Here is a 227758-nt window from a genome sequence, read left to right as displayed (position 1 = left end):
AAAAAAATATTTCCAGGTTACATGCATTGTTCTTATATACTGAGTTTATAATGTATTCTACACAGCATGGAGAAAGTTTCAAACCTCACTTGTATTTTTAGGGAATATAAAAGCCTTATAATGGCATCTAAATTATTCTATGTTCCTATGTAGCTTCAGCCTGTACAGATTGAGGATGGAAGAAAAAAGTAGGTTTCCCTTCCACAGGGAGAGGAATTTTGATAGTGATGTTCAGAAGGTGATTGGTATCAGTTTTCTGTAGTCCCTCCCATAGGTGCAATTTCAGCTCTTTTAGGACTTTTACTTTCTACCCTAAAGGTAGGTGACAAGTTGTGTTGAAAGCGAGGTGTACGTATCTTGCTTTTTAGAGCAAAGGTGTAGACTTTCAGAGGTCTTGGCTTTTGGGTTTTACTCTCAAAATGAACTTGCAAATCAAATTCTCTTACATCTTACTGGGAAGTAAAATGTATTTGAAGCAGTCCTGTATACACCAATCTGCCATGCACCTGATTTTCCACTATTTGTAAGCATTCTGGAAATCACAGCTCACATGCAGCCCCCAGAGACATAAAATAAGAACGTGTTGAAGTATGAAAGCATTTTCCAGCCTGTTGGCAAACCAGTTAATTTCAGACAGTGTTCATTTTCCCAAATTAAACATCACAGTTTGGAAAAAATCGATTTGTAAAACAGGCTCGGGAAGATCTGTCACAGAAGTGTCTCCTGCCACACGCCACGAGTGTCATCCCGAGTCAGTGATGTCTAACGCTAATATTGCCTGTGTTTACACCTGGGAGAACAAAGCGTGGACCCACAAATGGCAAGTGTTAAGGAGGAGCTGCAAAGGTTACACCGGGGGAGCGATGGGCCGAAGGAACTGCTCGGCGGGCCGGGCTCGGGGAGGGACAGTGCGGACCCGGGAGCTGCCCCCCGGCCGCTCCCCGGCCCCTCGGCCGAGCCCGCGCCGTGCCGGGCTCCGGGCGCCCCGAGGGGGAGAGGCAGCCCCGGAGCCGGGCGAGGAGGGCCGGAGGGAGCCCCTTCGGTGCGTGGCCGGCTGCGGCTGCGGCGGGAGAGGGAGGCGAGCGGAGATCAGCGGCCCCGGCCGGGCGGGCAGCCGGGGAGCGGAGCCCCTTCGCGGAGCTCCCGGCGGACAGCCTCCGACCCTTCGCTCCCTCCCTTCCTTCCTTCCTTCCTTCTTTCCCTCCTTCCCTCTCGCCGCTCGCTGGCGGCTGGCAAAAGCGCCCGCAGCACGAAGGGCGCTGACATAAGCCGGGGACGAGCCCGCCGGAGGCAGCCGGAGACGCCGCGCTCTGTCCAGGTACCCCGGCCCTGTCCCGAAGATCCGCATTTCCTCCCCTGCTACTCCTCTTCTACCTTTTCCTCCTCTTCTTCTTTCCTCCTCTTCTCCTCGATCCTCTCCCTTTCCCTCGCCCCTCCCGCAGAGCGGCCGCGGGCGCAGCCCCCCGACGCCGCTGCCGGGCCGGGAGGTGCTCGGCGGGGCCAGGGAGGGAGTGGCCGGGCATCTCCCGGCAGGGAAACGGGGTCTGGGGCTGGCAGCCTGTCTGTGCGTGTGTGCGCCGGGGGGGAGGGAGGCATGGGGGCCGGGGGGTGCCGGAGGAGGGACTATGGGGAGAGGAAGGTATAAGAAGGGATGCGGGCAAGGGAGGGGGGTGATAGAAAGAGGGGGTGCGGGGCCGAGGGGCAGGCGCTGACAGCTGCTTTCCCCGCACCCACAGTCCCCTCCCCCGGTGCCGCCGTGGGGTGGGACTCCCCGGCGGGCCGCGGTCTCCCGTCCTGCTCCCCACCCCCCCGCCGCTGCCCGGCGCCGGGGGTCGGTGCTGGGGCGGGCGTGCCGGGGGTGGGCGGGCTCCGCCACCCGACGGCGCGTCCCGGACCCTGCCCCGCAGCCGGCGGGTGGGCAGCGGCACCCCCGGGACGATGCCGCGGCTCGGCGGGGGCTGGCCGGCGGCCCCGCGCCTCAGCCCGGCCTCCGCCGCCGTCCTGCTGGGCGTCCTGTGCCTGCCCGGGGCGCCGGCCTCCTCCCTGCTCACAGGTACGGCGGGGCGCGGGCTGCGCGGGGCCCACCTGCGCCGGGTGGCATTGCGCGGGAAGGGCGGCCCGAGGTGTACCCGCGTGGTTCGGGGCAGGAGAGCACAGCAACTGTGCCTCTCTGCCCCCCCACCCCCCCAAAGGTTTTCTTGTTCCTTTTCTTCCTCCTCCCCATTCTCCCTGTTTCCCCTCGAGGGTTTTATCTTCTTGAGATCTGGGGCATGGAGGGAAACGCAGAATCAAATTCTAGCGCAAGCGAGGAGCCATTAGACTTTGAGGAGTGATTCCAGCATGACAGAATACCGACTAATCAGCATTAGGGCCGTAAAGGGTTTCCTAATTTGATTCTGCTTGACAGTCAGCCTGCTAATTTTGACTCATTTGCCAAGTGGTTGCCGTGCATTAAAAGGATGCTTGGTTTAGGGCTTGTGCTGGTCCAAGTCCTCAGAGTGCAATGGACAGCTTTCTGCTGATTTCAGTGAGCTCTGGATCTATCGTTATAAACGTACCCTGCTTTGCATGGAGTACTCGTTATTCTCCACACGTCATCTGAGAGAAGAAAAAGTGTCCTTTGCTATAACTGGGGCACAAAGAAAGTCTAGGTTTGTGCGACAATGAAAGGCCACTCATTTCCCTGTTCTGTGTAGAATCTTGCAGAAATGCTGAATGTCCTTGCCTGATTAAATTGGGCAAATTACAGCAGGGTTTAAAATCGAGGGCTAGGAATGGAGCAAGGGTTAAATGTGAGTGTGACTATGATAGTTTCCAAAACTGTCAGGGTGAAATGAAATATGCTAGTATTTTAAAATTTTTATTTCTATTTCAGGATCGGTTGCAAAATGTGAAAATGAAGGGGAAATTTTGCAGATACCTTTTATCACAGACAACCCCTGTATAATGTGTGTTTGCCTGGTAAGTGTGTATTTCAGCTAGTAAGAACATCCTGACATGTACTAAATGTAACTGCACAGAGAGGAATGTTTCAGATAATCAAATCTTGGGTGACTTTGTTGCCTTTATGTAACACAAGGTTATCTCAGAGCTGAGCTAATTGAAAGTAACACAATACATGACCTGGCAATCATTTCTTTGACTTTAAAACCTGGGCATAAAGTTGTACATGACTTTATTTCAGGATGTTGTGATGTTTGCCATGTGAATTTGTGGGGAGAACTTTCACAGAGTTGAGGGTGCATCCAGAAGTCTTTGCTTGTAGCTCAGCAAAAAGAAGGAAAGGTAAAGTTTGGAAACGCTGCTGCTTTGAGCTCCCACCTGGTCCCTGTCACAATCCCAGTGGGTGAGGAACTCCACAAGGGTGCAAGGTGAAGGCAGCAATGTTGACTGTATGTGCTGTAATAACATGACAGTGAAAGGACAAGTGATGCTTTTGTCAGAGTGCTTTGCCTGCTGTGCTGGGAGTTCAGCAGTTAATGGTGCTGCTAGCTGATATACATTTTGAGAAGAAACATTCCGCTTCCTTGTCATTCTGTTTCAGAGTTAAGCATTTTTGGGAGCAGTTCAGTTGGACAAGCCAAGGCCTAGGAGTTATTGTAAAACAGTCATTCTAAATAAAACTTCCTATGATATTTTAAAATAAAAGCCGTAAACCTTAATTTGCCGTTGAATACAAAGGAAAGTATAGGCCAGAAAGCACTATGTTTTACATTTTGGAATTTAGAGAGTAGCTGAATGTACAGAACGTGTTCTACTTTAGGACTGAAATATCAACACACCCTCTCCCCCTAATATCATTGCTGTTATTATTATTGTAAGTCTATAAAAGATGTAAAGAATTGTTTCAGACTGCCTTTTAGAAGGCAAATTTGGCAACTGTAGGATCAAGATCATCTTGAACCTCTCGAGGCTGATATCTGTCACTGCACTGAGTTCAGTAGATTTTAGGTGAGATCACTGATAACTTTTTAGGTAATATTGATAAAGAATACCTTATTGACTTCTTCTGAGCAGAGTCGGATGGGAAAAAGAGGAGCATGGGATGTGGCAAGTAAAGAAATCAAAGGGAAAACAAAAAGAGAGACGAAGCTGTGTTTTATCATGGATCACCTTCCCAAATATGTCTGCCACCACTTTTGCTAATGGAAGCTGGTGTTAACCAGCGAGGAAGCAATTTATCTGTGAAAGAGCAGAAGTTCAGTCTTGGGCATCAGGGCAATAATGCATGAGGGTAAAACACTTGTATTTATAGATCTCTCTAGACCTTGGCTTTATTAAATCAATGAGCACCCTTTTAGTGTGCGAGCATGAAGAACTGCAAAAAGCATTGGATGTAAGAACTCTAAATCCCTGTGGTTTGCAGGGCTTACTTTAGTGAAATGGCAGCTGAGGGCATTTGGCTCCCTTCTGTGCCAGGAGAACACTTTGTTTTATTAAGTGCACAGATGCCTAGTGAGTTACTGCAGTTACCTGCCCTGGCTACACTCGTTTTTATTTCTGCCAAAGGATAAATGCAATCTCTGTTTCTTGAGTTGGAAGCTGGGAGGCTTGGTAAAGGAGATGAAAACCAGTTTTGAGATACTGGCTTTAATGCTGTGCGACATCCAAAGCATTGACTTATTGGACTGCCTGTTGCTGAAATCTTTGTTTAGGCCTGGCACAAGGGAAAAGATCAATTTTAAGAGGTCTAGGGAAAGAGGAAACAAAAGAAAAAATGGGGTGATTTGTGACCAGGAGGGAATAGAAAACCAGATTGCCTTACATTCAACTGGAAATATTGATTGTTTAATAACAATTCAGTGAGGAACTTTTTCTGGAAGAGTGATCATACTCTTCAAGGGCAAACCTGATGGATGTTCATACTGTAAGAAGTGAGCAATTAAAAAGAGAGCTTGATCAGCTGTTACAGAAAGGAAGTAATTGCTGTTTGGGAGATGACAGAAAATTCAGCAGAGGGCACCTATATTAAAAACACCAGTAAAGAGTCACTGAAATTGCAGATTGGATTACAGCATGTCTTCCTTAGTGGTGATGCAGTTCCATGACCACAGGCTGCCATAAATAACAACACAAGTTATGGAAATCTGAACAGCTCTGTGATGAAGAGGAATATCTAAGTAACTCTGGATGCCACATCCCTGGCAATGTCCAAGGCCAGGGATGGGGGTCCTGAACAACCTGATCTAATGGGTGGCATCCCTGTCCATGGTCTGAGGTTTGGAACTAGGTGATCTTTGGGGTCCCTCTAATCCAAACCATTCCATGATTCTATTAACGCTCTTCCAGGACTCTGCCCATCACACAGATTAGAGGACACAGAACTGAAATGCAGGAACTGTATCACCAAGTGTTAGACAGAACTTTGCAGACTGTCCTGTGGAGCATGCGGATGCATCCTAGTAAGAGGGAATGAGAGGAAGCATAAGCAAAATTATCTCTGGCTTTATCTTAACAGGCTAAATAATTTTGGAGGGTAAAGCAACAGGTAGTACTCTAGGAGCATGTCTGGTAAACATTAGAAGCTCATGGATTATGAGTAAGTTGCAATAATGAAATGAAGACTGCAAAGAGCAATTACAAAATCAATTCTTTTTACACCACTGGAAAGTCTTGGCAGAAAGACTGAAACCAAAAGTTGTCTTTTCTCATTGACTAGCAGAGACAGGGTGGACTGATCTCCATGGTAGGAACATGAGCAGAAACAAAGCAGGTAGAGCACAGACTGCTGTCTGTGGACACCTCTTTGGTGGAAGCTTCTGTCTCTTGTTTTAGAATTTTACTGTTAACACAAACCCCTGAATCTTGAATACAAGAGGGATGTTAGTGGGGATCTCCTAGAGATAGCTAAGTTTAGCTACCAAACCAGATTTGGTCATTCTTGAGCACTTCCTCTAACATGTGGAAAGAGAAGCTGAGGTGATACAGAAGTTCTCATAGAGTGTCATGTGCTGGAGGTTCCATATATGGTGTGTGGTAAGCCATTCACTTCTGAACTATAGCTAATGCTTTCTAATAAAAAAGCACTGCACCCACAGTGAGATAGCTCTGCTTTGGATGTCCCTGCTTGTCAAAATGAAATGTGTTGGAGTGCATGGAACAGCTCTGATGCTGGCCTTTAATATAAGGAAACAGGTAAGACTAAGGGTGTGTAGGTGTGTGTGTGTGTGTTCATAAACATTGTAATGCTCTGCATGCAAAAGCTACCAGCTGAATAAGCCTCTATGGGAAAAGTCTCGAGTTCCCAAATTCATAATTTATATGTCACTACTTAATGGTCTTAATAATGCCATAAAAATGGTCATTTTTAATTTCTCTAAGACAATAGTTTCAATGTGAACTTTTGCAATTACCACACTTTAGCAATGGCATAAACATGAGTGACACTGATCTCCAAAGAACTTGTCATTATTACAGCTGACTGCAACAAATGGCCATTTTGTTTTTGTCCTTTTAGAGAAAAACATCATAATCAAAGAACAGAATGTGGTTTATCCACAAGGAATTTCTTGTAGGACTGATGAAAGCTCAGGTCTCCTAACTCCTGGTCTAATGGTTTGACTACAAAGACATTGCTTTTTACTTCATGCACTTCCACTTTGCAAGTGAATGTGGATGACACAGTCACAATCTGAACATACTCATTTTCTTTCCTGTCTCTCTGGCAACAGGCAGGCTGCACAGATGCCAGGTTTTTGGTGTGTCTGCTCTCCTGAGCTTCTTCTGAGGCGTGGATGGGCAAAAGACAAATTAATGGTGTCTTCATGGTCCAGAGGTTTGGGGAAGTATGCCTTACAACTTGCTATTGCTGTCTGCAAAATGTTGTTAGAGCCAGAGTGCTCTGGTATTCTGCCCACTTCCACTCTGAATGCCTTGTGGCTCTGCATCTCCTCAGAGATGTACTGTCTCTGGAAATATAACATCCTACTTGTTTTCCATAGGATTTGAGATACTGGAAAAGAGCAAAGAAGGCTGAAGGCAACTGAAAGTACCTGCTTTCAAATGCTTTCACCTTTTATGCCATTAAACACAGACACTGGAGAAAGTACTTAGAGCTGATGGGTAAAACAGATACACAGAAGTTGCACTGGAAAATTGTTTTTCTGATCGTGCCATGGCTGAGCATCCCATTGCAACTGTGTTTATAGCTAAAGACTTTCCTGATGAAAGGATGGGAAATGCTCTCAGCTGCAGCAAGTTGGGTATCAGATGAAGGTAAACACTGAAAGGAAATGCTAGATGTGATGGGCAGTAAGTTAACCAACCCTATGAAGAAAAAATGTCATAGAAAGGGAAACTATTATTTCAGATAATGGTGTGGCCCCTGACAGTACAAAAAACGTTAGAGAACCTAAGACTGTGACATTATGTCATGCTTAATGGTCAACAGTAAAAATGTCTTAAGTCTTTTTGGCTTCTGAAAATCAAAGTAGTGAAACTGTGGATTATGAAGATGAGTGAAAAAAAATTGTGTTTTAGGGAACTAGTCTGAATTGGTAATGATGATTACAGGTAAAAATACATAATCTTGATGGTATTCATAATGGAGTTATATTGATTCACTTTGAGAAATTGATTCCAGTTATTAAATGCTATAAGACTGCAAATGATTATAGCTACACTACCTAATGCAAAAATTATCTTCTAAAATTATTCTCCCACATCTGTGGAAAAATGATTTTTTTTTAAATGCACAGGAGCACTTTGCACATTTTGTGCAGTTTGAGAAGCCCAAACATGTTGTGTATGACAATTTCTGATCTTTTTCTGTTATATGTGTAAGTTTTGGGCTGAAGACAGTGGAGGCATAAGTAAATTTCTGTTAGTAGAACCAAACAAGGCTTCATAAATATGAAAGCCTAGAACATTTTGGTAAGTTTGGGACATTTTGTATATTGAGGATTTTGAAATGTTAGGGGAAAATGCTATTAACAGACTTGATTTTTGATTACATTTCTTTTATTTGACTGTCATCATTTAAAACAGGCATGGAGTATTTAAGTTCAGCTCTGGTACAAGTACGGTAAGTGATCAAATTCAGCAGAGTTTTTGTTGGTACAGCTTTTTGGCTGGAAGGTATCTAACACTCAAAATAGAAGTAGGCTCACAACTGATATTATGGTATTTGATTTCAAAAATACGTGCTTCAACATACACGTGGAAAAGACATAAAAATGCTGCAGTCCGTCGGAAATAGGTGAAAAGAGAACCTGTGCATAATTATAGGGCGAGAATGTAAAAAGACCACAGAATTAACTTAGCCTGAGTTCAAGTTCTGAGTGCTGAGTTTTTTGAAGGTGAGATGAGCTCAGCAGTGACAATGATGACAGGTGGTGGTGCCAGCAGTGGTGTGGAGAGCCATGTCATTTCATGCTCATTTGTCATCATCTCCATGGACCCTGAACACCTCGCCAGAAGCAAGCAGGGATCCAAGAATAATGTATCCATTGGCCAGTGGTGTATGCAGTTTCAAAATGAACATACCAAAAATACCAACTGAAATGGACAGGGTAGAACTGAGGAACTGCAAGGCAATAGATAGGTGTACCTCAGTTAATGCTGGCCTTGCCGTTGCAAGGGCATTTAGAATTTTTTTTAAGAGAATGAATTATTTGAGTTTTTGTATGGTTTTTGTGGGGAGAAAAGGTGTTTCATTATCTTTTTTTCCCCCAGCATAGTTTAGAACAAAGTGAGTTGTGTCAAGAAATAGCTGATAAAAGCCAGTAGTAATCTTGACAAACCACATCTAAACTAGATGCATTTTCCCCACCTTTTCTCCTCCCCCTTCCCTCATGCTTGTGTCTCAAACTTACCATTTGCACCTGAGGAGTGGTAATCATATGTCTCAACCTTTTATCACCTAAATCCAGACCAGAAGGAAATAAATATGAGCCAGAAAGGATAACCAAGTGTTGGAAAGCTGAGAAAAGTTTGGAGACAGAAGCTCAGGAAACTAGAAATCGGAGCTTTGATTGCCGTAAGTTTTATTCAGCATGAAACATAATTCTGTAGTTTAAATTTCCTCTTTTAAATCCAAATGAGCAGTTTTTTGCTCATAAAAAATTATGTTAAATTTGTCATTTTAAGACCTAGTGTTCTGCCTAGCTTGAACTAATAAATTGGTGAAACCAAGTGCAAGCAAACAAAAAACTGAAGAGAAAGGCATTTGTTCCTCCCTGCATGCACACACACACAGCCAAAAAGAAGCCCAATCCTAAAAACCATGTCCTCATTGTAGACTAAAGCAAAACAGCTACTAGATATGCTGCGGTCCTTTACCTATAGATGAGCTGATTTCTGTGGCACAGTGCACAAGTTAAAAGCACGTAGCTAGCCTGAGAGCAAGTGTTTGACACATGTTCAGTGAAGATGGCAGTGTTCTAGTACATGAGGATTCAATTGTTGTTGCTTCAAGGTATAATGCAGCCCAGATGACTTTTAGTGGAGTAGTGCATATTAAAAACCAAACAAAAAATCATCAAACAATTCTTTCATACCTATTTTATTTAATTTAATTTCAATAGTTTACATACATCAGCTACAGAGTCTGTCAAGACTGCATCTTCTTTCAATTTAAATATTCTTGGTCTTTATTACTGTATAATACAATCAGCTTTCTCTTCACCCACAAAAATAATAAACAGAGAGACAAAAAAGCCTATGATACAGTAGTGTACTGATAGTTTTCACCCCCATATTACTCTAAACGAGAGAATGTTTTTTTGGTCGGTGCATGAAGGGTTCCTGAAACCCAAACATGCTCCAACATGATGAAAGTTTTATTACTTTTTTTTTTTTTCCCCAAATACCGATGTATATGTAATCTCTTAAATGAAAATTCCCAAAACCCCCCAACACAAAAAACAAACCCTGAAAACAAAAGCCAGACATAACGCTATGTCTGGTGCAGCAGGGTGTCCCATATGTGCTTTGTCATAGAAACTAAAGAAATGTATGTATAAATATGTATATATATATGTATATATGAAGGAGGTCTTGCAAGAGAGAGGTGACTTGGATCAAGACCCAGAGGTAGATTGTCATTGCTTTGGTAGGCTCTTCTGGAGGATGATTCTGGTAGGTTCACCTGTAGTTGTTCTTAATTCATGCAAAACACCTGTGAAACAAGAGTTTGACCTGCCTGACAAACTGTCTGTGGTATAGTTACCCTGGCTTGATCCTTAAAGCTTCCATCAGCAGTTTTGAGGGATGTTGAAGTCAGTTTAGTTCCATATACAGGTATGCCCACCCTGGTCAAGTGGTACCACATGCAACTCTCATCTGATTTCCTCCTCTGGGGAATAAGCATGGATTGTATAGTATTGTTTGTTGTGTCTGTGCCATCTGTGGACCTTTTGATGTCCGCTTTCTGCACTTCATGTCCAAGAGCTGCCTCAGACTGTGGCACATCCCTGCACAGGTATGTTGGCCTATAGATCACTCTGCTTTGTCGTGACAATTATTTTGGGGATGTTGTACACAGTCATGTGTAACAGCTTATGATGAAGCCTTTCTGGAAATCTGCAGGCTGGAAGAAGCTATTTCATGTTTTTCTCAGACCACATGGGCTAGTGAAGAGTTCACTACTTGCACATTTCTAACATAGTCAGCTGCACTGAGCAAATACACATATGCACACAGTGCTGAACTGATTATAGGTCTTGGCAAAACCCTCCTGGAAGAGAGCTGGTGATATGTCACTGTAATGATGATGAAGATCCAATCCATCATGTATGAAAATGAGATTCTCTTTGGTGTAATTAAAGGATCAGATATCTTAAATACAAAATAATATGTATAAATAATACATGGAAAAGTATGAAGGGCACAAAAATGCCGTAAACTAAAGGGAAAAATGTAATATAACTTGCAAATGTCTTTGGAATGCATCTACAATAAGCGCAAACTGGATCAGCCTAAGTTAAGACACTTTTTTATTGCCAATAAGAAAAACATTATTAAAGAGCTGGTCCAATATCAAAATGGCATTTTCAAAGAATACGGTTACCTGTATATAGTTTTTATTAGCTTTCAAGTTTCTTCCACTGAGTTGTTAATGGTCCTTTCAAGAATTATGGTTCTATAAGTGAATGGCTCACAGTGTCAATACTTCTGCTGCTCTGCTTTGTGCTGCTGTATAAAAATGAGATATTTTTTCCCTACCAAATATCTGGTTTTATTTCCCCATCATGATTTAATAGAAAACTTTGAGGGAAGAAAAATATTAAAAAACAACCAAAAGAAATCAAAATGAAAATGCAACCTCTTTATATTGAACTTATGGTCAAATAAAAGGCCATTGTGAAGAAACAAACCAAATATTACATAAAAGCTTTTACATGTATTGCTACTATTAACATGACTATCATACTGGTACTTGCTTATAGTGTACCTAATAACTGGTGTGATTACTTCCTCTTAGGCCTCCTGGCCTCTTCATCTTATGCATTAAGCTGCAGCTAAAAAATTCCTAGTCTGACAGTTTGGCCGATCGAGCTCTGTGCAGTGTTTTGTATCCAGCTGAATCAAGTGCTGAGCTCTGGATCCAAGTACAGCATGGATCTCATCCCTTATCATCCCCAGAAGCTGACCTTGTGTGCTGACACCTGAATTTAATATACTTTTTGTCTGCCTCTCCATTATTTATTAGACTTTTTTCCTGGCTTTTTTTTTTTTCCTCATGTCTAGAATCCACTTGCTCTAGATAGTAATCCAGAATCTGGTGTTAAATTAGGACTGTGTACCACCACCTTGCTGAGAAAATAACTTGTCTTCATGCATTGTCTATTATTTTCATGCTTTTTACTTGTCATCCATTCTACACATCAACCTCCTGGCTATAGTTTTCATTTTCTGTCTTGTATCCCAGATTTTTCAGAGAGGGAAACATTGTACGTGTGTGCTGGGAACTGCTATGGCAAAAGGCAGTACTGTGAAACAGCATTAGAGTTGAGATATTTATTCTTGTGAGAACTAAGGATGGGGATGTGATGAAATGAGATTGAGTGAAGCCATCTTTAACTCTGCCTCAGAGCTCTGCTGACCTGGTTGCACTGCATTTTGCTCCAGAGGTCCTCTAGTTCACATAGGGCATTGGCAGTCGGTCACCGGGTAGCCATGCAGCCTAAAGTATGTGTAAACCTCAGCACGCAGTATTGAAACTTCCTGTAAGACTTGAGAAGCTGAAGATTGCCATTTCTGCTTCACACTGAAAACCAGGTATAGCTCAGCCCTGGGCAGCTCAGGCGTGCTCAGTGTAACCCCATGCTCCTCTGTTGGCTGCAGGATCAGCTGCTCCTTTCCCCATAAGACCATGGTATGGCTCAAATCCTCTTTCACAGCTAAACATCTTGCTTGAGCCATGGCAGCAGCACCTTGCACTCCTCCATAACCAGGGGGATGGAAACAAATATGTTGCAAAGCCCTGGCCAGGAAAATCAGATTTCTGACAGCTCATCCGCTAGAAGTCTATGTGTTTTGTATTATGTTTCCTTGTTTGGGGTTTGTTTTTTTACCTGCTTCTGACATGTTTATGTTCAGTTATATTAAGAGGCTTCAATAGGAAATGGGAGTTTCCCAAGGCTTGGAATCATCAAAATGTGTTCTGATGGCCAGCTAGACTCATACATTTGCATTTGGTTTTCTATTTTGTCTTAGGATTTATTAGTGGGTAAAGAATAAGAGACCTTAGTTGTCCTGAGATTGTCTCCTTGTTCTTTTTTATGTCTGGATGTACAGTTGAGGTATGGTTTGAGAGAGATGGAGAAGAGTTGATAAATTATTGCTCTAGGGCTACATAGTGATTATGATCTGATTGTGCCAGTTAGTGCGACATCCTGAGGTTGTGTCACCTAGAAACCACTGGGGCAGGAAGGAACCAGGCAGGGTGGCTTGTTTTGAGATAAGGCTGTTAGCTGAAGGATTGCCTGTAAGACCTAAAACACTGATAAACCAGAAGGCTCTCCTGCTACAGGGAGGCTGTTGATCATTTGCTTGTTACAGAGAATATTTTTTTTCTGTACATGACAGTGCACAGATGATAATTTTCATACGTGGCATTTTACCCTTCTACCCAAACAGTCCTGGGGATAGCTAGCCTGGTGATTCAATTTGAAAAATCCTTTTGATTCAAATAAATGAATGAAATTATTTTGGCAGATGAAATGCAAAACATGCAAGTTCTTTAGCCTATAAACCAAGGCTTGGTGGATGTTTGTAAGTGCAGTGGATAAAAAATGCTGGAAAATTAAAATTGCTGCACCTTAAAATGTTGGGGGTCTGGTAGTGTAAGGAACCTTTTTAACAGATGAATGTTTGAGGCATAATCTGTCCATGATCTATAGTCTTGAAGCATTTCTGGAGGAAATTGTTGATGTAGACATTTAAGATGCAGCAGAATGCATTGATACTGAGCCAGAACTTGTTTAGCATGAAAATGCAGAGGAAACTGAAGAAGTCTGCAATTTGCATGGTTTCTAAGAAAATACCTGTGTATGCTCAGTTTAACTTGGCAAGGTTTTCAATCATCAAGAAAAAATAATTTGACCCAAAAATCAATCTGAAGCTGAAATGTATAAAATATCTAGAACTGGAGGCTACAATAGTAAGAAACTTGAATGGTTTAATGCACTTGTTACATGAGGCATACATATTTGCTGCCTAAAACTTTGTATAATCATTTTAGTATAAAATGAGTATCTTTGATATCATCGGGGGTTTTTTGAAATAATTAAACTAGTCCACATACAGAAAAATAGAAAAGGTAGAAGCCAAAAAAGGGGAAAAGGAAGCAAATAATGTACCAGAAAAGGGAGTTTCACTGGAAGGTAGCCTTTTGGAGAGACAAATAGGCAGCTCCAAGCCTGTTCAGTGGGCACAAGGACTGCGGGCAGGAGGGGATATGGATGCGATGTGACTTCAGGAAAGTTATGTGTGGCTCTGGAACCAGAGGTTTAGAAGGATTTGAAGTGTCTTCTGGAGAATTAATATGACTCCTGTGTGTTTGTAGACAACTTGTGACTGTGGCCACAAGGTACTGTTCCCACCGGAGGAGTTAGGATTTAGGTTAACCCGCTGAGTGGTGCTCAGGTTGGGCTGCTGGCCCAGGCAGCCCATGCTTTCTGTCTTCCTCCATTGAGAAGAAAGCTCTGACCAGAAATTCCTTAGAGCCATCACGCCGAGCAGAAAGCTGACAGCAGTTGCTGAGTACAAGGCTTTTCCCTAAACCTCCCCTCTGTTTTGGGGCCAAGCACCTCATGCTGTGCCATTCAGGGTTCACTGCTCTGACCTGGGTGACAGGAGCATCTGCTTCTATATCATAGAGCTTAATAGTTGGAGGCTGGGGGAGAACAGCAGTTTATTGTATAAAGCAGTATGTCAAGAGTCACTGATGAAGAGATTAGTGATCTCATCTTGGTCAGGAAATTTCCCCCTCTTCTCTAGGGTAGAGAAGTACGTTTCAATTGCCCATGTAAAACACAGCAGTGTGGACAGGCTGGATGAAGCAGTGTTTCTCTTCTAATCCAGACCTGGCTGTAACTTGGCAACAAGGACTTTCTCTAATTGCAGAAGAAGGTACAGTTAATAAAAAATTAAGTTTCCAAGACCTCAAGCGGATACTTTTTTAGTTTTCCTCGGTTCAGCTGCAGGTTCTCTGTTTTACACGACACTTGAGTCTCTCATCATAAAGAGCCCTTCTTGTGCTAAAGGCGTGAAACTTTTGGATTTCAGATCATCTTTCTGTCTCCCCTAGCTATCCAGGTAGAAGGATTGCTGCCTGAGTTCTCACTCAAAGAGAACAGTTCTGTCCCACACAATGAAATCATGTCTGTCTGCCTTCAGAGCACTGTGGACTTTGAGCCAGGCATAATCTGTTTCCTGACATTTGAGTCTCATTAATTGGGTTAACAAGATGCTATCTACACTCCATACTTATGTAAATAGAACCTGCTAGCAAAGATCTTAATGGCACCTGATATATCACACTGCCTTTACATCTATCAAGAGGTACCACTGCAGGAGTCACTTCCAAAAGCAAGTTGTGTTCTTGGTCCCATGGGTCCCTTTATAAGCTGTAAGAAATGCTGGTGGTCAAGGCCAACTGTTCAGATGTCTTTCAAGTGTCCCACTGGTGACCAAATCTCACTTTGTCAAGATGACAAATGACTTGTGCATACCCTGTTCACCTTCAAGCTTCGCTCTAATGTCAGCTCCATTTACTTGTCAGAAACAGGTATTTTTTTTACTTCCCGCAGTGCAAGTGGGGCAGGGGAAAGGAAGGAGTGAAGGGAACACAGGCTGAGGAAAAAAAAAAAAACCTGCTTGTATGGTTTCTATTCAATGTATTATTATATTAGAGATTTGCAAAATTTGGACATTCCAGAATCTGTTTGTTTGTACATGTGCAAAACAGAGAGAAGGGAATTTGCTTTTCAGAAGTGAGAACTGTCCCTGCAGGGCTATGATTATGCAAAAACATGTTTTAACCACTGGATTTTTCAAGAAGAAAGTGGTTGTTCGAGATGAGTTTCTTATTTTGGACAGCAAATTTTTTCCAGAGCAGCATTTAAAAATAAGTGTTTAATTAACAGGGTCTACCCAGAGCATAGGGCATTGTGCATGTGTCTGCACTGAAGAGCTCGACTCAAAGCTCCAAGTTCTCATGGGTGGTTTCATTGACTGCAGTGGTATTGTTATGTGGCTAAGTGATCACTGCTGTGATTGAGGGCTGTTACATCTCACCCAAAAGCAGCCATGACCAGGCCACAAAATATGGTCAAAGTCAGCTCAAAGACTGTGAAAGTGACATTGACAGCTTTGGCTTTTAGTTTCTTCTCAATGACTTCCATATCACTTTTTCTTAGTCCACAAGTCAAAATATGCTATTTCTCCTATTAGCTACAGTGTTGGCTGAAGTTTTGAAAGGCACAATCTTACTAAATTTGGCAGTGTGATTAATCACAACAAAGGAAAGCTTATTCTACCTTTCTTCTTTGCATCTGATGGAAGCAAGGAAGTTTCAGTAGATACGAAGCAGAAACACACAGAAGTGAGATGTGTCAAATTAAACACCACAGTGTCATAAGCTTTCCTGACTAATTTTCCCAAGACCCTGAGCCTTCCTTTGCTGGCAGCAGCTGGATGAAGACATCTTGAGGGTGATGCCTGCTGTGAGTTGCTCATGACCCAGGATTACCATGGCCCCTACAAGATTTTGCTAGCAGCCAAGCAGCAGTTGCAGCAAAAATGAGTGAGCCTTTGTGAGTTGAAGGTAGCATTAAAAGACCCTGGAAGCTTTTGCCTACTCTGAGGGGTCCTGCTTGAAATGCTCTTTCTCCTTGTCTCTTCCCACTCTTCTCTATGCTGACTGACAAGTTGAAGGCTGTGCCTTCTCTCTGCAGACTGCTGTGAAGAACCTTTTTTTATTTTCTAAAACCACTGCGTAGCACAGGCAAGATCATGTAAGAAAACAAATTCAGGGTCAGTTCTCAGTTTCCTTGCAAGTTCATTAAAACAGCAGTGTCTGGAGGCCTTTTGCCTAAATAATTTCATAATAGAAACCAGACTCTTGTTGCTTCTTTCTTTTGGGCTACTATTTTTATTTGCTTGTTGTTCCTCAAGCGTTTTGGTCCTATTTCAAAACTTGCTTCAATTAAATGAAGAGACTGTTTTTTTCTGGTGCTTTCTGGTTTAAAAGCTGTACTGCAAAACTTCTAGGAGTCCTCTGGATTATGAAGCTTCGATTGACAGGGGTTTTCCTCTCAAAATAACATTAGAAAACCCCAAAGTGTAGCTTAAACATTTGAAAGAAAATAAGAAACCCTTCCCCTTTCTCTCCCCCAGCTGAGATCTCCTGTCGCTGCTTCTGGCATGCATCACATCTTTGAGGATACAGTATCATGAGAAAACTGTCACTTGGTGATGTATTAGGGTAATATATCATGAGAGCATCGTTTCTTTAGAGGATATGGGCAGTAAAAGACATGATTCTGGCCAGACAGAGCAGCAGGGGACCCTGCTCTTTTTCTTTCCTTTTCTTTAATCTAGCCCTGTTTTGGTGTTGTACAGAAGTGAGTTTCTTCATGGGATATGACTTGTTGCAGAGTAAGTTAGGAGGCCCATTGGGCTTTTTAAACTCTTTAAGAAGTACATGGCCTCAAGGGCTGCTTTGTTCAAACTTTTTAGAACAGACTAAAGCCCAAAACTAGAGCATTTTCCGCTGCTGAAATCTCCGGTGTAAAGACTGAGTAAGCAGGCTTCAGACAGAGAAGGTAATAAAGATGCAATGACAGGTAAGTATTGTTTGGATAATATATTTGTAGATTTAGCCCATCAAAATATGATGAAATTACACTTATTTGAAAAGCAGACAATGCATCTATTTTTAATAAATGTCAAATGAAATTTTAATTCACAACATTAGAAGAAAAAATACTCTTGGTCAGTATTTAGTCTCTAATAGAAAATACAATTATCAAAAATAGGAATTCTGAACTGATAGAGTTTGATTTTTATGTGCTTTGATTTTGATGTTCTTTTTATTGTTTTGATGGCTTTGTTTTTCTCTTATTGACAATATCTACCAGAAAATAACAGTGTATAGTACTGGGATAACATTTGTAAAGAAAGAAAAGCAGAATATTTTTAGGGCACTCTTTTGATGGGCAGGGCTAATTTTTGAGATGAGCCAGAACATGGCATCATGGCTTGATCTAAAATTTTGAATTCAAATGATTTAATAATTTATTTTAAACCTTTGGTGTAATCTGCTTTGCCCTCTATGAAGTCAGCTAGATAATTCATGAATGTCATCTTCAACAATTTTTAGGAGTAGAATTTATTTAGGGTGTTTTCAGAACAATTTTCTTGGCAGACTTCTCCTTCTCCAAGCATCCTATGGCATTTAAGGAGCACCAGTATGCTCCAGGATACACTCAGGACAGCAATGCTGTTTCACATCTCTTGACTTCAGCTGTGTTTGGCTGATCAAGCTCAGGTAGTGGAAGCTTTTATGGCCCTCAACTACCTGTCACTTCTCTGGGAGAATGAATTCTCCACCAGCTTCTGTCAGGGTAAACCAGACTTAGGACTAGGCTGGACCATGCCCTCAGCCTCACCCATGCAGCTGAAAATGAGTTGGGCAGTAATCATCCAAAAGGTATTCCTGACTGATCTGAGTAGCTGAGAACATCCAGCAAGGAGTAGATCATAAACTCACAGGGCTGGGTCAGTGAGCTTTTACAGCACCATGGGTACAGGTTTGCAGCTGGGGCTTCAAATTAACAGGTATTGCCTGTGACTACCTTTTTCTTAGGTATTGTCATCAGATTTAAGCAATTGATAATTGATTCAAACTCTTCATTAAAAAAGTAGAAACATAATCCTGTGAATTAAAATTCACAGAAAAAGATGTGAATTTTAAAAGTGTGCATCTCATGAAGTGTGAAGGTGTGGTGTCCCACAACAATCCCTGTGTGTAACCCTTCCTTGAAATCTGGCTCCTGGACTACTATGGGTATTTTTTTTACTACAGTATGAGCTGCTGGGAACTTGTGAGGACCTTGTCTCTTATTGCTAGAAGACTGCCATGCTATTCTGCTGACAGCATTGCCTATTACTGTGCAGCTGAAGAACTCTAATCTGAAGCTGCATTTGGAGATTGCGGTGGAGGCAGGGAAACTGAGAGCTGCATGGTCTGGATCCTGCTCTGGCTTTCTCACTGACTCAATCTGCAGTTAGAGTAATTGTGTCTGGCCTTGCCTACTTTGTCCCTAAGCTCACTGGAGCAGGGATGTGCTGCAAAATATTTGCTGTTCTGGGACCCTGACCCCAGCTGCAGCCTTAGTATTAATGCCAGCAAATCTAGGAGGAAGCGACGATGCTTTCTTTTCACCAAATACTGGTGCACAGGCTGCTGTCAGGGAGTGTTGGAATTGCAGCAGGCCACCAAGGTCATTTTCCTCATGCTGGTGTACATCATTAAGCACAGTGAAAAAATAAAAAAGTCTGTTCAGTCTGTAAGGGGTTGTGAGTGATTTGTCCTGAATCCCTTGCACATACTCATGCCTTCCTCACAGCAGTGGGGAATACCCATTTGAAGTGAAATTTGGTGTCATCTTTCAGCGGGACCTTTGTTTTAATCATCTTTCCTAGGGAGTGGGGAGAGCTCGAATTATGAAGGGGGATGGTTGATGCTGGCTGAGCATCACCACAGGGAAGACTGCAGCCTCCTCCCTGCTCAACCTGAGAGGCCAGATAAGCTAAACAGATTACAGGGATGAGGGGACAAATTGAAGGCTACAGAGTGCTCTGCTCAAAAAAGGAAAGAGAGACTGTGAACTGAACTAAAATAGTGTCATTTTTATCTAATTGCATGCTGACATCATGGTCATGTTCTGCCACAGGCAAGGACCCAATGCTGAAGGTACTGAAGTGTATGTTTGACTTCACTCCTGTGAGCTGTCCCATTACAATTTTATGTGCTTAAAATAATGGAACCTTTCTCTCTCTTGGTGAAGCGTATGCTTTGGTGTTTGTAGGTTTATGAGGGCACATGGAGAGGATGCTATCATTTTCCTGAGAACAAACATAATTTTATAGGGAAATACTTTTTCCACTTTGAATTTAGAAATGCATCTAGTGTGCTAAACCATTTTTTTACTGTACCCACAAAATTTGTTTTGCAAGGGAAAGAAACGCCAGCAGATAATTGGAAGGGAATAAGGGAAATGAGACCTTATCCTCATCTCCCTTGACAGTGATTCAAAGGGTCTGCAGACATCTCTCCTTGGGGAGTGGTGTCTCCTCCCTGAAGCCTAATGGTGTGGCTCTTGCTCAGGTAGAGAAATGATCATGGAAGACAGCAGTCTCACAGTTTTAGCAGGGATCTCTTGTTTGCATCAACTCTGCCAGTTAAAGGGAGGTTTGTAAATCGAACCTGAGACAGAGAGTTCCAGGCAGGAGTGCCAAAGAAGAAAGGGTACTGTTTTCAGAAAGAGCCTCAGGTTTTGTCTAGACCATGAATTAAGCATGTGTCTGAGCCTGTTCTTGAGTTCAAGTTGGCCCAACACTGGGGCTGTTTGCACATAAACATAGGTGCAGGCACAGGCTTGGGAGCTCCCAAGCTTTGCTGAGGGACAGAGCCTGTGAAAGTGCTGGCCCAAACCTTTGCTCCTGTGGCCTGTGTGGTATGAGTGTGGCTTCTTGTGTGCTTGAGAGGATGCTCTGGCTATGTGCAACACCTGGCAGAGAGCCCAGGAGCGTGGGCTAAGAACATGGGGATCACGGCACATGGCAGGAGCCAGCGTTCGAGCCTGCCCTTTGCCTTGCGGTGGAGAGGCTGTCTATGTCAATTGAATACACTTGTTTCATTAATTTTAAATTGCTCTTTCTTCTCTTAAGGTCACATGTGTGTATTTGAAAGCTCCATCCCAAATTCCTCGGGGGCAACTTTTGCCATTGTTTGAAAATTGTTATTGTTTTCATGGGTGATCCCACAGGCTTCTCCTAGCAGAAACTTAAGGATACCCTGAGCTACTTGGTGAGGAGTCCTATCAGAATTACCAGCAAGACTACGATGGATAGTGGTAAAAAATGAATGTTTTCAGGATTAGTCATTAATGGTAGTTGGTATTCCTACCTAATCTCTCTCTCTTGCTTTTATTATTTTTCTCCCCACAGCATTTTTTTTTGGTTAAATGAAAGTTTAAGTAACATTTTTCCCATTGAGTATAAATAATTAATAACCTTGGGGTATTAGAAATGCAGTGCAAGCTTCCTAAAAGCATTTTCAATACATAAAAAGAAAGAAAGAAAAACAACCCCAGACCATCACTGTGGACATCTGGCCCCTCGAGAAACCACATCTCCAATGTGTTCTGCAGCCAGCTGTTACAGCACAAGAGTGCTCAGGATACCATTGATGGAAACACTCCTTGGTACAGTCCTGAATAAATGAAGCAGACTCCTATTTTTCTTTTTTTTTTTTTTTTTCCTTCTTGAAGCCAAATCCAGGTTGAAAAGAGCCATCCTCCTGGTGGCTGCTGTGAGCCGGCAGGAGTCCAGTGGGGAACCCTGTAGAAAGTTGGCTGTGGCTTCCAAGCTGTGGTTTGGCACATATCCTCTCCAAGATTTCTGCCAAATATTCAGACTCCTTTTTAGTGTGTGGTTGGTTTTTTTCTCTCCTTTTCATGTTGGCATTTTATTTAGCTGTACCATATGAGTTTAAGGCTGTTAGTTTGATATAATTTGTTGCCAGAATGGGCTGTTTTGTGTGGGGTTCTTTGATGGAAGGTAAAAATATGAGGTGTATGTAAAAGCTGAACAAATTGCGTTGAGAGGAGGTTGTAGTAAAGGTAACATGAAGCAGTAGCAATGATATTGCTGGTCTGGTTAGTGTATCTCTCTTGTGTGGGAATTTGACATCATCTCTGCGTGCCTAGTTAAGGAGATCCTTGGTTCTCATTGGAAAAGTGTGGGAGAGGGGAGAAACACATGTTGTCTGTTTGGACTTCAGCAAGGCCTTTGACACTGTCTTCCACAGCATACTGCTGGAAAAGCTGGCAGCACGTGGCTTGGACAGGAGCACTCTCTGCTGGGTTAGGAACTGGCTGCATGGCCGGGCCCAGAGAGTGGTCATGAATGGTGCTGCATCCAGCTGGTGGCCAGTCACCAGTGGTGTCCCTCAGGGGTCTGTGCTGGGACCAGTTCTGTTCAATGTTTTTATTGATGACATGGATGAGGGAATTGAGTCTTTCATTAGTAAATTTGCAGATGACACTAAGCTGGGAGCTTGTGTCGATTTACCGGAAGGAGGAAGGGCTCTGCAGAGAGACCTAGATTGGTTGGATGGATGGGCAGAGTCCAGTGGGATGAAGTTTAATAAGTCCAAGTGCCGGGTATTGCATTTTGGCCACAATAATCCCCTGCAACGTTGTAGACTGGAGACGGTGTGGCTGGACAGTGCCCAGGCAGAAAGGGACCTGGGGGCACTGGTAGATAGTTGGCTGAACATGAGCCACCAGTGTGCCCTGGTGGCCAAGAAGGCCAACGGCATCCTGGCCTGTATCAAGAATAGTGTGGCCAGCAGGAACAGGGAGGTCATTCTTCCCCTGTACTCTGTGCTGGTGAGGGCGCACCTTGAGTGCTGTGTCCAGTTCTGGGCCCCTCAGTTTAAGAAGGACGTTGAGGTGCTTCAGCGTGTTTAGAGGAGGGCAACGAGGCTGGTGTAGGGCTTGGAAAACAAGCGCTATGAGGAATGACTGAGGGAGCTGGGGTTGTTTAGCCTGGAGAAAAAGAGACTCAGAGGTGATCTTATCACTCTCTACAACTTCCTGAAGGGTAGTTGTAGTCAGGTGGGGGTTGACCTCTTTCACCAGGCAGCAACTGACAAAACAAGAGGACACAGTCTCAAGCTGTGTCAAGGGAAATATAGGTTGGATATTAGGAAAAAGTTTTTTACAGAAAGGGTGATAAAGTACTGGAATGGACTGCCTGGGGAGGTGGTGGAATCACTGTCCTGGATGTATTTAAAAAAAGACTGGATATGGCACTCGATGCCATGATCTAGTTGAGGTGCTAGGGCATGGGTTGGACTCGATGATCTTTGAAGGTCTCTTCCAACCCAGACATTCTGTGAATTCTGTGAACATGGACACCTGACAAAATTTCTGATCTTTTCCCCAGATGCATTAAAACATGAGTTCTCCACAGTTGGTCTTGGTGAGTGCAGTAAGGAGTCCAGGGTGATCCTCCAGCACTTCCCTAAATTTTCCTTTTCAAGGGAGTCTGGGATTCTAGAGTGAACCCTTTGCTGAGCTGAGCACTGACTGGGGAGTTGCGTCAGACGCAGCAGCATTGTTCTGGATCAGCCTGACCTCTTTTAAAAAAATACGCATTTTTCCAACACTAATAGAAACCCTAGCTGAGGTTCTCTCCCTTTCTGTGTGTGTGCCTGAGCACTAAATAAAAAAAATCCCAGATGTGAATCTATAAACCATCTGTTTAAAATAACTGTTGTGCAGGACTATAATTAAAAGTTATTTATTATGAATCTTGGGATCCTATTATGGATTTGACTGACTCCCAGGTTTCTGACTTAGCAAACGGTTTATGTATTTATGGGCCATGTGTCTCTTCCGTACTTCTTGGTGCCAGAGTGCATGTCCTTTAAACAAAAGGGAAAAAAATCCCCTATCCTACCATAACTGTTGGCTTCTGACTGTTGCCATCTAAGAAGTTTTCTCTTAAGAACAGCAAAATTCAAAGTATCTGAGAGCTTTCAACAGATTCAGAGACGCTGTTGACAGCACAGATGGAGGCTTGGTAATACAGCTCTCCTGCATGCAGCTACTTAGCAACTTTCTAAATGTATGGCTGGGACAAGTAATGAAATGTTATGATCACGGGGGGGAAGGAGGGGACATAACTGGAAGGAAAGTCCCATTTGCTCTCAGCCTCCACTTTGCCCTTGTTAAATGGGAGGGGAGGAGGCAGCAAAACTGAAACAAGCAGATGGACACTAGACATTAAGAGCAGTGTTTTGGGCAACTGGGTGAAGGGAAAAACCCAGCCTCCAGATGACAATTACTCTTTTGTTTTATTTTTGCACTTTTACACCCAGTGGACCCAGGAGATCTGCACTGGATAATGCCTGACTGCAATAGACTAAACAATGATTTACCAGCCCTGCTTTATCTGCTGCAGGCCTGTGATGGATCAGCGTGGTACATTAACCCTTTCCTCCACATCTGCTGACCTTGTTTTCCACAAGGTACAACACTGAGATAAAACAGCAGGACCTTTTAGAAAGAATTTTGGGATAATAATAATAATAGTAGTAGAAGCAGTAAGAGGATGCACTTCCCTGGAGCTACATTAATTTCTTCTTACTTCAAGAGGGATTTTGCCATAAGGACTATGCCAGGGCAGCATTATATTGCATTTGTGGCTCTACTGTATGTTTTTTTCACCAAAAGACCCCACAAGTAGAGATGAGGCTGCAACCCTGGGCAATGCTATACCTCACACCATGGAAGAGCAGGCCAGCCCTGATGGCAGGGAGTTAGGCAGCTTGGGATGACACCTGAAAGAGCCTGTTTTAGAGCTGTCCTGGCCTTTCCTATAACAAGCTAGAGGATGAACATCAGCTTTGCAAATCCTACCCTGTTTTAGTGCTTAGCTGCCAAATATTGGCTCTATTTACCTGGGATACATGGAGCTGTCCTTTAAGGCAGGAGGAGCTTGCAGCTTCTCCTCCAAGGGACAGAGCTAACCTTCCATTTTAATTTAGGGAAAAAAATACCTCAAACAAAACAAACAAAACACCAGCCAAAAGAAAAACCAAACCAAAAAAAACAGCAACAAAAAAGTGCAGTGGGTGATGAGTGTGGCACCTCCTCCCTACCTTTCAGCACCATGCTGTAATAACTGATCTTTGAGTCAGTGATCCAGATTTGCTGCCCTCCACATCCAGAGGCAATTCAATGACTCATCTCCTGCTTTCCTCACAAGTACCCTTGCTGTAGGAACCAGTGACATGTGGGGGCACGAAGAACAAGCCCCTTTCTGCTGAAGCCAGGCCACTGAACTGCAAATAGTTCAAAGTCTACTGAGATAGAGAAAGGTGATGTGAATCTGTAGCCTACTGCTTAAGACATCCTCCTAGGGGGAAGGACCCTTCAGGTCCTGTCACTACACTGTGGGCCACTAATATTCTTCATGTGGAACAGCTGCTTAATGCAAAACAGCCCTTGGCATCAACACATGAATTCTAAAATCTTCCCTCCCAGAAAACCTGCTAAACTAGCAGCTTTGCTGGTGATAAGGAAAGAAGAGCAAGCCCTGAATTTGGCTGGCCCCTGGGGTGGCTCAGTGATACCAAGCTCATCACTGGAGAGAATTTTTCTGATTTTAGCAACATGGGGGAAACAGGAGGCTTCTACTGGGAACAGTAACTAGCAAGTATCTTGTGTTTGAAATACGTGTGTTGGGGTCATCCTTAGGAACTCCTTGCATTGCCAACAAGAAGAAACCATGTCACGATGTACGTGAGGGCAGAAGGAGGCAGGCAGCACTCAGGGATGAAATTGCTTAGGAAGCTGGGCTGCATGAGGAATTTGCCCCAGGAGTCCTCTGGGAACCAGGGAATTAGGAAAATTACAGAGCTGTGTTATTTTTTTTTTTTTGTCCCTCTTGCTGCCATCTGCAACAATAATGTCATCCTTGAAAGAGGGACTCCAATGGGTAGCTGCCCACTGGCCCCCCCTTACACACGCCCAGCCTAGCCAGGTTGGTTCTGAAGGCCACTGTGCACCTCACTTCTCTCAGAGGTGCATGATGCAGGCTGCAGCTGGGAGAAGCATGTTCTCCACAGGAGCCAACTCTAAACTGGGTTTTGCCCTTCCTTCCCACCCACTTTCACCAGGCAGAAGATTTTCCCACAGATAAAGGTAGTGGGGCTGATAGGCTTATTAAACCTTTCCTTAAGCAAACTCATTAGAGAGAATCAGGTCTTAGCAGAACCCTTTAAAATACAGGCTGTAGTTGAGTTGGTAAGTTTGATTCTGCTGCCCTTCAACAGACTTTATGGGGGCACCATGTTCCTGTAAAGGGAATCAAGATTCCACTGGGTGGTTTAAAAGAGACATTGAACCACTTGCAATTCTTTGTCGAGGCTGCTTTGTGCCAGTCCAGAGCTACAGACCAGCCATAAATTCAGCTTAACCTGCTGGTTAAATTGCATTTATGGTTGGTCTGCAGTGCTGGAGTGATGCAGAACAGCCAGCACTGCAGTGACCTGGCTCCTTACAGTAATCGTTTGTGTTGCTGCAGCTGCGCTTTAGGGCCTGATTCTCATTTGCTGATTTCACACTGTCTTGGTGAAAGTGAGTCCTCATTTACACTGATAAGACTGAAGTGCCTTTATAGCTCCCATCAGATCAGGCAGTGACTTTGAAGTAAATAAACCTCTGATTTTAGACAAAGGGCTGGAGTGTAATAAAAGCTGCGTGTTATTCTTCACAGGCACCTTGAATAAGGCCACAGGGAGTGAAATAAAGAGATTGGAAAGCACAGCTTCTTTTTCTTTAGTTTTATGATTTACATTTTTCTAGCCCTTTGATTTTTTGGTCTCTAATTAAGTCATAAGATTGGGTGAGGTGGGTACTTGCATGTACTAGATGGCCACCTGTGTCACCTAATGAACTGAGCTACTAATTATAGGTGGAGGTCACTTCAGAGGGCTACTTTAAGTAAGGAATTTGAAGTAGCAAAATTTTACTAAAAGAAACTCCCCAAGTATTTGTTTTCTGCACCTATTTAATGGCAGGGATAACCACAAGGGTTGACACCACTGGGGCAAGGAAGGCAATAAATGGAATATTTCTGCTGCTTGCTGTTGCACATCCTCTATTGACATTCCTTAATGTGGTCAATGTGCTCTTTGGCCTTGGGAAATCACTGGCTTTTTGCCATAGCAAGATGACACTATAATGTACAGTGATTCTGTCTGCTCATGGTGTTTCATTGATTCTCAGCATTTTGGGGAGAAAGATGAATTACATTAATAATCTTGACTGGTATAGTACATGGTAGCCTCTTTTAAAGAACCTCTAGGCAAAATTGATTTTCTGCAGTGGCAGAATTTTGTTTTTTCTGAGGTTACTGCCTTTTTCTCTGCTGTTTGTCCTTCTGTCACAGTGAGAAGTGATTCCTAAGCTGTGCAGTTCATGGGGCAGCTCCTCAAGACCCTGAGGATATTTTAACAAGCACATAATGTAGGTAGTTGTTCATTTAAATAACATGGATTTCTTCAATGCAGTACATTTTCTGCATGTGACTGGGTAGCAGTCATGAATTACTGTCTAAGTGGGTTTTAAACACCATTTACTTGGGCTCCTGGATTATTCAAAGACTGTTCTCTACTAGATAAGAAAGAAAGAAAGACTGTTCTTTCTAGAGAAGAAAGATGTTTTGAATCACAAGGACCTCTCCTGAAGCAAAAAAGGAGACTCCTGGCCCCACATTTTATTTTCTGAATTGCAAGAAATGGTAGCCTTGGGTTTGGTTTGCTTCCAATAGCTTTTGTCTTTTTTTTTTTTTTTTTCCAGAATAAGGAAGTGACGTGCAAAAGGGAGAAGTGTCCAGTGCTCTCCAAGGACTGTGCTCTCGTCATTAAGCAGAGAGGAGCTTGCTGTGAGCGTTGCAAAGGTGCCATTCCCTTCCTGTCATTTTCCCTTCTTTTGAAAAGTTATCAGTGCATATTTACATTGCCAAAGATAGGACTAAATTCGCAGCTTCCCAGCTGGGACTTAATTGTCACCAGAGGCTGGAAGAGGCCAGTAACCATAATTGAAATACAGATGTTTACAAAACTGAGGGAAATACATCAATTCACATATTTGTCCTGCAATTATTAGTCCTTGCACAGCAACTATCCTTTAGAAATACATCTTTATTCTTCATCGCTATGTTGTCAGTTTTTCAAGAGTTCTACTTTTGTCAGAAATATTTTAGGTTGACATCAATCTGCTAGTAGTCACCGGTCAGTAAGAATCTCTATCTTTTTATGTGGTTGGACAGAATAAGAATAATACTTCTGAGTAATAAAGAGCAGGGTAATTATCTATGGCTATTCCTATTTCTCCCCTGGAAAGGAAACAAACCAAGCAAATTTTATTTATTTTATTAAACATTTCCTGATTCAAACAATAATATTATGGACATTTTTATGAAAGCCAAATAAGCAACAATCTGAACATTATACATTTATTTATTGACCAACATTTTGTATTCCAAGCTGTTTAAAATGAGATAATGATCAAATAATAATTTTAAAAAAAGTGTAAGCATGCGTGGCATGTATCTGCTATGTTTAACCACATGAAAAATATGCAAGTAGATGAAGTTTAAAAGTAGTCTTTCTTTTTTATATTGATATAGTAAGTAATATGCTCTAAACCAATAATTTTGCTGAGGGACTGCTTCCATAATCAACGAGGCAGAGAATATCAAATTCAAACAGCTTTATTTTATTTTTCCTCTGTCATTTTTAATTCTCCACTGGTGATTGTGTGGGATTGAGAGGGAGATAGGGTAGGATAAATTGCTGGGAAATAAAAGCATTTCTTGCCTTCCCAGAGGAAATACAAACTCAGGAAAACAGATTATGCTGAAATTCAGATGGAAGAGGCATAATGGATGTGTATTTTTCCTGGAAGGTTGCAGAGGTGTGTTAGATGCTGTGCTTATGATTTGCTTCTGTGCTGCAGCTTTGGAATATGTTTGGCAAGCCCCAGTTTGAAGGTTTGTCTAGAAACATGACACTTAAAAGAGAAGGAAATGAACTGGAAAAAAAATCAAACCATTACTGAAACAATAAGAATTTGAAATTACAGATTTTACATAAATTACATGTAATTTATTTATTTTGTCAAACCATGTTTAGTATCAGCTTTGTAGGAAAAGGTTGCTAAGTGCTGGTTGGATTAGGATGAAGTGTGATTTTTCAGTTTCAAAATGGGATATGTATTTGCTCAATGTTCTAAAAATTTTATATACATATACATGCATGCAAAATGAAAAGAATGAATGTTTCAAAGCTGAACAAACAATATTTTAATTCAGACCCCTTTTAACATTTTCTGTTTATCCTGAATTGCGGTGGGTACCTACAAAACATTATTAATAGGCTTGAGCTTGCCACCTGCAGATTGGTATGCTTGACATCTCTAATGGGATAATTAATAGAAACTATTCAAAAACAGAATCAGGAGGCACATGCATACTTGAGATAGAAGTGGGATGAGTTAGGTGGGGTCCTTTGAATGTATCAATGGACAGAGAGATCCCACTAATAGGCATCCAACAAGATCCCTCACAAACTGCTGAAGAAACTAAGCAACCCTGAGTTTTCACAGATGCTTTTCTCATCAGCAAATAAGTAATTAGTGTATGGTTGTTTTCATAGTAATAAATGTTGTCAACATATCCTTGCAAATATCTCAGTTTGCCAAAGTGCTCAAAAGTTGCCTAGAAAAGGGGTGAAGAGAGACAGGAAGTTTGCTGCTGATGACCTGATCTATGTAGCATAGTAAAGCAAGAGGATGGCCTGTGAGGAGCTGCAAAAGGTTCTCAGGGCACTGAAAAACTGATGACAAAGCAGTAAAGGAAGTTAATGTGGATGGGAATAAATGGATGCCCAGAGGACAAAACAGTCCAAACTTTATAAATACAATACTGGGCTCTGAGTTGACAATAACTGAACAGCAGCTGTTTCTGAGTGTTTCAGAAGATACTTCTGTGGCACAATCAACTCAACCCTCAGCAATTCTCCAGGGGGAAAACTGAACTCTGAGTTTGTTAGGAAAGGAGCAAGGTACAGACCAAAATGCCCTTTTTTCGGACTCAGACAGGCTGCTTATTCCTGCCCTTCTGGATGCTAAACTACAGCTATGGACCTTGGTCTGTATTTTTCACACTTCCCAAGGTGTCTCTTAGTAGCTGCTATCAGACAGAAGATTATTGACTAGAAGGGTTCTTGGTCTGATCTAAGATGGCTGTTTCTATGTGCTTAAAATGCAAGAATATCAAATTTTATAATTAAAAAAAAAAAGCTCTCAAGGACTGAATTTTCAAAGTAGATGTGAAATTTCTGAGTAAGTTTTTCTGCACTTTCTTAAAGGCAAAGCAAAATATGCACCCATTTAACTCCCACAGTCTTGACACCACGCTCTGTCACCAGGTTGTTCTGGTTCCAGGGGGAAGAGGCTGATGGAACCACCTCTACCCCAGGGGAGGCTACTTGCTCTCCCACCACTCTGAACCCTGCTGAAGATCCTGCTCTGTTCTGTGCCAGGTCTAAAAGGAGTGTCCTGTGGGGGGTAACTGGGGAATGAAGGCTGCAAACACCGGGCTGGCAGCATGGAGCTTCAGCTACTCCCTTTGGTGTCCCAGCAGCTCCCCAGCACTCCCCACATGAAGCTCAGCTGCAGCCAGGATTTTCCCTTACAGCACTTATTCTCAGTTACTATTTTGTCAAGCTGCCAGAGTGCCCATGGGGAATGCAAGCAGGAAAAGGGAAACAGGGATTTTTTGGCTTTTTTTTTTTTTTTTTTTTTTTTACTAGTTGCATTTCATCTAAACATGAACAAAATGTTACCAAGGAAAGACATGAGAACCTGATGACTTTTTTCTTGGCTTTGTTCCCAAAGCCTGAGAGAGCTTAATCAGGCCTTACAGGCTCTTGCCAGCTCTCTTTGATAGCTTCACGTCTTTCTACCTTGTGAAGAAATGAATGAGTGAGCGAGTGAGTGACTGAATGGCTGCTGTCATCTGAGTGCAACAGCAGGAGAATAACATTAAGACCAAAGGGCATGTTCCAGAGCGGGCTTGTGTAGGAAGGAAACCACCATTCATGAGTCATTTGTGACATCTCTGCCAGTGCATTTTATTCTATCATGAGGAGCACGAGGACATTCCTTGCCCATTGCAGGAGGGTTGGACTAGATGACTTTTAAAGGTCCCTTGCAAGTCAAACTATTCTGATGATACCGGCAGCAGTGCACACACCTAACTCTCCTATTCAGAGCTTTGCATACAGGAGAAACTGAATTGTTGGTAGAGAACTTTTCCTGCAAATGGTTGTGTGCTGAGCATAAGTGCCTTGCTTCCATGTGGGTATTTGTATGCTACTGAGATAATTTGTAGCACTTTTTTTTTTTTGTATTTTGTAATAAACAGAAAAAGTAAGGAGCAGCTACTAGTAACTAGCAACTACAGCTTTTGCAATCAGAAAATTCACTGTGCTGGAAAGTAGCATATGAAAAGGTTTGGCTTTGCTTTGTCACAGAATATCCTGAGTTGGAAGGATCCCTCAAGGATCATCAAATTCTGACTCCATGCCCTGCAAGGATAAGAATGTGCCTGAGATCATTGTCCAAATGCTTCTTGAACTCTGTCAGGTTTAGTGCTGTGACCACTTCCCTGGGGAGACTGTTCCAGTTCCCAGTCACCCTTTGGGTGAAGAACCTTTCCCTAATATCCAACCAGAACCTCCTCTGACACAGCCTTGTTCCCTTGGGTCCTCTCACTGATCACCATAGAGAAGAGATCTGTGCCTGCTCTCCCTGCCCCTCTGCTTCCCCTTGTGAGGAAATTGTAGGCTGCAGTGAGGTCTAAGATTTAAATTAAGATTTAAGATTTAAATCCTCCAGACCAGCCACATGTTTTAACGCTGTTCTTGACTTTTGGCCCATAGGGCTTTGATTGTAAAGTTGGTGGGGCAAAGCTCACTTTTGCTTTGTGTTTGTGAAAAGTCTGGAACAGAGAAATGTGGACCCATGATTATGGCTCCCTGCTGCAAGGAAAATGCAGGCCACTCAGTCTAATAGGAAAAGTTTTCAGTAAGATTATTCTTTTGACAAGTATTTACTGTAGATTGTAAAACACACCACATACCTCTAGCATGTTATTCATTTTGAAAATACTAAAAATTAAGCCCTCTTATTACTTTTGCATAGGATAAATAGGCCACCTTTCATCTCTCATTTTATTTAATATATCTAATGAAGACCTATGAGGTCACTGAGATTATAGAAGTAGATTTGGCAGCATTATCTTATTTAGTTGGATGGAGAACTGTCACTTAGATATAGAACTCTCTACACATCGACTAGTAAGTTATTTGCACTCTGAAGAAGTGGTATTACTGGCTCAGGACTGCATAAAGTTTGCATTCTAAAATTGTGTGCCATATTTGACTCTCTTATCCTAAAATCTTCTGTGGAAGTGCAAAGACAAAGTTGGTGGGAATTCTTTTACAACAAAGAAAATACGTTCAGAATTTTCTTTCACTTCCTATGTATAATTTTGCATTTTCTGTCCTTGTTAACTTTTCAGAATTACTGGGGTTGTTTTTGTTGTGGTTGGTTTTTTGGTTTTCTTTTCAATAATTAATTATTGATCTTAGAAATTCTTGTGCTATGCTCCATTGATGGGGAACCTGTCAGAGAATGGAATCCCAGCCCACACAACAACAGCGCTAGGTCTACTAAATATTGAATATCCAAAGGTATCATAGTTAATTGCACATTTCTTGGAAAGGATATCAAATATTATGGTTGAGGATTGCAGCCAATTTCAACTATTAGAGCTGGCTTGCAAAGGCAATTAGAGGGAGGCTGTGAGATTATCAATGTTCTGGCTGCTCTACTGACACCTTGCAGGATCCATATGTACCTCTGTACTTTGTTTGTCTCTGGACACTCCTAGTATGAGGTACCCAACACCATTTTGTTGTGCAGTGTCCTGCTGCAACACTGACTGGGGAGATGTTTTTGTGGGGCTCCAGTGGGACACTATAACTTGCAGTCCATCCTTGCATGCTCTAAAGCAAGCTATCTGAGGCAAGGGATAATACATGGATGGAGGGGGATGGGATGTGAAGACAATATGTATATTTTCCTAAAGAAAGTTCTTTCACCCTCTTCTGAATAATCTAGACCTGGCTTCTGTCAGGGGCTAGCTATGAGAGATGGTTTGAGGACATAATCAAGTATTAACTTTTATTTGGGCCCTTCTCTCTCCTTCTGAGTCTCTTGGTAGAGCGTTGCAGCTCTAAACCAGAAGGTCTGTTTCTTGAGGCTGGAAGTACAGGTTCATCTCAGCATTCATTCAGATGTTAGCTTTGTATTTGAAGGAAAGGCAGAGGTTTTGAAGCTGTGAGAAATAGCCACCAGGGACAGTACCATTCACTATCATCACAGTGCCACCTTTGATTACTTCTGGTTATGCCTAAGAAAAGGACTCTGTCTCTCCATCCTTTCTTTGATTTGGCTCTTCTTACAAAGGCCTTAGGAGATACATTTGACATCTCTTGAATGTCTGGTATATACTGTTATGTTCAGTAGTGCCTCAAATTTCAGATACTCTTATTTACCTTGGTGAATATAATTTTCCATTTATGTAAGAAAATTTCAATGAATAGTCTTGTCGTGTTGTCATAAACAGGTTTTCAGTCAAACATCAGTTACCCAGATTTTCACACTGATGGTTTTACATGTAATGTTTTTCTGGAACAAAAGGATAAACATCTTAGGACATGTAGTACTGGAATAAGAATGTTTTTACTATTTAATTTTGAAGGTGTAAGCTGTACAGATCTTGGATGATTTTGCTGGTGTGGGAAAATTAGGTACAAGAGCAAGTAATTTTGTCACTGAGCATCATCATTCATGACAGCCCGCATAACCATGAGAGGTTAAAGCTCTCCCACTGCCAGGCTTCACAAGCACATTGAGTATCAGCTCAATATTCAATGGCAGCTCTAACTGTATGCCATTTTGAATTGCAAAGTTCTTAGGAACCCTGCGGGCAATTTTTTTCACCCTATACGTGGAGCATAAGACATTTGGGATGGTAAAATTCAGTTCCAGTGGTATGCAAGGGGCAAAAACAGCACTGGGAGGGGCTGATGTCTTTGTTTCTGCTGCTATTTGCACAGTGAATATGGGCTGCTTTGCATCCTCTGTGTGTGAACTGTGCAGTCCTAGCACAGCTCACCCCATGGCCTCTTCTCTCTGCTGTGTAGGGCAGCCTTTATATGGCCCCTGTGCATCCCTTGGGTATTGTAATTGCCATGGCTGAGCTGCAAATAGGTTTGCTTGTACTTGGTTACAGAGGAAATAGTTGGATTTTCACTGTTTAGAGCTAGGCTTGATGAGCATGGGAGGTTTTGTATACATTTTCATGCTTCTGTGTTGACAAATGAAGACCAGGATGAACTCAACAGGAAGTTTAATTTTCTGGTAGCTGCCAATGGCTCTACCATCACTACGACATGTGAAAATATATTTCATAATAGGTATATGTGTGATTCACAGTTCTTTTAGTTTGGCTAACTGATTTCATGCCAGAGAAATACTGCAGAATGTGCAAGTTATTGGTGTGGTTTTTTTGTTTAGGATTTTGGGGTTGGCTCTTTTTTTTGGCTAGAACTGGTATTTAGTGTTAGCATGCCTGGATACCTCCCTGAGGATTAATTTATCAAACACTAAATAAAACATGTCTTCTGACTCTTTTCTTTTTCCTAACGTTTATTTTCCATGCCAATAGAGAGGTTGTGTTTTTAAACAGAAAGTGGAGGGAAAGCAAAAAAAAAGACTTAATAGGAGAAGAAAGATGCTGAAGAAATGAGGGATGAGGAGCCAGTCTATTGTGCACCAATCTATCACTTTCTCTTGGGAGAATAAGGAAATGACTTGTCTATAAAATTCTCATTAGACTAAAATAAGCACAAGTTTCTCTGGAATCTAATTAGGCAATGTCAAATTGAGTAATAAAGAATTGTTTTTTAATGAACTCCTGAGGACACTGGCAGAGCTTTAGCATTACTAAACTGTCTCTTACAGTCAATTTCCCTATCTTCATGGTACTGTTATATGGGTGGGTATCTGGGGAAGAAGAAAAAGGGTCATTTATCAGAGTCGTACAATTTGGAAAGATAAATGTCTTCCTGATCATCAGCTTGTCCACATGCCAATAGAAAAATCTGCTATAATTTGCCTCTTTTGTTATTCTAGTCCAATTCTCTGTGAGGATACTTGTTTTAGAATGAAATTGTTCTTTCAAATTAAATTGGCCAAGGGTTGGTTTATTATATTTAAAACAAAGGTGCCCAAGTATGGCATGCACAATATTGAAACAAAGTACCTAAATAATTATATTGGAAGTTATTTAACTATTTTAGCACCATTCTTTTTTTGTGCCAGAAGAACTAAATCTGGATGATCATTTTGCCTTTGAGAGGTGACTAGAAGGTAATTAGCATTAGTTTCCACTGCATATGCAACAACTGACCGACTTCAAAGTATTTAGTGGTTTGGTTAGATTCAGATAAGCAACTTTAGGCTTGCATGTTTATCCAGGACTTATCTGAACTATTTGGGTTGAAGGATGTAATGGCAACAAAACCTACAACTAACTGAAAGTTAATATTTTACATTAATAAAACACTAGCTATTTTTAAAGAAAGGAGCAGGAAAGACTGAAAAAATAGGACACACTCATTGACTGATATGAATCACTTCAGCATTTTTAAAATTGATGTAGACCACTAATATTTAACTTCCTTCCATATGTGGAATCCTAAAGGTTTTCCTTATGGAGTATATAAGTCAGGATCAAATTTACTTATTAATGTCAAATCTTTCACATACTCCTTAGAGCATTCTCAGGCTTTTGGGGTTCCCTTCTTGAAAACTTCCTCTGTAACCCTTTTAAAATGTTCTTTTAAGTAGGTATTCAGGCAGAAGTAAGTAGATAGCATTTAAGCGATAGTCCTAAGCTCTGATGTTTCTTGATTTATTGTTTTCTCTTGCTCTTCCTTTGAATGGTGGATGGAGAAAGAAAGTTAACGTATTAATATTTCCAAAGGGCTTTTGGGGGAAAAAAAAAGCTTTAAAAGGAACTTCAAGTATCTTCCATCATACTCTGTTGTGGAAACTGACATGAGGGACTTTGCTGATGCCTTTGAAAACAAAATATTCAGTGACTTTTACTTTCTAGGCCAAATATGGTGGACCTTTAACCATGGATGAGCCAGAGTGGCCTGACTGAGTTGGCATATAGAATGTAGCAGGTTTCACTCAGATTAATTTAGATGAGGCCCAGAAATTTCCATGCTATGAATAGAGGGACTAGGGAAGTCCATCTGTATGTTTGCAGGTGTCAGCTGAGAGATTTGTACATTCAAAGTGAGGTTCAGAAAAACTAGCTGGTATGTGGGCTTTGTTTCTTTTTCCTTTTGAAGAGTGAGTAGTGGGTGTAGCTCTGGGGCATCCAAAGGGCAGAGTGTCAGGGCATACCTGTGGCCAGAGACAGGTTAAAGCGTCACCCAGAGATTGTAAAACACTCCTCTCTTACCCTTTCAGTTTTGCCTGACATTCAACCTTACCCCATCTCTCTCCCCCAGGGCTGCTTCCTATACTGGGTAACTCTCCCCTTCCTTCATGCTGCTTCTTCTGCTAAGCATCTGCTGAAATCCAGCTCCCACCGTGCCTCACACTGGTGTTGGATGGGAGCTGCTCTGTCTCCCTCATGCAACCTGCTGGCTCACACCAAAGCTTGAGAGCAATCTTAGCACCTCCAGTGCTTCTGCAGTCTTTTCCATTCTGGTTCCCATTTTTAAACTTCCCTTTATGTGCCTGCAGATTCTCCTTACCATGGTTGCTTCTGGTGTGCCATCCCATTGCTGCTTTCCACAGGGACAATGGCTGGTGCTGCAGGGCAGAGGGTTTTGTAGCATAGCTTGGATATGCACTTCAAGCAAGAGCGGCGCTGACTACATAAGTGCACCACCTTCATGCTTTGTTGACCAGACTAATCCTTGAGCTGAAAATTTCAGTTTAATATGCACATCTGTACATGCAGATTAGCCCAGGGTCATTACCTTTCTTTTAGAGGAAACGTTTTACATTAAAGAACATAATTGCTGAGCAAATATGCAAGGTATTTTGCAGTTGCTGTTTTTCAACCTAGCCTTTGATTCTTGATTCTGGTAAAATACACACACAGATATTTAAGAACACAGCTCATTCCACATTGAATGTCCTGCACACTTGTAAACTGTTTCTCAGACTGGGACAAGTATGACCTGGGCTTCAGCAGCTTGGGGATGTTAAACACATTGAATAGGCTCTACATTCATCAGAGTTTTCAGTGAGCAGTAAGTGACACTGTGCTGCAAGACTAACTCAGTGTTTTTCAGACTGGAACTTCAAAATGCACAAGAGGAGTATAGGGCTGCATATTCCTCTCTTGATGTGTTGTATGAGAGGTCAGAGAACTGTATTTAATGCACTGAGAATCTGAATATTTATTTATTATTCAAAATAATTTCATAGGGGCTTTTCTACTTAAGAATATGAGACTCAGATGTATACTTTGTGCCTTTCAATATTTGTCAAAGATGAAAATATCAGAGCCAACTTTGAGACTATTGATAATCTCTTTTCAAAATATACCTGTTTCAGCTTAGGTAAGTGAAGTGGCCACAGCAATGGCCACAGTTAACACATTTGCAAATGATCTTTATATATCATGATTCCTTTAAATTTTGTGTTAAATTCAGAATTATTTTAAGGAGATTTTAAGGTCCTGAGTACCTCAGAGCTGTGACTCTTGAGTTTTCTTTTACAGTGGGCTCAAAGATTTACTGGTGTAGGGCTGATAAATTGCCTTTATTTTCAGAATGACATAAAACTTATTCCAAAACAGGACAGTGCACCCTACACAGCAGAGAAAGACTTAGATTAGTTGCTGAGGTAGGGTGTAGAAACAGAATAGTGCCATGGGCATTATTTGACTGATTGTAGTTTTGTGATTCTGTAGCTCCACGTACACGTCTGTGTTTCAAAGTCTTTGGCAAGACTCTTGTAGGTTTCATGGGCTCTTTGATTGAGCTAATTTTGAATAAAATATACTAGGAAAAAAACCTAAAAGCAATGAATGGAAAATGGGCATTTTTCCCACAGAAAATGGGGTATGTGTTATTTCCAAAATTTTTTTTAGAACCACTCTAGGTCTCCAAAGAATTATTTTTTAGTTGAAATTCTTTTGCATTAATAATCTAACTCTTTTTAAACAACTATTATATTTCTTCTTTGTAAGTATTTCCTGGTTTTGCTTCTCTGGTGAGTTATTTTATTATTTTCTTTGTGTTCTTTTTCGGTTTTCTTTTTTGCAAAATATCAGAAAACGGCAAAAGAGAAAACCAAAAAGGAAGGGAAACTAGTAGGAACGTATATTCAAAAATGTGAAAATTAACGTTTGTTTTGGTGTTTGCTTTTTTCCAAACAGCTCCTTGAAAATTCATTTTGCACAAAACAAATGTGGGTTGATCCAGTGCATGGGCAAACAAACCTGTTTTCTGTTAACAGCGTTGTCATATAGCACACCAAGATGAACAAAGCCAAACTATGACAGTCCAAAATGTCTCCCCATGAGATTCACCACACACACATGAGAACTTGATGGCTTTTAGTTCATGTGGATGGTGATCCCTCCTGTCATGAATATGAAAGGCATTAAGGAGAGGTAGCTCTGCCAGTGTCAGCTCATCCATGCTGAGTTGTGCTTGCTGAAGTGCTCTCCCAAGGGCTTTGTTTAATGGATGAAGATAGCATAGCCAAGCTAGATAATGAATGCTTCCAGCTCTTCTTTTACCCTCTTTCCTCCCTCTTCCCATTCCAGTGCTTGAATAACTGAGTAGTTCCTAAATGGGCTGCAGAGTAAGCACTGACATCCATTTTTAAGTGAACTGTCACTGATTTTGGTTTCTCTTGACCAGTTAGAGTTAGTAAGGAGTTTGGCCAGTTGGACATCAGCAGCAATCGTCTGGGGTAGTGCTGCGAGTCCTCCCAGGACACGATACTTCTCTTTCATCCCAGCTCTCAGCTCTACCTCTTCTATTAACCCAGGGGAGAGGGTGGGTTGCATTCAGGATGCTACCCTATGATCCTCAGCAGCAGCCTCCCACAAGATTTTGTTCAGCTGAACTGATGGGCTTCTCTCTCATCCTGTAGATTGCAGTTTTGAAGGAAATACGTACAACAGCTCCATGAAATGGCACCTCCCCAGCAATCCCTGTGTTACATATCAGTGCCAGGTAAGGATGTCATAAAAATCGTGCTAATTGAGTTATAAGCTTTTCCCAGGAAATCCTGAGCCTTCATTTATCCAATCCAAATAACCTGAAATATTTTATGCCTAAAGCACAATATGGACTTTGCATTTAAAGTAATTTAAATCCTCTCAGATGTAGCCAGCTATAACCAAATATTCAGAAGTATAGGTTTTAAATGACTTGAGTACCCCAATATCCAAACTTTACTGAAGGAGAGGTACACAGCCATGCCATTTCCTGCTGTCTTGACCATGAAGTAAGTCCTCTTTTCTTCAGCATTCTAAGTCTTTTGTGAGATACAAATTATTTTAGTAATTGGACACTTCTGTGTGTATGTGTCCATGAGTTTTACCTTTCTTTAAGAAAAACCCACAACCAAATCTTTTTTCCTGGGCTCCTGCACTGTTAACACAGTGGTATTTTTGGTAGCTTGGCTATCTGCAACCATAACATTTTCATTGTCAGGCTCAAGCCTAGTAATTACGCAGGCGATTTTAGCTTATGTCTGTAAATAGGTCTGCCATTTTTGCTGACAATTTGATCAGGTTTTAACAGTAACACTCAGGCAGCTACTAAGAATGGCAAAGAAGAAATTTGTGAGTATGAAGAGCTTCTACTAAGAGGAAAAGAGAGTTACAAGGGTTTTTTCTCTTTTTCTGTAAAATGTCTGCTCTGTGCAACCAACTAATTTTTGAAAATAAATACACTGAGATGATTGAAGCTGGACCAGTATTCTGTATCTTTGCACCTAATGAAAAGAAACTCACTATGAATTTAGATATGTTGCATGTGGTCAGTTCTTTATTGCCTATTTCAGTGTCTAAATGCAAAACTGGGTGATTCTGTTTACCCTAGATCCACACATTTAAAAAACAATTTTGCCTTGCCTCAAACAGCTGTAAGTAGAAAAAGAAGGTAGCAGGTTTTATGCATAGACCCTCACACCCAGGTTTGTTCAGGACTCTTGACTTCTTGAATAAGTACAGCAAATGTTAATTTACTAATACTTATCAGGCAAAATATCAAAGATAAGTGTCTCTCCTCTACAGAACAAGATGCTTTTATCTGTTTACTAAGTCTATTTTCCTCCAATAGGAGAGGGAGGAGAATGCCTAGTGTCTGGCCTGTTTTCACCAGAGCTGCACGGCAGATTACAGAGGTTAAGGATTCATGATAAAGCAGGATTCCTTTCCCTAAGAGGATGCTTGTTTTTTTTACCTGATGCATTTTAAAGCAAATCCTGTGTCTGGAGTCAGGGAGACTGAAGTGGGTCTTTTGACTGTGGATTAACCTAAATCCTGATACCAGGCAGCAGGTACAGAAAGAAAAGAAGTTTTGAAACCCAGTGCTTTGTGACATGTGCTGGCCTTTAATTCTACTGAATGTAATTGTGATTTTTACTTGTTAAAGCAACTACAACGCTAACAATAAATGTGTCTAATCTGCTTCTTTTCCAGGAAGGAGTGATAGTAGAATCAGAAGTACAGTGTGTTGTTCATTGCAAAAACCCTTCCAAACTCAGGGGAATGTGTTGTCCTGTGTGTCCAGGTGAGATTTCATGGTTAAGATGCTATTCTGCATGTGCAACTGTATTTCTAATGATACTCATAGTCACCTGGGAGGCTGCTTCTACAAGTTACTAAGATGTGGGCTGGTGACTCACATTGAACAATATGACACAATATTTATTTAATATGTTTTAGTAGAGGACATGCAGACCAAGGGATGCATAGGCAATATCTTGTGCTAATATTCACAGGTGTGTTTATGTCATTTTTAGAGAGTCTGTAAGGTGGGTTTGCATGACTAATGACCATGATTTTGTTAGGAAGGGAAGGATAAGAGTAATCATAAAAAAGAAGATTAAATTAAGAAGGGGAGTGAGAATGGGTTGCCTTTGTGAAGCACAGTGACAAATTACCATATATTTTTAGGTTAATTTGATTTTATCAGAAATGTTGAAGGTAAGCATTGCTCCAGTCATGATATAATGGATTTTTAATATTTTGATTAGTTATAATATCTGCTAATATCTAGTATAAACTCAGGGAGTAAGAACGAATTATAAAAAGCAAACAGCCGAAAAAACTGTTTTAAAGGCACTTCTAATTGGAGACTTAACCTTGCCTCAGCTTCATTTTTGCAAATTTATCTGCTTTAGAAGGATATCTTTCCCCCTGTCCCCCCCACCTCCTCTCCACAAAAGACATTTAGGGTTTCTCAGTGATTTGTTCAGGATTTGTTTTGTTCTGGAGTGATCCTCTCTCTACAGCTACCTGAAAAGAGGTTGTAGCAAGGTGGGGATTGGTTTCTTCTCCCAGAAGAAACCAGTCGCAGGACAAGGGGACACAGTCTCAAGATGTGCCAGGGGACGTTCAGTGTCCCCTGGTGATATCAGGAGGAATTTCAGCATGGAAAGGTTTCTAACCTTGTAATGGGCTGTCCAGGGTGTTGGAGTCACTATCCCTGTAGGTGTACAAGAAATGACTGGATGTGGCACTTAGTGCCACGGTCTACTTGACTATATGGTAATCAGTCAAAGGTTGGACTTCATATTTTGGGAGTCTTTTCCAGCTGAACAAAGTCCGTGATTCTGTATCGGAGAGGATGGTACGATTTACTTTTTATATTGTTGTATAGGGGGCATGTTAGGGAGAAAACTCAGCATTCTGTCTGGTGCTAAACTTATTCAAATGCTGTTTTCCAGGTTGTGTTTTTGAAGGGAGACTTTACAATGAAGGAGAAGAATTTAGGCCTGAAGGAAATAAATGTACCAAGTGCTCTTGTATTGTAAGTATTTGCCTTTTGGCATTGTATCTCCTGTATTAACTTCAAAAGGCACATTATTATTGCCATAACAAAGCAAAAAATATAACGAATCCAACACTATTATGCTTTCGTCTCTTGGAATTCAGGTCTCTGTTAAAGAATATATGGCATTAATACATTGTATCACTCACTATTTGAGTTTATAATCTTTTCTGTGACCTTACACTGTATGCAGTTGGAGCAGGTTATTTGGGAGAGGGCTGATCTGTTGAATTAGTGGTGCCTTTTTTGTGAGAGGATCATGCAGGAAAAGACAGAAATCTTTTTGGCCTTCATCTATTGATCAGCATTTATTAGATACTTCCTTAAGACAAACTTTTCGAAGTATTCCTTTCAACTATATGCAACAAGGGCCTTTACTCTGACTTACTGAGTGAAAGAATGAGGGTTGCCTCCTGTGGCTGTCCCAGGTGGATTTTTGGATTGACGCTTGATGAAAAGGTCATAACCTGGATTTTATTCTTGACTAGCAACAATATACAGAGGAAGTAATAATTGCATCCTTTGAGTAATGAGTGCAGGCTTCTTTTTCACTTCCATTAAGTTAAAAGATAATGCTGTATGAGTTGGGGCAGATAAATTTGGCTTCCTTACTGTAATCTGTGAGAGAGTAAAACATAAAGTACAAGTCATTGCTTTTGCTGCAATTTTTGGGCCGGTTATCAGCAGAATATGTAAGGCTTTACATTTCAGTAGAATGCCAAGAAACTAGTACCAGATACAGTTCTTATGTAAAATCATTGTTATTATCATTAAAGTAAATCATTATCATTAAAATAAAATCAAAAAAGGAGGAGAGCATGATAGACTTCAAAAATTAATGTATCTTTACACATATACACTGATTTAATGAAGCTCCTGCAGAGTATTCGAACTGTTCTGTGGGGAAAAAAAAACATTGGTAATCTGCAAAATTAATTTACACTAAGTCATCACTGCTCCTGCGGAGATCAGGGTGCTAAGGTAATTTTTTAAAAAAAGTTTTAATCCTGTAATAATGAAAACATGCAATCACACATGTCACAGTGATATATGCCCTGGGCTCCTGCTCTGCTGAATGCCTTCAGTCCCAGTCTGAGAACTCCCTCTGTACTTGGTGGGTCCCTCTCTCTCACTTCAGCTTCAGCTGTAAAGCAGTAGCTTTACACTCTGGCTTTCCTTAGTTCCTCAGGGTAAGGCAGGTCTGAATGGTTGAAAAGTCTGTGGAGACATGCTTGAGTCTTTTTGGGTTCTGCTTTGCTCTTTCATAAGTACTGTACAGATATTGCCTATTGCCCAGTTATTGGTGTACCAACATCTCCTTGATCAACTTTCCTTTGTTCTCTGACTATCAAAAGCTTCTGTGTGAAGAACAGCTTTGGAGGGAGGTACCTTTACACTGGAGAGCAGTGCAAAGAAATAAAGGGTCACACCTGAAGATCTGACCTTGAGAGTTACCAGTCTCAGCTGTGTTAGAGAAGGGACTGCATCAACTATTGAGAGTAAGAAGTTTAAAACCACTTAACCATCCCTTCCAAGAAAGACAGCATGAGTGTTTTGAATGTTAGTGACATCTGTAAAAAATGTCCAGCTCGCAGTCTGAATCTTTCTGACAGCTAAAGAGGTGCCATCTATGTGTAAGCCACACCAGACCTTCCTTCCATCTTTCCACAGAGCCTTTTTTACCCTCTTGCCGGTTTCCCCCAGAACTAGAGCCTGTGCTAATTCCTATGTGATTTAAATTTGAAGTCAATAAAGGGGGCATCCTCAGGGCTGTGATAGCAATTTGCTGCCTGCTTTGCATCCATTCCCTTTTGGGAATGGGTCCTCAGTGAATCTCTTATCTAGGCAGTTGGTGGATGGATGTCTTATTTGAAGATACCTATCTAGTCATGCAAAGTGATGGAAACAGGCTTGTGTGTGATGTGCTGTAGTTTGTGCAGGCTTTAACAGATGGATGGAAGCTCTTCAACCCAAGTTAGATTTCTTCTGGGATTTCAGTCTTTTGTGGAAACTTGGCATAGGAAGTAGCACAAACTGTTGCTAAGGTATTTTGGGGATATTATACCTTATACATGGTGTAAGGACTCCAGCTACTCTCACTTCAGGGTGAATTCTGCATTTTTTTGGGAGCAAGCTCTTCAAATGATGGAGGATTCTGGAATCCACAGGCCACCACTGTCCCAGGGGTAGCTCAAACTTGGGACTACAGATGTCATTGAATAGGAAGAAAGTAAAGAGGGATGGCTGTGGTTTGTTTTCCTGGAGAGATGTAGGGTTGATCTGCTAAGGTTGATCTGACTAAATGTATTAAAATAAGGAATTACTTAAATAAAGTATTTTTATTGTTGCAAAATGATGTGTCCAGAAGTAAGTACACATCTTCAGATCAGGACTGTGGTAACATATTTTTGGAAATCACTTTGGTAGTTCAGGTTTGTGGTATTATCAGCTCCAAATGGTGCCTGCTAGATACTACTGAGCTCCCAAAGAATGTGAAATGGCTGTTGTTTGTTTATTTGTTTCTAATACATTGTTTGTGTAACTAAGGACATAACTGGGATCTTGGGAGCTGGGGGTCCCCATCTGGGTGGAGCAGACTGGCCAGTTGCAGGGCTTCTTATGTGTTCCATGGCCCTGGAGGGCAGAGAAAGCAATGACATGGCTGCATCTGGGCAATTCACTCAATCCTTACCTGCTGGGTGCTCAACTCATTAATGTGGTTCCTGTTTAACACCACTTGTGGTCCTAGCTATTGTCTCCTGAAAACCAGACCTAACCCACCAAACTCATTTCATGGAGGTCAGCGAAACCAGCCATTAACTAATAACTTTTGGGTTGTTACCGAGCCAGGCGATGCTTGCGGCGGCGAGGCGGAGATGAAAGGTCCAGTATTCCATTACCGCTCTCCTAAGTGAGCTGCTCCTTGGGGCGACTAAGATTTCTTGCTGAAAATGAGAATGTATCACCTCTCACTCAATGCATATTGCCTGTTAGGAGTGAACAAGCTGGCTTTTAATGACTCAGTTTCTCTGGGGAGAGGCATTTCTATAGGAAAGGTGGACGGGATAATAGGGATCTCCTCGCACCCCAGCTGAAACCCAGCTGTCTCGCAATAATTCATCTGTCTGGCCTGTTCCTGCTTTTTGTGATAGGCCAGTGGCCTGTTCTAGAGAAACCTTGGCTGTTTTCCCTACCATAAGCACCTACTTAAATGAAGGACTGGCTTCTTTAATCAAGTGTTATTTCTCAGATACTACTTTTATGAGGTCGAGAGTGTGTTTCTGCTTGCACAGTAAGAGCACTTGGCTTACATGTTTCCTTTCCTACAGCCTGCATTAAAATAGTCAGACTATGATTATCGTAAATGTTTTCATTTTCTCCTTTGATGTAGCACGTTTGGGGGAAAAAAAATAGTGGAGGGGGAAGGAGACAGGGCCAGGGAGGGAGGAGAGGCTTTTGGCAGGAAAGTGACCTTGCGTGAGAGCAGTAACCATGGAGAAGCTTATCTTTAGGTGGTAGTATCCAAACTCATAAGTAGCCCCTTTTGACTCCTTTGAGCGCTGTTACCCAGACCGTGGGCGCTGCGTGTTCCGGCATGCGAGGCATGCGGCTGTGCGAGGCACCGCCACGCTGGGAGCTCGCAGCCCTGTGGAGACGCCACGGCCCTGGGCCGGCCTCGCTCCACACCCCTATGGGGAGAAGGGAAGCGGACCTGCTTGGGAAGTGGAGGTTGGGTTATGGAATTGCTGGGAGTGGGAAAAGTTGTGCTATCTGTCCTGCAGAGAGACATGTCCCAGGTACAACCATCTGCAGCGGTGGTTATTTGTGTATGGTTGCCAAACAGCATCGTTTCACAAAAGCAATGTTGTCCTCTTAGCTGGTCTTCCAAAATTATTTGGAACAAATAAAACCCACATAGCTGGAAGCAGAGCACAGAGATTGGAGGCTCTTGGAGAGCTGAGTCAGAAAGGAGCCTCTGCTCAATCTCCTTTGCATCATCGGGGGCTTTTAAACACTGCTCAGAGGGGTTCAAGATGTGCCCAGCTACTGGTCTGCAGGTGCACTTGTGGGTGTGTGCGTGCAGGAAATGTCACTTATATTCCTGTGTGCTAGGATAGAAATACTGAATAATAAACGTTTTGCACAAAGAAAAGGAAATTACAAGGGCAAAATCTGTTTCTAAATCAATGAGTAACAGACGTTTCAACTGTGATAAGTAATGAGAAACTACATATGTAAGTGTTTTGGATGCTGAGGGTGGAATTAATCTTGTCTAGCTGCAGCTATTCAGAAGTAATGAGTCTGATCTGAACTACTTATCTGGGCTCCTCTTCAGTTAATTCAGAGAGAGAGAGAGGTGGGATAGATTACTCTCTGCAGATGCTTATCTTCCTCCACTAACTAGAGGGGGAGCCTACCCAGCTCCTGGCCCCAGAGATGGCTGAAGATAGCCAAGACCGATCCTGCCCCTGCAGTCAGCTGGGTGATTAAGCACCCTGATACTGCTTTAAAGGCTTGGCTTTAACTGGTATCGGGAGCTGCTGGAATACACTCCCACCACAAAAGACAGTGGGAGAGGTACACCAGTCTACTGGGGAGCTCAGGGGAATGCGCAATTAAATGTATCCTCAGTAAGGGCTGAGGATAATTCAAATTCAAATTTCCATCCTTAGTGCAGTGCCAAGTGCTGATCTCCCCAAATTTCCATGTACTTCAGCTGCTTTGATGCAGCTCCAAACTGCAGCAGACACTGTCTGCCCTTACTCTGGGGCTAAGAAACAGAGACAAGGAGCTGTAGTGAGATGTGGAAAAGCAAAGAGTTGGTCTTTTGGTAGGAGCAGTGTTCACATCTTCAAAGTTAGTGACCTTAGTAAAATGGTTGGTTTATGGGTGGATGCAAAAGGAGACCAGGGAGTGCTCAGAAATGAGATGTGGAGGGTTAGTCAATGTGTCTCTCTGGGAATACCCCATAATTTTGTCTGCAGGCTTTTTGCAAGGCTAGAGAGTTTGGCTTTCCCGGTAGCCTAATAAAAAACCAGTCCTGCAGGTAGATGAAGTGTGGTTGTGGAAGGGCAAGGACTTGGTATGTGCTGAACTTCAGCGAGAAAAATAATGCAGCATGGAGACACAGCCATTATCCTGTTATTTATATTTTCTTTATCTGATTTTCTTCAAGCTTCAAAAGGTATACCTACTTTCATGGGGATTGTACACTAGCTGGGCTATGTCTAAAATATTAAATTCCTTTAATTTTGGAAATACCAGTGTTTAAAAAAAATTTGGACATTTAAAAAGAAAAGGTTGAAACCAGTGTGTTTTTTCTTTTATCAGCATGCATAGCCATTTTAAATATTTTTTTTCTAATTTCTCTCAAAAAACATATCTATGAGGAAAAGGTAAAAATTGTTTTAATAAGACTCAAGAAGCAAAGTTAAAAATAAAACCTAAAAATATTCACAGTTTTTCTGAAATAGAAGTAGACAGTGGCATAGCAGTGCAAGTGGGCATGATTCAGTGTAAATAATTTTTATTCATAAGCACTTTGGATCTTAGACTTTCACAAACATTTTTCTGTGTCAAGGTCTCATTTCCTCCCTCTGTGGACATTTGACTTTCATCCTACATCTCTCCTACCTGCAGAGCTTCCTAGCTCACCTACTCAGAGTGTGTTCCCAGCTCAGGCTGCAGAAACCCTTCATCATACTTTTAGTTTTGGTGAGGATCAGATAAGTCTTTCTATGCAGCAAGAGACTGTGCCCTGTTTGGGTGCATTCCCAAGGAAATAGAGGTATTGACCAGCACCCTGAAGGTCTGGAATACTCTTTAAGGATCATGGGCTCACAACACACAGCCTCTTTTTCATATCCCTTTCTTCCTTGAAGCCTATTTCTTGTCCCTCCTACTCTTCAGGGTTCAGCTCAAATTTGCCTTCCATGCTTCAGCATGGTCCCTGTTCCTCTGGCTGTGCAGTCAGAGGAGTCTACCTCCATCTGTTCTTCCTTGTCCATCCTTTCATACAGGTAGCACTACCCAGTTTTAGTATTTCTGAGATGGCATGTATGGGCAGCAGTAAAACATCAGTGCCTGTTGTGCTTTATATTCTAAGGACATGTATTTTGTTCCTGAGAGAAAAAAAAGTGGAAAAAGAATGTGAAAAAAGATGAAAGCATGATTTAGCAGATTTCTGTGGGGAATTTTTCCTGTTAGAAAAGGAGGGTAGAAATGCTGAGGAATTGGAGGAAGATGCTCTAACTTTATAATGCTCTTGTTTAGACAGAGACTGTCTTTCCAGTTTTATGATCAAACATGGTATTGTGATAATGAATGAATGAATGAAGTGATACTAGAAGCCATGAAAGACTTAAAGCTTCTTGGGTACCCGAGAGGCCCAAATGAATGCTGATTAACAATACTCCTGAATGGGGCATTGCAGTAGAAAAAGTGTCCAGGACTTCTAGTCATTTAAAGGAAATAAATATACAAAGCAGGGTGGATTTTGCATTCCTAAAGCATATAAAGAAAACAATAATGCTGACCACTTTAAAATGGTGATAATAAGGGCTTATACCATTAGTGCAGGTTGCTGTTGTTCCTGACAGAAAAGGAACAGAGCTTATGCTGTCAGGTGTCTGTCCCCTGTTAAACTTTTCCTAATTAACAGGCTGAGATTGATTACTCTTAGTGACAAAGAAGAATTAACTACCATGAGCTTTAGCAATAAAAGAGAGCTGTTAACAGGCAGCTTCTGATGAGGGGACTATTTTTTATGGGTATTGGGGTGCAATGAGAACTGCAAACATCTCTGCTGTAACTCACTCCTTGCAAAGGCAAGGATCTATCTTAGAGTGAAAACAAAGCAGTAAGATGGCAGAAAACAAAGAACCTGGTTAAAGTAAGCAAACAAGCAAAAAAAAAAAGAACCTGCTCTACATCATGGGATGAAAGGCTTGCACGTGGTTCCAGAAGTGCCCAGTGAAGACAAAGGTTTTTATGAGAGAGGCTGTAGCAGTTCTTGTAAGTGGCTTCAAATGGGAATGCGTGTGGCATCTCGTGGGAACGCTTGTGTGCAGAATTGATTTGGGTCTAAAATATTCCCACTAACTGTGGTAGGAAGCAGTAAAAGCAATAGCTTGTCAATTAACTGGGCCTTTGTTTGCCAAACATTTTATGGAGAGTCCAAGACTCTTTTGGCTGGTGGTACAATGAAGGGAAGGCTCAAAAGAGTAGGAGTGCTTGGCTTTCATGTTTGTCATCCTTTCAGTTTAAATAAACTTGGATGTCGCAGGTTTGGGGCTTGTGATCAGATAACAATAGTTAATGATTTTAAACTTGCACACAGCCCTTTGTGTCCTTAGACAAGATGGCTTAGTATACACAATCCTGGTAAATGAATTTACACAGGAGCTTAATTAACTGTGTAATGCCTACTTGTCTTCCTCTCTCTGATTTCAAAAGCAAAAAAAGGCATAAAAATAAAGTATTGGAGACAATATATTGTTACATGTAGGCCTTTAGGTTTTATCATAGAATCACAGAATGTTAATAGGTTGGAATAGACCTTAAAGGTCATTTAGTCCCACCTCCCCTCCCACTAGACCAGGTTGTTCAAGACCTTATGCAACCTAGTTTGGAATGAAAATTAATATTAGCTCACTTGGCTAGAGCATGGTGCTAATAACACCAAGGTTGTGGGTTTGATTCCTGTATGGGCTATTCACTTAAGAGCTGGACTCAATGATCCTTGTGTATGTCTTCCAACTCTGAAATTCTGTGATTTTCCACCCCTCTTTCTTAAGTCTGACCTTGCATCACTTTGGGTATTGAATTAATTTAGTTAATCATGTTATTGTTGTTGACATTGGCCATATTTAATATATTTTGTAGAAAACGTAAAGTGAAGCATTGGACCAATGAGTTTGAATTGCTGTTGAGCTCTATGTGGTTGCCGAATTTCATTTTGACTTACTGTCACTCCGCCTGAATTCTCCTTGCTCTTTCTAATGCAACCTACAGCATTGTTTTTGTTTTCTGTCCTTGAAGCATTTTGTGTCATAAGGGAGTAAGTTTCCAACTCTAACTGATAAAGTAGTCTCCAGCTGGGATATGTGACAAATTAACATTTTTAAAAACAAACCAGTCATATTGAAAGGATAGTTAAAGCCCCTTGGATTCCATCAACCTTTAAAATGTTAGCAAAAATACTTACTGCTTTTGCCTTATTTAATGATTGGAGACAAACACATTGGATAGTCAAGGGGAGTAAAATGATACCCTGCAAATTATTTTCAGGATTGTGACAGGCTGTAACTTTTTCATACAATGCATCCTGTTAGGCTGAGAGCAGAATAGGCAGAATAATTCATTGGCTGTCAAAATAGACATGGGAAACAGAATAGGAAAAAAAAAAGGGCTTTGAGACATGACAGTGATTTACTCCCTTGGGTTTAACCTGTCAGAAATAGAATGTGACTAGGTGCTAAACTATCAACATCCTTGGCACTCTGCTGTGGGTACATCAATGTGAAGCAAAGTTGCAGAAATCCTTGCAGGCAACAAAGGGTCAGGAGTGGGATGTAAACACCCAGCTTCTGGTGTGGGTGCCTGAATATGAAAGATGATGCCTTAAAAATGCTCTTAACTCTAGCCATAGAAATTGCCCAAATGTATTAGCTTTCTTCCAGGAAGTTCCACTCCCACGGTACCTAAACTTCTGTCCCAAACATGACTAGAACACCATTAAACTTAACAACTCCAAGGGTCATTGAAAACCCAAGAAGTTTTCAGCTCTCTGCCAAAAGCTTTGTAATGAAGCAGCGAGATTTTCTACAGAAAGCAGATGTGTGTGTGTGTGTGTGTGTGTGTGTGTGTGCTGGATTTTTTCTTGGCTTTTTTTTTTTCTTAAACTGGAGTTGCTGGCATTACTTGTTATTTTGTGCTAAAATCATTGGCATGGAAATTTCTTTATTGCCCCTACTTGGGTGTCAGAGTCGATGCAATTGAAAGACCAGATTTCCAGCACTCAGTTTTCATGTTTGAAGCATTGGAGCCCAAAAGGATTTAAGTAGCTTGCGTGTTTTGTATGGTTCCTTTTCCCTTTTTTCTTTTCCTTCTCCAGAATACAGCATCAAGAATTTTCTAAGAGTAGGACAGAAGCTAATGTGCCTTTGCCAATAAAACCCTTCTTCACAGGAAAACACAGAGCCAGTCTCAACTCTGAGAGCATAACAATGAGGAGAGTCTTGTTCCTTTTACTACCCTCTGCCTTGCACCATATATTCAATATGCTCAACAAAAATTTGAAAATGAGTTAATTCATGTGAAAATAATTAACTGCAAGAAGTGTAAGGATTTTCTGCTTTTCAGTGCTCAGTCTGTTCTCTGCCCTCTCTCCTAGGGGCAGCATAACTTTCCTTCTCCTGGATGCAGATGAATAGCAATTCTTCCTAGCAGTCTCAGTTGCTGATGTACTATTTATTCTTTCAGCAGGCTGCTGAACTGCCCTGCTCCCTGTCTTTTGAGGTCAGTTTTTTAAATTCCCAAAGGTTCCTGCAATTACCATTCCTCCCCCATCTAGGCTTTTTAGTGCTGCACTTAAGCAAGTATGTGTATGTCTGGGATGATGCAGGGAGGGAAAATCCCATATTTATTATATCTTCTGCTCTCCACTGCTTTTTGTAGTTGACAGGCACATGTAAAATCTCGTATCAGTAGTACTTGCCCAGCATCTGCTGCTGTGACTTTGTCTTCTTTGACTGTGAGCCTGATTCTAACTTTGTGAGCACTTTATAAAGTAGCTAAGTGGGAATAGGGCCCATAAAAGTTGACACCTGGTGGAAACCAAGCCAGGGAGGCATTTTCTTTCTCCATGGTGGTGTTACATTCCTTGTGGTCTGCAGTAATAGCTCTGCCTCCTGAAGTGTGGGCTGTGGGGTTTTACTCCCTGTTCAAATTGCCATCTCTTGAAGCTTTAGCATTTGTGGTATTTGGAGGACACATTTTCGCTTCTGGAGTATTCAGCGCAGCAGAGGTAACAGCAAGTGATTATATAAAATGAGGAGTAAGTTACAGGCTAGTTTGAGGATGGAGAGAGATGGAGAGAGAAGAAACACGCTTGTACATCAACAGAAATGTCATCAACTTGTGTAACACATTTGCTGTCATTTTATTGAGAACAGCATTTGCAGTGTTTCTCTGAGTCAGGTAAGAGGCTAATGAGGATACTATTAATATATCTAAAGGTACTTTTAATATGACCAAAGGGACTTTTTGCTGTTTTCATAATGAGTGCCTGTTTCTATTTCTAAATATCTTATCCGCCTCTCATTGCTGAAAGTCTCTGGGAAATCCTTTATCTCGGACTTTCTTCAAACTTATGGAAAGGTGGCAAAGTTCCCAAAGTAGACTTGGATTTGACATGCTTGTTCCCTGATACTACTCCTCAGACTTCAGTCTGTAGCCTGGTATACTCTGATTACAATAAATTTTTGATTCCTTGTCTGATTTTTTTTTTTTGTAGGGCAATGGGTTCCAAACAGAGAGGATGTTCCCTTCTCAGTCTATAACAAAGTTTAGCGGAACGGAGCCAAATCATGCCTAGGGAATAATTTTGTCCTTCATGATGTGGTGGTTGCAAAATAATGTGTGAAGCACATGGTGTTCTAAGGGCTCAAACTGGCTGGCACCCTAGAGCTGCTACAGAAAGCAAAGATGCTGGCTTGCCGATGAAAACCCAGGGATATCCAGACAGTACAGAGATTAAAATCTGTAATTTCCAGCTCCCCACAAAATCATTCATCTCTCCTTCATTTTGAGCTCTACCTTTTTAAAAATGTACATTTATTAAGGTGGGGAAGCATGCATAAGATATATCCTGAAAGTGGGCAGATGAAAGCAAAGGTGAAAAAGGAATTAATAATTTTTGATGTACAGGATTTATAAGGTATTTGTGCTCTTGCAAGCAAAGTAAACCAGTAATGATGGGAGTAGGAGCTTTAAGCCAGTATCATAAAAATAATTCTAAAATCTCGTTTGAAGTTCATATCAGCTTTGATCAGATAGTAGATTTCTCCTAGGGATGACAATTGCCCACAGAAGGAAAACTAAAATAAAACATAGCATACCACACATGCCTAGTCAGAATAGCCTGAAATATTCATATCTGGAATGCCAACGAGCATATTTGTGGTTCAACTACAGAATAAGTAACAATTTAATACTATTAATTCAAAATTATTTAAGCACACAATCTCTGGGTAATGTATAATAGGAAATCTATTAGCTCTGCTTCCCCATTTCCCCAGTGCTGAACAGGAATTTGAATGAAATTTAGTCTTCTATGGTAGTTTTCAAAATTACTGGTTCAATAAATCAGAACCAATATGCTGAAAATGTGTAGGAGTTTGACAATTTGTCTTCAACAGCCATAATACCAGAATGAGGATGTGTCAGCCCTATGAAATATTATCAAGATGTTTCTTTGCAGTCTGTTGACAGAAATGAAGTTGCTGGAGTTTTTTTAGCATTCAGGGTTTCAGCATTTCAGTGCAGGAATGAAAGCAATGAAAAGAAACAGGATGGAAATTTTAAAAAATGATAACTTATGATTGTGCTCTTGGTTTTGAATTTCGCTCCAAAATCTATGTGTCTTCAAATAAGACAGTGATGAATTCCACCACCTCATTCTCAAATGAGAAAGTCTCAACAGCACTGGCTTTGAAATGATGGTGCTTAGAGAAGTTTCTTCTAGTCCTTTAAAAAAATTTCATTTAGACTCCATGTCTCCTCCTTTTATCTGAATTAAACAACGCTGAACTTAAAAAGTTACAAATATTTAAAAGAATGTGGTTTTCCATGATAAAATTGAGATAACTTTGTTCATAAAAATGGAATTCAGGAACTGAGTTGGATGGGATAAAAATGAAGAACTAATTGTGTCCACTGCATAATTTTATCACCTCTTGCTAATGCACTGTCAAAACCTCAGACTGCTGTCTTTGGAGATGACTATATGCTATCTCTAAATTTTGAAAAACAAACTGTTTTTTGTGTAATCCCACACAATCCATGCTTTCCTGGTTTAATTAGGTTCATTTGAGTAGTGCTAACTCAGAGACAGATTGAGTCCTGCATTTGTAACTTACTGTTTTGATACTCAAGAGCAAAAACTGGCAAGCTTTACCTTAACATCCTGCATAAAGGCTTGGAGGCCAAATGGAAAGTTTCACCTAAATGGATTGTTTTGCCATAACGAGAAAAAGGGATATGAGCAGGGGGGAGGGGAGTGGTGGTCGTGGGGAGAGAGGGCATAAAAAAAAAATTATTTCTTTCATTCTTTTCTTGTTCTTTTGCTCATTCTTTCGTTCTCTTGTTCTTTCTTGGAACAGCCCCAGGGGCATGGAAAAGGCGGAGCGTGCGTGGGTCCTTCTGTCCGCGCACTTGTGTGTGTATCTGTGTCTTGCACGCGTGCCGCTGCTGCTGCGCGCCCATGGAGAGCGTGTTTGTGCGATGGCATGCTCGGTGTGCAGGGCCCTCGGTGCCCTTCCTTGGCCGCGTGTCCCCAGGGGTCCTCATGTCCCGCGGGCTCCCCGTGTCCCCGCGGGCTCCCCGTATCCCCGTGGGATCCCCGTGTCCCCGCGGGCTCCCCGTATCCCCGCGGGATCTCCGTGTCCCCGCGGGCTCCCCGTGTCCCCGCGGGCTCCCCGTGTCCCCGCGGGCTCCGCGCCCCTCGGTGGCTGGGTGCGTGTTCCCGCCCCGCCACCAGGCGGCGCTGCCGGGCGCGGCCCCGCGGGGCGCGCGGGGTCTCGGCGCTGTTGCCCAGCGCCACCTGGCGGCCGCGGGAGGAAAGAGCCCCGCTCCGCAGTCCCGGCGCGTTTCTAAGGGGCCGCCTCAAGAAGCGACATGGAAACCTGCTTGTGATGGCAGATTTTGTGAAAAAGACCAGGAGCCATAAAGTGAGGAGGAGGTCAGAGAGGTGAAGCCTGTTGGGTGAAGAGTGACCCGTTAAGATGTGTGATGTTGATCCCGCAGGGTCTTGGCAGGGTCACCTCAGCCACGCCTTGGTGGCTCAGCCCAAGCCAGGGCACACATCGCACCAAGGTGTGCCCGAGATCCATGACCAAACAGCAGGGAGACAGCAGACAGGGGAAACAGACACCGAATTCTCCCCCTGGGCCTGGTGGAGCCCTGGGCCGTCCGTGTGGGGAGCAGAGAGGTTGAGCCTGGCCTGCCACCCAGCCTGGCCCAGGGACGCTGGCCTTTGCCAGCAGCACAGGGAGCTGCAGAAGGGAATATTTGATGCAGAGTGATAAAGAAGGAGTAGTTACCCCTTGTGACAATAACTTACCAATAGAAATGCACTGTGAAGGGCTACAACCGCCTGGTGGGCTGCCCTTGAATTCAGCAGCTCCTAAGCAAAGAAATGGCCAACTATGACTAAGTGGGCAATTAATAACAGACGTGTAATAGAAGCCATGTTCAGAGATTCCAGGAGCTCTGGTTTTGCATGCAGTGAAACCCTGATTTAAATATAATTCCCTAGAACCTGAAAGTACTTGACCCTTTTTCTCTGTATGAGCTGACTTTCCCAGCTGGTGGTGTTCCTGTGTGTGTATTTGTGCTAGTGAGGCCTTTTATGAGTGCTCCTGTTCTCTGCTTTCACCTCTCCCCATCATCATTTCTCTGGTAATGAAACTCAGGCCAGCAGGGTAAAATTGTTGGATTTGATTTCTGGTGACAGTGCAGTTTTTGAAAGAAACTTTTGTATATGCAGATTGATTAAAAACTGGCAATACTGGAACAACAGGCATTAACTTATGGCTTTTGATTTTCAGCCTAATTAAAATTATAAGAGAATACAAAGGAATGAAACCTGTACAGTTGTACTCTGCTGAGGAGAAAGGCAGTATCGAGTGCGAGGCTAGTCAGCTACAAGTGTTAAGTTGGAGTTGTTATTTATTATCAGAATGAAGATAAATGAAATCACCAGTCATTAACTCACAATGTATAAAGAGCTCTGAAATGACTTTCCACACATGCAGACTCCCAAGGGGCAGCTGCAACCTCTCTGCCTCCTTGCAGCAGTTAACAAGATACAACAGCTTTGCTTCAGGTTTATCTACACTTGACATACCTTCTCTTGGGCTAATTTGATGGGTAAGGTGTGCCCAGGCAGGGAAGCAAGGTAAAAGTAGCATGGGATGAGTGGGTTACTGGGCAGAGGGCCTGACTCAGGAGATGGTGGCTGGTCAGTGGGTGGGTCAGTTGGTCAGCATTCACGTTGCCACTGAAGTCACCATCTAGGGGACAAATTTAAACTACAACCTTAAACTTGATAAAACTTTAATTTTTGTAAGGCTGGGAAGGATTTGAGGGACTGGAGGCATTTGTAACCACCTGGACAACAGAAAATGTTTTCTTGGTGATGGGCTTTCCTCTTTTAGACCTAAGGGGAAGAGTGCCAGAAGGCACTTACTCCTCTTGTTCTCTCAGGTGAGTTAGCAGGAAGATTCACCCCATGAAGTAAGTAATTAGGAGTGCCTGTCCAAAGTACTGTTAAAATTTAGAAGGAGAAATAGTCTGTGCCCTAGTAATTCTCATTCGCATTTTATTTCCCTCGTCTCTGAAGTGAAGGGCCTGGGGATGGTGTAGCAGACATGTAGAATAAAATGTAGAATTTGTTTCCTTTTTCACTTTCCTTTCTCTCATTTTCACTCTAGTAGAGAGTGCCTTGCTAATCCTGGGAAGAAGCACCCACATGGATTTCTCTGGGGGCAGCTCTGGCTGCCACATGCTTGATTTTTCACGGGTAGATAAGAAGGATGTTTATTTTGAGTCATCACCCATTTACTCACAATTGAATATTTAAAAAGAAATATCTCGGCTACTTAGCCAGTATCTTTGTGTTCTCTAGGACTCCTATGGACACTTTCTATTGTGCCTGCTGCTACAATAACCTGCTTAGGTGCTTTGTGTATCTGAATCCTCTGTTTACTTGTTCAGACATAAGGATTGACAGATTGAGGCAGAAGAATGGTTCATCTGGGCATGTGTCTTGTCTCCAGCACTTCCTATAAGGAGGTGTTAATTTAATATTCTTCCTAATACAATATATCAAGTTTTATCACCGTTTCTTCAGTTGACTGTGAGAGATGCTGAGGCCAGGAATGTGATGATTAAAAAGCATAGTAAAACTATCAATTACAGAACCTTGGGTAGGCCAGATCCCTGAAGCATTACATAGAGTCCCATCATGCAGTAAGCAGAAATCAGAGGGTCAAAGGTATTTTAGGGTTGGATATAGTTAGAAGAAATGCCATGGGTTTGGCTCTAGGCCATCCCACTCCCCTGAGAGAACACAGTGGAAGGTAGAGAGGAGGAGGCCAGTGCTGTTTCATGCAGCAGAAGCTACAGGATCTCTTCAGGATACAGAGGGAGACTGGCTTGATTTAGAAGTAGAAAAAGTGCCTGAAATGTTGGGGTAGATGAAGGAGGTAATATGTTATTTACTAAATGTTTAATCATGCTTTATGATTATGATTATGATTATTAATGCTCCACTACTGCCATACCCTGTGCTTTCAGTACACACACTCTCTTAACCCTTGTTTTATTTTACTGGTAAGGTTGCTTCTGACTGATGTGGAACACATTTACTGTACATAACATACTGTACTGTGGCACATATTTACTGCACTTTAACTGGGATATTAGGATGCTCTTAGTAATTACCAGCTTTCCAATGAGCTACTGCAGTGTAGCCAGAGCCTAGTGGTGAGCACCTTCCTGAGTCACCTACAGAGATGACATTCCAAGAACAAGGAGAGGAATAATTGTACTCCAGTAAGTAGTAATAACTGAGAAAACTCTGGCATATGGCATGGTTTGAAAAGCACTTCTGCTTTTAAAGAGGGACTGTGACATACCGATGTTGGGATAACATTAAATAGCTACGAATGAAAACTGGACAAACATGACAAGTTCTGGGAGCTTGCATCCTGTGAGCAGAGCATTGCCTCTTGTTGAAGGAGCAGGATTAAAAGTTCTATATGAACTTTGAGGTCAACTGTGGGTGATGGAACACATTATTTGTAGCTTTTACAAATGGGATAAATGATTTTGTGCTACTTCAGTGATAGCTCTAATGATGAAAAATGTTGGGAAGTGGGGAAGGTCCGTATTACTCAGCTACAGCTATATCCCTGGACTGGTAACACTTCTGGGGAAAATGGGCATTTGGCCAGCCAAGCTTAAGTATGAGCTCACCTTCCACTGGGACTGCGTGTCCTGCTTTCTTGAAAAGCATCTGTATGCAGGACTTATTCACAGTGCTCTTTCCTTAGTTGTGGCTTGTCCTGTTGGAGACAAAAGAGGAAGCTTGATCTGGCTTCACACCTTATCCTTTTTCCCCACATGAAGGCAGGCAAAGAGCCAGCAGGAGAGCAGCAAAATACATTTCAAGCTGGAACATTTATCTCTATGCATTTTCCCAGGAAGCGTGGCTTTTCCCTTTTCTTGCACAGTATTTTCATGGTACTGAACATTGTCCATTAATCTGATATCCTTGAGAACTGTCAAAAATAGAACACTCATGTGAGTTGCAGGAATTATTTACCTTCCTCTGAAACATGGAAAATTCTCAAAAACACAGGAAATATATTAGAAGAACAGATCATTATACTGTGGAATTTAGTGAAAGAATGGTTACTTTTTTCCCCCTGCTGCTCCTCCTGCAAATCAGACCATTAGGAACAATGGCAGAGGTATATTTAGCCAAGCATGGAAAAAACAGAGCAGAAATGTGTTTGTCTTTCTCTGTTTGTAGAAAGCACATAATATCTGTGTAATTTGCAATGGTGGAAACAGAACTGAGACATGCTCTGAGCTATGCTGTACTGAGCTAGAGGGGAGGCAGGAGGTGAACAGGCAGAAGTGCATTTACTTGGGAAGCTGAATGGGATTTGATAGAAGTCACAGTGAAGCAGCCAGAGAGAAGTGGCTTCTTATGTTCTCAGGCAGGAATTCTCTCCCCAGACACAGTTGTTTGAAAACTTTGTTGGCTAATGAGAGCGAGAGACTCTCTCATTGATGTCATGAGACTAGGAGAGCCTAAAGGCATCACCAGTAGGAATGTGTGAGTTGGAGTAAAATAAGAATTGATTGCACCTTGGAGCGAAATAAGCTACTGTGAGACACAGGCAGTGTTAGCGGTGATTTCATGCTGGGTGAAGCCAGCAGTGCCTGGGAGGCATGAGAATAGGGTATTTCCAGACCAGAAAGATTCATGATACGCATTGGGGGGTGTTTCCCTTCCACCTGACCATGCTCTTTCTGTAACACGGTTTACATTCTCAGGTGAGATTGACATGACACTCAGGATCTGCTCTAGGGCTTTGAATTTCCAAATTCTAGAATTCTCTTTGTCTTAGCCAACATCATTCAGTTGTGGTAGTGCTTCCCTCTGCATGATGCAGGGTGTACATGACATGGTTAGCTGCATCTAAGAGGCTTCCAGATCTTCCACAGTGCTTCAGAGTGGGCCCCAAACAGTTTGTAAGCAATGGCTTTGGCTGTGTATGGGACAGCTGCTTGATAACTTACTTAATTACTGGGTGGAAAACAACTTTAAGCTTTAAGAACCAAACCAGGTGTTATGTGCTTTAGGAAAAAAAGTAGTTTAAGGTAATCACATTGTTATTATCCAACATATACAGTACTGGTCATGCTAAAAAGTCATACAGAATATTCTCCTAGATGTTGTTTTCTCTCAGGTCATTTTCTGGCTCATTTACACAAAACTTGCAATAAAAATAAGTTAGTGTGCTTGATGCTGCAATATACTCAAGTTAGCTGTTGATATACAAAGGTTTCTAGCCATGGTAACACAAACCATTGCATGGGCTAATTTACACTGTGGACAAACTTAGCTATGACCAAGGTACTTAGTGAGGGAGCAGATACTTGTATAGTATGCAGATGAGCCTGTGGGAGAGAGCATTTTTTCTTTGTGAAAGGAGATCTAGGTAACAGACAGATGTTCACTTTGCCAGCAGCTGTGCTGGTTAAAATGTTACCATACCCAGATGCTCGATATTCCCATCTTGCATATGTTCCTGTCTCCTGAGTTCTGCCAGTGGAAGGGAGCCAGAAAGCACTTGCTAAATGGGCTCTAGGCAAAATCAGCTGCATAAGCTCAAGCAACTGGTATAGGTGGCTTGAGATAACCTGACCACGTTTTCCTGAAGCTCATAGACTTGGCAAACTTCTGAGGATGGGAGAGCACCCAGCCGGCAATGTTCAGATCTAGAAGGCAACCATCAGCTGGTGGTCTTAGAATCACAACTGCAATCCTTATTCTTGCTTATCCTTTCTCTTGTGTTGGTCAGGAATGAGGTAAATGTTTTTTACCATCTTCATGGGCCTTACATTTTTGAATTGTAGGAGGCTTTGTTCAGGTAATAAATGTCACTCAGGGCTTCTCCAATTTATTTGCTGTTTTTAGGTCTCTCTGTAAGATTAAAATTCAGTTCTTGTTCCTTACTTCCATCACTGAAAGCAAGACTGGAATGAGAATCCTAAGCCATCCCAGCACTGAATATGGAGAACCTTGCAGTGATGGGGCCATGGAGAGGCTGATTTTGCTTGTAGTGTTTGACGTCGTGATTTCTTACCTGAGCAAAGCATGATCCAAACTCACCTACACTCAGCCTCCCCTCCAGCAGAGTGGATAGGTGCCTCCTGGAAAAGAGTGGGCAGAAGGTTACCAGCTCGTGGTTCATCACTATAGGCATTTGGAGGTTCTCAAGAGAATTCTGCTGTGTGCAGGGAAAGCATCTTTCTAACTAAACTTAGAGATTCTGGCCACCTCCCTGAAGCTGTCTAGCCATCTTGCCTAGCTTGACTCTTGGGGAACAAGCAGCTGAGTGAAAGTAAACAAGGTCTTTTGTGGCATCAGGGAGAGAAGACTCAGCTAGGGCTGGCTCTAGCACAGAGAGGGAAGAGGAGAGCATCATGGCATTATAATTGGTGCTGAAGTCATGCAGGAAAAAAGGAAGAAAAAAGAAGCATAATTCAGACCTGTCTTTATTTAATGAGATTGTTATGGAATAGACTGACTCTGTTAGAATTTGCCAGAATAAAAGCAAAGGAAAAAAAAAGGAAAAAGAAAAAGCACAGTTACCATCTATCAAGTTAGAAGTGTGTGTAAAAATTACATGAGGAGTCCAGAGTTTGCCTCAGATGCAATAATGGCTTCATTCTCTAGAGTGATAACGTGACTGATTATCCTTCCTTGCTTCCTCTTAGAAGGAAGGGAGGAAAAAGAAAAAGAGAGAATAGTAATACATCTCCTGTTTCTAATGCTGATATACAATCCAAAGGGATTTGAGCCAACTTGGAGTGCTCTTTGAAACCAGCAATAAAATTAATTAAGAAAGTTTGAGAGAGCTATGGATAGGAGGTATAATACAGAGAAGATTTCATTTAGCTTTGAAGAGGAGCCCTTTCTAGGCAAGTGTTTCACATTTGGGTAGAGGATGAAATTGCTAAATAATTCCTTTTTCTGTACATTTATTTTGGTTGTACCCGATTGTTTGAAACAAGCAAGTTGAGGGGGAAGGTCTCACAGGGAAATTGTAGTGCTTTATCTAGAGTGATGCACTGTCTTCTGTGTCTTCACTTTAATGACAATTCTCTTGCTTCTGGTCCATACACTTACTTAAATGACATGGAAAGAATAGACAGTATTTTGAGGGATGCTTCTGGTAGGAATTTCCCTTCATCCTTATTTTGCTGTTTCTACTTCATTTATGTGTAAGGAATGAGCTGTGTCATACCTGTGTCAAATCAAGAATCCTATGCTGCCTCTCCTAAGACACCTCTCTTGCTCATGCTGCCTCAAGAACACCTGGGACACAGTGGGCATCTTACCTTGAAAAACAGAGTAGATTTCAAAACAGATTTTGGGTTGTTTTGCTCTTTGCGTACGTCTTAATAAGTGCTGGGGCAGACAGTTTGTTCTTACAAGTTATCAGAACACCCTTATTCCATGATTTTTACAGAGTCCTTGGGAAAAAGGAAAGTCTCAAAGTTGAAAATTACCTTTTTGTCTAATCCTGTTTGGCAGAGCTGTGCTGACACTTGCAAGAAGTTCAAATTGACATTTTTTTTTTTTTTTTGCAATCGGAAAATACATGAGAGAAAAAACATTTTCTCCTAAAGAAATCATAACATTATTTTGAAAATAAATTCCCTGTATAGTCCTTGAACCACAAACAAAATGGTGTTGCCAATCAGACTCCCCTTGTGTTACTGAAAAAAAATACAAGCTTAATGTCAGTCAGAATAACTTTTCTTTTACATTATATACATGATCAATCCTAATAATTAAGAGTTCAGGAATATTAAGCATAGCCAATGGAAAAAGTGCTTGTCCCCCACAGAAAATAGTGAAATAGAAAGCCCTTAGCAGAGGCTGCTGTAGAATTAGTTTAATTTGGACACAGAATTGCAGAGACCTCATGCAGACCTCACTTGGCAACTCTTAGTTTCTTCAGTCTTCTGTTTCTATCATTGCTATTTTTAGCCCCATCTGTAAAAATATGTTTTTGCCAAGGAGCAAAGGCAGGATGAATTGCAGAAAGCTTGTAAGCAAACAAAGAGATCACAAAGCTTACAGGACAGTCACAGTTGCAGTTTTGTTAAGCTGCTTCCCATTTGTTCCCTGGCTTTGTGTTACCTATTTTGATAATAAGGCTGCCCAGGCAAGAACTTGGTCTTTAAGCTTCTTTGCTTATGCTTAAAGCCTGCAGCACATTGTTTGTACCTATGTAAATAAATTACTTACTCTTACAGGAGAAGATCTGCACTGCCCCACTCCAAGGAAAACTGGGAATATTTTGTTAAACAATTTAATGATAGCACTTTGTACAAAGTGCCCCTGTAGTGGATTTGGGCAGCCTCAAGTTCTCAGCTTATGGTCTGCCCTTTCTGAAACGTATTGCCTCGGCACACTGCCATACTGAGAGGTCAGTGTGGCCTGCAGGGAAGCCAGAACAATGTCTCATCTCTGGCCAGCTCAAATTGTTGAAATATAGAGATTTGTCAGCACCTTTCTCTGCAACCATGCTGGAGAGGTTTTACTGTCACTGAAATGTTTAGGATAACAACCTGAGCGTCGTATGAATAAAAAAATATCTGGCTGTGGAGAGCAGCTACCAGTTGGGGTAGGACAGCTTTTGGTTATTCAACAGAGGCATTTTTTGTGCAGTTAAATAGAACACCTGGCTGCTTGCTGTTGCGCCAGGAAGGTATATATCTTCAGTAGTAAATCCTTTAGCATGTCTGCAAGTGCTATGAGAATGTCTTGGATAGTTGCTGGGGATGATGTGGCACAAGTTAGTGACATGTAGGTGGATTTTGCTCAGAGGGACTTTTTAGCCAGTGTGGTCCATTCTTGCAACAGCTCTAATTTGTTCCAACTGGTCACTAATTGTAAGATGGTTTATCTTGAGTTGCTGATGGTTTGCAGACACCTTCTAATTGCTGTTTGTTCGTATGTCTGTTCATGGTTTGATTGTACAGAATTATCCTTGAGTGTTGTTGTCTATGGAAATGCATTTCTGGGGGAGGCATTGTGAGTACTGCAGAGCTCTTCTGTGGTGTAGGAAGTGTTCTCTGTATGTTTGTATTGATAAGGGCTTAATCTGCTGTGTCTACTAACAGTACTTTGTAAATGATTAAAAGAACAACAATTACTGTACTAAATACATGCAAATGAATTGTAGAAATAGCTGGGTGGATCAGAAGGCTGGACTCCTTGAATTCAGTAGAAAATTTAGCTGTGTGGGTTTTTTTATTTGTTTTGGGTTTTTTATTTTTTGTTTTTTTTTTTTTTGTCCTGTTTTTTTAAATATCTTTAATCTCCAGTAACTCCAGGAACTACATACAGTATTTTTGTACTGCATGTCATAACTTTAGCAAACACTGATTCACAGAAACAGAACAGTCAGGTGGGAAATTCCTGTCAGGGAAGTGCAAGCCTTCCTCATTGCATGGGGAATGGACAGTGGAAAATGGTCTCTATGTCTAATCAGACCTAACATGTGTAGCACCAGTGACGTGCTAATAAAAGTGTCAGGCCCTGGGACCAGTAATTTACACCCATGTTTTCAGATTCTCTGTACGAAAAAAAAAAGAAACTCTCATTGTGGATGAAAAATGATGTGTGAATCTGTAAGGCTAGGCTGAAAAGAAGCAGATGCTGACATTTCTAAAATTAATATTTTTTGCCTTAAAGACGCATCTGTCATCAGTCTCCACTTTATAAGAGTGGAGGAGCACTTATCTAAATAAACATGGCAGCTGTTTTATGTGATGGATCTGTTTTTTAAATAGTAAGAAAATATTGTATCATTTTGAAAGGTATAGCAGCCATTAATGTTAACTTACAATAATAGTTTGGTGTGTGAAGCTATTCTCTGCTGTAGAATAATTTCAAATGACACTTTTTCACATAATCAGAGAACCACCCTGCATGAGTAGAGGGAAGGTTAATAACTGAAAGTGTGCGCAGCTGCGAGCACTGCAAATAGTGAAGACTTGCTGAGAAGAGACTTCTGTATTCTGTCCTGCAATCTCAGGAGCATGTTAAATAAAATCAAGACTAGGGGGAAAAAGACAGCAGCTTTTGGAGAAGCAAATTATCAAAGTTCTCTGCTTATTGGATGATGGTTGCAAGATAAATAATTCACATTTTTTTCAAATATCATTGCTTGGCCAATTAACATACCTTTTTCTAGTACTTTAGCAAATCCTGCACATAAAAATGTGTGTTTCTGTTTCCTATGAGAGCTTTAATGAGTTACTTTACACTTATTTTAAGACCATTTTACATCATTAGACAGGTACAAAGGAGACTTAACAAGGCCAAGGAGACACCTACACTTGCAACCAAACCCAGATTTTATTTGCTTGCTTATTTTTTCTTTGAGGTACTAATAATGGTTTTTGATGGTGAAGCAGTAAGCCAAGTATAAGATTTCATTGTAATTTGCATTTCCAATTGCATCTGGTGTGACCCCCTTTCTTTGTGGTAATATAAGTATTTTCTGTAATGTAAAATGCAGAAAGAACTTCCTGTGTGAGAAGTCCTAGATGTGAAAAATTCTTCTTGGGTACATGCCCCTTTCACTTGGTTCTGGAAACATACTCCTTTCTAGAGAGCCTCATTATTCATATTGTTCTTTTTATTTTTGACTGCTCTGTACTTCTATTTTGAAGTTCTTTGGTTAGCAGGACATGATTGGAAAGGTAGGTACAAGTGTTTCCACCTATTCTATCCATCTTTTTGAAAGAAGTTGGTCATGTGCTGTCTCCTTGCAAAGAATTTAGATATGGCCATTCACTTTGGGAATGTCATGTGAGCTTAGCTTGGAGATAAGTTCCAAGCTGGTTATCTTGCTGTAATGGGGCTGACCCAGATCAAGAAGAGCAGCAGGCTTTTAGGCAGGTGCCAAAAGAGCTGGCCTGCCCAAAATACAACCAAGTCTGTTGTGCTAGGAATGCCTAAATGGCACCATATTGCTGTAGAGACTTCACCATGCCTAAGGTGTCCCTGAGAAAATTACCATCTGGACATCAGCTTTTTACAAATGGCAAAGGCTGCCAATGAGAAACTGTCAACTACCAACAGGATCCCATCCATAAAGAACAGCAATAGCTAGATATGAACTTTATTGTGAAAAAATTAGAAGAAAAATTTTGGAATGTCTGAATGTGTGTTATGGTGGGGTGTAAAGGATGAACAGATTTCTTAAGGTTTCATCTACCTTCTCCCCATGAATGTGCAGATTGCTTGCAAGCTAGGAATGAGGAAAAAAAAACCCTGTTATTTTTCTATCAGTCTTGCTAGCCAGGACTGGGAAATGTCAGCATTTGCTTCTGATACTTCTCTAAGTCATTACCCCTGGAGGAAGGAGGAAGTGGCAGAGGAACTCTGACTTGTAAATGATTCCTAATCAAAATGCTTCCCAAGGCTATTTGTGGAGAACTGCAGATTCCTCAGCACCCCTTGCTCAGGCTTGTGTTTAAGACTAAAACGTGTTACTTTACCTTGATCACAAAACAGAGTGTGCCCTACCCTGGAGTAGAGCCAAGTCACATCTCTGGGGATGGACAGCTCTATGTAGCACAAAGCAATGGAATTATGCATAGTGGTATTACAAATGTTGCTATAGATAGGTGCCACTGGCTGACAATGAGTCTAATCCTATACCATTTTGGGTAGATTGAAGCTACCCCTATGACTATTTCACTGTAGGAACAGTTTCATAACCTACTGGTTTCATAAAAGTAGCCTAGTTTTCCTAAAACTTTGTTTTCCAAGAAATCCTCTGAATGAGCTGCAGTTTACCACTTTCTTTTGCAGTTTAACTCTTTCTCACATAACATTTTAAAGGGCATTTTTAACTCACTTTGCTAAGAGCCTAGGACAAACAGGATCTCCTGTTAATGAAAACCTTTGATGGATGCATTAAGGAAGCAGTGTGTATGTAATCCTATATTTCCTGAGGTTACCTCACCAATATACATGGAGCATAACATTCAAGGAGTGTAGATGCATGTATAAAGGTCCTGTAAAAGCTAGAAGTAGTGTCCTTACTACTACTATGACAGTATGATTTATTTCACCATGGATGTTCTGCAGATACCAGTGTGCTTTATCATCAGACCTTGAGGCAAGGTCATTCAAAAATTGTAGAAATAACTGGTGAAGGATTAAGTCTCAACCTCCCCAATACTTCACTGCCCTGATTCACAGAAGGAGATTTGTTCCCTTTGCTTGTGAATGAAACAGTGATTTGATGTGAGCTATTCTGGTAGGCTTTGACCTAGTAACAACTTTTCAAAGTTAAGGTGTGTAGGTACCTACTTCTAAATTGTGTGGTTTTTGCTCTTCCAAGAACAACTCTACTTGGTTTTACTCATTTGCATCCCAAAACCTGAAGTTTCAAGCCATTCAATGAAATGATGTTCATATTGTCTACAAGAAAGTATCTGCTGAATACAAAGTCTTTACTTTGTATCTAAATGCCAGATATCAGAATTTGGGCATTTGGAGATTTAATTCACTCGAGTCTTGCAATTTATTCCTGTAGATATCTTAAGGGGAATTATTTAAAACTAATGCTCTAAGGCAAAGCTGTGTGGATACATCTGTAGAGTTTCTGGTTGTGACCAAGTATTTTAAAGAATGATGATGAAGTGAGAATCAGAACTGTCACCTTTCTCAGGGTCACAATGGTACTAGTATTCTGTGTGTGCAAGGAACACACTGGGGACACTGGAGGGATTTAATAACTGTATCTCTGTGAACAAGCTGTTCAGAAGGAAAAGCTGTTCTCAGAAGGGAGATCAGTACTGCACTGTAATGTGGGAGCTGGAAGTGGGGGTGAAGGGTGTTGTCGATAATTGCCAAAGTGTGGGGTTTATAGGAGTGCCATTTACTGTAGGATGTAGTGAGAAAAGCTTGTGAGGTACTATCACAAAGCTTATGCTATAGAAAAGGAAGGCAAAAAAAGGAGAAAAAAGCCTTTTGTGCAAGTTTATCTTATGAAAAGCAAATGATTTTAATATAAATACATTGTGGTAGTGGCTATGATTTTGCAGGCATTGAGTTAGGACTTTGAAACCTTATGCAAATGCACTGATGGTGTATACACAACTGTACACCCACTGGACTGTGCTTCATGTGTTCTTGATGCCAATGAAAACAAAGCAGGCTCCAACTGATTCAGGGGAAAAGTCATGGCTGCAAGAAGCCAGGACCTGTTTTACAGAGCTACTGCTCTGCTTCTAATAACTGAAGTTAGCAAAGTCCCTTGGATTTAACCCTAACTTTCTTATTATCTGGAATCGGACATGAATAAGCTGAAGAAGCTTGTTAGTGGATTTTAATAGTTTTTCTGGCCACAGACAATTTCCAGCTTAGCATGTTTTATTGCAATTTTTCATAGAAACAGTTCTTTTTAGAAGAGAAATAAATAATCATGTGGCTCACAGCAAAGCTTCCATCGTCACTGGAGACCTCTGGTGCAACAGCTAAATTAATCATGAATAGCTGAACTCCCTTCTGCAGTGGTGTGCCAGAATTGTTTCCTTGCCAATGTCTTTGCTTTCCATCTGCTATCCCCACAAAGCTGCAGCTCTTTTCCCCCAGGGTGGTGAAGAGCCCCCTTTCTGCAGTGTGCAGCTGCCTTCCTGGCCCCTTCCTGCCTAAATGGTTATATTGGCTCATTTTCCACCATTGCCTGTGCAAGTTCTGGGACTTTTGTTCAAAGTGCTGTCATCCAAAGTGGACTGAAAATCAGTGGAAAGACCCCCACTGGGTTGTATGACCTTTGGGGCAGTGCTTGCCTACATCTTGCCTTAAAATCCACCTCTTCCCCCTGGTGTATATGTTTTAACCTCCAACCTTGGCTCTGTTTGAGTGTGCCCTGTGCAGCAACTGGCAGGGAGATTAGAGGGGGTAGCATACCCTGTATAAAGATGTCTGGTTCATAGAAAACACCAAGGTGTGTGGAGGATAGGGGCTGCGGTACCTGTGGTTGTGGCATTACTGTTATGTAGCTGCCTATTAATAATGAGCTATTTTTAATTTCAGAAGGCTAAAGCCTTTTGATGCTATTACCCAGCATGGACTTTAAAAGGCACAGTGACAACAATCAGTTTACAAGATTTGCAGCAAGGAAGAGTTTGATTAGTAAGTGAATGAAAGGGCAGCAAGGCATGAAGATGATGTGAAAGGATTCAGACTAGAGAAGAAACTGGATTTGAGATGCTGGCCAGTCATCTGTATGCTGAAAGCAAGAACTAACCTGCTATGTAGCATTAAGATATTAAGTGTAGTTGGTAAATTTGAGAAAAATTAAGGTAACATTTTAGATAGTCACTCACTGGGAAAAAAAATGAGAAGTGTTGATCTGTTGCTGGAAATAGTGCCTGGAATAATTAAACAGTCCACAAAGGTGCTTGTGGTACAATGTGAATTCAGCCATCTCTGAGGTTTTGAGAGATACTGTTGTTTCTGGTTTTTTAAAATTTTTTTCTTAACTTGCTATCAACTAGCAGAAGAAGGAATAGATTACACTGTTGGAAGCTCTGCCTTCTGGATGAAACTTCAGAGACATTAAAAATCACCTAATGAAAGACAGAATGATTTTTGGGATACATTACTTCTGCTTGCAGGAGAGATTTGTTGAGAGAAACAGATCTAACCCTGGAAAAAGCCTCAGCTGTCCAGGACTGTCCAGGAGGAGGATCAATAAAATAACGTCTCTCACAGCAGAACAAATACATGGGCTACATCTAAAAGCATTCAGCACTTAGGATAGGTAATGGCCAGTCTGGAACACAGGTATTATGAATCCTTGTAGGTACTGGGTTTAAAAAACCAGCACAGGAATGTCATAAATTAAAATGCCTCATCTCATGGGAAAAGTGCATTTGGTATGGGACAGAGACCTGTCTTATGTGCCCCTGTATCTGTTAGCCTAGGAATAGAGATTATGTTCCCAGAACAGCAGAAGCAGCAAAGGTTTATTTTATAGATGTGTGGCACTTGATCTGTCCTATCTGCAAAAATCTGTGGTTTTCCCAACACCTCCATGACACAAGCACTGAACGGAAGGCAGAAGATCTGGGAGATGCTGGCTGGAAGGCCAGCTGCTGCCTAACACTGTAGGATGCTTTCTGGAGTTCATGCTAAGAAAGAAATCAGGGGCTCTCTACTCTCTGCAGCAGTCTGGTGTTGAAAAAATTTTGTAGGAACTTAATGTCCTTGAGATTGTACTGTCATTTTGATTTTTGCTGTTTTGTCTCTGTATACCTTTTTCAGAGTAGTCCCTTGATCAACTGTGGCTGGAGCTGGTCAGTGATTCACAAACTACAGGTGTCCCTGGTTTCCATCTGCATAAGCCTTCTTTCCTTTGGAAATCAGCCTGAAAGGGACAAAGTATGCAATTAAACCTTTCAGGGCTTCTAAGAGAATGGGGGCTATTTACAACATCACTTTCAACAGAGCCAAGAGCTCAGTGTGGAAGCCCTAGAGGGGAGATGGCTGCTGACTGTTCAGCTGTGTTACTTTGCAAGTAGGCTGTTGGGTCAGCAAATTATTTGATTTCGGCTGGATTGTGAAGCCAGATGCATTATCATCCCAGCAACACTTCTGCATAGTGCTGTTAGACTGGAGAAATGTGGCCAAGTGCTGGTTGCACTGTACCCCAGCTGAGAGCAGAGTGCTGTGACCTCCTCCAAGGAGACCTTCTCCAGTTCCAGCAATTGTGAAATTTAGGATCAGTGTCTCTGCCTGTGCATACGTTAAAGAAAATTACCATGCAACCCATAATTTCATGTTCCAGAATGGTCTCTTTCACCCAAGGCAGTAAATACCCTGGTCTTCCACCTCCTCCCACAGGACACTCATTGCAATTAATGTTTTTGTGAAACTTGAAAGAAGCAGGAGCAGCAGCTCCCCAGCAGTCCGATTTCAAAGTGGAGAGCTATATTCCAGAAGAGCATACTTCAGTCTCTGGGAGGATGGGATATTTCACCAAACAAACAGCAACACTCTTCCCTCTGCAGAAGACAAATCTATTTTCTTAATCTAATTAATCCCAGGAAAAGTGGCTCTTGTGAGCTGGAAGGGGTGGCAAGACTGGATAGACCTGGCACCTACGTGTCACTTTGTACACACTGTATTTGGTTAACATAACTAATAATTTGGAACACGTGACAGTATTTAGAGCCCTCATTCTATCCTAAATAACTAATTAATGAATTAATGTAGCTATTTTTTTAGCAGACGGATACAATCATATACACAGTAACTTCCAAAGGAGGGAGACTTTTTGGTTCTTGGTTTTAGGTCAAGATCTTCTAACTCTCTGACATTTTGCAACTGCACTTGCAATTTGCTAGGAACACAGGGACATAAATTTACATTAGCTGGAGACAAGTAGTCAGACTCTTTTGTTATTGCAGCTTGTTGATGACAGAGACTGTAAACCTAACAAGTTGTATCATTAGGGTGCATATGGAAAGAAAGGTATTGGAAACCAAACTTTTACCTGCTAGAAATTGATGGAATTTTTTATGCTTCTTTTGCTGTGTCAAAGAATGCATTTTCATCAGACTAAGATTAAAAGTTGAAATAATTTCAAGAATTGTGCCTTTGCTTCACCCCAGAGTTGGTTTAGTAATTTATTCACAAGAATCTTTATCTTACTGTTTCTAATCTGTATAGATTTTTAGGTGATTTTTAAGCCAGTTAAGAAGATTTATTTATATCCACACCAATCTGTATGACCTGGCATTAAAATGTATGTGAGCTCTGTAGAGCATTTGTTTCACATGCAGTTCTTAGGATACCACTTTAAACTGTCACCAGGGCCACTTTCTAAAGCCTTCCCATAGGAGTGATATTGCAGAAAATAGGATTTGAGATCTAGATCCAAAGTTTAAAAATCTGGCACATACAGTATAAATACCTGCAGTATAAATACCTGATGTTTTTAATTGAAGCTCAGTATCTCCCTATTCTGAATTTTATCCAACACTTTCTAGAGAGGCATTTTAAAAATCCTAATCTAGACAATATATCAGGCTGCAGTGATGTGGGAAGCTCTGGCTTGTCTGTCTGATAGATGTGCTGATTGCTTTTATGCTGCAAACTATATTGCTACTTTGTTCATTTCCTAAAAACCTTCTTCCTGCTGTGACCCTTCCAGGGAACTCTCACTGTGCATGACATGGCTGTTTCAGGGGCCCTGAAATACTGTGTCGGGGTGAAGTTATTTCCAGAGACTGTCCACCCCATGCTGCACCAGCATTCTTACAAGAAGTGGGGTTTCTTTCATCTGTTTTGGGAGAGGACACTTTTCCAGATTCAATTTCCAGACTCAGCCCAAACTCAAAGTACAGCATCCTCTCCCTTTTCTACCTGAAGTCTACTTATGTGGCACATCAGAGACTGTAATCTGATTGTAAACTCAGGGTATGGGTTTTCAGGGCATGTGATTCCAGAGGCATTTTGGAGATGCTTGCATAGTACATGTTGCTGACCTGGCTTATGTTTTTAGTATATGTTTGGGAGATAGTCAAAATTTTTATCATCACACAGTAGTTAATAAGTCAGACAGAGCTCCTGGAGGCCATCAGGGATATGCAAGCCAACACACTGTCTGGTTCACCTAGGAAGCCCTATACTCATCAGCCAATCTGGTGTAATGAAATAAGTCCTGGAATGCCTTAATATTTTTTTAATTTCAGAATGGGAAAACTCATGTAATACTTATCGGAATCTCAAATAATATGTCCATCTCTTTATTGGCATATGTCTATTTTTTGCCTTTATGCCTTTGCTGTCACAGAAATGATAATTTTTCTTATTATGTCCATGGTGACTGTAGTTACTTGCACTGGGGCGGAGTAGTTGAAGACAAACAGTCACACTGTTGTGTGTTTATTTGGCTTCTCTTGCCACTGGCACGGGGCAGACTTGCTCAGTAGTGACACTGTTGAACTTTCAAAGTTTTTTTTTCATGCTGGTGGCGTAAAATCTTTCTTCATAGCTGGAGACAGCCTTGAACATCTGTCTTAGTTCTTACAACAACCCTGCTGAGTCTACAGTGTGTGTCTGACCTTGCTCTTAATGTCTGGAGTATGTATCCCAGAGTTGAGAGAAATGTTATTTTGATATTTTTTTTCCCTGTTAGGATAGGCTCACTGGTAGCAAATGAAACCTTTCACACTTCTTCTAGAATTAAAGTTAAAAATAAATGTTTACAATCTGCTGAATCCTAATGCCAGTCAGCACTTAGACAAAATAGTCTGCAAAATCAATGGAAATTTTACTTCTGTTAGAGGATGAGAAGTCTTTCAAGTACAAGGTTAACAAAGGGCAAAACTAAGGAGGAATCTTTTTTAGATGATTTATAGGTTCACTAAAGCACAGAGATGAAACCTGAAAGTCAAATAGAAAATGAGATACCCACAAGAAACCTGCTTCTTGATAATAGTGATGTTAACTTTTAACCTAAGAAATTGTGCGTGTAAAAGATTATTAACTTTAGACATGCTCATTATCAGTAGCAAACAAATTGGTTGTGTGGAAATCTGTCCTACTGGGATTTCATGAGTGCTTTAAAAATCTGCTGAAGGCAAGCCGGTGGTGATCACTTTCTTGCCCTCATGGTAGATGAAGCCCAAGGCTCTTGGGGATTAATTACAACAGACTCCCAACCTGCAGGCATTTTTCTGCAGACATTTTTTCTCTCTCTGCCCCAGGACACAGGCTGCATATATGCTGTGCACCAGGCATGTGCGTATCCTACCCAGAATCTTTGGACTTTGTCCTCCATCCAGTGTGTCCAGCAGTTGATCACAGCCTGGATGTGTGTGTCTCTCAACGTTGCCAAGTTACTTGTGTTCTTATGAACAGCAAAATAGCATAATTGAGGTAGGAGCTGAGCAGAAGTGAAAGGATGGCTAGATGAACCAGCTCCATGCTTTCATTTAAAGAAGGCTTTGTTATCTATCTTTCTTAAAGATGGACCTCTTGTGGGAGCATTAGAAAGTGCTGTTTCATCTCCCCCTCTCTTCTGTCTCCTGAGAAAGCTGCTTAGACACAAAACCTCAGTCCATCTGCTGAGCTGATGGTTCAGAGCCTTTTGGTTTGTCTTGCAGATATAAGAAGAACATAAGCCAGGTCAGCCAGAGGTGGCAGCAGGAGATTAAGTGTTTTTATTTGTCTACAAGGTGGAAAGTGAATCTTTTCTTTGTAGACAGTAGATTTCTTACAAAATCTAGAAGACTGAACTGCAGCAGCCTCCGGTGATTCAAGTTTCATGTTAACAATTGCTCAAGGATTTATTTGCCTAGATCTTGAATAGAATTTCTCACAGGAAGCAGATGTCACTTGTACTTTATTGGTCTGTGCTAGCTTCCAATTCAGGTTTGGTTTTACTGGAACAACTGGAGGGTGTTGCTTCTGACCTGGAGCATTCTGGCTGCCTAGGAGATATCATTCAAGGAAATGTGAGCTAAAAGCTGTAGATTCAATTGAGAAGTAGAAGAAAGGTGTTCACTGTTTAATTCCCATCCTAGTTTAGGTCATTCCAAGCCAATCTTCTTCCTCTCCAGAGTTACTTTTTGCATTGATTTTGGGGTTTTTTTTGTTGAACTTTTGTTGCACTCATTTTTTTCCTACTCAGCTCTATTCCATGCAATTCAAACCATTGGCTGCACCAGCTGCTTTGAAAACAGGTATTCTGAATGCTTTGTGAGTCTTGAATTACTATGACTGAGTCTTTTATGAAAATAGAAATATTGTGTGTGTTTTAACATTCAATGAGTGCCCAATTAATTATCTCTCTAAGTTTGGTAGGGCAGGTAGAATTAAATGGTACGGGTTGGTTTGTTTCAGACTGTTTTTGAACTTGCATTAGCATGGGAGAGCCTATCTGGGACAGCAGCAAGTTAGAAAATAGTTTGGTGTTAAAAGGCAGCATTCCAGCTGGAAGCAGGAGTAGCAGCGATTTGAAGAGACAGGTGGAACTAGTCTTAGTTTTGTGCAGAGGGGCCAGTACAAAAAGTAAGGCAGGAGCTATAAACAAAAGTACCCACCACTTCTCCTGGCAATCTGTTCCAGTGTCCCGCCACCCTCTCTGTAAAAAATTTCTTCCTAATACCCAGTCTAAGCCTACTCTCCGTTTAAAGCCATTTCTTCTTTTCCTGTTGCTAAATGCTCTTCTAAACAGTCTCTCTCCGACTATTTTGCAGGCTCTGTTCTGGTACTTGAAGGCTGCAATTAGATCACCTTGAATCCTTCTCTTTTCCAGGCTGAACAGTCCCAGTTCCCTCAGCCTTTCCTCATTATCTTTCATGGATATATCCCTGATCCTGTCACCAGTCTGGCTGAGACATCCATTCCCTGCTTTCCCTTTTGCTGAATTGTCACCAAAGTTTGAACTTTGGCTTCTTGTAGCCTTTTTCCCTGGGGTGAATCACAGCGCTACTTCAGAGAGCCCTTCTTTGTTTTTTTCTTTCATTCTGCACCTGTGTCTCTTCTGACAGAGCTATTCCCTAAGCATGCTAAGGAATATCACTAAAGAATTAATTTAGTTTTGTCAAGTTTCTGGTCTGACCCTTAATTTAGAGCAGTCGTTTCAGTCTACAATAAGCTCTGTGTTTCTGCATGCCGCAGTGAAAGAATTACGAGCAGTCCTCAGCCATGTGCACTCAGGATGCTTTGGCAGCCCCATGGGACAGGTAGACTTCAGTGTCTGAAAACTTATTATAGAACGGGGGTACAGTCGGTATGTTATTTTCTGTGCAAAAGTTGGTCTGCCTGTATGTAAAAGCTTTTACATGATTCACGAAGGCCATTAGGAGTGGAGTGGTATGCCATCATTTCAGGCACAGAGCTCTTCAAAATGAACGTTTTTTTCTATCTCTCCCCTGGGAGCCCTGAGAGCCTTTCAGCATGTAGGTTGGAGGATACTGTTCATAAGCCTTCAATCACAGCATCAGGAACGCAAAGCTTATTGCTGGGATGAGCCTGCAGCTCTGAGTGATAAATAAGGCAAGACAGCTAGATGAAAAAACCTGACTTTCCTTGCTGAGAAAAAGGTGGACTGATTTTTAAAGTTTGGCGACCTGGACCTTTCATAAGCATATGGAGTACATGGTGGTAGAGGGTCTAGAGCTAAACACAGTATTCTGAAGGTGTGAGGAAGTAATCAGGCAACAGAGCAGAATGAGAAATAAGATCTCTTTTAACTGACTCAATCTTCAATATGTTTCCTGTGCTTTTGTCTTTGCTTCTGTTTCTGTTAAATACACCAGGATATATCCAGGCTAGTTTGCTTTATTTTTCTTTTCTTTTTTTTCCCCTCATTCATTCCCAAAATTTCATATAACCACTTGGTTTTCAGTCCTGTGAACAAAGCAGACCTTATGGGTTTGCATAGTTGGCCTTGGAGGCTAACAAGAATGTGCTTTCTTAAGTGCTTTTGGCTTCTGAGGTCACAGACATAGTGGAAGAACACCTGCTCTCATCTTGCTTTAGCACTTAATCCCTGTTCCAGACAAGCCTAGAAGGGCACAACACAGGAGATGAAGAGTAATATAAAAAATTGCTCAATAACCTTTTGGAACATCCCGAAGTGTTAATGGATAATGATTTTATTTTCCCTGGTTTTATCATATCCACACCAAGATACAAGATAGAAAGACACTGTTTCTTCAGTTACTGCATTCATTGTTTGAGAGATTGAAAAAATGAGGATAATCCAAGGTCTCTGCAAGCAATATACAAAGTCTTGAAGGACAGTTGTACATGTCCTGTATGCCTGGTGCAAGCAGAAATTTCTGTTGGCAAATATGGCTTCGTTAAGGCTTTTCAAGACCTTGTTGCCTGTGTGTGTGTGTGTGTGTGCACATTTACTTGATATTTTGCTTTAATTTTTTTTCTAATGGAGCCTGTTCTCATACAGGGTGGCAGGACACAGTGTATCCAGGAAGTCTGCCCCATTCTCTCATGTCCCCAGCACCTCAGTCACATTCCTGCTGGACAGTGTTGCCCCAAATGCTTAGGTGAGTGATTTTTTTCCCTAGGAATTTTGTAATTAATACAATATGTTTGTGCATAACATCTTTTAGACCAGTATTTCACAGTACTGATAAATTCCAGGAGGTGAAAGACATTCTAGTGCTCAGAATTTATAATCCACAGATTATGAACAGGTACTCAGGGTCAGTGTTAGGGTTGTGGTGGGTGGTACTAAGCAAGCAGCTGCAGAAGAGCATTCGAGCATAGACCAGTTGCCTTAGAAGAACAAATATAGGGATATTTGTTCGCCAGCTTCATTATGTATTTTACAAAGGAGGTTGAGTGTGGAGGAAATGCCACTCCACTTCTTTGGAGTTTGCCACAAGAAAAAGACATCACCATCTCATATTATTGCTTGAGTGAGCATTTACATTCTTGATTTTGAGGAAATGTGGGTCAGAGGAAATTTCTGAACTGACATTGCATTTTTAGAAACTGTTGTAAGAGAGGCCACGGATCCAGGAGTCCATCTCATGATTGCCTTCTCAAGGTGGAATCACACTATCATCCAGGAATGTTTTCAATTACATCTTTCCAACACATTTTAAAGGTGTGAGTCATAGGCCTCTAAGAATGGCTGGTTCTTTCAGGTCATGCCAGCAAGGCAGTGACAAAATAAGGCACTGCCTTGTTCTGTTCTTACTTTGTCTACAGATTCCACAGGTTAACATTCCATCTATTTAATAAACATGGAATGCTTATATCCTACCAAGTAAATTGACTTTAGTTTGGTCTATGGGGTTATAACTAGGTTTGGAAAAAATTCAGAGGTAATTACTCCCAGTTCTTCAGCAGAAACTTTCTGTAATTTTGACTATATTTTTACCTGTAATCTCTTAACAGATCTAGGTTAGGGATATAGAGATGTCTGGCCTTGGAGCCAGCAATGCTATATAGAGTTCTGGTTCTGAAAATACGTAACATTTTTGACTGCTTGAAACAAATATGAATTTATTTATTTGCTAATTGAGAAGTGCTATAGATAAATAAATGTCTGCCTGGAACATTCAACCACAGTACCAGAGAGTAATGCAGTCGAGAATGAAATGGAGAGGAGAACAGTCCAAATGCTGAGCTTCTGTTTTGGCCGAGGACATTTTCCTTTCCTTCTGAAAACTCCCCTTGTTCTCTCCTCCCCATGCTTTTCCTGAATGAACTTTCCCCTCCTTGAACCAGGCATTCAAAATGCAGCTTTTTGACTCATTCAAGGGGATCTTTCTACAATTTTTCCCCCCTTAGAATGTAAACAAATTCAGTAATAACAATGAATTTCATTTTATGTGGTTTTTATGCTAAAGCGTTTCATATACCTGGGAATAGATTATGTCTACTTACAGGGAAGTGTTAAAAGTTTTGGTGGGGAGGTAAAGCCAAGGGATGAGTAACACACTGCACGGTAGTTGGGAAAGAGAAAAGTTTCCAGGGATGCTGAGGCATGGTTTTTAAAGTATCATGTGGAGGACCTCCCTGCAACTGAACTCCTGATATTCAGAGTACATAGCTTAGAAGAATGCTGTGGACTCTACTGGGATTTGAATTAGTTTAACTAGTGGTTATGAGCCAGCAAAGACAACCATTAAGCCAATATCTTCATCACCACATCTTTCAAAGTGGTGCCTCCTTTGACAGTGGTTTTTAACCAACTATTTGAACTAGGTTGGCCACCCAGAATTGTGCTGAGTGGTTCACAAGGCATGGCAATAGGGTATGGGAGAGAACTGGACTTTTGTTCACTTGCTGACACAAGCTCTGCAATTGAAGTCTTGGCCCCACAGAGAGCAGCAGAAGTGTTGTTACAGGCAGGACAATGGCATGGCTTTGCCTCTAAGTAGTTCATGGATGTAGAGCAGTTTCTTTTAGGGCTACTGAGCATCCTCAACTGATTCTTTATGTCAGTTCTGCAAGAGAAATTAAATCTTTTGAGAAAGACACACGTCCAGTGAAAGGAAGGCTGGCCATGCAAGCCCAGATTAATTCCAAGTAGCTAATTTGCATGAGGGTGATATTTAAATTGTGTCTAACTGAACAAAAACAATTGTTTAATAACTTTTGTTTAACATTCACTTTTTAAAAACTGAAGGCAAATCCAATGGAGTTTACTGTGTGCTTATCCTTTTGTTCACTTATATCTGAGAGGAAAATGGAACTTTTTTTAAGATGCTCTATATTTATCAAGAATTATTGAAAAAGGAAGGAATTACAGTGTGCCAAGCCCTGATGGTTTGAAAGCTAAAATATTGACCTAGTACTTAATACTTCTAGTATGTACTTAGAGTAGGCATTCCTTACCTTGGATTTGATGCCTATTAAACATTAGACCTCAGAAATAATAAGGTAGAAGAGTGACAACTACTCATAAAAGAACTTATTAGTTGGCTGCCTTCAAAAGTAAACAGGGCAATTCAAAATTAGAAAGGCAAGTATACTGTTTTTGTGAAGAGCTCATGTGTATGTATTATAATGCTCTCTTTTTAAAAATAACGTACTGGGAAAGAAGCTGAGGAATAAGAGAAGCTTACAGGAATGCAAACTGTTGTAACTTGGATCTGAAAGTGCTTGCAGGATTGCACGACTTCAGGAAGGATCTGATTTTCGTGCTGCCTTCCCTGTGTAGTGCCCCAAACTCTTGCCTCACTCCCACTGAAACCAAATAGTTTGCAGATTATGGAAATTAAATATCTTGTGTTGCCTTCATTCTGTTCTTAAACAATGCAAATTCCTGTATTTCTTGCAGCCTTGTGTGAATATATGGTACAAAAAAACTGTCTTAATGAGATGGGACAACACCTATGATTTTTTTTTTTTTTGATCAGTGTCACTGAGTTGATATAGCTTGGCTGCTATGAACTCAGTGACATAGATATACTAAATGAAGTTAAGACTGCTCTATTTGATAAATTATTCCTTTAAGTTAAAGACTGTTTAAACTAGTTTAAGTGTACCTACCTTAAGAGTTTGCAGTGCTTACTTTTATTCCTTTAGCTGCACTGTGCACTTTATGATGAGAAGGAGAATAAATATTTTTCCTATATAAACATGCTATAAATCATTTATATTCCATCCCACAGTAGAATTTGTAGAGATGAATGTGTACTAAAAGAATACTGAACTGTTGAAAGTACATATTTTTTTCACACTGAAGTGGAAACACATAGCAAATGACATATTGCACATAAATTTGGTCTGGTGACAATAAGCCCTACTATTTTTGTTGACAATGTGACATATTTCCAACCACATTTTGTTTCTGTTACTGTTTATTTATATTCAGGACAGAGGAAAGTGTTTGACCTCCCATTTGGAAGCTGCCTCTTTCACAGCAATGTGTATGATAATGGTTCCTCATTTATGTATGACAACTGCACAGTGTGTACATGCAAGGTAAGTCCGTAGTGCTTTGATATTGTGTGCTGATGGTTGTCTGGCTTAGCAGTAATTTGTAGGGCTGTGGAATTGTAAGCCTGACACTGTTCTTTGGCATCTTGTGTGGTCTTAAAGAATCTGATCTGAAGAGCACTTGCAGTTGTGCTAGGAAAGTTTAAAATGTTACTGGCTCCCTCAGCTGAGACATGATGTCTCATCCAGTGTGATGCAAAATAAAGTTGCTCAGATCATGTGGTTCTCTTTAAGACTGCATTAGAATGGAAGAGGAGTTTCTAAATGATGAATTACCATGTTTCTGCTGAAAGTCAGTGTTTTTTATTTAGTTCTCTAACATGACTGCAACAATGTACACTTTTTTACCAAGGCAAAAATATAAAAGGGCCACCAAATCAGTGAGATTTTGCAGGCCAACAGAATTAGAAGCTGGGCTTTAGCTTCACAGACCATGAAAGATTCCCTTTATCTATAAATAATACTTATTTTCTCTGAGCTGGCCTGTTCAAAGCAGCTGGCCTGTAGCTTGGGTGGATGCAATGACTGAGCAAGCAGAAATATATAAGGACACACAGGAGCAGAAACATCTTGGTGATGATTTTATGATTTCCTTTCACCCTCGTACCTAGGATTCAACAGTGATATGTAAGAAGAGGTGCTTACTTCCTGGTGAATGCAATAAAAACAAAGACCACTGCTGCAAGGAGTGTGTCTCATACATCTCTCCTGAGGTGGTGAAATTCTGCAAGTTTGGCAATAAGATCTTCCAGGTAAGGTTTCAGGTTTAGCTCAAGGGTAGATGCCATTGTAACAGCCAAAATAGCATGAGTTTCTGTAAATTATTATTTTGTCTTGTTTTTAGTAGAATTCTCACCATCCTCATCGATGATGGAACAACTCTGAGACAAAACTTTGCAAAATTTGCCATCTGTTTTTTTTTTTTTTTTTAGTTTGTGTAAATTCTGCTGATAGTCAAGAGTTAAAGATTAGTTCCTCCTTGAATGTTACATGTGGTCTCCCCCTCTGTATGTAGATGTTCAAGCTGCTGTTCCATGACAATTGATGCATTTTTAGTAAGAGATTCTAATGCTCTACTTTCCCAAACAAACACTGCTACTCATGGAGAAGATATTCTGAGTGGTATGTAGGCTTTATTGGCTGAGCCAAAAAGTCTTTTCCATAACTGAGCCAACAGGAGCTTTGTGAAGTTCGTTTTGGCTGAAAGTTACTTGATTTACTACATTTCATGTCTCTGCTAAGGACAGCACCCCTGACATCTTATACTGGGATAGCCGTGTAATAACTGTTACCTACTGCACGCTCACCCAATGTATTCAAATCACAAGGGATTCCCTGCAGAACACTTCTGCTGTTCTTGAGACCCCATTTGTTTTTCCAAGTGGTGCAGCTTTTTTCACACTGTGTCAGAAAAAGATTCTGTCACCTCATGGGCCATCTGTGAATTAAAAGACCCTTGAATCAGATCAAATGTTAAGTCCTGTGTGAATACTTGGTTTACTCAGCCAGAATTGCTTCCCATTTATTCCATCTTTTGTGTACATAGCAGAAGTGTTTATTCTGGAAATTACATGTGAACCTACTGTACTCTGAGACTATGCTCCATCTGATTGGCACTTTCACACTGGCACCATTGTGCTTCACGAACAAATGCCTACTTCTTAGGCACCCAACTAAAATATTCTGCTTCTTGTGAAGATTTTATTATATTACTAATATTATATGGAGTGTGAAAAAATAACGAGACAGTACATCCATTTCTGGTCTTGTGTGCAAAAAAGTAAATTCAGTGTTGCTCTGTTAAAATCAATGGTCTAACACAGGTAGAATGGGTACAGCAAATGTGTTTTTGCACTCCTATGCAAAACCAGCTGTAAGACAAAAATTCAGGGCAGCTGCATGCAGTCATCTGTGATGTATTCTGGTACCTTGGCAGAGGCCTGGTGAGTGGTCATTAGAGACTGAAGAACATCAGAAACACCAGGCAATAGAAACATGCCCTAGAAACAAAAAATAGGAGAGAGACAGCCTTTGATGAAGCAAGCAGAGCTGAATAAGTTAGGCTCCTTGACATTTCAGATATAGTCTGTTTCTGTTTCTGGTCAGAACATCATGTTGAGGTGGGCACATAATTACTCACAGCTGTCTTGTTGAACTGCCTGTTCCTGTCAGGTCTATCCTCACCCTTCCTTCCCAGCAGCCCTGCAAACAGAAAACATGCACAGTTTGGCTCTAAGTGGACTAGCATTAGACTGTAAGTGGGTGAGACAGAATGTTTTAGGAACCACACTTGGCAGATGCAACACCATGTAAAAAGGAGCCAGAGCAGTTCCACAAGCAATTCATCCCAAGTAGGGGCAAGACCATGAGCCATATTATGCTCTGCACTTTATATTTTCAGAGCTATACATAGGCTGTCTTACCTGCTCTGCTTTTGAGAGATTCAGCACTGTATCTCTTCTAAATATTTTCAGATATTTAGCAGATCAAATATCTGTGAAAGTGCTTTAGTAATCTAAATTAGAATTATTTGACCATTCCTGCCCTATGTTGAAATGATGCTACTACATATGGGAATAAATTCACTATCTGGTGACATCTTAATCAAATATTTTCATCTGCAACAACTTAAAGACATCACTCAACCCAGTGAATCAGGTTTTTCTAATTATGTGAACTTTTATAAAAATTTGTGGTAGGTGTGATCCCAACTCAGATGCTTATTGGAGAGAAAACAATGCAAATAATCAGGACGCTGTTGAAAAATGCAAATGTGATTTGGTTAGCTTTGGAAAAATTAATTTCTTACCAAAAAGGCCAAAGGGAAGAAAACCTGTCTGAATTTGATTTCTGTCTTGAATCCAACTGGCCAAGGACAGACACCTCAAAATAATTTAGACTAAACAATGACACAATGCCAACAGAGAAATTCATCCTTTCTTGTGCAATGATACATTGCTGAAATAGCTTCTTGTTGCCACCCCAGCTGATACTATATCATGTTCCCTCTTGCAGGACGGAGAGATGTGGTCCTCTGTGAACTGCACCATCTGTGCTTGTGTGAAAGGCAAGACAGAGTGTCGCAAGAAACAGTGCATTCCAGTCAGCAGCTGTCCTCATGTGAGTTTTTTAAAAGAACTGTGCTTTCTTCTCTTTTCTGCTCCAATGTTATCTTTTCCAATGTTTCCTGGAAGTGTGTGCATGACAGTGGGGTGTGCTGTTTGGAAAGAAGGGCTCATCTGGAATGTTAATTTAGGTTGGAATTCCCCAAATGTGCTACTGTTATCCTCAATATGGTCTTCCTGCCTCTGTCCTTGCTCTGAAGACTCTGTGCTCCTCCCTCCTTCTCCTTTAACTTTCTCTGTTCCAAGTATCTGCATTGGAACAGTTATTCTTGACTTTTTATTTAATAATTTTATAGAGTCGTGAGATGACTGTGTTAATATTTCAGTAGTGTGTATATTGTTAAGTCAAGCCACAGGAGGTTGTTTTACTTGCATTTTTCGGTGCATATGAGGCTTAATACTTGGTTGAAAATGTAAATTAGACAAATCAAAGAAAATTACTTCAACCAAACCATGTTGCTTTCACTAAGGTTGTGGCCTGGGTATTTTTTATTTGAAAGTCCGAAGTAAACCCAAAGAATGTTATAATTGTAACTTAATGGCATCAAAAAATAGATTTACTTGAAACCCTGAGCTAAATTCAGCCTTTGTTTCTTGGATTTCTGATACTGACTGATTGAATTTGGTCTTACGGCTCAAGCTTTCACAAGATGGGGCTCTAAAGAGCGCCTCATGTAGGGGCAGATCTTTGAGCAAAACTGCAGAAAAGAGAGCCAAGTTGTTAGCATTACACCTTCTTAGTGTTTCCATCTCGATCCTGGAAGCCAGTGGGGAAAATGTGAATCACAGACACCTAAATATAAAAATTTTAAATTAAAAACTCTTAGTTTGTAAAATTTTATATATGTAAACTTTTGACAGAAGTGGTGGTATAATAAAGAGCATGCACCTTGGCACTTTCCATTCTGGTGTGACAGTGGTCTTCACAATCTCAGAAGAGGGAACATCCTTTTCCTATTACTCTGGCATTCACTGCAGAGGGCAGTTCTCCTCTTAATGGGTCTCACACAAGATGCTGCATACACATCAGGAAGTGTGAACAAACGGAGCTGTTCTTCTGGGAATGTTATACGGCTCATGGCAGTCAGATTTGCTACCTTCATGCCATTCGCAGTATAAGCAGGAAGTGAGAGCTTGGGCTCTTCTGGTCTCACACACACTGCATCACATTTCTATTTTCCTTGTGCTGATGCATTTTAAAATGTTTAAGGTGCTTCTGAGATCAAGTAGCAAATATGACATAATAGCAATCTTTAGTGAAGCACATCACTTCAGCCGTATCCATATATAAATTTGAGCATTGAGATGATCAGTTGAAGTGGCTTCTAAAGTGAAAATAGTGGTGCGTAAAAATTCGCCACTGACAGTGCTGCAGCGTATAAGGGAGACTGACAAACTCATTCAGTGCTGCTGTAGAACCTGCTCCAAGGCTAATGTGAAGTCCTAAACTGCCCTTGACCTCTGAAGTGACTCCACAAACAAGGTCTGGTTCCTTAGGGCTGGAAAGACCAGTTTTGTTACCCTGCAGCACCATTCCCTCAGTATATAACCAGTCAGCTAGGTCCCCACATTAAAATGCAAGCTGCAAGCAAACCCACCCTCTTCCAGAGGTACGCATTGCAATTCTGCCCTTCCAAGCTAAATTGGAAGGAGAAGTATGAGAAAGAATGTAAACTCTAGAGTAAGATTTATTTTCCTATTCCAAGTGGGTATCAAGTAGTTTTAAAGCAAATATTGTATGCTAATTGATTTAAATCTTTTACTTTTCATCTCTGCTCCACTATCTTTGATGAGACTTTCTGTCATAAATCTATAAATATCACTTAAACACAGCACATTTTTCAAGGTAAAGATATACTAGTGGTTCTGATACTGACAGTCTGAATATCATGCATAGAGTTATGCTACTGTCTGCAAACTGTAGATGTGTCCACTCCTTTTCTTTCTTCACAATATTTTTGACAGTAAGCAGTCTCCACTGACTGTTGAAGACTGCTTTGGAATAAAATGTGGTTTAGTGTGCCTTAGGTGTCAGGCAACATAAAGTCATCTCATTAAATGTGTATTATTATACAGACAACTGAGTGTGAAAGGATTGAAGATTCACAAAGAGTTTAGAATATTATTATTTGACTTAAACACTTTATGCAGTTTTAACATTCTTTGCCATGATATTGTGGATGGGGTTTTTGGTTATGGAATTTTATTTTATTTATCATAATAAATTTTGGCTAATTATTTTTTGAAAGCATGGGTTTCAAAGTGGTAATTCTGCAGAAATTTCCAATACTGCACAGCCATTTGTATTATTCAATCTATTGGGTGCAGGCTGACATATTTTTTAAGACTGTTTCTGCCATTTCTTTAGTTTTCTTGATAGCAATAGACAAAAAATTCTGTTTCTTTTGTTCTTTTCTTTTTGGAGCATTTAATCCCATATCAGCAATTGAAGGAAATGTCTTTCTTAGATTCTTTTCATCTGCTGTGAAGGCAATATGTTTTTCAAATTTAGTCCCTCCTGTCACATTTATAGTAAGATTGGTCCTCCTTGGCATTCTAGTGAGCCTTGTGGCTTGTGGTTTCTTTTTGTTTCTTTCTGACCACTGACTCCACGCAGATATTTCCTGTCTCAAGTTACCTGGAGTGCCAGCCTGCAAGGTGTGGTGCGTACTGGCCCCCATTCAGCAAAACTATTAAGTATGTGGCCAGTTCTGCTAACGTTAGTAGGCCCTCCATGTGTGCTGAAACTTAAACACATGATTAAATACTTCATAAAAAAGGGAACAATCTCAACATTTGGCAAGACTGAGTTTCAGAAATCCTTTAGACTTCTTCTTACTGAATTCGCTATTTACTTGCCCTAGCTCTGCTCTAGTCTGTTCCTTGTCTTGTGCCAATCTCCTTTCTGATTACCCATCCTTATGATTTGTCACCTTGCCCCCTCTTCTTATGCCTTTGCATTACTCACTAGCATCTTAAGTCTGTGGTAATGATCAGTGGTCATGAACATGTCTCTTTTTGTACTGCTAGAGGAGAGCTTGGTGAATTTTACAGCATATAACCTTTTCTGAGCTCCAAGGCTGTGCAAAAGTTAATAGAATTAAATTCATGGCAGGTGAAGACATTTGCAGGGTTCAAGTCTGTGGGTAAATTTTGAACCCATGAACTTCAAGTGAGCTGCAAATTTATTCAGAACACGTTCTTCCATCTCTAGAACAGACTGCATATAATGTTATACACATCTGTTATTATTGCAAACAAAAAGTTGCTGTTTTTACTCTAATGCCAAATGAGGCACAAAAAAACAACAGCTGTTGCTATTGCACAACCCAACAACCCTCTTTCCCCCAGCAATTAGTCTTGCCTTAAAAAAAATAGAAAATAAAAACCTCAGACACAAAATTGAAAACCCCATAAAAAAGAAGAAAAATCCCTGAAAATAAATAGACTCAAATGTGGTCTGCTTATAAATATTCATAGGGAAAAATGGGATCACATCACTTAGCCCACTCCTAAGGGAACCCTCAATGCTAACGAACTCTTGCAGCACATGTTAGCAATAATGGGTTTCCTTATTCTACAAGACAAAAACAGGATCTTGGGCCAACATGGTGGCTCAAGTAACCAGCCTCAGCAGGCTGCCTTGGAGATTTCAATTTCACTTGAATTCTTGCCACTTCCAGCTTGGCTGATGATTTCAACTCTTTTGTTGAAAGAGAGAGGTAAGGCTGTGTAGTGTAGTGTGTGGCATTCAGCTGCATGTCTCCGTTCCTACAAATATGTGTTGCTATTTCTATGCGGTTTTTCTGTGTGGTTTTAAGGGTTCCACCTTTAAGGGGTTCTGTTCTAGCAGCTGCTTGGTAGGTCTCCCTGTTGCAGGCTGGTCCTCAGCTATTCTCTTTGCCCAGGGACCTGGGAGTCACACAAACATTTAAGTGCTGCTCACTCTGCCAGTGCAACTCTGGTCCAGCCCTTTTCTTAAGTCCAGATGTGTCTCAAGTCTGTTCACATGAAGTTGCGTATTCAAAGACAAGCTTGCACTGAACTGGGCCCTGTGGATGATGTACCCATGTGCATTCATGACCAAGGATTCATTCATGCCATGTGTGTACATCAAGCAAGAGCAGGATGGAACATGCTCCACTCCAGTTTGCTAGAAGATACTTGGAGTTCATGCCTCCCCATGCACATTGTCAAAGCTTGGCAACACTGTAGGCAGAAAACAAGACAGACAGCAACAGGGCTGCCTGTGCCCACTTCCCCACTCTTTGTAGAGACCTGTCACCAATTTTTTGTGTTTTCACAATTTTTCTATACTGTTTAGTGGGCAGGACAGCACAGCTCCATTTGGTCACTTTTGCTGCCCTCACCTTGCTCACCTACTTGGTGGGAATAGGAGCAGTGGTCACACAGAGGGGACTTCCTCTATGTTCAGCTGCGGTTGGAGCAAAGGGTCAGCGCTGGGGAAGAGCACAGCTTCATATACCTCTTAATTCCCTGTGTGGGAATATGGGTGAGCTCCAATATCACTGTACATTCTATTATAACCAACACCAATTTTTGCTTGGAAAACCACATTGTTCAATCTGAAATTTTTCAGGCTTCTCTGCTCACTTGCTGATTGACTTTAGGTAATTTACATAAAATCAGATAACATGTCTTTTAAACTGATGAAGACTGAAAAAGAGCATGAATGTACATACACAGAGGCATGCCTCCTGCACCTAGTCAGCCTTGTTTGTATAAGGCACAAACAGAAATAGAATTGACCAAGTTCTTCCCTCCCTTCCTTCCTTCCTTCCTGTCTTCCTGCCTGCCTGCCTTCCTGCCTTCCTTCCTTCCTGCCTCCCTCTCTCTCCCTCCCTCGCCAGCCATGAAGCAGGGAATACATAGGAAAGGTATATGTTTTGGGAAGGTGGGGGAAAGGTAGTGATCTTACCCTAGTGACTGCTTTAGCAATCTGTGCAAGTCCAAAATTCTCTCACACTGTCTAAAGAGAAAAGTGGTAAGAGAGAACCCTTTATTATTTCATTTCTTATAAGACTGCCAGGAAGCTCATTGAATAGCTTTGTCTGTTTTTAGCACCGATATTTGAAGTTGCAATCAGGGCACTGAGTTCAAACACAATTTGAATTATTTTCAAAGGCTTATCCAGTATTACAACATGACACAGTCATTGCTGCAAGAATTCTCTCATTAAAACAGCCTGTCTTTCTCCCAATTAGGGTAAAATCCTGAACAGAAAAGGATGCTGTCCGATTTGCACTGAAAGTAAGTCCTTTATTCACATTCTTTAAATTCTTTTTTATTCTTTCTGAGAAAATAAATATATAGAAGTATGCTTGCTTTTCTGTCTTCTTTTCAGAGGCAGCTAAAGGGCAAATGATTATTTTTAGCAATAGATTTTGCCTCCTATAAATCTGTAATTTTAAAATAAAATGCCTGGGTATTTTGTTTTAATTTTATTTTTCAAAATTAGGCTATTTTTGTCAAACCTGAGGTGGTGGATTTTGAAAGATATAGTTGGTCTGTGAAATTTGTAGGCAATAAAGCAGGAAAATAACTTTTAGGACTTGGGTACATTTTACACCTGTAACTAACAGTCCAGCTATGTGCATATATAATCACACCTTTGCAGATGATTTGTGAGAGTTAAAAAAAGGTGTGCAGAAATCTGAGACACAGTCTGGGGCAGCAGTGGAAAGTAGAATAGAAAACTATTCTTCTTTGTTTATGATGTTTAGTTCAACTGTTACATTCTTATCCCTTTACTCCTATCTTCAGGAATGATCATTAAATTGCAATATCACCGTCCTAGTCAGCAAAGGAGTTACACAGATACTTATCTTTAAACTTGTTCTATTTAACTCAACAGGGAGAGCTGAAGTTAACAAGATACCATTGCGTATTTCCTTCAGTACCTATTTAAGTATTTTATGAAATAGGGACAGACTGCTAAAATGGAGTTTTATGAACTATAGGAATGCTTTTGAAAGAAGAAAATGTTCCTCTTCTTTTGTCTAAAATCAAATGGTTTTGCTGTTCAACTCAGTTCTGAGATCTCTTGAATTGCACAAATCCTCTATGCTAAATACCTGTTTTTTTCACTCTGTGGCTCAATTATTTTGAAATATGTATCTTGGGATAAAATACATCTAGTTTGCAAGTCTTAATTATCAAAATGAGAGCAAATGCAAGGGACAGCACACTCAGAAACACTTGAAATAATACTGAGCAGAGGAAGAAATGAAAGAGGATTCAACTGACTAGCAGTTGATTTCATGTTAGCTCAGTTTCAAAGGAGAAGAAATTTGCATAGACCTTTGCTCAGATATGACATACCATTAGCGTCATGAATTTATCAATCTCTATCTCGCCTCTTCTTTTTGTTTCAGTCTCATTTAACCTTTCTCTTGTGTTCTTCCTGTGTTCTTCTGTAACATAAGAGGGGAGGAAAAGAGTGGAGCCAGTCATTCTATCAAAGCACAGCTCTACTATAAGAGGTTCAAAAGAATACAGTACAGTGACTCCTTCAGAAATGCTGTCAGAGAGTAATGACTTGTGATAATTGTTTCATGGGAGAAGGAGGCAAAAAATTGGAGTTCTTCAAAGTTAAAATAACTTACCTAGGAGCCAGGTTACCTAAAATCTCAAAACGTCTTGGTGATATAAGAAGGGAATTCTCATTGCTATAAACATGTGAAACTAAGGCCAGATCATTATTGCTTGTCCTGCCATGCAGATCTGTAAAGAGCCTGGCTCCATCTTCCCAGTGACCTCTTTCTATGCATTGGCAGCCTGCTATTAGGTCTCCCCAAAGGATAAACAGCCTTATTCCCTTATGGTAAGGGATCCAGGATATTAAGGGTCCTATCTGCATTGCACTGTCTGTGCTTGAGCCTGAGAGGCTCATTGTCCTCTCTCACTGTCCCATGCTCCACCACTGCACATGAAACAGAGGGGTCTTTTATTTACAGTTATCTCACTATGGACCCATTCAGTACCTAGAAAAGAGCTGATTCCAAACTTTCATGATTAACAGGGCATTCTTGGCTTTTACAGAAAATATGAGCAAGGAGCTTAAATACCCAGTGTCATACAGCAGTGGTGGCTACCAGTAGTTGTTTTAACATTAGTATTTTAACATTTGCCATTTGCAAAGAATTAATTCCACCTTTGCAGCAGAAGTGCTGTACATCTCATCACGACTATCATCTGACAGTAATTGGAAACTTTGCTAATTCAGCCAGTTTCTGATATGATGTACATACAGCCCTTCCCTCACCCATTCACTCATGTTGATCCTGATCCTGTCTCCATATACTAACACACCAAACATTTCTGGTGCTCCAGCAGATATTAGTTTTCCAACATAAAAACAACATAGGTAGGTACAAGAACATACTGTACATGGGAGAGCTTTGAGTACAGTTTAAATGCAGCCAATTTCTATGAAGTGGGTCAAAGCCAGTCATGTTGTGAAAGGATACACTTCAAACTGAAAAAAAAATCAAAAAAAAAAAATCAAAGGATTATTTTCAAAGCAGTTTGTTGCAAAGAGAAAAAGTATCTCATCTCCTAAAGGGCTGGAGAGTCTCTTTTGTCTACTGTTGCTGAAGTTAACTGTAGTTAGTTTTGGCATGTTGCTTTTTAAGCTCCATGGCTGGCGTACAGTTATCACTAATTAAACACAGTGGTCATACCAGTGGAAAATTCAACAGTTTAGTTTATGCTGCTGTAAAAAATGTAATGAAATGTACACTTTTGGGCTTGATTTAGAAAAATCACCACTGACGTCAATTCCATAAATTAGTAATCCTATGTTAGACCAAGGTAATTTTCATATTAAAAATAAGAAAAAACTAAACCTGAGTTCAAATAACATTAACAGACTGCTCTCAGCTTCAGACATAGATAGGAACTTCCAGTGGAAGTAAAATCTTTGTTCTTGACAAAGAAGAATTCATAGGCCTTGCTGAAATTACAGTACACAGGATGAATGAAAACTTGTTACTAAAATCATGTACATGTACTTTAATCATTATTAATAGTCCTAGCACAATCTTACACCAGTCGTTGTGAGATTTTGTGGATGAGGTTTTTTTCAAAGTGAACTGCAGTCATCTAGGTTTACATGTGCAGTACACATGATTAATTTTGCAGTAAAGGCTGCTTTTGGGACAGAAAATTTCATTCATCACAAATCATTCCACAGCTTGTTTAATTGACAAAATGATCAACAGACCTAAACCAAATTCAAGGGCATTTGGACCCAACTTAGGAGTAAGAGGTTGGTACTTTCACTTGGTCCTACATTCTTTTTATGTGTTTTTATAGAATTACTGAAAAAAGTGCTGACTTTCAAAGAATAGAAAAGAACAAGAAACAAAGTGAGGTTATGCATTGTGGATACCTGTAAGAGCAGGAAGTGGGTCTAAAGGACCACATAGGTCCCTGTTTTTTCTGTTATTTCCTTTCCATAAAGAAATACAACAACAAAAAGACTGCAATTGTTTATTCATACTGGAATACTGTTCATGATTTACCTCCCATTTCAGCTGTGATGCTCTACTGTATAAATATGTATTTGGACAAATTGGAATAGCTATTTTATTTATGAAATAGACCATAAAGACTCCTGTGGAGTTTTTGACACCACACCTTGTAATGTGTATTATATCAAGCTGCACTATGCAGCAGTTATGAGGAAAGTCCTCTATGGCTTTGCATTTTTTACAGAAAACCTAATGAAATTCTATTATGCGTGTTCTGTAGCTAGTTTTTAGAAGTTAATAATGTGTTCTGTTTGATTTAGGGCTTAATTCAGCATATGGGCTAATTGCATTCAAAGTTTCATTTTATTTTTAAAAAGCTGAGATATTTTTGAATTATAGATCTGCAACCAGAACACCCTTCACTGGTAAACTTGTGTTTTTTCCTCCTTCTCCTTACTTAGAAAGTATCCAAACCGATTTTAGTTATAATTTAAAGTATATTTTTCTTGGCCACTCTTAACTACCTACAAGCCCAGCAAAGTGTGACCAGACATCTGGACATCTTGGACTTCAGCTGACTGCTCTGATCTCCTGAAAAAACAAAACAAGCTATTCCATGAGCACCAGAGCTAACAGAGCCTGATTTCCTATGGATTTGTGTCCCATTTCCTTTATATCCCAACAAATAATAAACCCAGCTAGAGACAATATATCCTGTGGCTGGTCTGGAGCTACAAGTGTGCTAATTGCCCAGCCAATGTGCTCGCGCTCTCGCCTGGTCAGGATGTGTGTGCTGACTGTCTGTCTGGCCTCCACCACGCAGTATATATATTTTGCCTTTCTAAAAAGGCTAAATACTGTCTGGGGGAATGGAGGCACTGGGTGGAAGGCAGAAAGGTTCTTTTTGGCAACCACTTAGTTTAATAAGTGGTTCTTACCTGTACTCAGTGTACTACTTACTAGAAATGAGTGGTCTTTCAGACTTTTATCCCTCCACATTGGCCAAATAGTTTGTGATTTTTTTTTCTTTATGAGAGTATGTTGAAACTTAGGAAATGCTAATGTGTTCTTTTCCATGCTGTTGCTTTTTTAGCTTCCTTTTTTGTACAGCTATACGTGTTTTCAAAAACACTGCCTTTTCTAATGAAAGTCACTATTTCATTTGAATTGGGAGCATGATTTGAAAATTCAAGGAAAACATGCCAACAGTTCTATAGTATCCACTTTTAGCACCTAAATACTATTATTAATTGGCAAGTGAGCTGTAGAGCCTTAGGTGGGAGCTAAGCAAACTGCATTAATCACACACGTAGTTTAATATTTTAGTCAAATATTAAGTGAAAGTGTGAAGTCCGTATTTAGTTGCTTAAAAAACAAATGTGAAAACTGCCAAGCTCCCAAAAGTTTTTATGAATGCCAGAAGGTCTGAATATTGATTTGGGAGCAACACACAGGATTTCCAAAAGAGATTTAGTGGTGTTTGCATCCAGCTCTCAATAATGTTTAATCAGAGTTGAGTGCCTGAAGTGTTTTGAAAATCACAGCCTCCTAAACATAGCTCTGGAGCCCTCTTTTGAAAAATCTGTGTTTTTCAAGGATAGAGAGTAAATGGGTAAATTTGCATTCATGTGCATGTCTAGATGAGCAAAAGAAAACACCAAAGATCACGAATGCCGCATTCAAAATGAGGAAGAGGCAATGATTCTTCATTTCCTTTGCCCAAGGATGTTGTAGATGCTAAAAACATTTTTGGACTAGAAAAATTCACAGAAAATATTTCTATGAAAGGTTACTAAATTGATAGAAACCATGGTTAGCTCAGAAAGTCCCTAATTTGAAAGTAGTTGGAGGTTGGGGGAGTCTCAGGGGGAAATATTGTATAGAATAGCCCTTTTCTAGCTCTACCTTAGACAGCTGACACACGGAGTGTTGGCAATAAGCTGGGAACAATTTATGTAGGGGGAAAAAAGGGAAAGATCTACACCTATGACCCTATGTCTTGCTATCATAAGCTAGCAAAATTCATACTCCAGGGTTGGGGAACATAACTTTAGTGATGCAGCATCACCTCTTCATCTGTTATGTCCCAACAGAGAGGAAAGTCACACACAATCCTATCTAGAGATCAGTGCCTCTAATAGATTTCAAAAATTGCCAAGTAAAAAGACTGGTTTGTTTCAAAAGGGAAAGAAAATGAAAAGGAAAAAGAAAAGAGAAAAGAAAAGAAAAGAAAAGAAAAGAAAAGAAAAGAAAAGAAAAGAAAAGAAAAGAAAAGAAAAGAAAAGAAAAGAAAAGAAAAGAAAAGAAAAGAAAAGAAAAGAAAAGAAAAGAAAAGAAAAGAGAAAAGAAAAGAAAAAGAAAAAAAGAAAAAGAATAAGTAAAATGAAAAAGAAAATGGGAAAAGAAAAGTAAGAGAAGCAAACCATAAAATATGATGTGATTGAAACTCTCCCAAAAGGAAATAAACAACTCAAAAGCTAAAAATGGCAGGAATTCTTTTCATGTTGATGGTCTTTTTACGCCTGGTATTTAAGGTTTATTTCTAGGCCAACCAGTCTTTCTTACTGGCAGTGACTGAGTTATCACACACACTTTTGCAGGGTGTGGATTTATTTTTAAAACCCACAATTTTAGCAAACCTTTCAAGAATGTTTTACGCAGTGATATCAGAGAATCAATTATTTAGACTGTTTTTAGGTGGATTTTCCCTCCTCCATTTCCTTGGTTATTAAAGAAAACAACAAAATTTGGATCAGACCTTCAGCTATCCAGTCCAAAATACATTTTTAACTGCACGGCATCAAGTTGACATATGACGTGACATGATGTAACATAACATAAAACAACATTACTCTGCATAACACATTAGAAATTAAAAATAAATATTTCCTTTGGATCCCATTGGTACTGTCAATTTTACTTGCACATCTCTAAATTATGCTTGTTCCTCTCATGTCTTGCCTTTTAGTCACTTGCTTAGGTGAAGAACCAGCCTCCTCCTCCCAGTAGGTTGGTTAAAAACATGTATAACATGTCCACATTCTTGGCATTTAGAAACACAGAGAAAAATCAGATCTTTCCTCTAGAATGTTCACTGATGTTTGGTTGATGTTTTTTCATTAAAATTTTCGTTAAAGTTGTCCTTATATTTAAGAAAAAAATAAAACTGGAGTAGTTGAAGAACAATCTGAGCTGGTAATAAGATGTATCTTAATATTCATTATGCAGATAATTAGATGTATACATAAGGAAATCAGAAACATGTTAGTATGATAACAAAAGGGTAAAGTCAGATGGTCTCCATATAAAATCTATAGATTATTTTTTCTGTTGGTAAAAATGATATTAATTAAAAGCCATATAGCTTCTGTCAATTTGTGGAGAATCAATTAATCTTTTAATGAACTTTGGAAAGCTGTCATTGACATCCTCATTGGTATCAGTGAGGAAAAGAAAATTCACAGAAATTCACATTTTTAAAAGCACTCTTTTGCCTAAATGTCTTGGTTTCAGGGTCTGCTTAAAGTCTGTCAGGCCTGTTTTCTGGAGATGTTGATCAAATGTGGATAATTTTAATTTTTGATGGAGTTGTCAATATGATGTCCTTGAGAAATTGAAACTTTTGGTCCCTAGTTGCCAGACACAGTAAAGAGGAGTAATAATGATGCCAAAATGAGTTACTGGTATAGCTAAAGAAGTGGCCAGTTGGGGGTAAAGTAAAAATCACCTAGGTACCAGCTCCGTGATGGCTCTGCACCATGCAGTGAGGGGAAAGTGAGATTAGGCTTTAGGAAGACATTTGTTGTAGTAGGGACAGACCAAAATTGAAGCAGGTTGCCAGAGGTGGCAATAGAGTTGCTGTTACTACTGCTCTTTATGGGCAGGTTAGATAAACCTCTGTCAGGAATAATAGAGGTGCAGGTGATTCTTCATTGCAGCTGGCAAAGAAAAAAAAAAGGGTAATGTTTCCTGGGGCTTCCTTCAGCTCCATTTTCTGTGTCTCCATGTAGATTTCCTTGGGTGCTCTTTACAGTCAGAAAAACACGAGAAAGTTTACAGCTCCTTTAGCATAGCACTCTGCCTAGGCTGAAAAAACTCTGTTGGGAAAGGTGTATTGTGTAGTTAGAACTGTATTGCACTCCATGGGAGGAATTCCCTTCCCCTTCATAACATTCATGTCTTCTTCTTTTTCGTAGATTTGAATTTGTTTTTTGTTTTTTTTTTTTTTAAGCTGGTTTTTCAAGCAAGCCATTGTTAGTTAAACAGATGTCATCTTTCAAAAGCAGCCTTAGCCCATGGGTATACAGCTGGCAATAGCAATGTGCATTTCTCTGCCTTGAGACTCCTTCTTCCAGGAATACCAGCAATGTGGTTAGAACCTATTGTTATACCAGAAGGCTGCAAGGCAAATATATTTGCTGCTATCTTTAGTTGTGAGGCAATTCAATCAGTTGCTGGGTAGCTGCAGGATAACTCAGCATCATTGTTATGAATATAGAAATGCTCTTTGGGCTGTGAGTTCTCTGACCAGTGTACGGCTTCAAACATCCATAAGAGATTTTCATCCATTTGTAATGATGCAAATAATTGGTAGAGACACCATGCTCTTTGGCAGTCATTGCATCATGTTAGTCATGTACTACTGACTTTTAGTTGATAGTGTGATATCAATAACTACTACAAGTCAGTTGTGTATAAACAACATATAAAATAGCTTGTAAGACTGAGAAAAGATGCTGGTTCTACAGGTATTTTGGGGAAAAAAACATGTAACCACACCTAGTTTATAAATGTATAATATTTATAAGTGTATATATGTAAAATATGAACTGACCCAGCTCCTGCTAAAGTGATCTGATGGTTTTGTAATTTCAGAGAGTCACTGAAATTTGAAAAAGTTCACAGGCATTGTAATAACTTAAACTGTATGTTATGTTTAAGGGACAAAGCTACAGGTTTGCCTTCCTATGCTGCCCCAAGGATGAACGGGCCTTTGGTTACCAGCCACTTTGGGAAAGACTGCTAAAGCAATGAAGCGTTTGTTTTTCAAAGATACATTTCATCCCTGTGGGCACCAGTCAAAATCTATGCTCTAGAGCAGATAGATTAGATGAGAGCAGCATCTCTAAGTTCTTATCAACTTCTTTTTTCCAACTTTTATTGATATGGTGCTTTTGTTTCTCACTCACCTGCAGAGCCTGGAGTTTGCACTGTATTTGGAGATCCTCACTACAACACTTTTGATGGACGGACATTTAACTTTCAGGGAACATGTCAGTACGTTTTGACAAAAGACTGCTCCTCCTCTGCCTCACCCTTTCAGGTGCTGGTAAAAAACGATGCCCGTCGGACCCGTTCTTTCTCCTGGACAAAGTCAGTGGACCTTGTGTTGGGCAGAAGCACAATCAGCCTCCAGCAGCACCTCACAGTGAAGTGGAATGGGACCCGAATTTCACTACCTTGCGAGACACCACAATTTCAGATCGATTTGGATGGTTATTTGCTGAAAGTGACAACCAAAGCAGGTAAGACAAGTATGTGTGTGTCTGTGTTTGTGTGTGTGTCTTCTTTCTCTCTGAAGAACTTCTGAAGTTCAGCATGAACAGTAGTCAGTAAAAAAACGTGATAGCAGTAATAAATATCATGATTACTCTTTAGAGATCAGAGAAACCCACAGCGCTTTCAAAATTCCCGCAGCCCATGAGCAGACAGAAATCCCAGCTATGAGTTTGAAGTCTGCAGAATATTGCTAAGCTGTGTTTCATTCTGCAGCTGACAATTAGCTGCCCAAATAGACAAATGTGCCATGACTTTCACTTCCAATATCTTAAAAGTGGCTTATAGAGAGTATGGTGGGTTGCCTGTGGCTGGACATCACCCAAACATGCTCACCAAAGCCACTGTATCACTTCCCTCCTCACCTGGACAGGAAAGAGAAAATATAGTGGAAGACTCATGGTTCAAGATAAGGACTGGTAGATATCACTCAGCAATTACCATTGTGGGAAAAAATAGACTCAATTTGGGGAAATTAATTTATTGCCAATAATATTAGGGTAGGATAATGTGAAATGAAGTAAAATCTTCAAAAAGCCTCCACACTCCAAATCCCCTTCTTCTCAAGCTTCACTTCTGATTCTCTCTACCTCCTCCTGCCCTGAATTGTGTAGGGGAATTGGGAATGGGATTTACAGTCAGTCCATCACATATTATATCTACCAGTTCTTCCTCCTCAGGGGAGGATTCCTCACACTCATTCCTTGCTCCAGCATGGGGTCCCCTCCACAGGAGACAGTTCTCTGCAAAGTTCTCCAATGTGAGTCCCTCCCATGGGCTGCATTTCTTCACAAACTTCAAAAATGAAGGTCCCTTCCAGAGGGTGCAGCCCTCCAGGAATGAACAGGCTCCAACATGGATTCCCCATGAGGTCACAAGTCCTGCTAGCAAATATGCTCTAGGGTGGGCTCCTCTCTTCATGGCTTCCCACGGGGTCACAGTCTCCTGGCATCCATCTGCTCCAGTGTGGTGTTATCCAGGGGCTCCAGCATGGACCTCCGTGGGCTGCAGGAGGGCAGTCTTGTCTCACCATGGTCTGTACCCTGGGCTGCAGGGAATATCTGCTTCAGTACCTTCTCTCCCTTCTTCTCTGCTGACTGCAGAATTGTTTATCTTACACTCTCCCTCCTCTTTCTGACTGCAGTTGCACAGGGTTTTTCTCCCCCTTCTTAAATATGTTATCCCAGAGGTGCTACCACTGTTGCCAAGGCCGAGCCCATCTTGGAGCCAGCTGGAACTGGTCCATCTTGGAGCCAGCTGCAATTGGCTCCATCGGACATGGGGGAATTTTATGGCAGCTTCTGACAGAAGCCACCCCTGTAGCTCTCTCCTTCCAAAATCTTGCCATACAATCTCAATACTCAGTATCATTTGATACTTAGAGATAAGAACAGAGAGGATATCAGTTCTTAAACATAAAATTCATGTTTTTCAAAGTTGCAGCAACATATCTTGCAGTTAAGGTGATCAATTATATATTCATAGTTATAGATGGCTGGAATGAGTTTAAGTTATAAAATTATGGAAATATTTCACTGGGGCTATCCAGCAAAATGGAGGCGCTGGTTTGAAAAGCAAGGCCTAAGATGTTTAGTGCCATCTTATTTGGCTTGCTTTGTGCCCAAGTAAGAAGTTGTCTGCAAGGAAAAAGCACCACAAGCAAGAGGAAACGAGAAACTTTGTAGAATTTTTTCACTGGGGGAAAAAATTGGATAAATTTCTGTTTCAGAAGAATTAAAAAAAAATATATGCTTTCCCAGTGTAGGATGAAAAAAGAGAGGGAGGAAGTAATGCAAAATAAGCAAAACTGCTGCACTAGAAGTAAAATTCCTACTTTACTTCTAGAAACAGGGAAGGGAAATAGCATTCTCTCATGTCTTTTGAGTCTTGGAAAATACATTAATTGTCAAAATGCTAAACCAGAGGACTTATTTTGTTTTGATAAACTGTTCTGAAACGATAGTATCTTTGCATAGATAAATACTGAGGGGAAGTTTAAAACTTTCTCATTAGCATGTGTTAGGTACTACTGTAGTCCCTAGAGATTTCTCTTACACAGTGAAGTACTGTTTCAGTGAGAATACTGTTTACTGTTAATTCTATTAAATCTCATGTGAAAGCAGTGAAACCAGTCTTTCTTAGGGAGTGATACAGTCACAGGCATGACACATAGTCATACTCATTATCTAGCATAATTTTCTTTCAGGGGGACACTAGCAACCACTGTTGAGCTGAGAATTTAGACACCTGTTCATATCGCCTCTGGAAAAAAGAGTCTGCATAATGTGGATCCAGGCTCTGGGCTCATTCCTCAAAGTGGCTATGCAGATTTTTGTGGCTGTCTGTAAAATGCACACAAGTTGACCATTATTCACAACTTCTAATTAGAAGCATCTTGAGGGTTTTTCTTTGCAGCCAGCTGAACACCATGAATTCAGGCGATGTGGATTTCATTAGCCAACCACAGGCCAAGGAAAGGTTTTCAACTGAAGATGAATGACAGCTAATCCTGCTGCTATTCCATTTGTTTCTGGTGCAAACCTACTAAATGACTACACACATCCTTGTCCATGTGTTGGCAGAGGAAGTGCAAACATGGCATATGACAACATACCAAACAGTGTGTAATCACTGCAAATTATAGCCTAAATAATTCCTCCCCTTAAGGGAGCAGGATCAGGTTTCTCTTGCTGAATACAGCATGATGGGCCAAGTCCTACTTTCTTCAGCACATAAGGCCTGAGAAGTAGCAGAATGACCTGGCTCCATTTTGCTGGGAGAAGACAAGCAGCAGAGAGGCTGTAAAGAGGAAGAATGTGCTGAGTAGAACTGGTTTAAAGGCAAACATTTTGTTCCACAGGAAGTTCTGAGTACCAGGGGAAAAAAATGGACAAATTTCTGTTTCTGAAGGAAACATGGATTTTAAAAAAAATATGCATTCTCCGAGTAGGATGAAAAAAGAGAAGGAGGAAATAATGAAAAATAAGCAAAACTGCTGCACTAGAAATAAAATTCAAAGTAAAATTGGGCTGGGAAATGCAGGGTCTGGTGCTTACAGCTCAGCCAGCATTCTCACAGATTTTGATTTTCCTTTTGCAGAGCTGGGAATTTAGCCTTAGATAAAACAGGGAAGTCCAAAGCTTCAGGAAGTCTTGTGGTCTCTGGCTACAGGGCAATGTGCATGGCAGGGCAGTCCTGAAGTTTCATACTCTGATCATTCAGGCTTCCAGGCAGCCCACCAGGCGAGCTGGCAGGAAACCAGTTTGGAACCTTGCCGGTGCTGTGTTGGAAGTTCATTGAATACGATATGTCTCCCTGAAGCATTTAAGTTCTGATGAATTGGCATTTTCCAGTGAAAACCTGTTTTGTTGCTGAATTCCTCACCAGCTGTAGCCTTGGATGGCATGCAGCAGTAGTCCTTGCACTCTGCACTGGGAGCTATGGGTATGCTTGGGATGTGTTGAGTCCTTATCCAAATTTGTGTGTTAGAAAGACAAAGGACTCTTTGGTAAGTAACATGGGGCTGGTGTTACTTATCTATTCCTCTATTGCACAATCATTTTGTTGTTTCTGTGCTATCTTTTGCACAAAACCACTTTGCTGCACTTTTTCTGTACTACTTTGGCATTAAATCTTTAAGGAAGAGTTGTTTGCCAGTTCCTGAGGATGCCTTTAAATCTCAAGGATGCCATGAAAAATCATGCAGAACAATTGATGAGAGGTCCTATAATGGGGAACTCAGTGTGTGATATACATAAATCCAGAAGGATTTTTTTAAAATGGAGTATAGCAGACAATGTGCCAAGTTAAGAAATCAAGTAACAAGTTGGTTAAGCATCCTTAAAAAAGAGGGAGTAATTGGAAAAAATGAAAAAGTAAGTCAGAGAATATTCCTTTTCTGCACATCCCCAGATGGGACAGATGTTGCATCCTTTGGCTTCTCATCTCTTGGTTTCTGATTCTTGTCCAAGTGAATGGGAAACTCATTCATTTTGGGCGGGGGGAAGAAAGGGGGAGTATAGGCACCAAGAAAATCTTCCAAACAGTTTCTGCCTGCCAACGAGACCATTTCAAACACTGCTCTGTAGCATAATGCTATCTGTCACAGCTCTTACTGGTTTACAGAAACTAACTGGACTTTCTGCTTGTGAACAAAAAAAAAAAAAAAAGGCACACACTACACAGTGTGATCAGGCTCCAACAAAATTATCATGCATGTAGGAGTAAATACCTTGTTACTCCAAAAAGGAATAAGCTGTGTTATGGACAGAAACCTTTAGGCTCTGCCTTCATCAAAGCCAGAAATTACCCTTCCATCTGAGCAATTACAGCAGAATAAAGTGTAATTAAGCCATACCAGCTAGAGGAAAGTATGTCCATGTGGCAGTTACACAGTGAGTCCCTTGCATGAAATCCAGTAATCAAGGCAGGAATCTCTAGATTTTAAAATAAGCATTTTTATATACTGAGAAAAGAAGCCATAATTTCATGTTATTCTCCTTCTGCATACCTGCATGCCTTATACAGGTCTACAAAAGCAACATGTAACAAGTAAATTAACTCAGGGGAAGAGGACATAAATGTTCAGAAAAATTTTCAAGTTAACCTTTCATAATTAATGTATTTTCACTGAAGGTCAGTAAGTTTTGTGTTAAGGGAAAAAAACTAGTCTTAAAAGGAAACTTAAGTTAGAATCCTTAGCCAGTCTTTTCTGACTTTGTTTAAAGTAGGGAGCTTCTCTGGAGGAAAAACTTGCACACAGTCTTAAAAACTATAGTTATTTTCTGAAAAGAACTGTCTGAAAATTTGGATCTTGATGCCTTAAACTCTGAGAAAGTTTATGTAATTCTCAAGTCTGAAGAAATCTTCGTTTATAAGTTAATGGCAAGTATTTTCTAAGTGCCAGCACAGCAGTATTAATCTTGAGTCTGCAAATCAAGCTGTGTTTTGTTTTGTTCAGTGTTGTCAGAAGCAAAGACAGCTGGATTTTGAATTTGTCCAGCAATGATAATGGATGAAGCAGCTTAAAAGGCAGCTTTCCCCCTTGCCACTGTGCTGGCCTCATTAACAGTTGTAGTCTTGCACAATTTCTCAGTTGGCTGGGTGTAAAGTGCCTTTGGAGGAGGAGACAGTGGCCCCATCCATGTTGGGTTTATGAGGTAATTTGAAACTGATTTCAGGCATAGTTAGCTCAGGATGCATTTGTGCTACCTTTGCTAAGCTATGGTCGTAAGAAAACAGTGTAATAGACTGCAGTGACAGGTAATACAGAATTACCTTCACAGCCTTGATGAGTAAATCATTCCCAAAACTTCTGGAGACATGGTGTAACCTACCAAGCACTAGGGCAGGATGCTAAGATGGATGCACCCTTCTATAGCCATAATTTCCTCTTGAACGTCACCCTGTTCCTCTGCAGCACCGGTAGGAATTGTCAGAGGAGACAATGGGATGTGTTGCTGAAGGAAGGGCTCCAGCTTTGAACTGAATCACTGGTATGTTAATTACTTGCATGAAGATAGGGCAGGATTTGGATCACACAGTGACAAGCACTGATTTACAAGGGGAAAGGTGGTACTAAGCCAGCCCACAAAGCAAATGAAGAAAGCTGGAGTGAAGCCCTGGTCCTGCACCACAGAGTGATGCACTTTGGTATTCTCATCTACGCAGGGGGAACAGGGTAAAATCTGGATTATCCTGTTGAAAAGCAGGATCCTGTGTTTATCCTTAACTAATGGCTGTTCACAGGTATTTTATGAGAATAATTTAATACCATCAAAATTATTTGTGATCTTCAGATGCAGGGTTCCTGCAGATGTGATATAGAGCCATTCAGGAAACAGTGGAAGTAATTACAAGAAAGGCCATTTTTGGGTAGATGTTAAGCAGCAATATTTCTTGGTGTTGTTTTTATCCCAAATGATATCAAAATGGTTTTCCCTTATGAGCTGCCTATTTACTCCTCGAAGAATGGAATCTATTTAATTTACAGTCACTCAGGGGAAAACTATAAGTTTAGTCTCCACCTGGTCTCTGGCCCCTCTAGACTATCTCTGGGAACAGAAAGACATTCAGAAAGTAGTTTATTCCCTCTGCATTAAACAATCGTGTTGTGATCCAGAGCTGCCTGTTTTACTCCCTCAAAGGGCCTAGACAGGTGACTTAAGCTAGACACCTAGTTTTTAGATGGGTACAGACAGATAAAATGGATGTCGGTCACAAAAAGTAACTTTGTTTGACATTCCAGAAGTGCCAAACCTTTCTGTAAAGCAAATTGTATGAGAGGGCTTACATCCCAGCCACTAGGTGAAGGTTAAATGTTTACCGTAATTTCTCAGTGTTGCTAACTTATGCAGACAAAAAGTTGGTAATTAATGCCTTTTGAATGAACAGTTTGAATCCAATTCAGAATGCTTTCTTACAACAGTTTTACCCATCTGCTATGTCTTTGTTGTAATCTTTTTAACTCTTTTTACTCTCACAAAATAAGGTAACTTGTGTTGGAACAGTTGTATTCACCCAATGAGCAATCAGTGTCAGCTTTGTAGGCAAGAGTAGGATGTTTCCCATAAGGTCATGACTGGAGTCTCATGGGTCATGGGCATCTTTGTATTACCACTACCTGTGCAATGGGTACCAATGGTTGAAATTCTGGGCCCCCTGCAAAGTCACCTAGAAATTTACCATAGCAAATTCAATTTGTAGAATTTTGCAAGAGCCCTCCTTTGATATTGATATCCTGCCTTGGCTCCATATTTTTTAGGATAACCCCATTCATTAGCAAGAGGGAACAAAAATAAGAGGAGATAGGCATGAATGTATTGTAATTGGCTGCAATTTAAGAAACACTGCACTTGCCAGAGGCATTTACTGGGAACTATATAGAAATATAACAGCATTATCAGAACTAAGCCAATAGCTTTGTTTTGGTTCCCATTAACAGTGTTTCACAAACATAAAGTGCAGTTTGCTATCCTAAATTTCATCTCTCTCTCTCTTTTTTTTTTTTTTTTTTTTGTGCACTTTTGTCTTATCTTTTTATCAGGCTTGGAAATCTCATGGGATGGAGACAGTTTTGTGGAAGTCATGGCTGCACCTCATCTGAAAGGCAAACTCTGTGGTCTGTGTGGCAATTACAATGGGCACAAACGGGATGACCTGATTGGAGGGGATGGGAATTTTAAGTTTGATGTGGACGACTTTGCTGAATCCTGGCGTGTGGAGTCCAATGAGTTCTGTAGCCGCCCGCAGAGGAAACCCATACCGGAGCTCTGTCACGGGACAGTCAGGGTGAAACTCCGAGCTCATCGGGAATGCCAGAAACTCAAAGCATGGGAGTTCCAGAGCTGTCATTCAACAGTGGATTATACCACCTTTTACCGGTAAGCGTGGCTTGCTGTGGAGGGAGATACTAAGTTACTGGGTGAGGAGAAAAACCACATAGTAGGGCCAGTTGAACACATGCACAAGCACTTGAACACATTTTGAGATATTTTTGTAAGAATTAATATACAAGCTTATATTATGGGAGGTATTCTGGATACCTCCCATAATATAATATAATTAGATATTCTGGATCCAGAATCAGAAGAAGAAGGTCCTGAGAAAATAGACCTGAGCAGCCAACAGTGAGAAAGGCAGGCAGGCTTGTGATAACCTAGAGAAAAACTACTTTTTGAGACTGAAGAAAGACAGGGAAGAGACTTCAAAACATTTTTGTAAACTCCCTCTGATTTCAAACTCAGTTGTAAAGTTGAGGCTGACTTCAACTGCTATTGCTTGTGGCCCACAGAAGTGTGTCTTCCCAGAAACATTTTGAAAATTACTTTATTAAAGCAAGGATATTAAATACGTCTAATGCCTCTTGGATGGTGTGGTTTGTGGGTTGAAAGTTTGAAAGGGGTGAGTTAACAAAAAATTCCATGCATGGCCTGTCCTGCCCTGGGAGAAAAGAAAGACAGATGAGGATCTAGAATTCTTGTCTGAGTGAATTATTTAAGATTTTTTTATCTTTAAAATGTTTAAAGTCTAAACCACAAAGACATATTTTCTGTTCTTTAATTGGCATGAGTTTATTTATCCCTCACTCAGTAAATACAATTGTCTATTCTTTTGATTGCCTGACATAAAAGGTAAGAGCTAGCTGAGTCACAGTTGTATGGTTGTGGATGAAGCTGTCTGATCTCTGTGCTCCCAGCTTTCCCCACTTGGTCACATTTACTATCTGATTTATTAGGAAAAGCTTTCTAGAATGACTCGATTTCCCTTATGAATTGACTTTCCTCTATTTTTATAATGAGACAGAAAGACATTTATCTAATCCAGCAGAATATGTCTGAGACAGGGAAATGCTAGAAGAAGACATACAGCTTGGCTTGTAGTCTGTGTGTCTCTGCACTTATTTTGCTATGGTGTATCCTTGTGCTAGGAGCCTGGCAAAAAGTAAAGATGTGTGCAGGTTATAATACTTTATCTTTTCCAATGGCTGAAGGCACAACCGAGAGCACTAGAGAAGCTAACACACACACAGGGTCTGTTGAATGCGTTTCAGCAACATTCTCATCTCACTTTCATCGTCTTTTAAAGGTAAGTGGTGACAATACAAATGGAAAACAGGCACAGAGAGATTTGTTTAATTTTGCAGTGGAGTTTTTGTTCCTTTTTTAAAGTAGCCCATGATTAATTTAGTGCAATACACTTCCTGACAGCACAGCAGAAAGTGATTTATATTTTGGCTACAGCAGTCAAAAAAATTCTACAGGCTTGCACTTAAGAATTACCATAGAGCTTTTCTGTTCCTTTAAAATGATATCTAATGTTTGTCCTGGAAAGGCACTGAAATCAAGCAAGTATTTAATTCGATTGTGCCCTTTTGTAGAAAAGTGTATTTTTCCCTCAGGAAATCTTATGTTGAAATGACCATCGTATTGAAATGACCATCAGTCAGAAGTAGCTGTTGTTTCCATTTCGATGTTGCTAGCTGTTAAAATGCTCAGCTTCCAACACAGGAATGAAGATAAACTATAATTTATAGCTAAATAATGGTATGTAATAGAATGCTGCTTCTTGTTAGAAACTTCTAAAGTTGTAGCAAGGAATTTTGTCAATGACCGTGGTCATTTTTCCAACCAGGAAGTGTCAACAAGGAAGTAATGATTATGGGACACACATTCAAGAAGAATTTGCATTTTTCATTAATTCCGTTCAAAAAACTCATTACTGGTGATGTGCTTTTGCAGGAGGTTTAGATTTGCATTGAAAGAAATTCAAATTAAGACACCTTTTAACTGAGGGTTTATTGGAAAGGCATATTTAGTCAATGTTCTCTAATTTCAGGATAAGTTTAGCTAAAATTTTTAAAATCTTGCTTTTTTAACTCTGAGCAGGATCCTAGCAGTAAGAAAAGGGAGGAGGCAGAATGATAGGGTTAGATTCTTTGGTTTTTTTCTCCCAATGTACTCATTGAATTGAATAGATTCTCAGTTTTTACCCTCCAACATTACATATTATGGAATTTTTCCTTTTGAAATACTACATTTTCAAGAATTGACCTTTCTTGGTCATTTTGCCTATATTATTGCATTGCTTCATTTTCATTTTGCTGCTTGGGTAGTGACCTGCTGTTAATAAAAATTCTCAGAAATAGAAATAAACTCAGCAGGAACATTAGGAATTAGGGTGTGTTTTCTCCAAATACCAAAAAAGGCAGTGAACAATGCATTGCAAACTTTTGTTTGACATTGTGTTACTGAGGAGATTTGTGTGAAGATATCTCAAATTCATTTTAAGTCTCATTCTTTTTACAGCTGTAGTTTCTCCTTTTGTTAGCCATCCAAAAAACATACAGCGTGATTGTCATGATTGTTAAGTGAAAGGGATATAGTTAATGTTTTAGAGAGTAGAGATCTAGCTGCATGTTGACTCCTGTGCTTGACCTTGAGAGATCTGTGACACCTTAGGTTTTGCCCTTAACCCTTTCTTTGTGATATTGTGATTTTGATGACTTGTGTTTCCCGGCAAGGCATATGGCATAAGAAAGTACAATGTAAGTGTGTGAGAAAGGATTTTGAAATAGTCCTGACTGCAGACTAACAAAATTTTACACCACTTTTTAAGTTCTTTGTTTTGTAACTAAACACATTTTATGTTTTTTTAATTGTGGTTTGCTTTGTTTAGTTTGGGGCTGGTATTTTTGTTTGTCTTTAATGCATTTCTAGTTGTTCAGTACTCATGCGTAATACTCTAAAAATAACCCTTAGGGTTCAACTTTTTGGAGGCAAGTTCATTAAGCAGGGAAACTATTTTGAATTTCTAGGAGATCTTGGTAAATCCTGTGTGAAGAAGAGATTAGCAGTTAGTGTCATCACCATTGCCACGTGTCTATTTTGGTATTTCATTATGGCTAACCATCCTAGAGTGGTCCTTGAAAAAAAAAAAAAGGTAAAAGAAAGTTACCAAGGTTTCTCAGTATCAAGTTGTAGGCAAGATATTTAAACCATATATGCAATAAAGCTGTCAATCAAACTCCTGAAACTGCTCTTGAGTATAAGCAGAACTAAAAATAGGTGATACTATCTCAATACCTTGTGCTGTTGTTAACAGAAAAAGCTCTATCACATTACTGGGAAATATTATGGTACCATTTAAGCTCATGGATGAGGATTTGGGGATTTTGGGGAGCTTGAAAGAGGAGAAGAGGACTTTCTGTTCCCACCAAACCCTACCCCATGGCTGATCTTACTGTGCATCTTTGAGCTGTGCTGTAGCAGGAGCCTGCAGGTGATTCCAGCAGGTGAGGCCAGGGAGCAGTGTGATCATGCAGGGCAGGTCACCACTGTGACCCCATGCCTGCTTTGCTTGGTCATGACTGACACCTCTCAGGAGCCTCCTTGAGAGGAGCAGACAGCCCCTACCATGCATCTAGGGACTGCAGTGAGAGAGTCACAGCAATGCTGCTTTATGAAGGGAGAAATGTGGCTGCAGGAGACGCTGTAGAGGAAGACACAGGACTCATACTCCCTGAACACCTGCCTTCATTAGCATCCGTGGCTTTCTGGTAGCTTGGTGGGGGTCTTTTTTTTTAAGCAGTTGCATCAACAGATTTGGAACGTCACATCGACATGATATCAGTATATCACCCATCTGTAATACACCTACACAGCAGCTGAGCTGATAAATGACTAGTTAGACAGTGCTTGAGTCTCTCACTATTGCTACAAATTTCAAAAAAATTCAGTATCTTGGTTTTGCTGTGCAGTAGACTTCTTTATTTCACATTGGAAAATTTGTGTCCCTAACTCTTAAGAGAAGTCTTTTTTATAATTATTACTCTCCCTACTATTAATATATATTTTTGCTATTGTTATTATTATATTTCAGCAGGCAATCACACTCTGAATAATTAATTACTCTTTTTCTCTTTTGTAATTGTCCTGGGATGTGTTTTTCTCTTAAACACTTTAATCATCAGTACTTTAGGGCAAGCAATAATTAGCATCCTAATAGCATCATTTGTTTGAATCTGTTAATCACATACATTCAATAATTGCAAATCTACTTTATTGCAATTCTTGGCTTAAATGTTCCTTGTGATGTGGTGACATTACTTCATCTATAGTTCTGGGTTGATCAGTTAATGAGTTTCTGTCTCAGTTAACCTATTAACTTTATGCAGTTAACTGCTGCAGTCTTGCAGTTTTTTCTAAAAATTTCCACTTAACTAGAGAAAATATTACTGCTTAGAGTTGAGGCATAATTTGCAACGCTGTGTAGCCTGTTAGATCTCTGTTATTAAGATTGGCAGTGATGCCATAAAACGGCTGCAGAGAACATGTGAGCATTGCAAAGATATTTACAAACTGTTTGAAAGATGAGGACCAAAGGTTTGTGGCTTTGAAGCAAAAGGTTTGAAGGTCTTTTTCCCTGTTAACAATGATGTCCTACAGCTGTAAAATTCATGTGGTTATGCCCCTATGTTCACTCAGCAGGATGGTACAAAAGAAATGTACGCTGAAGAATGATTTAAGAAAATCCTGTGTCAAGTGTTTAAGGGGTGGATGGAACTGAGATCTCTGGAATCCTCAGTTTACTGCCAAGGTGCAAATTGCAAAATTCTCCCCATAAGGTTTTCAGGTTCTGGCTATGAATTAGGGCACAGCAGTTGCTCCGCCTGAGGCCAGGCTGCTCCAGAGCTCCTCCGTGGTGTAAGTGCAGGGCAGCTGTAGCTCTTAATGCTCACCAGGGTGACTCCTGTTCTGGCTTCTGCTCCTGAACCAGCCTCCACATGTGTCTTTCCACCCACCCCAGGGCAGAGCTGGCCTGTGTCCCCCTTCAAGACAAAGCCAGTGGTGTTGGCTCAAGAAAGGGACTGATGGCATGAAACTGTGGCTGGTCCCCTTACAGACCTGGCACAGAGCAGGTGTTGGCTCTTGCTTCCATTGGCCCTTGTGCTGAGGAATGAAAGTTTCTGTGCCTGTCAGATTATCTGCCTGAAGCTGGCCCTGTGTCTGGGTACTAGCAGCAGTGTAACCACAATAGAGAGGAGCTCAGGATGAAACAATTTATTCAGCTTCTTGGGCAAATTGTCATGGAGCAGCTGCATGGCCCAGGGAACGTCTGGTTAGAAAGGAATTTAAACATATTTGAAACAATTATTGTTTCTTTTTTTAATTTTTAAGTAAATCTGCATGAGGATGTGAGTTTTCTGTGAATCACAGAATCACAGAATGGGTTGAATGACCATGGGTAAGGGTTCCCACCTTACCCATGGATGACCCCTGGGACAAGAGTGGGGTCATCTGGTCCAACTTCCCGGCTCAAGAGGGATCATCCTAGTGTACATGGCACAGAATTGTGTCCGGAATGTTCTTGAATATGTCCAGTGAGGCAGACTCTGCAACCTCTCTGGGCAGTCTGTGCCAGTGCTCAGTCACCTGCACAGCAAAGAAGTGCTTCCTCATGTTCAGGTGGAACTAGTGTCCATCAGTTTCTGCCCACTACCTCTTTTCCTATTGACTTGCACCACCAAGAAGAGCCTGGAAACTCTTGGCACCCCACTTTTTTGATATTTATACACATTATTGAGGGTCCCTTTCACTTGTCTTGAGGCTGAACAGGCCCAACTCCCTCATAAGAAAGACACTCCAGTTCCCCAGTCCTTGTTGCCTTCCCTGGACCTGCTCCAGGAGCTCCATATCTCCCTTGTATCCAGGAGCCCAGAGCAGGACACAGCACTCCAGATGTGGCCTCACCAGGGCTGAGTAGAAGGCCTGGACCTGCTGGCAGTGTTGTTCCTGATGCACCTCAGGATACCACTGGCCTTCTGGGCCACAAGGGCACACTGCCATGTCCTTCTTTCCAAGCTGCTTCCCAACAGTTTGGCCCTCAGCCTGTGCTGGTGCATGGGGTTATTTCTCTCCAGGCTCAGGACCCTGCATTTGCCTTTGTTGACCTTGAGACACTTCCTCTCTGCCCATCTCTCCAACCTGTTGAAGTCCTTTTGAAGGGCTGCACAGCAATCTAGTAGTAGATGTATAGGCACTGGGATAGCCAGTGTGTCCTCAACCCTTGCAAGAGCTCTGGTGCTTGGGAACCAGTTATCCACGCCTATCTGTCTGGGCTGCCTACTGCTTTTCCTTTATGCCCCTATATGAATTGACATTATCCCTCAAACAGCTCAATGCAACCTGTACATTTTGTGAAAGGCTGTGATGAAATGCTTCAAATACAGGTAAGGGGCACCATGACTTAGACCATGACTTAGACTGTAGGTGTCTGACAGTGCTAACAATGAGAGAAAATGGACTTGTGGTGTCCGATGCATTTTGGGATTTCTAGGAACAAGCATCAGACTATCCTGTCTATATGCTAATGGTAAGGAGTACTGCAAAACTACTGCATATATGTAAGATCACCACTGTTTTAAGCCCCCTCCTTGAAGTATTTTTCATCTGATATAGCCAAGAGTGCAAGCTGCTAGAAAAATACTGTTTAGATGTAAAGATTAGAAGTTTGGATTTGGACAAATGGGTTGAGTGGTCAGAAAAGATAAATCTAAAGCCAAGCTGAGCTCAATTATCTGCAGATCATGATTCCTCGTCATCTTTCCCCACACCCCTGACCCTGGTGGGGTATTTTTCATGTAACCAAGTCCCATCCACTTGTGTCTGTTTAGGAAAGTACCTCAGGAATTTGGGGCTAGAAAACATTCTTCTCTTTGTATCAGTGGTTATTACAGCTGTAAAACATCGAAGCAGTGCCAGAGGATTCACAGATGTCTCCTTTCCTGTTGAGGTATTGGATTCAGTGGGGGGAAGGGATTAGGGTGGAGAGGGCTCCAAAATCTGACAAAACAGTGGTGTTGGATAGACACCATTCACCTGGGACTGTCCATAGCTTGCTTTCAGCAGTGGAGTGCATGCTTCCCCTTGTACTTCCCTATATGGAAAGTTATTTTTTTTTTAACAAGGAGAGTTCTGTTATAGGAAAACCAGATGAAGCAGCATACTACTATGTGATTAAACCCTTGCAAGTTTACTTTCCTTCAAAGGATGGCATGTCTGGAATGTATTTGTTTTGCTTACTTAATTACATGATTGCAACCCTACCTGTCCTTTTACACTGAATGAAATGTTATTTCTTACTTCTTATAAGTGCATTATGAGGCTTCATCTCTCACTTTTCCAGGAAAGAACTTCATTTGTCGTTATCATGAATGGAGGTATATAGAGACTTATGATGAAAACCTGCTTCTGACTAGTAAAACTTCATTTCTTTCTGTTTATTACCTGGCTCAATGAAATTCAAGTCAGGTGTTTCATAACCGATTGCTGTCTTCCTCATTGTCCATTTTCTGACAGATGTGAGACTCTGCATGTGAAACTGTGAGGTCAGTTTGACTGAGACACAAATGATCCTGAAGGATGGTAGGCACTATGGAGTAGGGAGGAGGCAGGGAGACATCTAACAGAAAAGCAGAGTATGCCCAATGCCCTTATCATTTGTCAATATGGACTGCATTCTTAGAGCTTGTTGTTCCTGGATTACTTTTAATAGAGGGTTGGTAGTTTGGTGTTGGTGGTTTGGTTTTTTTTTTTTTTTGGGTTTTTTTTGGTTTTTTTTTGTTTTGTTTGGTTTTTTTTTTTTTTGTTTGTTTTTTTTTTTTTTTTTTTGCTGCAGTGTCTTGATGTCATGAGGTAAAATTCTGATTCATTGAAGTCAATGGGAATTTTGCTGTATTTGGGTGACAAGTTTTCATCATTATGAATTTTCCAGTCCCAGGCAGCTGTATTACAGTAATCTTTGCATCAGTTAGTAATCCTTGTTTTGTCTTCCCATCATTTGCTGGACCACAGATAATTTCAGAAAGCTTCAGCTAGTTGTTTCATTAGCATTCTTTACTGGGGTAGACAAAATTTCGAAAACACATTCAAATCTGGACACCCATATCCTATTTGCTGGTCTCTTTTTTCCTAGGGGAAAACTAAAGGGTGACTCTTCAAGGCAAAAAACCTAATTTGTCTGGACACAGGCAACTGAGAGATTCATTCTGTGTTTTGCTGACTAGAATTCACTTGTGGTTCTTTCTTCTTTTCTATAAAGAACTTGTAGAAAAAAAAACTGCAATGATAGGTCTGCTGTCCCTCACATTTTCCAAAGCTTATTTGGTAGGCTTTAAAACATGTTCTAGAAATAATTTCTTTAATCTAGAGTTCACCATCATAAATATTACAGCTACAGTATTCAAATGCCACTATATCACAGTGAGCTTGAACATGCTGTAGGACTGCCATGCTGAAATACAAGCACATCCTTGTTGCATACACTAATAAATAGTTTTTAAAAAAGCCCTTTCCCATTCTGGAAAGCACCACAGATGTTTCAGTATTATAATAAAATGCATGATGTTTAAAAAGAGGAGAGAAGGTGTGGAGAGGAACTGGTAGAATAGCAGTGATATCCTCCCTTGTAGAAATATTTTAAAAAGATGCTGTCTGCCAGTTGGTACAACTTAATCATTACCAAAGGAAAAATACCTGCTACTCTGCAGTAATCTTTTTAGCTGTAAAATAAATCCTATTTTTGGAGAGATGCTATTTAGAAAAGTTTTCAGCATCATCAGAGGAAACCACCATGTCTCTGTCAGGTACCATAGATGTTTAACTACAGCTGCTACAAAATCCAAGACCTCTGTTCAATTTCATTTTAATTAACCTATATGACAGGTTCTCAGCAGGGCTTTCTTTGCAAATATTTTTTAATTTAATTTAAGCTTTTTTGTTTTAAGCGTTATTGCAGTATTGACTTTAAATAAAATGCAGAGATGCTTAGCTGATGGCAATATGTCTATTTCTGTACATAAATAATTCAAGAAACCAACCCATCAGATCTCATATTCTGCCTAAGGAGAGGTCATTAAATGTTGCAAGGGAGAGGAAACCCACCCATATGGTAGCTGGCCAACTGTGCCATGTCATATATGGGGGAGAAATCTTTTCAGGCCCCTGAGATGATCAGTTTACATCTCCATAACATGTCATTTTAATTGCCTTTCCTTTAGCATGCATAACTGCAAAGCTACTATATTTCAGTTCCTATCTTAAGCCACCTACAGTATATCCTACCTAATTAGACACATAGCAAAGATGAGCAAGGGTGTTTATAAGCAGACAAATGAGATGAATTTGTGGGAAATGTTTTAAAAATAAGCTTAACCTAATCCTCCTGTTATTCTTATGAGTTCATTTGTGTTTCTGGCAGGATAACCAGACAAAGCAGGACATGAGCTGTGACCAACACAAAAAAAATTTCTGTGGAAAGCTTGCCTTATGAAGGTTTTGACAGCTCCAAAGAGCTTATCAAGCTTGCTCTCCCTGTATTTTGTAGAGCTGACTTGCTCCACACGAGGGGTCCATTCTAGAGACATTTTATGGCTTAGATTTAACTGAAAGCTTTCTTGTGGGTGTTTTTAATAGTTGGAGATTTTTCCTTCAGTTTTGCTGTCTTGTTTTCTCAATCTCACAGGGCATCCAAAATATCTGGGATGTTCCCAGGCTTTGAGATCTCTGTGGACCTTTGCATTATGTCAGCTTTTAAGTAGCTGTCTGTGGTATAAAGCAGCAATCCAGGGTATAGGCAAATCTCCTTCTTTCCTGTCTGTCCCCATAAGGGCTTGCTGTACTGAGAGGTGTGTGAAGATCCCATACTCCACACTTGCTCTCTCAAGTGTACAAACTACTAGTGTGTAAAGCAATTAACTTCTAATTATTCAACCTGCAAAACGTTTGCACCCTGGGCAGCAAAGCTCTGAGAGCAAGAGCAGATTGAGCACCAGGTGCCAGCTGTGAGATGAGAGACAGATGCAGCCCTTGATTAACTGTGAGCACACAGGTCCTAGATATGTGGCAGGGCAAGTTCTGGTGAGGACTTGGGACATGACAACAAAAGGTCCTGACTCCCCATGGCAAGTTTTAACACCTAAGGATTATTGTTCCCTTGGGCATCACAGCACCAAAGCAAAGAGCAGACTTAATGGGAGCAGACAAGAATGGTGGTACAGATAGTTGTGCTTATCCAATAGTGTGTATTTATCCATCTGAAATGTTTGCCACTACAATCCCTAATCTTGGGTAATGTATAGGTATGTGTGTTCGGTTCACCCACTCTTAAACGATTGACATGCCCATTGGAAACACACATGTAGCTGTGCTCCCATAATTAACTCTCTCTGGTGGATTCATCAGAGCAGACACAGACTTAGGGAGTTTGCCAGTGTCATCCTGGAGCAGGGGTAGAACTAAAATGCCACTGGATCCAAAATACATTATGACGAGTACCTTCCTCACCCAAAGGGAGCAGTAGGGTTATATTTTAACCCAAAATAGAGGGATATGCATGTATGAGAGCAGGTGCTGTGATTTCACCTCTTCATCATGATAGACAGAGGATGAAAGTGTTAAAGTCTCTCTCTGACTCCTCCACTTAAGCCAGTTGAAATTAAAATTGTTGGTGAATGTGCTGGGAATACTGAAGGGAGTTAGAGCCATATGTTTTCTTGCATTCCTGGGTACTCCTACAACTAACATTCTGTTTACGTAATATTCCTAAAACATAAAAGCTAAAATAAATCTAGCATGTGAAAATTAATAACAAGTAATTTCTCTTATGATAACTCCAGAGTAAGCTGTTGTAAGTGTTAAGGTATTCAGACAGCTGATTTTTGTACATCAGCTCTCAAATGAGGTATGTAGTTTACAGAGAGTGAGTGCTTAAGGGTATGTAGTCTATGCGTACATGAAGTAAGTCTATGCGTACATACCATGGCAGCAAAGAAAAAGATTACAAAGTTAATTTCCTAAGTGCTCCTTCTTAGCACTTTACATTTTCAAATCACAGTGTAAACATTTAATTCTTACTGTACCCCTTTTTGAAGTTGTTGAAATGAAGAAAGACTTCTTTGCTTTGCAGGAAGTCAAGAGCAGAGTTGAGATTAAAACGTGAAAATGCCTGGTTCCTGGCCTCAAGCTCAAGTCCTTCTGATGGGATTTAAGAGGTTTCACATGCACAAAAAGTGTATTGTCTCATTCTTGTCAAAGCAAAAGTTCTCAAACTTTCAGAAAAAAAACATTGCTAGTTTTTTTTAAGAGGACACTAAATCTTCTCTGCTCCTTTAAGGCCCAGTAGAGATGACAAGCTCATTAATACTCCAGGCAGCAATGTGTCTTTGGCAAGTAAGAACCTTAAAATAAGTCAAAATCTAGTAATGAATTGAGGCATGGGCTATAAAACACTTGCATTTGGAGCAGGAGGAGACAATATGCAAGAAAATCCCCACTGAACTCTGTATTCAGATATCAAAGATTTGGCTGAGGTTTGAAAGCCCATTTTTGTTGTTCTGCTCATCAGTCTGTCTACATGGTTTTTCTCTGTTGTGTTAATTTTTCATTCCATTGTTCATGAAAAAGAATTTCCATACTCCTTGGAGTATGGTAAGGTGATGACATAGATTATAGATGTCCATGTTGTCCTCAAAGGATGATGTAAACTTTCAGTAATTTTAAGATTTGCTGTGGTTATAGAAAACATTTTCAAAAATATCTTATGAACTGGTTGGCATGAAGGAATACCTTTCTTGGCCTTGTGTCTGAAGGCAAAGACTATTTGCTGACAGTATAGAGAAAGATCACTAATATATCACTAGAAGGGGTTGAATGTTTGGTAATCAGAGAAGAACTTAAACAGATGCCACAAGAAAGTGCCTATTTTGTCTGCCATTGAGCTTGTTAGTATGATCTCAGGTTCTATATATTAATTAGGCTGTGTTTTGTCAGCATCTGAAAAATGTAGTTCCCACTATTTGCATCGCAATTCCTCACTTTACAGAAGGCCCAAATCTTCACTGCAACCATTAGCAGTAAAGATCTGACTTCAAACTATCCATTAGCCCAAAATCAAAATACACTACACAGTCATTTCAGCCCATTTGTAAGGGATATTTGGTTCATATTCCAGCTTTGCTTTAAGTCACCTGCTCTGATTTCCAGATATTTTTTCTCTTTGGTTAGTTCAATCTCTACAGTAATTTCAAACTGGTATCGCCCCATATCCTGCAGATGCAGAATGCATTTAACAGGCATCTGTGAACTGTGTACTCTGCACAGATGGGTGAGATCACACCAAACATGGTGGCAGAGAATCACCAAAGGAACAAATTTCTTTGGCAAGGTGTACTCTCATGAGCCTGTGCTTTCTCCCAAGATGTCTAGACTGCTGCTTGACTTGACATAATCTATTCCATAGCCATAGTCCGTATTACGTGGTAGCCAGTGATGTCCCTGGCCAGGATTCCCATCTGGTTTTTGAGGCAAGGAATTCACACTGCATGGCTCTTTTTATCAGCTGCATGCAAACTGTGCACTGTAGCCCCAAGAATTTTCTTCACCTACGTCCTTTATTTCTCTTTGTCTCTCAGTGCTGTTCATATTTCTTTACAAATGACAAAGGAACACTTTTTAATTATGGAATACTACAGGGATTTTTTGTCAACTTTCTCCATCTATAGAAGTTTAAATTTTATATGGGCAGATGATATTTAAATGTGGCACTGGAAATAATAGCATAAAAAGATGCTATTTATTTTCTTTGCTGTCCTTGCAGCAGATGGGGGCTATGTTCAAAGTCATGCCAGGGTTTAAAATGTAAATGCTCAGAAAATTGTTGGTGAAATATGTTATACTTCCGTAACTGTGATGGGAATGATAGACCGTGGTCTGTGCAGAATGTTTAAAAGCTTTCCCATATGACTAGGAAGTCAAGAGTTGATAAATTTCCTCAGTGTTTATAATTAAAACCCAGAAGAAGATATTAAACATTTACTGGTTTCTATGTTGTGGTCAATATTAAGATTTATTGACTTGAGGACCAATATTGACTGGGGGGAAACTAGGCCTGATTTTTCTCTTAAGACCCACTAAATCTGGATGGTGACTGAAGGCAGACAGTTGCATGGTTTAGACCCTAATAGCAATCTGTTTCAAGGATAAGGACTTCTATGCCTTTCTGAAAGATTCCCAAGTTTTTCTCTAATGTTTTAGGAAAATTTAGGAAAATGTTTTCTAATGCTTTAGGAAAATTGGTATTGCAGTAATGCTTTTAAGAGCCTTTTATTTGTGGAAAAGCCCCTTTGACATACAGTTGTTGGAGTTATGTGGAGTGCATGAAAATGCTTGATTGGCAGCCTGAGGGAGAGAGTTTTGTGTGTGGAGTTGGTAGAGTGTTGTGTGGGTACAGTATGAACAACAGCAACAAAAGTTTCTTGCAGTCTCTTACTGTTACGTTTCCAGCTCAATGTGTGACAGCATAGCTGCCTGTATCTATCCAGTCCTTGACTGTCTCTGAATTACTGCAAACAAATGATGACTTTTGTGACATGAACTGCTCTTTCCTGAGAAGCATGAAAATGCACCTGAATTCATTCCAGGTCACTACTACTTATGCTTTTGTGTTAAAATTTTTATAATTTGAATACATCAGATGCCTGAGAGTTTGAGCCAGGAAATTCAGAGATCAGAGACTGATCTCATAAACCAACTTATTACGTGACTATCACTCCTACATACACAACATATGTATTTTTGCCTGCTCCTAACTGTTGCCTGAATTATATGCATTGCTAAAGATCTGAACACAGAAATTAATCTCTTGCAGATGCTGACTTGTGGCTGGCAGCATCCTTCATTTTCAGGCTTAAGGTACTAATAAAATGCTTAAGTCTGCTTTCCATTCAGATGTGAGAAAGTCATCCAGATTGACATGAACAAAGTGTTTGATTCATTTTTGTTGGTGGTTAGAGTGAACCTAGCTCATGTCTCATGGTTCTAGACAGGATGGTATTTCATAAAGTAACCCAGTAACCCACACAACAGTTAGATCCAGCAAAGCAGTTTATCCAGCAGCTTTTGCCACCTCCCTTCCTGGGCAGCTTGAAGCCCATCAAATTACATGTTCAGACTGAATTCAGGCTTCTTGGTGGCTCAGCAAAAGGATTTGTTATGAGCTGAGTGTGGAATGACCAAGAGAGGATTACTGTGCTTATGTGCAGTAGGAACATAAACAAAATTTTAATAGTGAGTGTCAGCTGCAAGAAAAACAGCTTTATCTTAAGGTTAGTTGTATTTCTGAAAACTGGCAGACACAGAGATTTGTTTTCAAGACTTGTATTGGCTTTGTCCTCCTCTGCTGTAGTGTCCACTGTCTGCTTTGAATAGAAAAGTGACGCCCTTACTTATCCTAGGAAAATGCATTATGTTCAGGTAGCTAGTGTTTTTGGCAAAAAGTTATAACTTCTTGCAGTGTTTACCAGAAGCCAGTTGCCTCAATGTTCAACATTTTTAGTGTTCCTTTATGTATCTTGTAAATATGAATGCTGTCTTTCTGTGCAATAATCCAAATGAAAGTGTGAAAGAATATATGTTCCTTTTTTTTTGGTTGACCCTTTGTTTTCCCCTGTTGTAGTACAGGTGTGACAGTGATGGAGGAACACTTTTACAGGTTTGTGGGGCTGCTGGAAAAAAGGTCCCTCCCAGGGCTGTTCACAAAGTGAATCATTAGCCTGACTGTAACAATAAATACTATGACAGAGAACATGGAAGGATTTATCGAAAGGTCACATTCGCCCAGAAGGTTTCTCTGCTGAAAGAAGCTTGCAGCTGTGTTAAGATTAAAGAGTGTCAGAAAACCATAATGTGTGTGATTTGTTCACTCTGAGTAAAATATGAGCTGTTTGTCTAACAGCCCCAGATGAGGGATTCTAGTGTCAGACTGCCTTGGGGCTGTCGTATATATTTCCAGTGGGTTTTTAGTGTTCAGGAATAATTTCCAGTGGGTTTTTGGTGTTCAGAAATATTCTCCTCTTTGAAAATGTATCTGACACATCCTAAACTCCTGCGATGCCCAGGAGGAGAGCTTTGTCCCACTATTCTGACTACTTTAATAGTCACTCAGGAAAGGGAAGCATAATGGGAACAACTCAGACAAATAACAGAGGTCTAAGTTATGTCCCAGAAATGGGAGTAGTCCAAATGAATCACTCACCTTCTTACTTGAATATGCTGGTGGGCCAGGCTGTGATGTGATAAGCCTTTTATCTGCAGCAACAGACAGCTGCTTGGGTGTCTCATCACTGGTGGGCTTCAGTGTAAACCCTTGTGTGAGTTTTTATGCATGCATGGAAGTACACAGTCATGTAGTTCAGTATGTGGCAACACCTCTATGGTTAATCTTGTTAACCTGCTTCTTCTTTCATTGATAATATTTTAAAGTCAGGAGTGGTGTCATGAGTTTAATACTAATTTAGAAGCAAGAGTTTTACCTTTAGTGGCATAGGGTGCACTGTAGCCCATGGTTGCATGAAGTCTCTTTGGTCTATCCTTTGCAGATTACATCGGTTTTCTCCTCCACTGCCAACAGTGAGCCTGGCTTTCTGAGCTTAGGCAGGACACCTAGAGCTTTCAGAATCATTCTAAGCAGTGGCAGTCACCAGTAGATGCTGTGGAAAAACATTTGTGGCACAGAGGGATATGGAGTGTTGCTGTACTGAATGTTCCTTGGGGAAGTAATTGTGGTTATTGTTGCATCTGTGGACAGTAAACAAATTAATCTTCTGACATGTTGCAGAAAACACCAGAGAAAAACCATGAGAAAGTTTTATAACATTTTAATAGTGTTTTGTAATTTCCTACCCACAAGTCATTTACTTTTTTATCAGAGGACTCAGCATTGGAAGTGCACATGTGGTGAACGTGAAGGAGAGAAGATCTGCTGGTCTCTCCTCCTGGGTTTCCATTGTGAGTTCATTTTTCCGAAAACACTTAAGTGGCATTTTTTTTCCTTTTATTTTATAGAAGCTTCAAGTGATCACCTCGTGAGAAGTGGACCCTACTAAGGACTGCACAACAGGTTATAGGCAAATATTTCAACAGCCCAGCAAGAACTCTTTAGCAGCCATTTAGCAGGTTTTGTGTTTAAAAATGGGATTAAAAGTAGCCTTGACTGACAGCTCTCTCAGCAGTGTAGCCATGCTGGTTGTTTGGATCATCTCTGAACCTGCTTTCTGACTCTGACTCCACGTGGTTCTTATGTTGGCTTGATCTAGGGAATCACATAAATGATTGTGGATTGTTATAAGAGATGGGTTTCGATGTATGATAGCTTTTAAATATGGAAAGTTACCATGAAACACAACATGAGGAAAGAAAAATACCTGGGGATGAACTGGTGTCATGTTTCTGTTTTACTTCTGAAAAACCTAAGATTATATCCCATTTGCACAAAATAAAATATCTTAAATTAGTTGTCTTAGCTTGAGCAGAGCTCCTAGAGGACCTTAATCAAAGCAAAGCACACATCTTTTGATAGAAAACCTAGAGCTTTTTGTTGTTTGAGGGTTTTTTTCCACCTGTTTAATACAAAGGTGATTCAGTCCTAGTGGAGAGCAGTCACTGTAATGAAATACTTCTCTGTGTTATGCTATTAAGTAAAAAACCTCTAAGTGGTGCAGTGATACTCTCAGCTGTAGCCTGTTTAGACACAGGAAAAGACCAGTCTTGTCATAAGGAAGTGATCCCTTTTCTTCAGATGGCCTTGGTCTTTCATTTTAAATCTCCAAAGATTTTTAGTAAGTATATATTTTTTAAACCTTCAAGAGGTGGCTGGTGTTTTGGAGGTGAGTAAATGGGAGGCATGAGGCTTGGCCTCAATTCTGTCCTGTGTCACATATGAACCAACCAGGGACACATCAGTCAAAGTCTCAATATCTGAGTATGCAAGATAAAGCCTCCAAAATCAGAGAGAATTGGTTTCAGGTGCTATAGTGGAGTCTGTTCATCTCCTCTGACCTTTTGGTGCAGGTGGGTTATCAGCTGTGAAGAACATGGGTTGTCATTTAAACCACTGCCCATCAGTGCAGAGTTTTGCAGTTGGGCCCATTGCACCAGATGCTGAAAATATGTGTCCGAACCATCCAGTCAACAAGTACTTCAAAATTTATTTTTATTCTCTTTTATAAACCCATGTCTTCTCTGTCTCTAGTACTCTAGCTTTATTGATGAATGCTTGCAAAAGAAAAAACATAATGAAGTCTCTCTTTAGAAAAAGATTTTGAAGCAGTGACTCTCTTCTGAACTTTATGTCATGGTTTCCATTTGCTGTCATGCTTGGTGCAGTTTGAAATTTCCTGGCGTCTTATCCATTGGCTCAACACTGCAGTTTTCACTTTTTCTTCATTGCCCACTTTGTGGGCAGAGACCAGGAATGTGCTTCTGGAGTGGCTTGCTTTGCTGCATTTAGGTCTCCAATGAACCAACCAAACAGCTTTGCTAATGTCAGTGGGAGTGTTGCTGAAGAGTGTGTTTCATGGAAGACAAGTTGAAGAAGCAGACTATAAAGTTTAGATTTGCCACCTTTTTCAGTTTGGTGACTGGAGCAGAGAGGTTGGCACCAGATTTCAGAGTAGTTGTGAACTGGAGGTAGGAGGGGAGTCCAGTGCTGAGGGCAGCAACTGGCAGCTTGATCTAGCAAGTGAGAGGTATTTGCCACTTAACTGATCTCTGCTGTCTGCATTTCCTGACTTGCATGCTGTGTGATTCCTGTGATGGTTGGAAACAGCAATAAAAGTGGATTTAGAATGAAAAGATTCCATTCTGCCATGTGGTCTTTTAGAGTGCCATGGGTTTTCCTATGCAGGTTTCTGGGAAAAGGGCTGCTCCAGGGGCCAGAGGTGTTTACTTCATGTTGTAGGAATTTGCACTCCAACCAGAATATGAGGCTGTTGGAAGTTCCCTGGAGATAAGACCATGAGTATGACTGCCAATGTCAAGGGGATATCTAAATGGAGAAATTTACTTTGACTGTTGCTGTGTAAATGGATATTTTTACAGGGACTGTCCCTTTGCAGGGGAGAATATGCAGAGAGCTAGGACTGCGTATTGCCAGTTTCACCAGCTCCAGGGTTACTCTCAGTACAAGCCTGTGGCAGGACAATTTCTGCAGGTCTCTTCCATCTCACATCAGCTGTGGGTCAGACCTTAATGGCACATTTTTCATGTGTCTCATTGCAGGTGAGATGATTTGCTTGAGGCCACACCAGAAAATCACATGTCTATTTAGGATTAGTAAAGGAAGTGTGTTTTAAGCCTACCCTAGACTGCTGTGCAACTGTGTGTAGATCATAGGGCCTGTGAGTTCTGCAGCATAAAACAATAGAGGTATTTTGGTTGGTAGTGCAATAGTATTAACAATAATTTTAAACAATTATAACAAGGAAGAATTATTGCTCTTTGCAAAGTTCTTCTATTTAGCCTTTAACCTGATATTTTCCTATTTTGTCTCATGAATGGAAAAACATCTCTGAGTCACTTTATTGCACAGAAAATGGGAAAAAAGAAAATAGGTGCTGGTATTGTCATCATGGTTGATGAAGTCTAGTCAATTTACAGATTTTTCACAAAGTTGCTGGGAAACTGGTGCTGTTTTATTTCAGATTATAATACAGGGTAGCACTTGCTCCTTCTGTTGTCAAGAGAAACTCTATGTTTTGAATGTCACCCCTCATCATGCCCCTTTTGACCTGGATAGCTCAGGGCTGATTAATCTAAAGTGACGCTGCCAAGACCTTGGGACTGGGGAGAGTATCTCTGTAATATCTGGTAAATATTAGACAAGTAATACGATTACAGTGATGAGGCAAGGGCATCTTCCACTCTGTGCATATTCCCCATTGCTTTTGGTAGTCAGATGCAGCAGAGTGTGTGCTATGCTTCCCCCTGCAAAGGGCTGGGATTTGGAAAGGTTAGTTAGCACATCTGCTGTGCTTCAGGCGGCATCAGAGGAAGCTCTAGGAAGCACGTGTACCCCAGAAACATGATTTACGTATTTCTCTGTGGTCACAGAGTGTGATCTGTGCATTTTGTTCATCGTCATGAATGCACTGGAAGGAGAAAAAAAAAAAAGAGAGAGAGGCTCTGCTACACTCAGTCTGAGGCAAAGACTCGAAAGTGATGAAACACCTTGCAAGACAGAGCAATGGGAAGATCAGAAGGTGGTGTCAGGGCCAGGTCTGCCATTCTCCCACTGCTGAAGACATGATTTGCGAGTATGTGGGACAAATCACTTCCCAAATTGTCACCATTCCTGTGCCTCCCCATAACTGGGTCCCAGAGGGGAAGGTGTAGGTTCCTTGGTTGGGTCTGCCCACTGCCTTAAACTTTGAAAGAACAAACTTAAGACTTGGCATCATTTCCTTCTTGCATCCCACAGATGTGAGATCTGTCAATGCACATAATTTAGCAACTGCCTCTGGTTTGAATTGAGCCTGGGGCTAAAAGCTGTTTGCATTCAGTGAGCAGTATGCAAGTTGCATTAAATGAAATGGTGACTGCCTTCTGTAATTGAACATTTATATAAATAATTGGCAGCAAAGTGGTATCCTCAGAAGAAGCTATATAAAGGTGCTGGAGTCTTTCCCCACCTGTACAGCTGGATCATTTTTAATACGGTGAAAATACATTGCTTCCCTTCATTTCTTGTTAAATAGGAGATTTTAATGCTAGGGCTCTTATTTTGCCTGTGTTTTGTAAGTGCAAAGTTTAGGATTTTTCACAAGTTAAAAAGTACACAAGATACACAAGCTTAGCAGGAAACAGATGGGGGAAAATGGCATTTCAAGCTAGTCTGACTTTAAAAATATTTACTGTAATAGCACATGAATGAAGGTTTGAGCCTCCAGATTGCCCACTTACTTGTGTGCAAAATGAAATGTGGAAACAGAACATGGAACAATGAAATGCTTCTGAGGCTTTATCTGTTAATCTCAAGCATTCAAGGGCTGCTTGCTATCATTGCAGCTTCTGACTGGCATAAAACCCACCAAATGCTACAATGGCTATTACCCTGATGGAGTTCATGGTGCAAAACCACAGCACTTTATTATGTGACCGGCTCCCTCCCTGCCTTGCAATTTACAGTCTTTGGAGCATGTTAACAATGTATTTCAAATTTCCTCAGATTTTGGATTCTATCTGAATGTAAATAAATTCTGTTTGAATGTAAAGAGAAGAGCACTTTCTGAGAAGAGGAGGAGCAGCTGAGGCAGGGAGTGGATTGGAGGACTCCTTTATCTGGCATCACCATGAAAGCAGTTGAGTCAAGGCCTGAGATTAGTTAACTGTCAGACTACCACAGCTCCCTAGTGCGTGTCCCAAACCAACTGGCTGCCTAGCTGGAAGATGCTTCTACCCTGGCTTTTTGGTGCTGCTTGGCCAAGCTGCTCCACAACTGGGCAGCAAGGGGCTGACACCAGCCACATGGTCCTGGGCTCCAGTGTCCCCACCCAGTGGTTCAACTTTGCTGTCTTTCACAGCTCTTCTTTTTCCTCTTGCTACCATATTTCTAAAACAACAGGGTTCAAAGCAGGGTTGACAAAGATGTGGTTTTCATGCGATTTCTGAACATGGATACTAGCTCTGTGAAGGACCAGATGTAGAAGGACTAGGGGAAACAGATTCATAAATTGTTGCTGCTGAGACTGTGATCACATGTGATATTATTCCACTGCTGAAAACAAATATAATGTATTGCTGCAGAGCCAGGTTTGGGTTAGGAAAGTTGGGTAGAGATTCTTGCCTGAGGCTCTCTGTGAATCTTTGCTTCTTCTAGTGAAACAGAACTGATTTATGGTTGTTTCTGGAAACTAGAAGTGGCCAACATTGATCCAGAGGCAAATGTTCTTAAAACTGAGTGTTCCATTGTGGGTATGTGCAGATATGCATATGGGGGATGGAGAATGAGTTTAGTTTATTACTAAGTTGGAACAGATGTCAGATCTGGGATTGGAGATTTCAGTTCTTCTCCTTGTCTTGTGGAAACAACGCAGTCCTATAATTTCAGCCGGTGAGTTGGAGTTGTTGTGCAGCTTAGGTCTCAGCTTTGTTACTTTCTGAGCTCTGAGGCTTGTCTGAACTGGAAAGTAAAATACAATTCAAATGATATGATCCTGAAAAACCAAAATGGAAATTGATGTTGGGAGCAAACATTGATACTACTGTCCTGGTGGACACGAACCTCCCGCCTTACTACTGTTCTTCTAAATGGGTCGGACTGTGTGGGCAGTTTAATACCATACATCAAAAAGTAGATGAACTGCTTATCCTCTGTGTGATAGATTTGAAAATGAAGGATTTTTTAAGACTTAATCCTTCTATTCACCATTTTGAAATATGGCTAAGGAAAATCCTGTGTGAATCAAATAGACAAAACCAGCATACAAGAGAAAAACTAATGAATGTACATACTGAAAGGGAACATTTTATTCTTCCCAAGTAATTCATGCCATTTTATGGTTTATTTGAAATGAAGTAGTCAGTCCTGGCGGGATAGTGAGCTACTTGGCGCATATATTCAGTTGCATCCATAGAGAAAAGAAACAGCTCTTTCTGGAAAAAAGTCAGTTTGTGAGCATGAGAGAACGTTTTCAGAGCTGGTCATGCAGGATGAGACGTCAGAAGCAGGTGGTGCTGGCCAACCATACCTGGCATTACAGACAAACAGAATTTTACCCTGGGCTTCAACAGGCATAGAGTTATACCAAGACCAAGTGTTTCTGGAAAATGTTAACCATAAAAAAGCCTTCTTTTCTCAAGCCAGGCTGTGTCCTCCTGTAACCAGCTTTTCAAGAGAAGGGAGAAGTTGGCCTGAGGTTAACCACCACATGCCCAGCTGAGACCAACTCAGAGATGCTTAAAATATAGTTGTAGAAATGCTTAAATTATAATCCTTAGCCAAAGCTGGGGCTATTTGCCTAATATCCAAACACCCCTAACAATTTCTTAGAAATACAATTAGTCATGTCCAAGTCCTAGCTAATATTGTTATTTTACTGTAACATCAAAAAGCCTTACTCATGCTAAGATCCTAGGGTGCTAGTGTCAAGCACATGTTAGAGTCTCCTTGCTGCCCTCAAAAAGTTTAAGTTTTAAAGTTGTATGTTTGTCTAGCTGTCAGGACAGCCTGTCTGGCATTGTTCTGCCAGTACTGAACTTCATTTAATAAAGAAACAGCCTACTTCACTGACGCAACTTCCCCATCAAAGCACTTCCTCCACTAACATTTCAACAGGATTAAAATTGTGGGTGTATTAAGAAGCAGAAAGAGGGAATCATAATGGGATGTCTGTAAGATTTCCTATCTTCATTGGATATATGTCATGTTCCCCAGCTTTTCTTCTTGTTCTTGAGAAACATAGTCAGATCTCACTAACTCAGCAGAGTCAGGTTAGTATGCTGCTTACATGGAGTACCCTGTGGGGTTGAAAGCACACAGCCAGAAGTTTGTTATAGGACTTACTATATGGCATGCTGCCTTGGAAGGGAGTTCTGTAATATAATCATCAAGATGCCTTATAAAAACAGATCTGAAGGAGTACAAAGGAAAGCTATTTGCAATGCACAGCAATACATTTTATTGAGCATACACAACTAAAAAAGGTATTTATCTGTACTTCTGAGCACATCTGGAGACACCCTACAAGTATACACCCCTGAAAGTTCTCCTTTTCCAATGAGAAATTAGGTCCAAAGACTAACCACATGTAAGCATAAAAATTAATGTGACAGTCTGCATTGAAAGTAAAGGGGGGGGGGGGAAGGAAGGGAGTGTTAATACTATGTTTGTCTGAGTTTCTTTTCTAAACATTTGATTCTGACCACCTCAAGTCTTCCTCTGCTTTAGCTTAACTACACCCTTTTCGTCACTTCCCATTGTGAAAACTGTACATTTCTGTGAGATGATAAGCACGTGTTACTTTTCATTCTGGCAGCAATTGCATTTAGTGCAGGATGAAATAATCCTACCATTAAATAAGAAGCTCACAGTGGTGTTGTGAAGCTTAATTTGTTTGGAAAATGCTTTGCAGCATTCAGATAAAAGGCACTCTGGATATTCAAAGTATTATTACTGCACAGCTGGTGGTCTACATGCTGCAGATGTTTCTTCCATGCTGTTGCATGGTTACTTAAGTGGCTTCTTAGTGCAGATGTTCATGAGTGAGCATGCACAACCTCCTCTGCTGATGTTTTTTGACACAGATTTTATTGCTGCTTGACTTTTGATCTTGAAAAGAATATTCTTCTACTGGTGAGGTGCTACGTGTGTGTATGACTACATCCCTGTTAGTTCAGCCCCCACTGCAAACAACAGCATCTGCAGATATTTACTGTGGGCCTTTCTCTTTAGCCTCTATTTCCTTCTGTGGCTTTTACTTGTTCCCACAGTGTTTGACTCTGGGGATTCTGACTCTTCTGTTAATACTCTATCACCATCACTCTCTTCATGCAGACATGATGATTCCCTTTGTACTGTTTGCCCAGATGGGATCAAGGACTTCATTGCATCTTGATTTTTTCTTTCCTTGGTTGCTGCCACTGTTACGTAAATGGATCTCTAAGAATTTCTGGGCTTGCCATTCACAATTTCACTAAAAGTATTTGAAGATAAGATGAACTTCTAGTTTCTTCATGTTCTGTGTTTCTCTTTCTTACAAGTGCAGAGAGTTAAAGTATGACTTCAGCTGACATTCACATGAAATGTGCTGAACATGTGCAAATCTCCAAGGCTGTATGATTTCATCAACCTATTTGGTGAGACAACTAATGCTAAAATTTGCCTTCACCTTACTTTGCTGTATTCCCAGCAAATGGCAAGATATCCAGTCCAATACAAGGGCAATTGAGTTAACAAGACTTTTGTCTAACCTGAAATGCAGTGTATTACTGACCTAAGAGTAGAAAAGAACCAAACCTGTACACACACCCATTGCACACAGAGAGAAAGAGGAAAGTACAGCAGAATTGTACTGGTTCTGGTTAGCATAGACTTTATTCACAAGATTAAAATGGAAGAGAGAGAGGATTTGGTACAACATACTGGAGTGTTTGTTCTGATAAGTATTAAAAATCCAAGCTTTCTGGGCAATATATTAAAGAGCCACAATCTTGCAGCTTAGAGGAATGAATCTTGGACTTCGTGAGAAGGCAGATGCTTAAAGCTGACTGCATCTAGACAAATAACGTCAGAAAGAGAAATCCTACCACTTTCTATAGCATTTTATGCAGAATTCAGCATAAATCATAGCAAAAGGCTCAGTCTTTACCTGTAAAAATTAGATCTGAAAGAAAGGCAGCTTGAGAAGGCTAGACCCTGGTACATTGTGAGGTGAATTGCACCTTAAAGACTTTCTCCTTTCCTCTGATCTTTAAATGTGTAACAATTTGTCAATGCTCATGGAATCTTCTAAATGATATCCATGGAGACTATGGCTACCTTTAATACACGGAACTGATAGGGTTTGTGCAGATATATACCCTCTGACCCTACTGAAGTGTCTCATCCGTTCTCTGGGTTCATCTTGGTAGGCATAACTTTCATTCTGCCTCCCTAGTGTCTCTGACCTATAAAAATTGTTACACATATGTGTAACAGGATTTACTCCACCTAACTTTCCCACTATTGCTGCTCCAAGATGATGACTTCTGGTATTGCTACTTGTCCAGATATTTTTTCATCCTTGACTGCTGGTACTGCAGTTATACCTCTTCTTTTGGTGCACCTATTTCTAATATTGATGTGCTCAGTATTACTGGTAGGGTAGAGGGAGTAGAGAGGGATGGAGAAAAGAGGAAGGGAAGGACGGAAGTACTTCTAATGTTCTCTCATTACTCACTTCATCTCCCCTGTTTCATGACCAATACCTCCTCCCCTCTTCTGATATACTCCTTTGCTCATTCTGGTTAGGAATCTCAGCTGAAATCAAGTCATCATATGGGTAATTCTGTTCATTATGATGTGATCATTTGTGATTTACTATTGCTTGATAACAAAAGATTATTTTACACATTATAAAAATTACATCAAATCCCTGGCCATGGAATGGAGGCTGAAAATCAGTGAGGAGGGGCTTTTACTCCTGCCACTTTGGCTTGAGTTTGAAACGTTTCACACAGTAGCTCTGCTAGGAGTAAGCTGGGCTTCCTTACTAACATAATAAAACGCAGACCATCCTAAGGGGATGAGGGAGTTGCATTCCAAAACTTGCACTGCAAGCGACCAAAGTTTAATGGAAAACGTTGAAAAGATTCTATTAAAAAACAATTTTCCTCCTATATATCATAAACTCTATTTTATGCTTTCCCTACTCCCTCCTTTTTTTTCCTTACTGGCACAAAAACAGGGTCTTTGTTTTGACAGAGCTAATCTCCTCATGCTTTCATATAGGCCCTCAGGCTCCCCACCTGTGGAAAGATCCATGGGAGCAGAAAAACTACCGAGTGAGTTCCACATGCTCACCTCAAAGGGAAGAAATCACTGGCCTCGCAGAGGTATGGACTGTAAACATTGTGGTTCCCAAGGACCCTTGGAGAACATGAACACAATCTCCTGCACAATCTGCTCAATTCCCAGCAATAGCTTTTCCTTCTTTATTGCCTTCTGTGATTTCTCTTTCCATCTATCAGATGGGTTTCTTCAGGAGACATCCTGTATGGGCTGCTTTCCTGTAGTTGTGCTGCCTCCCTTTTCTCAAAGTCTGAAAGGTACACTTGGGGCTGACAATTTCCACCCACAAACTTTGCTGGTGAGAAAGGATCTAGTAGCTTGCAGCCACTGCCAAGTTTGACAACAAGCTTCCAAACAAAGTGGTACAGCTCTGCGATCTTTCCGCTGCTTCTGTAGGGAGGCCAGGGAAGATTTTATGGGGTGAAAAGTGATGGAGAGAGAATGAACTGCTTTGTGGCTCCATCAGGCAACACGTTCAAGGTGGCCAGCACTGAGCACTGGTGTGTTCCATAGTCTCTGCCCAGCCAACAAAAAGAGGCAAAACCATATTTAGATGTTTAGTACTTTATATACAAGACTAAGCCCAGAATTTATCTTAACATCTTTGTGATTGGACATGACCCACAGATGAACAGGAAAAAAACCTGTTATTATTTTGTGATAGGGAGAGTTTGATCATGTGGCTGCAATTTCTCATTAAAGTCTGCTGATTTACATCAGAACTGCCTTTGTATCTAGTCAAGTACATGACCATGCCCAAACCAATTCACTGGAAGGTAAGTTTCAAGAACAAACCTTGGCTCTGTCTGCTTATATCATCTCATCCCACTTCACCCAGAATTAGGTCATTCTGGCTTTATAACATCTATGTGGGTTTCTGTGGTTCCTGGGCCAGGCTGATATGTCTTGGAGTCACTGTGTCTGGTACAGGAAATTTTAATTCATAGCATGTAAATTCAGAAAGCTTGAATTTAATGTTCAGTGATGTCCTGAATGAGTCTGGATCCTTCAAAGCCTTGAAGTACAGAACTTGAAAAAAAAAAAAAAAGGCTGATGACAGTTCTGAGTCTTGGCTCCTGTGTTGTCAGCAGGAAAATCCCCACCCATTTCACTGAAGCCAGCTTTTCATCCACTGTGTTTTCATGCTCTGTATGGTGTTTTCCACTTGAGACCTTGCAGTCAGGAAGGTTAAAGAACAGTGGCAGTATGCAAAGCATACCTTATCCAAAGCTCTCTGCATGTGAAGTAGCAGGCTACATCAAACTGACTAGAGAGCAGAAACTAGGTCTCTGCCTCCTGGCTGAATCCCTATCACTCTGCTCACCCTCTGCCTCTGGTATTGAATCCTGAATGGGACATGGCAGCACTGCTGCTGTTTTAAGACAGCCATCCTTGATGGGCCTCACTGTTGGGGTGTCAGTCAGTCTTTATGCCTGCCAATGCCCACGTGGTTGTGAGAACATGCAGAGCAAAAGCAGAGGTCCTGAGGAAATGTAAAGGCAGGAACTAAATAACCATCATGAAAAAGGTCAGCCTTGCTGGAGTCAGAGTAATCCCTCCAGGACTGCAGTTTTGCATTCACGTGTTTGAATCCAGTCTCAATCATGCTTTATGAGCCTATGTCTTTGTATGGGTCTGGGCCAGGACCACACAGGAAGCCATAAAACCCATAAACAGAGTGTTTTTCTATATTTTTCAATTCAGGTAAGCTGGCTGTTGTGTCACTTCATCCAAGTCCTATTTTTAGCAACTACTTTGATGAAGAGCAAAGAGGGAGACCTCAGAGGTGAAATGCACTGTGAGGATGTGACTGGCTTGAAGGTGGCATTCTCAACAAGTCTTTCTTTGCTGAGATTAGTTTAGCTCTTGTTTTCCAAAGAGAGCAAGATGAAGGAAAAAGCTGTTTTCTAAATAGCGGTCCTATCAGTTCTTTCCATTGCTGTCTTTCTTTCTTATTCCATCTGGAGCCAGCTTAAACAGAACTTTTTAAATGCTCTGCAGCCACCTAGAGGAAAAATACTGCTTGATTGAAGTTAATTTTATATGGATTAAGCCAAGGAGTGGGCTCTGCAGAGTTAAGAATGTGAGTTTCTAAACTAGCCAGCCTGTTTATTATTATATCACAAGACCTCCTTGGAAATATATACAGTGAATCATCATCAAAAGCTGAAGATAACTTCAGTTTATGTTTATAGTTCAGAAATATTTCCTGCTTCGTGTTCTCATTGTGCTTGTCACTGGATATGACATATTTTTATGACAGATAGTGTAGCAGGGCCACAGTACATTTTGTCAGCAGACAGAAGGAGATGATCTGGTTTGAATTTTTATTTTGAAGATTTGAAACCTGTATCATTTTATATGTTTATCTAATGACTATGACAATATGCTTTCGGTATATCTAGATGGTTTATGTTTCTGTAGGGCCATGACTTCAAAACCTCCCAATAATTTTTGAGGTTCTATCTAGGATGTTTATAAGCTCATGCAAAACCTCTGGCTTTTCTCAGATGAGGGCTGTCACACAGAATACACTAATGGGCTCTCTGTCTACCAGAGTGAAAGCTGATGCAGTCATATTAGAACCATTTAGTCCATGCCATGTTCATTTGCACTGTGTAAAACAGAATAACAAAGTTTAACTGTTGATTGAAAGTACTTTAATGTATTAAGTTAGATATTAAAATGTGTCTGTCTTTTTGAAATTGAATTAAAATTACTAGATTTTTCCTTTTCTAGATAAGATATGGCAGTTCATTCTCCACTTGACTAGAGAGCTGGGGGGAAGTATTCTTTAAAAATCTAGTCTAGACATGGAAAAGAAGATAAAATTTTATGTCAGTTACATAATGTAAAAGATCAAAATGTTGATGGATTTTCCTTGGTTACCTGTGCCAGAGGACACTGAAAATTCCATTATGATGGAGTGTCTCTGTCATAAGGCAAATTCACTTTAGAAGTATAAGTGCTAAGCTAAGAATTGCACACAGTGAATGGAAATGTAGAATACTAATATGGATATTGAAAAGGAACACTAGAACATTCTCCGTTTCTTTTCCTCTCTTAAAAAAAGACTTGATATATACATATGATATGGTCAGTCAAATAACTTGAATACTGCTATGTTATGTCAGAACAGGATCTCAAATAAGGAGTCTTACTGGCTTAAGAAATCCTAAACATTATGAAGTTTAGGAATTTTTCTAGATTGTGCCTTGGGAGGGAGGTGATTCTGCCCCTCCACTCCTCTCTTGTGAGACCCCACCTGGAGCTCTGCATCCAGTTTTGGGTCCCCAGCATATGAAGAACAACTTTTTGAAGCAAGTTCAGAGTAGGGTTAACAAGATGATTAGAGGAATGGAGCACTCTTGTTTGAGGAAGGGCTGACAGAATTTGGATTGTTCAAGTCTGGAAAAAAGAAGGCTTCAGAGTGACCTAGTTGTGGCTTTCCAGTACCTAAAGGGAACCTATAGGAAGGATGGAGCGACATTTTACAAGGACTTAGAGTGATAGGACAAGGAGGAATGGATTCAAATGAAAATAAAGTAGGTTTAGTTTAGACAGTAGGACAAAAATCTGTACTGTGAAGGTGATAAGGCACTGGAACATATTTCCCAGAGAAGCTGTGGATGCCCCATCCCTGACAGTGCGCAAGGCCAGGTTGTATGGGGTTTTGACCAATCTGGTCTAGTGAAAGACATCGCTGCCCATGGCAGGTGGAACTGGATGATCTTTAAAGTCCCTTCCAGCCCAAGACATTCTATGATAAATGATGGGGTACCAGAAACACAAAGTAGGTCAATTTGGCCATAGGAAATCAGTGATAAGCATATAGGCTGTACATCTCAGGCCCCTGGGCCTATGAAATATGGGATTGTTGATAGAAAATCCTTTAGGAGTTGACTTTCTTTCTGAACGTTAAACCCGTAGAGCATCTATAGTATGTTTTTCCAAAACTTTGCACACATGCATGATAAGCCTTATCATATAGCTTTAGATATACAGCTACTGTTACCTTTGCCAGTTATGTGATGGATGTTTGCAAGTGGATGACTATGGATATTAGTTAACTGAAGATAACATATCTTCAGAAAGCAGGTTCTAGCTTTTGAACCTTCAGTGTCAGATTCCAGGTCATACTTCTAAATTTGCTTCTCTTATATTATTGTTGATCCAGATATTTTATTGCAAATGACTTCTTTATAAGGGGTTTGGTTACTCTGCTCTAGTGCAGACTATTATGGTCCTGGCATTTTCCAGCTAGATATACAATCCACAGATCATACAATATACAGGCAGCCAAATTCTTTTTGCAGTAATCTCTTCAAAGAGGGTGGAACAAACTTAATTTATACTACTCCAGTATGCAGGTACAATAAGAATATTTTTGATGGCTATTTTCAGTGTTGTCTTGGGCCGTTGTTTGAAATGGGTTAAGAATTTTATGCTGTATTTTCTCTTTATTCCAATAATTCCAGTTATGGAGTTGCATGTAATGTGCACAGAGGAGTGTTTTTTAAATTGTTTCATTTCAAGAACTCAAAACAATTTGAGTTCTGCATGCAGATTTTTTTTCAAATGCCAGGACTCTCTATTTCAAATGCCATGGCTGCACAATGAGGGTGAAACTCTGCATGGTGCAGAGAAACAGAAACAGAAGAAGAAGATGTGAAAACTCTTTTCCACTTTCTGAAAATGTGTGGGAGTGAAAGGGGTCAGCTCTTCCACAGCTGTGAGTGGCATTTCCATATTCTGTTAAGAGTTTTTGAGCAAAAATCCACTCTATCTAAAGGTGGCAAGTTAGCTGCTCAGCTGTACTGTAATCTTCAACTCTAGGAAATATTCTGAGTCATACCAGATGCTTCTTGGGGTCCAGCATTGTCCTTCTTAGTCATTGTTCAGCTATTTCCCTGTGGAGGGATTTTAGCCAACCTTTTCATTCTCAGGACCAGAAAGTACAATTAAAGTCACAGATGCCTGTAAGGATCCAAGCACAAGATGTAAAAAGCCTACTTGACACATTAGTAGGACAATTATCATGAAGAAAGAAGTGGGTAAGGTTACTGTGCCATTTCATTCTTTACTTGGTTCTTCTTCCTTCCTTTCTTTTAAGTGCATGTACCACTGATACTACATATTGAGAGAGATTATAAATAGGTGGCAGGGTAGTGCTGTCTTAACAACTTCTATTTCATGAGGTTTTAGAAAATGTTCCAGAATGTTTCATTGTTACTTTTGCCATATTCTTGTGGGTAATGTTGGTTAAGGCAATGAAACACAATTCTGGCACAGAATACTCTTTATTTAAAGGTTAAAAATACATGCAGAACACTCTTTTTGGCTTTATCCAAAGGCTTTTGGATAATATTTTTAGCAGCACATAGTGTAGGCTTGTGGTTACATTGTGCAGCACAATATGGTTTCTTTCAGAGGTCCACATGGACATTCGTTTATTCAGTATTTGGAAAATACTGTTTTTGCTTATCCTTTGTGAGGGAAATATGGGTTCTGATTTTTTTTTAAGAAGATGTATATGCAAAGAAATCAAAATTGAATTACTGTCTGTCTTTGCTATGTTGGAAATTACCAGCAGTAATTACCACTTGCATTGAAAGCATCCTGTGTTGACTCTAAATAACTGCTTTGGGAGGGTTCCTTGGCAAGGCAGGGATGGATATGGGTATCTTGTGTGATTCTGTTTAATTATCTGAGGGCCAAGTCTATATCTGTACCAGGAACATTGATACTCAGAGTTAAATTAGGGCTCTTCAATGTGTGTGCAACATGACTGCTATGCTCCAAAAATCTTAGATCACATGCAGCTCTTTCCCTTTGATGGAATTGTGTATTTTATAATTCTCTCTGTTTAGCTTAGTGTTGCAATACAGTCCATGGTTGAATCAAAGTTGCACAAAAATTAGGAATCAGGATGAACTTTGAATCCGTGATTCAAATGCCTACTACTGCAAACTCCTCCTCTGCATTCTGCCAAAAAACAATAGTCATACTCTCAAGCATTATGGCCAATGCTTTCTTTATAGGAATGAGATTTCCCCATGGAGAGGATGTGCCTGCAGTACATTTGCTATGCACACCTCACTGAAGATGAGCTGTGAGTTCCTTTTCTGCTCCCACACTCGTAGGGATGTTTTAGAGCCTGTTGAGCAGGGAGTTCTTCAGCATGGGGCATTCTCTAGTGCAAAGTGCACATAAGCTGCTTGCCAGTTTTTGTGGGCCCTTATCTTCACACTTAACAGGAAAAAAGGGTTGGGGAACTGATGATTTAAGTTCTTTATGTATGCCTTTATCTGATCCCAAATTTAAGGCAATGTTGCCAATGTTAAGATGTGTGGGAAAAGCACAGAGGGAGTACAGACATGGTTAACTGGTCTTGGAAGAAATGATCCTTGAAAATGACTGACTTTGCTGCATGAAACAGTCCATTCCCCAGGCAAGTGCTTTGAGTGAATACTCAATAGACGTAAGAATTTCTGTGTTTTCAGCAGCCTCCAAAATTACTTTCTTTGAGTTACTTGCTGGTTGTGCATTAATATTAGTAAACTCTGGAGAAAGAAAGAATGATCTCAGGCCTTTGATCTCAAGCTTCAAAGCCATAATAAGTCTCCAGCTCTACATACTATATTTCAGTATTTGAGTAAGGTTAAACATGCACATGCAGACAAGAGATAGTTTACGATAGCTACAGCATGAGACTTTCCATTATACATTGAAAAATGGTTCATCTGCTCATCTTACTTTGTGAAATGTCTTTTCTATCTGGGGCCATAAATAAAGGCAACTCATTGAATTTTGTGAAAAAACAAAAAAGCCCAAACAAACTTTCTCTCAACTTAACTACTGACAGAGGGTGTAATTTTTCCTAAAAAATTAGGGCAAACTTGTGCTGAAACTCTGATTTGGCTTAACTAATAAAAATTTATCCCAAGAAGTCTTGTCTCACAGGACGGTGGGGCTGGAAATTAATATTCCTCTTTAAGCAGATGACTCTTCAGGCTTTGAAATTTGCAAGTGTACAGCTTATTCCAAGTGTAGATAGGACAAATCCCACCACCACCTGATGCTTCTTCATATACACAAAATATATGTGATCCACTATCTCTAATTGCTTTTGTAAAACTTCTTGAGATCTACTGATGGAAAGAAGATGTTATTGTTTTCTATGTGTGTGGAACAACTCAAAGGTACCAAAATGTTTGGAAAATGCACTGCATCATACCCCTATTGTGAAATGTGGGGGGAAAATTAAGCCCCTACTAAAATGGTTGATTCTGGGTTTGGATTCATGTGTATCGCAGAGGAAAATGAACTGCTGATGTTCCACAAGTGAACATCTGCAATTTCAATCCCGTGTGGCACAGACTAAGGCTGTAGGCTTCATTGCTATGATCTTTTCTTTTTCTTTTTTTAAATACTGCATGTAGCACAGGAGTCTGTTCTTCGCCCTTTGTGGGACTTGGAGACTTTCCATGGTTTAATATGAAAAAGAGCTGTTGCTGAAGGAGTGTAGTCATCCAGTTTGCTTTGAAGATGTGGCAGCAGAGTGTGTGTTTGTCTCCTTCGAGGGTGTGTCCCACAGCTGCCGGATGCCTTCACTTTCATGGATTTCCCCTTGCAACAGTTTGTGATTATACACACCCAATTAACGCCATCTCTGACACATACCCCGCAGGCAGCACAGACAGCATCAAAAGGGATCACAGTGAGGCACTTGGTACCAGCCAAGGACTCAGAGCTTGGCTGTTCTCTGGTGCTTATTTGTAGCGGGGAGGCCAGATAAAGTGCACGGTCACATCCCAGTGTTTTTCTTTTTCTAAATGCAAATATGTCCTTAAAATAAATGTAATTTTCTTTTAGACCACAACATCATTGCATCTCTGTATCATTTCACTGAGGGCAGAACTAAGGTTGACTGAAGTATCTTGTTTGCATTTCCATGGCTAGTAAAATAGCTTCATTATATAAGTAACTTGCGCTGCAGTCTTCTTGTGGGATTATTTCTGTCTGACTGTAATGTTTTGATGTTTAAGTTTCTAATATGTTTTTACTTCATTTACACAAATGCTTTGTTCTTGGTAAAGGGTCACAATACCCCACAAGACCCAAAGTCTCCATCCTGTGCAGTACAGTAAATTGTCAACAGAGCTTCATTATTGGCATAATTCCAAAGTTTTATTAAAATATATTTTTTTGTTATTTGAACAGTCCAGTCAGATTAGAGTACAGATAAGATGTGAGTACATGCAGTTAGTATCACCAAATCTCTTTTTCTGATTCAAGGGAAGAATGATGAGAAGGCAGGATCTGGGAAAGCAGAGAATATTTTTTGAAATGTATCACTGGAGAGGATAAAAAAATAAAAGCTATGGGCATGACAAAGTTTTTTTGCAATGGGACAGGATTAGGGTAGCACACAATATTCAGTTTTTCAATTTACTTGGTAAATCATCCCATAATAGCCCTTTAACACAACTGTAGCAATAATAAATGTGAGAAATGTAATTAAGTGCAAGCAGTAAACAACTTTTGCTAAAAATACAGACCCAAAGTTGAAACTTGGCCATGCGCCATCAGCAGGTCACCCTCAGAGCCAGCCCCCAGAGAATGGACATCTTTTACTTCTGTGTCCTTGCTCAGAACTGCCCTTTCATTAGGAAATAAAAGGAGGTTTTATTTTTATTCACTAGGCTTGGCAGCTGTGGATATAGTTTTCTTGACACTCATTTTTGATTTAACATTAATTAATTAACTTAATTAACTGTACAAATAATTAGAAATTGTGATTCATTATTAAAACTGCTGCAATCTGACAGTGGCTCCTCAGCTAAGCCTAGGGCTTGACCCAAGTAGCTGTCACCAGGATTAAACACTCAATGAAAATAAAAGTTACACCAGCAATTTGGTATGTAATTAATTAGCAGATTCTTTGTGTTGCACATGGCATGCTACTTCCTCAGTGGACACCCATGCTGAACACTGTAGGAAATAGTGCTGATCCCAGCCAAAGCTCAGATGTTTCACTCTGGAGCATGTCTGGATGTCCATGGCCATTTCAATACCAAGGGTTAATGGTTGGTATTGCTCACATACATAAAAGAGCTAAGTTCTGTGCTCTCAAAGAGTGTGGCTGCCCTCCTTCAGACTGGGAACACTGCCCTCCCTTCCCCAATCCCTCAGACTATGCCTAGGCTTTGCCAGGGTCTGTGCTAGCCTTACCATGAACATAGCTATTAAAAAGCTTGGGTGATTGATGATGAGCCTGGAATTTTCCTGATCTTGCATCTTTTTCTGATGCAAGTATCAGAGGTAGCTGTAGGTTCATTTACTCAGTGCAAGAGGTGACATCTCTGAGTAATGGTAAAAAAAAAAAAAAAGGTATGCTCTAAAAAGTAGAGGAAGTACCTTAGATTTAGGGTTTTATAAGTTCTTAGTCAAGGAAGTTGATGAACATATAGCCAAGCTGATACTGGCAAGCATCCCTAAACACCATGGACATCAATAACAGCTAAATCTGAGTGGAGAGTGGTGAAATATGTTTCATAAAGGGGGCTGGCACAGAAACAAAAACATGATAAAATGGTACCTTGACAATCAACTATTTATGGAGATTATATACAGATTTTCTTTGTGATAATGATTTGTTTCGGTAGCAAGCAAGCACCTACTTCACTGTAAAAATGAGACGGCACCTCTTAAATTGCATGGGGTATATGGAGCAGTGCCCGCTGCAGAGATACTAGGAAGAGATCACAAGGAGATGTTGTGGCCAAAGGAAACAGTGTGAAGTTATTTAGTGTGTCACATAAAAAGGTGACCCTTTGTGCTTATACAAGGTCTTTTATCAGCTGACAACATCAAACCACCCCAAGGATGTTGTGCTAATCTATTCCTTGCCTATCAGCTGTGATATGCATACAGCAACATCTGTTACTGGAAAAAAAGTAAAGGGACCTACCACAGGACTACAGTGAAATAAAATGACATTGTCCCTAGAAAGAAAAGGTATTGCAAGTGAAAACAGCTGGTCTGCAAATATGAGCATGTTATGTATTTGATCCAAAGCAATTGTTTATTCACAGTGCATATATATCAGTAAATCAAGGAGAGATAACCTTTATACATTAGCACTTGTGTTACTTATTTTTCACAGTGATTTTTTAGGTAATTTCATATTGAGGGTCCACTAAAAGTAAATTTATTAAAAGTCATGAAAATGTAGCAGAATTGTCTGGTCACTGAAGCAGCCAGTGACTTTGGCATGGGGAAATACTCCACTTTCAGGGGCACGGTTGGACTTATAGAAACAGGCTTGTCTGTGTTCAAGGGATTGCTAATCCTTTCTCCGAGTTTTGAAAAAAGGGTTCTCAATTGCTCTAGAGCAACATATAGGCATTAGGGCTCCTGATTTTTCTGAGGTTTTTTCACCATTTCCAAGTTATTACCTCTTCTGCTGTGGAAAAGGTTTCTAGGAAACTAAGTTTATATCTATCCTTTTCCTATAGACAAGTCATATTATGGTCCACAGGAAGAGCAACTAACATGAAGAGCACATTTTTCATTTCAGCCCTTCATCTTTGCAAGCATCCTTGCAAGCAGCCTTGCATCTTTGTGCCTTAGTCCTCTCAGAAACAGGAAAGTCCCTGAACATGCATGGAGCAGGGGGGCCTTGACCATGGACACACAAGGTTCATGTCCAGAGCACTTTTCCAGAGCATCTGGAAAGCAGATGAACTGAGGGCATGATTTTCAGAGTATGCCTTCCCTATACCTTGTCCTTGCCTTTTAATGATTCTACTGAGAGCAGTAGATACTCAGCATTTTTGAATTCACATTGCTACACATGCAAAACCATCTAAGCATTTTGCATGTGGAGAAACCACCAACTGCAAATCTCTTGGCTCTTGCCAGTTATATTTTACGTCTGTGCCAAATAGGCATGTGTTCTGAACGAGCTAACTTGAAATATAGTGGTGACATCCACAGTAGCACTTTCACATAAGGCCATATTAGCAGCTTTACTCTCTCATTGTGGTACTTCCACATAAGAATGCAATGGAAGAAGAGACTGGGTGGTATGAACCATGCTTGAGGGATTTCCTAGCATGAAACTGCTCAGTTATGCTGTATCAGCCCTGTTCCTTTGGAGTGCCTTAGAGTCTGGCACTTAGTAGTGATGCTGCTGAGAAAACAGGCATATAACTATTTTCATGCCTTCAAACCAGGAAGAGTCTGGAGGTGACCTGGAGAGAAGGCATCATCTCTTGCATGGAGGGACATGTGCTCATTGCCTACAGAATTCATACACTTAACACTACTGTGATTGTTGGTAAAATTATTAAATTATTACTTTCTAGGAATAAAAAGTTTTTATCTTATGTTGACACAAAATCATTGCAAAAATGGAGTTTGCCTTCCTCCATTATGGTCTCAATCCTCTCTACCTGACATTTCTTGGGTCTTCTCAACTCCTTGTTTCTGTGTGGTTCCCTGATGCTCTGGAGGCTTCTCTGCATTAAAGTAGCACACCAAAAAAGAGATGAGCCCTTGGGATGTAACCTCAGGGATGCCTTTAACTTTCTTACCATTTAGCCACAAATTGCTGTGGCATTGAATGCCATGTGACTGGAAAGTAAACAACTCCAACCTTTGGGCAGATATCTGCCAAAACATTCCTTTCTTATTTGTTTTGGGGTTTTGTTCTGCAGGTCCTGTGTGACAGACATGTGTGAGTGTCCAATCCATAAAAACTGCTACTGTGAGTCATTCCTGGCATATGCCCGAGCCTGTCAGAGGGAAGGGCTGAAAGTCCAGTGGGTGCCGGAGCAGAACTGTGCAGGTAAGCATTTTGGGACTGCTTCTTTGTAAACTGTTGCACAGGCTAACAGGCTGTGATCATACTATTCTTTTACTGGTGGAGTAGGATCAAAAATGATACAGGAATTGTAGCAGCTTGGTAGTTCTTGGAAGTTTTTCTTTCAGGATATGTAAACTGTTGATTACATAAAAAGTTTAAACTCCTTTGACCTCCTGTCAAAACACAGTTATATTTCTGGGGACAACATGCACATATAATTGCAGTAGGTTCAACAAGGAAAGAGGAGCAAATGTATTTAGTGCAAATATTAAAATGCAAACCTGCATTAATAATTGCAATTGGTCCATGCTCACTGTGTGATTTGGACTGCATTAATTGCAAGTAATCATGAGTAATTGCCTCCATGAGAAGCAGTGGCCTGTGGCTATGGGCACTTGACCTAAAATGCAATATTGAAGATGTGTATTTCCCCTGATGGTGGTCTCATTAATTTAGGACACTCTGCAATGGCATTGGTTTGCCTGGAAACATATTCAGATTTATGTAAAGCAATTAACAGTAGTTGAAAAAAAACCCAACAAACAATGAGAGGAGGATACTCAGTGCTGGTCTAAGAGCTATTACTCTGTGGTCCATTTTGGTGATTTCATGTGGTTCAGGGTCTGCTCTCTGTACTTCAATTTCCTTTTCTGTTGAAGGCATTTTAGCAGAGATGGGTGTGTGACAGAGCAATTTATGTTTGATTAACTGTTCCCAAAAGGTTTGCTTTTTTCCTAACAAAGCAACAGGACAATCCAAACACAGTGTCACTAAATGAAAACTCTATTCAAAGATGTGGTCTTGGACAGCACTAGTAATATATATAATTTTATTCTATCTATCTGATAGCTGATCCATGCAGAACCTGAAGCAAGCATCATGATTTTTTTTCCAAAGCACTTCAAACTGAGACCTCACTATGGCAGATGCTGTAAAAAGAATAAAAACTCATTGCTAGCAGCCCCTGCCGTAAGGAGTTTATATGAGCGTTGACATATCACGACTTAACTAATTGAGGCTTCATTTCACAATTTTTTTTCTGGCATCTTACCAAAGAGAAGAAAATTTTCTGAGGCAAAACCAGTCCTTGAGAGAACATTATGAAGGAATTTAAACACACAGACTCCATTAAAGCTAATGAAAGACATTTTTAAATCAACATTAATTTTTTAATCTCTTCTAGAGGGAAAGGGGAAATCTTGTTAAGCAGAAAATGTAAATAAGCTGTATAAGGCTAAGTACCCTCAAAACACTTATTTAAGTATCCAATGTCAGATAAGTAGCACCATCTTCTAAGTAAATAATGCAGTAAGCATTAAATTAAAGTGCATCCACTGCTTTCCATACAGTACCAGTGGCCAGCATCAAGATTTTAATTTTTAACAGACTTTTTTTCTCTCCAAAACAAGTAGTTGCAATTATTGTGTCTCAATTACAGATAAAAGTTCATAGGTGGGACACAAAATTTCTATAATAAAACTTTAGCATTCTATGACTTTCATTTCCTGCTTGACATTTCATAGCTGGTGGGATACTTGCAAGAGTTGTGTTCTGATGAAAATGGCTTATTAGTAAGTCAGGTTTTAATTATACTTTTGTGTGTTTTAAAACTGGATCTTGTATAGTTGCCAGTTGCTCTACCCTAACTGCTGTAAGCTTAGCTCATCTTTACAATCTTCAGGAAACTTGTGTTGTCTTGAGGGCCAGCCACATAGGATGCTCAGGAGGCTGAATTGCATGTTCTGTTCCCTACGTGCTCTTCTCTCTCCCCCAGTGCAATAGCTTATCCTCCTCTACATTATTCTGCAGAACACTGCTGCTCAAGGTCTGCTGTGCTATGAGGCTGGCTCATTAAAGGGAATGTCAGCTGTCATTTAATTGGTGGAGTGAAAAGTGGAAGATAATGAGTAAGGAAAATGATTAGGGTAGGAAAAGGTTGGTGAGATCCACATGGGAACTAAGAGAGTTAGGAGAAGGATATGGGTTGCCATGGAAAGTAGTGGGGAGTTAGACCTGTTAGGATGGGCATAGGAAAAAATATGGTTCTTGAAGGAGAAATTAAAAAGCCAGGAGAGCCAGTACAAGGGAAAGAAGAAATAAGAAAAAGTGATACATGGAAGAAGGAAAATAAAGGATAGAAGTGGAAGGAGGAGGTTTGAAAAGGAGAGAGGAATTTTTTTTTTTTTTACCCAAGAAAGGCAAGACAATAAGTTTATAAAGTACAATTAAGTAAACTGAAGTGGTAAAAGGCCTTGGGATATAGTAATTTAATACTGCATTTCTCAGGATACCAAGAGAAAGAAGGCTCAAGGATGGTAGAAGGCAGTAACTCCCTGCCATGGGCATGACTACACATGCAAGAAAACAATGAGATAAGGGCTATAACGTAGTGCAAAATGCACTGATGTGCTGACATGCTACAACAGTTTCACGAAATCTGAACAATTTTCTCTTTTCCTCTGTGATCAGTTGAAGTGGAGGGAGATGAGCATATATCTGATTTTGACTCTTCTCCTTTGGGTCCCTTTTCTGCTGGAGAATTTTATTGCATGCGTCACTCTTTTTCCCTGCTATATGTTGCTTTCCTTTAACTGCTTTATTGCTTGTGTAAATGTATCAGGAGGACTATTCTGGCTTTTCAGTGGATACTTACTGAAAACTGAAAGTTGAAAATGTTAACAGGATTGTATCATGGGAAGATCAGTGCTCAGATCTATCACCTTTAGCTCTGTTAGAAGGAGATGTTGTGAATTGCAAGCACTAGGAGTGAAATACCATTTGGAAGTCTTACAGTAGACTTCCAAACTGTGTAACACTGACAGGAGAAGTTGGAACATTAATTGATGCTCAAATATTAGTTCAGAATTTTCTGTGAAATCAGGTATCATCAACCAAGGGAATCCTTCAGCAGTTATGCTACATATTTTGGCTTCTTTGTTGGGGGAATAAGATTTCCTCCTAAATAATTATGGCCATGTCTACAGACAGGCACAGAAGCCTCTTCTGTGAAACTGCCAAAGTGGCTGGACTAAACCAGGTCTAAGTCTGCAAACTGTAGCCTTATTAGGCTGGGTTTATTAGCTCAGACACAGTGCTGTATTTATGTGAGTATATGGCTTCTGAACTGGAGCTGGCTATTATCCCACCAGCTCAGAAAGTGGTCTGAGGAATCTCACATCTGTCATGCCAAACACATGTTCTTGAAGAAGGGTGGAAAAATCCTGTTGGGACTAGTAATGTTTCAAAATACAGTATTATTAGTAACTTTTGTACATTGGGTTTGAGTTTTTTATTTTTCTTTTGCTAGTGTACTAAGGAAGTTATTAGTAACAGAGCTCAGTTCTTTAAGAGAGGAATTTGTCTTAAAAGAAGGGTGCAAAGACACCACTTCTGTTTTCCATGTTTACATGGTAGTGAATCACTTCAGCAGTTCCTAGGAAGCCTTCTGCAGAATGTCTTTATTTTTATATTTTAAACTGTTGATGAAGTGGAATGTTGGATCAATCACACCACATGTTAACAACTGAATCACTCAACAATAAAAGCCATCCAGGGAACTTAAACAGCAGCCATTGTACTTTTCTGATTTTTCCCTTGACAGCATGTTAATAATACCATTATAGGCTGCCTACAGCAGAAAATAGTCATCATATCTTCTACATGGAAATGTCTGATGGATAAGGAGGTGTTCTGACATCCCACATCCATGTGTGGTAAAGCAGAAGGGGGAATACTTACAGATGCCACGGCTGCCAAGGGCAGGCTATAATGCGTTCTCATTTGCTCTGGGGCAGAGATGAGGAAGTGGAAAGGAGCCCTTAGCCAACTTTCCTTAAACCTACCAGCTGAGGAGCCAGAGTTCAGGCAGAAGGAATGGGCCAGCTATTACTTCACTAAAGTGTTGTGGGATGAAATCTCTGCAGCCTTGAAACTGAAGCTCTTATTCCTTTCTGTATGAAAACTACATGTGCTGAAGTCTAATGTTTGTTTTTGGTTAGTCAATTAGAAATCCTACAAAAAGGAAGCTCATTTTCAGAGAGGTAGGATAAAAGCTTCTAATAAACAGCTCCTGTAAGATAATTCACATTGTGTATGGACAATCACTAGCCATCCTTGAATGTCTTGATTTACTTTTCTGGTCTCTTAATACATTTTTTTTTTGCATTTTTTGTTTGCAAAACACCAGGGAGATCTGCAGAGTTTCGTTTCCCCTCCCCCCTCAGTCTCTATTCTTAACACACTATGTAAGAGTAGAGTTTCCTGAGAATCTAACATTTTATTCTATGCTTAATATTGCTTGCATGTTTTTTCTCACCTTCTAAATTTCCTGTTTAATTTAAATTGCTTTTTAGTTTTTCCTTTTGTTTGTTCCTTCCTACGTATGCATGGAAGTTATTATGCAGAGCAAGACAGAAATGTAAAGTTGGAAAAGTATTCTCAAAAGGTCTATGCTCACAAACTGAATAAGCCTATCTTGAATGTAGCTGACAGACAGATATTTGTTGCCAGCTTATTCTAAAACAATGTTCAATTAACAGAGAGTTTCTAGGTAGGTTACTCGTGGTGATTTCTTATGCCTAAAGATAGAAGGTTGGGTTTTTTTCTACCCTGATGTCTAATATCCATCTAATATTCAGCACTTGGTTCTCTCTAACACCAGGATAATTTTCCTCTGTACTATCTTTTTTTTTTTACAATTTTGGGTTTGTTTATTAATATCTGTGTCCCGAGAATTGTGTCTGCATAAATTCCATAAAATGCACAAGTAAAACTTGAAAGAAGCTGATGCTGTTTTGAAGATCCCTTAGTGGTGAAAAGGAACCCCTTAAATTTATTATATCTTAGCAATAAGACTTCCATCCTCTTTGATACACTCATATACATTTAATCAATTTATTTCTGTTTTCTCTTTATGAATAATAGCAGTACTGTAATGACACTGTAGGCCAATTCTCACAACAAAACAGTGTTTTCTGTCCATAACAAAATTATCACTTAAAAAATATTGACCTTCAGTCTCTGTCAAAGTTGAAGAAACCTTCCTAATACAATCACTTCTCTGAAAATAGCTTGAGATGATTCTGGATGCTTGAGAGTCCCTTACCAACGATGCGTTCTTATCAGTTCTTGTTTTTTTGCCATCAGCACAGCTGTTAAAAAGAATAACAGACTTTTATTTGCCATCGAACTGTGTATTATTCTTCATACTAAAAAGGCAGGATATAAAATGTTGAGAGTTTCAATATTGATCTGGAGGGGTTATAGTGCTTTTAGCTGAGCCTTCAGTGATCTTTTATGTTGAAAATGCATTGAACTCTCAGCTACATAAATTAATGAATAGATACTGGAATCATTAAGTACAAGAACCCTCACTGTCAGTGATCCCTTGGTAAAACACCATGGATACAATTGATTTTTAATTTTTGTTTGTTTGTTTATTTGTTTGTTTTAGAAATGGTATTTCTGGATAACAACATTGATTTAGTTTGCTGCAATATGAAATATAGAAAGTATAATCTTAGGACCAGAAATTCTAATGGGATGACTCTCTCTTCTTTCTGTAGGAATGGAACTGATAATAAAACTGTCTAGCCTTGTAAAAGCTTCAGAATTCTTTGATAAAAGGCATTGTAATGAATAAACAGTGTTAATCCTTTAATATAAAGCATAGATCTGCATATAGATAGAAACCTTGCCAAAGCTTTATATACCATTAGCTGTGTTAAAATTCACAAAAAGTTCAATACTGCTGTGGATTTAATAGCTTTTGATAGGGAATTTTGCTAGTTTCATATTTATTATGTAATATAGTGGAATCGTTTTACAAGTAATTCTTTCTTTTAGATAGTTGTCATTCCAAAATGTGCTTTTTGATATTTGCAGTAGAAACTAAGCAAACAGATAAGTAAATTTCCTTGTGGGGCTGTGTATAATATGCATATTTTGTTCCTTTAACTCCTTTCAGCAACCCAGTGTAAACACGGTGCAGTTTATGATACCTGTGGTCCAGGATGTGTCAAAACATGTGACAACTGGAATGAAATTGGACCATGCAACAAGCCCTGCGTTGCAGGGTGTCACTGCCCTGCAAATTTAGTTCTTCACAGAGGAAGATGCATCAAGCCAGTCCTGTGCCCGCAGCGGTGACATTCATTCTCTTTCCATGGACACTAGTGCGGGTGGTCACTGACCCCTCTGATGCTCACAGCCAGTGAAGGACTCCAGCTGTTTGTGTGCAGATTCTGCAAAGTACACGTCTCCTCACAGAGTGTAAATATGCTCCTCTGTGTGTATTTGTGTGTCTCTAAGAACACACACGTGGCACCTAGAAAGATATATAAATGTATACTGTGTGTACTTGGACACATGTGTCCATACACAAGTGCCCTAAACGTAAGTACAGCCCATATATTTATATATATGTCCACATGCAAATATACATAATTTCTATATACCATAGAAGGATGAATTATAATATGTATATTTTTTGCTATAAAGTTTATGTATTATTATTTCTCGGACCCTGATCTGTAAGTCATTGTATAAATAAACCAGGTGTTTTTAATATAATATTGTGGCATGAAAAGATTGGATGACTTTGCCATTGCATAAGTTTGTTGTTACCAAGGAAACTTTTCTAGGGCCATAGCATTGCCAGGCTGGATTAGTTTCAACACAGAACCTGGATTTAGAGTTGTACAGGAAACACATTTCTCTGGAGATGGAGGATTTATCTAGGAATATTTCATGCATACCTTAGAGCTGCATAGTGATTGGTGACAGTGCTTAATCAGGCAGAGAAAGCTGGGGATTGGCTTTTATGCTTTACTGAAATAACTGTGCAAAATGATTTCCAAAGCTGGTTGGACAATGGCCAGGATAGAGATATTTCTTTCTGGAACGGCACCAAAGAGTCGGGGCCAGATTTTCCTAAGTGTTAGGCACCCAACAGCTCTCTTTGAAAATCTGACCACTTCCCATTTCATATCCTAATGCCCCATCTCTGTTGTGTTTGGCAGTAGCTGTGAATACACAATGAGGAGCATGAAGAAAATATTCATGTGCATATTAGCCCCTTAAACATGTTTGAAACGCCTAGGTTTGTTTCATGTCTCCCCCAAATATTATGCAGAAAACAAATCCCACGCTGAAACGTTTTATTTCAGCGTGCCTTAAAATATCAAATAATGCCAGGCTTAGTAACTCATTTAATTTATCAGCATGGTTTAGAAGAAAGACATATTCACCCCACCAAAAACCAGTAGAGAATGTCAAATGCTAATTGGAGAACTGCATTTTATTTCCTTAGTGGTCTTTTGGTTGAGATTTATGAACATGTGGGCTCTGTGAAGTTTGCATGACTTTTGAAGTCTCCCAGGGGAGAAGCAATAATATGGGGTTTCATTAGAAACGGATAAAAAAGCCATGCAACTTTCTCAAGCCTGAAGGGACAGGGGGCTATATTTCTTCACTGGAAAAGGCTCTTGTAGAGCCTGTTGGAATGGTCTCTGGAGATGACAGAAATCTTTGTGCATCTGATTTAGGTTTATAATGAAGTAATATCTTCCCACGCAGCTACTTCCATCATGCCTTGCATTGAAATTGCACATTGTAATGCTTCAAACAACTTTCTCCTTTAATTCTTTTCTATCGAGGAAGTTAAGCAGGGCCCGAGTTTACAGTAAGTGAGTGGGTAAACACACTTGGATTATACAGCCTTTCTGTGATCCCACCCTGGAGGAAGATGCTGAGTGAACCTGGTTAACTTAGGCACCACACTATCCAAAATGCTATACCACCACAGTGTTAAAAAGAGCTGGGCATATAATGCCAGGAGTGTTCCATGGATGTTCATCCAAATCTTAAGTAAACTCATAAATCTTTTTATGTCCCTTTTGTGTTCATTTTCTTGGAATAATCAAATAATTCAGTTTTACTGGCAAGAGAGGGTTTTGAAGACTCTTACTCAAGTGGACTGGGAAGCAGAATTGAAAGAAAATGTGCCAATCCCATCAGAGCAGGAAACTAGAAGAGTTTCATGTGGCTCGTGCTAATTGAATGGCAAAGTTGAAATTTAGAACAATTGCAGTGGGCTGAAGGAGTTAAAATATAAATAGCAGTCATTAAAATAATTTAAAGTGTCAGTTAGAACAAAGAGCTTTTCCGCCTGTGAGCTTTCAGTGCTGAGATACAGGGTCTAAGCCATTTAAAAGAATATTTGCCTACCTTTAGTTAAGTGCATATTTTAATTACTTGCTGCTCAATGTTTCCAAAATAAAAATACAGTCAATGTGAATTGCATACATGAACAGTGTATACATTTGTCTTTCTCTTTTCTCCTGACTTATAAAGGTGAGTGAAAGGTGAAAGGAGAGCCCTTCAGCTCTCTCAGTCCACTGATCACATTCAAGCAATGCTTAATTGATTCTAGATGAAGAGGTGACTCAGTCTTTCTGTAGGATGAACTCTGTCTTTAGGTCTTAAAATGATTCCACTTGAAACCTGACCCTGGTCATCTCAAAATGAGGACTCGTTCTTTGGTTTAAGTTTTTCATATCTGCCTAATTAAGACTAGACCCATGCTTTTCAGTTTAGTGATGTCGACTGAGGAAGAGAGGAAAATGGTTTTACCTCTAAGCTAAGTGGTTATGTCCTTATGGTGCTGTAGAGCTTTTTCCTCCAAAATCCTCAGTTTTCAAGGCAAGACTAAGTTCTATAATTTGTCTGCTCAGTTCACATGTACCATCTAAGAAAAGGTTGTTCCACTTTTCTAGAAATTTCCCCCAAATTTCCACTTGGCAGAAGTTTTACATCTGTATCTGTAGCTACCCTGTACCTAACTGAACTATTTAGACCATATCAGGCCCAGGTGGGTCTGTTGCACTTCACTCTTTTTTTCTCTCTCTTTCAACGCCATTCAAAAGTTGAAAGTCTAGCCCAATACCAGCAATACCATTATTACCGCTGGCCTCACAGAGTTTGGGTTGAAGCCCATGTTCCTCCTTCTGTCTTTCCTCATGGAATATTGCCCCTAGCATGCTAGAGTTGGAAGCTTCCTTTATATCACTGGGGATTTATTTTTTACAAAATTAACTGCTAATCCAATTTTAGTATGCTAAATGTGTTTAATGTGGAATAATTTTTAAAATAGTAAAATAACATTGGCAATTCATATGGCATGTGGAGTATTCACCATACAAAACTGATGGTTGTGTAAATTTTGATCTTGATAATGCTTATGTCAATCTGTGTATATAACTTTGTGCCAATTTTTAAGGTGAAATATATTTGAAGGAGCAGAAGTTCCAATCAAAGAATGATCCAAAAGGGAGCTCTGAGAAACACTTCTGTAGCCCATTGGAGAGAGACAAGTAGAGATCTGGATCAATAGTTTCACAATTAATCTGCTGTGTGTTCTCTGGGAAGTAATTTAATATTCTAACTTCATTGGGGAAACAAGGCTCTGGATTTATGCATCTTTTTAAAGTTTATGGTTGGGAAATCTTCAAAAATGACATACCAGGATAATGTTAGCTGATATTTTACCAATGTACTCAGGTCTGCTTTGTACCTAGTTGTCCCATCTCTTCCAAATCATCATCACTTGGAAATCAACTTTTAGTTGTCATATGTGGAGGTCAAATGTATTTACTTCCTTTTCATGTATTTGTGTCTTTAAGTTGTGTCTATTTTTGTATATTGAGTTTTATAAACCATGGAGACAAGCCATAGCCAAACAGAGAAATTTGAGTTGTAGCCCAAGAGTCCTGCATCTTCCATGAACACTTTTCTTCTGTAAAGTTGGATGCACTTGAACAAACAAACAAACAAGCAAACAAAATCACCAAACAAGCAACAACAACAAAAAGAAATAAAAAAGAAAATATTCTTATTGTCTGACCCAAATGCAAACCCATCCACCCATCCCTGTATCACATAAGTAGTTTTCAGCAGATAACCAAAAAGAAGTAAGTTCTCGTATTTTCTGCTTTTTTTGAACGCAGGATTCAAATAGAGTTTGACACTGCCTGGCTTCTCACTGACAGAACCTGACAGTTGCAGTGGCTGGACTGATCTTGAACAGCTGTGCAGGGGTACGGCAGTTTACTTTTTTTTGCCTTCATCAAAAGTGGACAAGGTGATATCAGAGCTAGCAGATATGATAATAACAATCTATGCGTTTTCAGCTGGACAGACAGCCAAGAGAGTCAGTCAACAGCATTTAGCACTAAAGTGGTAAGGTGTTCTACTATTTCAGGAACAGTCCCAACTAAAGGATATTATTATGCCGTGGTCTCAGTATCTGACAAACAGAAACTTTATGTTACATAACACTGATCAAATGCTTATTCTTCTGCCCTAGATTTTACCATTTTTAGAAAGCCCTGTGGCAAGAGAGATGTTTCTGCTCCCTTACAGAACCTAGTCCACCACTGCAAATATTTCAGGACACAGGCCTTACTGTGCTGCCATAGCAGCTTATTTATTCCTTTTCTCTGCGTTAAAAAGTTGTTGCACAGATCGATATTTCTATGTAAAATGACTGTGACACCTCAGCATCAGAATTTCTAATAACAAAAAAGGTTCTCCTCCTGTGAACATAAGGTAGCTCTTCATCCCTCACATGTCCATGGCAAAAAACTCCACCAACCACTCAAAACCCCACTCCAATGGCAGTGTAGTCATGAGATCTGATTGGAATAGATACATTGTTAGGTGTAGAATCCATAATTAAAATACTATTATGGGTCTGTTCCTACTTTTCTCTCAACTGTTACATCACCTTTGAAGAAGTCACCAAAGTTAAGGAAAGGGATTTTATTTCCAGGGTTGGAAATTTCCTAGCACAGTAAACCTGCCTTGGTTTTCTCCAGGATTTATATTTTAGTGAACACAAATCGCCACAACTGTCAGAACAAAAGCTACAAATGCGCTTTTGTAACTAGTCTTGTTCCTGACCTTGGGATAAAATTGCAAGTTCTTCTCACTCCTCACTGCTGAGAGAGCATAAGTAATTTCTTTTTGCAGCAACATTACTCACCATCAAGGACCATTTTAGAAACTTCAAGTGATGTTAAATATGACATGTAGCAGTTGCTAATTGCATGACTTTACCCTTTTCATGGCAAGTTGAGTTAATGCCAGCCCTGCACACTGGAGGAAGTTGGCTCTAATGGGGTGCATATGTGTAGTGGGAGAGTGATGGCATGATATAATTATCATTATCATTGGTAGCACTTTCTATTTCCCTCAGTGATGCTTATACCTGTGCATCAATATAGTTTGGTTTTACACATGAAAGTGAATTGATGGGAATGTAGGAAATTCCTGCCCAGACAGACCCACCTTTTTTTCCTTATCCAGTGGTGAAGAAATGCTTCAAAGCACACTTCAAAGAGCGTTTGTAAGCCTCATAATGGACAGCTCTGCAACAACCTGCTCATAGTGGCAATTTAGCCTTATATTCCGGCAGTAAGTGGTTGGTACTTTAATGACCCAATCATTCAAAGCACTTATCTGTGCTCAAACTTGGAATAAACTCCTTTGCCTCAATGGGACAACATGCATGCTGGCTTCTAACCACACGCTTAAATGATTTGCTGGGCCAGGGCCAGAGAGTTCAGTGTCTGGCAGGATCAAATATTAAACCTTGCGATATTTTGTATTTCTTCATTTTTTCTATGCATATATCTATTTTATGGTCGTGCTGCTATCTACTGCTAGAAAATCATACCAGTTAAGAATTTTTGAAGGCTTTTGTTTTGAGGCTTTAGAAGATTGGGGAATTTCTTTCTATTGATTTCCTGTGTCAATGTAGTAATTTCTTCCATCACTGCAATTTCCTACTCTATTTTATTTGCTGTTATTAAAACAAAGGGATGTAGTGATCTTGATTTTTTTCCTTTTGCACTAAAAAGTAAAAGTAGGGAACAATTTCATCTGCAGCTGTAGGTAAAAGTGGGGAACAATTTCAGTGAATTAACTGTTTCTAGCTATAGTAGTTTTAAATTGGGTTGAGTTCACACTAACACCATCCTGACTTTATAGCTGTGGAGGTAATCCACAATCCTGGTATGGCTGCCCTCAGTTGTTAGACCCTCAATTGCTTCTCCTTGTAGTTCATTATAAAACTCTGATAACACTGTATTAGAATAAAAGCATCTATAGCCCAAATCAGTATAAATAATTTGTTACAAGAGATCACAGTTTGTAAATTGTGGGGAAAAATTTAATTTGTTTTCCTATTTTCACAATAGCTTTTATAAGTTGTATTAATAAGGAAAAGGAAATTATGACTATAGAAAGTGATAAAGAAAAGATAATTAAGAAAATAATTTTAAAAAATATGTAGTGCAAGTATTCAACTTCTTTAACAAGTATCCCTGAATGGTTTTTAAAACCCACAGGAAAAACTTGATTGTGCTCTACAGAATATGAATCCAAACTCAGAAGTGGATATGTGCTGATGCAGTTCTGCAGTTAAAATTTCACTGTGTCTTGAAGGGACTGAAATAAAGGAGTAGAGTTTGGAGGAAATATATTATTCCATCTTAGGCATCTGAATGTTTGTTTTCTGGTTTGAGGTGTAAATATGTAGGTGTTTGAACTCCACCACGTTGAATATACAACTCTGACTTTCTTCATCTTGGTATGCATCAGGGATAACTTTAGTGGAACTCATAGGATAGTATCTATGTCAAAAGACGTGTTTGGGGTTTTTTATTTGTTCTTTTCAATTAACTGCTACCCTGAAAGTTATGAAGGGGAAGAGAAGCTGCAGGGAAAATTGCAAAGTGTATCACATTTATTAGAAGCCATTAATGTATGGGAGGGTTACATGACATATTTTATATGTAATTTATGGAGAATGCTCTGTAGTGTCAAGAGCATTACTGCAGATTGTTTACATCTTAGTGTTTAGAATTTCTTTGCTTACTTGCGCTAAATTTTTAATAGATTTCACCTGAGGTGAATTAAGGTAAAATGATACTGATTTAAAATTTTACTGAATTTTTGTCTTCATCAGTATGTCTCAGTTTATATCTTTGTTGAATTTATATTTGTTATGTAGTTTAATGTCTCACAAAATTGCAAACTGTGCAGTAACCTTCCCATGGTTTGTCTTTGAGTGTCCATACAGTTTTTGTAAGAATATTGTACTAATACAATTTTGTAAAAATAGAATTGTGATGAGTATGTTTGTAAAGACATTATTTATTCCCCTATAAACTGAATATTTATTATCTTTATGCAGACAAATATTGATGCCTTATTATTTCATAGCTGTCAGCAAAACTTGTTATGATTTGCAGGGTCTGACTCAGAAAAGCAACATGTCCCACACAATGGTTGATACTGTGTTCTCCTAAGAATTTAAATACTGTTATTTCTTGGAATGGGATGAAGGAGCCATGCAAACTCTTTTCCTTTACTTTTATCTGTGATTAGGGAGATGGAATTTTGGGACCCTTGGTTCAGCTGGTGAGCCAATTATGTGGTACTGCTTGACCAAGTTACTTCACTGCTATTTGCCTTTGTTTTCTCACTGGTGAAACAGAAATGATGATGCTTTACAAAAACAAACAAAAAAAAAAAAAAAAAAAGAAGCAAAACTTTAGGAACAATGAATTTGTTAGAAATCCACTAATCTGTATTTGAGCAAGGCTCCTGTTAATGCCCATTGGGCTCCAGATCAGTCCTTACAATTGTCAACTATTTTTATGCTTTTTTCTTCACCAAGAGCAGCCTGTTCTGCTTCTGAAAGTGTAGATAGGTCATGACCCCAAACAGCCAGGACTGAGAGCAAGCCTTGCTCTACCCTGAGCAGGAAGACATTCTTTGATGTGTTTCTTCCTCCTGGAAGAAAGGGATGAGAGGATGAGGAGAGCACAGAAAGTAGGAGATTTGACACTTTGCTGGAAATTAATAGGACTACTGGTGCTGCATTCTCTGTAGCTGTGGGAGTCCTTGCTCAGTCTGCACTAACTAAATTCATGTGAATCCCCCAGTAACAGGCTGCTTCAATATCACGAAACACTGAATGTTCATTTTGGGGTGTGCACGCTGGTCCCTTCAGACTCTGTTCCATTACTGAGGTGTGAGGGCAATGCAGACATGGCAAGGGCAGTACTTCAAAGGCTCTGTGATCAGGCCCTACATGCTCCTTGTGCTTGGTGATGACTCACATGGTCACACACAGCTTCTACCCCAGAATAACCACCCAGTGGTCACAGTGATTACCTATTATTTTCCCCACCCATTTTGGATGCAGCCTCTTCACAAATATGCTGCAGCATTAGTTCTCCTTCAAAACAGTGTGCATTTATGGATTTTTATCCCCACTTCTCTCTTTACAGGCTTCACTTGGCTCCTGGTGAGATCAAGCATATTAAAAATCAACATTTTGTCTCTGCCCAATGTAGAGCTTTACAGACTGACCTTTTGCAGAACACTTGCACTGTTTGTGGAGGCAAAGTATGGACATCTTTAGCAGAGCACCTGGTGGGCTCCTCCACTTCTCCTGTCTTGTTCATTTGGGCAGCCTGTGCCTTGCATATCACAGCAGTAATCCTTCCCTCCCTCCTGTGTGACCTTTTCTGAGCTGAAAAGCTTGTGACACTCATTTTTTTAATAAAAATGCTCAAAGAGAAAAATCTTATTTAAGAAAAGTATGGAAGAAAGAGCTTACATGGAGAACAAGAAAAAAGTGTGTCTGTTTTCCATTTAAACAGTCTCTAGATTTATTTATTTCAGGCTATTTGCTTAATTCAGGCTAATAATTGCAGTACTTTTCTTCATCATTTACAGTTCATCACCAATAGAACTGTAATGTTTGAGAGTATTGGTAATAATTGTTTTTCTAATTAAACCATACTGACACACTAATAATCCTCATTTAGGATTTTTAACTGGTGCTCAGTTTCTGTTTCTATGGTTGTGTCCTGCGGTTACAGCATGTTAAATTTGCCCTAGAAATGCTTTGTCTTCAGTTGTATTCATCCTGTTTTATTTAGTACATCTGGAAATCAGGCTCAACATCACTGTTATTTTCCCATCCCCTTCCAGTGTTTGGTTATACAACATAGTGTTTTGTAATGCAGTTTCTCCCCCAAGTGTCTATCCCAGTCTGTGGTCTGTATATAACTTTACATAGATAGATAATGCATTTCTAGGACTAGATAAATACTGTTGTAACATCCAGAGGTGAAATAATTTATTAGACAGTTAACAAAATTTAAATAATTTATGTTTTTTTAAAAGCTGGAAAGAGAGTAACAATTTTGGTTGCTATTTTCTGAATGTACAGCAGATGGTGCTTAACAAATATGCTTTACAACCAATGTCTGAAAACAGCTAAGCCTGGCAACTTGAATTTTAATGATACTTCCCAGTCTTTTCAAAGAATGGAGTTTGAATGGAAGGCCCCCAACAGGATTGACTTACATCAATGTACACAATGTGAACAATGTTTGAATGAAGGGGATGTAACAACAGCTCTTCAAAAAACATCTCTTGTGTGCTATAAGGAACTATATATTTGGAAAGGAATTAGGCATTAGTAGGATTTTTTCACTCTTGATCATTGCCCTTTTTCTCCAGGCTCATCGTAGTTCACTTAACTAATGGGAAGGATCGAAGCCCCCAAGTACTACTTTCTCATGGACAAAAAGAGGTGAAGAAAATGGTGTGATGAGACCTAGTCTAATGTCCCCAAACTCTCATTCACACACCTGTCAATGAGAGAAGTTACTTTTTTTTCTGGCACCAACAGACGAGCCTGTGCTGTGTTGTGCTGTGGTTCTGGGTAACCCTTTCCTAGCGTGGGTGGGACCTGTCTCAGGACTAAGCAAGAACTTGCATCACTGTTTCCCCTCTTGGTATCTTATTAGGACATAAGGAATGTGCTGCATCTCTGAGGTGCCATTTACTTTCTGCAGTGTCAAAACCTCAAGATTTATCTCTAATAAGGCAGCTGTCATTATAAAGAAGCAGAAGCTATCATGAGCCAAGGGAATAATATGAAGGGGAGCAATGAGTCAGAAAGCTAAAGAGAATTTAATTATGTGCTTAGTAAAGTTTTAACTACTTTGTTATTTTAGGCCTGTTTTTTTTTTATTCCAAAAGAATAATAATTTATTTTTAAATGTGCATTTTTAAAACTAATGATTAAAGGGCTCACAATGAATGTCTCAGAGAGGGAAATTCCTCCTGCACTAACATTGATAAGGTATGAAAAGCAGGAATACAAACATTTACACCAGTCTATAGCAGTGGTGTACCAACCCCAAGCCTTGTTGGGTGTCTTCAGAAGCCTGAAATGTACTTGGCTGCAGCCTCTGTTTGTAGTGACAGCCAGCCAGCCATGCAAAACCCATTGGGAAGACATTTCATGCTCACATAATCAGCCTAAAATCTCTGGAGTTACTCTGATTTTCAGATGCCCTGCTTGCCTGCTAAATAGGCAGTTATGCCACAGTGCTGCCCCAATTTCTTTATAGAGTCAAAACTTGATTCTCTACTAGAACTGAGACAACTGTCCATAGGAAAACAATAGATCTTATACGCAGCTGTGGGGGATGCAGTCCATATCCTTGCCTACAGACGTTTTAAAGGCAAGCCAGCCTTTAAGTCAAGTTAATGCAGCTGCAGGCCAAGTGCCGGTGTTAAGACTCCTTTAAGAGCTCAAGCACATGAGTTGGGTGCTTTTCCAACACATCTGCATAGGGATGCACGTGATGACCTGCCAGTTGGACTTGGATGTAGAAGTCCCACATCTGCAGTAGATTTACTAGGATTCAAAACCACAGTGATTTCAAATACAGACCTGATCAGATTAACTTTGAAAAATACATGGTGCCATGAGACATTATGAATCATACCTACTAGTCCATATGGGGAAGAAAAAGCATCAGCTTTGCTGTTTAAAACAAACCAGAATCCAGGTTTTAGCACAAAGGTGAGTGGTCCATTAATGACTCAGATCTCCTGAGACCTGAGTGGAAAAGCTGCCATCAATTCAGCAAAGAGACTGAAGATCTACCGGGACCTTACATGTGCAAGCCCTGTGAAGGGGCCCTTGTTCCTTGCTCTGGGACTGTGGAGGGGATGAGAATACATCTCTCTGGCATATGACGGCACAATTGTTTATGGGCAATGGGAAATGATGTGAATTTATCTGAGGTGTTGCCAAACAGAAATGACCAAATTCACTCTCAAACTTTTATAATACCAGTCAATTAAAGGAGCCTCTGTTTCCTGACCCTAAGAACATTTTGAGGAGTAAGCGATTGTAGCCAAGTGTGCTGGGAGCCTGTGTGCAGCTGAGTGTCTGTTTAAGCACCATCTGCAGCTGTTGGCCCACCTTCTCCTTTTGTTTAGATTTCTATTCTCCACAGGCTGCTGTGAGCAGATCACGGCGCTGCTGAGGCAATAATCAATACTGCTCTCATTTTAACTCTCTTGCCACTGAGAAAGCCAAGTCTAATATTGAAGTTTCTAAAAACAAACTTGGGCAACAGACTCCATTGTTTAAGTTGCTACTTCATTGTAATTACGAAGCTGTAGGAAAAAGATTAATTGATATATTAATCTGTCACAAATTTACAATATCTACTCCCCTTTCATCAGTCCCATTTTGTAGAGTACTGAGTAAATGCCAAGGTAGACTGTAAAAGAAATATTTTATAGGCTTCAGAAAGGAACTGTGATTTACCAAGTCCTGAAAGGGTGTGCTCTCAGGCATGGAGTCAGGTCAGCCCAAGTGTGTGTGCACATGTGTGTTGCATGTGTACCTTCAGCTGGGGTGGGGGAAGGAAGAGAAGCAGGATTGCTGTGACTGTATCATATGATGTAGGATGCATTGTCCATTTTCATGGTGAAGGTTGTTTCTCTTTCTTTCTCAAATCAGAATATTTGTTTTTGGTATGGAGAATTGCAATGTTTCCCTACTGTGAGTACTTGAGCCAAAATCCTCCTGGCTACTTCTGTCCCTACCACAGTCAGTAATGTCTTACTGAGAGCTGAACAGAACTGTAGATTTGGCTCTCCACAAACCTCCTTCAAGGGATGGTTAATACTAAAATTACATTAGAAAAACCACTAAGCAAATCCCCGAAGAAGTAAAAGGAACAAATTTTACTGCCATATGTACTAGTACCTAATCAGAAATTGTATTCTAATATTTCATATTTAGGAAATTTCAAAGCTGCCATCCATCTAAAGGGAGATGTATTCAGCACCACAGTTTCCAGTGGGGGGAAAAAAAAATTGAAAATGGAACCAAGGTAGTTTGCAGCATCACTTCTAGTCTAAAACTTGTCCCCTTAGCCAGGGAAGAGTATGCCCAGATCAGTGAGAGGGGAAGAACTTGGCTGCAGATGCAATTTAGAAAGGTATAAAAGGTGTCCTGTTATTTAGAAGATTGGTCTCTATAATGCTTTCCTAAATGTAGCTAGAGTTCACAAGTTTACCCTATTTTCTCAAAAGTGGAAATGGTAATGTGGAGTTAAGTGTAATAAGGGTGTTTGCAAAAGTAGAAGGTATTGTGCCATATAATTTAGTCTTAAGAGCTGCTGTTTCTCGTCTTTGAGTTCACTCTACCACTGTGAACTGCACCAAACAAACACAAAGAAAGTGACTTACATCAGGGAAGGTAAGTAAGTGTAAACTCCAAAAGACTTGGAGACATATGACAGAAATAAATTCTAACATCTACTTTTAACACTGAACTGGCTCTTGGAGTGTCCTGTAAGGCTGTAGGTAGCTGCAATTCAATCTACATCCAAGTTCAGCTCTCAATGACACTAAAAGGTATGCCATGTACTTTTTATACAGAGAAAAGAGAAAGTCAATTACACATCTTTGTTTAATTTCACTTGGATCAACAGAAATCCCTGTCCCAAGGCACAGAGTGGAAGGATTAAGGTCTGAGCAGAAACTCTGTGGTAGGTCCTTTCAAACTGTCAGCAAGGAAAGGTGTTGGGGCACTTGCTTCGTTGTGGTTGTGTGTGACAGGAATCTGAAAGTGAGTGAACAACAAGCAAAAGCAATGTGGAAGCAAGACTGAAAAGAAATCCTGACTGAATTGTGTTTAAAATAACTGCTTTCTTCTGTCTGTGTTTGGAAACAAGACTACAGAATCGAAACTAGCAACATCCTTACTCCTGTTAGAAAAACACGTCCTACACAAGCAATTTTTAAGATTCCTGTTGTGGCTAACTACTTATGGACTAGTGCTTACAAAAGCAGGTGTTCAGACTAGATGTTTAGTAGCATAAATTCACATAATGTGTTTCTTGCACAGATCCAGTGACATACTAGATAATCTACTAGCCTGTATCAGCTGACACATTCCTTTGGGTCCTCTCATCAGCAACCAGCAAGCCATCTAGGGCCCTGTCTACATCTCATAGATGCACCTGACCTGTCAAAACAATGATCTTCTTCCTGGAAGGTGTACATTATGATCAGGAATCATTAGAAGAACAATGGATTCAGGGCGCTGATCTTTCACGTGTCTTCTACAACTCTCCCGAGCACAGGTCTTCCTTTCATAAGGAAAGGAAAACTTGTCCTTTATTTTTTGGAGTGGTCTCTCATCAACTCCATCGCTCATTGACTGCTGTGGCTGTCTTTGGGGTTTATTGACTGTGATTCACTTTCACAGGAGGAAGATGGAAGAGTAGCTCACTCAGATAAATGCTATGAAGTGTCCACTGAGAGTTAGACATGACTGCTTTGTGTCAGTGGTCTCTGGAAAGACCCTGAAGAAACTTGTCTGGACCCTTTATTTGTGGTTATCTATAAGCAGGACAATGAATAGGATAGAAACAGATGTCTTTAAGATAACTTTCCAAAAAGAAAGGCCTCCAGTTTTGAGAAAAGTCAGAGTTGTCAAATAATCTATTTGCATAAATCAGTAACATTGACTCCTCCTGACATTTCCTGGCTTAAGGAGCTGGATTCCATTTGGAAGGAAAACAGATACAAATCCATCTTTAAAGCAACCCAAACAACAAAGCTGGCTCTGGACATTGGTCTGATGAGAACTTAATTGAAAAATCCATCTTATACTGCTGTGGGACTGACTCCATAGAGGATCTATAGGCAGCTCTGAATCAGAATCAAGAAGTTTAGGTCCTGCTCCAAAGCTGCTCTCTTTTCATGTCCCTGCTGCTATACGTGCAAAGTGCAAACCTCAGATTATTCTCAAACCTGAGCTCTTGAATAAAAATATTAACCTAATAACCATTATATATATATATATATATATATATATATATATATATATATATATATATATAACTATATCTATATCTATATCTATGTCTATATCTATATCCATCTATATCTATATACCATTCTATATCAAATTCATTCATTCTTGTATTGTGGTACTTCCCACACTCAACTACTTTAACTCCTGAGGCTCTTCTAGACAGTTCAGAAAGTCTAATTCTAGACAGCTTAGTGAAAAAGGGGACAAAAGCTTTTCACAATTGAGGAGAATTCCATGAGAAGAGATTCCTGAAAATTTATTACAAGCAATGTCTAAAATCTAGGACAATGCCAAGTGTTCATCTCCAGAGAGGAATGAGAAAAATTATTAGAGTGATATGAAATATTGACTACAAACACCTTGTAAATATATTTCCTTCTGTAATTGTATGGGCAAGCTTCACTGAAGGTCTACACAGCAGCTACATTTTTTTTTTAGGAATTTGTAACCATGCTCTATTGATAAATTCCCTTATACCAAGAGGAAATAAACCAGAACAATTTTCAGTTGAACCATAAGCCACTGAAAGTGGGTTAATAAAAAGCTATATGTATTGTTTATAACATTTAAAGCAAAAATGCAGGGCTTTTTTTTTTTTTTTTGAGGACAAGTAGCTTTGTAAATTACTCTTGGCAAATTGTTTTCATTGGCTGTAAACAAGAATTTCATAGCCATGCATTTGATTATACAAATAATTTGATTAGAATAGGGTTAAAATTAATTTCTAAAACACATATCCTTCATGGATTTGGCTTTAAGGTTTCCTTTACTCACTGCATAGAATGAACAACAGAAATAAAATTTTAGATGGGTAACTGAAGATTTTATCTATACAAACTACCTTTATTAGATGTAACGTATCAAAAGTTTTCTTCTGAATAATAAAAGGCGATTTAAGTTGTTCATAAACCGATTAGTTCTTAACAATTGCTAATTGTCAAGGGGGAATATCTTAATTCACATTGAGGATTTGACATTGAGGAATGTCTTAATTCACAAAAGATGAATAGATAAAGAGATTTTGCTTTGAAGACAGTAAGCTGAGGTAATCTATTTTGTAGTCTCTATCTTCAGCTGTACATCAAGTGCATGTTTTTCTTTGGGCTGTTTGAGACTGTTGGGCCTGGATGGCCACGTCTCCAGGACCAGCAGCTCCCAATTTGGTAAGGGTTTCACTTCAGGGATTCTTTCAGCAGACTAAGAGATGCTACAGACAGCACAGCAAATCAGGAAGGCTCTTAAGGCAGGAGCTGTCAGCAGAGCTGCCTGAGTGGGTGTGTGAGTCAGGCGAAGTGTGCACATTTCCCTCTGTTGGATGTAACCGGGGGCGATGCCCAGCTGCACGTCCGGAAACATCCACCTGGAGGAACAACAGGGGCACGTATTGCCGGTGGCTTCATATAAGGCAGTTTGTGTTTCCACTGTCTCTTCACACAGAACTGCTTCTCCCTGCTGTGCCAAGACTTGTCTTTTTTCTCCCCACCTGCCCTCAGAGTTAAAATTCATATTCTCTCTTGATTATTGCCATCTGTTTTGCTGCAATCTCCATCAGGGTGTGCAAAATAATTACCAGGCTCATTTTCTGCTGGTGTGAAAAGACAAGTGGTTTCTCTCAGCATGTTGAGGATTCATCTGTCCTGTGGAGTTCAACTGCTTTTATTTGAAGGCCCTGGCAAGAAATTAATGAAGCCTCCTTTACTCAAGTTTTCAGCTGGACTGAATATTTCAAAAATTCTGATCATGCTGAATAAAAATCAGTCTTCTCTGAAGGTTTTTTCTCTTTTATTTACCTGTGTATGTAGCGGCTGCTTGGTCAACTTTTCCATCTGCCTCTGTGTGTTTCTGCTGCTGGTAATTGTTGAAATTTGGAGCTTGAGTGGAAGCCTCAGAGGGAAGAAGACTGAGCCTCTTTCTAGAGAATATTATTGCAATTTTAGTTTGGAGTATTTTGAACACACAGTTGTAAAACTGCCAGCTACAACACATGTTGATTTCCTTTCAGCTCAGGGTCACTGTGAATATGTATGATGATGTTCTTCTCCTTAAGGGGGAAAAGAAAGGATTTTTGGGGTACAGAAGGGCAAGTTTTGCGTAAGTGCTTCTGTAGAGGTGAAGGGCTATTACAGCATTTCAATGTGACTCATTTTATTAGTCAAAAGCCTCCAGCAGGATGAACTGCTAGGAATAGCAAAATGTCTGAAGTAAAGGGTAAAAATAGTTTCCAGAATGAAAATGGAACATTTCTTATAAACTGTCCCCATTTGATGTAAAGCTATTGGAATATGTATAGTTAGTGTGTATATATGTAGCATGTATAAAAAGCACATATGGCACATAGCATAAAACAAGGATTCCATAAAAATGCTACAGCACCTATATGTTAAACCACTCATCATGGTTACAAGAATACAAGAAATTCAGAGTCTGAAATTACACTTTATTTGTGGTAGGCAAAGAAGTATCCAGTATGGCCTATTTAACTTGGTGCAGAATAAATTTTAATTTTGGATTAATCTCTCTGGGAATAGTTTTTTAATTCTCTCTAGCATCTGTGATTTGCATTAATATATGCAAAGCATTGTAACAGCGTATTCTACCCAAAAGCAGTTATCTTCAAAACTCAATGCTCCATTTTGAGAAAGGTAATTATCTTTTGTTTTAATAAAAATCCCTAAACTTTTTTTTAACCCACAGTAATCTAGAATTTACAGCAAAATGCACAAAACATCTAGAAATACCAATTTTAGAAATTTTCATTTTGCCTGTTATTAATTCCTTCACAATGTATGCATATATGCTGGTTACACTGGAGTGTTACTGAGAATATCTATGTGTGCATGCATATGTATATATAACTAATTTCTACTTATTTTGTGCAAATGGCAGATCATGTTATTCTTTCTTTTAGTAAATATGATTTTTCAATCCCGAGTTTGTTACTCAGCCTATTTAGGACAATTTCCTGCTGATTTCACTGAGAGTTTTCCTCAGTTACATCTGAACAGGAAATTAATAGTGTCTTCAAATTCTGAGTGACTTTTTTCTTGTGGGCTTCAGAGACCAGATATCCTCAAGTATTTGGCACTGGTGAGGCTGCATCTCAAATCTTGTGTCCAGTTCTGGGTCTCTCACTATGAGAAGGACATTGAGGTGCTGGAGTGTGTTCAGAGAAGGGAGCTGGTGAAGGGTCTGGAGCACAGTTTGGACCATTGGAGCTGGGGATGTTTAGCCTGGAGAAATGGAAGCTCAGGAGATACCTCATCACTCTCTACAATTCCCTGAAAGGAGGCTGTAGCCAGGTGGGAGTTGGTCTCTTCTCCCAAGTAACAAATGATAGGACAAGAGGAAATGGCCTCAAGTTGAACCTGAGGAGGTTTAGATTTGATAACAGGAAAAATTTCTTCACTGAAAGGGTGTTCAGGCATTGAAATAGGCTGCACAGGGAAGTGATGGAATAACCATCCCTGAAATAGTTCAAAAAAACACTAGTGAATGTGGCACCTGGGGTCATGGTTTGACGGTAACATGGCAGTGCTACATTAACAGATCTTGGAGGTCTTTTCCAAACTTAACGGTTCTGTGATTCCGTGATTGTTTCACATTTCCTGATATCCAGAAATCTTTTTGTCCTGTTAGTATGGAAACACTCCCAGTTTATGATTTTTCAGATTTCAGTATGTGGTCAGCTTGTACCCTGCTGTAGGTTTTTGGATCATGAAGAAGAATTTCAAAAAAATTTCAAATACCTTGTGGGAACTGTGCCCTGCTTTTCTTTTGTCTATTTAAGTATTTTCTTCAGATCTGAATGTATCTTAACTGCATAGATGTCCTCTAAAGGTCAGAAAAATGGCCATTTTGAAAGGTAAAATGCTCTATTTAAGGCTGTATCACTTTTCTTTACATCTTTTTGATTGTGAAGTTTGTTTTCTGAAGAATTCATAGTCATCTTAACATTTCCCACACTTAGCTTCATGAAAGAGCCCAACGGCCTGTAATTAATGAGAAATGCTATAAATGTCACCACTTTGCTCATGAAACAGTTCTATTTTTACTTGATTCTTGACATTCAGATTTGTTAACATGCTGACTTGTGTTTTACAACATTTCTTGTTTTACAGCTAACACAGCATCTCAACTGTGCAGGCTAAATGGCAAATACATTTTCACAGATTGGACAAATACAACTTAAAAAAAGATTCTCCATGGTCAATCATATTTTCTTTGTTATCAGATTACTGGGACTATTTTAGTCACTTTGACTGTAAGTTTAAGTGCATCCCACTTCTGGTGTCGCAGTTGCTGGAAATCTGTGACAGAAATCAGACCAGTTCTCCCCAGTTTTGGACATGAGCAGAGCAGTGTAGGTGAGGGGTGCCTAAGGCCCTGTAGCCTCTGGACATAGAGAATCACAACAGAACTTAACGAGCCAGTTTTAAAAACCTTTGATTTTCTTGTGCAGATGCTTTCATAACAGAATTTGAGAAGTGCAAATACAGAAATGTAACAGTTTATGTGTCTTTCAGCATGAAATTGTTATTCTTGAAAAAAAGAAGATATAGGTATTATGGTCATGTTCTGATGTCTGATGACTAATGAGGGATAAATGCTTAATTAGGATAACTGTAGGGTGAAAGAATCTGGATTGGATTTTAGAAATCATTCACATTCAAAATCACTCATTACTGTGGAAATCATTACTGATTTTCCCCTTTTGTTTACTTATTCTGTTTCTCTTGTAAAGGTTTTGAACTACTGTTGTGCCACTTTGCCCACAGACTATATAAAATATTTAAAAAATAGCAGTTTTCTGCAACAGTTAATGGTAGATCTTTCCTTCCTTTTCTATGCCTATTTGCTTTCTAAAGCAAAGTTTTTTGGTTTCACATTTTAATTCTGGTGTGCTCTCATTTTACATGGTCAGATAAACTGCTGTTCTTCCTTTACAGATAACTGAAAGAGAAAGATTGCATTTGTATTTGACACTGTGGCTGAGACAGCTACATTAGCAACTCACCTGGAATACGCATATAATGAATAACTGGACTATTCTTTCCATCTCATATTTAGAAAAAGGGAGTGTAAGGGAGGTTCCAGTACCATTGCTTTTGTAGGGGCTGATCTATGGTGGGTCTATGGCTGTGCAAACAATAATATAGAATGCAGAGTCCTTGAAGGTGAGGAGATGGGTGCAAAGTAAAAAAAAAAAAAGGGACTAGTAAGCAGCCCAGAGAAAACAAGACTGTTTCCTAATCAGTATATTTAGAGATATTTTTATTTAAAAAAAAAATTTGAAGGAGATCACACAAACATCTGAGCTTCTTAAACAAGCTGCTTTAGTCTTAAGTAGATTCTCTATGATGAGATAATGGTGTGCTAGCTCTGAAATGCAGAACATGAATATGCTCTTGATACAGCTATTTTTATAAAGTAGCACATAATTTTTTCCTAATCCAAAAGCATGTATTAAACCCTTCAAAACTGAACATCTTTTAAGATGACATTTTAAACTATTCAATCAGCTAGAAAGTTGTTTTCAACAGAACTTGTGGTTTAAAACACAGGAACAATGCAATGTATTCATAAATAACTTGCTGCCATTGCTTAATCTGGTAGTGATTTACATGCAGAAGGTTTCTCTCTGATCATGGTGTGTGTTTCCAATTCTTTTTCTATTAGAGGCAGAAAAAGAAGCTAAATTTTGACTCAGAAAGTATATCAAATAATCACACAAATCAATGCAGTGCTTCCAATTACTCTTTCTAATTTTGCATCACTTTTGTCATCATTTTCTCTTAATGAAAAAGCAAGGATTTCAACATGAGTTTTGTTATTTACTTTGGTCATTCAAACCAGTCAGAATTTCATACTGGGACAGTAAATCTGCTGAAATGATAGTGCTTGCTCTTCCTCTGGGGGGGGGGGGGTGGGGGGGAGGGTGCTGGCCGACAGGGACCTTTTTTCCCCGGAAATCTTCCCCCTTCAGATTTTAGCAATGGAGATCTTCTAACATTTTCCATCCTTCTCTCTGTTTTCTCCGTTCAGCCGGTGGAATAGAAAATAAACAAAAAAAGGCAAGGCAAAGCATGTGCTCCCTCTGGCCCAGGTGCGAGGGACCAAGGCAGGAACAAGACTTTGTGTGTGCGTGTGTGTGAGGATGTTGGGTACTGATGGATTTGTCAAGGTCTGTGCAGGGATGCAGGATGCACATCCAAAGGAAACCAGTGTCTTCAAGTAGAAGCTTCTTTAGAACCAGGTTTCTTCTCTCTCTGGTTTGCTCCTACCAGTTCCATGAAAAGTGTGGTGCTGGTTGCTGCCAGCCTCCTGCACCTTCTACGGAAACAAAAAGTTCTGAGATGCTCGGTAACAGCCCTGTTTTCTGACAGCTGCGATTCTGATGTTTAATTTCAGAGAAACTTTACAGATAACAAAATGTTCTCCTCGGAAGTCAGCAGGGAATGTTTGCTTCACTTAGGACACCCACTAGAGGGAGTACTGGCAATGTTTTAACGTTGAAGACATTTAAATTGCATTAGTAGCATTTGTGTAAATCTGGGGCACTAAGTAAAGATTTGGATTTCTGCCTCTCTTGAAAGCGCTGTTACATACTAAATCAGGATTTAGAGGGTTTCTCAATGCTCTGGAAACACTCTGGATAAAATGGTTTTGAAGCAAGGCTGATGTTTCCTTTCTAACTCACATATCTGCATTGTTGAAAGACTGCACTGAAGAGCATTTTCAATGATAAAACGAGCTTTAATTGCCATCAGGAATGACTTAGGGGTGGAATATAAAGGCTTTTTTCTTCATGGGTAATATTTGTATGTCAGAGCTTAGCCCTTCTGATCTCCAGAAGCAATTTTTAAAGCTAAATTTAGAATTTAAAACTATGTTGGCGGTTAGATGTTTGGGGTTTTTTCTCTCTGTGGTTGAAATTTCTAGCTGGAAAAGAGAAAATAAATGAAATATTTATTTTCTTTTAAACTGTTTTTTTTTAAGCAAATAGCTTAATATTAATGTGCTGTGGGTGAAAAAGCAAGGCTTCTGAAGAGCTCCTAGATGCTGAGGGGACTTGGGGACTGCAATGCCTGAGTATTTATGTTTGTTATGTGTGCATCCAGCCCCCAGTGGGAAAGCTGACAATCCAACGTGGGATACCTACACTCGGCATACAGATAGGGGAAGCAGTGATGCAGTCAAACTGGAGCTGTAAAAATTTGGGCAGTGAGTAGGAACCAGTTAGCACAGGTTGTCATCTGCACAGTGCTGGTGGGAATGCACATGAGTAGCTGTCACAATAATTCCTTTTTTAACTTGGATGAAGGTTGAAAACCTTTAACATCTTTGGGAAGAGCTACTTATGTGAATCAATTTTTATTTCACTCCTGCACTTTCCCATCCCTCCATCCTTTGGTAGTTATGTGAAATGTGACTTATATGCCCACAGCTATAATTTGAGTGTCTTCTTTCTTTTTCTCTTCTTTTATAATACCAACCCTATGAAATACAATTTTATTAGTATAATGCTGAGCAATAAGTGTGATAACAATAAATTTCACCAGACTTCTGCATTTTTTGGACACTCTTCTCTAGCTAGCAGACGGGGGAACAGTGTAATCTAGTGATTTACTACCATGGAACTAGCTCTTTAACCTGCTTGATTTCCCTTTCTCCCTTCCCAGGCTCTCTTCCTGTCTTAGGATTTCTGTCTCTGGCAGTGTGCAGACAGGGAGAAGGGGATGTGGTGTTACTTGAGCTGTGCTCAGCCTGGCAGACAAGGTGGGCATTCTGTCACAGTTGGAGAGGGGGCCCAAAGCTCCTTACCATACACTGGGTTCAGGGCAATCCCAACCCCCTGAAATTTGAAGACAGGAGTCAGGAAATTAGAAGTAAACATGACACAGATTTTCATAGGCAGTGAAAGATGGAAAACAATAAAGTGTTAGTCCTGAATTTTTTATACTTAAATTAATAAAATATTTTATTCTGAGATATGGAACAACTTTTACATAGTTACTGGTCTATTTTTGACCTGGTATGGAATTCTGTAGATAACAACAATAACTATTTCTTCATGCCAAGGAGCTTCACCTTCCTGCTTAGAGATGGGAGCAGCATCTTCTTGCTTTTGACTCTTGTTTCTTTGCAGAGATTTATTCTCTCCGTTTTCTGTCTGTCACCTTTGAACATGGACCAGGCGACAGACCTACATAGCACAGCAGAGCCAAGTAATAGCTGAGGCTGACAGGGACCTCTGGAGATTGTGGAGTCCAACCTTTTTTGAAAGCTGGGCCTTTAATTGGATTATGCAGGTTCCTGTCAAATCTTGTCATTTCCAGCAAGGGAGATCCTATAGGACAACCCATTCTAATGTTTGGGTTTTTTTGGAGTTTTTTTCCTCGTGTTGCACAATTTTTCCTTATCATATGGCTTTTCTTCCAAAATAATTTGCATCCATTGCTTGTTTTTTTGTTCCTGTGCATCCCCGTGGAAGGAATTTCTGCCTTTCCTCTGTAAATTACATTTCAGGTATTGGAAAAATGTGATTAGACTCTCTCAAGACTTCTCTAGATTGAACCCACCCCATGCCTTCAAATTTATTTCCTCTGTTAAGTCCTACTACCCTCTCATCATATTGGTGGCCCTTCCCTCTCCAAGTTTTTAGTGGCTTTCTTGAAGTGAGGAGTCCAAACTTTGACCTGGTGTTACAGGTGTCCCCTAACAAGTGCCAAATGGACTGGAATAATCACAACTTTCAATTAGCTGATTGTCCTCTTGTTAATGCAACCTGTGGCAAGGTTTGCTTTCACTGCTGCTAGGGTACCCTGCTGAAACACATCCAGGTTGCCATCAATCAGGACCACCCAAGCTGTGCCTTCAACTGCTGTGTGGGATTGCTGCATCCCAGGATCCCAGGTACAGCATTTAGCATTTATCTTTGTTAAACTTCATGCAGACCTTGTTGGCTTGCTTGTTTTTCACACTGTCAAGGTGTGTCTATGAGGAGGCTCTTTATGAGGAGCAGATCTGCCTCCTCTCCCAGTGTGGTGTCATTTGTGCACTTTGTGCATCACAGTCTGATATATGAACGTGTATGCTGGCAGGAGGGGCTCTGGGATGCTACAGGTAAAGCTTTGTTCAGTTGTCTGAGTGGACAGGCAATACCCAGTTGGGTCAGAGCTGTATCATGTGGTACTCAAGTGTGAGCTTAATGCTCAGCTTCCCTGAGAACTGAGAGAACTGGGAGAAGGAAGAGAGCATTTTGATAAAAGCATAAATAGCCAAATAGGTTTTTATTTTCAAATCTGACGTAAAGTGACTCAATTTTGCAAAACCGAAGTACTGCTTGATAGTGCTGTCTATATTAGTGTAGCTTTCAAAAAAAAAAAAGTATGCAATTTTTCAGCTGCCTTTGTAAATGTACATAACATCAATCTGCTGTCAAAGACTTCTAATCATAAAAAGAGAGAACATGATAGATGGGGAAAACAGCACTTGGGCAAGTTATAGTTTGAAGACAAAAAAAAGAATCACCAATATGAATAGACTGTGTGCCCAGCATAGACCAAATAAGTGAAAGCTGAATTTAAAAAAAAAAAGATCCCATAACCAAGCATATGTTTTTGCAACTCAATCTAAATCTTTGCACAAAAAGTGAAGCATTCTAGAGTAACTAGCATAATAGGAATAATAGCATTAGGGGTTACTTTTCACATTCTTCTAGAAGAGACAAGAAAAAATGAGTCTATATATTAAAGCCTGCTTTTGTCACTAATTGTTTTCTTATTGCAAATTCAATCTGATCTGAAAGAGCTGTAATCTGAGTGTCAGGTCTGCATTTTGTCAGAATTGCTGTATCTGTTTTTGGAATCCTTGGAGTGTGTCTGGTGCGTCCTCATTACAGGCTGAGTGTCTGAGTGTCCAGATGAATGAATGGTACATGTACCAAAACCACAGGCTCCAGTTAATGCATGGCATCTTGAAATATTTACTGTTAAAATTGCAGATAGCCTGGCTATTCTCTTTTTTTTTTTTTTTTAAACTCTGGATGATGTGTGTGGACAGCAAGCAGGCTGTTGTATTGCCAGATGGTATCTGACTGCCTACTTCCTTATCACAACAAGAAGACTGTAACTTTGTTAAATGAAAGGAACCGGTTAAAAAGAAAGATAATTATTAAGCATTTGGAGGAATAAAACAAGGTTAAAAGCAATATGGCCATGTCATAATTATTGAAGTAATGATGCATTAAAATCTCTCAGAGAAATCTTCATAGTGGGAGAAGAGGGAGTTTCTAGTACATCACAAGTTTATATGGAATGAAAAACACTAATACATAGTAATTGTTCTGCAGCCATCTGTGCATAAGCTATATTTTTAAGCATGAATTTATTTGCTGTGTGACTAGTCATGCACGAAAACACTCCCTCTCATCTATTTTCAGAACAAAACCATGAGACTTATCAAATGTTTAACACTGATGCTTTGTGCTTAAACTAAAAATTCCTGCTGTTGTTGCTTTCTTCTTCGCCAGCAGATTTCATTGCTGTTTTCTACTTTTCTTTATGGACAAATGTTGTAAAGGTTTTTGGTTGCTTTGAGAGACTTGCAGTTCTAACAATAATTTGTTAGTCATGGTCTCCTTGAAGTTTTGAATGCCTTTGGATAGAAGTAGATTTGAAGCTGGTATGAGATTAAAAACTCTTGCTAAATGTAATAATTTTGATAAACAAAAAACACAGTCTGAATTTTTGAGTGTTATTAGTGATTGCTCAAACAATCCAGCAGCTTGTAATATTTTTTCCATTCACCCTCACAGACACACAAGTTACTGCTTTTTTTTCTGCCCCAGATTTCTCTGCAGCTCTTCAGAATGTTTCTCTCCATTGGCTGGATGATTGTCAAGACTTCCCAAAGTGTTCCTGCCAGAGCAGCCTTCTGCCCAGCCGGAGGACCTATGTGGCACAGATGCACTGTGGCATCTCTGCTTGGAAATGTGTTCTCCACTACACTGCATTTTGTTTTTAGAGGAACATCATGGGCCTGCTTCTCACCTCATATGAGCTAACAGGTTTAAGGGCACTGATATCTATCTGTTATGCGATGACACTGGAGTTTTGATTTATAGAACACAAGAGTAAAATTCTTTTAATACTAGATGACATGTATCAGCTATTTTAATTTAAGAATAGACCATTTTTAAGGCCTATTCTTAACTTAGGCAGTAGTGAAAGGCATAAACTGTGATGAGTATGTTGATAAGATGGGTGGTAAGTGTATCTTATCTACATGCTGGATCTTTTTCTCTGTCTCTGTCTTCAACAGAACTTTAAATAATTGTAACAAGGTGTCAAAAAAGAATTTTCCCAGAGAAGTACTAAATATATCTCCAGATCTGTCAAATTGCCATTGCCTTTCATACTGAAAGAACAAATCTCTAAGAAGATAACTCTGAAGAATATGAACGGGTATGCTGAAGGAGCACATCTCTCAATGCTACTTTTCAAGCAGCTTTCCTTGTTTCTGGTGGAGGAAGAAGGTGATGGCAGGGTTGTCTGTGCTGGGGTTATAAGTCTTGTACAGTACTGCAGCTTCCACAGATGAGTGACATGGCCTGAGCAACACTGAGAAGGCCATTGCAAAGGGTATTGAGAGAAAAAGTATTGTCTCATCTCTCAGCCCTAGTAAAAAGAAAATGTTTATGCAGAAGAATGGATTTTTAACCAGAAAGGCTTTAATGGTCACAAAGTCATAATCTCCCAGTCTCAAAAGGTAAAGTAATTGTGATACTGTTTGCAGTTGTGAATTTTTTCTTTACTTATGTATATGTACTTTCAAAGAGATGAGAATGAGGGGTCCTACAGTCTTTCTTTTCTGCCTGATCCTCTTGCAACAAATAATAATACATAACACAAGGTAGACAGTTTTTCTCTGTACTTATAGCCCCTGTGCTCAGTCTTTGCTGCTTCATAGAACACTAACCAGAATAAAGGCAGTGCCTTATAAACAGGATTTATGTCTGGTCGGGTCTAGATGTTTGTTGATTTTTCATTTCTTTTGGTGAGAGTAATAGACTGGCAAAGCCCCTGAAAGGCAGTATAAGCAATCATACTGAAAGGAAAATGTCCCTGACTTTTTAAAGTGCACAATAGAATTTTAATACAGGATTTTGCAGGTCATGTTATTCACAAATTGATGCCTCTGTACACCCTCAAAAGCTAAACAAGAATACCTACCTTTTATTAAATGCAAAATTTGTCATGTTTGACTTAAGGGGATTTGGTAGTTACCCCTGATAGGTGTGTTGATTAGAGGATAGTTTATACCACAGTTCCTGCTCAAGGTTTTCCATGATCTAGTGAAACAAACTCATATGCAAATAGAAGAGGAAGCAGATTGTCTGGCTTTCTGCACTTCACTTGAAAACAGGTTTGTCCGAAGCACCAGGATGTCTGACTCACAACCACCCCTTGTGAGGACTTAAGGTACAATTAGCACTGATTAGAAAGCACAACTGAATTGTGCAGCACCACGCTGCCCCCAGCTCATTTGGTTTATGATGGATAACATGGCTGCAATGTCAAATTCAAGAACCTAGGAGGAGTTTGCTGGTTGCACACAGGGCTAGATCAGTTTAGTCTGGATGTGGAGGGTGTGCATTTTATCATTCTTAGGGCTTCCTTGGCTCGTCACAGGAGTGGGGAGAGATGAATCCTATAATGTTGTTAACGAGCTCAGTCTAAGAGGGAATAGAAAATAAAGACTTTTGATTTGTGTAGTTTTAAATGTGAGGTGCAGAGGAATTCTGGAGTCTGTCCAAAAGACTAAGTGGCTTTCCAGATACTTAATAGACTACCTACAATTAAACTGGGATATTGCCATGTACTGATTGGAAACACAAAAATCTCATCTGTGTTCACTAAAGTCATCCATTATTGTCATCTTCCCATAATAGTGTCTTGAATAAATGAACTCACTATTAAAGAAGGGAAAAAAATATTAAAGTACTACATGCTGTGGGTTTTGTTAGACACCTTTGAGATGAGAAAGATGTTAGCAGGTAGATCAGGAGATGATTTATTTTAATATGGACCTTTGGCAATTAAAGGAGTGACATACCTCCTTTCATAGAAAGTGAAGACATGCCTCAGACTGAATCCTCTCTCCCTTGTGAAGTTTGGGTTTCCATAAGATGTCTGTTAAATATCACGTGGAAGAGCTGCTGTGTTCTGCTGTATGGGAACACAGCTGTTTGTTCCCTATGTAGAAAACTGGATGAGAATCACAGAAATCTGCTGGATATGGAAGGAAAGTTTTCAGTGTGAGGGCCACGTACTATCCCAGGTCTTTATAGCTCCTGAGGTTTCTATTAGGAACAATTATAATATTGTGATGGGACTTTAAAAAGCGTTTACAGGTTGGATGGCCCCCTTCACCACTTGAATAGTTTGCTCAGTGTAGCCATCAAAACATAGGAGAGCCTCTCTCCAGAGCATAGTGTCAATTTCATGTCAGCTTAGTTGATTCCTTTTTAACAAAACAAATTTGGAAACCTGCTCTAAGAAGAGGGGCTGAAGCTTGATCTCTGTTCTCAAATCTTACGGGAAAAAATAAAACAAGGTAAAGTATATTTTATAAAATATTGACTAAATGCCTATAGAAAACCTTTTATCCTCTATTCAAAGGTATCATGAATGAGAATTTTGGAGGCATAAGTTAATTGAAAGACACCTGCAGTGTTAGCTGTGTCAGAGTCTATGCTAATACTTCTAGAACTGCTGGTCATCTCTTATAACCTGAAAGCTGCAGATTTATTTCATAATCAGACACTGATTACACAGGAAGGAGGATGGTTGCCAGTGCATAGTGCCAGGGATTAGTCCTGGGCACTGTAGATGGACTGTGGTACAGCTGAATTCGTAGGAAGGCCTTTGACAGCTGTAAGTGGCAGGGAGAGCTCTCCCAAACAATTCCTGAGCAAGTCCAGAGGCCAGCTTGGGCCAGGGGCCACTCTCAGTAGACAGTTTAGATGGCACTGTCTTGCTTTGGAGGGTGGGAGAGATCCAGAGTATAAATGCAGGTGCTCCTTTGCACATTAGACAAGCTGGTTTTAAAACACTATTAGACCAAATAGTATTTTAAAACTTCCTGCCAAATGTATGTTCACTTTTATCTTGGATAATACTAGTACTAATACTAACATTAAATACCTACTACTGCTGCTGCTGGTACTACTATTATTTTTAATATCATTATAATTATTCTAAAGCAATAAGAATGAGCCATAACGTAAATTTCCATTACATTATAATTCATCCATTTTTCCCCTTACACATAAGAAATGCTTCAAGAAATGCCATTTGTAACCACGAACCAGATTAAATTAATTTGCTCATTTATTTGTTCTGACATTACACCTGCAATGCACACTGCAGGGAATTCCTACCCTCAAGCAGCTTATTGAAATACTGCCTTGTGGCACAAAATATCGCAATAAATGGGGTAAAAAAATGTATCTTATCAGGAAATAGTTTTGCTGCCGGTGAGTTGCTTGTTGCCCCATTCCCAGACATCTGGTTTCACAGGGTTAAGCAATTCCTCTGCAAGAACCAGTGTTGAATTTTATATTTGTTAACAGAGATTGTGAATGTGATTTGAAACATCAGGGTCCTGAAGCGCAGACTTTGACTACTTTTGCCCTTGATCTTTCTCAGTGTGTTTTTTCCATGATTTTGTTGTCAAGGCTTCATTCAGTGCTTCTGCAGACAAGAGATGTCAGTGATGTGCCCTTTCTGTATACTTCTGAATTATTGCAGTAAATACCTCTCTTTTTTTTTTCCTGTTTTTTTATTCAGCAGGTAAAAGATTGGTTGAAAGAGATCTAGGTGATCGGAAACTCTGATCAGCTTAAGCATCTCTTGGTTTTCTAGATATTGAAAGATTGTGTGTTTTGTTAAACTTTCAGTAGCCAAACTGTCTGTAATGTACCAACTTTTCATATCCAGAAATCAATTTAATAGAAGTCACAAAAAAGAAATTCTGATTGGATTTCCTTTTGACTTCTCAGTGAATTCTTCATTCTGTCAGCCATTTCTTTACTCTTCAAGCAATTTTTTTTGTTTGTTTGTTTCATCTTCTTCTGATATTTGTGAACATTGTAGATTGTAGAGTCCCTTCCCACAATGTATGATGTAATATTTTAGAATTGTAGAATCCCTTCACACAATGTATGATGTAATATTCTTACCTAGTTTCCATGTCTTTTCGCTTTTGTGCAATCTAAAAGTTATGTCAGAGACAGAAAGAAATAATTACAATATCCAGGCAAAAGAATATATGTGTTGAATGCATCTTTTTAGGTGGGAAAATACCACGTATCGAACTTTCATAGCAAGAGCATTTTTACCTACAGCTCTCCTTATTGTGAGAGCTTCCTATGAATTTCCTATTCCTGACTTTTCCTCACATCCATAAACTCAGGTAAACTCTTTTGCCATCCCAAAAAAGTGCATATATTCCTTCCTCTGTTGATTAGAAATGGGATCCCTGTCGTACCTTTAGTGCAACATGCCAAGGGTGTAACTCATGGTACTGGAAGGGTTCCGTGCCAAAGGTGATGGGTGGGGTCATTTTCCTGTGTGTCCACAAATACATGAGGCCATTCAGAGCAGTTGGAATAAGCAAGTGCCTCGGAACATCTCCTGGGCTGTGGGAGCAGCAAGCCCAGCAGCATCTGGCTTTACACAGAAGTGGTATCCAGCAATCATCTACTTGAGTGTTTTATATTATTATCTATGAAGTGGGTGATCAGCACACATAAACATATACTCTGTGGAGAAAAACTGTAACTATAATTATTGCTTTCATGGATCTGTAATTTCTGTAAGTGGATATTTAATCTGAAATATAAGAAACTCCAAACTGTAGAAAGTCTGTGTCTATTGGAAACATAGGCATTGAGAGAGGAGGAAAGATGCTGTAGCTGTTGAACTACATTTCCTTCACTTCCATTCACTGCTACTGTAGTCTTTGGGTTTATTTAATGTAATTTTAAATGGGAAAAAAAAAACAATTATACTGGGTGGATTTCCCCCCCAAAACTGACAACAGAAATTTGGCAGTTGACAGTACGCTGGCATTTTAAATTGGTCTTCTAGCACCAGGTGCACAGCCTCTAGTTGACAAGTTGAATGGTTGCCAAGAAATACAGCTGGAAGGTACCTGCTGTTACTGTGCTGCATGTGCAAAACCAGATGGGGACAAGTGCTTTTGGAAATATGTGTTTTTGAGCCCACTCATTATTTTCTGCTAGCCAGTAGAGTCAACTTCTGGGTGGCATCTTGCTGTTTCTAAGTCTGACTACTGCCAACTTCACTTTTTTCTGCTCTGCAGTGGTGTCTTGATTGCCTATTTCCTGTCAAATGGGAGTTGAGTTAAGCTAAGCCTTTTTAAGACTCAGGTTCTTGTCAGAATGGGACTGTTCTGAGAGAGAGAAAATGTCATCTGTCTATGCTTTGCTATCATTTGACTTTTTCGGAAAGCCCTAAGGCGTGTCTGCTTAACACCTGCAAAATACTAATTATAAGGCTTTTGATACTCAGCAACTACTCTAACAGTGCACACATTCACCAAACGTTTAATTAGAACTGTTTTAGTGCAAATCCCTTGGTCACAGAAAGAATTCTAATGATCCTTGTCAAATTAAAGGAAAAGCTATTACGCTATGCAAATATGACAACGTGATTGAAGTCCCTCCTGGAAACACAACAGGGAAAGCCCCACTGTGTTTTATTATGGTATCTATATTTCAACATATAATATTGTTTTACCATAAAATTTTGATTTGGGAAGCTTTTCATAACATGCAGTTTTGCAGAATGTTGATTTCTGATGCTACCAAGCTTTGAAAACAATTACACAAAGTAGAAGTTTATATCTTTCCATTGTACTGATCTAAGAACACATCCAAAAACATTTTAGATGACAGTTATGTATGCAAATGTTGATGAATTGCTACAGTTTACTGTGCATTTTACTGTTGTTATTGTCTTACTCACATTTAAAATGTTAAAGTGCCCAAAAAACTAAACTGAGGTTTTGGGGAATAGATGAGGAAACTCCTTGATCTTCATGAAACTGCTCTGTGATGCTGTCATTGAACAACACAAAGTGATGCTATGCAGACATTTGATAGATAAATCTGGGCTTGGGTAAGTCAGCATTTCTTTCATTTGATCTAACTGAATGTACCAGTTTGCTTGACCTCCTGTCCCTCCTGCTATACTATTTTAATTACTTTAGTGAACCAGGAAAACATTCTGGGTGGAAACCTGCATTGGATCTGTGTCTTGCAGTAAGTTTGACAAAACTTGAACTTGACACAGAACCATTCTTGGTCAAACATGAGCAAGCTTTGATCAATCTTTTGATACAGATTTTTGTAGCAGTTTCCACTAGAAAACCATAGAAAAAGAGATGGCAGCTGAGGGTGTTAATGACCAAATAATTGATGATCCATGATTGAGATTATGATGGAGACTCAGGATAAACTTCTAAGCATTGTGGGTTAGATAAATTTGTCACAGAAATATGTCTATCTGTGAAGGCACAAACCTGTGTGTAATTGTAGATACAGATGCCTGTATCCCACCTTTTCCTAGACCTTACTCTTGTGTCCTCCCGTGATACTGTGAACTAAGTATATCCTTCTCCATGCCTGCTTAGTGTGGCAGGTGCTTCAGACAACATGGTGTCCCACAAGAATATCTCACAGAGAGGGATCTTCTACAGTCATAATCCCACTAGGACAAAAAGACATAGATGCCAGGTGTAAGGAAGGTTATCAAGGACAGGCTGCTTTTCTCACCTGCCTCTCATGTAATAGCCATGTCCACTTGCACTCCAGATGGGGAAAGCAGTGATATCCATGCACTCCTCCTATACCTCTTGCTCACCTACCAACAGTTCCCTCCTTCGGTCAGTGTTGCTTTTCTTTGGATTCATGGGTTCCAAAGCAGACAGGTGTGAGGAAGATCTGTGTTGTCTAGGAGGCTGAGATACCAGTGTAGTTTTGAAGACAGAAAGGCCTGGTCCAGGTCTAATACCTTTCTGCTGCAGTTCCCCTATTTGAAAAAAAAAAAAAAAACAAGATTTCCTTTTGCTCTTTTATTATTTACTTGATTTAGGGGGAACTATATATCCTTAAGGAAGTATGTGACTGATTTTACTTATCTGAGAAACAAACAGCTGCCTCCTGAATGTGGTGGAGTTAGTTATATGATTCAGGAGAAATCCCTGAAGTCCCAGTTTTGCTGTTCCATGCTTGCACCACATACACCTCACTGCCTTCACTGCTGGGGGACTTCCAGCTACATGGCAAATGGACCAAAATTTCGTGTGCTTTCTGCATGGCTTTCTGCATGGCACGGCACATGACAAGCATCCCATCTGGGATGAAGAAAAACCTGCCACCCGTTTGCTCGCTGTCTCCTGGAACAGGGGCTGTGCAGTCCTGCAAGCTGCTGACCACCTTCTCATCCTCATGAGGCTGATGGAAGCTGTGAGCACTTGAGAGCGTTGAGACATGGCTGGCACTTAATGAAGTGCATGAGAAAGAGACCAGCCCACCACAGCTCTGTTCACATAACCTTCAGCTTTGATTGCCACAGATACAGATCTGATTTTTTTTTCGCTTTGGATTTCATACTACTTTCCAATTTTCACTGAAAATCAGTAGTTCAGGAGAAGCTCCAAGTTTCTCATGCCTTTGGCATTGGCACAATCAACTGGCATAGGCTCTGAATCCTGTGAAGAGTCCCAGAGGAAATTCTATACTGACACACAGCCAAAGGATGTAGGGACTGCCAGTCTGTGGACCTAATTTTTGCACAGCAAGTATCAAAACACCACTGTTAAAAATCTTGTGGGAAAGTCATTACCAGATACTGTGATAAATCACACTCCCTTTGGTAGTTTTCATGTAAACTTTTAATTCGGTATGAATCTAGCGGTGACCCTACCACATTGCTGGTGATGTTTAAAATACTACCTTCATCTGTAGTCCTTGCTGAGCCTCTTTTCTACAGCATTTGATTTTGCACAACAACATATGGCACTGGAATGCTGGGTTTGACACTTGCCAGTCAAAATCCCGTTGCCGCCATCACCTGTAATGATGCTCCCTGTCAGCCTCTCCTTGCTGTTCTGTGTCTCTGGTGTAAATTGCAGAACATCCCACCAGTGCTCACTGGCACAGAATAAACAATAAAATGAACACCGCTCTTTGCAGCCAGACTGACATGTTCCCTATGCCATAACAATGGCAAAGCTATGCCATTTTGAAGAGATAGATTTCTCCCCGGAAGGACCTGAAGAGTGCCAAAGATGAAGCTGGGGAGGAAGCTGGATCATATGGGCAGGAACAGGAAATGATGTGCCAAAAAATGTGGATGCAGCTTAATTCTCTTCTACCAGCAGGGAACCCCTGTCCTGACTCTGCTGCCTGCTGAGCCTTGGCCTGAGAGCATGCAGTGAACGCCTGAATCTCTGCAAAGCAGATAGGAGGGCTGTGGAGCCCGAGTGGGGAGGGAAGGCCCTTTCCAGCAGCAGCAAGTGTCAAACAGTCTCAATTCATTTAGCTGGTGGTCTTGAACTCACCCTAAATTGTCCCTAGGCTCCAACTATGTCATTCTCTTAAATGAAACAGATCTGCAGCAACTCTTAGCTCAACTCCAATAAGCAGCTCTCTCTGTTTTCCATCACAGGAAATCTGTGTCCCTGCTTCCTAATATGTGTATGTACATAGCATAGACATCTGTCAACTGCATATTCATTATCTCGCTGCGTCACATCTGTCAGGCAGATTCAATTAAGTGAACATGCTTCCATCTCCAGAGGGACTGTCTGTGCATGCAAAATGCATCAAGGCCAAATGAGGCTTTGGTAATCAGAAAAATAAGCAGAATGAACCAGGGGGGAAATGAGAAGTCAACAGAGTTTGTTACTGTTCCCAGGTTCAATGCAGGAAAGACTGTGTCTCCAGGTTTTTGGAAGGGTTTGCAAATACCGGACTGTACAATGTTGTGCAAAGACAGGATGCTGGAGACCAATCAGACAGTTGGAAACATTTAGCTGCTTATTAGCTGTCATTTCCTTCTTTTGGCAATTCTTTTAAAAAATGCAGTTTAATCTTAGAAGCTTCCTCTATTAATGACTAAATGCTGTCCATCCTTTTGAAACCTGAAGTGCAGTCATGTTTTGGGTACATGTGTATTTGATTTTTACACTTCACAGTTTGGGATTCTTACAAGCCATCATTAATGGGCAAGGTTGTACTCTGCCTCCAGAATCCTTTTCCAGATGACATGAAAATGAAAACAGCCTTTGCTACCTCACAGGGTAATACACGGCAGGAGCAAGACTCCCTCCTCTTGAATCACTTTTGACCGAAAACATGATTTGGGAATCTTTGGCACCTGGCTGAGCAATAATCACTGTAGGATCACCCAGGGAGTGTGATGGAGACACACGAGCATGCACAAGTTGCCTGTTGATGAGCAGCAATGCAGAAGTGTCTCTCTACACCTTCAGCAATCTCCCTGCTGCTCGGGGTGGCCACTGCCTGCTCGCCCCAGAGCAAGGCAGAGCAGCCTTGGGACGACCCCATCTTGTAGCAGGTAGGCAATGTAATGCTATGATTTCTTACTAAATTAACTTCTGCCTTGAACTCTGAAAAGAAAGAAATGCAGCCCTGAATGTCTGAGGAAGCAGAAGAACTAACAGGAGTCAAATGCTCAGCTCCCAGGTAGATTTTATGTGTTTTGCATACCTGTCTGTACTCAGTGTTATTGCTCTGGACCTTGAATCCTAGCAGGAAAGAAATTCAGGTAGCAATCCTTGATTAGGAATGACCAAGACCTGTAGGGAGTATGAAGGCAGAATTTTGTATTAGGAGATTTCGGAAAGGAATTTACATTGTTAAGTCATAGAATAATTTAACCCTGCTAAAGTCCAACAGTTTGCCTTAGTGCAATAATAACATAATTATTACTGCTGGAAAGATCAGTCCTAAACTGCCTTATATTCAGGCTGATTTTAAATAACTTCCTTGGATTGGCTTCTATGTGAACAAGATAAAGGTGCCGCATTTCATTAATTTTTACATTAAATTTATTTGACAATCCAGTTTTGCGTGTTGAACAGGCTAACTCAAATATGAGTGTTCTAAAACTCTTGTAAAACTAAATTTAAGATCTAGAACTGCCAGGAGGTTTTGGTTTCAAGAAAAAGAATTTTGTGGCATCTAATTATAATGCAATCTTAGTATCCTTCAAGGACTAGATAACTATTCAGAGGCGGGCACAGTAACTTAATTAAACAGTTTTTTCCCAGTGGATTGGTGATGAAAAGGTTGCTAATATTCAGCAGAAACATTTTGAGGAGGAATTTTCATCTGGCACATTCTTACCAAGAAGATTCTCCACTCAGCGGGGATTGGGGACTGAAGGGCAGAGGGGTCTCCTCTTGTAGTAGCAGTGCTGTGTCAGGAATCCAAGCAGTGTAATCTGTGGTGATCTCTTTTTAAAAATCTTTAGTCCTGCGGTATTTGGTGTAATATTTCATGGTGTTATTTTTAAACTTCTAGCAGCTTAATTAATGTTATTATTTGAAAATCTCAGTCACAGAAGAAGTAAAATGCCTATTTTAAAAATTATTATAAAACTTGAAGTCTGAAAATGAGACCTAAAATCATTACCTGAACCAAAGACTAAAATTGCACTCCTTTCCAAGAATTTACCATTTTCTACAGTTCACACTTTCCAGAGCTCTGTCAAATTTTATGAAATTTTTTTTAAAAAATCAAGATAATTTTAAAAATGAGAACTTAGCAGTACTACCAATTTTATTTCATCCAAATCACACTTGGCAGAGTTCTTGCTCCTGAACATATGTAGAGTTATATTAACCCATCCCTGCCTTTTTTTTATTGTGGCACAAAGATAATTTCACTAAAATGTCCACCTGCCAAAAGGCTCAGAAACACTGAACCTCCAAAAGGAAACAAAACTGTGGAACAAACTTATCCATGGCCCAGCTGTTCCATGGTCCCTGGGAGCTCTTTTCCTGCTCTTCCCTGTCTGTTTCTACTATAAGGCTCTTCTGAAAGTTCATGAGAGTTTTTAAACATACCTCAATGCCCTGGAGTGATTCCATGTTCACTGGGAGAAAGAGATTTCCCATTTTCAGCTGAGATTTTTATATATGCAATGTATTATTAGATAATTTCAGAACAAACTTAACAGACATTTGAAATAATTTTAAGTGGCTGCAGCAATTTGAGCTAAGGTGTTTTGATATCACTCTCAGCTTCTTCTGTGTCTTCACAAAGTTTAAAGACTTAAAATATGGATCCCAAGTGTTTGTTTGTTGTAGGAATATGCATGTGTTGTGCATACACTCATTCTTTTATGTCTGCAGCTGCAGCCCTGTGTAAATTGCTGTTTCTCGAATTCTCCCATTCATGGTCATAGTGGTAGATTACACATTTCCTTTCTGGAGGGCTAATTAAAGTCATCCAAATTCTGAACAGTTAATTTCTAGGTAGTCTCAAGGCAGCTGCAACATCTATAACCAAAGAAACACTCTTTACTTAAATAAATGGTCTGTATGCTCTTTGATATTTTATCAGGCTGACTTGGGAAAGGTAGATATTTAACACTCAGATACTGCTCTCGTGGATGGGCTTCATCTGGTCCCTGCTGAAATCAAGAGGATTCTTCTTAATTTGTGGAAATGTGAGATTAAAATCACAGGAGGAGGTGAGTGAAGCAGTCAAGTCAGTACTTTTTCCAGCAGAGCTCTTCTCTGGTGGCAGTTGTTCTTTGTATTCATGCGAGGAAAAAAGGGGTTGTGGTGTCAGAGCAGTTCAGGGATCCTGACAGCCTTTGTGTCTGGGCTTAGCACTTGGATTTCCACAGCTGCTTCAAACTAGGAAGCATACTTGTAATCAGAGACTGTAGCTGCACATCAGCTCTTTTTTTCTGATTTTAAACCTGCCTTTTGGGGAAGGTTTCCACAGTATTTCCTTTGGCAGATGATTTGCTTCAGTGAAACAGCTGCCTTATTTCAAGTAAAAGAAAGGTTAACAGAAAAGTACACATATTTAATGTTTAAATTTAGTTTTTGGGTTTAAAATGGGTATTTTATGAACCCTGCTTGCATGTTGTCATGAGATTCCTGTCATTTCAGCAGTCTCTTTACTTCATGTTCTTCTTTTGACAACAGTAAAATACCTGCTCTTTCTCCAGCTTAGAAGATCACCATATTTTTGTTTTCTTTTGCCCTCTCTTTGTTGTCACAGAATAAACAGGGAACAACCAAGCTGTCAAGAGGCCTTCCTTTTAGTACATAGTTCCACGACTGGTTTTTCCAGCACTGGCTAGGCAGAGAAAGGCAATTTCCAAGGTGATTTAACACATTGAAGAGGAGGGAAATTTTTCTATAAAACTTTCTCTTTCCTGAATTTTTGTTTTGTTTTGTTTTGTTTTTGTTTTAAGTCTGGAGGTTGCATTTCCTACCAGGGTTGCATTAGCAGGATGGATGTTTGTAGCCAACATCTGCTGGAAATGGAGATGTTCAGTTCCTTCAGTCCCCAAATAAAACCTTGCTAGGATAGATATGTCATAGCTGAAAGCAAAAGAGGAACAAGGGAAACTATTTTGTTTACCACATTAGTGGAAATATAAAGTTTACATCAGAGTGATAGAACAAAAGAATGTTTAAGATTTTCAGTTCAGACTTCCCCTGAACTTGCACCACTACATTCATCAGTGCAATCAATATAACAATTTCTATGAACGCATCAGCAACAGCATCACAAAAATCCTTGCATGTCAGAGCTCTTTAGCCTTGCCCTCTTCTTATCTAAGTGGAGGTAATAGTATTTAAATTTTATCACTATATTTTGGCATTAATATGCTTCAACACTGCTTGTAGTTTCAAACACAGACACTAGAGATAATAAATCTGCTGGGCAAGATTTTAGTTTTTCTAGAAGATTTGTTATTGCACAATAAAAACAATTCCAGGCAATACTGATGTGTTAAAGTGCTACTTTAATACAGTGTAAGGATTGGATTTCCTTACTGGGATGCCTGCAAGAAAGGGGATCGATTGTTTGAGGCTGAGAAAATGCTAAACAACGAAGCATAAAAGACAGAAATAGTAAATCTGATAGGCTGTTTTACAGGTCTCTCGAGGTAATTTCATCTTGATACACGAAAGCCTTGACTGTGAAGACACAAAAGAAGTAGTTGAGTCAAATCAGCAGACCTCCACTCGATGAGGCCACAAATTTTAATCTAAACTATTGGAGAAGAAGTTGCTTTGGGAATAATTTGCTTTTGGCAGGAACACTGCAGACATGGCTGGCACTGATAAAGCAGGAGTGTTAGCCATGGAAGGAGTCACGTCAGGAGACCCGTAGGGTAAAAAAAAACACTTGGAGTTTTTATGTACAGGTCAGCTGGAAATCTGTACAAGCAGAAGCACAGATGAGTAAGGAGTAGTTGCATAGCGCTCTCAGTTCCCAAGTGTGCAGCACAAGAATAATTAATCTGTCTATATGTTGGTCTCCCACTTGTTAATGGGAGATAGTTTAGTTTATCCATCCCCAAGGTGTGAATTTGGACTCTCTGAAGGCCGTGAGCTATGTGCACTGGAATGTCTTGGGTGGATTGTTTTTAAAAGCCAAGGTAAGTGCAGAAGTAGTCAAGTAAGCTGCTAAGTCTCTGAGAGGAAACATATGTTCTTTTTATGTATTCGTTTTTTTCCCCTGAATATATTGAATTCATGCTTTGTTTTGTATTGCAGCTTACATTGTGGCATATGCTTTACTGATTGCAGCAAGCTGAGCCTGCAAAATACATTACCTAACAGAGGAAAGATATTTACAGCAAAGGTAAGAAAACTGGAATGAAAGGACAGATATCCAAGTTAATTTTAAATTAACTGCAAGATTAAGTTGATTGGGAAGTTCAGGGAACAAATCTGAGCCTACTTATTAGCAAATCCATTTCAAAAGGCTGAGGTGAATTTTAAGAGTTCAGTCTCAAAGCTTTTTGTTTAAGGTTGTAGAGCTGTGCAAATATTGGACGCACTTAATGCTTTTAGGCAGAATTCAATGGACTGATTCCTTACCAACTAGATGATCAACAATTCTGCAGAGACAAAGCTTTAATCTGGATATGTGCACTGAACCATCACAGCAGCGTGTTGGTGGTTACTGTTCTGAAGAAAAAATAGTGTGGCCATTTATGTCATCTGTACTTGCATTTGCTGAGTTTTTGAGCCACATGGAAGTGTTTGGTGCTGAACTCTTTGGTTATGAATAGTGGTAGTGTTCTTTGATGTCAAGGGCAGGGAGGATAGGGATGGCTCTTTGGCAATAGTGAGAGAAGCTAAGCTGGTGTTCTTCCAAGACCAGCTCCCTAAAAATTTACAGTGCCTATAGGTCATTATGGCATTGCTGGAAGTACTGCGAGAGGCTGTACATTGCACTCCCAGGACAGTAGCTACCATGGGCAGCAACGCTGCCAACTGAGTTCTTGGCTCCTTCTTAAAGAAAGATTAAAACTTCCCTTTCTAAGCAATGTGATTCACCTACTAGCATCAAACAGCCTATTAGCATTTCTTTCTCTTGATGAATATGTCTCAGGGTCTTTAAAAATAAGGTAATACAAGCATTGTGCTCTATTTGCCTTCTTCTGGGTCAACCTAGAAAAATGGGCCTCCAGAAATTGGTACAGTCCTGGTGACAAGGTGTGTTACCAACACTGAGGTGTTACAAAACTGAAACTTTCTGGCATCACGGTGTTTGTTGTTCATCAGAAATAAATACCATTATGCCCATTGGCAAATATTTTCTTTGTCCTTTGTCAAGGATGTATATGTTGCTGTAATTGAACTTAAGCGAATTAGAAGTAAACTACCTTTCTCAAGTCGTCTGTGATTTGATCCAAAAACCTGAAGGTACGTATCAGTGCTGATAATTAGATACATGGGTACCATACACCAGTGGAGTCCAGGCTATCTGTACCACTACAGACATCCCAAGTAGACCACCAGCAGATTATAAAACTCTGAACCATGTCTTAGGGTTTAAATGACACCCCAGAATACTGCAGGACTATGGCAGGCAGGGTAATTAGATAGGAGGAAAAGTGTGACCTCTCTGCCTTCTTTGCTGATTGCTGCATGTCCCAAGGGCATTAGGAAGGGGCAAGGTTTCATTAAATAAGTTTTTGGTACTGCTCCATTGCACCTTCACAGCACTAATTTAGAATTTGCTGTTTCTGGCATTTGGTCACTGAAAGGACCAATGGGATCAACAGAAATAGCATCATTTTAATTAAAAAATAAAACTGGTGCTTGGCAGGAAATGCTAATGACTTGTATTCCCTTCAGCCCAGATTTAAAAAGTATTTAGATGCTTAAAGATACAGGTAGGTACTTGGAAGATTTTTCCAAAGTAACTATATGTTCAACTCCAATTATTTTTAATGAGACTATTATGCCTCCTTATTTCAAAGATGTCTGATAGGAACATGTGTGAGGGCTAAAGCACTGGAGGGTCTTTACAAATCTGCTACACTATTGTAAATGAGACTTCATTATTTAAGCATTACAAGTCTGATTTGCCATTAAAACAATCTGCAGATTGTACTGATGCCTTTAACGTTTTGGAGGGCTTATGCCATCCAACACTGAGTAGCCAAACTGGAAAAAAATAATGTGCTCCAGTTCCTCAGATGAATAAACAATTATGGCCTGAAGCTATGCAACTGCAAAATGTGGGGGAGGAGGAAGGGGCATGTGTATCATAACACATGAGATTTTGTTCTGTGAGTGCTGCAGGGAGCCATGGTACTTTTGTGGTGCTACTTTTCTGCTGCTGTCTAAAGAGAAGTGGATCTCAGGTTTGAAGGATCTCCTTTCAGTGGCCTGAAGGTAACACTTGGTAACACTGTGCAGCACATGGGGCATAGACTTGGCCCCAGGGGAACCAGGATTCTGCCTGATCACAGATACCCCTTGCTGGTCCAACATCACCTCCCTTGGAAGCTGTTTTGAGATCTCCTGGTGCATGAAGCTTCTTGCAAAGAGTCACCTTCATGTGGCAGAAATAGTCAGTGAAATAGGCACATCATCAGCCAAAGAGGCCAAGAAGGTCTGGATGTCCCCACAAGCAGGGACTGTGAGAAGCTGGCCTGTGCTCACCCATCCCCATCATTTTACACTCACACACACATACAGATATGCATACATCCTCTTTTCACCCCAGCATGCTCCCTCGCATATTTACCAGTGTAAATATGAATTTTAATGCTAGAAGAGAGCTGTGCTGATAATGATGCCATTAAATGCTATGGCTTCTCAAAAGCATGTTTTTTTCAAATGATAAATGAAAAGCAGTGATGGAGGTGAGGAGGAAACATGGTTAAAAGCAAATTGTGCTGGTTGAATATTAAAGCATGAACCTACACAGGAAATATGTGCTTGGATTTGATTCTAATTCTTTTGGAAGAAGAGGATACTGAAAAAGAAAGCACTGAAATCCCAAACCGAGACAACCGTCAATATGCAGTTGAATAATAACAGAAATTGTTACAAAAATCAGGTTGGTAATGGTAATTAATGAGATCAAAATCATGATGGTGAGGATTTCTTTCGTTACTGACTTAATTTTGATGTGACTCTGAAGCTGCCTGCCACACTTTGATCTAAAAAAATCTTTCTCCCTAAAATAGTGACTGTAATATTGTATTACTACATTTAATTACTTAGTCACGAGGTTGCCATGGGTGCAAGATGTGCTTGCAATGGGGTGGCAAGGGCTGTGGTATTGGAGTACTAGCACTGCGTGTGCCTGTATGGAGTTTGGTGAATATGTGGATCAAATTGCCTTCTAGTTTTAAAAGATGTGTGTTTTCAGACTAGATGAAAGAGTTTGTGCAGAAATCAGTGAATAGTTTTATCTATAAGTAAAGATAAAACTGAAAGCAGAAGAACTATGGCTGTTTTTAAATAAAAGCATTGCAATATGATGTGTCAAAATTGCATTCTTCACAACCTGCACTAGTGTGCCCCTGAAAAACAGTGTGAGACTCTCCTGTCATTAGTGAAACTATTTGATTTTGTATGAAAAATCAATGAGTAATATTCACATACTGTTTACAATTTTCTATCTTGACCAAAGCACAGAAATAATGGTTCTGTGTGCCAGTGTGTGTGTGTATGCAACAACTGAATTAAACCCAGTTAATAAAAAGCAATGCTTAGAAAAGGAAGACAGCAAGAGTAGAAACTTATGATGGCTATAGTTGATGCCTTTTGTGTTTTGATTCCTTTTTGACATTAACTTCAGACCGAACCTAGCAATTAGCCATTCCTGATTTGCTTTTTTTTCTTTTGTCTATTATCTCAGAGGCACTGTCAATACATCCCTTTGAAATATTACAGTGCAGAAAATACCTTTATGTTTTTTCAGCCTGGTTTTTGTTTTCATATAATTGGCATTTACAAAAAATGCAAAACATTTCCATAACAACAGTCCTGTGCATCTCTCTAATTCCAAGCACAAGGACAGATCTCTTTCCATTTCCATAGGAACACTGTAACATATCATTAGTGAAGGGCTGGGGATTTTTGTATATCCATAAGCAGTCGTTGGTAGTTTTCTGTGCACATAGTCTGAGATTGTGGGCATTTGCAAGCAAGTAGGACATTGGAGCTGAGTTACTCTTCAGGCAGCACTGCTTGAAAGGCCTCTGAGATAGTGCAGATCATTGATCTGGTAGGTACTGACATTGCTGGGAGTCTGGTCTAAATCTTAACAGATATATGGCAGTTTACAGTTTACAAGGAAAGGCATTTGCATGTTCCCAAGATAGTAGTGTTATTCCCAAAGACAGTAATCTGCTTCTTGGCAAGCTGGAGCAATAAACTCTGTAGCAAGAGATCTATATCCAAAATTGGAGCTAAGCCCATGAACATCTAGCTGTATGCCAAAGAAGGGGGCAGGCAATGACTTCTGAGATGTGAAGAGTTCTGTCTAATGCTGTGCTTTGACTGTCCATAGCACTCGATCCAGACAAGATGCAAACCCACCACTCTTCTGTGGCAAGCACATTTCTCTCTCTCTCTCAGGATTTTTATAAAGGTGCACAGAAAGAAGTGAAAGAGAAAACAATTTCTATTTCTGCTCCTTGTTTTTCTCTTGTGGAATGTGTTTGGAGAATTGTTTACCTAGAGTGAATGCCTGGTTGGATCACGGTGGATTGTTTGGGCCTGATGGCCAATTGGATCCACCTGTGTCTGGACTCTGGCGAACAGGGTCACGAGTTGTGAGAGAGTTAGATATGATAGTTAAAGAGAGTAGTATGTAGTTTTTAGTATCCTCTTTTATATAGTATATTAATGTATCATAGCATAATTATAATAAAGAAATCATTCAGCCTTCTGAAATAAGTCAGACATCCTCATTCTTCCCATTGGGTTCGCTGAAATCTACAACACTCTTCCACTTTGAGAGCAGAAAGATGACTTTCTTTTGTGTGGGGGTGAGTTGTGCCTCTTGTCATTTGCTGATTTTGGACTGATGCAGGTCTTACGGAACTAGGAGGGACTTTATGAGGGTACTCCAGCATTGTAGACAGTGATGTCTGGCAAATTCCTCTAGCAAATTATTGAATTTCACCTGAAAAATTTATCCTGGATTCTGCTAGAAACTAGTTCTGCACTTCCAGTTCTCCCATGATTATAAATCTCTTGTTTTTTCCAGACTGTTTACTAGTTGCCATTTTGTGTCCTTTTGTTCTGATTCCGATGACATCTTTTAATTTAAAAGCTCTTCTTTCTGGTGGAGAATTAGATGCCCCTTTCCTCTAGTGTGATTATTGAAAGTAATCTTATTCCCTCTCACCTGTATCCCAACAGTATTCAAATGCTCAATATTGAGTGTGATTTTTCTATACAAAGAACAATCAGTAGTCAATGCAATAAATGACAAGAAAAAAAAAAAGCTGGGCAGCTCAGTAGAAGAAGATATATGATGCCATTATGACCTGTTTGATTAGTTCTTCACTTCTTGGCAGAAAGATTTCCAAGTTGGCCAGACTTCCAAGTGGATTCCTCTATTCCAGCCTCTCTCTCCTGTACCCTTTCTCCCTGGTACATTTTGTATCATGGACTAAAGCTGCATTTTGCTAGCATCAATTAGCTACTAAGGGTCTGCTTAGATTAATGGTCTTTTTTTTGGATCAGAGTGAAGTTTTAAATCAACCTCCTGGTTTCCCACACTTCCTGCACCTAATTTTGTACCATGGGGTGGCCTTAGAGCTCATGAGCTGTGCTGTTTCAAGAAGAAATGAAGGTTGAATATGTGCTGGAGTGCAACACTTCAGCCAAAATGGACATCCTGGCCAGGAGGCCAGACTAGAAATAATCTGAAAGTAAACCCAAGCACAGCAGAGTTGGGAAGTCAGGTCCTCAGCATCAAGTGTTTCACTCTACAGGCTCACCTCCATGGGTCACATTCCTCGCTGTTGCAAATGTGGGGTCAGCCTTCTGCCTGTTTCCTGGGTCTCTGATGGGTGGTATAGGTAGCTCATACCTGCATGTAGGTTTTTTTGCCCTTCTTTCCATCAATCTTTATCACTTATAACTTGCTACAGGGATTATCCTTCTTTCAGGCAAGCAGATGAAACTGTCAGAGGAATGCAAACCAGCTATTCCTGCCATGCATGAATGCAGTCTTACAGAAACACATCACTGGTAATCAAGATTAGGATCCAGCAACACATTCACCTCCTTGAAACAGATTCCTTTGGATGGTATCCCTTGGTAACATACGGACTCATAAATAGCAATTTGAGGATAAAGAAGACAACTGTACTACTAAAACACTGAGGTAGATTAATATTTAAAGGCTTGAGTTAATATGACAGATTTAAACCCTGCATTTGCATATATTAACTTTTCTTCCTTTGGTGCTGAAAGCATAAAGACTTGTCTTTAAGTTTTCCTTATTAGCTTAAAAATGCTCTTTTAGCAGAAAGAATAACAAACTGGTAATCTGTGTTTTAGTCAGGTGCATTTACCAGAGCATGGAGTAGCAACAGGTAATTTATGATGGTTTTCCATCTCATTCAAGAGGAGCTGTTCTTGTAGTCCCTTCATTTGGTGATATGCAGAACAGGGCTTGCCTGACTGCAGTGCTCAGGACCTGGTTCTGCATTAATGTACTCTGACTTGAAAAAGAAGGACTTCAGAATGGCTAAAGGAATGTTCGCAAGACAGAATGCTTTTATTAACAGCTGATTAATTAGTCTAAGACAAGCCATGGCCTGTGGCTCTAGTCCTGCAAGTTTATCAGTTTGCTTTTTCTCTCCTGCCTGAAGGATTTGTGATATAGTTTAAATGGAGATTTGAGATCTCTGTGTGTGGGCAGGAGTTGGTATTCCTGTGGCAGCAATAACAGGATTGTTCCTGGTGTTGACACAGCAGTGAAGACAAGCCTGAAGCAATAACTTTTTATACTTCTCTTAACATCGCTTCACTGTGGAATGACCACCACTTCCAATGAAAATGAACCCTAAGCGCAGTACTTTGTTGGCTGTCTGCAAAATTGTAATATCAGTTCTTCTTTCTTTTAGTTTATTAAGTTTGTGGACTGGGTTATGAGATGGGAATGAGTGATTATGCAGGATATGAACAAGTAAGTTGTATACCTCCATGTATATCCTTGTTCGTGTAACTTCTGCTAAAGTAATTTATTCTTGAATGCAGAGAACATAAGCATGACTCTCTATAAAATATCCTAGTTATGAGCATTGCTCAAGGTAACATCATGTTTAAATTTTAGACTTTATACTCTGTTCTTGGAGTATGTTGTGTTTGGCACACTAAATCTTTGTAGATTTTATTTCAGTGTTAATAGCACTTTGAAGAGGAAGAGCAAATACTCTCATTCTCTTGTCATCTTCATTGCAGGGGCTTGTGACAAAGACTGAGATACATATTTTGAAGAGCTCTCCTCAAAATCAGTTTAAAAAGTAATGAATTAAACATATAAAATCTCATTGTTAATCTCTGAATAACTATTTCTTTTCACTTCCTGATCCAAAACTTAGATATGGGATTGGTGGCATTTTGCCTTTGGTGAGTGGCTTCATCTTCTGTAAAACTGAATTATTTGTAAAATTTGATGTGAATGTCAATGCACTGAATGCTGTAGGAAAAGGACTCTTCTTGGATGACAGACTCCTCCCTGAGAATTGGTTTGTACAACTCATGGGCACTCAGAGCCCGCAGGATGGGCCCCATAGGAACAGCAGTGCTGACTTGGGGAGCCACTCAGAGCAAGACAGCCTCACTGCTCTCTCACTGCCAAGGGAAGGCAAAGGAAGAGGGCACTGGTGTGAACCTGTTCCCTTCTCATCCCCAGGACAGGAGGAGGCCAGACTGGTGGGGGCTCTGCGGGTCTCTGCACTTTCGTGCGTTGGCTTTGAGGTTGGACAAGGAAGGAAAAGGGGATGTAGGAAAAGAAATTTTTCTCCAGTCACCTTTGCCTGGTCCTTATCCAGTTGAGAATGCTTTTGCAGAGGCTGCAGTGCAGGGTGAAGGGCCTTGAAGGGAAGCTATACAAGGAACTTGGTCTGTTCAGCCTGGAGAAGAGGAGACTGAGGGGAGACCTCATCACAGTCAGCAGCTTCATCATGAGGGGAAGTAGAGGGGCAGGCACTGATCTCTCCACTGTCAGGACCAGTGACAGGACCCAAGGGAATGGCCTGAAACTGAGTCAGGGGAGTTTTAGGTTGGATAGCAGGAGAAGGTTTTTGACCCAGAGGGTGGTTGGGCACTGGAACAGGCTCCCCAGGGAAGTGGTCACAGCACCAAGCCTGACAGAGTTCAAGAAGCCTTTGGACAATGCTCTCAGGTACATGGTGTGACTTTTTGGCACATGGGCTGTTCCGTGGTGGGCCAGAAGCTGGATATTGATGATCCTTACAGGTCCCTTGCAGCTCAGAACATTTTTCAATTCTGTGATTGCATGGAATTGTTAAAACAGCGACTATTACTCTTTCTGTATGATATTAGTTCTGGTTTAAGCTAACTTTCTTTTATGCTTTTTAGTGCAGACATTATTAATTTGGAAATATCTCTTTCATGGAATGTTTCTCCTCTTTCCATTAAAGACTCTTTTCTGGCTACTATAATCCTCCCAGCTGGCAGTTCAGAGGACAACTTATTTTTTCACCTTCTGAACAGGCTGACAGATATATTCTTTGGGGTTACTGATAGAAACAACCTAAGAAAAACAAGAGGAGAGGGGTGGTGGTGGAAAAGAAAGCCAAGTGACCCATTGAAGATGGTGTCTCCCAATAATTCCTAGCTGTCCATGGGCACTTGGCTACCTCTGTGCTGTTTCTTTCACTGTTGCTTTGATACTCAGGCGTTTATAAGTGTCTTCTCATGAACACCTATCTTCAATAATTTTTTCCCCGATTGCATGCACTAATTACAGCAGCAGAATTGTGAAGAACATTGGCTAAATATAAATTATGGAAGGGGATTAAATACAGCTCCCAGCTGAGCTTAGATTCCCAAAAAGTCTTTTAATGTGTTCATCTGTTTCACCACTTACCGTACCTGATAATTTTATCCTAAGCTATATGTTTTCTTGGAGTTCATCCTACTGCAGACTTTGTAGATATCTTTGCTTTGTCACAAAGCTCATGTGCAGCTCTCTGGCAGACATCTTGCCTTTTATTCCAAATAAATGCAAATTTACAACCTTTACTGAGCCATCTTCTTAGTAACATTACCTGGTGTCCCTGCCCGAGTCTCACCAAGTCCTGGAATTGCACGTGGCAACCCTCATGTTATATTAGCAGAAAAAAGGTTAGGCATCCATTAAAAAAAAAAAAATCACTGTATTAATGATTCTGCCACCAAGATGTTAACTTTGCTTGTGTCCCCTATGTCTCACTACTGTTAAGTTCTCAGATGAAAAACAAGATTTTCAGAACTGATGGGTGCTTTCTAAATTACGTGTGTTGACTTTAGGATGACAATTTAAAAGGAATTAATTCTCAATGTCTGGCAGCACTTCTTGAACTGTTAGACTGTTTCCACGTTGCTCAGGCTGAACAGGGAAAATAGAAGTATCCAGTTTTCTACAGGTTTCTCAGAATGACATTCAAATTTCATTTGTGGAAAGCCTTCCTCTCTCCCTTGTCCTTATACAGTGGCTTTTGAGAGGTGAAGGAGACATTTTATTTTTTCATTTTTATCGATACTTATTTTCAGCTGGATGATATTTGATTTGACTCATTGCCCTGAATTTTACTCATCATATTTTCCTTTGCATTTTCAATGCTTTGTAAATAAATTTATTCATTTATTCTTAATGGAGCTATTTTAAGAAAGCTGGTCGCATGTCGCACAAAGGGACACCTGTCCCTGCTGTGCAAGTAATCTTGCAAAGATCTATTAGCAAATGCATTTATAGCAGTGGTACTCATGGAGGGCTGAGAGGGTGCAGAAGTCATCTGTATGAAGCATCTGGAGCAAGTCCCTGATCCTGAGTGACCAGTGCTGGATGCAGCAGCTGCTTGCTGGGACCAGGGCATCATGGGGGCTCCAGTCTGGGGCATCAGGCACCTCCATGGGGATGGAGATGGGGATGGGCTGAGCCCAGTCTGGGACATCAGCCCACACCACATGTTGGGGACAGGATCAGCAGGTCCCATGGCTAGGCAGTTCAGGGCTGTGTGGAGCTGAAGATGCCATTGCTGCACATTAGGACATGGGGTAAAATGGGGTCCTGGGCCATAGGCAGAGGTAGGAGTGTCGCCAGGAGAGGTCAGAACCATACCAAAAGGGCTGTTCATACCCTCAGGACCCTGTCTGCTGCTCTAATGTTATCAAGAGCTACAGAGCCATCAGTAGTTTGGGATTTATAGATGTTTGTAGATAATATACTGACAGCAAATGAGGTTAAATTTGCTAAAGAAGTTGGCCACTATTAATAACTTCCCTTGATCAAATTAATGCATTTCAGGATGATAACACATGGTAATCTCTCCTTAGAGACTGTTCTTGGCAGGGGATAGATGCATGTAGCTCTAGTTTCTCTGTGTGTGTGACAGGATGGGATGAAATAATAGTGGTGAGCTGCTTATATGTGGTTATATTTGTATTCCCTTACTTAAATGAGTAAGCCCTTCTGCTTTGAGTTTGGCATATTGGTGGTATTAAAAGTGCCTTATAATGCTGCCTTTCTGAGTCTTTCTTGTAAGGCTCATCAGACTATGTGGCTTGTGCCCAGCTGTTGCTTTCTGCTGTACACTTCTAAGCTGCTCAAGTGCTTCACCCCAGAAATTGCTGCTCCCTGAGCTCTGATAGAAGTGTCCCTGCTGTGGTGTTACACCCATCAGAATGTACATTCATCCCTCTGAGCCTTGTGGTAAAAAAAGTAACACAGCACAAAACAAATGGGTGCTCAGAGATGTCCATAAGGGACTTGGTTGACTTGAATACACACAGTCTTAACATTTGAAGGCTTCAGGCTGATCTTAAGCACTGCATGGCCATATATTTTTCAGCTGGGGCCAGAAGATGAGCAGGCTTATGCATCTACAACTTCACCACGTATTATGATTCTTTCTAACCAAACAGATTGAGGGATGTTAGTTATTTCTGGTTTATTGCTTTGTGTTTATTCCTTTTCCAGGTGTGCAAGGCGAATTGCTCAAACTTCAGAAGTGTCTGCTTCATGTTACATCCAGCAGAAATGCCACATTTCTGTCAAGTGGGTAAATACATACAGCACTTTTAGTCCTGTTTTGCTGCCTTAACAGGCATAGATGCATTTGAAGAAAAACCCAAACATTTTGAGGCATAGCTGAATTCCAGGCCTGAAATTTCTGAAAGTTCACAGCAATGAAGCTAAGCAGTAGACATCTGGGTTGACCTGGGCTGACCACCTGCATCAGTAAGTACAGTGGAATAGTAGTGGTGGATCTGCAGAGCAAAAGAGCTGACACTGCAGACTCAGCAGGAAAGATACACGTTTCACATTTCCACAGTTGGGGAAAGATTCTTACAGGTAAGTTTTATTTAAAAGACACCCAGTTTGTATTCTACAGGACTGCTCAGCCATGTGAACAAAAATGTGGTAAATGGGAAAAATTGGGAAGTTCATTTCAAAAGGGCACTCTTGATCTGAACTAAAAGGCTAACACAGATGGACCTGTAATCTTTCCCTGTCTGTCACAATTTCTAGAAGGTAGTGTAGGAAACTGCTGCACAAATCTGAAAGCTCTACAGAGATCTCCCTTTTATTTCTTCTCACAGTGCTGGCAAAGGTACTGTTTTTTCCAAGCTAAATGTCCAGTTATGGCTCAAGTACTTTATTTAATTGGTGATAAAACCCACTCTGTGTGTTGGGGTTTTTAGGAAGGCCAATTTGCTGCAATCTAACAGCCCACACAGCCTGTTTGCTTGAAAGCCAAATTACTGGTTTTATTCAAGTATCATTAAGGACAAGTGAAAACTGAAGGAATTTCTTAAGACACAGGGAGCGGAGAATCTGCATTAAATGAATTTGCCAGAGGAAGAAAATTCTGGTTTATGTTTTCTGTGGCACTGTTTCTGCAATGAATTTCCAAGGGGATTCTTATGGAACTGTAATCCAGAAGCAAATGGATCAGTTTTAATTGTGTTTTCCTGTGGGGAAGAAGCACAAGCTGAAACACCCACCAGTGTTTCTTGACTGAAGCTTTCATCTGTTTTATGCTGCAGGGTTTTTTTTACCAACTGAAGGTGAAAAGATTTGAAGAAGTCTTTCAAACATGTAAGAGCTTAGGGAGGTGAATGGGGTGCGAGGATGAATTAATGTTTATGTCCTGAACCTGCTGGAGTTGTGCATGATTACAGAATGTTATTTTATGTGTGTCATGGTCTGGGTGGTGGGAGGAAGCTGAAGCCACTGATCAAAATTCAGAATGTAAAATTGTTTCCCTTCTGTAAGTTCAGAAGGGTTTTGCTAATGAGCCCTGAAAGCCAGGATCTCATGATGAATATTTGGACAGCTCAGCTGTGGTATGGCGGCTTGAAAAAGGTGAAGTCAGCTGGGGAAAAAAAAAGAGGAATAGAGATAAGTAATCCAGTTTCAGGGGTAGATTTTCAACAAAGACGGGGAAGGATCTTGGATCATGTGACAAAACACTTCAAGATATTATCAGGACAAATGTGTAAACTTGCAGTTTTTCCTCTGGGAAGACTAAACAATACTGGGACAATCACAGATGGGATGATGAGTGGAACGAGGAGTCTAATGCCAATGTAGAGGACATAAAAGACATTTTTTCTTAAACAATGTCAAAAAAAGACATTACTTCTTTAGCCAAACAAAATAAAAACATAGTAGAACATTATCATGTCAATAGTCAAGAATGTTAAGTTCCCAACAAGAAGAACAAATCTGAGAGAAGTGACAACAGAGACATGTGAACAAATGGTTATGAAAAAGCCATACATAAAGTGAAGATGCAAACTGGATTCCGAACCATCAGAAGTGTGAGGTTCTGAACCAGCTTTCTTTGAAAGCCCCTCCATAGTACTGGGGGAAAAAAATCCATGTCTAAGACTGAGCTGGATAATACTTTGTGAAAGGAATAGTATGAGGCTGTACCTGCAAGAGGGTACAATGATCCTTCAGGATGTTCCTTCAAGTTCTGTATTCTGATACAGAGCTGTTAGAACACAGTGAAGAAAACAAAGGGAAAATTCAACTAATGCAAAAGCAGATATTTTTATGAATAAAAAGTCAATAAATGTGTTTCCTTAGGATCATGTAGTGAATGTGAAACACAATCAAAGTAAAGGCGGTGTTGTTATCTTTGCTGATAGAGGTTCATTATCCAGTACAAGAGGTCAAATGATTATTGTATTCTTTCTTGTGCATTAGGTTGGGGTATATTCTGGTTTTACTTGCCTGGAGTTTTTCTTGAGATGTGTACACGTTGTAGCAATGCTGTTCATGCCTGTAAACAGGAAGGCTAATTATTACAGCAATATGGATGAGGTAATGGAGTGTGACTGTCAGGAGTGATACCAGTGAGCAGGTAGATAACAGGCTAATGACCGAGACCTCGTCAGAAAAATGAGAGATCTGTGTGAGATGCCTGCAGTATTGTGTACTGGGGATATGGAGGCTGGAAGTGGCCAAACACAGCAATTGAAGACACATGGTTTAAGGTGAACACATACTGCTGGTGATGACTGAGGCTCAATTGTGTGCTTAATGAAATGAAGCATTTTAAATAATGGGAAAGTACAGGATGCAGTGTTTGAAGATTTGATTAAATATATGCAGACAGGAGCTATGATCTGGCTGCTTTCTTGGGTAGCTACATTCGGACCTTCCTACATGCTGTTTGATCAAACAGAGTCACAGAATGGTTTGGGTTGGAAGTAACCTTAAAGGCCATTTAGTTGCAACATCCCTGTCATAGACAGAGACAACCTCTAGCAGACCAGTTGGTTCAAAGTCCTATCCATCCTGGCTTTGGTCACTGCGAGGGATGGGGCATCCACTGTTTCTCAGAACAACCTGTTCCAGTGCCTCATCACCCTCACAGTAAAAATTTTTTTTTCCTACTATCTAATCTAAATCTGCCTCCTGTCATTTTGAAGCCATTCCCCCTTGTACTATCACTACATGTAAATAGTCCCTCTCCAGCTCTCTGGAAGGCCCCCTTCAGGTACTGTAAAGATGCCATAAAGTCTCTTCTCCAGACTGAACAATCCAAACTCTCTCAGGCAGTCCTCATAGGAGACATGCTGCAGACCTCTGCTCGTGTTCCTGACCCTCCTCTGGACTCACACCTACAGGTCTACATCCCTCCTATGTTTGGGGCTGCAGAGCTGGATGAAGCACGCCAGGTTGGGTTTCACTAGGGCTGAGGGGCAGAAATAACTCTCTTGACCTGCTGGTCACATGCTATATGTTGAACAGACAAAGTCTTTCAGGTGAAGGTGGTGTTGAGGGAAGACTGTAGTTAAATGGGACGGAGGATGTAGGAACTATCTCTTGTCAGTGAGAGAGACAGATAATTGATCTACCAATTGTGGCTAGTGAGTATGCACTTGTGAAAAAACCACTGTTACAGAGCTAAGCACCAAGAGACTGTGGAAGTGGCATATCCATCAAAAGCAGACCTTGAGGCACATTTTGTTTAATACGAGTGGATTGCTGTAAAAGACGGCTTTTGTTGTCTCTCAGGATACCTGCAGTTCTTGCACTCTTGGTGTCTTGAAGCTCAAAACACACATAGAGCTCAGAGAAGGTTGTACAAAATGAATCTATGTTGAAGACATCTTTCCATGATCAGTACAGTGGAAAGAGTTAAAAACCAAATATTTAAAGTAGGATAATAACCTTTACCTCTGACACTAGAGGAAATACATGTCTAGCATGTTACATTGTGCACAGATAGTATTCTAATGATTGGAGCCCAACACAAATCAACTCATCAAACTTGTTAATGAAAGCACTCCTCTGATTTAAATTGCTCAGTAAAATGGTCATGTGGAGATCTTAATGGGCAACATGGCTTGTAAAAAGTAAATGAAAAGATGAAAAGATTTTGTCTCATGTTAGCTACAGATGAGTCTAGTGCAGCACCTCAACAGATACAAGTTTGAATGCAGCAGCACTGTCCCAGTAGGGACAAGGCAGCTGTTGAACTTGGACATTATTATACTGCAGTGGCCTTGTGTCTTGTTCCATGAGGCAGAGTGGCACAAGTTCCGTTAGGGAGAGTGTTCCCAGAAGGTTGCTGGAGGAGCCAGTCAGGAGAGAGCAGCTGGGTAAAAATTCAGCTGAGAATATGTGGAGCTGTGCCAAGAGACTCTTGGCCAGGAGGAATATTCATAGAATCATAGAATGGTTTGGGTTGAAAGGGACCTAAAGACCATCTAGTTCCAAGCCCCCTGCCATGGGCAGGGACACCTTTCACTGGACCAGGTTGCTCAAAGCCCCATCCAGTACCATCCTATATTGTAGAAGAGCTGTCAAGTGAATTGCCTGATGAGGCTTCTGCATGTCTAGACTGTCCTCTGAGGAAAGTGAAAACAAGGGCTGTTTAGGCAGCAAACCTGGATATATACTACCTGGATATATACACAGCAAGTAGGATGCTGCCTAGCTCATTAAGAGGTGAGTTTGGAGGCCCAGGTTTGCTGGGTCCCACGTGCTGGGGGAAGAGGCAGTTACTCACCTGAGATAACCTTGGTAAGGCTGTTGGGATCAAAGACCAACACTTTATCCAGGGTTCAGTGAGTCACAGCTTTTGAAGTTGTTATCAAATACTCCTCAGCTTACAGTTCAGCAAGGAGTTAAAACAGAAAATCAAAGGGGATGCAGCTTTTGTGTTGGACCACAGTATATCTACCAAATCCAAACCAGAAAGAAAATGTGTGCGTGTATAGGGAATAACATCTCAGATGCATTAAAAAAAATCCAACCTCAAAACTATCTGGTGCTTGAAAGTGGGAAAGTCAGTTTTAGTAATGGTTTTGGTAGTTTGGGTTCGTGGTTTCTTTTGTTTGGTTGGTTTTTTTGTTTTGCTTTGTAGTTTTTTTGGTTTTTATTTTGTTTGAGTTTTTTTTTTTTTTTTGCTTTGTTTGCCTTTTTTTGGTTTTGTTTGTTAGATGGGATTTTTTTCCTTTAATGCCATCTAGGAAAGGCTGCTTTCTTCAGTTATGGTAGGAATGACAGATGCAATTGAGGCAATATAGAAAAGTACAGGGCCCCCATTTGCCACTTGAGGTGCACTTTTACTCACTATTCTCCCTTGGCCATGTAAGGGTAGGAGAAATCTTGTGTACAGAATTGGGATTTGAAGTGGAAGGACCATTTATGGAGATCATTCTGCAGCATCTCAGACCCCTTTTGTTATTAAAAAGCCACATTGCTATCCTTAATTCCATTCTGTGCAAATGTAAACAGACACCTCTCCAGCCTCTGGTTAATTCATAAAATGGTGCTTGCAGCATAAGTTATAGCATCAGTTGAGCTGCAGTAAGGGAGAGAGTGGCAAAAAAACCCCATTTCCCAAGCATGTACCTAAGAAGCATAACAGTGATTAAGTAAAAAAGCAAAATTAGTAGTTAAATGCGGGAACCCGTCTGTGAAAGCTCACTCAAATACATCATCCTGAGAAAACTGCTGCACTTTCTTTCAAATCCTAAGTATCTTCTTCCCTCAACAACATATTCTCAGTTAAATCCATATCCAAGAAGGATACTGCAACACAAGCTTTGTTTGTCATGGTCACCTCTTTGTATTTCATAGTTGCTACTACAAAAAGTGCAGCAAATTGCTTCCTGCATCCTCTACTTGATTCAGTCACTCTAAGTGTTTACAAATCATTATCCTGCAAAATAATTGACTCAGTGCTATTAGGACTTGAAACTTTGAACAAGTGCTGAAATTACGAAGCTTGAAATTTATAAGAATAGTGACAATGGTCATTATCATCAACAAAAATAAAGGGAAGACAGATTTTACCGATTGAGCATTTTGCCTCAAGACTGAAAAAATAAGTGTGCTGTTGCAGAACAGAATGTTCTCTGAGCATAAAAAATTATGTACTTTAAAACAGAGGGGGGTGTTTTCCCTCTATGTTTCGAAGTTAAAATTAATGCAATCTCTCATAAAATTCTTATGGCATGATATGCATGTCTCCTTAAATATCATACTGTATTCACCACACTGTTCTCCTATATTCCCTTCTGTCTTTTGCAGGGGAGAAGCCACCACATGCAATAAACTGTTCATGAAGTTTGGTGGCTGTACCACACATTTTGGTAGCTTCTGTATGTACTCATCTGTGTATATCCTGGGTGGCCTTTTGTTGCTTAGGAAAACAGAAAATCCTCCTAGCAGAAAAAAAAGGATTCTCCTTTGTGGGTCTTCTGTGAAGACACCAGTATTTTCTGTAGCTGCTGTTCATGAAGTTGCAGATCTTTATATCTTGGACACATCCAGCACTCTGTGACTGCAGGTAGCTGCACTCAAAAGGTAAAAATTGGAAAGATGTACAGTGTGATTACAGGTTTTGGCTTTCTTTTTTTTTTTTTTTCTTAAGAAAATCAAGCTAAAAACCCTCTTAGTTTGTCTTACAAGTAACATTTAAATTAAAGTATTTTTAAGCAACATTTTGAGCCCATGAATTCCTGCCATGTTATAAAACACCTGACTGCAACATAAAGTGATCTGAAGTACACATCCTGAAACAGAAATGCGCATAGGATAGCACCTAAGGAATAAGTGATGAAGCCTGCTAGGACAACAACAAAGACTCTCTGATGTGAACACTGCTATGAGGAACCCCATGGTATTTTATTAAAAGGTCAGCTGTAACCATCGGGTTGTTTCTTCTCCTGAAGCTTTATAAATGTCATTGGAAAAAAAAGATAAAGAGCAAAAACTGTCTGAACATATGCATTTTATCATATGTGTATAGTGGTCACAGATAGTAGTCGTACTCTAAAATTTGAGCAATGGTAGCACAAATTTTTGTCTAACACACACATAAATGAAAGAGAGACATCCTTTGCTCATAGAACAAAAATAATGACATCACATAATCAATGTTAAACATAGCATGAAAGTACAGTTTAAGAACTGAAATTTCTTTCAGTTTTAAGATTTCATGAGCTTTATACAGAGACCTCGATGCTCTGAAAAAAAAATCCAGCCAATGCATTGCAGATGAACCAAATCTCAATAAGCAAGAAGCAACACTAGGTCTCTGATGCTGCTGCTGGAAGGATGCAACTTGGATATATCAACTACCAAAAATTATTCTGTCTAGTTCAGCTATATATACATATGTTGCTGCCATTCAGTATTATGAGTCTTTTTGAGGGGTAAAACAACTGAGCAAATAAAAAATATGTTGTATCAGACTCCTTAATTTTTCTCTTTTCTCAGGTACATTTTCAGTTGCTGAAGTCTGTTTCTTGTGAAGTTTAAAAATAGTCAAAACCCTGTAATATTTCCATTTTAATTTCCATCTGTTAGTTGAATGGGGTCTGAACCTGAATCCATTAAATATGAATTAACTAAAATCTCTGTTAAACCTAAATAAACCTAAACCTGAACTCTTTCCTCCCTTATTTATGATCCCAGCCTCTGGATATCCTGGCTCAAGATATCCTGGCATTTATTGCTCTCCAGTGGAAACTGTTTGCATCCTTTACTTTGGTAGAGGTAAGATGGCTCCTGTGGCCTTCACTTATGCAGTTCCACCATGCAAAGCTCTCAGAGCGTTTAACAAACCTTGCACAACTTTCACAGAGTTAACAGAGTAAACATGTCTTTACCTTTTCATTGAAGCCAAATTAACTTTGTGTATTTTGAGATTCCACGTCTGTAAGTCCTTTGCTTTATCATACCCAAAAGGGTATGTGTGTTATGTGCTGTGGTTTAACCCCAGCCAGCAGCCAAGCCCCATGCAGCTGGTCACTCACTCCCACACCAGTGGGATCAGGGAGAAAATGGGAAATGTAAAAACTAGAAAAACTTGGGGGTTGGTTGAGATAATGTTGCATCGCGGTTTGGGGTTTAGGTTAGGGGTTCTGATCTGTTAGCTAGCCGTGTTCTGTGTACCCCTGCGCACCCCCTGTGTCTGTTTCCCCCCCCTCCCCCCCGCCCTGTGGCTGTTCGCTCTGGGTCCCTGACTGTTGGAGCTTCCACCGTCACTCCTGTGACCACTCCCTGTCCTGCCCGGAGGGTTTGGTGCCCGTCACTGCAATCTCTCAACCCCGATCGCCCCAGAGCCCGGGGTCCGCCCCGGTCGTGTCCCCGTTGGGTGCTGTGGTCCACATCATCGCCACGGCGCCTGCCCCCCATTGTGTGGGAGGGCTCCTGCTCTCCTCGCCCTGCCTCCGATATAATCCTGTGCCTCAGAGTGCTTGCGGCCGTTTTCCTCATGTGCCACTTGGGAGCGGGTCGCGGTGCCTCGGCACAGCTCCCCGCGACAATAAAGGACTTTCAGCCTTCCACGCGTGGGGAATCAGGATGTTCCTTCACTCTTTACTGGTGTCTCTTTCTCGTAGTGGCAAGACTCCGCTGCCACCCCCGCCCGGACTGCGGCACGGAGCCATGTCTGGAAACTTGTGGCGATCCTGGGTCCCGGAGAGAGGCGGTAACGTTCTAGGTGCCGGAGCTGCCCGGGGACAGGGAAAACACAGCGAGACACCGCGACATAAAGGCAGCTTGACAAAGAAAGTAAAAGCTGCATGCACAACCAAAGCAAAACAAGGAATTAATTCAGAGCTTCCCATGGGCAGGCAGGTGTTCATCCATCTCCAGCAGAGCAGGGCCCCATCGCAAGTAATGGTGACTTGGGAATGCAAACACCGTCAATCCAAATGTCCCCCTCTTCCTCCTTCTTCCCTCTACTTTATGTACTGAGCATGAAGTCACATGGTCTGGAATATCCCTTTGGTCAGTTTGGGTCACCCGGCTGTCCTGGCTCCCAGCCTCCCATGCACCCTCAGCTTCCCAACCAATGAGGCAATATGGAAAGCAGAGAAGGCTCTGTATAGTCCCTGCAATAACAGCAATTTAAAAACCTGTCTATATTATCAACCCTGTGTTCAGCACAAATCCAAAACACAGCCTTATAACAGCCACTGTGAAGAAAATTAACTACCCCAGCCAGAACCAGCACGGCATAAAAGGGGTTTGGTTTTCCCTTTTTTTACGTAAAAAAAAAAAAAAAAAAAAAAAAAAAAATCTGGGTTTGCTTGTGACCTTGTGCTTGCTTAGGGTGAAAAGAGAGCATTCTGTCTGCTTCCCTTGAGCTTCATTGTACACTGAGAACTATAGAGATGTTTTCTCACTGAACATCTGAGACTCAAAACTTGCACAGCCTTGTATCATGTAAGCCCAGCCAGTTTGGTTGACTGGAGAAGGAAGGAAATTATTGGAATTCCTGACTCCGGGTTCAACCAGCTGATTATAAAGCAAGATGCCAAAACTTTGAACTGAGTGTAATAACTGTTGACTTAGTGTTAAAGAAATGATGACAGACCACTTAGTGTTAAAAGTTGCTGACAGATAGCAAATATTTTTGTCACATTTTTTTGCCCATACCTTGGTAGGAAGAGAAAGAACTAGAGGAACATAGGAAGGACAAAACAATGTTCCATTGCAGAGAAATGATGAAAAGGTTATGTTTGCATCTTAGCAACTCATTTCAAGATTGATGCCTAGCTGGAGGGTAACTGTTGACTTATGGCAGTATTTGACTGCGGCACTGAATTTATGTTACTTGGCAACGGTAACACACATTAAGTAGGAATGCAGCACACCTCCTTGGCTGGGCCAGCCTGCATCCCTTAATCATGCACACCAGCATGTGAGACAGGTTGGATCTGTGGCTTCTGCCAAATTCCTAGTAAAATTTAAGTGCAGCTGCCTCTCACAAAATTAAAGGTTATTTTAACTATATTTATGGTCCAAAAATACTTGTCATAACACAGAGAAGACCCTTACTTTTCTTTCAAGGACATGAAATGCTTAGCACATCTGAGCTTATAATGTCTCTCTGCAGGGCACAAGGCACTGAGCAACCCAAACTCTCAGGATTCAGCTGACCTTTCATGTGCTTTCTCCACATTAGAGGAATTTGTCCTTTCCAGTGCAGCTGAGGAGGGAAATATTTCTTATAGTGTTAAGGGACACTCATAGATGTATAAAGAAAGTAACATAAAAAAAGAAAAATAACTCTAATTTAGAATAGCTGATGTATACCAGTTTGTTCAATGAATTTTCCTATTTTTATGTTGGACCAATTTGCTTAGGTCCTATATTTTTTAATTTGTTGCCCAAAGTAACTAACAGCAAGCAAGCTAAGCTTTAGAACACCGACGATTAGCAGGTACTGCTCAGAGCAGAAAGGAGAAAATGAGTCCCATGCATCTCTAGATGAAAGGAGGTAGCGCAGGACCCCTCCACCCCCTCTCCACTTATCTCTCTGCCTGTGATGGGTTGACCTTGGTTGGCTGTCATTTGCCCACCAAGCTGCACACTTGTTCCCCATGCTCAGCAGAACAGAAGGAGAAAATAAGGTGAAAAAAAGTCCTGGGTTGATATAAGGACAAGGATGTCACTTATCAATCACTCTCATGGGTGACTCACCTTGGGGAATAGCAATTTAATTTACTGCCAGTTAATAACAAAGAAGGATAATGAGAAATTAAACATAATCACCTTCCCCCCACTCCCCACCTCAGGCCTCCCAGGCTCAACTTCAGTCCTGACTTTTCCACCTCCCCTTCACTCCCCAAGTGTCACATGGGAGTGGGGAATGGGAATTGTGGTCTGTTGACACCTTCCTCCTCTAATATTGTCCCTATTTCATATAAGGTTCCACCTATGGGTGACAAACCTTCATCACCGTGGGTTCTTCCCACAGGCTGCAGTGCTTCAAGAGGTTCTCTAGCATGGAGCATTTCTAGATGCTCTGTTCTTTGGGAATGGACTGCTCCAGTGTGGTGGGTCCTGCCAGAATGGTCTCTGAGCAGCCTTTAGAAGAAGTCCTGGGAGAGGTGTTGCAGCCATGCACCCTTCTGGCTCCCTGCCATTGGTGGAAAAGAGCTGCCTGGAAGGACAAATAAGTTGCATCTGACACTTCAGATTGGTTTAGTGTGGCATTTAGAGCTATATAAAAAGCAGCAGCTGAGTGTATCCACGTCAGAGATTTAAAATGAGTGAGCAGAGAAAATAAATACCAAAAAAACTTCCACACGTGGAAGAGAAGGGGTATCTCACGTCTCAGACAAACCTCATTTGAAAACACTTGAAAACTATTTAGTAGAGTTGCAACCTAAAAGAGGAGGAGAACTGCCATTGAAATGGAGCAAGGAGTGCAGAGCATTAACAATTCTCTCTTGTGCCATTGATTGAACAAACATACAAATAAACTACATTCTGACAGATTGGCTTATAGCAGTGGATTTAGAGGAAATGGAAAAGGAGAGAATCGTGACAAAGCATTTATTTTGCATTTGCTTTGCAAAATGAGAAAACTATGTAGCAGTTTAATAAAACACAGTTTCCATTATAATTAACTAAGCTTCATTTGCATTACAATACAGTGCAGCTTGAATACTCTGCGTATATCCTAAAGATTTCATGAGAAGTTCAGCTTTTAATCAGCTAAGGTGTAAAGCTCTACAGTTACACTGAACCAAAGTTACATTGCCAAGGCTACTCAGTGGAAGTTTTCTGAATGTCATTCCTATTACTAAAAAGCATTGGCTTTCATTAGAAGCAGGATTGAGCAAAGCACTTTAAAAACCAGAAATCTGATGATTCAATCTGAGGGATCAAAGTATCATAATTTCTCGAACTTTGCTTGTATTATCTCAACAAAAGTCAGTTTAGTTTAGAAAATCAACTCTTTTTACTTTTTTTTTTCAAATAAAGAAGAAATATTTGCAGTTTTAGTCTGGGTGCTTGATCTTATGAAGAATCTCAGCAAATAAAATAATAGGAGAAAGACGACTGCTGTGACACACTAGTTTAAAAAGCATTCCAACCTTGAGTTAACCAGGAACACAGTGAAAAAAAGAAAAGAGGTAAAAACCAAAAGGTTTAAATATAATAGTAAAAATAAATATAATAGTAAAAACCTGATAGTAAAAGGTGCTTCTTAATATATTCTCAAGCTAACACAGGTAGTGAAAAAAACTGTTTGAAAAAATATTGCAAATATGATGTGATTAGACAGATTCCATGTGGGTATTTTTTGCTTCTTTTCTGCAGAAGGGTATTGCTCTGTAAGTTTACATTACCTTAAAATGATCTCGAGTTTGAAACTTCTAAATAAAAAAACTGGTTAGAAAAACTACTGGAAAGATGATGCTTCATGATATTAAATTTCGATTCAATTTTGAACTTATGACTAGATAGCTTTTAAATTAATGGAAAAAATGCCAATCTATTTTTAAAATATACTGCCTTTTTCTGACAATACTGTTTTCACTGTGCTCTTTCTTACTCTCTGTCTGACTCTCAGAAAGGAAGAGATCAGAATAGGAGAATGGAAGCTGAATAACAGTACATCTTGTTCTTTGGGAAAGATCAGTGAATGAACAGTTTTAGTCTAGCCACGAGGATAGGGAGAGAAAAATTGTCAGGATTATGCAAAAATCTACAGCAAAATTAAAACATTTAGAAATGTTATAAAATTACTCAAACCTTTTATGTATATTTTTTTTTTAATTTTTGCTAGGTAATAGTTTGTAATTGGAAAATTATTTATTATGGTGACAATTGGGCACCAAGAGAAAGCAACATAATGTGCTGGTGAAGTAACAGTGCTGTTGTTGTATTTCTGGGCAAATTAAAGGTCCTTGATGTAGAGCTCTGCAGCTTATGCAATTGGTGTGTGTTCTGGGAAAGCAAAATCATACTGAATATGACTTTCCCTGCTCAAAACCCTGTACCTACCTACTTGCAGTGCCTTTGTGGAAACCTCTCTTTGGCCACTTCCAACTGTATAACAGTGGCATGGTAGCAGGGCAAAGGTTAAGAGGTAGGACTTTCTGATATCCATGCTGAGATGCTTCACAGTTTCACAGCTGAGATGCCTTTCACAGCTGTCCAAGTACAGAAAGGATTCCCTGTCTCATCAGAGGAAGTGTTATGTCAGAAATGTGCAGTAAATGGACTGAGTGGAGGTAGAGGAGGGAATCTATGACAGGCACAGTTTTATCTGTTAAGAGTACATGAAGTGGCATTAAAAGGTGCTTCTATTTACTTCAGTGGGGTTTTGTTGGATTTCTTGAATGGTTAATTAATCTCTCTCTCTCTACAGTGCCTATTACTGTTTTAAATTCAAATAGTGTGTTGATTGTAGATGGAGACATTAGGGAAGATATATATGTGTAAAACCTAGTGAAAAAATGTATCCATGTATGTCTAAAACCATATACATGGACCAGCACTAGAAAATATGCTGTTTTTTGCAGGATGGAATTGTCACCCTACTGAATTTATTGGGAAGTTTTCTATATATTTCAGAAGGCCCTTTAGCTTTTTTTTGTTGTTAAAAGGTAATTTATATTTTAATTCTAGCTCTCCTATGAGATGCAGTTAAAAAAAAATAGCAAAAAGAAAAATATCCAAATCTTTACCCATGAAAAGATCCAGAAGAAGGATGAGGCAGTTTGCGTAAAGAGAGAAGACCTAGATGGTGTCATGGGTTTAAATATGCTTTTTTTTTAAAGGAGGAGACGAAGTCATTATGAAAGTGGTTTTGGGTAGAATAAAACACATGTTGAAACATGGAGGATTTTCAAATAGAATTTACAGCTTGGATATGAACCTGGAAGTTTGGTCTATTTAGATTTTGACCCAGTATGTGAATGGAAAACTCTAAATTTAGTAAATATGAAGTGAATTGCTAAAGACAGAAGAGGAATTAGGAAAGCACCTCCCTTTCAGTGCAAGACAGAGAAATTCAATAAATAAGCATTACTAGCCTGTCTTATTTTTGCTATCAGCAACATTCCCTCTAAAAATCAAACAGTTCTATAATGATCTCTTAATATTTCTGTGCTCCTTCTGGGTGAAAACTGTCAAATATGTACATAGCTTGCAACATTTAAATAAAATGGCACCGCATTTAAAATGTATCCTGAGGTATAGCTGAAGAAAATTACAATAATGTTCTTCATATTGGAAAATAAAACACTATTTATTAAATTAAAATCAGATGCACAACGTATATCCTTGCAGGAAGGTCAACTGCTGAGAACAGTGTCACTTCACCTAGATAATTTCAATCCTGTTAGGACTGCCAAGCACAGACTAGTTTTACAGCTCGGTATGAATAATAAATGGGTGGTAAAAAGCCCCAGATGAGGGCACAGGAAATCTCATTGTCTTCTCATTGCACTGTGTTATTTTGTGCAGCTGTTCAGAGCACGTAAAAATAGCTACCATGCCGTGTTGTGTTGTACATCACTTCTGTTGTGTCGCTGTAATGGGCTGATCAAAGCACCAACTGGTGGAGAGGTAATGTCTGATAGTTGAAGTGTGAACCTTTCTATTCATCACAAAAGCTCTTCAGAATGCTGCTCTGGGTTCTTTCTAGGGTTGTGGACAAGGCTGTAGGCTTTGGTGGCTGAAGTCCTATAGATTTGCACACTGAATGAAGCAAATTTTGCTGAAATAATTTTAAAATTTGGCTTGTTGTAATTGCAGCTGGAATGAGTTAACTACAGAAGTACCTAGCATAGAGGAGATGTGCAAAATTGCCCTGAATGTGTTGGTCTTTAGCTAATTGTTCACAGAAAACTGAAAACATGCTAATCCTGCAACTACTTGGTCTTTATTGTTCTTTAACATCAATATCAAGATCGCTGATTTCAGCTGATATTGGAATAGTAGCCTAAAAACCTTCTGAAATGAATTTAATATAAAACTATAGGAAATGTTGCCAACAGAAATCTTACTTAGACCCTAATTCTGCTCTGAAATACACCCATTCTTGCATCCTTAGGTGTTGTGTCTTTGAGGGGAAAAGGTTGTTCATTTCATATTACTTACGTGGAGCAGGATGCGCTTTACTTAATTGCAACCAGAACAGCAAGGTAATTGCAAACATTTTCAGGCAGGCTTGTGAAGAACGTAATTTTTGTTCCCTTTTAAACTTCACTGAGTTTAAGGAATTCACATATATCTGTGTTCTTTTACTTCTAAGGGATCTGTGGGAGTACTAAACAAAGCAAAGCTATCAGCAGAGGCTGAAATTCACTAAAGACAGTACACAGCTTCACTGGGAAACTTTTATGGGGTCTTCAAACTGAAAAATACCAGTGACTTACATCAAAGACCAAAAAAACATTTTCTCCTTCTGGCCATTTCTCATTTGATTCATAGAGTTCTGCTTTATTTCTGCGCAAAGGAGGCTGTGTGCTCAGATTCATTATATAACTGAGTCTGAAACTCATTTTATGACTCACACTTTGATGCTGACCTCTGCAGCTGCTTGGATTCTCAGCATTTAAAGAGGGAGTATGAGTCAAAAGGCTTTCATTGCAAAGATGCTGTCATACTATTACAGACTCAAGCTGAAACTAATTTAATGAGTGAGGATGCTCTCTCTATCAAAGACTGCTTCCCACAGTCAGATATATCACCTTACATCACCAAAGACCAGCAGCAGCTGCTAGTTTTGCTAAGCTAAAGCTTATATATATATGTGTATGTATGTGAAAATGGCAAGGAAACCCCTATGGTCTCTTTTGAGCAGAGAGCAGGCCTCCAGTAACACCCAGGAAGTGTTTTTGCATTTATCTTAATAAATGGAAATTACCTAGTGACTGTGGAGGCCTGTCAAGTTATCTGTGGGAAATATCTCAGCCTGTGCCAGCCCTGTGGGGTGTTTTGTAGACTCCAGGACATCTAGGTAGCTGATTTGTACTGCTGAGGTGATAAAAATGTATGCATCACTAAGGGGTACACTGATGAGCCACAACTCCCCAAGAACAAAGTAGCATCTGTCTCTTCAGTCTGGCATAAAGAAATTAGCATGATTTTTCCTCCATTTTCCTTTCTCTATTAATTTCTACTTAAATTTTACTCTGGAATTAGAAAAAAACCTACAAAAAATGGATGAACCACATGTCAAGAGACACGTCTCCTATCGTCATGGCAGGAAAAAATTATTCCTAAACTCTTCCTTATGGATGTTTCATTAACTGAACTAGAAAAACCCCTGGGATGGGCTTACATTACCTCCCCAGGCAACCTGTCTCAGAGATTTCCATTGCTTTATAACTAGAGACATTTTTTTTGTCCCTAATGTCCACCTTAATCCTTGCTGCAATTTGTGTCCCTCATGTCATATCCCTTCCCACACTGATGGATTTGAAGACTGGTTCCGTGTCTTTCTTCACTCACTTCCTCTCCTGATTAAAATGTTCTTTTTTGTCTTTGCATAGGCCACATGCCCTAAGATTGTGATCATTTTTATTATTATAAGTTTTTGCCTTAAATTAGTGAAAAAGTAATTATTTGTATAAAATAACTGTACCAAATATTGTAAAGACCAGATCGTTGTGGTTTGATGAACAAAGATTTTTTAATGAAAGTGATGATTATGGAGAATTTTTAGAGAATCTAAGATTGATGCTTAAATGTTATTTAAAGCAAAACAAATGTAATGCACACACAAAATACACATAAAGAATTCCACACATATGAAAATCACAGGCAGTCTGCAAAGATAGAGACCAAATATATAAATTCAATGTTTCATTCCTGACTGTCTTGAATTGTTGCCCTAGAAAGGCATGAAAATGATGGGTAAAGAAGAATGGCTTATCTGCAACAGCTTTTAGATATATTTAAGTCTCCTAAAGCAGTTTTTCATGAGCAAAAGCACTTTACTGGAAGGTGAAAGATGAATGCTTACAGGAATACCACTTATGCAATCTGAAAGGAATGCTAATAGAGTTTATTTTGTCAGTGATATTTGTTGTTATCAACTGAGATGTACCTATGTGTTTGATGGCTTTATGAATTTCCCTGAAAACATTGTTTATCCAGTAGACTTGGATGGAAATCACCAAAAATGTCATCCTCCTTTAGATCCTGACTCTGCAGAACATTTAGGAACATACTTAATTCTGAATAAAAGTTCACTACTTCAGTAAGAAACAAATATGTACTTAGCACTAAGCACATATTAAAGGACTTTTGCTAAATCACAGTGTTATTTTCAGGTAGTTTCACTTTCTTTAGCATTCAATGATTCAGTGCTGTATGATTTATTGCTTGTTACAATGCATCTTTCATCACTACCTTTCCTGCTCCTTTGTTGTTCAGATGTGCATTGCTGCTATAAATAATGCCGTTGTGTGAATATGAAAAAAGAGTTTCCTCCAGCAACTATCATTGTATGCTGTCACAAAGTTTGTGAAGGTTAAAGATTAATGCTTAAATAAGGTACTTAATAATGTTCACATTATATATCATATATCTTCTATGAACATTATATATCCTATATCTTCTATGCTTCTATTTTTTCCTCTTCTGCTAAGGGAAGATGTGTTATTGAATAATGATGGTTGCAATAGCTATTTGAAAACACTGAACAGTTGTTTTATAGCTGCAAATGATTCAGACCTTTAAAGTTTGGACCATTTACTGAAGAGATGATAGGCTTGTCTACTTTGCTCCTGTCTATTACATAGATTTTCTGGATGGAGAATTCATCTTGTAGTGTGCTAATGCTCTGATGCTTACCTACACCTAAAGGAGGGGCTGCAAGTTTTAAGTTTCTTGCAGCTGAGAATACGTAAATGTAGATGAGGTTTAAGCAGCATGAAAAAGCGCTCAGTTAGCTCAAGTTTTCCATCATTTTGTTTGCTGACTTTTAAGATCTTTGCTCTAAGCACCAATGTCTTTTGTCACAATACATGTGGATCTTACCTGCTGAAATCGGTGCTCTCTGCTCTCCTAGCTGGGTGTCACATGGGCTGATGGAGAACAGCCGTGCAAAGTCCTCTTGTGAGTTCGTAATTGCTCTGACAAAGCTGGTTTATTTACCGCACTGAGTAGGATCTATAGATGAGAATATGTTTCCAGCAAACCCCTGATTTAGGAGACATTGCCTTTTATGGCATTGACGTCTTATGGACAGTAAAAAGGATCATTACTGACTGACAGGTAGAACTTGACAAAACAGCTGCTAGTAAAGTAGGAGGTACGATTCTCTTTTATTAAAAGACAGTGATTTATTTGAAGTTCTGGATCTCAGAACGCATCAGGCTTAGTGTGTGTTTTCTGAATCCCAGGCACTTCCAGCAGAACTACACCAGAGCTTGCAGTGTCTCTGTTTGAGTTCAGGAAATCGAAAGCTCATTAACTTTTGGCTCTCAACAGACAGCTGCTCACTGAAGAGCCTTGTCAGATCTTTGGTTTGTCAATTTGTAAAAGAGTTTGGAGACAGGAAGTGGAAGAATAGGCACTTGGGGAGTGAAGGGAAGAAAGTTTCCGTGAGCTAGAAATCCTGCTTTTTATTTTCCTCCATTTCTAACTAGGAGAATGAAACATGTCTGTGCAGCAGCTGGAAATACTTGAAGGTGTAGGTATGCCCATGGATACAAGACAGTGGAGAATTCAATGATATGGGAGGACTAGGTTTGCAGTGGTGTGACATACTGTGGTGAGCTTTATGTAATTTGTCAGCTGTGTCCTTCTTTCAACTTTTGGCTGGAACCATCTGGAATCACCAGGGTCGCTGTGTCAGTAACCTGTAATCACTTTGAGAAACCCACCCTGCTGTCTTCTGCATCTCTGGGGTATTTTCTTCTGGTTCCAATGGGCAGCATGTAGAGCTTCTGTTGAAGATACTGAGGATGAGTGCTGTTGCTGACTTTTAAACATCAGCAGAGATAGTTGTCCTTCATCTTTTTCACAGGTAAAACTATGGAGTACCTGCTCTTCCTGCTGTCACTGATGGTCTGTCAAGCCTCTATTAGCTTTTCAAAACAACCCATCAATGTTTAGCTAGTTTTTATATGCTGGATTTGTCCTCAAAATTCCACCTGAGTTTGAAAATAATCATGATGCCTCACACATAGGGAGCAGCTCATTTCTGCCTTATAAAATGCAGACCCTGTAGCATATGCTTAATTTTCAGAGAATGCATGGAGTTAAAGTGGTCTTTGGAAAGCCATCTGGAGGGAAAAAAGTGTCATGGTACTGTAAAATGCCAGAAACTGATCAGCTGTATTGTGATAGTGGGCTTCTCGGAAAGTTGGTTTTGGTAGCATCAATGTACTTCACAATAAAGGCAGGTCATAGGACAGCTGTGTCTATTGATTTTTTAAATATAATCATGGCACAATGATTGTGCACAAATTAAATTTCATCTTGTTTCTTCAGGTTGAGGAACAAATTAAGCTTTCACAGTGAAATGGGGAAAAAAAATCACATTTGCTTGCTTTGGTCTCCAGAAGAAATGTAGGTGTCAAGAGGTGTGAAGCTTCATTTTAAAATCATGCTAGTCACAAGCAGCCTTTTTCCCACTGCACAGGTGTAGGGGATACACCAGGGCAAGTTTGACAATTCACCTCCTTCAGTGGATTTGGTTTGTTTGCTCCGGCAAGCACGTCCCCTATCCCCAGAGAGTCTGTCCTGCTGTAGCTGAAACCCTGCCATCAGAAATCAAATGCAAATGTGTTAATTAATGAGGAGTCTTTAAGAAGTGAAGTATATTACCAGAATGTGGGCACTCAGGCAGTGTGGTCACTTTATAACCTGGCTCCACTAGCAGGTATTACCTTGGGTGGCTTTCAGGTTGCTCTGTGCTGTAAAATTAACTGTTGCTCACCTCTTTCCTTTTAATTGCTGGTGTCAAATTGCTAAGTTCATTCTTCCATTTGCAAGGCAGCAGTGAAGGTGAAGAAACCACTGATAGCTGAACTCATTATTTATCCATTTTATAGTGTTCAGGAGGGACATTCTGTGGTTTAATGGTCTCTGCTATAAAAAAGTATTTAAAAACTCAGTCACTACGTTGATGCTGCAGGTAGTGGCCAAAAACCTTAACCTACATGCCATTGGAACTATATCCCTAACTTTGCATGACTCTGTTCCCTCAGCTGGGAAACACCCAGGACTGGAGGTGAGCTGTGTTACACCTGGGCAAAGGGGGTGACTCCAGGTGAGAAAGGCAGGAGGATGGTCCCTCTCTGTTACCCAGCTCTTCTTACCCACCAGCTTGTTTGATACAAGGAACACAGGAGAGGAGGAAAAATATTCTGCCTCTGACCTGAACTGAAGGGTGCTGCTCTTAAGTGATGACATGCAGATAAGATCTGGGTTTGTCTGCAGGCAAACTACTAAGAACCAGTAAGAGGCCAATGTGATAAAATGTTAATAGTGTTTTTGTTTTCACAAGCAGTGTTCAAATTAGCAAAGACTTTCAGCTAAAATAACAGGTCAGAGAAATTTCAACTTCAGCACTTTCTCTGTGGAATATTTATTTTTCTTCATTTTACAAGTTTTGAAATATTATGCCTTCATCTACTTGTAATTAAACTAAAAAAAGCTTTTACCTGACCTAATGCAACACAGCTGAAATTTTCTATTTTCATTTCACTATGAGTGAGCTCATACCTCCTGTCCTCATAATTTATTAGCACTGTTCCAAAAGGTAGTGTAGGAGAAAAGGTACAGAAGGTGAAATGCATACCCAGTCTCAGCAAGACAGGGCTAAGGATATGATATGGTACGGGCTCAGGTTGATTTTAGGCAGGTACCACAAAGATTTCTCTATAACTTATTTAATGTAATTGCTGACCCAGTATTGAGAATCTAGAGAGTCAGGGATGAATTAATAAAACATACATTTTTTTTTCAATTACAAAAATGGAATGAGAACTTGTACATATATATTATACATATGTATAATTTACTGTTCTGTCTTTAAAGTCTAATCTATTTGATAGTCTGGAACAGTGATTTTAAATTCAGCTATGCTTAATTATTTTATCTTCTCCTTTGACTCTCTCTTCTTCTCCAAACAGAAGAGATTTATCTTTGGACCATGTTGGGATTTGAACAGAACAAATTAAATGTTGACTGGACTTTTTTAAAGCATAATTAAAATGCAGAACCAAGTCACACTTCCATACCTTTAAGAAAACTTTTTATTACATTAAATATTTAATGCTCAGACAGTTAATCCATACTAATCTTACAGGACCATGCAGAGACTGCAAAACTGCAGGCCATCAATCCTTTCTTGAGCTCCTTGAATCTGTGATAAACATATGGGCTAAGACTGCCTTAAAAAGTACAAGCAAACACTCCTTGAAGTTGAGCCATGTTTAAATCAGTATACCAGATCATCCAAGTCTGTTCCCTGCTCCATCCAAGAGATGTTGTACTATTTGGTAATTATTGGAGTGTGCTCATCAGGAGGAGGATCACGTGCTTTTTTCGGCCTTACCCATGCTCTGATGCAGGGCATGGACCTTGACCACCTGAGCAAGGGACACTGATGCTCATCAAACAGGGCAGCGGAAGCGGACAAGCCTTTGCCTCAGACTTCGTGCGTGTTGGGACTGAAGAAGTGACTGGATTTTGTGAAAGATAAGATCAAAATTGGATTTCATGAAAGATGAGATGAAAGACAAAAATGTCCAGTTGAGGTCCCAGACTTTTAAGGACAGAAGATGTATAAGAAAATATGCAATTTCTCCAGTAGAGCCTTTGTTTTTGTTTGCTTCTTTAGATCTTACTTTCAGTTTGTCACTCGTTGCTTCTTACTTTCCTACACTTCTGGTATGGGTTATGCACATATTACACAGATTTTTGTGTGTTCAGGGTTTTTCTGGTTTTATTTTGGTTTGGGTTTTTTGTTTGTTTGCTTGGTTGTGTTTAGGTTTCTTTTTTTTTGGGGGGGGGGTTGTTTGTTTGTTTGTTTGTAGTTTTTTTTTTTTAACTAACTATCCATTCATTGTGTGTCAGCGATTTTCAGTACAGGAAGCACTGAAATTTAGCCTGAGTAATTTAAATTTATACTATATACATATATATATATATATACATATGTATGTATAAATTTATGTAAATTTGCCAAACATTTCATTTTAAAAAATGGTTCAGTTAAAGGATCACAGGTGTCAAACTCCTCATAAAAGGGAAGGCTAGTTTTGATTAAAAAGTTAAGAATCATAGCTTTTTCACTCTTGATGGCTCAAAAATAGTATTTTTTGCATTTTTTAAAATTACATTTTTTTGGTAAAATATTTCTTTCACATCAGTGCTGGAGGGAATTCAGACATGTCTACTAGCATTTCTATAAGGAAACAAATAATGGAAGATTTTTAATTTTTTTTTTTTCTGAAACTGTCATGGATTGCAGCTTTATAGAGAGAAAGAATGGAGGGGGCCAGGCACCAGCAGGTATCCTATGAGATGCTCTAATTTGTGTCATTCCTTTCTCAAGGTGGTGAAAGACATTTCCAAACTTTCACACCCTGAGGGAGGCCCAGATTACTTGGATTTTTATCCAAGTTCTCTAAAACACCAACTGCTAAGGTCTGCAAATAAACAAAAACCAATTTTGTGTGTGCACGCTTCAGCTTTTTGATGACAATTGAGGCCTTTTGTGGAAAGAGAAGTAAAACTTTTCACAATATGATCATGAAATTAAAAATGCAGTTAGGTTTATCACTAGCCAGTAGACTTTCTAACCAATTTCACTGTTAAGTGTGGTGAAATATGTAGCAAAATGACAGATTCTTAGTGATGTTTAAGCAGTATTTCCTCAGCTCCTAACAGTAGATTTTCAGTTTTCTAAAGGAGACTCCCATTATTCTATTTTTTTTGACATTTTGAAAGCATGTTAAAATCCCTTCAGCTAGTCCTATGAATAAAAATATAAAATTATTCCTTTTTTAGAAGAAAAAGATATGAAATGAGAAGTCAACAAATACATTTCATTTCTGTAGAGAAAAAATTCAAAAGCTCTATATGCATATGAAATTATTTTTCTCATCACCTTCCTAAAGAAGACAGATTTTAATTAATCCTTTCTCTGAGAAAGATATTAAATCCTCATGTAATCCCCGAGCAGCAGCTCATATAATGTCTGGAATCTTTTTTGCATGTTCGTAACCACAGAAAACAATATTTTCTCCTGAAGCAAATTGTGCTAAAAAGCTTTGAACGCTTTGAGTGTAAAGACATTTCCCTTTTCCTTCATTTAATCTCTTACTGGCTTGATACATGTGGATGCATAACAATAATTTTTTTCCCTTCCAATTTTCTTTCTGTTCCAAAGATAAAACCTAAGGAACACTTCAACAATTTTGGCCTTTTTAAAAGTTCTGAAAACTTAGCTCTGAGCAGCAGGTGCAACGAATGTCTCCCACACTGATTTCTGGTTTGCTTCTAATGATTTTAGCAAATTAGCTACTAATTTGTTACTTCATATATTCCGCCCACACCACTGTTATGCACTTGAAACTTTTCGCACTCCTGCTTCCTAGATGATACTTATTATTTTATCCTGTATTCCTTTAGTACAAGAACAATATTACCTGTTTCAGAGGTATGTTTGGACAAGCACTGGAAATTTCTCAGCTAACTAAAGGAGATGTTATTTTATCTGTATAGACAGAAAATCATCTCTGCTTATACATATACGCATATGTGAAAAGAATCCACAGCTTACCTCCCAAAAGTAGCAAGCCAGATCAGCTGTTCAAATGCTTGGGCACAACCTGTGAGCTGAAAAGGGCTGAGGCAATTTATTTGCATGAAGATCTGGTGTTGCTGGACTACTGCGCATAAAGCAGCTGTCCTCAGCTAGCTCGTGAGGGCTGCCTGTGTGCAATGCCATCATGAGGGTAATCATGCCCATTCCAAAAACAACACCCTAGCTCGCATTTCTCCAAGCATTTGTATCATAATACTCGCATTTACAATGGTGAGCAAAGAATCATTAGCATGAGAGATCCACATCATTGTCACCTTAATCAAATGTGGATGATCTAAGAGACACAGTAGTCTCAAAACGTGGGGACATAAAAATACTGGTTTGAGTTTATTTGCCTAGTTAGAATTTGCTGCCTGTTTGGTCACTTACATCAACTGTATCCACAACCTTAAACTGGCTGCTAAATTTTGTATTTTTCTTTAGATAGTCTTGTTTCTTTGAACTATGCTTTCTGTGTTCAAGACAGCATATGAGGCAGTCCTGTTTCACTTCTTCATTGGATTGAAACCATAATTGAACAGTTTCATTTGAACAGTGCAGAAATGGAAATGATAGCATTTCATGTCCACATTTTTAATGAAAATATATTTCATAGTGTGATCAGGAACATCAATGTACTGCTAAGGAATGTCAGATAATATACAAAGAAGTATGCCTGAAAAATATATTAGCAAAATAATATGTTATTTTGGAAATGAAGGTTTGTATCACACCAGACTAATCTATATCTACATTATATTCTAAAAATAGCTGGCTTGCAGAAGACTACTTTTTTATATACAAAATATATTTTACAGAAATTTTATACATATTTTATGCTCCTGCTGAATCTTTTTTTTAATTATTATTATTTGCCAAACACTAATGAAAAAAAATTTCAAAAATAAATTTTTTTATGGCACTTGTTTTTCTGGCAAACTAAGTTATTAAACACTCTGCTTGTTCCAATGTGCAGTGACAGATAAGCATGAACAACCCCTTAGAGATTTGAGCCATGCTGAGACAGTTTCTTTGGTGGGTATTTCTTCACTTCTTTCTGGCTCCTCTTCCTTTCCACTGCTCTGCAGTTCAGTGAATTCAAAATAAGTGCTGGCACAAAGCTGCTGGGGTTTGTATAGCTCATCCCTTTTGCTGCCTGAAAATATCCATAATCTTTTTTCATGGAGATGACCTGGGATGCAATTTTATATTATGGCAAATATTATCTTTTTCCCTCCACCCACATAGTAATTCTGACCTGGGTCATGTCATTTCATGTGTTTATGTTCTGTTTGCACACTGGTTTTGTATGTGAGAGCAGGTGGCAAAGTGTATATTTTTCTGGAGGTGGTAAAAAATTGAACTTCAGTACTTGAGGGTGTTACATTGTCCAGACTTCTCTTCAGGTGCAGTAACGATAGCAGTACAGTGCATTTATTTTACTCTACCTTAGGCTTTTTAAAGGGAAATTGGGTGTAACTTGTTGCCCTTCCATACAATGACTTTTTTTACTTCTCTCTGTGTGTGTGTATGTGCATCCATATGAAGGCAGTGAGAAAGAAGCCTGCTACTGCAGAGAGCACTTTTAGTCTGCTCTGTGTAATTTCTTCAGCCTTTTGATAAGTGGAATTAAACCAAAGAGCAGTAAGAATTCAGCTGGCTGCTTCTGTATTTAATAAATAATAACCCTGCCATGAAATTGCAATTGGTAATAAAAGGTCCTGCAATTGGTAATAAAAGGTCCTGCAATTCATTTAATTGCTTTCTACCTCTGTTGTAAATCTGTAATGCTCATTGCCACAAGACAGAGTGTATTCATTACTTCAGGTACATCTTCTTCTATAGAAAGAAAGAGCAGGGATGTAGGCATTTAAAATTTTTTCTTTCCATACCTGCTTTTCTTCCCACTGCTTCTATATGGGCATATTTTTTGACCCGCATTGTGGTTTGTGCTGGTCTTTTCCCAAGCTTTTAGTGTTGATGGACTAGACTAATTGCTGTTTTGTGCCCTTTTCTATCTCTGTAGCATCTGTAGTACTATTTGATCAGAGATTAAAGATGGCAGTGTAGTCTGAAAACATGTTCTTCTGTATTAATTACAATCTTTTTGCTATGTTTGGAACTTTAATTTTAAACTTCACCTAGACTTGCAGTTTTTTAAAACCTTTTGCTCCTGCTCAGCACAGTTTTAGTTAGTGCTGATTTCACTGGCTCCAGTTTGGCACTTCAGGAGCAATGGTGTGGGTCCAAAATGTGAATGAGGTCTTTAACTTAATTTGACAAGCCTAGCTTCCCCAGCTAGTGATATGTTCTATGTACCACTTGAAGTTTCAGTACTCACTTCCAGGAGCTGTTAGGCGAGATCACCATCCTTCAGGCTAACATGCCACAGGTTGTTAGTCTACCCATAGTTAAAAGTTAGAACTTAACTCTAAAAACAAGAAACCATTTAACCTTTAGAACTGTAAGAGAAAAACCCAACTACTAGAAAAACAATCGGTAAACAGAAAAAGCAGCTTGTAAACAGGAAAAAAAATTGTAAACAAATGAAGTCCTTATATGAACTGTCACTTCAAGAGTCCCAGATTTCCATGAGGTAGGTGAACAATTGTTCTGGTTACTGCTCCATACACAGCTCTGTGATGTCTGTTGAGGGGTTATCAGGAGGATGCTGCCTGTAGTGCCAAGGCGGATGTAGTTTAGGCTGGACACATCTGGCAGGTATCCAGTGTGTTCCAAAGTCCATTGAAATGCACACTTATCTCCATCCCCAGGTAATAAGATCCCAAGGACCACCCCCATGTATTGATGAGGAGATCTTTCAACATTGCCTTGGGCAAGCTGAACATCACAGGATGATTGTAGTGATAACAAGGGATTTAAAATAACTGGGTTCTGGGATTTTTCTAATATTGTTAAATGCTTCAAAGTGTAAACAGTTTTTTCTACTCTGCTCTGTGGGGTTTCATCACACATTCCCCTTTTTTGTTTATCTAAGATACATTTTAAAGTGTCATGTGCCCTTTCTACAATGGCCTGTCCAGTTGCTACATAGGGAATATCAGTTTGGTGTGACACACCTCAGAGTTGCTTGTTGTAAATGGCTGATTCGGATCCTCACATGGGGCACCACGTGTTACATGGAGTCAGTGGTTGGAGACAGAGACGACAAACACCCCAGGATTCTCATGTGACAGCAGCCTGTTTTATTGTCCACACCCTCCTTAATAGGAGTGTCTTGATTTGTAAAAATAGGTGTCTGCTAAAGAAGGCAGGAGCCTCCCCTGAAATGGAAAAAAAAAAGTGGACCCCCTCCATCTGAATTGTTATAAATTTGAAATTAAGGGGGGCTTTTAGGCAAAAATATGGGAGCAGGAATAACAGTTCTTTATTAGGGAAGAAAATAAAAAGATAAAATAAACAATGCAGTGAACCAAAACAACACTGACAGAGTCAGAATACAACCTGACACCCTGTTAGTCAGGGTGTTGGCAGCAGTCCAGTTGGGAATTATGGCTGCAGTCCTCCTGGAATGTCAGGTGTGGTTCTGTTGGAGCAGTGATCCTGTAGAAAAGGGTGTAGTCTTCCTCTGAAGATGCAGTGGAAGAAGCAGCTGCTCCTCTGGGAAATCCAGTGCAGAAAAAGCCTTGCTGGTGTTCCAGAAACTCAAGATTATATCTAGGTAGAAATGCTTGGCTCCTCCCTCTGGGCAGAGCATCTCACAATGAGATGTTATAGTTCTTATCAGTCATGCCACTGCATATTGATATTCAATAGCCCATTATCAGCAGATGTCTCCCCGGAGGGAGGATTGGTTTGTGGAAGAGATAAAGACAACTGCCCAATTAAGAGAAGATAACTGCCACACCTCTAACAGACAGTAATTGAATACATCTTGCCTTTCAGTCTGGGACAGGGAGGATTTGAATCTCTCAGTCCAGACAGCTCATTGGTCTGGCTTAAACACCGCTCAGCTCCAGCGCAGTGAGATGTCTGCAGCCCAGGGTGGAACGTGACTGGGTGAAGTGCCTGTATGTATTCAAATCCATCCTATCATAGCTCAGCCCAGGGGCTGCTTTATGGAACTGGGCTGGGTTTCTTATTTATTACTGAATTAATTGCCCAGCCACAGACCAGCTGTGACATGTACCCAGAGCTGGGGATAACCATGCAGCAGGAGCATCCAGGTGAATGGGGAATGACATCCAGAAGGGCCTGAGTTCCTGTTAGAAGTTTGCTTTCCAAAACTCTTTCTCATGGGACGGGAGATCTCTTGGTCAGGGTCAGAATGGGAATGTGCAAAAGATCTGGGCATCCTCTGAAATCTAACAGGGGAGTAATTCCTATATCAATACAGGTTTGAATGGGAATAATGGAAATGACCTCTTGGTGCACTCACCAGAGGTAGCAGAAAGAAGGGTAAGGAGTGGGAGGAGAGGAGTATTTCTCTCCCAAAGCAGATACAATATGGTTATCCATACTCTGTAGAGTAAGATGAATTAAGAATTGGTATAGAAGTGACTAGACTAGCTTAGACTAGACTAGACTATTTTCAGTTGGAAGGGACTTACAATGATCATCTTGTCAACAGCCTGTTAAATTGGTTTTGGTTCAATTAAACACAGGAAAAGGAAAGAAAATTGCTTCTAAGCAACCATGTGAATGAAAACAGAATTGAAAAGGATTCCTATTTATAGATATTAAATGCATTACGTGTGAGAAGTGGCTAAGAAGTTGGCTTGTGGAAATCCTGAACCCAATTTTCCTCCAATGGCCTTTCTGTACTGTGGAATACAGAGCTTTGGACTGCTGAGGATCTGGCATGTGGCTCAGGAAATTTTACAAGCAGCTGCTGATGCCAGCTGTAGACAAAATAGGATCTAGTACCTGTAACTGCACAGCCTCTTGGCCCTTCGCTCAAGATACATTGGTGCTCATTGTAGTTAAATGGGACCTTAAGCAGAGGGAGGAGCGGGGCAGGACAAGCATATGGTTGGTGTTTTGTTCCCTGCAGTTCCCTTGTTAATGAGCATACTGTGTGCTGGGCGATGCAGTCGGAAGAGTTGGCTGCATTCCTGCCGGCTGTGCTGGGAGCTGGCCTGGGCTCACCTGAAGCCACCTTTCCCTTTTGGCAGCTTGGCTTTATTTCTGTGCTCTTTTCCCTTTCCAGCTGCAGTGCTTTGAGAAGGGCAGATGGTACCTTGGCAATTGGAAGTAGAAGATTTTGAAGGAAAAATCTTTCTGGTGGTGATGCAAGCTGTGAATCTATTCTACCTACTTACTGGCATCTGTACACATAAATACATGCCAGCACCTGATGGATGCCATACATTTTGGCCACCTGCTCAGCTCCTTAAAAGTTAGAACACTCCAAGTGACTATGTTGACTGTCTCAAAATTTTATAGGAATGCACATTCATCAGGCATCTGTTTCAGTTCATGGGGCTTGGCTCCTTTTTTATGGAAGCTACTTGCCATTCTAGTCACAGAACAGGAAGAAATTCCGCTCTGCAACACACTAAATGAATAGAGAATCAGGCCCTTGCAAAATAGATGATTTCCTTGATGGTAATATTGAGGGGAACAGAGTGAAGGGATTTGAAATCTCAGGGTGTCTGACAGTTCCACTAACACAATATTCATATTTAATGACATTCATCTCCATGTTTTCTTTATCTGCTTGCTTCTTTTCAAAGAAAATCCCTTAAGGATTCCTCATTCTTTTGCAAAAGTTTCTTAACAAGACATGAGAAATGGCTGTGTATCCCTTTTGCAAAATGAACCAATCTGGAATAAGATGACAAACGGTAATAAAGATGAGGAAAAATGTCCTCTTTAAAAAAAATTGTTTAAATTATATAAGAAAAAGAAACAACCAACTTGCATTTTATTATTTATTCTAAAAATGTTCTGTGATTTTTGCAGCTCTAGTGTTTTACTATGGGTAAAATCTAAACATTTGCAAAAGACCTGATTAGAAACTGACATTAAGCGGAAAATTCAACTTTCCGTCAGTTTGGGGATCTGATTCAAAGCTGGATAGAGACTTAACAGGTGAGACAGATCAGCCTGGAGCCCAGCAGAGAACAGTTATCTCATTCTGCAATGCTTTTAATATTTCAAAATTAAGTTTATACAGATTCTGGATGAAAATCAAACTCAATTTTTTCCATCAAAGAGAAGGGCTTTTCAGCTATAGTTGCTAGCCTCTAACTCCACAACCAAGAAATTTGGGGATGTAGAGAATGCAGTGAGCTGGCCCTGTGGCCCAGGGTGATCCATGTGGTGCAGATGGAACAGAGTCACAACCCTGGAGTCTCTGCAGAGTGTAGCTGAAATTCACACTTCACAAAGAGCATCCTGGGAATGGCTAAGTTTGGCAGTGTCAACATGCTGCTACCAGGTTTTGCTTTGGGATGCAGATCCTGAAACTAAATGCTTGGGAGGAGGTTAAAACCAGCTTCAGAAAGCTTACTTTGACTCCCAAATGTTTAAATCCTAATAACAGCCACTTCATTCTGGAGGGTGGAGAATGGATGTTAGGGGTTTCTGTCAAGAAAATCCAATAACTGTTTTTTTAGCCTATAAAATACCATTGCTGTTTCAAGTGTTAGAAATCTGATGTCATCT

At 40.0% G+C, this 227758-nt stretch overlaps 1 protein-coding gene and 1 long non-coding RNA gene across 4 annotated transcripts; both read left to right on the top strand.

Moving 5' to 3' along the window:
- The first annotated feature begins 1368 nt into the window (after positions 1-1368).
- On the top strand, positions 1369-148048 carry BMPER (BMP binding endothelial regulator). 3 transcript variants are annotated; one of them, XM_068203940.1, is made up of 15 exons: positions 1666-2053; positions 2876-2961; positions 27108-27207; positions 38580-38662; positions 40138-40228; positions 41388-41470; positions 76039-76138; positions 79426-79535; positions 80162-80302; positions 82566-82670; positions 87901-87946; positions 96366-96695; positions 103772-104108; positions 141330-141460; positions 147444-148048. In XM_068203940.1, the coding sequence occupies exons 1-15, from the start codon at positions 1939-1941 to the stop codon at positions 147623-147625; spliced, it is 2040 nt and encodes a 679-aa protein (XP_068060041.1). In that variant the 5' UTR covers positions 1666-1938; the 3' UTR covers positions 147626-148048. The 3 variants fall into 3 exon arrangements, with proteins under 3 accessions (XP_068060057.1, XP_068060041.1, XP_068060049.1); XM_068203948.1 differs by lacking the exon at positions 1666-2053 and adding an exon at positions 2202-2651; XM_068203956.1 differs by lacking the exons at positions 141330-141460; positions 147444-148048 and adding an exon at positions 113749-113892 and having other exon boundaries at positions 1369-2053.
- Positions 54315-56376, top strand: LOC137481957 (uncharacterized). Its single transcript, XR_011003799.1, has 2 exons — positions 54315-54452; positions 56206-56376. It is a non-coding gene; the product is annotated as an uncharacterized lncRNA (long non-coding RNA).
- Positions 148049-227758: the final 79710 nt, after the last annotated feature.

The sequence above is a fragment of the Anomalospiza imberbis genome, chromosome 1 (assembly GCF_031753505.1).
Source record: "Anomalospiza imberbis isolate Cuckoo-Finch-1a 21T00152 chromosome 1, ASM3175350v1, whole genome shotgun sequence".
NCBI classification, from domain to species: Eukaryota; Metazoa; Chordata; class Aves; order Passeriformes; family Viduidae; genus Anomalospiza; species Anomalospiza imberbis.
The sequence above is the reverse complement of the archived record's forward strand: the minus strand, read 5'-3'. Positions and strand labels throughout refer to the sequence as shown.

Excerpts from the sequence above, each read along its gene's own strand:
- BMPER (XM_068203940.1), top strand. The coding sequence starts at position 1,939 with ATGCCGCGGCTCGGCGGGGGCTGGCCGGCGGCCCCGCGCCTCAGCCCG. Across the intron at positions 27,208-38,579 it reads TTGCTGTGAGCGTTGCAAAG|ATTGCAGTTTTGAAGGAAAT; the intron begins GTGCCATTCCCT and ends CTCATCCTGTAG. Across the intron at positions 80,303-82,565 it reads TTGGCAATAAGATCTTCCAG|GACGGAGAGATGTGGTCCTC; the intron begins GTAAGGTTTCAG and ends TCCCTCTTGCAG.